This window comes from Anolis carolinensis, chromosome 5, assembly GCF_035594765.1.
Source record: "Anolis carolinensis isolate JA03-04 chromosome 5, rAnoCar3.1.pri, whole genome shotgun sequence".
Classification (NCBI taxonomy): Eukaryota; Metazoa; Chordata; class Lepidosauria; order Squamata; family Dactyloidae; genus Anolis; species Anolis carolinensis.
This window is the reverse complement of record NC_085845.1, coordinates 164,676,104-164,959,972: the sequence shown is the minus strand read 5'-3', so window position 1 is coordinate 164,959,972 and position 283,869 is coordinate 164,676,104. Positions and strand designations below refer to the sequence as shown.

The 283,869-nt window shown below is 39.1% G+C and overlaps 2 protein-coding genes across 11 annotated transcripts; both read right to left on the bottom strand.

The window, feature by feature from the left end:
• Window positions 1-74,735: 74,735 nt before the first annotated feature.
• nedd1 (NEDD1 gamma-tubulin ring complex targeting factor) lies at window positions 74,736-105,083 on the bottom strand. 3 transcript variants are annotated; one of them, XM_008110835.3, is made up of 15 exons: window positions 104,849-105,083; window positions 102,531-102,677; window positions 102,027-102,121; window positions 100,106-100,222; window positions 97,979-98,119; window positions 92,614-92,843; window positions 89,709-89,910; window positions 89,005-89,191; window positions 85,695-85,826; window positions 85,364-85,411; window positions 84,927-85,150; window positions 83,710-83,860; window positions 83,147-83,303; window positions 76,576-76,642; window positions 74,736-75,466 (listed from the first exon to the last, which is right to left on the bottom strand). In XM_008110835.3, the coding sequence occupies exons 2-15, from the start codon at window positions 102,667-102,669 to the stop codon at window positions 75,362-75,364; spliced, it is 1,995 nt and encodes a 664-aa protein (XP_008109042.1). In that variant the 5' UTR covers window positions 102,670-102,677; window positions 104,849-105,083; the 3' UTR covers window positions 74,736-75,361. The 3 variants fall into 3 exon arrangements, with proteins under 3 accessions (XP_008109042.1, XP_062838907.1, XP_062838906.1); XM_062982837.1 differs by lacking the exon at window positions 104,849-105,083 and adding an exon at window positions 104,713-104,840; XM_062982836.1 differs by lacking the exon at window positions 104,849-105,083 and adding an exon at window positions 104,233-104,253.
• An 8,404-nt stretch (window positions 105,084-113,487) lies between these two features.
• Window positions 113,488-269,778, bottom strand: cfap54 (cilia and flagella associated protein 54). 8 transcript variants are annotated; one of them, XM_008110880.3, is made up of 71 exons: window positions 269,471-269,777; window positions 264,457-264,562; window positions 263,357-263,500; window positions 261,594-261,765; window positions 260,550-260,608; window positions 256,702-256,845; window positions 253,167-253,280; window positions 252,966-253,067; window positions 252,265-252,463; window positions 243,805-243,894; window positions 236,580-236,692; window positions 236,324-236,495; window positions 233,612-233,697; window positions 228,226-228,360; window positions 227,015-227,165; window positions 224,050-224,120; window positions 222,208-222,336; window positions 220,635-220,785; window positions 220,120-220,194; window positions 219,901-220,022; window positions 218,312-218,482; window positions 217,041-217,133; window positions 216,490-216,675; window positions 214,332-214,474; window positions 212,989-213,136; window positions 209,741-209,896; window positions 209,006-209,128; window positions 207,615-207,749; window positions 206,397-206,496; window positions 204,408-204,491; window positions 203,351-203,477; window positions 200,782-200,869; window positions 200,367-200,461; window positions 196,355-196,585; window positions 191,834-191,976; window positions 188,695-188,892; window positions 187,659-187,813; window positions 185,570-185,797; window positions 182,806-183,029; window positions 182,584-182,716; window positions 179,294-179,372; window positions 178,403-178,552; window positions 176,532-176,732; window positions 173,739-173,826; window positions 172,563-172,769; window positions 168,986-169,052; window positions 164,378-164,560; window positions 162,998-163,084; window positions 162,390-162,512; window positions 161,867-161,920; window positions 160,996-161,212; window positions 158,895-158,998; window positions 158,132-158,301; window positions 155,542-155,638; window positions 154,377-154,527; window positions 140,908-141,065; window positions 140,183-140,368; window positions 138,692-138,818; window positions 136,892-137,044; window positions 136,579-136,687; window positions 135,906-136,017; window positions 134,308-134,400; window positions 131,115-131,256; window positions 128,649-128,828; window positions 127,351-127,559; window positions 125,773-125,958; window positions 125,153-125,259; window positions 122,030-122,192; window positions 120,075-120,152; window positions 115,156-115,293; window positions 113,488-114,489 (listed from the first exon to the last, which is right to left on the bottom strand). In XM_008110880.3, exons 1-70 carry the CDS (start codon window positions 269,668-269,670, stop codon window positions 115,174-115,176), a joined length of 9,597 nt encoding a protein of 3,198 aa, XP_008109087.3. In that variant the 5' UTR covers window positions 269,671-269,777; the 3' UTR covers window positions 113,488-114,489; window positions 115,156-115,173. The 8 variants fall into 8 exon arrangements, with proteins under 8 accessions (XP_008109087.3, XP_062838898.1, XP_062838899.1 ...); XM_062982828.1 differs by having other exon boundaries at window positions 113,488-115,293; XM_062982829.1 differs by having other exon boundaries at window positions 113,488-115,293; window positions 128,649-128,825.
• Window positions 269,779-283,869: the final 14,091 nt, after the last annotated feature.

The following is a 283,869-nucleotide window of genomic DNA, read 5'->3' as shown; positions in this document are numbered from 1 at the left end:
AACTCTGTGTGTCCCATGGGCACCATTGTGGCTGAAGGGGTTGCTATGACACGAAGGAAGTGGGGCCTAAAGGCGGCAGGGCCTACCCTTCTGACTGGCAGCCAGGGGGAGAACGGCTCTTCCTCATCCTCCCCCCCCCCCTTTCTAATTGGATGTCTATGTGTTCCTGTGTGAGCAAGGAGGGAGGGAAGGCCCTCCAAGAAGAACAGCCCTGGCAACTGGCTCTCTCTCTACCTGCTCTTCTCCATGTGTCGGGCTCCCCCATCAGCTGTAAACACAGTCACCCCCTCAGGGCCCTTGCACAGAGTGAAGGGAAAAGAAGGGAGTGTACCATTCTGGCTGAAAAAGGGAGGGGAAGAGAAAAATAGGTATAGCACAATCCATTTTTGGAGGGGGGGGTTGAATGAAGGACATACCTCGAGTGTGTTGGTATATTGTAGCCAAATTTGGTGTGATTTGGCCCAGTGGTTTTGTTGTTAACTCAGTCCCAATTATGTGCATTACATTTATATAGAGTGAGATAGATCGCTCTTTACTTTTGTTTGCTTTCCTTTTCTTTCCCTCTTTCTTTCTTTCTTTCTTTTTTTCTTTCTCTGTTGTATTCAGAATGGCACACTATTTATTTATTTATTTATTTATTTACTATATTTCTACCCTATTCCTCTCACCCTGAAGGGGACTCAGAGCAGCTTACAGTTTGGCCACTTCAGTGCCACATTGCAAATACACAGGGTATAAATATGATGCAATACAAATCAAAGCACTTTTAACATAAAAAAAACAAGACAAAAATCACACAAAGCATAATAACATCCAGAAATAAGATATAAATAAATATTAAGCATTAAAAACATTTAAAGCCATTTACAATGATTGTGGAGACTCATCAATTAAAAGGAAATTTCGATAAGCTCAGTCATCAGCGATAAACATGAGCCAGCGAGAAAATTTAGAAGTCTCCACAAAATAAATAAATAAATAAATAAAATTTGAAATCAAAACACAAAGAAAAATTCACACTAAAGCCCAGGAGGAACAAAGTTGAAAGTTGAGTGTTGGCAGAGAAGTTAGTGGCCCCAAGCCATGCCTCGTTTCAGTACTAAACTGATGGTCAAAGGGGGCTGGTTGATAAAATTCCCCAGTATTGTCATCCTATAAGGTATCAGTGACTTGAAATAACTTCAGACAAAGGCTACCTAGTAGCAAGATCACAGCATAGTAGTGGGATATGGTGGCGATAGTAGAGCGGCTCTGCTGCCCTAACTTCTCCAGGTCGATGCTGGGCAGTGGGAGGGAAGGCCGAGTGGAGCACAGCTCAGGGAAACCACCAATCGGGTCTCAGTACTCGTTGTTCTTGCCAGTGGTTGGGTCTACGTAAGACCATAGGCACCCCAATGGAATCATGTTTTCAGTAGAGCGCTAGTCATCCAGGCAGCTGATGGAAAAGGCCATTCCAGAACAGTTAAAGATGGTAGGAGAGTCTGTCATCAGCTGTTGGAGAGTGCCTAGTTAGTAAAGTGGCTCCCTCCCACTCAGCGGCCAATAAATTGGCAGTTAAAGATGGTGGGAGGGTCTCTCAGCAGCTATTGGAGAGTTTACCTGCAACTAATAATGATTTGTGCCAATTGATTTCAGTGTGAGACAGAGCAAATGTGTAAACAAATCAAAAGAACAGAAACAACTCTTCTTAAAATGAATGAAGCTCACAGTCTTTTCACACAAATACTGGTGTCTATCCTAAATTATCTTTATAACACAGAGAGGTTATAAAGGAGAGGAGGTTAAAGCACTGTTATCATCAAACGATTGAATATCAAAAATCATGGAATCATAGAGTTGGAATAGACGACAGAAACCATTTGGTCCAACCCCCTATCATACAGGAAAGTGCAACCAAAGCACCCCAGACAGATGGCCATCCCGCCTCTGTTTTAAAACTTCCAGTGAAAGAGTCTCCACTAAACTCTGGAGCAGTGTGTTCTGCCTTATTGATTCCAGACCAGATTTTCACTGGGCTAAACTTTCTGGTGTAGATGAGCCCTTAATTGCTTCCAAGCCACACAGAGCCTGCTTTGATTTCTTTACTGGCCTCTTATCAGATCTTTCCAAAGTCCAATCAGTTATCAAATGCTAGGTGTATCTGAGAAGTTAGTAAAAGGTAGCTTGTAGTTCTTTATAGATTATTTTCTTTATTTATCTCTATATTTCCAGTAATGTTTTTAAACCGGAAGTGTTGGGAAGAATATCTCTTTTTTATATGAGGAACTTTAGTAGCCATGCATGATCTCTGTTACTTCTGAGTCAATCCATCTTACCTTCTTCAAAATGGCTTTAGTGTTGCTGTTGTAATTTGTTTAAAAATGTCGGAAGATATACTGTCCCTGCCACTTCTTTCTGTGTAACTTTTCTTTTGCTCTTTTAGTAGTTTTCTTACAACTGGTCGAAATTAGGTAAGGCTTCCTTTACTTTTTACTTATCTATTTGTCTTTGAAAAAGTAATAAAGCCTTATTTCCTTCTTAACCTGGTTTATGAAAGCACAGCTGTCACAATAACCTAGTATTAGTAGTAGATTTTAATAACAGAAGGAAAAAAGATGTTTGCTGGAAGTGTGCAATAGGCCATGTAATTTAATTTTTACTTTTTCGTAGACTTAATTTGTGGGGAGGGTCTTTTCTTTTTAAGGCACAGCAAAGTACACTTAATAACTCTTATTGGAAATACATATATGCAATTATGCTGAAACAATTAACATACGGAAGGATAAAGGAGGATGTTCGCTAATTCATATTTAATAAAATGTCATGATAAATATTTTAAATGCTATCACACTTTGATTTACAGATCTTTGGTTTTTTTTTCTATTTTGTAGCATTATGAAATATTGGTATAATAGAAGATACAGTTCTTTTGCAATATTTTTCATGATAATGTAGCAATCCTGACAATGTTATAATAGTACATCTTTTTTTATTAGAAAGCTTTAAAAACTGCTGAAACAATGATAAATCTGAGGTGGAGGTTCAGAGAAAAGTTGACATAGAGACTTGATTTTGTTACATTTTCATCTAAGGAGCTTACTGTACCTCCAAGAGTCTGTCCTCCAATTTTAGCCCCACAAGACTTTCCAAAAGTATCTGCATGGGATATGTTCCAAGAACTTCAATCATCCACACACCCCATGGACACCTGAAACCATGGACAATCGTGAATCCTCTACTTGGATAAGAAGCCTACCATAGAATTGCACTGGAAGATGTGGGGGAATGCTGCCTAGAAAATTCTGGGAACTACAGCCCCCTAAAGAAAGACTTCAAACCCTACTGTATTGTTCCAATATCTGTTGTGCAGAACCTGCATTGGCACCCTAAAAGTGACAAAAGAGCTTTACAATAGGAGAGGGAGATAGCATTATATCATAACTAATAGCACAAAGCACAGATGAAGGGGGAGGAGAAAGTCAAATTTATCAGAAAAGGGTTTTTCTGCAGCACCAGTAACCAAGCTATTAAAGTTTAACCTTAACAAGCTTCTTACTTTTGAATTATTTCCTATGATGTGGGAAGAAATAGTTATCCAGGTAGAAAGATGGCTTCTTGGACAAAGAAAACAGCAAAAGGTATTGTGTGCAGTTACCTTCTATCAACATAGCAGCTTCCTTTTACAGCATATTACTGCACTCCCCAAGTCACCCTGCTCTAATAACCTTGACTACAAGAAGATAGGATGTGAGTGCAGCCAGGTTTTTCCCTTTCCAACAGCAAGACTTACATTCTTTTTTTATTTTCCTCTTCTTTCATCTAGCTGAGATGTAGAGACGAATAAAAGAGAAACACACTTCTAGGCCAAAGGAAGTCATGGTACCACTATGCTGCTTTGGTAAGCACCTGGAATACTGTGTCAAACTGTGGACACTACAATTTAAGAAGGAAATTGGCAACCTGAAACTTGTCCAGAGAAGGGCGACCAAACTGATCAAAGGCCTAGAAGCCAAGCCTTTTTCAGAGCAGCTTAAGGAGCGAGATAGGTTTAACTTAGAGAAGGTTGAGAGGGAACATGGCAGCTGTATTTAAATATTTGAAAGCATGTCACATTGAGGAAGAGGCGTGCTTGTTTTGTGCTGCTTTTGGTTAGAACACAGAGCAGTGGTTTCAAATTGTCAAGAGTCTTGACACAAATTGCAAGAAAAGAGATTCCACCTAAACATTAAAAAGAACTTCCTAATGGTAAGAGCAGTGAAGCAGTGGAATAAGCCACTGCTGAGTGTTGTGGAATCTCCTTATCTGGAAGTTTTTAAGCAGAGGCTGGATGGCCATCTGTTAGGGGTGCGTTGATTGTATTTTTCTGCATAGCAAAGAATTAGACTGGATGGACCTTGTGGTCTCTTTCCAAATGATGATTCTATGACTTCTTCTTCTTCTTCTTCTTCATTCACACAGTCGTTTCTGACTCTTCATGACCTCATGGACCAGTCCACACCAGAACTCCCTGTCGGTCATCACTGCCCCAGTTCCTTCAAGGTCAAGCCAGTCACTTCAAGGATACCATCCATCCATCTCGCCCTTGGTCGGCCTCTCTTCCTTTTTCCTTCCATTTTCCCCAGCATTGTGATCTTTTCCAAGCTTTCTTGTCTTCTCATGGTGTGGCCAAAGACTTCATCTTTGCCTCTAATATCCTTCCCTCCAGTGAGCAGCCGGGCATTATTTCCTGGAGGATGGACTGGCTGGATCTTCTTACAGTCCAAGGTACTCTCAGGATTTTCCTCCAACACCAAAGTTCAAAAGCATCTATCTTCCTTCGCTCAGCCTTCCTTATGGTCCAGCTCTCGCCATCATAAGTTACTATGGGGAATACCATTGCTTTAACAGTGTGATATCTCTGCTTTTCACTATTTGTTCGAGGTTGGCCATTGCTCTCCTCCCAAGAAATAGACGTCTTCTGATTTCCTGGCTTCAGTCTGCATTTGCAGTGATCTTCATGCCTAAAAATATAAAGTCTGTCACTGCCTCCACGTTTTCTCCCTCTATTTGCCAGTTATCAATCGGTCTGGTTGCCATAATCTTGATTTTCTTGATGTTTAACTGCAGCCCTGCTTTTGCACTTTCTTCTTTTACCTTGGTGATAAGGCTCCTCAGCTCCTCCTCACTTTCAGCCATCAGAGTGGTATCATCTGCATACCTAAGGTTGTTAATGTTTCTTCCAGAAATTTTAACTCCAGCCTTGGATTCGTCAAGTCCCACACTTTGCATGATGTGTTCTGCGTACAAGTTGAATAGGGAAGGTGAAAGTATACAGCCCTGCCCTACTCCTGTCCCAATCTTGAACCATTCTGTTGTTCCGTGGTCTGTTCTTACTGTGGCTACTTGGTCTTTATACAGATTTCTCAGGAGACAGACAAGGTGACTTGGTATCCCCATGCCATCAAGAACATGCCACAGTTTATTATGATCCACATCATAGATAAAATAAAGGACTAGTCTTATCAGCTGGCTGGTGACAGTTATTACCTAGTGGTTCTCAACTATATTGTAGGCTACATGTGAAGGCAGAGAGGGAGAGCACAAGTCACATAGGGGGAGTATAAAGTTGTAAGGGGAATAGGATTCTGAACAAGGTAGAATCTGCAAGCCCTTATACATTCTAGCATTTTACTTTTTTCTAAATTACAACAACCAGGATTCCCCAGATAGCAGTCACTGATATGTGGCCTTTCCAAATTCAGTTCTATCAAACCTGAGTAGATTGAATCTCCACTGGCAGAGAAATTTCTCTGATTTCTCTCTGATTTTGTAGGAATCACTAGCCTTGTGCATTTGTATGGAATCACTGCCTGTTTCTATTTGTACCATTCATATGGCCCTGTTTTGGTCTCCGTCCACCGCTTACGAAAATGGGTACCTATACAAATGGGCTTTTTCATCCAAGGTCCAAAAAAAACCCAAATATTTTTTGGGCCTTGGACAGCAAAGCACCAGCACCTGCCAGCCAGGGCCTCCAGCTGAGCGAGCCCGGTGCTCGGCTGTAGGCCCTGCCTGCCGAGCCTATGAGAGTCGAGCGCTTGACTGTAGGCCTGGCAGGCAGGACCTACGAGCATCGAGCGCTGGATGGCTCATAGGGCCAACAATTGGGCACCCAGCGCTTGGCTGAAGGGCCTGCCAGCCAGGGCCTACAGCCAAGCCTTGAATATGAGCTGAAAAAAATGGCTACTGTTCCCCTTTTTCTTTCATTTTGTTGCTTCTTTCATTCCGTGTCATCCAAATGGACAGAACAGTACAAAACCATGAAAGAAACAGATGAAATAGGATTCAGGCCCTACTCTAGAAATCACTTCACTTTTGCAAAATAGCATCAAGCTGTGCAGGGACACTGTGTGAGCAAGAAATTCCAAATGCTTATATGTGGGTATATAGGGTCAAAAACTCCTTTGCTGAATTGAAAGATCAGTGAGTGAACTTCCATGGTCTAACCCTGTCTGTTGTTATTGCTAAATACCACCCTCACAGTCTTCCCCAGCTAACTTTCATTTGGCATTCATTGGGACAAATTCTTCATGTGCATAGATCAGAGCTTAGTAAAGTTAGTTTGCTATTATCGTTTAACCACAACTTCTGGAGACCTCTGGATCAACTCTTTCTGTATATATGAGCAATCCATGATCATATATTTGCAATGAACATCAAGAAGGCATTAACTGAAACAGCACTGCTATAGTAGGAAATGATAGTAGTTCATGTGATTCCACAATCCTATCTCCATTTATTCTTTTAGTGCTGAATTATAGATCTTCAGAAGTTAGTGCAACTTTGGAGAAGCAAATGAGTTCAGGAAGTTTGAGAAGCATGTTTATAATTGATTGCACACATTTGTCCCTACAAACAGTGACAAGGATTTGGAGAAGCCGTGGTAAAGTGGCAGGTTTGAGAACAGAGCTACACTTCAGAGGTTTAGGGAAAATATAAGCAAATCCTTCTTTCTCTTTTTAAAGGAAGATTAGAGGGGTGTAAAAACATGCCTTAGCCTGATTAATAGTTGGAGCACGTTCCGTTGTCATTTATAAGCATCTTGTGTTCAGTGGTTGCACTTTTCTTTTTGTTAAGTGTCACTGTTGTCTTGTTCTTTCAAGAAAAATGAGTTTTGGGGGGAATGCAGTCTTCATGCAAGGGAATGAATGTCATGGATTTCAGCACATCTTTCATTCATGCCGTCAACACATTTGCTTTCTGTGCCATTTAATTGCTCTGTCTTTATTTTGCTCTCTGCCTATTTCTTTTTATATAGATTTTTTTCCGTAATTAACACAGCCCACAGCCCATGAAGATGTCACTCCTTGCACCACATCCTGCTTAAGCGGTTGGTGTGGAATTTGGTCCTGGCCCCCAATCAAGATGCATTCAAGTGACAAGAGAACATTGCTGTGTATGTCTCTTCTTGTCTTCTATCACTAATGGGCAACCTGCATGTGTTTCTTAAGGCTAAAGATAGATTTAGGCAGCTCCTGGATTTTTAAAACAGGAAAACCAATCATTGGTTTTGTTTCTTCACTTCAGCACCAGTAAATGTAACCCAAATTCTACACATGGCACTGTAAGAAACCTGCAAGTTTTTCCGGGTCTCTAGTGTCTGGTATCTTTTAATGTATGTGTGTATGTGTGTGGGGGGGGGGGGAGAGACTAAGGTATTAATAATCAGAGTGTGGTGTGTTAAGAATGTGATCAATGCAACCTGTATAAATCTAGCACCAGACCCCTTCTCTGCTCCATTATCCTGACTGATGAAGAGGTCTGAGAATTCCAAAGCTTTCCCATTATTCTGTGGTTAGTGCTGTGAAAAGCAATTTGTCTGCTGTGCATTTTGGATTTCTTCCTATGGATGAATTTAATTTCCAATAGCTTGCTATTTAAACTAATAGGTGATGTTACCATTTATTTATTTATTTTCTTATTTCCTTTGCTTGTGTAGATTGCATGCTGTCAGCACAGGACATATAATCCCACCTTTTCCTTTACTCAGGACACAAGGTATCTTAAGTCCAATTGAAACATGAAAGACTGTTGTTGCTATTGTTGTCTGTGTTAAACTCTGAATACTTTTAACATAAAGCTGTAACAATCACAACAACTTTGTGACTAGGGACTTCATCACAAGGTGCTGGAGAAAACAAGGGAAAGTGGGGGTAAAGGTGAAGTTTCATGGAGTTCTGTCTTTAAAGAAGACAAAAAATTTACTCACTCCCATCACACAAAAATCGTCTCCTGCATCTTTAACTCAATTATCCATTTAATTCTCATCACATGGGCAGGTGATGACTCCTCCCATTTCAAGGATACCAGCACACTTTTTAAAACAGGCATTCTTTAAGGCAGTCCTGCCTTCAAACCTCTTTAGCTGAAACAGAAGTACCTTTCTTAAAGCAGAACTTTCCCTGGGGTTGTTTGCACTGAGATTTCCTGCCATTGTTCCTCCAGGATTTTGATTATTTATCTTTTTTTTTTAACATAACCCCAGATCATAGGAAGTGGTTTTAAAAGAAACCTCATCTTTCCCAGAGACTTTGCATTGGCGATCATAGGAAGTGGTTTTAAATTAATCCTTTCCCCCAAGCCTCTGCATTGGCGATCTGGGAAAATGAGCATTTTGGCTCCTTCGACATACAACATAATCATTTTATTTAGAAGCAGGCAACAAAAGCAGGCAACACTGATTAACATCACACTGGGAAATTGGCCATTTGGCCTGTCTCTATATGGAGAATTTAAAAATAAGTCATTTGCCAATCGACTCAAGAATAGTTGGAAAAAACAACACTTTAGAAATGGCAAAATACCTCATCCCACAGTTGAAGCTTGTGTCGTTTGAAGGCCACTGTGGGTTGTCATTTCTAAAATTTGTAAAAATGCTGATTTTACTGTGTGTGATGAAGTCATCCTACCTATTTTTTTTTAATCCTCTGGAGAGACTACTTAATTAAAGTGATGTCTAAACTGACTGTTGCACTCCTAGATTGTAGAGACACATCAAAACCACACTGGAGCCCCAGACTGTAAGCAAAGCAAATTGTTTATTGAAGAATATATGTAAGTAATAGCAAATCAAAATTCAAAGCCAATGAAGCAAGGTTTTAGTTCACCAGGTGCAAGATACTTGAGAGTTTTGAAGCAAGGGTCCATGAAAATAAAACAAAAATAAACTTCAACAAAGTATCAAAATTGATCCAAGGAACAGGAACAAAACTGGAACAAATAACAAGATCTTTGACTGGAATAAGGGATCCAAACTGCAAAACTTTCAGGAACAATGACTGAATAACCCCAAGAGCAGGAACAAGGACTGGAATAAAACTTAAGATACATGAACTTGGTATGAAAATCCACAGGAACATGAAACAGGATTCAATGAGTCTATGAACAGGAACCACACTTGATGAGCAAAGTTGCCACCTCTGAAAATCTCTCTCAGAAGCAGTTCCTCTCAAATCTGAAATTAAGGCCGCTTTGTGTGGGAAATTTACTCAAAACCTTTTCTCATTAACAGCCTTCTGCTTTGTCTCAAAACCTCCCTTTCTTGTCTCTGTTGACATATAGCTTTCTTTCTGTCAACTTCATTAGTCTTGTCACAACTGAGATACCCATCTGCCAAGGGATAGTTCGACCTTGACTCTCCCAAGGAATGCAGTTCAGGCTGCCTGCTTGAAACCATTGTTTGCTTGTTCCCAGAATTCCCAGGGACAAATCCTGGCTGGCCGGGAACATCAGTTTCATTCAACTCTGGCTGCATGCGAATCCTAGGCCCCAACCCAGATTCATCTGATAGGTCAGGTGCAGGTACAATCATAGGCTGAACAGGCCCAACCTCAGGCTCACCTGACAGCTCAGGTGCAGGCTGGGATACAACACTGACACAGAATATTTATGTTGGGATAGAAAATATTTGTTGTTGTGATCAAAACTGAGAAGAAGTTAGCATTGTGGTCCATAGTAAAACAAGAAATTCTTCAAGAAAAATCATCTAGGTGCCTTGGGATATCTCAAGAATGGCTTGGGATATCTCTTTCCTCAGGAGTCTCGTCTCTTTGGGTGATCTACAGAAAGTGCCTTCACGTCACTTCAAAAATGCAATTCTTTTGTTAGACTGTCCCTAGACAGTGGAAACATTTAATCCCTTATGCCGGGATATTCATGTGCCAGCAATTAATTGACTTTGTGGTTTCATAAGGATTGAGAAGAATTTTACAGAGAGTTTTCTAAAGAACACTAAATAATGTTTGTGTGCATACCTAAGAAACAGTTTTGTCAATCTGGTTGCTGGTGCAGATGAACAAATTTGAAGATAGGAAATCATAATTAATTATCAAATATGAAATTGTGAATATTTACAGGAAATCTCTAGACAATTCTCCATTCACATGGAGAAGACAATAGAAGGCAAAGACAGTATATGCCCCGTTCCTTGTGTTTTGACCTCATCAGATGGGGTGACTTTAGCGTCCTAGGATGCTTTCACCCCATCTAATGGATGGAATGCCATGCCAGATATCACATGACGTAGTGTGATTTATGGTGGGGGCCTTGTCACTGGATGATTTCGCCCAACATGGGAGGCTTCCCGTGTTGTGCTGGTTCCAATGGAGGCAACATGGTGATGGAAAGCATTGCCATGAAGGAGATTTGAATGAGGTGACAGATTTGCCTCACAGCCCCTCTCTTTTCTCCTGGATGCCTTTATGATCAGGCCCTTTATCTATGAAGAAAGAAAACATGGAGTTCTAGATGTGAGGATGTCATTCAAACTTTGGCTGAATCAGCTGTTGGGAACGGAGGATGAAATTGACGACTCTGATCCAATTACAGAGAAGAAGGTGCATACAGTAGTATTAATTCCCCTTGCCCTGAATAATTCCCCTTCTCATAATACTTTATAAAAGATGCTTTCTAAAACAGTCATCCTTTCAGAATTATAATCCTGAAAGAGGAAGCGAGAACAGGTTATATACTTGTAGCAATTACTATCAGCCATTAACTCATCACTTTAAATAATGTGATGCACTCTAACATCTAATATTAAGCTACTTAAAGATAAATTCAGCGTGGCCTTGCTTAATATTAATTAAGAGTTGGCACCAGGTTGAAACAGGCACTTGTTAATTCACTTAACCATTGACTTTGAGCTATAGAATTTCACTTACTTGGGAGCAAATTTTTATTTAAAAAGCAAACATTGTATTTGGAGGAATCAAAGAGAGCAGTTTCCTCTTGAAGATTTTCACTAGTGAGGAATATGGTTTCCATTCAAAGTGCTGTAATCCACTGAACCATGGATAACTCCATGATAGTGGAGCAGTCAATATGCCAAGTTGGATAATTCTTTAAGGTTTGAATTAAAACCTGTAGCCGTAGCACCAGGTGAGGATCTCAATTATTATGAGTTCAGTGGTGGTAATAGTGGCTGGAGTCCCATAGAGGACCATGTTATCACACCAGGGCTTTAAAGTGGGCAGCCCCGCATTTGTGCCTCCTGCAGAATTCGGGAAATTCTGTTTGAGAAGGTGGAAACCTCTATAGACCTTGTCCGAAACTACATTTCCCATAGTTCTGCAGCCAGCAGAAATGTGGGGCTACCCACTTTAAAGTCCTAGTGTGATAATGTAGCATTTACATTACTGTTTTCCTTAAAGATCAACATGAGACTTGCTAAGTCTATGCAATCTTCCTTACCTCAGATTGGAGCTGAGACCTTATACCTGGCACAGCATAAGTATTTAAAAGAAAAGATTGCAGGCCAGTGGGGTCAAGGAAAGCCTACCTATTCAGCTTTCTCGTGTTATCTGGGAATATAATTTAAGATTTCTAACATGTAGGCTGCATACTCTATTATGCTGCTTTCTTTGTACATCTAAATACCAATATAATATCTATGTTTTCCTTTGAGTGTCTGAACGTGCTTATTAGCATTCTTTATCCTTTTGACTTTTCCTTTCTGTGTGGCTCGTGCACCTTTCAGAATTAAAGTATCTGAAAAAATTGATACAGGGCTTATGTAAGATAATTAGATTCCACTGGGAATAATTGCAAGAAATTATTATAATTAAAAACAAAAAGCGTATAGTGTACTTTGAAGAGGACCATGTGCTTCTTTTCCCATTGAAGGCAAGGTGATGTGAGAATGCTGCCATCTAAGCCTCCAGCCATGAATAAATTGTACAATATGTATACCTTTCTGTTTGTACTGAAGCATTAAAACATTGGTATCTGGTATAACAGTTGTAGAAACACATGCAACAGGGATATCCTTTGGAGTTTTGTGCTCCTTTGGACATCTCAGCCAGGTCTTCCCTGAAAAGTTGTTTGGCAAGCTGTTTCCCAGAAGTTAACAACCCCCCCTGCCCCCCCACAAAAAAAACCCACAAAAGGCTATTTCTATTTTCCCCCTCCAAATACCCTATTTTGCCCCCCCCCTTTCTTTTTTTTTCTTCCCTCCATTGGCTAATTTTGATCCAGGCAAGAGTTTTTTAAAAAACAAAAAAGTGAACTAGAAGTGAGTTTGGGACATTTTCTGTTCTTAAAAATGATTCTCCTGTACCGTAAATATGGAAAAAAAATAAATTTGTTTGGGAATAAAACCACTTTTTTGGCTGGGTGGTATGGTAGGAAGGAGGTGCAGCTCGCTAAAGCTTTCTGGTGGACTAACACTACCCTCCAGACTTTCATAGCTTAAATGTTTTCAATCATTCAATCGTGATACTGGCTACCTCATCAGATGGGGTGATTTTAGTGTCCTAGAATGCTTCCATCCCATCCGGAGGACCGATGGGCTCACTGCCCATCAGACAACACAAAGGAACTTCTGGTGAAGCCCCACCTCCAAACATCGTCAGACAGCAACACAGGTGGTTTCCCGTGGTGTTCAGGCTCCAGTGGAACCAGCACGGGGCCTCCCTGCAATGTGATGGGGAAAGCATTGCCAAGAGGGAGCTAAGCACAGGAGGACAGATTCACCCCACTGCTCTCTCTTTCTTCCCCAGAAGCTAAGCAAAGCGGGATGCTTTGCCAGAGCTTTATAATGAGGTTGTCGGTCAGATGCTTTGTGGGAGACCTTGACCTTGTGTTGACTTTAAGGATCCATCTGCATAGTACTGTTGACATTAATTTTACAATCACTCTACTTCTGTATCACTGAACTTCTATATAAAACTGGCTTTTTGTTGTGACCTTCTGCTGTGTACAGGAGTAAGATATGCTTTAAAATTGGTTATGAGTTGAGTACAATTGCTACCTTTGTGGTTGCTTCATTTTCCTCATAATATATTGTTTTGGTTTCCCAGGAGCTCTCCCCATTTACATCATTCTCAATTTACATGGAATGGGACCCCAATGTAAACTGAGACTTGCCTGTATATTAAAAATGCATTTTAAACCAAAATTAGTCTATGTAATTCACTTAAGCATGATATCAATATTTAGATTTGATACATACAATTCTCCTAAAGATGGAGTAGGAAACCTTTGATGTTTTTGTCAACTTCTGCCACACCTTGCTGCACTGGGTTATACTGATGAAAGTTGCAGGCAAAGGCATTTGAAAAGTTAAAGATTTTCCAACTTGCTATTAAACAACCACGTCATAGTTCATATGGGGGTGTAATGTTATGAAACATAAAACATGTTTTCCTATTTTAAGAAAAGGAGTGAAGAAAATCAATGTGTATTTCTGATGGAGCAGTAGATGTTCTTAAAAGTCAGAATATGTGCCTAAAAATAACCTACTAAAACATTAATAACACAAATTCCATGCTGCCTGTATTCAGCACTACAGCAGCTTAAGTGAATATGGCAATCAGAACTTCATTGTTTCAATCAAATTAAATATGCCACTAAGAGGAGTCTTATTTATAAGTATTTCTGAAAAAATCTTCTGCACCTACTGTTCATATTGCAGAATATGAGTCCCTAAGCAAAGGTGAATACAAATATGGCCACTATTTCGCAGATGTAAAATGGAACATATATGGCTGGACAGCATCCAAATGTGGTCAAGATGGCAAAAGTTAATGTTGAGAAAGAACACACGATCTAGAATAGGATACAGTAGTTTGCCTTTATATGAGCCTATTGAGAATGGCAAGATCATATCCACTTCACCACCAGCATTTTGCTGAGTTAATTGAGTACAAACTACTTTTGGACTGAGCTCAGTTTACAGTAATTGAAATACACTGCGACCAAAGGGGAAAAGTGGACAGGAACAAGAGAATCTGAGAATTTTTTTTAAAGTAGCTGAAAAATGCAGGGTGACAGAGATAGTTGGTATTATCCCTTCCAAACTGGGAGAGTTGAAGGGTATGGAATACAAAAGTCTGGAGTGAATCCGTTCCTTGGAACTGTATGCCAGGCATCAGGCAGGCATGTGTCATGCTCCTCCAGCAAATGTTCTCTAGGTGTGTGCAGCTCTAAATACAGAAGGTTCCTCTATGCAGACACCGATGCTCTATGTTCAGCTGCTAGCCATAGCATTTGTAAGTTGGAAGAAAGGAACTATGGAGCACAGCCTCATTTTTATTTGATGTGTTTGTAGCCATGGGCTTTTTGCTATTTTTGAATACCCACATAGAACTTGACACAGATTTGCAAGTATGGTGGGTAGCCTTTCAACACCCATTCATTGCATATTGTGGCAATTTTTTCGCAGCAAGAGATATATATCCACAACATTTTCACCGGTACTTGACAGTTTCTACAATTAATTTCTAGATAAAGTGACCACTCGTGACCCTTTTCATTGGTGGCAACTGCCAGGTATCATAGCCGTGTAATCAAATAGAGAAGAGGGGATACTCACCCTTCTAGGTAACTATTGAGCAGGATAGATATCGATTACTGATAAAGGGCAAGTATTTCTGCCTTTCTGCAGGACTTGATCACCCCATGCTGCAAGAACTGTAAACCAATTAGAGATTACATGTTATATCAAGCTGACTGAAATAGTATCCTCACTCCATTGTTAACTTCCATTGATTTATGCTTGTTGTTAATTACCATTCATGGTGACCCTATGAATGAAAAACCTCCACGTTTCGTGGTGATTAGTTGACCTACTCAGATTTTACAAACTCAGGGCTGTGGCTTCCTTGAGGGAGTCTTTCCATCTGTAATGTAGTTTTCTTCTATCTTTATAAGCATTGTCTTTTCTTTTGACTTGACTTGTACCTTAGCAAGCATTACTGTATTCTAAATAATAATAATAATAATAATAATAATAATAATGAAATCCAGCATATCTATCTTGTTTGCTGTGTCATAATAATAATAATAATAATAATAATAATAATAATAATAATAATAATAATAATAATAGGGTGCCATGCCAAAATATCTCAGCCAGCATTTGGAAACAATAGGCATTGACAAAGTTATGATCTACCATCTGCAAAAGGCCACCCTACTGGGATCTGCGCGCATCATCCAAAAATACATCACACAATCCTAGACACTTGGGAAGTGTTCGACTTGTGATTTTGTGATACGAAATCCAGCATATCTATCTTGTTTGCTGTGTTATACAATGCTGTTGTGATGATGATGATGATGATGATGATGATGATGATGATGATGATGATAACAATACATCACACAGTCCTAGACACTTGGGAAGAGTTCGACTTGTGATTTTGTGATATGAAATCCAGCATATCTATCTTGTTTGCTGTGTTATAATAAAATAATAATAATAATAATAATAATCCCATCCTTGTCGCCACCCTCCCGCAGGTGCCACCTTGACGTGGTGGGGGGGCTTAACTGCTCCAATGATGACTGAGGGCTGTGCTGGCGGTAGTGTAACTACCGGTAGGTCCAACCAAGCCAGAGAGGCCTCAGCTGAGGAGCAAAACTAAGAGCACCTAACCCATTAGCATTATGGAGAAACAAACCCAAACGAAGTCTATACTGGCTCGGTCGTCGCCCAGGATAAAAAGGACCGCGGTGGATGCTGCTGATTCTGGACATCCATTGACAAGTGGGCTATGGAATCATCAAACCCCAAATTAACAGTCACAGAAGCGGCAGAAATACACAATGCCAGAAAACCGCACAATTATGAAATGCTACTACAAATCTGAACCTCAAAGGCGTGGCTACCAAAAAAGGATGCATCAACTGTGGAAACAAGAGTACCCTGACTCACAGATAACAGAACCCCGACTGGCTGACCAACGAAGATTCATAATCAGAAACAAAGTGTTCAGTGAAGTTGAACTTGAAGAAATCCAGAAAATTTGCAAAGTAAATTACCATCAGACCACAGCACAGACAGCAGCAGAGACTCCAGCAACACTTGGAATGGTGGAACAGATTGAACCAGAAGAAAGTGTGGAGCTTTTGCAAGAATTTCATGAACCAGCACTTGAAACATCTGCTGAACCACCAGGAACCTTGACAGCAAGACAACAAGAGCTCAAGGATAAGATCATGGCTCATGCTGCAGCAAATGCAATAAGAAAGCGGCTCCCAACTCTAAAAACAGTGCCCAAGAGACACCTGGCGCCTCTCATGAAAGATGTGAATGCAGCACTCTCCACTGTCCAAATAACATCAATTGAACAAACAAACCAGTTTGCCTACAGTGCAGCAGTGATAGTAACAGAAGAGCTTGGGCTCCTACAACCAAGGCAGCCCCAAAGAAAATCGACTGGAAAACCAAAGTGGAAGGTCAGGCTAGAGTTGAAAATCAAAAAGCTTAGATCAGATGCAAGTAACCTGAAAAATATGAAAGAGAAGAAACTGAAGAATGACAAAATCAAGCAATACCTGATCCGAAAGTACTGGCTGAACACCAGAAAAATTGAAGAAGCTTTGGAAATTGTGAAAGAACAAATTACAGCAACAGCCAGAAAAATTGAAAGGTACGAAGCCAGAATCATCCAGTACAGACAAAATCAACTGTTTCAATCAGACCAAAGACAGTTCTATCAGAGCCTGAACCAAAAAACAGACACAGTAACCATAAAGCCAGAGAAAACTGCAACAACGAAGTTCTGGAAAGAGCTTTGGGAAAACAATAAGAACTACAACAAAAACGCTGGGTGGATAAAGGAGTTTGAAGGAAAATTCTCACAGAACAAAATGGAACTGATGGAAATAACAACTGAAATGATCAGCAAACGAATGCAAAAAGTCAAGAACTGGACATCGCCTGGTAGTGATCAACTCCATGGATTTTGGCTCAAACATCTGATTAGTTTACATGGAAAAATGGCCCAACAATTCAATGAGATGCTGCAGAAAGGAAGTATCAGTGAATGGTTAACAACTGGAAGAACATACCTGATACAAAAGGATCCAGCAAAAGGAGCAGCACCAGGAAATTACAGGCCAATAACATGTCTGCCCACTATGTTTAAACTACTGACTGGCATCATAGCTGACAGAATTCAAGACTATCTTGAAGAAAAAAACATCTTGCCAGATGAACAGAAAGGCAACAAACGGAAAAGCAGGGGAACAAAAGACCAGTTATTGATTGACAAAATGATTCTGGAGAACTGTAAGAGCCGAAAAGCTAATCTTCACATGACGTGGATTGACTACAAAAAGGCCTTTGACTCACTCCCACACAGCTGGATCATCAAGTGCCTGGACGCCATCGGGATTAGTAAAAACGTTGGCACCTTCATTGAAAACATGATGGAGCACTGGAAAACTGAACTGTTTGTTGGAAATGAAAGTTATGGACTTGTCAACATCAGGAGAGGAATTTTCCAGGGAGACTCATCCCCTCTGCTTTTCATTATTGCCATGATCCCTCTGTCAACAATCTTACAAAAAACAAATCTCGGCTACCAAACATCTAAGAATTCTCACAAAATTTCACATTTGATGTACATGGATGACCTGAAGCTATATGGGAAAACGGAAACTGAAATCCAATCTCTGACCAACACTGTCCGAATTTTTAGCACTGATATCAACATGGAGTTTGGTTTGGACAAATGTTCGACAGTGGCATTGAAGAAGGGAAAAATAATTGAAAGTGAGGGCATCAATATGCCCAATGGCCAAACAATAAGGTGTCACCAGCCAGAGGCCTATAAATATCTGGGCATATTACAGCTGGACAACATCAAGCATGAACATATGAAAACTGTGGTCAGTAAAGAATACACACAAAGGGTCAGAAAAATTCTCAAAAGCAAGCTCAATGGAGGCAACACCATCAAGGCCATAAACACCTGGGCCATACCTGTCATAAGATATACTGCTGGCATTATAAACTGGACACAGATGGAACTGGACAATTTGGACAGAAAAACAAGAAAACTCATGACCATTCATCATTCACTGCACCCTCGCAGTGATGTTGACCGGCTGTATCTGCCTAGAAGATCAGGGGGCAGAGGACTCTTGCAAGTAAAACAAGCAGTCAAAGAAGAAGAACATGCCCTGGCAGAATATGTAAAACAAAGTGAAGAACCTGCTTTGATTGAAGTCAAAAATCAGAAACTCCTCAAAGCACAGCAGACAAAAAACCAGTACAAGAAAACCGCACTACAAACTAGAGCTGACAGCTGGCACAACAAAACACTGCATGGAAAATTCCTTGACAAGATTGAAGGAAAAGCTGATAAAGAGAAGACCTGGCTCTGGCTCACGAATGGGACCCTGAAGAAGGAGACAGAAGGCCTGATCCTTGCAGCCCAGGAGCAAGCCATCAGAACAAATGCAATCAAGGCCAAGATCGAAAAATCAGCTGATGACCCAAAGTGCAGACTGTGCAAGGAAACTGATGAAACCATTGATCATATCCTCAGCTGCTGTAAGAAAATTGCACAGACAGACTACAAACAGAGGCACAACTATGTGGCCCAAATGATTCATTGGAACCTATGCCTCAAGTATCACCTCCCTGCAGTTAAGAACTGGTGGGATCACAAACCTGCAAAGGTTGTGGAAAATGAACACGCAAAGATACTGTGGGACTTCCGAATCCAGACTGACAAAGTTCTGGAACACAACACACCAGACATCACAGTTGTGGAAAAGAACAAGGTTTGGATCATTGATGTTGCCATCCCAGGTGACAGTCGCATTGAAGAAAAACAACAGGAAAAACTCAGCCGCTATCAGGACCTCAAGATTGAACTTCAAAGACTCTGGCAGAAACCAGTGCAGGTGGTCCCAGTGGTGATGGGCACACTGGGTGCTGTGCCAAAAGATCTCAGCCGGCATTTGGAAACAATAGACATTGACAAAATTACGATCTGCCAACTGCAAAAGGCCACCTTACTGGGATTTGCACGCATCATCCGAAAATACATCACACAGTCCTAGACACTTGGGAAGTGTTCGACTTGTGATTTTGTGATATGGAATCCAGCATATCTATCTTGTTTGCTGTGTCATACAACGTCGTTGTGTCAATAATAATAATAATAATAATAATAATACTTTATTTTTATACCCTGCCTCCATCTCCCCGAAGTCTTCTCATGGGATGCTCAAAGTCTGCCAGTTTCAGTTTAATAGTTTTGGCATCAATTTAGAATTCTGGCTTGATTTGTTCTTGGACCCATTTATTGCCTTTTTTTGTAGTTCATAGCATATGAAGAACTCTCCTCCAGCACATTTCAAATTAGTTTATTCTCTTCCGAACAGCTTTTTAAATTGTTCAGCTTTCACAGCCACGCATAAGAAGGAATTAGTAATATGATGGCATGAATAAATATGACTTTCCATGGATTGTTGTTGTTATTCGTTGCCATCAAATTTATTTTGATCCATGGCAATCCTATAAATGGGAGACTTCCAAGTCACTTTACCATAAATGGCTCTGCTCAGATCTTGCAGACTTAGGGCTATTGCCTCCTATCCATCTGAAATACACTTTTCTTCTTTTCCTAATGTATTCCACTTTACTAAGCAATATTATATTTTCTACTGATATGTTCAATAGTGATAGTGATCATCTTTTCACGATATGCTCTAAGTATGATAGTCTCAGAGTTCGGGAGTGATTTGCTCTAAGACCCATTTATTTATCTTTTCAACAGGACACAGTATCCATGGATTACTAGGAAGTAAAAACTCTTTCTGATCACCCTGGAATGGAAATAGGTGGCTCTTCTCTCAAAATTGCCTCATCATCCAGAGCTGTTAACATTCCAGGACTGAGGAAACCACACCTTTTCCCAAGCCATAAAATTCAGCTGTTCTGATCTGTGGAGTTTGTGGATATTAAATCAGCTCTTGCTTTCTTAAAATGCTTAAATAAAATTATAAGTGAAGAATTATTCTGATTAAAATCACCGAATTGAAGCCTCATCAATTCATCTTTTTGCAACTAAGAACTGAGAAAGTGCTGGCTAGCATACCAAAAAGTATATAATAAAGAATTTAAGAGCATGTTTTGTGGATGGATTGGATTTGTTTACTCATATGACTGAACTGAATTATCTCTTTGAAGCAGATAAGACTGGCTCTACCTAGATGATGGTTAGAGAACAATTTGACTGTTGAAACTATGTGACTGCTGGACTAAAAAAGATGGACTTTCTCCAGACTTTTTACAAGAACTATTGTGGAAAGCTGTTGAGAGACCAGGAATTTCCAAATATGCTAAAGAGAATCCAAAAAGATATGACAGAAGAACTGGAACAGGAGATTGTTGGATTCATGACAGATCTGGGATGAAATAGGGAGTGGAGGGAGAAAAAAATGTGAGGCTAATCTAGAAATGATGGCTAGATGAAGTGGTATGGATAAGCAAATTTGAGACAGTTCAACATTAGCACATAAAAACTTAAAGAAGGTCCAAGTGGTTTTGGATGTAAAATGGGAAATTACAGGGAGTGAGGACAGAAGGTTGCTGAGAAATAATGTAACAGAGAGTGCTATCCCATACTATGAAGATCTTTGAACATATCATCTACCACAGAATTTGCAAAATTGTTCATCTTACTACCAACCAATGCGGTTTCATCTCCGCAGTTGCAGTACCATCAATGAATGTTGGAAATGAAAGCCACTTCATATTGCATTCCTCGATTTGGAGAATTGGGATTTGATCATGTCCCTAATGAAGTTATTTCTTATGCATTATGACAACATGCTGTTCCCAAAGAACTGGTCAATTGGGTCCGGATTCTGTACAGCGATCCAAAAAGCACTGTGCAGGCTGCTGCTGGCATATCGTCAGAGTTCCCCACCACCATCGGTGTGCATCAGGACTCAGCCCTCCCCTCCTTTTCATTGTTGTAGCGGATGCAGTTACTAGAGATCTACAGAAATTGGCACCTTGGACTTTTCTGTATTCTGACGATTTAATGCTTCTGATGACAAGGAAAAACTTAAATGTCCAGTGCAAGCATGGTGTGATTTAGAAGTACCTGGTAAGAGACCAAAGGGACAACCGAAGCAATGCTGGCTGGACATGTTGCACAATGATCTGAAGACTGCTAGCATACACCCTGATCAGGTGCATGACCAGGTGAAATGGCACCAACAAACTATTAAAGCGGACCACACCATCAAGCAGGAAAAATGCTGAAGAAAAAGAAAAAGGGTGGAAAGAAAAGAAATGCTGATTTTTTTTATTCAGAGAGGACTGAAATGATCTGAGTGTTATATAAGAATGGAAGTCATCTTTTTCTTAATTGTTTATCTTTTATGCTTTGTCTTGTCATTTCCTTTTTTCTTTTTCTGCTTCTTCTCATTTATTTTTTCTTTTAGTATATTTGTAGAATTTTAATGTATTTTAAAACTTTCAATAAAATGTTATTTTTTAAAGAAAATTCCAAGCTTTACCATAGACACACACACACACACACACACACATACATACATATACATATATTCTTATTTAGCTTATCTTGCTTTCCATGAAGTTTATTTGTAACTGTGGAAGAGATTAATCCTGAGGTTGTATATGACTGGCTACATACCTTATGTAACTGAATGGGCAAAGTCAAATAAGATTTATAAACTTGCCCAAGAAGAGTCAATACTTTCCAGAATAATCAATAGTTTTCATTTTCCACAGAATCTCAGACTTCTTTTATAATGTTCCATCTGAGAAGCAGCCAACACAAATATGTCAGGTGGGATGGATTCAAGTTGCAGCCATGGGTCCGCTTACCTGGAAGTTAGATCTCTTGAATAAAGCTGTGTGTATAGGATTTTTTTGAATGTTACATGCTTGACTACATTGCCAATATTTGATAAAAAGAAAATGAAATGTTATTAATTTTTTAAAGATAATGTAAATGCCCAAATTAATTATGTTTTAGAAAATACCTGGCATTCACAGATGTTTATGCCTTTCTAAATTTTATTGCTTTAATGGAGTTAACAGTGTAAATGGGCTCTCAGAGTCCTTGCAGTTCCAATTGCAAAGAGATTTATTCTTCAAAGCCAGAAAGATAAAAGCATTCACCATCTATCATTCAATGATCTGAATATTTCAGTGCTATATCTATATATCAAAAAGTTTTCCTTTAGCTCTCACTTCTATTTGAGTACATTTGGGAACATACGGGTTTAAATTCTAGTAGTTTTATCTGGTGCAGACCACTGAATCATTTGCTGTGTGGCACACCAACATTTACATAATCTCCATTTATTCAGTGGCTCTAACCTGGTTGCCTGTACCATGGTTGAAATGGGCAAAACTAGGCCATGGACTACTTAGGTCAGTCTTAATGCTTAATACAATTCAATTCAATACATTTATTATGCTAGCCAAAGGTCTTGACCAAAGTTTTAGCTTGCTTCATACATGATTTGATCCTTATTTAATGTTGCTGTGAAATGATTTTGCTTTTTTTATTCTTTGTTTCTCCTAATTATTTATTTTAAACTATTCCTAATTTTATTGGGGGTTTTTGTCTACCTGTTTTAATTTTGTGCATATTTGCAACAAAAATATTTTTAAATGAGTTAATGTTATGATGGAGGCCCTAGAGCAGTTTCTCAACCTGTGGGTTGGGACTCCTGGGGGGATCGCAAGTGGGGTGTCAGAGGGGCCCCCAAAGACCATCAGAGAACACATATTTCTAATGGTCTTCGTTTTGTCCAAATCCAGCTTTGTTCGAGTCCACAGTTCTCTCTGGATGTAGGTTTTTACTGTTTTTATTGTTCTTCTCATTTTGCATTGTAATGTATATTATCATTTATTGTATTGTTCAATGTGTTATGATTTGTTGCTCCTTTTATATTCTGTCAAATTGTATTGTTCTGGGCATGGCCCCATGTAAGCCGCCCCGAGTCCCCGTTGGGGAGATGGTGGCGGGGTATAAATAAAGTTTATTATTGTTATTATTATTTATTAGGTGAATTACAACTCCAAAACCAAACCCTTCCAGTATTTTCAGTTGGGCCTGGGAGTTCTGTGTGCCAAGTTTGGTTCAACTCCATCATTGGTGGAGTTCAGAATGCTCTTGGATTGTAGGTTAACTATAAATCTCAGCAACTACAACTCTCAAATGACAAAATCAATCCTCCCACCCCCACCCCACCCCCAACCCCACCAGTATTCAAATTTGGGCATATCGGGTATTTGTGGCAAGTTTGGTCCAGTGAATGAAAATGCATCCTGCATATCAGATATTTACATTACAATTCATAACAATAGCAAAATTATAGTTATGAAGAAGCAACGAAAATAATGTTATGGTTGGGGGTCACCACAACATGATGAAATGTATTAAGGTGTTGCAGCATTAGGAAGGTGAGAACCACTGCCCTAGAGAAATATTATTTTCACAATTCATTATTTTACATATAAAAGCAGAAGCAGCTAAGCATTTGACCAAAAGCTAAAATGAATCAAATGATTAACTTCAATTTGTATACCTCATTTCTTTCTTATCTTAGAAGGCTGTTCGTTATATAAATCACATAGATATGGAATTTTTACTTCAAAGCAATGAGCTTGAAAATCAACAAAATATCTATTCTGTCCTTCTTTTTAAAAAAAAAAACACATCTTAGCCATTTTTGACCTTTTCAGTCAGAAGGTGTAATCAATCCGGGCACATTTTTTGCTTTAATGTGTCTTGGCAACTCAAGTTGAAATGCCAGATAGTGTTGGATTCCTCACATCTGAGATTCTGAGGGACATTTATTGTAAAAGTTAAACAGAGTGATGGCTTACTTTGCTTGATATGCCAGGTTCTTGATGGTACTGGTTTAGCTTCTCCCATGATAAGCAGTTAATAGAAATGCACTGACCTGCAGTGCAGACTTAATTTATCTTGAACAGCAAGTTGATTTAATGGGATTGGAACAAAATGGAACAATAGATTTTGCTTTTTCAGTTGCCTCTCCTGGTGCTCTTTTAGACGTTTTGACAGTAAAGAAAATCAGTCTTAACATTTACAAAGGCTTGTGTGACTTTGAATAATTAGGTTACATTTGCAAAGGCAATGGATCAATATACACTAAATCAGACCCAAGAAGAAATTAGAAGATACCTGGTTGGTTATTTCCTTTCAGGGTTAAGCTTGTTCAGTACATAATGCTGGTACCTCATAGCTGTAGCTGACAGATTAGAGTACCCTATGTGGAAAATCTCAACCACAAAATGATCATAGAATCAGAATCATAGAGTTGGAAGAGACCTCACAAGCTATTCAGTCCAACCCCCTGCCTAGAAGTAGGAAAATCACAGTCAAAGCACCCCCGACAGATGGCCATCCAGCCTTTGTTTAAAAGCCTCCAAAGAAGGAGCCTCCATCACACTCCAGGGCAGAGTGTTCCACTGCCGAACAGCTCTCACAGTGTTGTCGTAGGCTTTCATGGCCGGGATCACAGGGTTGTTGTATGTCTTTCGGGCTGTGTGGCCATGTTCCAGAAGTATTCTCTCCTGACAGGCAAGAGACAAAAACCTTTCCAATGCTAATTAGGGTGATTAACTGAAACATTAATGCTGGCTTCCCAGTGACAAAGGACTCTTGCCACACCCTGGACTCTCCACAGATATATATTTTTTTCCTTTCCTTGCCTAGTTTATCCATACCTCTGAGGATGCCTACCATAGATGTGGGCAAAACGTCAGGAGAGAATACTTCTGGAACATGGCCACACAGCCTGAAAGACATACAACAACCCAGCTCTCACAGTGACAAAGTTCTTCCTAATGTTCAGATGGAATCTCCTTTCCTGTAGTTTGAAGCCATTGTTCCACGTCCTAGTCTCCAGGGAGGCAGAAAACAAGCTTGCTCCCTTCTCCCTGTCACTTCCACTCACATATTTATACATGGCTATCATGTCTCCTGTCAACTTTCTCTTCTGCAAGCTAAACATGCCCAGTTCTTTAAGCTGCTCCTCATAGGGCTTGTTCTCCAGACCCTTGATCATTTTAATCACCCTGCTCTGGACACATTCCAGCTTATCAACATCTCTCTTCAATTGTAGTGCCCAGAATTGGACACAGTATTCCAGGTGTGGTCTGACTAAGGCGGAATAGAGGAGTAGCATGACTTCCCTGGATCTAGACACTTGACTCCTATTTATGCAGGCCAAAATCCCATTGGCTTTTTTGCCACCACATCAAATTGTTGGCTCATGTGTAACTTGTACACAAGGACTCCAAGATTCTTTTCACACGTACTGCTATCGAGCCAGGCATCCCCCATTCTGTATCTTTGCATTTAATTCTTTCTGCCTAAGTGCAGTATCTTACATTTGTCCCTATTGAACTTCCTTTTGTTAGTTTCAGCCCATCTCTCTAATCTGTTAAGATCTTATTGAATTCTACTCCTGTCTTCTGGAGTATTGGCTATTCTTCCCAATTTGGTGTTGTCTGCAAACTTGATGATCATGTCTTCTAAACCTTCATCTAAGTCATTAATAAAGACGTGAAACAGAACCGAACCCAGGATGGAACCCTGCGGCACTCCACTCGTCACTTCTTTCCAGGATGAAGCAAGAGGAAGCATTGGTGAGCACCCTTTGGGTTTGTTCACTTAACCAATTATAGATCCACCTCACCGTAGTTTTGCCTAGTCCACATTTGACTAGTTTGTTTGCCAGAAGGTCATGGGGGACCTTGTCAAAGGCCTTACTGAAATCCAGATACGTTACATTCATGGTGTTCCCTGCATCTACACAGCTTGTAACTCTGATGAAATGTGTTAGCCGTTTTCAGAAATTCCATCCATGCAGTTAGAATCACATAGTCATGAAGCAGAAGTGAACCTTGATTCTGGAGGATTCTAGATCATATGGAAAGGCTGCTCAGGCAGAAAGGGCCCCTACAAAAAGTATCCCCGTGGCAGCATTAGTCAGCAGCAGAGATAGCTAATGAGGATTCCTTAAGGGCTGAGGGAGCAAAAGTACACTTTCACATAATTCCCATGCTATGGATCAAAGTTGGTAACCCTTTTAGATTTCATTGAGATCAAACTCTCATCAACTCCAAATGACCAATAGGTAGGCTGACGGTTATGGTACAACATTGGAAGAATTAAAGATTTCCCCACTCTTGGGGTACAAGGATGATTTTTGGAATAGGATTGTTATGTTCTCCTATTTTATTAAAGCAATATTAAAACTAGTGCAATTAAAATATGCTCGAGATTCTTCATAAAGCACTTGACTTCAAGTGCCGCTACTTCTTTTTCAACCTTTATTTAGGAAATAAAAACTTTGGAATCTCCACACCATGAAAATGAGAAATGTCAAAGCAGACAGGCGCATACCTTTCAAATATGAATGAGTTGAATACCTCGCTTACTGTTAAAGGCTGACACACTGTTTGCCATTTGAATGAAATTACTTTCAGCTCTGCTCATCAGTTGTTCAAACCCATTATTATGCATCCTGGATGATTCTTAATTAGCCAAGGAAGAGACTATACCTAATTATATATTTTCTCTTTTGCTGTTTAATTAACAGAGGGTGACACTGTATTGGATCGTCTTGCCTCTGCATTGTTGTTGCCAATGATACCCATTATGTGATACATTAGAAGACAGAAAAATTACAATTAAAAAGGCCAGAGTGGGGGTGGTTAAAGAGAACAGTTAGGATACAAAATATTTCTTTTTTAAAAATCTGCTTCATAACATGATGCTCTGATAATTACAGCCCTTTAAATGTGATCTTCCTGGCACAATATATCAAGGTTAGATGCATACTGTAATTGTTTTATAGATTATGGGCTACATCCCATTGTTAGTTCCTCCTAGAGTAGATCCATCAAATCAATGGGAACTTTATTAGTCAACACTTATATAAGTTCCATTAATTTAGCCCTATGTTTGCTTAAAGGTTTACAGCATTCTCAATCAGGATCTGTTACAGATTACTGTAAACATATCTGAAGATGAAAGAGGTGATTAAAGATCACTTGGATGTTGCACAAAGAGATACTTTTGTTTAAGACATCAAAACTGTATTCACATGAAGATACTAAGTAAAGAGTTGGATGTGGTTCAAGTCTCCAAGCTTCCCCAACTCTTTGCTTGCTCCAATGCCAATAGCTCTACTCACCCCATAATATGGCAATGAAAGTTATAGGACACCACTTAGTGACAGAGAGAGCTTGAGCAAAGTTCACTTTTTTAGCTACACCTCGTAGAATATCTCAGACAGCACAGGGAATTATGGGAGCTGCAATCTGACAAAGTAACTTACGACATCATCACATGGAAGCCTCCAGAGCCCATCACATGTCGCAGGGCTACTTTTAATGGAGCTCCATCCTGGCTCTATCCTGGCAGCATCGTAGGACTGAGTCCTAAGAACACGGGGGACTACCTCTGTTCTCATTACCTAAGACAGGTCCAGTGCAGAGGGAAGCTGGGCAGTGAAGGCTTCCCACATGTGATGGGGAAAGGAGCAATGCAAGCGATGTGGGGCACTTAACACCATTTCCCTCCACTGCCCAACAGATTTGCCCCACTGTCCCCCAGCTTAAGGACCTATGTGTGATGAGGTCCAGAGAGCAACCACTGTAGCATACAAAAGGTTTCATCTTCACTCCCTGGCATCTCATGGAAATGGGTGGAAAAGATCCTGTCTTAGGCTCCAAATCTGAAGAGACACATTAATAGAAAGTCCACTAAGATTAGGAGAGTGAGTATGTGTATGGGGAAAATAAAAGGCAAACATTATTCCAAATGGGGTTTACCATATACCTGAAGCACAGAATAATGAAGGGGCATAGAGTTACCAAACAAAACTAGACAAGCCTATGGAGATCAGCAAACCATAGATGGACAAAAAAATGCAACACCACATCCAAATGCTGAGACTCACAGCAGCAACTTAAAAGCAGTCAGTAACTGTCAGTGCCATTATTGGCGTGGGTGTCTCTTAATTTCACCCATTATGGCAAAAATAATGTTCTTGTGAAACTGAATTTCTGCTTTCTCATATTTGACTAGCATAGTTATATAGAAGTAAGTCATGGCTCACATTTGAAAATGGAAAAAAGAAGAAATGGCTATGTTTGGAGAGAAAGATAACAATGGGTCCCATTCTGTGCTGCTGTTTGTGCTGCTGATCAAATTCGAATCTAATAATAAAGGGAAACCACAGGGAAGAAAAACCAACTCTGCTTTTTGAGAAGTTATTCCTGAATTGCTGAATGCTAGAAGATGTAAGCTCAAAAATTCTTAGCTTCCTTATAACAACTGCCACTGTAATACAGACAATAAATAAATGCTATTATACATGTTTTGATTTCTCTTTTAAATCCTCCCCCTTACCCAAGGAAAATTTCCAATTTTTAATAATTGGAGTAAGTCTCCTGTCTTTTTACAAGTTGCATTTATGGCTGAGGAAAAATAATCAAGGCTTTATCTCCATCAGACATCTCTTCTGCCGCTTCATAATTTCCCTGCAGTGTTCTACAGGGGTGAAAAGGGAAAATTGCTAATAGAGTAAATACCACATCTCTGGCATTCGTCTGTGACCAGGATAGCTTGTTCTTTTTCCTTCCCACTGCATGGATGTAAAAGAACCTATAGCAAGCTTTCTCTTTTTCTCTCTTTCTCTTTCTCTTTCTTAACTTCAAGGTGATTTACAAGATAAAAAGAATTACTAAATTGTCTGGACGTGTGTGTGTGTGTGTGTGTGTCGGTACCTGGCGATGCCCGGGTTAGGTAATTTGAAACCCTATTTATTAGTTGGTTTTGGAATTTATGAATGATCCCATTAGAAAATACATAAGGATTTGGGTAAACTACCATTCCCATCATGCCAGGTCTATTCCCTCCCCCCCAAAACCCCACCAGTATTTAAAGCTGGTCATGATGGGTATGTGTGTCAGGTTTTGTCCAGATCCATCATTGGTGGGGTCAACATTGTTCTCTGGATGTGAGAGAATAATCCATAGATTGTTACAACACTTAAATCATCCTGGGTTCATCCTGTCCAAATCTGTGATGCCCCATGGGCCTCTGAGTCCTGTCCCCAGCACCATCATGGATCATGATGGTGAAGACATGGGATTTCTGCCGTCTCAGCAAGAGACTGTGCCATTCCAGATGCCTGTTGTTGACAATTCTTGCCAAGAACTCATTAAAACGGACCTTGAACAAGTTCTTCCCAGCGCCTCTCCCCCTTTCGTGAGAAGGGAGTTCTTTGAGGCGAGTCGCTTCCAGAGAGCGCAAACAAGGAGAAGCGCGAGATTAGCAGCCAGACAGGGTGCTAATTAGCTAGTTTCCCCTGGGAGCTTTCAGGGAGGAACGCATCTGGATGAAGATGTGTTTCAGTTCTTTTTCCCTTGGGAAAAGAAGCTCTGGACACCTGTTTGCAGAAAGATTCGAAGTTCCTTAAAAGCTTTCCGCACGAACTAGCCCGTGCGGAGTCAATGAGTCAGTTGAAGGATTAACATCAGTTCCAGCTAAGTGTGGACTGAGTTTTGAGTCCGCTATCTCCAGTCTCTCCGTGCCTTGCCTTGCCGTGTTCTTGACCGGTCTCACCGTGTTTCTAGCCTTGCATCTTGTGCCAAGTACCCAGTCTTGTCTCCAGTTCCTGCCTTGGACTTACTTTGAACTCTAGTAAAACTTTTGGACGTTTTCCCCACTCTAACTGCTTGGAAGTTGAGTGTTTCGGTTTTGGAATTACAACTTTGAACTCTAATATTATATACTGAACAATATATTTCTGGACTACATTTGACCTTCCCTGAAAGGTCTATTGCTGAACTGCATTTCCTACTTGTTTTTATCTTACTATAATATTCCTTTAATAAAGATATTAGATTATTATTGGCCTCCGTGTGTTGGTTCTTAGTGCTTCGCTACCAGGGCGTGACAAAACCCCACCAGTACTTAAAGTTGGTCATGTTGGGTATGTATTCCAAGTGTTGTCCAGATCCATCATTGGTTGGGTTCAAAGTGCTCTCTGGATGTGGGGGAACTATAACTCCCAACCTCCAAGGTCAATTCCCTCCAAGCCCCACCAATATTCAAATTTGGGCATGTTGAGTATGTTTGCCAAGTTTGGGCCAGATCCACCGTCAATTGGGTTCAGACTGCACTTCAACTGTGGTTGAACTCTCTATCATCCTTTGTCATTGCCCCCCTCCCCCCAAAAAACTCCACCAATATTTAAAGTTGGTCACGATCAGTATGTGTGCCAAGTTTGGTCAAGATCCATCAACCAAACTTAGGCCCAGTCTAAACTGAGCCCGGAGCTCAGGGCCTGCCACTCAGTCTTAGAGCTTGGCTCTACTTTTCCAGTTGTCAAGGAGAGGGGAGGTTTTCTTGGATGAGAGTACAGCCTTGAAAAGTATGTAACTTTAAGTCCTCACGTGTTGGACTTTCAGTGGGGATGTGAGGCAAACTTTAACTCCAAAAATTCATGCTCAATCCCCCCTACCCCCACCCCTTCATTATTTTCTGTTGGTCATGCAGGGTCTGTCAATTTTGGTCCGGATCCATTGTTGGCAGGAGTGACAGTGCTCTCTGGAAGTGGGAGCCATCTTGGAAAATACCGTCCATACAGACATAGATGCATAAATACATACAAAAATGACTTTTATTATATTATTGGTATTATTATTGTTGTTGTTGTTATTTAACTATACACACACATTACAAAAAAATAAAATCATGGAATGAAAAAATAACCATCAAAAAACAAAATTTAATTCATAAAGCAGTGCTGTTCTCTGTATAAATACAAACGGAGAAGAAATAAAATCAGAAATCATAACTGCATAACACATGGTACAAGCAACTGCTCTTACGGTTCACAAATATTGCATTACTTTTCCTCTTATGTATTTTTCACTATATAGAAAAAGACATAAGAATCAGCTAAAATATATTTCCAGAATTTTAGACAATGTTTTTGGCAGACAATATAAAGAATTTTTGTTATTTACAAATGAATTGAAGGGGAACCAAATATCATCCAAGTTGTCCATAGGTTCCTCTCCTTTCAAATATCTCAATTTACTTATCATTTTTTCTAATAGGGCTGTTGTCCAAATTCTATTTAACCTATTTCACTGACTGAACCCATTTAATTTGTTTTTTGTTGCTGGGCAATTTTAGCTCTAGCTGAAGCAAGGAAAAGTCCAATAATTTCCTTATGTTTCAGTGGTTTGTTCGGGTCAGTTAATATTGTCAACCAGCGTAATCTCCTTGGGAATGTATATTGTGTACTATCGGCAGAATTGAAACTATTTAAAACATTGATTTAAAAGCCAAAAAAACTAGTATAGCACAGTAAGAGAACAACCATACAGGCATTTAAAAAGAGAGCTAAAATTTACTGACTAATTGCATACTTTTATGAGCATACTGCATCTCTTGTTTATGACATATGTTAATCCTATTTTCTATGTGATTCTAGTATGTTGTTGGTTTTGTTGTTGTTGTTGTTGTTGTTGTTGTTGTTCTTGTGTGTTTTCAAATGGATTCTGACTGATGGTGAACCTATCATAGGGCAAGATTTACTCAATAAAGGTTTCCCACTGCCTTCCTTTAAAGCTGAGAGAGTGGGTCTGGCAAAAGACCCAGTGGATTTCCATATTTCTGTATTTCTTGGGGTGTACATTTCTATATCTGAAAAGAAGTTTACTTTACTGGTCTCAAATTTAGCATAAAGTCATGCTGGGTCTAGGACATGCTGGGAAATCAAGAGGATAAGCATGTGTTATGTCTATTGTATGCCCCCACACACCTATTTCCTGCTTTGCCAAAGTAATGCAACCACTGGAACACAATTAGGGCTGTGTACAGATCTGTTTTTAAAAATGGACTCTGGTTCTTTTGGCTCTTCTGGCCAGCTGTAACTGCACAGGTGCCACCACCATTTTTTTCTAGCCGCAACAGACCACGTGACTGCTGACTATGGCTTCTTTCAGTTTCATTTGGCTGCACATGGAGAACAGAGAGGCAGCCGCATGGCCGCATGGGGGTTTCCTTGTGAACCCTATCTGTTGAGCCAATCAGAACAAAAGAAAGCCATGAAGTGTCTTTTAGTCAATCTGGACCTCCACTTTTCTGTTGTGAGCAGACTTCTGAGAAAGACAAATCGTGCTCCGGTCCGCTAGTGATCTAAATGCTGCTCACAGCTCTGCATCTCTTACCTTGCCTTTTGACTCAAATAGCAATAAAGAAGTGTTTACTTTCCACGCACTTAAGAAACTGTCACTGATGGTGCCCTTCTCGATGCAAGCTTCAAATGTGGGGTAGAGGTATCTTACCATTTCTAAAGCCACCATAAAATGAGGAATATATATATATATAGCTAGCTAGCTAATGCTCCTTCAGGCGGTGTGGCTCCGACCGAAATAAGTTTTTAAAAAGGGTGCCTTAACTCAGCTTCATTGAAATGGTGTTGAGGAGAAACGATGCCACAAAGGGTGGTTTCTTAAGTCTCATGCCTTAAATCCAGTCTTACTCAAGGATATAATGGGAAAAGATCACTGAAAGGGTGATCTTATGTCTGATGCCTTACCACCTTGTCACACAACCTCTGAAGTCACTAAACTTCGTCAGGGGACATGGGGAACCCGGTGCCCCAGCCCTGCATCACTGATCTCCTCTTACAGCTGATCCCATGGGGGGAAGTGTGGAGCACGACGGCTTCCCCCATGGATTCCAGTGGCAATGCGGGAAGCCTCCCATGTTGCTGTGGTGGCGGCATCGTCAACTCCACCCTCCTTCATCCATGGTGCCACGCCAGTGTTGTTTGATGGGAGCCCGCAGGCTCCATGGGTGACCTGGCCTAAACCGGTGCATGCCGCTGATTTTAGCCCCATGTGAAGATGTAATTGAACCCAAGTCTAGTTGAAATATAAGAAGGGGGGAAATGAAGGAAAGGGAAGCATGGGAAGTTCCCCCATTACCACCAATGGTCTGGATCTTCACAGGTCTTTCAGCTGCCGGATTGAAAAACGGAATATTGCCTGCCAGAATTCAGAAGGCTCCCAAAAAACATATTGGGGGCCCACCAAAATCTGGACACTGAAAATGGTACAGGGTTTAGCCAAATTGCACACCCTAAACCCTAATGCTATCAGGAGTGATACTACAACCATCGTATCACTAGCATCTATCTGATTTTGCTAGCATCTGAAGTCTCCTCAGTTCACTTTTGACTAGGGATAGGACTGCAGCCTTAAATGCATTGTGTTACTCACACTAAGAACTGTCACACAGGTACTGCATAACATAACTATATTGCATGGCCATCAAATAGTATGTAATTCTATAGGTAGAACCATAGGTGAAAGTAAACAATTCTGGGTTAGTCAGAGGAAAATATTTAGTAAAGAGACATTTAAAATGCTGCACTAAAGGGGAAGAAGGACAGAGTCCAAACAAAAGAACATGTATAAAATGGACCTGGTGGAATAGCCATATTTGTCTATTATAACCTTCAACATCCCAGTTTGGCATGGATGATGCCAATTAATCCTTTCTTGTCTCGCTTTTTCAGCTGCTGTAAAAATGTCTCAGTTTCTCTCTCATCCATCCATTTTCTTCCTTTGACTCTGGCTTACTTCATTCACTGCAAAATGAGTTCAAAGTACAGATGTAGTTTGCAGTATTATTAACTCAATGGTGGGGAGTGAAAAAGGCACAAGCTCAACCTTCCCTGTAGACTGAGGGAAAAGTGTTCTGCTGCAGTCAATCCTACTTGAATGTTTTTCTCAATAATATGTTTTGCTGGACACATATCCCAGCTTGGACACATATCTCAGTTTTCATCTGTGAAATGTTGGAGAGTATGTAAAGGCTGACATATTTTATTAATCATAAGCGTTCATAGAATGGAGCCCACTTCATTAGACAAAGCAATGTGAAATAGAGGCTATGAAATCTTGATTTGTGAATAACTCCAGTTGATGAGCTGTTGAACAGAAAGAGAAAAGTGCCAATCACCTGTATGTAAAGACTGACAACATGTATTATAAGGTGATATATAAATTGTGTTTCATTTGTGCTCATTAAACTTTAAAGGCAAGCTTCTAAAAACTATAAAGTTTCTTGATCCAAACTCTTCACAAAGAAAGAAAGTTATAATGAAAGAATTTGGAGGGATTGATTTTTCTCTGCAAACGAAAGTAATAGATCTAGGAGACACAGTAGAAATAGAATAACCATTACAAGGGTTGATAGAACATGAATTATTCCTCTAACTACGTTTTATTTGTTGCTGTAATGGTCTAGGTTCTTGATGCTAATTCTGCAAGACAGCGGTAGGATATGACCTGCCTTCCCACTGCTTGATATAAATCTCCACTGATACAAATTGAGTTCAGCCGCAGTGAACTCAAATGCTAATGCTGGAAACAGAAGGCAACCTGCTGTTAGTTACCAGAAAGTTTTTAACACTGGCATACTCCCACATAGTCCCTTTCACAGTGTAAATCAAATTGGCACCACACCATTAAGGCTGTAGTTAGATTTACATAAAACAACAGTGCACATAAATAAGGCATCCATCAGCACGGACACAATAGTGCCTCCGCCCCACTGCCACCATCACCACAAGGTTAGTTGTTAATTTTGGAAAATAAGCTGTTCATGTCTGTGACAAGTCACACTTTCTAATCTAAATGCTGCTACCCTTAGTCCTGCATTGGCGGGACTTTGCTGTGAGTACTCAGTAGGTATCAGAAATGAGAGCATTGTGCATTGCACTGAGACTAAAGTGTCTGCTCCAATGGTCCCAATTTACCGGTCTCTGTTTTCTGATACCGGGCCCTAGTTTTAATTTGACGCACAAGAGAATTGCTTATATATATGATGATACTGAAGCAGAACATTTAAGGAGGTTGCTTTGTACCAGGTCACTCCTATTTGATTTAGCTCAGGGTTGCTACCTACATCAGAGATATGAAAATATGTTTATTTCTAAGCGTTACTAAAATCCACTTCGTGACATGATAGCCATGTTTAAATACCTGAAAGGATGTCATATTGAAGATGGACCAAATTTGTTTTCTGTTGCTCTAGAGACTAGGGCACACAGCAATAGATTCAAATTACAGAAAAAGATATTCCACCTAACCATTAGGAAAACTTTTCAGATGTGAAGAACTGTTTGACAGTGGATTGCACTCCTTTGAAATATGGTGGGGTCTCTATCTTTAAAAGTTTTCAGAGATTGAATGGCCATCTGTTGGCAGTGCTTTGATTGTGTGATCCTGCATGGCAGGGGCTTAGATTGAATGGCCCTTGCAGTCTCTTCCAAGTCTATGATTCTTTAATCATTTTCTCTGGCCCAGTGCCCTCCAGATGCTTTCTACTATTGGTCAGAGATTCTAAATTCTAAAATTCTAATTCTAAAATGGCAGTACCACAGAAGTCTAGGAAAGTTTAATCTACAGTACTTTACACTTTTAATAGGAATTACTTGCATGCATTTTGTTAAAGTATTACTTTTTATATAAAGAAAATGCATACATAAAGATCTAAAATCTCATTTCAGACTGAATTGTAAGAACATTAAGAATGCCATCTAGGGAACAGCAACATGTCTACATCCAATTAAATGCAGATGTTATTTATAATCAGCCTGAAATCTATAAAACCCTCAGCATTTTGGAGCTCCAGAAATTGTGAGGAGGGATCAATTGCTTTAATATTTTAATTTAATTTCTACCCATATTGAACTGAGCCACTAATAAATGATATCACAACCAAGTACCTACTGTATATGCTAAAATCCCTTTGACGAAAACCTGGAGGACAGGATATGAGGACAACGATCACAACTCAAACTGGATCCACTGACCTGTATTCACAGAATTCACCATCTGCCCTGGGATTCCATAAGTCACACTAATGTGTCTGCTTCCTAGCACGTTAAATGAGCAATCCAAGACACATAGTCTGATTTTAAGTAGGATACAGCATCCTGTACAACCCCCATATCCACAGGATGAGTATCCATGAATTCAATTTTCCATGTCCAATAAAGGTCTCTCTAAGCATTTTCTAGGTCCAGTGGGACTCTTTGGTATTCTCAGGTCAGACATTCTTCATTTTGATAGAGTTTGCTATTTTCCATAGTTTTACATATCTACATGAAGTCTAAGGACTTCATCACATTGATGAGAGGCAGTGGGGGGGATTTACCATGCAGTGTGGTGAATCCATGGGGCAGTGGGAGGCAACTATTGCCCTGTGCCTCGCATCACCCACTGCATCCCATACCTCATCCCTGGGGAGAAGTGCTGCCGCCCAGCTTCGCTCCATTGTTTTCTATGGAAAACGGGAAGCCTCCTAGCACACTGCCAGGATATTTTCTCCATGGTTCCCTGCGAGAAGTCACCTTATGTCGTGTCATGGTGTCTGGCAGGCTCCAAGGAGGAAGCATCCTGGCAGCATGCTAGGCTGCTAATTTTCCTCCATGTGATGAGGTCGACAGAATGTATCCCCTATAGACATGGGAGTCATATTTCACCTGAAACAGAGCAAGAGAGGCAATCCCATCTTTCAGCTGCAGTGGTTCTTCTTCATCATCATCTTCCCACAACTGCTTTGTGGCTCTACCTGATTTATTTACTTCTCTCCTGGTGTGTTTTTCACTCTACGTTCACCTGATGGCACCAGTACATACACCTCACTTCAAAATGGCCCTTCTACATACTCTTCACTTTCTGTCACTTTTACATCGATATTAACAACTTCTCTGAGGACATTCTGCGTCAGTTTCAGACTTAGCGTGGAAAAGGCATGCCTCATTTTTCCTTTCAATAATCCTTTGTGCTGTCATGACAACATGCCTCCCTCAGCTCAGTGCATCTCAAGTATGCCATCTTGATTCCCTTTTCGCCCCTATTTTTCTGACTTGTACCATTTCCCTTCCTGCCCCCTTTCTCAACTGTAAGTACTGTAATGATACTCATGGATGTCCCCATTGCTAATAACCTTAGCATTCCAAAACCATCTGTTTACCTGATTTGGCTGAACTGTTACTTTGTACCAAAATATATGGAAAACAATAATGGTCCAATATGAAAGTTGTACACACTATGTATACAAGAGCACCATATACATTTCACGTTATCTAAAACATTACTATGTCCTCTGAAATCATATAGGATTAACAACAAAATAATATCTTTCTAAGTATATATAAAAAAAACAAGTAAATATACAAGTCTCCGAAGTCCTGGAAGGATTTCCTATAGATTTCAACCAAGTTAATCATGGATTGGAATTAAACAGTCTCAGTCTCTCTATAGACCTGGAAGGATTTCCTATGGACTTCAACTGGATCAAACACGAATTTGAATTAAACAGTCTCAATCAAAAACCAAATATGGTGAAAATCTTATAAGGTATTCCAACTACTGTGCTGATAGTGTCCAAGACCTTGAGTATCTCCGAGAGGTTCAGTATAATGAAAGTGAATTCAAAAACAATGGAAAGGGATCCATCATTAATCCCGGATACTGAATGGCCGGTTGTGGGCTGGAACAGGTTTAGTCATAGATAACAGAGGTTATATGGTCATTTACAACTGGTTTTCCCGGGTTTCTTTCCAGTTTCAGTTACCCTTCTTCAAATAAGCAACGATATATTTCTAAATTATTTTTGTTATGTCGATATATATTGGAGGCTCTGCTTCAGGTACTATGTCCGCAGTAAGTGTCTATGCACTGTTGTGTTTACATACTTTGTTTTGTTAATTAACATATTGTTTTGTTTACATTCAGTTCATTGATAAACCAGCTTTTACTTTGCTATAGCGACTGTGACACAGGTAGAGAATGAACCACCATTACTACAGTGATATGTTTCTGTGAAGTGAACAGAAAGAACTATTGGCTTTTCTAAATACATTTTTACATTTCCCTTTACATTTCTAGCCCTTTCAGTTATCAAAAACTTGCAAAACCATACTACTTAGGAGGAGAAATGAGTAGGCAGAGCTTGAAAAGTAAATGAAACTTTCATTCCAAAGACAATATCCTTCCAAAGTGATTTAACTATTGTAATTATACTTGTAGTTAGTAAGAAATTCCTCTGTATTTGCCAGTTGCTTAAAAGTAGAATAAAATGTAATGTTGTGGTACAAAGTGTACTTTTCAACCATCTACCTCATGGTCTCCTCTTTATTCCCAAACGAGTATAAGATACGTCATAAACCTGCACTTGTATAACTTTTATTTCCATCCTCCACTGTGGTAGTCTTACCCCTGTACTTACAGAAGTGATTGAGAATTCTTTGTCAACTTACAATAGTAGGACTAAAGCCAATGTAGTTCCAACTAGCAGGAAAATTTACTGGCCAGAGATAAATAGGATGGAATAGAGTAGTTTGCTAGGTAGCAGACTCTCTTTCATAAAATATTGTCTTTCATGTTTCAACATATTGGATGACCATCACTCAGGGTGCTTCAGTTATAGATTCCTACACTGGCAGCGGTTGGACAAGATAGTCCCAATGTCCGATGCTTAGGAGAATATATGGAATCACTGCTGCATGCAAGACCTAGACTCCACTTTTATGAGCCTTGAACTCCTCTATCAATCTCCTAGTCCTGCAAAACCCCAATTGATTAAATTTTCAGCATGATTTTCAAGTATTTTGTGCACCAAATCAGACACCCCTTCCCAAAATCTTACATTACCCCAAAATTTCTTTCTGAAGTACCTTTCAAAAATGGCAACATTTTCAAAGGAACTGCAGGAGAAAATTGAGATATTTGGGCATGCAGTTCATGGGATGGAAACTAAGCCCTACAAAATCTCCCACCAGTTTCTAAAAACTTGGTTTTAAACAAATTCTTCAGCACCTAGTTCTGAAACCTCCCCAAAAGAAAAAGAAATGGGACTTCATTAACTGTTGGCATTTTAAAAATAAGAAAGGTTTGGCAAAGTTAATTCTGTAGTTCATTAGGAAAGTTTGCCTGTCTTGACGTAAACACTTAGCAGCCAGTTAAACCAATTCAAGGCAGACAAAGAAGCTATATCTTCATCCTTGCAGATTTCCCTTTTTATTCTCACCAGTTTTGGCTCAAACTCCAGTTACAAGAGGTAAATCCAATGTTTGTCTTATTTAGACTAGACCCTTTGAAATCAATTATTGTTATGCTAAATGTAACTAACAAGCTCCATTGATTTCCATTAGTCTTCTTTAAGAAGAACTGATGCCAGAATTAGTACTGAAAACCGCAATAAAAGCAATTGCTCTGCTTTTTCTGCTAACAATGAGCAAATGCTTTTTTTCTTACTAATTCATCATAAAAAAGTTTCGAAATGCACATTACACAAAGGTTTCCCTCATACATTATCTAAATTGCTAGCTACAGAATAGACTTTGTTTTGACAGAGAGGGTGTATTACTGTCTAGCTTTCTTTGTAGAAACAAAACTTGCTGCCCCAAAGTTGGTGCATTAAATATTCATCTTTTGTTACATTGCTTGTTTTCCATTTCGGTACTAAATGTGGCCAATAACTATCCGTGCTTGTTTCCTTGTAGCTGCCGCGGCGATGTTCAGGTAACTGGTTTCCAAGACAACGTATTGGCAAGGGATTAGAGTAAATGCTTGTATGTGTATACCTCTGCATAATGCAAACACTGTTAAGTGATACATTTTTCATTATGCTAAACATAATGCGCCATGTGACGCTATCTGCCTCTTGCCTGTTGAACATGCCCTTATTAAGAATCCAGTTTCAAGCCTTACCAGTAGGTATAATGATGGCTTTATTAAAACAATAAAAAATACTGGATTGTGCCCCATCCAAAGTTAGCCACACATCTCCTCATTTCATTAAAGTTCCCTTTCAGAACAAATGAATAATTCCCAAAGGGCACATTTTCTTACTTCAAAAATTAAGAGGAAAGGATAGAAATCAGGGATCACTCAACCTTTTGTGAGGGCTTTCGAATCTCTATGTCTGCCCACATAAATTGTTCTAGTGTCATATTCAAGTCACCTTCCACATGCCTTAGAAACGTGTTCATTTCCACAGCCTAAAAAATGTCACCTGATAGACTTTTGATGTCCCTTCAAAAGACTTTGTGAGAGGGGAAATGTAAAACTGCCAACTTCAAATCCTGACTAAAAAGCAAGGATTAATTCAAGCCCTTTGGATATGCTTTGATACAAACCCTAGGGAAGTTACACCTGGAAACTGAAACTGCTAGAATCCCCACTCAGTATTGCCACTGGCTGCATATTCAGGGAGTTGTAGTCCAAAATTTAACTTTTGAGATCTGCTTAGACCTCTGCAGCACATCATTGTGATCATAGATTTAATGAGAAGAGAACGATACAAAAAGGATTTGCCTTCACTGCATTACTCATCATGAGTACCCAAATAAATCAGTTTTCAAATGCTAGACACAGTATGCATGGTATGATCAGTCTATACATGTTCAATCTCTGACATATCTTGGTGATTCTTGTCTTCTTTTTTTCGTAAATAGTGTGAACCAACACTTTAAAAGCACATATGATGGTCTGCAATGGTTGACACTGGAGCCAGAAATGAAAATGTGTTGACTTCTATTTACATGCAGAAATATAAATTTGACACTTCTTGAGACTGCCAATGAAATGAAGAAGTTAATGCCTTAGAAACGTATACATTTCCAAGCTTTACAGCACCTTCAGGAGGGCAAAACTGCAAATGAAGTCATGGATGCATTTCAGAAATGTTTACCAGTGACCATGCACACTTTTGAGAAGTGTATACAAACATGCATGAGGCAGGAGAAAGATGCATATAAGTATGTATAAATAGGTGTGCATGCTGAAAAGGGGGGGGATATGAATTTTTGTGCCAAAAAAACCCACAGCATTACAATGCAGCAAGAGGAAATTTCCTAAACCTTGTAGAACAAGCATGTAAGTGAGACACTGAGAAATGCATCAAGAATGAGATTTATATTTTTTTACCCACATTGCTTCACACAAGCCATCACTCTATTAATTAAGAAATGATAGGTGTGTAGTGTGTATGATCCACCTCTCAAATTTTACCACACAACGATATGCTTTTCACTGGCTCCAATCTTCCGCCAGTTTCACATATTTCACATCCTCTTCGGCACCCTTCCTTTGTCCTTTGCTTCTCTTCATTATCTCAGGCATCTCTCTTCCTAGCTCGCCCTCTGGCTATGCTAAATCATTACTTTGGGTACTTCTCCTGCACACAGCACTTGTCAGAACCCAGCAGAGGCAAACCAAATCTGAGAACAGAGTTACATAAGCACCTTGAATAGGAGAGTATCACCACAAGGTGAGATAGAATATCCTTGCACACATACACATTCACACACATTATCATCACCATTATTTCGTTTTCTGAACATAACTCTATATTGCATCTGAGGAAGCACATTTAGTTCATGAAAGCTTATGCTACGAGCTTCATACTCTCAGTCTCTAAAGTGCTACAAGATCCCTTAGCATACTGGTATAACACAACTATGTCTTTGAATACAACTCCATATGAAAAAATGGGTACTTAGTTGGGTTGTGCAAAATTGGGAAGATTTCCCAGGACATAGGGAAATGTAGCAAGCCCACAAGGATGTTTTGAGAGAGAGAGTGTGCAAAATCCCACAAGAAAGTGATGGACAAATTACAAGAAGTGATAGCATTCCTCTATTGAAAATTTGTTTATATTCTTACTCATGCCTAATCCTCCAGACACATTTGAGCTTCTTGCATAGTATTCCCAGAAAGACTTCCAGTCTGTAGGTTTCTGGAATGTTTAGGACAACATAGCTTGCACAACAGAAATGCATCTTGTGCTTTCCAATCATTTTCTCAGTCATGTTTTTTATTACCCTCAAACAATTTTTTTAAAATTAAAAAGCAGAACCCAATCTACTGAAAGCTAATTTGATAATATACTCTGGGATCACAACTTGCAGAGCAGAATAGCCCTACATTTGAAAATGTCATTAACCGAATAGGAGCACTGTATGATTTTCTCAGCATATGTGTGCAAATTGAAGTCAATAGTCCATCTAGTTTACCTAGCCCATACTAATCACCAACAGATCTTCAGGGTCACTGAGGTTTTTGTTTTTCTAAATAATTCCTCGTTTCTCATGTTAAAGCAGATTTATCTTGTTCATGTAGCCTAGAGAGATATCACCCCTATATAAGATTGGAAGAAGAAGGTGCCCCAAGATTTTCAAGAGTACAAAAAAAATCTTTAGGAGAAACTCTAATAGGTATATCACAGAAAACAATTCACTGAGAACTCAGCAGATTCAATGTCCATTCCAGTCTGACTGACTGTTGAGAGAAAAAGAATACCAAGAAGAAAGGAAAGTGAATTGAATATCCTGCAGAAGAATGCTGAGCAGAACATACCACACTGTAGAATTTTGTTGCAGTTCTCACTTGTCTTCTGAATCCCTGCAGAGATACTGTAAACTGAAATTCAGTCACCTTTTCAAACACACAGTTTGGCATCCTGTGGATCTATACCCCATCCCCTGCTATGTTCTTAGGTCTTGAGTCTGTAAACAGAGATCACATTACTTGCAGAAAGAAAAATGTTTTAGAACTCAAAGAGATCATCTAATTTTACTTTTAAAAATGTCTAAATAACATATTGCATAAAATCCAAGAAGCCTTTAACCTAAGACCAGTGCCTGGCATCCTTAGGTCAAATCTGAACAAGCCTAAAACGTTTTTTAGCTCGTTCCTCCAATATGCGGAATAGGTGAGAAATACATCCTGCTGCTACACATTTCTTGATTTTCTGGGTGCAATCTACTTCCACTACCAGGACAATATAAAAATTATAGAGACCAGATTTTTACTGCGATAGATCATTAGTTCCTCTAACTCAATATTGTCGATACTGATTTTCAGTAGCTTTCCACAGATTTCCAGTCCTTCAGGAATATATATTGTGGAGATGCTGAAATTTCTGTATGCAGAGTATATGTAGTACAACTTGAGTTATAATCCCTGCACCAAAGATACAGATTTCTACTATTCTCGTGCAGCAAAAAGCCAGAGACAATGGGAAAAACTAACCTTGAAGAATGCCAGGTTATGGTTGGATGTGACAGTCACAAGCAATCCCAGCACTCTCAGATACCTTTCAATACACTCAAACCTCTGATATTTTCCAAATTAATGCCAGTCTGGCTTTCAAAGTTGGGTCTATGGCAGAAGTACAAGTCTGCCCGCTTGTCTCTGTCACAGTAATCATGTCACCGTTCAGTTTTCTCTTCACCAGTGTCATGCCCCTGCTCTCAAGACTCAGACAGCAAAGGGGAAGAGCAGGTGTAAGTGCCAGCTGCTGATTCTGGAAGGTACCACTCCCAGAAATTATCAACTTGGAGTTGGAAACACCAGTGGCTAAGCCTGAAAATAGCAACTCCCAGCAGCGTCATGAGGAAAGCACGGAGACACCAAGCTTATTGGCATGCAGGCAAGAAAAGGGGGGTCTGAGAAGGTCCTATTTTTTTATAACCAACACCTGGCACTCAACGAAGAGCTGGGAGATAAGTAGGGCTGTAGCCATGGGGGGAGGAGCTAGGGGTTTACCCCCCTGAAAAAAAATTTTCAGGTTTAAAAAAACTGGTTTACTCATGAATTTTCACTGGTTAACCAAATCCTCATAAGTCTTCACTGAGAGACTCATTATCTGTCTTGAGTGTCAACTGACGTTTATCGATAGATCCTGATTTCTAAATTATTTTGTGTTATGGATCTATTCTTCATGATTCACTAAAAAAAAGTTTCAAACCCCCCCTCCCCCCATTTTTTTCCGGCTATGGCCCTTGAGATAAGTGCTGCAAGGTAAGAGCTACAAGATAAAACTATAAATCTAGCAGCTGTGACATTGACCCTTTGTTCCTGACAATTGACTGCATGAATGTGACACTCTGCTCTATATGTCTGACTTGTGTACTTTGTTTTACCTGACTTTGGCTTTGTGATAATTCATTTTTTTAGATTATTCAGATAAACTTCTTACTAATCCTGGTATGGTGCTCAGACTGCCTGACTTCATTAAAGCTCTCTCCTCATTTGCTCTGGTAGTAACTTTTGAAGGAAAGGAAAACCAGATTGCTGCTTCTATTGGCTGGGTACTTTAGGAACAGCCTTGCTCTGCTTTACAGAATAGGACAACCAGTACAAACAGAGCCATATCCTTCAACATTTCCTGATAGGTTTTACTTTCCATAACTCACACAATCCTTGTGGCCTTTCTCTTAATCTGCTCCAATTTGTCTATATCCTTAACATGCAGCACCCAGAATGGAATGCAGTGCCCCAAATGAGGCTTGACCAGTATAGAATATAGTGGGACTCTTATTTCCCTCAACTTGAAACCTATGTTTCTCTTAAAGCAGGTAAAATAGCAATTGTCTTCTTTGCTGCAGAAGCATACTGCTAACTCATGTTCAATTTATGATCAACAATAATGCGAAGGCCCTTTTCAGGTATAATATTGCTGACCCATGACACATCAGTTCAATTGAGCTCCTACTAAAAGAGCCTGCCAAAGTAAGAAGCAATATTCTTTCCAATACAACAGCATTCACCAGAGCCTTTGCCCATTATTACTGGCATACACACTTTTCTCCGCTTGCCACAATGAGCAACAGCCAAATTGAAGTTGACTCCTAAACACAATAGGAAGGTAGAAGGGTCGGCCTGCCTGATTTGATATGTCTGGCCCAATAGGCATTTTATGGATTCACTTACCACTCTGAGATCTAAACAGGGACATTTCAGGCAACCTAAATCTTAAACCTTGTATTGTTGGCAAGGACAGATAATGGCAATGGTTTTTAACACACACACAAAATTACCTCCATAATCACCAACTGTGCTATTGGGGGAGGGGAGAATGGGGAGCTGCCATAGTACTGGCTGGTACAGAAGACAATGTGTAGGATAAAAGATGAGGATGATTTACTTAATAAGTGATATTGTCATTTGGGTGCATGTTTTGATCCTCACCAAAGCTTCAGTTTAGGGCAAGTCTCTAAGGATTAGGAAGCTTAGCTGGTTGAGAGAATATGTGTTTATAGGTAACAAAGTAAGCCTAAAACTTTTTGCTGCTTAAGGACAAAGATAAGATGGCAGCCCAGTTTTATGAACAGATCTGCATAGATTATCAGTTGAATCTCCCATTTTTCACTAAACCTGGCCACAGCGGTATTTTATGTTTAAAATTTATATATTGTAATTTATATTGTATGTTAATCATTTTAATTGTCTTATGCATTGTTTTGATACTGATTTTGTTGGGCATCGATTTGCTGCCATTACTGTAAGCTGCCCTGAGTCCCTTCGGGTGAGAATGACGGGATATAAATGTGAGAAATAAATAAATATTGCCTAGAGTAGAGCTTTCCAAACTGTGCAATGTGACTGTCGTATTCCAAGGCTGGGATTCTCTGTACTTAACACACACTCCAGTCCAAGGTAAAATAGCAAAGTAGTTTATTAAAGAATATAGATAAAAAGCAGTTCAGCAAAATAGAGGAAAAAAACAAAATTCCAAAGATCAGGAATAATCCTTGGAATTCAAAGTACATGATGCATCAAAAACCAGGAATACAAAATCAAGATAAATCCAAAACATGCAACACAGGAACAGTCTTTAGAAATTTGAAACATGAACACAAGGAAACCTGGAACTAGAAATCCCTTACAAGACTTGACTTGGCAGAAGGTCTATACTCCAACATCAACATTGCCTATACTGGGAAAATACCCCGCTAGTTTCTCTAATATAGACAGAAAATTATGCTGTTTCCCCTGATAAGGACTTTTTGACCTTTGTACTCTCTCTTGAGAAGCTCTATATTGATGGAACATAAATCTCCTATCTAACTGCTGTTCATTAGTCCGTCCACCTGGACTTTCATTTTCATCCTCTGAGCTCAGTTCTGTCTCTGACCTTGTATCTCTAGGGAACTGCCTTTCTGGAATGTGGTCTCCCTTGGACAGAGAGCTCTCATTCTCAGGGATTAAAATCTCTTCATCTCCTGCTGGTCTGCAAGCCCAGAATCCCTAATGTCATCATCAGGTTGCCTAAAATACCCAGAATCCCCAGTGAGATCAGGTACAGGCACAATCAAAGGCTGGACTACAACATTAGTGTGTCATCTGCAAAGTGTAAGTGTGTCACATGAATTCCTATTCATAGAGGAGCGGCAACAGAACAAGGAGCCCAGTCAGCACCAGCAGGCCTGCCTTCCCCTTGTTCTTTTCACCCTTTTCTTCTCCTCGGCACCTCCTCCCACCTCCCCCAACTGTGATGCCCTAGACCAGGAGTTCTCAAACTGTGCTCCATGGAGCCCTTGTTTGAATTGAATGTCTATTTTATATACCTATATATCTGGGGTTGCATTAAAAAATTACTATTGGAAAAGGTTTAAAAGATCATGGTCTATGTGAAATAAGCAGCAAAGCAAATGTATTTTGCTTTTGATATATTTGATGATGTTTTATATCCTGCTTTTTTAATTGTTTTATTAGATTGTGAAATGTTATTATGTTTTCAACTGTGTTTTAGTTGGTAAACTCTGTTGTTTGCTCTGGGCTTGGTCTTACATGTAAGCCATCCCAAGTCCCTTCAGGGAAATGATGGTGGGGTATAGAAATAAAGTTGTTGTTGTTGTTGCTGTTGTTGTTGTTGTTGTTGTTGTTGTTGTTGTTGTTATAAATATAAATAAAATTATTTCATGAGATATGCTGTGCCCTCATACATTTTGTTTTTCCAATTTTAGTATGTGTCTGTATTTCTTATAAGGGGTTGATTTAGCCCGCTGTTTGCTAATAAAACTGAATTACCATGTCACAAAATGATGCAGGTCTAAAAGGTGGGACACAAACATGAAAAGTTTGGAAAGCTCTGACCTAGATGGAGAGCAGACCATGAGGTATGCATGGTGAACCAATTTTCTTCAGTGTTTGTGCACTAAGATTATTGATCAAATTATAATAAAAATATCTTGGCATTTTAACCTTATCGGACTTTTCCAAGACTGGATGACTTGTTCCTTCCCAGCCCCTTCCCCATGAAGTTTTGTTTTGCATAAACACCCATCTTCACAGTGCTCTTTGATTCAATACAGAGATAATTTGATGAAAGGCTTAAACAGATAACCTTTAGAATTTTTCCTCTGTGGCATCAAGCATCTATTTTTATAGAAATAAAACATAGGAAAGGAAAAACAGAAGAAGTCTGCCATGTGCTTTTACTGTGCAGTGATGTTCAGTTATACTCTTTTTTAAATTAGATCTTAGTTTTACATCCTAATTAGACAAGCATTGTCTTACTTCCAAAGTCCTGTCACTCTTCACTCAAACTCCCTATTCCAATAAAACTATTTCTGAATCTCAGATGTATTATTTCTATGCTCAGAGTCAATTTGTCAAGATTTTTTCTCCCCATGCAAAAAATAGAATCCTGCATTTCTCTCTCTAGCATAATTGCTTACAACAAAGCTTAAAGATGTTTTATATTTAGCATAAACATGATTTGTTCCATCACCCTCCCTTCTTTGTAACTCCACAACATACTTTAAAGAATTCCACAGAATCTCTGCTTTTGGCCTTTTTTTAAACTAAATGATGCAAAACAGAAAAGAGTGGGGAGACAGATGGAAAGATATACATATAATTGAGGGTAAAAGTGTAAATTGTTGTTTTTCACAATTCACCCACAATATGAAATAAAATATAAGTGGAATTACAAGTGGGGCATCCTTTTTGTTCATCTGAAATATTTTTGTGGCACAATTCAGTAAAATTGCCAGCAGGGTCATCCTCAGTCATTAATGAAAATGTGGCACTGACCTTCGACAGCAGATACTGGGAAGTGGTGAGTAGACAAAGTCGTGTGCACTACATGGTTTTCCTTGATGCCCATTAGCTGGGCTACTGCTATCAGGTGCAGCTGAGGATATACTGGACTCCCCATTGTTAGGGTTGAAGTCCGATCAGCTTTGCACATGCAACAGAAAGAGATGCTTAGCTTTGGACTTTAACATGTCTTGGGCCAGTCCTGTTTCCCATCCCTGTCTTTAATAACAAACACTGTAAATAAATAAATACAAAGCTGACAATAGTGAAATAGATAAAGCAGAATCTTGAACCAATTAACAGCTGGAAAGTGAAGAATGGAGAACTGAATATACAGCTAATGTATACTTCACTGAAGTTCTCCAGATGTTTCTGCAATTTACTTCCTCTCAGGTCCAACTAGCATGGCCAATTGCCAGGAACGACAAAAGTTTGTGATCCAACAGCAGTTAGGGATGCTACAAGTTCTCTACCTTGCCCTATTGAGACCATAGCTATCAGCGAATTTGTCCAAAAATGTTGAGGAATCCTAGGTGAGCAACATCCAGAAGGCTATATAATGGCCATCTAGATCAGCAATTCTCAATCTTTGATCTGCTTGGTGTTTTGGACTTCAGCTCAGATATTTGATCAGAGATTTGGGGAACTAATGCCCAAAGTAACTGGAGAAATGAAGATTGAGAATCTCTCTTCTTGATGATTTGGAAGCCTGGTGAAATTACAGAACCTTTAACTGAGGTCCACATGACATGCAGCAATCTTCTTTGAAGATTCCTAAACCTATCTTCTTAGTCATTCTTTGGAATGGGGAGCATATGAAAACATGACGGATGGGGCAATTCATTTCTTTCATTTAAGATATTGTACAATATATATACTTGGCTTTCTTTCATTTACAGTGCAATATATATGCTTGGCTAATTTGAAATTGTTGATATTATAACATATGGAAGCTGAGACTTAGGGCAGATAAGTTCAATACATAATGGTGAGGGCACTTGGGAGCATTACTTAATACAATCAGAATTCTACATTTGTGAATTTTGTGGTTTTATTTCTATGAATCTTTAGGTCCTCCAGTGTGATTTCCATTGGAAATTGATCAAACCCATACTGGAGAACTTATACTTTCCTAGAGAGGTATCATCTCTAGGAAATCTCTAGGTCCTCCAGTGTGATTCTGTGGTCAACATCTGGTGAAAGTTGCGAACCCAGAGATTCCTAGAGAGATGTCCTCTCAGTTTTTTTTACTTTTACTTTTACTTTTTTTATTTTTTTTACTTTTACTGCATCAAACCCTAGTGAATATGCAATGTATGCTATAATTGGATGTAGCAGTGTTTTGCCTTTTAAACTCTACAAGCTATGTTGAAGGTTTTTAAACAAGGCTGGGTGGCTATCTGTTGGGGGTACTTGGATTGTGTATTCCTGCATGACAGAGGGTTGGACTGAATGGCCCTTAAGGTCTCTTCCAACTCTATGATTATCTGGTTGTAGTTTCACGATTCTGGAAAGGCATACTTAGCTTGCAGAATGAAAACTATATTCTCTATACCCCCAACTAATTAAGGACAACAAATAACAAGCACAACATTCAAGTTTCAGTGCTAAAAGTCAGATTATTCAAAAGAAGTTTCTGTCAGGGATAACACTGGAATTAGAATTATAAGGCACAATATAAGAATAGAAATGCTTCATTATTCCCCTGATTCCAATAGTAGTAGAAAAGCAATTTGAAACAAATCTCCTGCAGTTCTCATAGCCTTAGCAACACAGTGCTGCTCATATTAAATATAATTGATTGCATACAAAATTGAAGAGACAACTGAATTTTTAATATTTTCAGCAGCGTTAGTGTCATTGGAAGCATAAGCTGGCAATGCGCTTGTAACGTATATAATTTAAGATGGCAATGCTCTTTTAATATTTTATTTACTACTTTTACAATGCAATGGTCTCTTGGACGGTAACCCACAGGCAATTTGGGCTGATCGAAAATCCTCCTGCATGTTCATGGACAAAGCTCTGATTTAAGATTCCCCATCCCACTCACTCTGTGCCTGCAGAAAGCTCATCAGGGGCTCCAGTATCAATAGCTGGGGGTGGAAGAATTGGAAAGTTACTTTTTAGAAGCAGATTCTTCCTATTACTCATTATAGTGTTTGAAGATTAAATGGCAAGGGTGCCAAAAATGAATAGACTGTTTCGCAGGTTGCATTCCCCACATTCTCCAGTATCCCTGGGGAGCACTATGATTAGGTCCTTCTCTATATTGGTTCACTTTCTTGCAGTAATGGTACTTTCTTTCCTACACTGAAAACTATTAGTCCTTTCTGTTGTCATAGTCATGAAACCTCCTGGTATATAATACAACTCAATAAAAAACATTCTTGGTGTCTTGATTTTTAGGCCTGTTCCTGGGGTTATTTGGGGTGCTGATTCAGAAAATTGCATTGGATATACCACATCAGCTTTAGTGTCTTAGATATGGTTATCATGATTTTCTATGGTCGAGCAGATGGCAACTGATGGATGGCATATGTTCTGTATCTCAAAAACTAGAGCTGATGAGGAAAACTGGTGCCGTTTTGGGGATCAGCAGGTCAAATATGCCCAGAAACAAGAATAACATCTGAGGCACGAAAATGTGCGTTGGCCAGTGTAATAGTTTCAATTGATGTTGGAAGGATTTAATTTAGGAAATGAGAAGGTAAAATGTTATTTTCAAAATATCACAACTATAGCACCTTGAACTAATAACAAATTGAACCATAGAAAATTGGTTTTAAAAGTAACTTTTCAAACTCTGAGTTTTCTAGAATTTATAATAATTGATTGATTGGCACCACTGAGTCAAAATATTCCTCTCCTGAACATTGTTGTTCCAAACCGTATTTTCATGGCCCCTTCAGATTTATTTAGCATACTGTTTACCTTCTTTTCTGCTTCTAAATAAATGTGTTAATTTTTAAAAAATCAATCCCTGATGCATACCCTGGATCTGCTACAGTTTGTAATTAACTTACTTTATTTCCAAATTTGTAAATTAAATACTCATACCGGTCTCTGTGAATTTAGATCAACAAATTTTCAGCACTGCCAAGAACTGTTTACAGTATTTCATTAGATCTAAATCCATGTAGTCATGTTAATATCCAAGCCCATTTGAGTTACCTCTTCCCTATGAAGATTGCACTGGGTAGATTAACAAAATAATTTAATGAACACCTGATATCTTTATTAGGCAAAATACCTTCCGATCCTTAATGTTTTCACATTATACTGCTTCATCAGTTATGCCAATTTCTATTTTGCATCAGTAAGCCAATGGACCATGGCAAGCCTGATAAAATGAGAAGTAATTGGAGACATTCACAGAAGTTACAGGCTGAGTGTTTAGCAAAATAATTTGGATTTTAATACTTGCATGTGAATTTCACATCAAAATCATAGCCAAAAGGTAAGGCATTATCTAAGGTAAACAGAAGCACAGTGACAACATAAAATAGCTAGTGGAATAATTACCTATATCAGTGAAATCACAGATCTACACCATATTTGGACCCATTTGAATTATAATTACAATTTTAGAGTGACAGTCCCCAACCAGCTGCCCTGAAGATGTGCTGGGCTATAATTTCCATCATGTCAGGTGAGATGGCAAGAATTCCCAATACTCCTTAAGTTGGAAGATTCTCTTCTATAGCTATCCCTTTGACATAAACTAAATAAAGTCTACTGCAAAGCATTCTTCCAAAAAGTTTAGAAAGCAGGCCTACCATGGCTCACTCAGAACAACACGTGCATCTACATACTGTAGCATAGGTGCAGTTTGAAACTACTTTAACTGCCATGGCTCAATGATATGGGATTCTGGTTTCTGTAGTTTGGTGAGGCACCAGCCCACTTTGGTAGAGAAGACCTAAGACAGACCTTATTAAAACTAGAACTCCTGTGTTTCAGCCATGGCAGATAGTCTTTTCCAACTACATTAAATCTACAAGTATAGATGCTACCTAAGTCCCATTGAGTCATGTTGTTGTTTATTTGTTCAGTTGCTTCTGACTTTTCGTGACCTCATGGACCAGTCCACGCCAGAGTTCCCTGTCGGCCATTGCCACCCCAGCTCCTTCAAGGTCAAGCCAGTCACTTCAAGGATACCATCTATCCATCATGCCCTTGGTTGGCCCCGTTTCCTTTTTCCTTCCATTTTCCCCAGCATCATTCTCTTCTCCAAGCTTTCCTGTCTTCTCATTATGTGGCCAAAGTACTTCATCTTTGCCTCTAATATCCTTCCCTCCAGTGAGCAGTCGGGCATTATTTCTTGAAGTATAGACTGGTTTGATCTTCTTGCGGTCCAAGGCACTATCAGGATTTTCCTCCAATGCCACAGTTCAAATGCAACTATCTTCCTTTGCTCAACCTTCTCGCATCCACGGGTTACTATGGGGAATACCATTGCTTTAACTATGCGGACCTTCATTGCCAGTGTGATGTCTCTACTCTTCACTATTTTATCGAGACTGGTCATTGCTCTCCTCCCAAGAAAGAAATGTCTTATGATTTCCTTGAGTTTTACTCATAGGTAAATGTGTAGACGAGTGCAATCAGTGTTTCAGAAAATTACTTCAGATATTGCTAGTGACTATGATGCTTGAGCTTGGAAGCAACACATCACATGTAGCAAAGTTATGTTAGAGTGTGGAGTTGAAAAGTAACAAAGATATAACTACAGTAGAGTCTCACTTATTCAAGCTAAACGGGCCGGCAGAAGCTTGGATAAGCGAATAACTTGGATAATAAGGAGGGATTAAGGAAAAGCCTATTAAACATCAAATTAGGTTATGATTTTACAAATTAAGCACCAAAACTTCATGTTATACAACAAATTTGACAGAAAAAGTAGTTCAATACGCAGTAATGTTATGTTGTAATTACTGTATTTACGTATTTAGCACCAAAATATCATGATGTATTGAAAACATTGACTACAAAAATGGCTTGGATTATCCAGAGGCTTGGATAAGCGAGGCTTGGATTAGTGAGACTCTACTGTATATCTGAGCTATTTGAAAGTTACCTCATTATTTTTTATTTCCCCACTTTTCCAGTGAAGGCTAACATCCTGTTGGGAAATGAAATCATTGTACAATTGCATGAAGTTGAATTGCACCACTGTGAAACATGCTCAAGAAGGGAGGAGAAACATAGCACTGCCACTGGATACACTACAAAAGAAGAACCAGCAGCGTAACCAATGTGGAACAGTCCCAACTTAGCAAAGGGAACTCCAGCTGTGTGATGGGATGTCCTGTGCAGTGCCCTGACTCACAAAATGAGCCCCATTGCATTCCCATTGTACAATAAGACATCAAGCTTTGTACCTTGATGTGCATCATCACAATTCATTACCAGGGTTGCTCATAGTGTCAGAGATGTGTTGCATTATTATACAGTTACACATCATAGCTTCTGATACCGAATCTCAGCCATAATTTTCTTCATAGTGATTTTGATGGAGTTTAAGGGATTTAAATGATCGTTACAAACATAGTACTAATGCCTCACTTGTAAAATTATGTGTAATTGCTACCACTAAAATTTTAGGCTTTTTTTAAAAATAAAGCAACATTTTAAATGATAACAGAAAGCCATATACTGTTTGATTCAGGCTTTTTTCAGAAATCTGGAAAATGGCTTTGAATCGAAAAAGCAAAAAAGGAAAGCACTTGTAAGCCAACTTCAGAATCTTTAAAAAAAATTGCTAAATTTTTAGCAAAACCTGCTAAATTAAGACAAGCTTCATAGGCTTCTGGTTCAATGACCTTTCTGAAATTCCCTGATATGATAGACCTATCTTAGTCCTTTTCCACCAATTTTAACTGGTGACCAGGACTTAGTTGTACACAAAGCACATAACATACTCTGTCCTTTAATTAATTTATCAGAATCCTGTAAAACACAGACATTTTCTTGTAGTTGCATTATGAACCTGAGCTTTACAACAAGTACAAAGTAAATCTTGAGCTTACTATGTCATCTGTTCTAATTAATATTTATTGTAGTACATTTCTATGTTGAATAAATATGGTGGCACAACAAGGTTTGTTTTTTCTTATTCAAATTGGGAGAGGACCAGCCAGTGCCATGATTCAAAAGCATGAGTCATACAAAGAAATACTCTCATGGCAAACCTCTTTCTCATCTCCATACATATCTCCTGCTTATTGAACTAATTTTTCTGTCAAATTTGTTGTATAACATGGTGTTTTGGTGCTTAATTTGTAAAATCATAACCTAATTTGATGTTTAATTGGCTTTTCCTTAATCCCTCCTTATTATCCAAGATATTTGCTTATCCAAGCTTCTACCGGCCCGTTTAGCTTGGATAAGTAAGACTCTACTGTGTGTGTGTGTATAATTTATTAATTTGATTATATGGGAGGTATTGTGTGCACTGTTTACTGGGTTATGATGTTTTTTTTGGACTTTTATGTTATGTTTATCTTTGCTGTTTTGGCCTTGTATGCTGCTTTGAGTCCCACCCATGGGAGACAAGCAGGGCAATAAATAAATAAATAAATAAATTTTATCCTCAGCATTCCAACCTCTAGCTGTTAATACACTCCACATACTATTTCACCCCCACACACACACTTGGTGTCACATGGTGCAGTTCACACCCCACACATTTTCATAGGGATTACACATTTGTCCCCAACTGACTTTAAATACAGCAAAGGTCAAAATGTAAAAGTAATTTCTCCTCCATTAAATCCTGCCCTTCCCACTAGACCCAAATAAAAGTAAAATTCTGCATCTTATTCAGCTAGTCTGTGCTTCCTTGTTAATATATTTTAGCATCTTGACCACAATATGTTGTTTCCTGGTCAAATGTGTCCTGGTTTTCATCCCTTAAATACTGGAGAAAAATATACTGATTTTTGAAGAGACATTGTGTTACTCTGAAACTAACAAATTTACAAGGCTGTTCAGATTTGGATTCAATTCACTTCTAAAGATCTCTTTCCTTTGGTTCGGGTATCTCCTGGAGATGTCCAACTTAGCCGAATTTGGTTCTTGACTCTAGGTTTTCTTTAGATCTGAGTCACAACTAATATGGTTCAGGAATAAAATAACATATTCAACCTACAGAGAGAATTGCTTAAAATATGAAATTCTTAGGTTTTGTTACAGGCATTGTCAGAATAACAACGTATAGATCTGATCTAGAATGGGTAACAGATGCATAGCCACGCTTCACAGCCAGCTGGCATAAACATTAGTGGTAACTGCAGCATTACATTGTAAAGATTATGTTTCTCTCTTTGTTTCGGCAGAATGAAAACAAGTTATTTTTAGAGCTAAATTTTCTAGGGCAAAACCTGAGCCCTATAACTCTAGGTGAGGCTTCTAAAATGCAACTGAATTTACTGGAAAAAGATTAAAGAGGAGCATTAAAAAGATACCTTCGTAAACTTTATCCCCCTCAGAAGTCTAATGAATGTAAGTTCCATTAGTACAAACTTGTGGCTTAATTTAACAATTTTAAAATAAGCATACTGGGCAATGTATCTTGCCGCTTCCTAAAAGTGTTTGCCAAATTGTGAGAAAGTTCTATTTTGCACATTTTCTTCCTACGTAGAAATGAAAACTCCCATCACCCTTATGGTGGCTGAAGATAATGGGGACTGCTGTCCTGATTTGCCCCTATCCTCCTACAGAAAGATAGATCCAGTTCACTTAGGATAGATCCTTCTACATTGCCATGCAATCCAGATTATCAAAGCAGATCATCCACATGATCTGCTTTGAACTGGATTATATGAGTCTACACTGCCATATAATCCAGTTCAAAGCAAATAATCTAGATTTTATATGGCAGTGTAGAAGGTGCCTTAAACTCATTGGAAATAGACCTGCATACTAATACGATAAATAAATGAAGTGTAAAGTATATCAAATATCATTCTCGGTCTTGCTTAATATTTATATTTTAAGCAGACAGCTATAATTGTTGGTTGTGCATCATGACATGCCATAAAACCACTAACCTGAAAAAACAAAGATGAGTGATAGCTCAGAGATTTCATCCCTATCAAAGAATTGCTCTTCTTCGCAGAGCTGCACATCACTGAAGAATTTTGTCCATCAGTTTCCAAAATGACCCACACTTAGCTTTGTTATTCAGTGTGCATCAAAGATCTCCACCAGTGCCGATGGCTAGCACATTTCTTACTCACACATCTAAATCCAAGATTTTTCTAGTTTGAAATAAGAAATAAATTAGCAATAAGAAATCAACTTGCAATAAGAAATATAGTTTGAGGAACCTATGCTGTTGAACTGGAACTGCAGGGTTTGTCCAGCTCTATTTGTTAAGAAAGATGATTTAACCAATATAAAACCATAACTGCACAACTCCCCAGAGTTAAGTCGTGTAACTGGTGTTTGCTTCATCATTTCAAGAACTGTAAAGTGAACAAAGATGGAAAAGGAGAGGTTGATTATAAAATATTCTTACAAACATGGAACCTATTGAATGTACTCTTATTAAGGAGCACTGGAAGACTTCTGAAATACTCACTTTTAGAAACCATTGACATTTCCTCTCCTGACCTACAGCAATGCAGTGGGATACTTGACCCACAGCCACCAGTTACTAACTTGAGTGAGAATGCCTTTTAACAAGGATATACTTGAAATCTGTCTCCCAAAATGCAACTATAGCATAAAATAAGGAACGGAAAGCCCAGACAGCTATTTCTCTCATTCCCATGGCCAGAGGCATAAAAATGAAAAGTAAAGGAGAGGAGATATTTTTTTCCAAAATATGCATATTGAAGATCACTAGAGTGGTTGATTTAACTCTCAAAACTCCTTAACTACCTTGAATAGTGAATATATAAGCCAAAGGTTTGAACATTACAGAATTTGATAAGAGTAGATTAATTTTAACCAGATGACTGTAATCAACCCAGAGAATTTAAAATATGTGTGGGACCTCATTTGCATTCTCTAATAGTGTGTGTCAGCATCCATCCTCTAAATCCTGCAGTTCTCGGTGACTTTCTTTTTTAGTATTGCAATTTAAGGTTTCTATATTAGTCTATTTCATATTTTCACAAGACACATGGAACAAAAGCATACATGTTTAATGCCTCTCCTTATCACTTCCTATGATTGACCCCTAACTTTAAAATTTAACCCTGAAATACTTCCTGAGAAATAAATTTCCACAAAACAGCCCAGGAGATGTTACAAAGTTACATTTGTTGCTTGCTGTTGCCATGTGTTTTCAAGTTACTTTTTGACTTATGGAAATCTTAAAATAAATCTACTACTGAGTTTTCTTGGCAAAGGTTTGAGAGAGTATGACGAGTATGACTAGCCCAAAATCATCCAATGGAGTTCCATGATCAAGCAGATACTCAAATTTTGGTCTCAAAATTATAGTCCAACAGACCACTATAATATACTTGCTCTAAAATGTGCTATTTTTACTTAAAGCCATGTTTTCCCCATCTTAATGCACAGATGCTGTTGTTTTTTACCCGTACACACTATTTCAGTTTATGGATATGTAGCCCTCATTAACCAAATACAGCAAATGTGAAGACTAGGTTCTAAAGATATAGATATAGATACAGATATATATCACAATCCAATAAGTACCTATTCAGATGAAAGAGGACACAATATATTCAGAAACACTCTGAAATACATTGATGTAGAAAGAATTTAGCTGTATGAAAGCAGAGTTGTATCTGGAGAGCCCTTACATAAGTACAATTGACATATTTTCATTCACAGAACTAAAAAGTATGAGCCAAGTCACTGGCCTGGAATATAAATGTGAAGAACATAACATAAAAAAAACAATCTGTACAAACTGGATCTTACAGACTTGAAAAGGTTGTTGGTTTCACTGTGGTTTTCCCATTAGACTTGATGTAATCTTTGACACAATCCGAAGTATAAAGAGCTTAGACCTCTTGTCCTCCTGTCTTTTTACCCCACCACTGGGCTTTTAAATTGTCTTTGATGGATGAGGAGGCTTTTCCCTTTTTCAAATAAATCAGACCTTACTGTGCTGATCCCCAAAGTCCAGGCAGGATTACTACACTATCCTTGAAGACAACAAAGGAATCTCAGCTGATTTAGAACATGGATGCTCATCTCTTACCTAGTACTGAGAAGTGTATTTCTTGCACCTCTTGTGCTAATTTAGCTCTTGTGCTTCCAAGTCCATTCCACTATCCAGGGGACCCTTGGGATCCATGGGGTTTGGTTCCAGGACTCTCCATGGATACCAAAATCTGTGGTTGCTCATGTCCTATGATATACAGTGGAGTAAGAAAATGGGATCTCTTCTACAAAATGGTGAATTATTCAAACAGGACCCATAGTTTGAGGATCTGTGAAATAGCGAGAGTCTTCAGCAGGTCATAGGGTAATGCTTAGTATTGGGTTGCTTTTGGGATTTTTTCCATTTTTGGGGGGGGGGGGGATTAGTTGACTCTGTGGATTCAGAACCCATGGAAATGGAGGTCCAACTGTAGTAATTTTAAACTATGAAAGTTTTTATGATGTAAGGAAGCATACCTTAAGGAAGATTATCCTCTATATGGCTGAAAAAAACTAGGTGGCTGAGCCCTTATTGTTATGGCCAGCCAAACAAACCAAACAAGCTGGATTGGCCAAAGGGAAACAACAAAACCGAATCCGTGCACAAGCCTACTTAATAAGTCACCAAAAGACACTCTTGAGCACATGGCTCCATTTTAACATAGCTCTGGACTGGTTGTAGTCACTTCCTGTTGCAGAGAGGGAGACATTCCCAATTAAGAACATGTTTATACCAAAAAAAAAAAAAGCCCTGAAATGTCCAATCATATCTCTGAAGAACTCCAGGGCTGCGACCACCAATATTGAAGCCCCTAAGATCACTTTCAGCATGAGATATATGAAAGCTCAAAATGGTGGGTATGCAGGACAATGCAATGTTCTTGGGAGATCTTCTTAGGAGACAGTTATTGCACACTTTGCTCTCAGGGATAAGTAGAAGCACCTCCTTTAGCATATCTTGGAGTCCAGGAAAACAGAGCTGTGTGTACTATGGCCCGCCCTCAACTCCACAATCTCTGTGTGCTTCTCTCTTATTTGCATGGATGGTGGGAGATGTTATCCTGTCTGTAGAAAGTCAACAAATATATGCATTATAGAGATTATATTTTGTAATGAAATGGAATGGAAATGTAATAAAATTATTTTTAAAAAGAAAAGAAAAAAATATTTTAAAACAAGAAAGATTCAACAGCCCATCTGGTTGATTTCTGAAAATGGGAATGTGATCAGGGAAATACCAGCTTGTTCTTCATCTCAGGCAGCCCACATACTGTGTGCATGAATACACAGGGGAAATATTTATGCTTCCCCACAACCAAAAAGTACATATCAACGCCCCTTAGTATCTGAACAGCAATAAAGAAGTTCAATTTAACTTAAAACACAGGCTAGCTCTGCCCTCTGCTGGAAAAATAATACTACCTGTAACAGATATCAGAAAAATAAAGCTATTATTTTCAACTGTTTTATTCAAAATTCATTGGAACGTTCCATTCATCAAGGTATTATGACCTTTATTTCTGCTACTACTGCCAGAATCTAATTGCTCAAAGGTGAGATAAACAACAAAGCATAGAACCATTTCAATGCAATAAATGATATAAGAACTTTAGTTTTTATATAGTAAGATATACATAAACTAATAAATACTTTATAAATTCAAAGTAAATGGCCTCCCAGGCCTGATACAAATCAAGTTACTTCACAAAGCAAAAGATATTCCCCTGTCCTCAGAGAGAGATGGAAAGAGATAATAACTTCAAAAATAGATGGGAAGTAAGTTGGTAAATGATGTTTACTTCTGTCCTGCATACACTGTCCTCCTCCATACCTGAAAGCAAAAGGGTAGTTTACAGAAAAAGACCATGTAGCACACGTCCAATAAAGAGCAGCAGAGAAGTGGTCACTGCTACCTGAGATATTTGCCTCCTTCTGCATAACGCTAAGTCCAGCCCAATGGTCTTTTGAAGTAAATGCTGTTATTGTTGTGCGCTTTCAAGTAGTTTCCAAATTATGGTGACTCTAAGACGAAGCTATCACAGGCTTCTCTTGGTAGGATTTGCTTCAAAGAGCATTGGCATTGCCTTCCTTTGAGGATGAGATTGATCATTCTTGAGTGGTTGGCTAGACACAAGAAAGAAAATTGAAAGGAGAGAGGGGAGCTAACCATATTAGCAGTTTAAATTTTTCAAGCCTCCTGCTTGCTTGGCTTGGCACAAAGGGATAAACCTAAACGCAGTGGATTGCTCCTTCAGTCTGCCTGAGAATATGATTTGCCCGAAGTCACCTAGTGGATTTCCATGAGCGAGCAGAAATTTGAACCCTGGCTTGCAGAGTTCTAGTCCAACACTCAAACCACAACACTACACTGGCTCTGGAAATCTAAGAGTTTCTTACCTAGGAAGATCACTGAACTGAACACAAAGGAGTTTACGTCATAGATGAGACTATGCTGGAAAAGTGAGCTACAGCTTGTATGCTTGAGTCCAAGGCATTTCTTAACCATGGTCCCCAAGCACATTTTAACCACAGCTAAACCCCAAAACTATGGCAAGTTCATTGAGGGACTAAGGGAGTATTGTTAATTTTTCCAGTCTTTAAAATAGCCAGCCAGGAATTACTGCCAGCCTATGTCTTATATTCTCCTGTGAGACAGATGTAGTGACAGCACAATGGCCTTGCTCATTCTTTTCTAATAGCTCCCACTGGCAGAAAGAGACATTGATTCTGTCTGCTGGAGAAGTCTCAAGAGCAGAACACTGCCAGTTACAGAAGAACTGTCTAAAATGGGAATAAGACAGTCATGTGAGGTTTCCCTCTTGTGGATGTTGGGGTTTCTACAAATGTGCATGGCAGCCTTTCCCAACTTGGTGCTATTTGAATATGCTGGATTACAACATATACCACATATGCTAAAACATCTGGAGGGCACAAGGTTTGGGAAAACTGGTCTGTGGTCTAATATGAAAGTCAATTCAGGTAACTACTTTTTGCAGAGAAGAATACGAACTAACTATACAAAAAATCTGGAACTGCATGTACTCTCATTGATCACACTATAGCATTAAAATTCCTACTCTGAAATTATACTGAATTATAAATATACTGAAACTGCTTATAAAACATACAGAGTCAAATAAATAATGAGGTGTTGTTGGTGCTCATTTCAACACCAACATTTCATCCTCTGAATATGGAAAGAGGGGTGACCCACAGATTGAAACAGCACCATTTATGCAGCTCCCAGAGAAGAAGAAAAACAACCCACACTGCTGTCTTGGAAAAGTGTGCCTCCAGGGATTATATGGCTCTAAAACAAGATTGTTATACAGCAGGCCCTTTAACATTGCCTTGACAAAAACTGGAACATGTGCAGTAAAGCAACATTACAGTGTAGGAAACATGGAAAAAATAACAAAAAAGGCGAACAAAGTGAGGCTGTAGCAGTTTACCTTTACCTGAACCTAACCTCTGGGAAGGACAACTCCTCTCTTCCCTGCTGAATTGCATTTTGAACTCAGTTTGCAGCAACTGACATAAGCTGAAGAGGAAGCAAGAAAGTGGAGGAAAGATAGATTGGTAGATCTGCTTATTGGTTAGTTAATGGACAATATCAACAATAACAGACAAAAGACAAATACACAGACAAATAGACACTAATCACTATCCTAAAGCTCCTGTAATAGTTTAAAACATAATAAAACTTGTTTAAATAATAAGTTTGATAAAATGGGGTTAAATGACAAGGTGAAAGCAAGGGGAGTGGAATAAGGAGTGTAAAAGAATCAGTCAGAGAATTTAGATAAGTTCCTCACCATGACAAGGTATCCCATTTTGTGAGATAAAAAGATCTCTCATGTGGGTGGTTTTTATAATTAATTTGGCTATGCAGCGGACTAAGTATAGGTTCTCCCCAGAAAAGAAAATTGGATGGTTTGGCAATTGGATCCCAGTCGGTTGTTCTAACAAAAAGTATTGGGATCTCACCTTGGTATATAGACAACAATCAAACATAATATGCACAATATCCTCTATGGCTGGTGCCCCACTGATGCATGTTCTTTCATGGTAATTTTTTAAAAAATAGTCTTGTTCTTACCATAGAATTAAGTTGTTCGAATCCAGCTCTGGTAAAAGCTATTCTCTGTCCCTGAGTGAGGTTTATCCTATGGTACTTTTCTGTGCAATATGTTGTTTTTTGCAAACCAGTTTAGAGATTTGGAGCTGGACAACAGATCTATATCTGTTTGTGTACTGATATCCATAACTCTTTGAATGTTTTCTGGGCTGAATGTCCTAGGGAAAGTAGATGGGTGAAAAGCCTAGCTGGTATGTTAATTGGTAAAGCTGGAATTCCCAGAGATTAGGTCTCTGTAGGCCTAACTGTTCTTTTGGCAGAGTTTAGGGAGTTTCCCTGTGTCCATTTGAAAAATCCTTAGTAATTAAATACTTTTATCGTAACCTGGCACTGGATAGAATGGGTCCCAAGTTCTGCTCTCACTGCTTGGACCAGGGTGTTTTTATATGTTCCAAGTGTTCTCCTTAAGAAGCAGCTCTGTGCCTGCTCCAAAAGGGATACTTTCATTTGACCCCACATTCTGCCCCATAGGATCAAATAGGCATGATTTTGGCCTTGTACACTTTTAGAATAGGGGATATACTGGAGGACTAGTTGTAGTTTAGCAATATATAAAGTAGACTGGAATTGGCAATAGCTCTGTTTGCTTCTTTCTGAGGTGGTTTGTCCATACCCCTGTATTTGAGAAGGATACCCCATCCAGGTACTAATTACATATTTTTGTGCCTTTTCCTGAATACCACCACCTTGGACTTGTCCTTATTAATGACCAGGGAATTGAGAGAACAGCAAATAGTGGGTTCTGTGAGAGCCGTCTCAGGCCAAACTGCGAGCAAGTGATCAGCACCATGTCATCAGCTTAGAGAAGGATATTGAAATTTTTATTGCCTGTCTTTGACATTTGGGTCATTGGTGAGAAGAGGAAACCTGGGATGTCATTAACATATAAATTGAACAAAGTGGGGGCCAAGACACATCCTTGTCTCTGTTTTGCATGTTGACTTTCTTGGACATAGAACTGTTGGCACCAAGGTGCACTTTAAGGAGTCTTGGCTCCATATTCAGTTCTGCCAATTTGAGCCAGAGGATATCTCTGTTGTGTCAAATTGGGATTGATAAATGTTGTGAAGAGTTGATTTCCTTTGGAGATATGCTTTGTTATAAAATGATGTAAAGTAACGCAATTATCTATAGTGGATCTTCCTGATCTAAACCACGCCTGTTCTTCCACTAACAAGTTTTTATCACTAATCCAGTCCTCAATTTGGCCTAATAGATGTTTTGCATACGTTTTGGCCATGATGTCAATAAGGCTAATTGGTCTATAGTTTTTAGGGTCCTCTTTGTCACCTCTTAAATGTATGGGAACAATGATGGAGTTTCTATCCAAATGTAAGATGACCTGCGTTGAACAGGCAGGCCAAAACAGGTCTGTTCCGTATAGGTCTTAAAGATTTCTGGGGGAAGTAAATCTTTACCTGGCACTTTGTTTGGTTTCATGGCCTGTATAACGTATTTAGTTTCAGCCACTGTGACCAAAGGCCACAAGGGGAGCTCCACTAAACATAAATAGTCATGTGATGAATCAGCTGTGGGCCCTTGATTGAGGTCTCAGAATAGACGTGTGAAGTAATCCTTCCAAATTCGGGATGAGATGGGGGCATCTGAAAGATATCTTCATTATTTCAATTTACCATTTATTGTATTCCAGAAAATGACTGTATTCGATCTCTTGGCAGATAATTCCAGATCCACCCATATCCTGGCTGCATAATTAGCCTTCTTTACTGACAAGAGCTTCTTATAATTGCATCTCAGAGTTAGCATTCTTGTATGGTTAGCTTCCGAATGATAGTATTAAGTCTGACACATAGCAGAACTTAGGCATTTCCTGGCCCTAATGCAGTTGTAATGGAACGAGGTACATTTTGTAGTCTGGGGATTGTTGGGGGGGGGGGGACTCAGTAATTAGGAACTTGCTTACTAGAGAGCAAAGGTTAGTAAATCCTAGGTGGGGTTCATCCCTATCTATAGTGCCTGTAGTTATTAATCTGTATTTTGGCAAAATCTGCTCAAAGGACAGGGAATTAAAGAGTGAACTGGTGTCAACCTTGCTCCATTTGTCATAGCCAGCTGCCAGATTAGCCAGCAGTTTCTCTACCCCAGGACTGCGAGGTCTGAGGTTTGAATAGCCTTGAAAATTAATGGCAATGGGTTGGTGGTCACTATCCTCACTCACATAGACTTTAATGTCTAAAAATAGTTCAGTATCATTAAATGAGACACAGATGTAGTCTAAAACACTGCTGATAATTCCAGAATGGAACATGAAAGGGTAAACAGAGCTATCAGCTCTGCCGCCCAATATCTAGAGATTACAGTTTTACATTAGAGAAAGAAACCAAGAGTCAGCTTGGTTCTTTTTCGGGTTTCAGGAATGCCATGAGGTCTCATTTTGGAGGAAAAAGAGAAACTGGGAAATTTAAAAGCAGCCAAAAAATGGGACAATAGACTAATTGACTTCTCCCATCTCTTATCTCTGATCACTTGTCATTTTATTTAGAGTAAGGTCCTGGGAGAAAGCATATACTCCTACAGTAGTGGTAGAAATGATTGAGAGATTGAATCATAGGAATCTTTGGATAACTTAACAAACCACTGCTCCACAGTTATTTCTCTGCAATTCACTCCTTGCTGAGTCCAAGCTAAGAGATCTCACCCATGCACTTTTCCAGCATCCTTCTGGTGTGTGTGTGTGTATGTATAATCTCTCTCTCTCTCCCTCTCTCTCTCTCTCTCTCTCTTTCAAGTATAGGAGAAAACATTTACCATATGCAGTTGAAAGCCACACCCAAATACCACATCTCACGTAGTCGCCATTCAAATCTAGGCACTTACCATAGCGATGAAGGAGCTTTGCAACTCCTCCCCCTCTAAATTCTGCCGCTTTTCCACAACCAGCCACTGCACAGCGTCGCCAAAATGCCCCCATTATTGGAAATAAGTGGTTGTAAATGTTTTCTCCTATACTTTGTTCATTTTAAATTCCAAAACGTAATGTACTTTCTGGATAACCCTCGTATATGTATATGTGTGTGTGTGTATAAACTCTCCTTAATTTCCTTTAGATAGCCCCTATACAATACATATTGTAGATTGTTTTTAATTACAGATATATTACTAGTTAGAGTTGTATGTCATCATCAATGGCTCTATTATTATTGATAGACTGACCAGCCAGAAGAACAGTTTTGTTGACCTTTCTATTTGGCTATTTTACCATTGCTTTATATCCTTTTGTATTGATTTAATTCTGCACTATATGTCACTTTGGTAAAGCACTGTTGATTAAATTATTTTAAACAAATAAAAGAAACATAATTAAAATGACTAGATTTCAAGAAGAGCATCAAGAGAAAGCTGCAGTATACTCAAGTCATAGACCTTCTTCCCAGTTCGCAGGGTCTGGCCAGCTTGTGGAAAGTTTGTGGCTTCCACAGACAAGCAACAGAAATAAGTGAGTTTTCAACCACATCCACCAAAGCGCTTTCCAACCTAGTATAAAATAATCTCTTAAGGGGCAAAGTAGCAATACTGGTCACATCATCTGGCATCCTTGCAACAGCAAATATTATGGTCAAATTCCCTTACTTGCTCAACCTGCACCTGCCTTTTAAACAATTCTATATTAAGAAGCCATACGCTTCATTTTCAAAGCAGAGGTTAGAGATATCCCAGCTACTTACATCATTGTTTCTATGGCAACTAAATGTACTTCAGAAAGAAGAGACTATTTAGTTTGGGGCCAGTTAAAATAAGCTGAAAACCCAAAAGCACTGCAGAGATGCAGGGAAGACTTTGTTGTTAGTTCAGGGAGACAAAACGCTCCAGAACAGCAGAAAAAAAAAATCCCGACGGATGCCAAATACCTTTAAAAAATGTTTTATATAGCTTTTTTCATCATTTGTTTCTGCAGAGTGTTAATTTTTTTTAAAGATGGCTTTACCTTTTTTGAAAGACATGTTACTATGGAAACAAAGGATTTACTTGGTAGAGCTATCCCTTGGGTTCACCCATGATTTAAGATATGAAGTTAAATAAAGTGGCAGGGCTAGCAACAGGGAGCCCAAATATAGATTTGGTAAATTAAAGAAGATTCTACATGAGGAATATCTTCTGAAAAGGGCCAGCATCTCTATGGAAAGGTATGCAGGTAAGGGCCATGTACAATCCCACTGAGAAGGGGAATAAACATATTAATGAGTGCATGCTAGGCCTGTGTATTAATTATACAGAGATGCCAGGTGCTTGCACCTAGCATTAAAGTGTCATCTAAAAAGACATAACCAGATGGGGTGATACAGTCAAACATATTTTAAAAATAGATTCTACGGCTGCATAGAAACCTTGCATTTTTGCTTCCAATTAAGCTCAAGCATTAACAAATAACTTCAAAGAATAAAACAAGAAGTGCAAAAAGGTATTTGACACAAAGTGAAGTAGTCAGTCTTGTGGTTTCTTGGAAATGAGTCAGTTTGGTTATTGGCTTTTGTTGCAACTTTTAAAGGCCAAAAGTATCACAGTTCATTTTGACATGCTACATTTCGTGTAGTAATAGCTGGTATCCCTGTCACAGAGGATATTCATTCTTCAGATTTCCCGCTGATCAATAAGAGCTGTCAGGGAATTAATATGCCCTCTTTCCTCCTAAATTTTCTCCTTCTGGAGTTGACAAGGTAAAAACGTTATGACGGCTTCACTGCATCAAGAGGAATTGACGGAAGACAGGTCAATTTCTCTCTAAAAAGAGGAAAGTTTTATATCACCACTTTGAGTTCTAATAACACATCAGGAAAATTCCAGCTTAGTGCCAACTGTTACAGCATCTAAAGCCATTATATTTGATGTTATCAGCTATAAAATTCTGTAGGTTGTTGATGTTTTAATTTTTAAACATATTGCTTTCTAGAATAAATTGGGCAATATATATACACACACACACACACACGTAAATAACTGGAAATCTTGTATTGGATATTCTAAGATATATGTATAATGATCTACTTATGTTTAATGATGCGAGGCACATAAGAATTTTTGCATCAAAGAAAAAAAAAGGTAATATAAAAAACTAGCTTGGGTACCCAGCGTTACCAAGGTTATTTTAAAAAGTCAATTTTTAATTGTCCAAAATGCATAAGGTTGTGGGTGAACTACAACTCACACCATTTTTTATTTACAGTATTTATATTCCACCCTTCTCACCCCAAAGGGGACTCAGGGTGGATTACAGTGAACATATACATGGTAAACATTCAATGCCATTATTAGACATACAACATACAGACAGACAATAGAGGCAATTTAACATTTTCCAGCTTCCAGTTTCCTGTGGGTATGCTCAATTACTGCCACGGGGGAGCAGTCGCTTCACCATCCACTGTGACACCAAGTCCTTTTTTGATTGTAGTATTTCCTCATTGCTCTTCACATGCCGCCAGCAGTTTGATGGCGTTGTAAATTAAGTTAAATTAGACTTCCTGCATTAAGCGGTACCTAGATTTCTCTACTCACAGACGCAACTATTTTCAAACTGCTTAGGTGGACAGCACGCTTGGCCATTAACAGTCGGGAGCTTAATCCCTAACCTCTCAGTCAGTAGTGATTTACTGCTGCTGGCTACTAACCAGCTGCATCACAGCCCGGCCCAGGTTAATCCCCTGTAACTCCATCTGTGGTTAAAGTTTGTCATGTTGGGCAAGTTTGCTTTCTAGATGCATCATCAGTGGGGTTCAGTGTGTTCTCTGGATATAGGGTAAACTACAACTCCCATCATTGTGGGTCAGTTCCCCCTCAATTCCCTCCCGTAAGTTCAGTTGGCCATGGGGGTTCCGAGTGCCAAGTTAGGTCCTGGTCCATTGTTGGTGGGGATTAGAGTGTTCGTTGATTGCAGGTGAACTATAAATCCCAGTACCTGCAACTCACAAATGTGAAGGTCAATTCCCCTCAAATCCCTCCAGTATGATTTGTTCGTTATGGGGGTTCTATGTGCCAAATGTGGTTCTGGTCCATTGTCGGTGGGGGTCACAGTGCAGGGTGAACTACAACTTTCATCATGTTGAGACAATCCCCCAAACCCCTCCAGTATGTTTAGTTGTTCAGTTGCTGATCAATTCCACTCTGTTTGTAGTTCTCTTTGAATAGTTTGTAAACTTCATTTTAAAAAGATGAAATACCCTAGATACTCAAGTTGACCTCATGTAGAAATCAAGGGCAGATTCTGGAGCCAAATTTATGGATTTCTATATGACCTGTGAATAAGATGAGGGCCATTTCAAGGAGGGGAAGCCACCAGTGCCACCTCAAAGGGCCAAAGGCCTCTGGCGGCCCCCACAGCCACCATTTCCCCACCCAGGCATTCCTACAGGCCTTTCACATTCTACTCAGCAAAGGAGATGGTTCCATTTTTTGGGGTCGGGCTGTAGCGCAGGCTGTTGAGCAGCTGCAATAAATCACTCTGACCATCAGGTCATGAGTTCGAGGCCAGCTCTTGGCGGGGTGAGCACCCGTCAATTAAAAATTAAAAATAGCCCCTGCTCGTTGCTGACCTAGCAACCCGAAAGATAGTTGCATCTATCAAGTAGGAAATAAGGTACCACTTATTTTTAAAAAAGTGGGGAGGCAAGTTTAACTAATTTACGACCTGGAATGAGGAAGTGCCGTCAGAGTGAATGATGAAGCAGTTGCTCCCCCCTGTGGCCAGAATCGAACATCCCCTGAGGAGAAGGTTAAATTGCCTCTATGTCTGTCTGTCTCGGTCCCTGTTTGATGTGTTTATGGACACTGAATGTTTGCCCTATGTGTGTATAATGTGATCCGCCCTGAGTCCCCTTCGGGGTGAGAAGGGCGGAATATAAATACTGTAAATAAATAAATAAATAAATAAATAAATTTTTGATCAAAGTAACAACAGTTGTCAAAAAAAAAAAAAAAGAGAGAGAGAGAGAGAGACCATTCCCTTCTAATGAATGTCAAAAGACAAGAGTTCTGTCCATCCTGGGAAAACCTAAAAGAAGCACCAACCTCATCTCCATTCTCAGCAATTCTTTAAGGGGAAACTCAAAGAATCACTGCTTTTTCCCCTCCCGAAAAGGTCTGAAGACAACACCACAGAAGAGAGATTACCGGGGGTTGATGCTTCATTTAAGTATTGCCGGAGTGGACTACACTCTTGCCTTTTGCCACTCTATGCAGAGAAGAGGATGGTTCCTTTCTTCATAGGAGTTAAGGTACAATAATTACTTTATCTCATGGACCTAGGTTTTTTGGGATTTATTTTTTATTAAAATGTCTAGACTTTTACAGAAGTATACAGACTAGTTTTTTTGTCAGATGATCAAAAAGGAGGGAGGAAAGAGATACCAATTTTTTAAAATTAAGCATGTTAGCATAGGCTTAAAATCTAAGTGTGGTTTAAATGCACCATGCAAATATTTTAAGACAGAATTTTTTTAAAAAAAGATTGCAAAAATATCAACTATTCTGCTCAGACTATTAGGTATCAAATAAAGTACTCAATGTCTTCCTTCCTGTAAAGATATTTCTGTTTTATGTCTAGACATAAGCACATTTTGAACGCCCCATTGACTTTCAGCTTTGCAGCAGGCAAAAGTGTAACAGTACATCTTGTAAGTTCTCTCACATTTAGTGATAGCCTGAAAATGAGTAATGCATTAAAGAGGGTGGGATGAGGGGGGAAAGGAATAAGACAGGAACTATTTTGACATGTGATATCCAAGTATTTTATATCTACTGCCAAAATATGAATTTTCTATATAAGAAACTAAAGGTATTCATGCAGTTAAATGTTTTACCTTTCACAGGAATTCCCACAAGTATTATTTCATATCATCATCATCAATTTCAGTGTTAGAACAGTCATCAGCTACAAGTCCCTGATGAAAAGCCTGTACAATTGCTGCAGAAATTTCATTTACTCTACTGAATATCATACAACCAATTTGTTATGTGAACAAGGAAACACTTCAAAGGTTACCTTGAAATATGAAAAACAACCAACTTTTCTGTTTCCAATCACTATAACACTATAGATTCAAGAGATTGTCATGTCAACGTTACAATAAAGTCTAATGGGCTTTCCTGTTTTGTTAACATATAGTCATGGCATAAAGACCACTTCAATATTGCGAAGTTACAATAGTAACCCCATTCCAACACAGAGGCAAGTTAAGATACTATTGTGTCTAAAACAGATCACTCCAACTGTGTCTCTTCCATTAACAAAACTAAATGAAAGGTCTTACCTTTAAAATCAACCTCATTGCATCAAGAGGTAGGCTAACCACCTTTGGCTAATTGGAAGCCCAGTCATATATCAAAGTTGTATCTATCAGTACTGTCCCATTATCTGGGCAGAGGTCACAAGGGGGCACTACACAGAGAAAGATAGTCCATTTTATGGGGGGAGGGGGGTTTGAAGGACTAAAACTATTTCCCTATTTCCCTGTTATTCCCTTCACCCATGTCACCTTCGTGGAAACAACCCTCGTTTAGGAAATGGGAAGTGGGGAGAGAGAATAACCAGCAAAAACGGGGGAAATGGTTTTCCTCCTTCAACCGCCTCCCCCATTAAATGGACTATCCTTTTTCTGTCTAGCACCCCCTTGTAACCTCTGCCCACATAATTGAACAGTACCATTAGTTGAAAGGGATCTCAAATATTATCTAGTAAACTAGTTTTGCTCTATCACACATGGTTCCCTGATCAGTTTAATGTTATCTGATAACTTGTTTAGTATCCTCTCTCACTTCTTTTAAGTCATTAAGAAAGATGTTGAACATTATGGCACCTCTCATCACTCATCTCCAAGCTGGCAAAATATATCCCTCCAGATACTATGGGATTGAAACTTTTACCAGCATTAGTAATGTCTTCAAACATTTTAATAAGGCTATTTCTCTTTTCCCCCCAAACTAAACATACACATCACCTTCAACCTTCTTTACAGGATCAAGCCTTCAGGCCCACATTATTTTTATCACCCTTATCTAGGCACAACTGGTGAACTAGGTGATTGAACCACTATACTTCTGCAGACATAAGCTACATCTACATTAGACTTGCCAACTCTCAAATCATTCCAATGAGACATGTTCAGTTTCATTCCCTGAAACCCATTATCGAGCACAATTCAGTATTGGCTTTAGCCTATAAAGCACTAAACGGTTCTGGCCCAGCTTACTTGTCCGAACGTATCTCCCTCTATGATCCTCCTTGGAGGTTAAGATCATTGGGGAAGGCCCTGCTCTCAATACCATCTCCCTTGCATGTGCGATTGGTGGGGACGAGAGACAAGGCCTTCTCAGTGGTGACCCCTCGTATGTAGAACTCCCTTCCAAATGAAATAACGGCAGCCCCCTCTCTCCTGTCCTTTAGGGGAAAAAAACTTAAAACATGGATATGGGACCAAGCATTCATGCAGCAGATGCAGCGATAATAATGAGAATGATTTATGTGACTGACAATGGACAGATCTGGATTATGACTTGAATTTGTAGAATTTTAAATGATGCTTTTATAACTGAAATTTTTAACTATCTTTTTAAACTGTAATTGTTTTATATTTGTGTTTGGCGTCTAATGATTGCCAGTTGTGAAGCCGCCCTGAGCCCCCTCCCGGAGGTGTGTGAGAAGGATGGGATATAAGTGTATGAAATAAATAATAAATTAAAACATTTCATGTAATGCTTATGAGTATTCATACTCACATGCAAAAGTTTATATTGGTCTATTGCCCGAATAATCTTGCCAGATAAGTGCACGCACATGGTCCGAAACATGTTTGATTGACACCAATTCAAAGTTTCCTTAAAAACTGTATAAGGAGAAAAGGATTTGCTAAGTCTTTAGCTACAGATTATGTAGATCCCCAAAAGTGGAAGGGGTAGGATCTTAAGCCCCCACCCCCATCCCATAATAGGGAATGAGGGAAATGATTACATGACATTTCTGACCTAGACTACATGATTTTAATTGATGTTTTAATAATTAATGATTATAATTGATTAAGTTTACGCATGGCACATCTTCATTCATATTTTGCAGTGTAAAAAGTTACAAACATATATAACTAAATAAATAATAAATAATAATTTAAAAAATAAATATGTGTGTTAAGAATCCTAAAAGCACTATGCAGAATAATGGCCACTTTCACTCACAGATTATTTACATGGCAATACCCAGCTGAGGGTACACTGCTACAAAACATGTTAGATGAAGAGGAAACTTGAACTTTTACCATATATACTCAAGTATAAGTCGACCCAAATATAAGCCGAGGCACCTAATTTTACCACAAAAAACTGGGATAACTTATTGACTTGAGTATAAGCTGAGGGTGGGAAATGTAGCAGCTATGGGTAAATTTCAAAATAAAAATATAAAAATAGATACCAATAAAATTTCATTAATCGAAGCATTAGTAGGTTAAATGTTTTTGAATATTTACTGTATTTCAAAGAAAAACAATAAACTAGCTCTATAAGTGGAAAAGTAGGGGCAACAAAAAACAATATGGTATCAGCAATAACCTAATAAATAATAACAATAAACTTCATTTGGATCCCACCCTATCTCCCCATGGGGACTCAGGCCGGTTTCCAACATAGTAACAGGCAAACATTCAATGCTTATATAAACAATGCAGAGCTAGGTATAGATCTATAATTATAGATACTAATTTCACATATGCATTTCCCCCTGAAACCTTTGCAAATCCCCTCACTCTCTATATATGTTTGTGTGTGCATTTCCCCTACAATATTTGCAAGCCCTATAGATAGGTAAGAATATATTCATATCTATACAGACATATCTCTTTACATAGATAATTGTATCTATATAGGATATGCAGAGACTTGCAAACATGAGGGTAAATTCATATATAAAAATAATGTATATGTATGGCTACAGATACACAGGTACATGGATCTATATGTACAAAGGATTTGCAAAGACCTGCAAACATATGAGGGGAAAATTCATATATAAAATTAATGTATATAGATAGATACAAATATAAAGGTACATCTTATTCTTCTTCATTCACAAAGTCATTTCCAACTCTTTGTGACCTCATGGACCAGTCCACACCAGAGCTCCCTGTCGGCCGTCGCCGCTCCCAATTCCTTCAAGTTCATGCCAGTCACTTCAAGGATACCATCCATCCATCTTGCCCTTGGTCAGCCTCTCTTCCTTTTCCTTCCATTTTCCCCAGCATCATGATCTTTTCCAAGCTTTCCTGTCTTCTCATGATGTGGCCAAAATACTTCAACTTTGCCTCTAGTATCCTTCCCTCCAGTGAGCAGCCGGGCATTATTTCCTGGAAGATGGATTGGTTGGATCTTCTTGCGGTCCAAGGCACTCTCAGGATTTTCCTCCAGCACCACAGTTCAAAAGCATCTATCTTCCTTCGCTCAGCCTTCCTTATGGTCCGTCTCTCGCATCCATAGGTTATTATGGGGAATACCATTGCTTCACAAGGTACATAGATGGCAAAAGCTTGCAAGTGGTTAATGCCTATATATCTGTAGGAGAGTTTAACAAATATTTCAGGGGAAAATACTTTCATAAGATTAATGAATATATATTTTTCCTTCTTCTTGACTTGCAAGGGCGTCTTTCTTTTTTCAAAACGTTCCCTTGATTAAGAGTGAGGGAGGCTTTGCAAAAGAAAACACACTGATAAGGGAGAAGAGAGAAATAGATCATATATTGCAAGCAATAGCTTGCAGGCTCCGTTGCCGGCCTTGACTTTGACCTGATTATAAGCCGGGGGGGGGGGGCTTTTTCAGCTCATAAAAAGGGCTGAAAAACCCAGCTTATCTTCGAGTATATATGGTAATTGTATTGGTTTATTTTTAGATTTATATGGATTGGCATCAAATCACTGCCTGCTATAAGGCCACTCTGAGTTCCCTTTTTGGGTGAGAAGGGCGGGATTACAAATATGTGAAATAAATAAATGGCAGGGCAATAGTGTTTTTCTACCATTAATAATCAGGGTATAAGAGACAAATAAAGGCACATTATGAACCTGTTTTATGCTCCAATCACTTATAAACTGATAGAAAGAAGTTGATGCATCTTTTTAGCCATGGATGCAGAGAAGTAACCACAGTTAAGTAAAACAGACAAATGCAAACAGTTGCCAGACTTCTGAACCCGAGGAAAAGATTGAAAACTAGATTGAAATCCAGAAACATGGCAATAGGAGTCAAGTATGATTATGCAAAAGTCCAGAAATTATTTATTCAAAGGAGCAAATTAATCAGAATGCTATTAAATTATGTAAATACTCAAAATAATACAAAACTCAGTTGCATCCAAAGGTTGCACCCTACACTTACAAAGCAACATTTAAAGAAAGGTATATTGCAAAATAAAGCATATACACTAAACAAAAACAAAACCTTGACTCTTGAGAGCCAGACATCTGAATGTTTTTTTTCCAGGCAAAGGAAAAGAAAATTTTATAGACAGACTATGATGCAAAAAATCAACCAAATGCCTAAATTATATAAATGTATTAAGACAAAGAAAGTTAATAAACTTTTGTACAAAATACATTTTCCATTTAGTTTCCCTTTTTATAAAGGCACTTAGTATGCAGCTAAAACTGGTTAACAATATTTCTGCTAGCCTGTTTACAAACAATGTCTTCAAGTTTATCATAAAAACAGTTTGATAGAAACATTATTAGTGCATTTTTCTGGATTAATATGTTATGTATTGCTTTTTCTATAATTACAAAAAGTTCTGGAAAAATACTGAGGATATATCAGTCAGATGAAGTCATGATGCCTGAGTACAACAGTTCAACTCATTTTCTTTGCATGAACAGGGATTGTCAGTAGTGGGCTTGGAGTCTTTTATTTTCTTCCCGCAGTCTCTCGTTTTCAGCAACTAAACTGTCATTTAAAGAGTATCTTTCAAGTAAGGCGTGCATTTCATTCTAGAGGGGGAGAATGAAATAAAAATATTACTAGTAAAAATATTTCCCAAAGTGGTTTGTCAATAAATGCTAACTATAAAGCCTACATGTATGTTCTGGTTTTTATTATGTTGCAACTCTGTACGAAAATGATTACTGGCTTACAGATTTTTACACAGAGGAGTTATTTACTAAACTATTTCTTGGTGGAATCAAGCTTGATAAACTTATTCTGTTACTCAGTTTAGAAATCATGGGTGACAATTAATACACAGCACAAAGTTGAGTTGTGGAATTGTTTATAAAAGGGAGACTACGATAAAGGAAAACTGGCAAGAGTAAAATTGGAATTGGATTGAGTGAATTTAACATATTTTGGCTGAACAAGGTTTTTGTGAAATCTGAGAGACTATCCAGACAGTATAATGAAGTATCTGATTGCCTCAAATTTTATCAAATGAAATTTGGCAACCTCAAAAAACCCCTTGAATAAATTTCTGTTAACGGTGTGTAATTAAAGGCTATGTACCTCCATCCTACAAGTAAACAACCTTCTATCCAGTCTCATCCTTCTTTACTCTATATATGTACTGATCTAAACCTGAAGTACTTCAACAGAACATTTCGTAGAACTGATGGCAATGGGTATAGATTAACGTTAAAGAAGTCTGGAAAAAAGTGGCAAGGAGCTACATAGACTTAGAGAAATTTCCCTCCTCAGTGTAAAGAAAACCTGTGGAGGGACACTGGTATTTAGTTCCCACATGGTTTTATACATTTTTCTTGTCAATTTCCAGCTTCAAACAGTCAGAAAATAACATATTTTTTTCTACATAAGAACAAAATAAAAAGCTTTAGAAAATCAAGGGCTACCATAATTCCCCCTTAACAGTTGATTTTTCCTTTTGCGTGTTTGATGTAATTTATTTCTTTGTGTGTGTCTTTGTATGATGATATCTGTTTCATTGAATAAAAACATTAAAAAACAGTTAATCTTTCCAATAACAACTGCTCCCCTTTATCTCCATATCTCATAAGCTTGAAACAGTTCAATCCTTCCTTACAGACTTCCTTTTCTTATATTTCTATCTGAGCTAAAAGACCTATACCTACTTCTTTTTCATACATACCAACTGCAGATGAAACTGTTTAATCATCTCCACTTGCAAATTTATAATGTCACGATGCCAGGCTTCCCTAGGAGAACAAAAGCTATGAATCTTCCATTTGTATGCACAATTTCAAAATGGGATAATTTCAGGGTAGATCACATTTCATCATATCTCACCCCTTATTAATTCAATGATCATGTTTTGGGTTTTTGTTTTTTTGGGAATCAATTTTGGAACCTTGAAGATGAGCACAAGTCCTTTCCTTCATTTGTTGCAATCCATCCCCAGAATCAGGTTTCTAACAAATCAACCAATGCATCACATTTTTATAGACACCGATAAATGGGATGCAGACAAATGGGGCATCTACTCTCTTACTAAAAATGGTATAAAAAACTTCACTCCTAGCAGCACTTAGCATTCCCCTTTACCTTGAAACATCTGACTGCTCTTTCTCTTCTACAATGAAGTATTAATAGGGAATCACAAATGAGAAATCTGCTGGTTCCACTTTCCAGAAAATAATACCTTCTCTGTGCCATTTTGCAATCAAGAAGCAATGTCTCCCGGCACAAGCATAAGATAGAAACAGAATACTTTGATGTAGATATGAGCTGAAGAAAGCTAAAAAGTTAAGGGATCACAGAGGAACTCTACGGAAAATACAAGCATTGTTCAGCAATCAATCCTGAAATGAGAGAATAATATCGGATTCCAAAAAATGCATTATACCAACATGGTATTTGCCATAAATTTGTTAAATTGTTCCCAATAGGTTTTTAAAAATTGTAATTGTTCAAGATGCACAGTAACACAAATTCCAGACAACATTCTTCATCAATAATAAACAGCTTCATATAATGTATACCAGTAGATTTTAATCTGTGGCACATCAAATAACTAAATTTGAAGAGAGACCAAACCATTATTTCTTTAATCTATTACTGTGCCTGGTAAATGTGTTTTCAAATAGGAGAACAAAGTTTTCAAGAGCTTATTCCAGTTGCTTCTGATCTAACTCATCTACCTCTTCAATTACTCCTAATTCTAATAGAAATTTCAGTGTCACATACAGTAATGTATTTTTCTAATAAAAAAGGCTAGAAAAGCATCCCAAAGACAAAAGATGCACATAAAGGCAAAACAGACTGCTTTCTTAAGCAATAACATGGCCCCTCAAGCCAGCCAACCTTCTTGGAGAAGATGGGAAAAATATGTTTGCATTTACATTTAATGGACACATACATTTGAAATCAGCTTGTGATGTAGCATTGCAACATCAAGGCTGTTAACATCAGCCCCTTCTATATTATACTATGGATTTTTTTCAGTACTTTAGACCAGGGGTCCCCAAACTACGGCCCGCGGGCCACATGGGGCGCCCTGAGGCCATCTATCCAGCCCCCGGCCTGTCCTCCTAAGCAGCCGACTGGTCCTGGGCGGAAGGGAGGAACAGCCAAGAGGAGGAAGGCTGCTGCTGCTACTGCTTCTTCTTAAGCAGTGCTGCTTCTGCTGGCTCGGCAGCGGGTGAGCGGGGGAGGGACTTTAGGACCTGCTCGCTCTCCTTTTCCTCACCTTCCTTCCTCTTCTTCCGAAGCAGCCTCTGCCGTCGCTTTGGAAGAGAAGGCAGGAGAGGAATAGGAGGAGAATGGCGAGCGGGTGCCTAAAGTCCCTCCCCTGCCCGCCACTTTGGAAGATGAGGAAGAAAGGAGAGGAAAAGGAGAACGGCGAGCGGGCTCCTAAAGTCCCTCCCCCATCCACTGCTTCAGTCATCAAGACATTGTTTTTGAAGGCTTTCATGGCTGGGATCACTGGGCTGCTGTGAGTTTTCCGGGCTGTCTGGCCATGCTCCAGAAGCATTCTGTCCTGACATTTCACCCACATCTATGGCAGGCATCCTCAGAGGCTCTGAGGATGCCTGCCATAGATGTGGGCGAAATGTCAGGACAGAATGCTTCTGAAGCATGGTCAGACAGCCCGGAAAACTCACAACAACCTTTCTTAACAATCACTAAAAGCCTTCCAATTCAAGAAGAAAGCACAGAATTTCAACCCATATCAGACAGGAATCAACTAGGGGCATTGAGCATGTCAAAATTGCTATAAAGTAATTTAAAATTGGTTGTATAACATAATTATACAATTCTCCTCCCACACTGCAATAGATTAATAGAAATTAAAAGTTGAAAATTAATATAGAAAACTGCAAGGGAAAATAGCAGGATAAAACAAAATAATATGAAATAGCCACTAAGGGCCCTTCCACACAGCCATGTGACCCACAATATCAAGGAAGATAATCCACAACATCTGCTGCTTTGAACTGGGTTATCTGGGTCCACACTGGCATATAACCCAGTTAAAAGCAGATAATGTGGGATTTTATACAGCTGTGTGGAAGGGGCCTAAGTCACCTTTCTTCACATATTACAGGCCCTTCCACACAGCCATATATCCCAAACTATCAAGGCAAAAAATCCCACAATTTCTGCTTTGAACTGGGTTATCTGAGTCCTCACTCAGATAATGTGGGATTTTCTGCCTTGATATTCTGGGATATAGGGCTGTGTGGAAGGGGCCTCTGAAAAAAGAGAAATATTGAGTTGAGCTTTATCATCCATTTAAAATACTATTATTAGTATTTGTTGTTGTTGTTGTAATAGTAGTCATACGGTAGTATTCCTAAAGGAAACACATTGCTATATTTCTTTGAGGCTGTGAGGTCTGTCGGAAACTAGGCAAGGGAGGTTTATATATCTGTGGAAGGTCCAGGATGGGAGAAAAAAACTCTTCTCTGTTAGAGACCAGTGTGAATGTTTCAATTGACCACTTTGATTAATATTGAAAAGCCTTGCAGCTTCAAGGCCTGGCTGATTCCTGCCTGGGGGATCAAATATGGAACCGGACATTGACCATCTTATTAGCCAAAAGCAGGCTCATAAGATATGTGCAATCTATATATATAAAAGAGTGATGGCATCACGGCGATGCACAAAACAACAAATCTACAGGCCCCCCAAACTCGAAAATTGGCAACGCAATCCATCATCCCCGCCTCCAGTACGAAACAACAAAATATCACACAAACAACAATCACAGGGCCAAAAACCACAACAGACCATGTGCGCCTGCGCCAACACACAATCCTAGAAACGCTTCCCCCGCGCGCGCACACACACATTCCCCTCGCCCACACGCTCAACTTCTCCCTCCTCCGGCACCTCCTCCTCACCAATCCTTCCCTCCACCACCTTCCCCCCAACGGAACACTCCATCCTCCTCCTTCTCTCCAGGCCTCCGAGGTAAAAAAAACCGAAAAACGGAGAGCCTCCATTCAGCGGCTTCTTCGTCAGCCACCTTTTCCTCTTCCAGACACTATGGCTTCCTTTCTCTCCCCCTCTCTCCTTCCTCCGCCTACCTCCCGATTCGAGGCGAGATTCCTGAGGGAAGAAGGGAAGAACCACCACCAGCAGCACCTTCCGCCTCAAAATCATTTTCTTCTCCCTTTTCTCCGCACACCCCCTCCCTCTCTCCCTTCCTTCTGCCTTACTGTCTTCCTTTTAGTACTCCTTTCCAAAACTTTCAAATGTTCTCAACTGCTGTGAATCTCAAAGGCTCCTTTAAGAGCCAGCCTCTATTCTGGGGAAACTACAGTTCCCATCATGCTTTGCCATGCCTCTTCCCCAATGGCAGGGAGAGTTTACAACGTTTCCTTAGCTACTGGATGGAAAACTTCCATTCTTCCTCCTTTGGTTATACAACAGACAACCTTGGGTTATACAAAACCAGCACCTCGTGGCTCAAGTGACTTCACTCCAATCGATATTAAATAACAATCATAAAACAATACATTAATCAGTCAATAAATAGGCAATATACTTTCCTCCTGTTTTTCTCCCAACAGTTTCCAAAAAGCGAACCTCTGAGGATGTGCAAAGTTTCTTTTCTCTGCCATTCTGTTCTCTCTATTGTGTATAAGGGGTGGCTTTTAAATACCCCATAATATTATAATGCTATCATAATAATAAGGCTTTTTAATACTCCATACTATAATAATAATAATAATAATAATAATAATAATAATAATAATAATAATAACACTTAACCATAATTGGATCTTCAAACCAAATCTCATCAGATTAATTACCATTGAATGACCTTACAACTTCAAACCCTGCCTGCTTCCTACTTAGGGGAATCCTTTCTTGGGAGGAATAATAATAATAATAATAATAATAATAATAATAATCCTTTGGAATATAATAATAATATTACATCATAATAATAAACCTTTTAAATATAATAATATTACATAGTAATAATGAAAATAAACCTTTCAAATATAATAATAATATTAAATCATAATAATAAACCTTTGGAATATAATAATAATAATAATAATAATATAATATAATATAATATAATATAATATAATATAATATAATATAATATAATATAATAAAATATAATACAGCAGGTTGTATATATACACACACACACACACTGGTATATATGGATAACCCATACTCACCATACACCATATATAGGTGTGGGATACATACATATATGGAATATATATAGGCAACTTCAGATTATTTCTATATGAGAAACAATCTATATACATATACACACATTTGTATATGGATACAACGTACAACAGATGCTCAACGTACAACATATGACTACTTCCTACCAAGGGCAACCCTTTGTTACCCAGCTTAAATACAATTGAATATCCTTTCACCTTCTAACCCTCGCTCCTTCCTACCTAAGCTAAACCTTTCTTGACCACTTTTAATACCATTCAATACCTTTACACCATCAAACCGTACTTCCTTCAGACTTTAACTACTAATGGACTTACTGGAAGTTCCCTAGACATGATGTGAGCTCAAGATCACACACAATCTTATCCATTCTCTACATATATACAACCATAACACATATACCACGACTTCCTCATTACTTTATTTTCAACACCACCACACTCCTCCACATCAAGAGGTAAAGAACAACACTCTGAAAACAGATGAATTCCACACAAGAAACAAACACAGCCACCTAACACATCCCAACAAACGATTCCCCCACTCAGGAATCACCCAGGCTTTGAGGCTGAAAGGCCATTACATGCCAATCATTCCAGCTAATTGAACCATTCATACTTCCGTCCAAACGACAAAAAAAAAAAAAAAAAAGGAATAACCACAAATACTGCATATTCACAACCTTTTGGAAATGACATATACCAACTACCACCAATTGCTCAATACTTTATTTCCCATATCACCAGGCTTCGCCACAGCAACGCGTGGCCGGGCATAGCTAGTGTGCATATAAATTTGTTCATGATTTGTTTTTGTTTTTTTTTAAAAAAAACTATAGTCCGGCCCTCCAACGGTCTGAGGGACAGAGAACTGGCCCCCAGTTTAAAAAGTTTGGGGACCCCTGCTTTAGACCTCCATACAACCAAAACTGTAGTCATCTGCAGAGGGCCAATGCAGCTTCCAAGCCATTCTTAAAACAAACCCTTTAAACAAAGGCAACAATCTAGCACATACAGATTATCTACACTGATACTCCTGATAATAACACTTTGATGCACTCTACTATTTACTTTTGCTTCCACAATAACATTTAACAGATTAACCTTGTTTCCTCCACCAAGATAAAACTGGGTGAGTGTTAGGAACTGCAATACCTACATTCCAAGAGTTGAGAGCCCCTAATTATTTCAGTGGGAAGAGGGAGATGAGATCCCACACAACAGTAGGCTAGAGAAAGGCGTGGCAGATGTTGGGCCGCAATTTACATCAGATATAACCACCATAGCCATTGGTGAGAAATGAAATTGATCAACAACTGAGGGGTCATGTTATCCACACTTGTGCTACAGGGATGGTGACTGTGGCCTCACATCTCCCTTGGTGGACACAGAATGCTGTGCTAAAATACGCTGCTTCTTCAACTGCTGCCACCACTATGTAAAAAGGGCACACGGATACCTTCTGGATATGCATTTGATTATCTCCTTTTTCAGGAGTGCTGTTACTGAAGGAGATTGTGGGGATATGCAGTTAGGCAAAACATTCAACTCTCCAAACAAAGCAACTGGGGGTATTTGGCACAAATGAGTTGCATGAGGCAGGAGGAGAATCATGAGCATAACAAACTTGCTGTTTTTCACCCCATGCAAAAGCCTTTGCACCAAAAATCTGCCCTACTTTTCTGAACTGTGAATTTAAGATGGCATTCTAGGATTTCAGTAGTATGGCATGGGATAATCTATCGGAGAGGTGGAGGTGAGATGATGTCTCCACATTGCAGTTTATAAGAAACAAAACAAAGCTTAATAGTTTAAGTTGCCTATGGAAATGAAATGTATCATGACTTCCTCTTGCACATCCAATCTCTGCCATAGTAGGTATAATATGCTAACAAAAAGAAACAAGCCTCCCCCGCCCACATACACACAATTCCATGTATTACTTGAAGGTCTGAATAAATTCAGCACTGTAAACTTTTAAGATATAAAACTCACATAAAGCAAAAAGTTGAAAAAATTATAGTCCATTCAAATTTTATTCACCTGAAGTCATCCAGAGTTTCTTGTATCATATTCTGAATGAAATGAATTTGAACTGAAGATAAAGGTGCATTCAACCTGCTGTTTCCAATAGTATCTACTATTTTTTCAGATAATGAACTGGCAACTCCAGCGGTAGCAACAGAAGTTATCTTTGGACCTATGCAAAACAATAAAGAAGAGCATTTTATTCAACTAGGCCAAGAAGAGGAGCACACAAGACAGTCACGTTATTTAAGGTCAACACGCATACTTTCAAAAGAAGAAAAAACAGTTCAGTTCCACACTTCAAATCATACATGCTGGAGTTAAGAATACTAACCTCCAACTAACAGAAGAACAATTCTGGAAAATTACATAAAATCATTGTGTATGATCTGTCATACATGGAGTCAGAACATTTAACATGTACCTCTTCAGGAATTCATCAACAGCATCTAATACATCTGATTATTTTCAATGTAAAAGAGGGGGAATAGTCTTAAATTATTTATTTTCCTTTCAATTAACTTAGGATACTAGGTCATTAGTGACAGGTCTTGTAATAAAATAGGACTTCTGCTTACTAGTTGAGGTAGTACTACCATTCACTGGTGATTCATAGGCAAGTTGAGCCTGGAGATTCTTAAGAAGCCTTTCTCGAGAATCAGGACTCTTGACTACGTTGATCAATGGCGGAGAATTTAGATTTGGAGAATCAGAGCAAGACGAGCTGAACTTTCGGAGAGGAAGACACAAATAGATATTAAAACACCAAACTGTAAAAAGAAAAGTTAAGACGGAGCAATAGATATCAGGCTCCATTGTTAACATGGGCTCTGCAAGACACACAAGAGACCTCCTTGAGGATTAGTGACACAGGCCAGTCTATTTGAACAACAAGTGAAAGTTGCTCGTTTCAGGAGGGACAAAACCCTGCATGAATCTATCCCTACCAGCAGCCATCTAGGCACATAAAATCTATAGCACTGCTATAGACAGATATCACAATCATTAGTGTGGCAGTTCAGGCAACCGAATGCCTTCCAGAAATGTAGGGAATCGTGTGTGTGTGCGTGCATGCCTTTCAACCACCAACCCTGTGGATTTCGAAGCATTTTTTTAGGCAAGATGTACACTGAGGCAGTTTGCCATTTCCTTCCTCTGAAATATAGCCTATATCACATAGCATTTCTTGCTGGTCTCCCATTCACAATGACAATGGCTGGCTCTACTGAGAATCCAAGATCAGATGACATCTGTCACTTTTGGGGTATTTAGGCTTATTAGGCCTACAATTTCTATGGCCCCTTAGTACAAGCAATACTGACTGAGGAGTATAGGTGTTATGGTTGAAAATAAGAGGGTAGTCAAACTGCTTTGAATGGAGACCCCAATTTCTTTTTGTATGTCAGGTATAGCATCAAAATGTGCATGAATTTATGTACTGTATGAGATAATATGTAATCAAGTAAAGGGAAATTCATTCATAACTAACTCCTGAAAGTGATTTTGATCAGGTGCACATTTTGGTAATTGCTTCTAATACATTCTGTCTACACAGGCATTTACTTAACCAGTAAGTAAAAACGTGCAAGTAATTCTAATGATGTTTAACTCCAAAAGTGAAATAGAAGATGGAAATTTGTACTAAACTGGGGCAGAAGATTGATGCAAATCTATAGTTCACTCTTGGAGCACAACTATACGTATCATGTATGTCAACTTCCATTCAGCAAAATGCAGATGCAACAGAAAAATACATGCAGCTATCCCGGTTATAAGCAGCTGAAGTTCACTGTACCAGCATTTGGTGTTCTCTAGACTCTGGTCTTCCATTATTTGCTTTCTTAGCATCCACATCTGGGTTCTCATCATCTTCTTTGATAGGAGAACCAACAAATACATTTAGTGGACTAGAATGTAGTATATGTGAGTTAGATCCTGTTTGACCTTTTCTTGCAGGTAAAGCAGCATTGAACTGGGAGAGAAAATCCAAACTTGAAAGATATGGTTGAAAATCCAAACCTAGAATGCAAAGCAAAATCACATACCTGCAGTATTTACATTTTGAACATTATCTGAAAAGAAGTTTAACATAAATATTATGTTAATTGCCCTCCCAATAGACACACACGGTTCTCTTCAAAACATTGATTTACTACTACTTTACAAGCCTGCTCCACTATTCAGTTGCTACTATTACTATGACAATAAATTTTTTTTACAAAAAGTGCTTACCATCAACCTTTCCTGGAACATCTTCACTTGTTTTACAAGCTACAGCATCTAAAAAACATCAGAGCAATAAATAATGACTGTAAAAGGAAAAGAACTATAAATGGAAAACCCCCACAATTGCAGTTTAAGCTTTTAATGCAGAAAGTTCGTGCTTAGGATTACAGTTCAGCTATCATAAAAGTAAACCAACTAATCCAGTTACAATAATTTTGAAGAGCAGATTTAGTAGACACTCCATACTTTGGGCATGATAGTAAGTGTTTTTACTGCAGGATAGTACTGCATGGAGACTTGGCAGTAAATCTGCTTTTTAGTTTTAGTGTCAACTTACCATCCCGAAGTGGAGAGAACAAGTCACCCAAACTATTTCTCCCCAAATCATCAAAATTAGTTAAGCTGGAAGTATTCCCATGATCAATTTCTTTGGAAGGAATCACATCCAAGCTGCTGCTGCGTGGGAATCCTACAAGGGGAACACATCCATTTTCCAGAATAAAAGAGTGGTTTTAATGGCAAATAATTCTTTCTTCATGAAATCATCAATTCAATACTGCACTTTTCATTTCCATAATAAAACAGTTTGTTCACTGAAGAAAAACATACTACAATAAGGTATCTGTTTTATGATTAGAGGAAGGCCATCAACATATGCACAAAGAAAGAGCATTTAACCATCCACACAAGGAAAATATTTTCTTAAAAATGAGAAAGCAAACCTTGATTTTGCCACTTTATATGACGAACACCATTTTACTGTGCCATTGTACATAATGGGACTTGAGCATCCATATGTTGGTATACACAAATGGATACCAATTATTATTATTATTATCATCATCATCATCATTATTATTTTTATTTATATCCTGCCTTTTTCCCCATGGGGACTCAAGGCAATTAACATCTATCCACACTAAACAGTTTAAAAAGAGCAATACAAAAGTTAACAATTAAATAATAACAGTGTGGTAAAAACAGGATTAAAATACAGCCAATACATTAAAATGCCCTTTAAAATTCATATCCCCCCCCATAACACCCGCCCTCCCCAGAGCCTCCCGTTACCCTTCCCCAAAGGCCTATTGGCAGAGGAAGGTCCCAATGTAGCAGGAAGCATATTCTGCTGAATCCTGTGGGATTTATGTCTATGGAAACATGGTTTAGATCGGAATTCACACAAAACTTATAACCATTGCCAAGTACAATCTCTCAACAAGTTAAGCAAAAAACAAAAACAAAAAAGAAACAACAGAACCTGTTGTCTTAGCATATCAATTTTGTGGACAAAGTGAATTAATTAAGACAATTCCAGCTCATGTGAACTATTTTCCCTTAAGTATTAACTAGCAATGAAGAATTGTTTGATACTGAATAGGTTTGACAGAAAACTCTCCAACAGTCTTTTCACAAGGAAGTGAATGAGCATGTGCTAAAAGCTCTCTCTGTTCCACAAGGTAGATTATGTTGTCTGCTTGGGTTAACTTTCAATGTATCACATAAGACTTAATTTAATGTCACACATACAAAAAACAAAACTCAACATACAGAGAAAAGCATTTTAAAATTCTGTTATTTCAAAGGAAACACAACCATAGAACAGCAGTCCTTATTTGCAAAAACATTACAGCTGAACCTAGTATTTTACTTGAGAAGGGCAGACAGTTGTTTTAATGATATAGGCCCTTTGTTTTTAGTTTGATTTCAGTCACTTTTTCACTTGAACAAGAAAAAAACCCAAACCACTTACTGCCCATGACAAACGATGGTTTCAGATTTTCAGCTCTTAATTTGTAATAAGCATTGCAAATCTCATCTGCAGTACTGGTGCAAAATGGCTACATAAACACAGCTGCAGCAGCCACAAATATTACTATCTGAACTTTACCCACCAGATCCATCATTCCACCTTCTTCTTAGCTGAGAAGGCTATCTTAATGGTTCTGACGATGGGAAATTGTTGGAATAAGAAAGATAATCAGTAACATCTGCTTCTAGGTTTTAAGGGATAGTCTAGCCTTCTGTTACTGCTGGGACCTTTTTACAACAAAAAGTCAGGGCAAGGGAAACCTCAGGACATTTTAAACTCAGCAGAACTAGACATACTGCTACGCTTGTCTCGAATGGCATTTCACAACAGGGGATAAAGCTGTAATGTCTCTGATAAAAGTTACATATAATAAAACAAATGGATAAAATAATAACACTTTATTTATATTCCACCATATCTCCCTGAGGGGACTCAGGGCGGATCACAGTATACATACACGGCAAACATTCAATGCCGTTTGGACAGACCGAACAGAACAGATAGAAAGGAGGTATGTTGTGTTTGAAGTCCAGCTTCGGTGCCTTAGAAGTTGTGTTTGGAGGTTGCGCTCGGATTCAGCCACAGAGGGGTGCTGTTGCTCCATTCTCTATGATGAAGAGCCATCAGGACTACCTCCTTCCTTTTGGTCACCAGCATTTTATAGTGTCATAAAATATATTCCCCTGCTAAATTAGTGGTACCTAATTTTTCTACTTACAGCTCAGCTGTTTTTGAACTGCTTAGGTAAACAATGATCAGGGCTTGACAGTTGGGTGCTCACCCCAACCGGACTTCAAACTGGCCACCTTTCGGTTGGCAGATCTTATTAATGTTATTGATTTACCAGCTGAGCTAAAGCGAGCTGTCTAAAGTGTAAATAGGTTTTGTGATATTTTGGTAGTATTCTAACAACATTAAACATTTAACATCTGTCAAATGTCTATGAAAACGTGTATGAGATATAATGTTGTGTAGTGGCTTGAGCACAGGACTATGACGCTGGAGACTAAGGTTTGAATCCACACTCAGCCATGGAAACCCACTGGATGACTTTGGGCAACTTATTAAACAACTCTTCTGTTGAAGCAGCTCCACTGGTTGCCTGTTACCTTCCAGGCACAATTCAAAGTGCTGGCTTTGGCCTACAAAACCTTAAACAGCTCTGGTCCAACTTACCTCTCAGAACGTATCTCCCTCTATGGGCCGTCCCGCAGATTAAGATCTTCGAGTGAGGCCCTGCTCTCGGTCCCGCCGCCATCACAGGTGTGGTTGGCGGGGAAGAGAGACAGGGCTTTTTCAGTGGTGGCTCCGTGGCTGTGGAACTCCTTTCCCAGGGAGATTAGTGAAGCCCCCTAACTCATGTATTTTAGGAAGCAGCTGAAGATCTGGATGTGGGACCAAGCTTTTGGCCTATCCTAGGATATGAGTTGATATGACCTGATGGATTCTATAGATTAATATGAAGTCAAACATGGACTAGCTGTAACTTCGGCCAAAGTCTACTGCCCCTGTTGTAATGATCATATTTTTTTATTGTTTTTAATTTGATTTGGATACCGGCTTTTAATTGTGTTTTATGTTTGGTTTTATTACATTTGTATTATATGTGGCATCTAACATTGTGTAATACTGTTCTGGGTCCCTTTGGGGGAGAAGAGTGGTATATAAATTACATACAACATCAAATACATATATATCACACATTTATACCGTAGTTGAGATATGAGAACTTTTGACATTTTGGATATTTTTAATGGATTAAGCAATTTAGAACGTCATTGTATTCTCAATTTTTATATTTTCACTTTTACCAGAAATTTCAATGAGTTTGTACCTGATTTATCTTGAAGAGCATCAGCTCCTTTAATTTCAGCAGCTGGCTTGGACTGTGGCAGGAAAGTAGTAGATATGTTGGACGTCAAGTTTTTTATCATGCCAGCACTCTGAATCCCCGCAGTAGTGCCTGTTGCTTTGACATCAGATCTCTTGCAAGCCTGCTTATGTGAGGCTTTAAGACTTGACTAAAAACAAAAATAAATTTCATCAGAAGTATTCTATTCAAAATGAAAGCAATAAACACTCATGTTATTTAACCTCTTTACATCTTTAATAGATTTTATCCTGTTTAAAATATTTATACAAATCTGAAATTTTAATTTTAAATTGTGTATTATTTCACATGCCCTAAAATCCCATGATAAAGGACAGGATGGCAATATTTTAATTAAACAAATACAGAAAGTTTAAACTCTTTTTTCCTTTGGATGATACTAAAAAGATTCAGATATCAAAAATGCAGCAGAGAAATATCTGGATGAAATATTTGAGTACTGAAATCAGGAATGGGCACTAAGGAAGGAGGCCTGGTAGATGCAATGACCCCTTTTTCCATAACTATAGTTGTAAGCAATTATTATAATATAATATTGCAAGGCCTTGCAGACAACATTTCTTGACTGCTGATACCTATTTACCATAAATAGACATATTTCCACATTTTAACGTACACATGATTAGTTGAAGCACAAGATCTCTTACCCTTGAAAAGCTATTATAGTGCTGTAGTGCTATGCATTTCACAGAAGTTTTGTGAGCACTGACTGATTTCACGGGTGCTGTCAGTTTTCTTAAGTCATAATGATATATCTTTCCGCGTGAAGATCCAATCGCCAGGGAAGTTCCTTCAGGCATGAATTCTACAGCAGTTAGAGGAGCTTCTGCTACTAAAGTCTTCAACTGTCTTTATGAGGGGGGGAAATAGAACACACATACATATAAAGAGATAAAGAAGACAACTTAACATGGCATGCAGTTTCCAAAATAAAATATATGTGTATCTGGCTTGAGATTTGTCATTGCCAAGTCAAGACTAGCATTGAAATTGTCCAAAATAAATGTTTCCTGAGCTGGGTATGTTTAGCCTGCAGAAGAGAAGGCTGAGAGGAGACATGATAGCCATATACAAATATGTGAGGGGAAGTCATAGGGAGGAGGGAGCAAGCTTGTTTGCTCCTGCCCTGGAGACTAGGATGCGGAACAATGGCTTCAAACTACAGGAAAGGAGATTCCACCTGAACATCAGAAAGAACTTCCTGACTGTGAGAGCTGTTCGGCAGTGGAGCTCTCTGCCCTGGACTGTGGTGGAGGCTCCTTCTTTGGAGGCTTTTAAGCAGAGGCTGAATGCCATCTGTCGGGGGTGCTTTGAATGAGATTTTCTTGCTTCTAGGCAGGGGGTTGGACTGGATGGTCTCTTCCAACTCTACGATTCTATGATTCTAGTTGCAAGGATGATTGTTTTTAGCCAGTTTTCCACCTCACCTTGTCTGGTGTTCTGGAGACTGTAGGAGAGCAGGAGGCAGGTGGTGTTGCTTTGGCTACACTAAGAGGTTACTGAACACAGATAGCCTCTCCTGGTCAGGGCTTGAATGTCTGGGTGACACTCCAACATGCATGACATATGCAGCAGGTGATGGCCTCTCCATTCTTGTCCCTGAACCTGGGCAGCCTTTCCCTTGAGCGGCTAGAGCTGGAACTGTGGGTGAATGCTTTTAAAAATGTCATATATACTCCATTTCCCTCCTAGCTGAGCCAGAATGCAGTTGTTTTCACTCCATGGCACAAAGTAGGAAGGGGATTGGAGGAAAAGTGGCTCCCTCCACTTTTATCTTTCTTACAAAGTGTCTGTGGACCTTGGTAATTAGCAGGTGGATTTCATGTGGGAGGTGTTTTAGGCTTTCAATACCAGAGCAAGATACTTTCATTTCTCTATCATCATCATCATCATCATCATTTTATTTATTTATATATATTATGCCATGTATTAGGCTTTCAAAGCCAGGGCAACATAAATGAAGGTATAATGTTTTAGTATTACAATCAGACCTCAGTGAAAATTAGTTTGACACCGCCGGTCTATTTAAATTAATGAATACACATAAGCCTACATTCTTCAAGCACAGATGTGCATCTGGTTACTACCGGAAGTCACAGAGTTTTTTTTTCTGATTGAAGCATGCAGGTCAGCAAATGGAATTCCCAGAATCAATGTCTTGCTTTTTACGTATGGATTCTGCTGAGTGTCTCACTTTTCCTCTCTTTTGTTTCAGAATCAGAGACTAATTCAATTAATTCTGCTTGCTTTACACTTAGTCTTAATATGATAACCAAATGCAGACTTCAGCTTTCATTAGCATTCCTTCCCTCTCTCTCATATATACACACACAAACCTTTATGCATAAATATTCCAGCAGTTTTCATATTACTATCAAAGAAGTAAACAAGTCAAGCAAGCAAAAGCTACGTTTCTTTAGATTTTAAGAATACTCTAAAACAAGTGTCACAAAAAGCAAACTTTGTTTTACTGTGCAACTTCAATAAAGATCCAAAACAAATCATTCATGGGAATACAAGAAAAATTGTTATACCCGAGCCACCTTTGGGTTCTGAAACAGATTCAGAAATGAACTTTGACCAGGATGAAGCTTATTCTGACCTTTTGCCCAGTTCTCCAAGCTACTTCCAATTACAGACCCCAGCTGTGGATAGCTCTAATGCTTCCTTAATTGGGAGAGATACTGAAAACATTACTCCTGTGGTAGAACCAGATGTCCCGAGTTCCCCAGGGAATGTATCCTTTAACAGAAGGAAGTTTTTGCATCGCCAGAGATCAGAGAAACAGGAGCTTCGAAGGAGTAAACGTTTGGCATCTAGAGGGGATACTGGATAGATTTCCTTGGGAACCTTTGAGGAGTTGGTTTCCCTTCACTGTGATTAGATCTAAGTTCCATAAAAGTGTCTTACACTGTGAACAATTCGTGGTGTCAACATAGCGACTTCTGAGAACACTTCACAGTTTCCAGTTCCGATTTCACCAAGCCAAGTCTCCTGTTCTTGGCGGCCAAGCCAAGACTCCTGTTTTAATCCGGAGTAAATTCACGTCCCTGCCTTGTTCCTGAATGCAGATTGCTTTTAGCTTCGTCTTCTGCCTGCCTTGATATCAAAGACTTCCTAGTGACTTTGGACCTTGTTAGTCACTCCTATTTTCTTGTTGTTTCCCCACTCAAGAACTTCCCAACAGTTTTGAGCATGTTTCGGTTTCTGGACTTTGGACAATAATATTGGACATATCTCTTCAACTCTTTGGACTAATTCATACCTTATCATAAAAGGACTATTGCTCACTCATCCTTTCCACTTATTCTTTCCTGAATTTATTATTGTTTTAATAAAGATGTTATATTATTGGTCTCTGTTTGGTTTCCAGTGCTCACGCTGCCTTGGGGTGCAACAAAAATGTTCTAATCTATTTTTATAATTAAAGACATAAGACTCTGAACTTATTTTAGTGTTATTTGGTTGTTTGCTGATAATCAACATTTCATAAAATGTATTATTTAATAGTGTAAGATCTATAAAAAAATACCTTGAGAAATGTATGCTTACCTTTTACTTGAGGTGTCATAGAGATTTATTCTTTTATCCAGACCTACTGTTACAAGTAGAAGTTCACTGATGGGGGAAAAACAGATTTCTTGTGCTGGGGCTTTATGAGTATTTTCAAAATTATGATAAGGAGTTTGACTGTTGACATCCCACAAAGTTACGTTTCCACTGTCAGAAACACTGCCCAACAATGCTTTCTTAAATGGAGAATATTTCAAGTGTCGAACAGGCTGTAAGGAAAATAATATACATGTATAGTATGTTTATAACTGCACACAGAACAACCCATCAGAGTGCCATCAGAGTGGATGATGAAGCAGCTGCTCCCTCCTGTGACCAGAATCGAACATCCCCTCAGGAGAAAATTAAATTGCCTCTGCGTCTGTCTCTGTCTCGGTTCCATGTGTTTATGGGCATTGAATGTTTGCCCTGTATGTGTATAATGTGATCCGCCCTGAGTCCCCTGCGGGGTGAGAAGGGCGTAATATAAAAATTGTAAATAAATAAATGAATAAATAACCTATAAGTTCTACATGTATGACTGATCCCAGACTAAATTAATCGTAATTACCCAGAATTAATGGAATTCAAGTCATGACTAACATAAGCACCGTGAATTCCACTGGGACTTAATGGGTATCACAGACAGAATCCTGGCCTCGAGATTCTAAACCAAAGTAAATGTTTGGGGTTTTGTTTATAATGTCAATATTTCAATGAGTGAGTGAACTCTACCATCTATTAGGGAGGCAAGAAAATGTAGCTTGAAATGTACGTATCCTTAACATTAAGGTTTTGCTATTGGTTTGTTAAGGAAAAAGTTGAAAATTGGTTATTGGCCACAACTCATGATACATTCCCATGACCAATTGATGCACTCAACATTTTAATGTATAACAATTACACAGTAACAAACTGGATAAGTGTACCACAGACATCGAAATAGATGTTATGAAACATCTACCTCTGATTTGTTGTCACTGTAATTTATAAAAATCTTAATAACTTGATAATGGTCCTTGGATATATTTGGAATCTATCTCCAGATCAACAAGACTTACAAATTATACATGTTTTGATTTCCTTTCACTACTCCTTTTTGGCATCTGGTGACTAACTGACAAAGTCTTGAAAACTACTGATGAGAAATAATATGCTATCCAGAAATCACAGTATCATGACGAAATATTTTATTGTAGTAGAATGTATTCCAATCACTATTTAAAGTTGATGCTGATTTAAAAAGTTAGATTTCAATTTTAGTGCAATTTTATTCTCAATTAACTGAGATTACCCAAATTTGCTTGTTTCCTTCTTCCATCTCGATTTCCCTTTGTCTCACATCTATCACACAACTGTGAACCTGCAAGCGGACACTATTCTCTCATACTGCATAAAGAACATCTAAAATAATTTATGCACTTTCTAAGTGGTATTAACTGCACTTCTAAGTGGTATTAACTGCAATAAAGATGTTATATTATTGGTCTCTGTTTGGTTTCCAGTGCTCACGCTGCCTTGGGGTGCAACAAAAATGTTCTAATCTATTTTTATAATTAATATAACATGAAAATGTAGCCTTTATCTGTGCAACTAAGTTAAAATGTTTCAAAACTATAACTGCTGTGTCTTTAGATACAAAGAGACAGCCCTGCCCAGCTAATATTTAAGAGGGTAATGACTGTTGTATAAAAAATCATATCCCGTACAAACATTTCCATGTTCATAAAGCACTTGGAAAAATGATACATGAGATGATAATTCATAAAAATTGTTTACAAGTTTTCTCATGACAAATTTTCAGCAGCAAACATTTTCAAAGCAAAAAGAGGGCTCTGAGAGAGCTATAAATGTTCACTGACTTTGCTCCACCTTCTTACATACGTTCACAAAAGCTATTCCTGTAGTGCTTTAAAAAAAGCCAATTCTTTTTGATTACATGATCCTAGCTAATCAGGGATCATATATTCAGCAACTTTGTTATTGCTCATACAGTGCCCAACCAGAGAAGATTGAATCTGACACATTATTCAAGAATACAGGGAAAAAAGTAACACCTGAAAACCCTTTAAGTCAGCATCAGCTCCGACACCATATTTTTATTACAAAAACAGCCATTTCAGATGTTTAGTCAGCAAGTCTGCCATCTACGTCTTACCAGAGTGACATGCAATTAAAATTTAACAATGTTTTCAAGCCAAGCAGTTTGCAGTAACAATGGAAACTTTTAAATCCTGACAGAGTGACAAGTATAATGTCTGCAAGTCCCTACGGTTAAGAGTTTTCAAGACAAAAGATATGGTTCAACAAGGTACTTTAACATTGTAGCTGACAGAAATATATTTTCTTTATTTCATGAGGCTCTAATTGTCCTTGATTTCAAATTCCTGAAAATACATTTCCAATGCAATCCCAGGGCTCTTTATATGTTAAGTATATAAAATACTCTGAATATACTTTCCAAAACATTGTATATAGCATTTGAAAAATATAACAGCAATCCTTCCCTTTTCTCCTTCTACTCCACCCGTTTCTTTTCCAGATCTTGGTAACTAGAAGGGAAAACTACAGCATATACTTTTAGATTTACTGAAATCCTCTCCAAACCGACTAGAGTTGCCAGAAAATAGGTAACAATCTACCTTTTATAGCTGTGCAGAAAGGGCAATTTCAGTAGATGTTAATTGTCACACAGCCAGGTAGCAAGCCAAGTCTATAGACATTCGTTCTTCTATACAATCCAAGTATAAGATCCTTCTTCAGCTGAAGCCACCCACTTTATTTTTCCTTCATTTTTCTCCTACTTCCCCTCCTACTTCTAATGCCCTTTGCTCCACTGGCCTTTTCCATTTAGTCACTGCACATTATAGTGAAGTAAATAATTCACAAAAATCATAAATAACAATAATCAAAGGAAAATCTGGCTTATTGCATTAAATGCCATATATAAGAATGTGTAAGAACAACTTAAACCCGCATTTGTTTATATCCCCATAAACTATCTGATTATATCTCTCTCAAGTTGGTAGGTAACCTAAATATTTTACATTAATATTCCTCAAAATTAAAAAATAATCCAATCTTCCTGCAAGCAGTAATAAAAATGAAAAGTTACAAATCAGAATAAACAAATAGGACAAGAAGTACAGTGTTCCCTCACTTATCACGGGGGTCACGTCCCAGGACCGCCTGCAATAAGTGAAATTCCGCAAAGTAGGGGCATTATATTTATTTCAATATTTACACATTACATTAGTAGTTTGGTGGCCTTTCTCCCCTTTGCAAGCCTTCTTCCTGCGCTGGCACCTGCCAGTTTCCCTTTTGTGCATGCGTCTCCCTCTAGTCAGCATCCAGAGTGACCCGGCGGGACACCGACAAGAGGGAGGGCGCATACGCAAAAGGGAAATTGGCACCCTTTGCACATGCGCACCTCTCAGAAAAAAACCGCGAAGCAGTGATGGAGCGAAAAGTGAACCGCAATGTAGGGAAGGAACACTGTATATATTGAAAACACCAGCCACTGTAGCCCATCTGGAGGTCATCCAGCACCTTATCACTGGTGTTCAGATCCACCTTCCCTATTTTCATTGCTTTGGTCTTTAAATGATAGCATGTTGTCCATCAATAACTGTCAGAGACAGTTTCCCAAATAAGCCACACATAAAACACGGTGATGACAATTTTATTAGCCCTACTGTGTTGGCTTTTTTAAAAAGAGCAAACTGACTATTAAGAAGAGGTTTGCATCAATATAACTGATGGATGACAACAACAAAAAATGCCAGGACCTTTATTTCTAATGAACAAAATGCTGCTACAGTCTTTTCCAGTATTGTGCATTTGAGTTTTTTCAATATAATTTTATTGATAAAATATAGGAAACAGGGGTACAATAATAGATATAGAGACATTTTTAACATCTTATATTATCGTCTTCTTCCATCATCGTTTAATTCTTAAAGGTTTCTATGATGTTAAAAAAGGGGAAAAAAGCATTTGTTATCTAGTCTAAAACAAAAGAATAGAAAAGCGAGTATAGAATATATAGAAATATAGAAAGTAGGAATGTTAAGAAATAGAAAACAGAAAGTCCTATCTGACACTTCCTGTCCTAACACTGCTGCCTTCTTCATAATCAAAAATTCTATCTTTTTTGTCTTGGGTTTTTTTACTTCTGGTAGATTAACTTTTCAGGATCCCTTGAAGATCATTGGAGATCCTTCTATTCTTGTCTCTAACTCCCCTTTTTTTTCTTTTCTTGTTATCTCATTATTATGTAAAACCCAATGTTTTTATTTTCTTCTTTTTAAAAAGTCAATAAAGGGCTGCTTCCAGTATTGTGCATTTGTAACAACAAAAAGGAAAAACAAAATATGTTCACATATAAAAGAAAAGGAACAGACTTTTCATCTCCACACTTTAAAGATTTGCCTGCATTTTTACCAAAGCAGCTTTGACTAACTTAGGCCAGTAATACATCAACGAAAGATCATGGATACATGATTTATATACCATTTGGACCAAACCAGCTGTGGAATTCAACTGTATGACCTTCCTCTGCAATTCGGATGGGCTTTGTATGATAATAGTTTACAGCACACACATTTCATTCCTCCCTCTTCTTTTCACTTTTTCTTTTCCCATTCACTACATACAGATGATATATTAAAAATGGGTGGAAACCAGACAACAGAAAGTGTACTTTGTTGATATACACGTTAAGTCAAAAACTGATTAATTAATAAAATGGTAACAAAAAGCCTTTCAATGTTAGCAATGGTTATAAGCTTTTCTGACACTATGAAATTTATATATTATTTGAACAAAGATCAAGAACAAAAGTATGGTTTTCAACTTAATGTCAAAATTGACATGGATTTGAAACTTTACTCTGTCTTTAAATCCTAATAATTTTCTAGTAGATCATTAATTTTTCCACTTCATATTAGAAGTTCAAGCAGGGGATCCAACCATCCTGCCAATTTCTATATAAGACCAATCTCAGGTAAGGTCCACTATGTCACATGGGCAGAGATTCCACATTAAGAGGTAGGGTTGTAAATTATGGTGCTCTTCAAGTGATGCTGAACTTCAACATCTAGTGAAGAGGGTGCCGCAAACTCAGCATACTGTGCAGCCAAAAAGGTCAACGTTTCAGACAAGCGCAAAATGGGCTTATCAAAATACCTTTAAAATAAATAACTGAATGGAGCAGGAGAAAATGTACAATGCATCTCTATGTTAAGATTGCAATGATTACTTCTGGATTGTTTAATATAGGAATATTTTTCTGGATGTTACAAAATGTATAATGAAATTCCAATGACACCATTAGAAACACGCTCCAGTGCTATGTAGTCCTTACCTGAGTGGTGCCATGGCCAAATGGAGTGCTGGACAAATTTGTAGCAAGACTGTGCAGAATAATTTCACCGCTCAAAGATCCCGAAGCAACATAGCAATCATTCCAATTAAAAGACACACACGTTACTTCATCTTTGTGATCCTAAAAAAAGAGAAAACCAATCTCAGTTTGTTATAGTGACTTCTCATAGCCTCAGTTATGAATGTGGTGGGTTGGAGTACAATACATATAGAGCACCCTACACTAAGGGAAGTTATTCTATCTGTACATATTTTTAAATGATTTATATAACCATACTTGTAGGCTGACATTACCAAAAATACTGAGCCTGTTGAAACTTCTTTTAAATAAACCTGTATAGGATTGTGCTATTTGCCTTACACATTCTATCTGATTAAATAGTAATTAAAGTTTTGGATTAATAAGGAGCATCTTAGTTTTTTGACACTTAGTCCCAGCTTTCCTTAGTAATTTCCTATGGTTTTATAAAAGTAGAGCAGTAAACTATAATATCTTTGCATCTACACTAATGATTTAAATATTGCTTCATTGGTTTCTCTCTCTAAAAATATGTTTTAATACATTCTTCTTCATATTTTTGGCAGACCCAATCACCAAAGGCAACAAACTCCACCTTCTCTTCTAGAAGTATCAAACTGTTTTCCACAACTGGTGAAAAATTAATGTCACACACTGTGTGTTTGGCATCGCTTCACATATCTTCACATATCTTGCCTGACCATTACACTCAACTTCTGCTAAATACTCTTCCATCACTGAAAACCATAGCTGTTTGGATCCTCCTATAATATACAAATGATGACCTTCTGTAATGAACAGAAGTTGGAAAGCTTCAATAAAGGGGTTCTGCTGTTCCCTTTTTACTTTGCCTAATTTTTGTTCACTTCAAAATGCTTATCTCCCTTATTAAAAGCAGTATCCATTTTGAGTTGCTCTTGACTTGCTTGATTGGAATCATCCAAGGGGGGCTTTTAGGGCTGTAAAGTATATACAAAATTATCTGATATATCTATTTCCTTACATGTATTCTGATGTGGTGACATTTCAAATAGATATACAGTATATATAAATATTTGCATGATTATTCTAAATATGCAGACCAGAAGTTACATTCCATCAGTACTCACACATAATCCACAAAACAAGATTATAAATCCCTTAGAAGTGGAGATCTACTGCTTATGTAGCACTGTTAAAGTACTTTGTATACTAGATGATGCTGCTGCAATTAGTTGCAATAGTAATAGACTCGCCAAGAAGTGCAATATATTTTTACATGAACGGACATCATTTGAGTGCATATTTTAAAGGTCTTCAACATTTTCCATACATAAAAATGCTATTTTAATACAGTACAGGTACAATAACTATTTTCCAAACATGCCCGTGGTAATAGAAATATTTACTCAAGAATTTCAATCTTCCACTTAATCCTAAATTTGCATACTGTAAATATCAAAGCATTATGAGCTGAGACAAAAAATATTATTTAAGGGGAGCTTTATTATCATATGATAATTATAATTATAAAGCTAAAAATCTTGAAGTTAGCACTGAATTTAATTTACATAATTATGGTGGTATAGGTGTTCAGGGATTATGGACAGATTAAAAAGATTAACTAAAAACAATAAAAAAACTTTACTTAAATTATTGTGGGGGCACCGTTGTACTTCGCCATTCTTTGTTGCTATCATTTCCACATTAGGTTCACAGGCCTCATATTTTATCTATACCACAATGGATGTTTTAACAGAAAACACAATATAATTGAAGTAAATAAAAGAGAAATAAGGAAATATAATCCTTGTTCAAAAATCTTAATTCATTCATAGGGTGAAAAAGTAATTCAATTCACACAAGGGGACAGAAGACCCAAATGTATTAACATGTATGAAATAATTCATATAAACTAATTCACTGACCAGAACGGCACAGAGACAAGCACCACTTAATTGGATTAGATGCAGACTCATATACTTAGAGTAATAAATACTTCCTATTAATAGTTTGAATAGATCCACTCTAAACAGGATTCAGTATCCAACCACTGTGTTGAAAATCACATACAAAGACAAAAGATGAAACCTAAATATTTTGCCTTACCTTAAGAGATCGGTGAAGTTTTCTACATTTTAAATCCCAGATATTAACAGTGCTATCAGTACCTCCACTTGCAATATACATAGAATTAGAACTCAGACTTATACATGTCTGTTTTGCCTGATGAGAAAAAAAATTAAATGTCAACCTAATTCCATTTTGCGTACCATAAAGGGAGAAGTGTTGCACCAGACCAGTGTTTCTCAAACTGTGCTACTCCAGGTGTTTTTGACTTCAGCTTCCAGAAACCCCCGCTAGCTTACCAGTTTTTAGGAATCATGGGAGCTGAAGTCCAAAACATCTGAAGGAGTACAGTTTGCACTCTGCACTAGACCATTGCTTTTTAAACTTTGATTTCTGACCCCAAATGGGGTCCCCTTAGTACAATGTTGGGGTCACAAAAATTGGCAACAGTAAAAGATTTCTGAATGACACTCATTTACGCAAATCTATTAGCAACAACATGCAGTGATTACAATGGACTCTGCAGAAAATGCTTCAGATGTACTCTAGAAAAAGGAAAATCATTCTGTTTAGTAAGCATTGCAAATGCTGGTTTATTATCAGTGAATTCACCTGAGACAAACAAAAATTTCTCAGACAGAAAAAGGTCACAAGTGGAAAAAGTTTTAAAAGCCCTGCACTAGAACACTGAAAGACCAGGGTTCATATCCCCCGCTCAGCCATGGAAACCCACTTGATAATCTTGGACAAGTCACACTCTTTCAGCCTTAGAGAAAGAGGGTAAACCCTGCTATCTCCCCCCCCCCCCAAAAAAAAAACAAATCTTACCAAGAAAACCCTGTGATATCCCTGTGAAAACTATATCCCTGTGAAAACTACACTTTAGTTCACAGTAAGTCAGAAATAACTTGTAGGCCTATCACCATAACAACCAAAGAAATCACATATGAATATGGAACATGAACGTTGTTCTCTGTGTCTTTCACAAGAAAATAAAAATATCCTGAATAATCTTGCTCATCTAGACTGGTTTGAGAAACACGTTATCTCCTTGGAGAGCCAGCCTTAGGAAGTAGAACTTGCTTATTGCTTCAGCATGAGATGTCATCCTAAAATGAAGAACACTCCCCCACTGGCACTCAGAGGGCTCATGGAGTAGTACTGGAGACATCTGTGGGTTTGATTTTTTTACTTTTGAGATGTGCACTTCTTTTAGATTACCATCATTTATTTTAAGGATTCTTTTATGGAATTTTCATTCACTTTCTCCTCAGATGTTGAGGTCCCTTGCTAAACAACCTTATTTTTAGACAAGTAGCAGTGATTTAATAATCCACAATTTTTACTGTCATTCAATCTGACTCATCACTGGAGAAGATCCTACATCAATAACTTCTGCAGCTCCAGGGAGCTCAGCAACTGTCAAAACCTGGGAGGGCCCCTGCTGTTTCTGCTTAGTGCTTACTGATGAGAAGACAATTCAGATGAAGAAGTAACTGGGCTCAGAAAGAAATGAATGTATATTCATCTTTTCTTCCAAAAAAACCCCCAAAGCAGTTAATTGTCTGAACTGCCTCCCTCTCCTTCTTCCCACCAGTAAGTATCAGCAGATGTGAGGGGAGGGGAGCAAAGTTTTGAATGAGACACAAAGGCTGGAGAATTTTTGGTGTACCCTATGAAAAAGTGGCACCTAAGTGACAATTTTGAGGCATGTGTATCACTAACAGGATGTCACTCATTAAGTATCAGGAAATAATGCTGCTTAACTTTTGTCAACATTTCTGACTAGAAAACATAATTAACTAAGATTACTTTTTAAGTTTAATAAGCAGTACTTTTTTTAACAGAAAAGAGACAAAAACTAAAAAAAAAACCTGTAATCCTATAGTCATTACTAGGGAATAAGCCACATTTCATCTTAATTTCTGAATAAACAAAAATATTAATTCATCTTACTTACCCCTTCAGCTAGTTCAAAGAGAGGAATTGGTTTACCCTTATAGTTTGAAATAACTATTTTATCACCAGTACCTGAGGCAGTAACCAAAAAATTATCTGAAACAAAGAGTCATGGATATAGCACAAAGCTTTGTAAAGTAGCTAGGAACATAAATATATTAATCCCAGTACATTTAACAACATTAGGCAATATTGCGATTACTTCTTATCAGTTTTAAAAGGTTTACTGATTAGCAATGTTCTGTATTTGTACAGTTGCACATCAGTGTTTCTAATCACCTTTTTATACACTAAGCAAAACATAGGTGCAATTTATGAATAGAATAGTTCAAGATCTAACCAGACACAAATATGACAATAATTTAATTAGACTGTACAGTCTGACAACCACACAATCCAGTGTAAATCTACCAGGGATTAAAAAAATCCCCAAAAAAACTATTATTGGAAAAGAGTGAGGAAATACAGACCCAGATATTGAACTCTATGCAAAAACAAAGGATACTGTTGCAGCCCCAACATACAGAGTTTATTGGATGGGAGGAAGAATGAGGACTGAACTGGTCTACCAAATTTATGGATGACGCATCCCATATTTTAACATCATCATCTCCCGAAGAAGCAAAACGGATGCTTTCCTGCATGGTTGAAGCTGTAAGCAAAAGGGGAAAATACATTCTTAGTTACAAAGAATTTAAACAGGGTCCTTTATAGTTTTTTTTTAATTCAACTTATTTATTGTAATCACCTAAAGTATACTACTATGAAAGCAAGTACAATAAATCAAGGGAAATATCTTCTGACAAACAGCCATTGTGCATCATGATGTACACAGCTGCAAACCTGTCAGTCTACCTCAGTAGTTCTTAACTTGTGGGTCCCCAGGTGTTTTGTCCTACAACTCCCAGAAATCCCATCCAGTTTACCAGCTGTTAGGATTTCTGGGAATTGAAGGCCAAAACATCTGGGGACCCACAGATTGAGAACAACTGGTCTACCTAATGAATAATGATTGCATCAACTTTGAAGGCACCTATTAATACCTGCACTGTAATTCCATGATGTAACACACAAAACAAGCAGCATCTATCAAAAGTGTTTCCAATAACAGACTTGAGGGTGCATCTATACTGTAGAATTAATGAAATTGGCCCCAATTTAATTGCCATGGTTCAATGCCATGGAATTATGAGAGAAATAGTTTTATAAGCACTTTAGCTCTCTGCTTTTTTTTTTCGTGTCAGGAGCAACCGGAGTTGCTTCTGGAGTGAGAGAATTGGCCGTCTGCAAGGACGTTGCCCAGGGGACGCCCGGATGTTTTGATGTTTTTACCATCCTTGTGGGAGGCTTCTCTCATGTCCCCGCATGGAGCTGGAGCTGACAGAGGGAGCTCATCCACACTCTCCCCAGGTGGGATTCGAACCTGGCAGCTTTCAGGTCAGCAACCCAACCTTCAAGTCACTTAGTCCACTACGCCATCTGGGGGCTCAGCTCTCTCTGCTAAAGTGATGGTGCCTCATCAAACTACAAATCCCAAGATCCCATAGCACTGAACCATGGCAGTTAAACTGGTATTAAACCGCATTAATTCAACAGTGTGGGTGCAAGTCCTATACACTTCTGGTCCAACCTATCTTTGAGACCACATCTCATTCTACAAACCAGCATGAGCATTATGATCTACTGGGGAGGCCCTTCTCTCGGTCCCATCACCATCTCACGTGGGGACGAGAGAGCGGGCCTTCTCAGTGGTGGCGCCGTCATCTTTGGAATACCCTCCCTAAAGAAATTAGGTTAGCCCCCACTCTTCAAACCTTTCGGGTGAGTTTAAAAAATGGCTCTTCGGACAAGCCTTTGGTTCTGTGTAATCTATGGTCAGCTTAATGAGCCACTGATTGTACTTCTCCACACTTTGATTGTTACAGCAGATAGCCAGCTTATTAGCAGGTTCTACTGTGCTTTAGGAATTTTTATAATTTTATATTCTTACAATTTATATGTGCTGTTGTTCCTACTTATGTCACTGTATTTATACTTGTGTATTGTTGTTTATATGCAGCACCTGGAGTGGTTCTGTGAGCCGCCCTCAGTCCCTTCGGGGAGATGGTGGTGGGGTACAAATAAAGATTTATTACTATTATAAAAACATCATCAACATCATCATAATCCACCCTTTAGGACACTGAGGTCCTATGGAGGACACTTACTCCAACTGGTGACTGTCACCCAGAGGGCCTTTTCATCAGCCTCCCCAAGAAGTCTGTGGAACCACCCGCAGGTAGAGATCCCATGGCTAAATGAGCTGTCAGAATAGAAAACACAATTTATGGCCAAACTCTTCCAGCAGGCCTACCCAGCCAACTTTCAATTGTGAGCTTTGATTTGTATTCTACTGGTACTCTATGTCAATTCTGTATCTGTGTTTGGTGCAAGTTTTTTTTTTAATGTGTTTTTATCTATGTGATTTATTGTATATATTTTGTTCACGGCTTTTTGACTTTCAACGCACCAGGAAAGGCAGATAATAAATAAAACTTATTATTATTATATGTACATTATGGAATAGCCAGGCATGGGCTTAAGCAGCTGAGGGGAGAAAGGAAGGGGCCTGAGGCTGTTGGGAATGGTGGGAGTTGAAGTCCAAAAGCACCTGGAGGGCCCAAGTTTGCGGCACAAGGGATGCCCACCTGGTCCCACGGGCCTGTACGTCCGCCTATCTACCTCCTCAGCCACCGAATCCCTGGATGAGAGGGCTCCAGTAAGGAGGGACCTTCCTCCGCCTCCCAGAACCAGGACAAGAGCTGAGCTAACCCTCCTGTTCACCTTCGCACTTCGCCCAGAAGAGGCTTCTAGCCGGCCCGACTCATTTCCTCCACCTGAGGAGCCTCAGGCCTACTCCGCACAACCTCCGCCGCTTCCGAGAGACTTCCCCCGCTTCTGAAGAACTTAGCAGCCCGCCCCAACAGGCATTGCGAGAACGCTCCCGTCTCCTTCGCCTACGGCGGCCGAGAAAGGGCAAGAGAGTGCGCCGCGTTCTGGTTTTTCTGATCAGGAAATAGGAGGGGCTTAGACCCACAAGGAGCAGCTGGAAAGTTGCTAATGTTGCCCTTTTAACCCGCTTTTTTTTTAAAGAGGGCGGAGGCATATGATGGGACGAACGCATCTCACACGCTTTCCAATTGGTTCTCTTGTTTCGTAGTCCCTGTTCTAGTAGCAAAAGGAATCGCCCACCTGAAGATAACTTCGGCCCTCCAGGAGTTTTGGACTTCAGCTCCCACAATTCCTAACAGCCTACAGGTTGCTTTCAAGATCAGATGGGATCTGGTGACTACTTTCCCCCCCCCCCCCAAAAAAAAAGACTTTTAAGACATGCCTGTGGCCCCTACACTGACATATAATCCATCTTATTTTATTTGAACTGGATTATATGTGTCGAAAGGTAAAGGTAAAGGTTTCCCCTGACGTTAAGTCCAGTCATGTCTGACTCTGGGGGTTGGTGCTCAGCGCCATTTCTAAGCCGAAGAGCCGGCATTGTCCGTAGACACCTCCAAGGTCATGTGGCCGGCATGACTGTATGGAGTGCCGTTACCTTCCCGCTGGAGTGGTACCTATTGATCTCACATTTGCATGTTTTTGAACTGCTAGGTTGGCAGGAGCTGGAGCTAACAGCGGGCGCTCATTCTGCTCCCAGGATTTGAACCTGGGACCTTTCGGTTTGCAAATTCAGCAGCTCAGTGCTTTAACACACTTTGCCACTGGGGCTCCTACACTGCCATACAATCCAGTTAATAGCAGATAATCTAGATTTTCTATGACAGTGTAGAAGGGGCCTAAATTACTTTATAACTATGGACCTATGGATGATAGTTTTGTTCTTACGTGGTATAATTTTTGAATTATTTTTATTATAGCTTTGGTACCCAGCGATGCCCTGGTTGGGTACTTTGTAACTATTAGAAAAGTCATTGGTTTTGGATTTTATGAATGGCCCTATAAAGAAAATGCACAAGCATGTGGGTGGACTACAATCTCCATCATCTGGGTGCATGCCCACCCCCACAAGTCCTTAAAGTTGGTTATGAGGGGTTTGTGTCCCATGTTCTGTCCAGATCCACTGTGAGTAGAGTTCAAAGTGATCACTGGATGAGGGTGAGTTGCAAATCCCATCGCTCAGGGTCCATCCCCCTCCAAAACCCAGCATTACTTAAAAATGGTGATGAAAGATATGCATGCCAAGTTTGGTCCAGATCCATCATCAGTGGGGGTCACAGGGCTTTCTGGTTGTGGGGGGGACTGCAACTCCCATTGAGCTGGGTCCACCGCTCCCCAAACTCCTCCAGCATTCTGTTGGTCATGGGGAATCTTGTGCCAAGTTTAGTCCAAATCCATTGTTGGCAGGAATCACAGGGTTTCCTGGAAGTGGGAGCCAATTTGGAAAATACATTCACCTATAGATACATACATTCACTATTATTACATACTAGCTTGGTGACCCGGCAGTGCCCAGGTCATTTGAGAAAGTCATTGTTTGCCTATGTTTCAAGTGTAGTCTCGATCCAATGTCAGCTAGGTTCAGTGGGTGTGGGTGAACTACAACTCCTATATGCAAGTCCTATTGTACAAAGTCCATCCCCCTCTAGGATGTAAAGTGGGTCATATGGGATATATATGCCAAATTTGGCCCTGATCCACCATTGGTTAGATTAACAGTGGTCTGTGGGAGATGAAGCATTTGAAAGTACTGCAAATCCCATCATCCGTGGTCCATCATCGGCAAAATGGCACCAGGAAGTGCATCTGGGGGTTATGTGGGCCAAGTTTGGTCCTGTTCCATCATTCATGGGCGTTGCAGTGGTCTGTGGTAGGTGAATTGGGTGAAGGAACTGCAAATCCCATAATCCTTGGCCCATCCTCCCCCAAACAGTTGCAGCATGTAAAGTGTGTAATTTGGGATAAGTGTGCCAAGTTTGGTCCAGTTCTGTAATTCCTGGCAATTGCAGTGATCTCAGGAAGTGAGTGAAGGTACTGCAAATCCCATCATCCATGGTCCATCAGCACCCAATCTGCACCAGGATGTAAAGGGGGTCATGGAGGTTCTGTCTGCCAAGCTTGGTCCAGATCCGTCACAGGTGGGCATCGCAGTGGTCTGTGGGAGCTCAAGTGGTTGAAAGTACTGCAAATCCCATCATCTGTGGTCCATCATCCCCCAAATGATGGACCACAGATGCTCCCCCTCTATACTGCCTTGGTCAGACCACACCTGGAATACTGTGTCCAATTTTGGGCACCACAGTTGAAGGGAGATGTTGACAAGCTGGAAAGCGTCCAGAGGAGGGCGACTAAAATGATTAAGGGTCTGGAGAACAAGCCCTATGAGGAGCGGCTTAAAGAGCTGGGCATGTTTAGCCTGCAGAAGAGAAGGCTGAAAGGAGACATGATAGCCATGTACAAATACGTGAAGGGAAGTCATAGGGAGGAGGGAGCAAGCTTGTTTTCTGCTGCCCTGCAGACTAGGACACGGAACAATGGCTTCAAACTACAGGAAAGGAGATTCCACCTGAACATCAGGAAGAACTTCCTCACTGTGAGAGCTGTTCGACAGTGGAACTCTCTCCCCGGGGCCGTGGTGGAGGCTCCTTCTTTGGAGGCTTTTAAGCAGAGGCTGGATGGCCATCTGTCGGGGGTGCTTTGAATGCGATTTCCTGCTTCTTAGCAGGGGGTTGGACTGGATGGCCCATGTGGTCTCTTCCAACTCTACTATTCTATGATTCTATGAAATGGTACCAGGACATAGAATGGGTCATAGTCGTTATGTGTGCCAAGTTTGGGCCAGGTCTGTCATTCATGGAAGTCCCAGTGGCCTTCAGAAATGGCGGCCAATCAGAAAGCTGCCACACAGATACAAACATACATACATACCCACATACATACAAACACTGACCTTTATTATATACTAGCTTGGGGAACCGGCAATGCCCGGGTTATTTGATCAAGGCATTATTTGTCTTTGATTGTTAGGTAGTTTGGAGTGGGTGAATTACAATTCCCAGAATTGTGGGTCAATCCTCCCCAAACCCTGCCAGTATTCAAAGTTGGCCATTTTGGGTCAGTGTACCAAGTGTGGTCCAGACCTATCATTGGCTGGTCATCGCCTGGCTGCAGTACTCTCTGGATGGGGGTGAACAACCACAACTCCCAGATTCCAGGGATAATTGTCTCAAAACATCTGTCAGTATCCACAGCAGGCTATGTTGAGTCTGTGTGCCAAGTGTGGTCCAGATCCATCGTTGGCTGGGTTCAGTGCTCTTTGGATGCAGGTGAACTACAACTCCCAAAATCAAGGCCCATTCCCACAAACCCCTGCAGTATGTTCAGTTTGTCATGAGGCTTCTCTGTGCAAAGTTTGGTCCATTGTCGGTGTTTCTCTGGATGCAGGTGAACTATAACTCCCATTCCCCCAAACTTGTCCAATATGCTCTTTTGGTTATGAGGGCTCTGTGTGCCAAGTTTGGTCCTGGTCCATCATTGGTGGGGTTCAAAGTGCTCATTCATTGCAGGTAAACTATAAATCCCAGTACCAACTACTCCCAAATGTCCAGGCCAATTCTCCTCAGAGCCCACCAGTATTCAAATCTGGGCATATCGGGTATGCAGTGCAAGTTTGGTCCAGACCCATCATTGTTTGGGTTCATAGCGTTCTGGGTGTAGGTGAACTACAACTCTTCTACATTCCCCAGTAGGAGTTACAGTGCTCTGACTTGATGCAGGGTGAACTACAACTTCCGCCATGTGGAGTCAGTCCCCCAAACTCCTCCAGTAAGTGTTCAGTTCTACTGTGTTTGTTATGGAGACAGATTTGAAAGGGAAGGGCAGTAGAAGGGGTCATGCAAATTCCACAGCAATGGAGAACCCTGGGATGCCTGCCTGTGGTGGAGGACAATGCAAAATCTAGGATGAAATGGTCCCCAAACAAAAGGATGCCTTGGATGGTGGGCCGCAGTGTTTGGGAAGAACATTGGCAGGGTTTGAGCTATATGTTCATGGAGCTCGCTGTAACCGCAACATCAGTGGAAAAGGGTGACTTGGTGGCTCCTCAGCACTGGGAACTGTAGCTTGTTTGTGGAGGTCAGAGGCGGTCTGTGTGAACAGACACCCGTGCCACATACATACATATGGGTTTTCACTTTTAATATGGATATAGAATATAGAATAGAATATAAATATAGATAGATGGATATAGATATAGACAGATATAGATATACATTTACTGGGCATGTGTAGACCCACTGGTTAGATATGTGTTGTTCTAGCTATTTTTTAAAAAAAGATACTAAATCTTGTGTATAGGTAACCATGTACTTTTCAAATATAACCTTCTAAATCCTGATTAAAACTCCTGTCAATGGGCAAGAGGCTGATGATATCACCCATTTGTCACTTTTAGGTCACAGGGACATAAACTCACCATAGTGCTGTTGTTCTGGATGAAAACTCCCATTATATGTAATGGCATATTACAGTGGTGTCTCCTGCATAAAATTGCAAAACGAAGACTTGGTTTCTTGGATTTTAAAAAGAATATATTTTCAAGCAGTGTTGAATCTGTGGAGTGTCAGAATGTGTAAATTACTCAGCATTTCTTTAAGTGCTAACAGAATCAATGTCTCAGGATTAACCACAGGTTCACTCTAACTGGAATGTGGCAGCTGTTGCCTAAGGGCCCTTCCGCACAGCCACATAACCCAGAATATCAAGTCAGATAATCCACAATATCTGCTTTGAACTGGATTATCTGAATCAACATTACTATATAATCCAGTTCAATGTGGATTTTATACAGCTGTGCGGAAGAGGCCTTAGTTTGTAGTAACCCTGTGTTGAGTTGATAAGAATTGGAGGTTGGTGTATTGAAGTTGGTGGATGAAGATAGAAGAGTTTGTACATACTGTGTTAGTATTTTTACTATTTCTACTATTACTGCAGCTTAAGTGAGAAAGGCCTCCCAGTTGGAAACAGCTTTGTGTCTTCATGTTGTTTTTGTTCCAGAGGCGACCACTTCACTGCAAGAAGGTACTTGACTCCCTAATGCTTTTGACACAAAATAAAATAAACTCCCTAGCAAGAGTGAGGAGTCCCTTCTACTATACAACTGGGAATTTCAAATTGATTTGGACCCATGATGTGGATATGGGAGGGTGTTGGTAAATAGACTAATGCATTTAGCCTTCTGGAACTTTTCAGTATGAGCTTTTTTAGTGGGATGTTAAATGGGTTACGCTTTGTATTGAGGGGGGGGGGGGAGAGGATTATGAACAGATGGCTGGTTCTTCAATATTACTCCCTTGTGTGTAGGAATACACACAAACTTCATTCTCACTCAACTCTAAACCCCATCTTTTGTGGAAATAGCAGCCAATGATCCTTTGCTGAAAGCTCTAGTACACTTGGAAACCTTGTCCAAAAGGTTTCAGCTTTTCTGATTAGATAGGAAATCTCAGTAATGTTGTCAGCATTGGGAGAAGACATGTAAGAGGTCTCCAGGGCATTCTTCCAACAGGACATCTGTGCCTTTCCTTGCCAGGAAGATGAGTCTGCCAAGAATTGATTACCATTTGGGTTTTCTGTATTAATCTAAACAAGAACTAGTATTAAACCAACAGTTTAATCTTTGAGCTGGTCTTTTTTTTTACCCTTCATTAATATTATATATCTCAATCTCTTTTTTAAAATCTTAGATCCTATGGTATGCATTTTAACAAATTAAGCAGTATTTAATATTTATTTCACATAACGTCAGGGGAAACCTTTACCTTACCTATTTCACATAAAATACCAAAGGAACACATTGAAAATAAATCATTTCACTCTGAAGCTTTATTATGCAAGGTATTATGCTATATAGCAGTCTAAGAACTTTGACTATGATCTTAAACTAGTTATCTCAAGAATATTTTGACAGTATTTCTTTCTGAAACTTGCAATACATTCTTAATCTTGGATTTTTGACGGGAACATGTTGCTATGGTTACCAGAATATCAAGACCTCTTCATTACAATTTTTAGCTGGGTTAAAAGGTGCGACAAAATTCCTATTGCATTAAAATGCCTTAAGATAACAAGCTATTTAGAAATGTGACATGTATCTTATTTAATATTTAGTGTAAAAGGACTATTGATAGTTTTGATAGGTACCATGCTGATATCTGTACAAAGATAGCATTTCTAAAATAGATTTTCATTTAGTTACTAATATATGCTTTTAATCTGAAGTTTTAAAATTGCATTATTCCTTTTAATTAAGATGCCTAATGTTCCAAAAATAGAACTTGAAGGTATTCATAAGCAAAGAGAGCCAATGTACTTTTGCTTATGACGCACAAACATCTCTTGAAAAAGCCTTTGGAAAGAGAAGGGGAAGAAAGGTTCTTTATTCTGATGTGCTTTTATCTTGGAAGTATCGAATATAAAATGCTTCTATTTCTTCTTCTTACCAGAGATTTTCTTGGAGGGTATCCAAAGAAAGGCTGACAAAATTTTATTCAGCTTTTAACTGAAGAGAGATGGGAATACTGAATCTCTTCCTTCTTACTTAAAAATCCATGTTCATACATTGGTTCAATAGTTTAGAATTTAAATAGTCAGCTTTAGAGCCCATCTAGACAGGGCCCAAAACACGCGAGCTCACATGCTTTTACCAGAGGCATCCAAATAATGCCTCAGGTAAAAGCAAATTAATTTGGGACAAAGCAAGAAAACCAAATTAATTAGGTACTGGATTAGAACCGAGTCTTCTTGAAAGACCCAGGTCTAATCCAGTATAGACCCTGTGTGGACTGCCCTCTCGGGTTTTCCAAACTGAATCAACTCGGAAAACCCAAAGGGCTGTAACCCCCTTCCCCAAACTCCTTAAAAATGCCTTTTAAAAATAAAGTGACTTGCGCGACCACCATTACCCTGATGCCAGAGTCCTCCTGACACACAGAAATAATGTGCTATACTGTGGTTCTCAATCTGGGGTCACCAGATGTTTTTGGCCTACAACTCCCAGAAATCCCAGCCACTTTACCAGCGGTTAGGATTTCTGAGAGTTGAAGGCCAAAAAATCTGTGCTAGGAGACGGGGGAGGCGGGGTGAGGAACGATCTTCCTCCTCACCCCCTCACCCTTCTCCTGGTTTGTCATTTCTATGTGCCAGGGGGACCCTGGCACCAGGGTAACGGCAGCCGGGTACATTATTTTCTTTTTACGGGGCTTCGTTTTACTATGAATTTCTATTTCTTTTCTTTTTTGATGAGGGTGAAAAGCAGATAAACAGAGTTAACATCAACACTCCATTTAAACATTCATAAGTATTTGATTCTCAGGACATTTAAATAGGAAAATGAGCAGGCTCTTTAATCTTACAGGGTATTTACTATATGAAATAATAGATATATAAACATATGCCTTCCCCTCAGGAAGAAACACAGGCATGTCAATGTCTGGGTACATTTCTTTCAGCACATTACATTACACTACATGGCATATAGAATAGTGTCCGTATAGTGCCTTAACAGACATTTCATTAAGGCTTTACCTTGTACAGTATTCTGTCCCTTGTATCATATCCATAACTATCCATCAAGGAATAGAATCTAATCTGTTGAGGCACCACACATCTCTAAGCAGGCATTTAAGAGATTCCTATCCTTGTACATTACTTTATTTATAAACCTGTTTTACATTGTCCATTTTTGTGAAAAAGAAAAAAAAAACACAGCAAACTGTAACCAAATAAAACAAAACAAAAACTCTAGCAAAGTTGTCAGTGAACAACCACAATACCCCTGACAGTCTGCAATAGATTTCCATTATGAAATCCTTCCCAAAAGGAGACAGATGTTCCCTTATTCTTTTGAAAGAACTTGGTGATTGGGATCATATTTAAAAAGCAGAAGGTCCTAAAAATGTTCATTCCAAAAAAATCACAATAAAACACTTTATAGTAGCTATTTTCCACAATAAAACATTTACATATTTCTAAAAAACATCTTAAGCCAGTGGTTCTCAACCTGTGGGTCCCCAGGTGTTTTGGCATACAACTCCCAGAAATCTCAGCCAATTCACCATCTATTAGGATTTCTGGGAGTTGAAGGCCAAAACATATGGGGATCCACAGGTTGAGAACCACTGTCTTAAGCCCTAACCATCAATGGCTTAAGATGGCAAAATGTTATCCAAGCATTCAAAAAATGTGGGGCTCATCTTAAATGGGGTTCCTTCCATCCATATAGCTTCCAACCATAGGTGAATGGCCTGGAAAAGATGGAATTAACAACTAAAGCTCAAAATGAAGTGGTTAGAGCCTCCAATTTCATGGATGTTACTGTCTCAGTTCTCTTGTTACAAAGATCCAAGGAAACAATAATTTAACATAACATAGAAATACCAGAAGGAATCAAGTTAATAGATACACCTAAGATATTCTTCTTCTTTTTTGTATATTTTTATTCAGTTTTCATTTGTGTTACATAAAAGGGGGGGGGGATACAATCTGAGAGTAGGAAGGGCCTAACAGGAAAAGGTAAGTGGAATCTAAATTTCTAAATTCTAAGGGAATATTAGGGGAAGGGAAGGTTTCAGGGTATAGGGTATTTTAGTCTTCCGTTCTTTGTTCTTCACGTTATCCTTATTTTGTTACGTTCATTCTTTTCCATATAATCTGGACTCATCCATAGTCCAATTCGCGGGAACTCTTAATTGTTTTCTAGATCTTGGCTTTTTCCCTGTATTCTTCACAACCCTTCTAATCTGTTGTTTTTAATATTTTCCCTTTACTTTCTTTTAGAAGGAAGGTCATGCTGTTCATGTCTTAGATTTCATCAATTTTTCTAGCCATTGTTCTTTTGATGGTATTTCTTGCAATTTCCAATATTTTGCATAGGTCATCATTGCAGCTGTCATAATATAAGTTAATAAGATGTCATCATTCTTATTCAAATCTTTTATACTTTCCGTTAGTCCTAAGAGATAATACTCTGGTTTCATCGGAAATGTCCTATTCAGTATTTTTTGCGTTTCCTCATGTATTTATCTCCAATATTTTGATGTTTCCAGACAGGTCCACCAAGTGTGATAGAATATTCCTTCTTGTTTTTTGCATTTCCAACATAAATTTTGGGCATTTTTGTACATTATTCCAATTTTTTTGGCATAATATACCAACAATGAAACATTTTCATCCAGTTCTCCTGGAGGTCTGTAGAATATGTGTATTTTAATTTCTTGTTCCAGATTTTCTCCCTTTCAGTCAGTCCAATTGTATATCCAAAATTTCTTGCCCATTTTATCGTGCAATTTTTGATTTCTTCTGTTTCCGTGGACCATTCTAAAATCTTGTTGTATATTTTTGTGATATCTTTTTTATCATTTTCTAGGACTTTATCCCAGAAATTTTCCGTTTCGTTAAGATACACCTAAGATATTCTGAATAATAAGAAATCTGGTATGATATTTAGTAGAATAAAAGCATGCTTTGTATCAATATCAGTAATACATGGTAATGTTATTCAGTTGCTATTGTAAAACAATACTCCATAAGCCATTAATCACTGTATCAGCCTCAGAGCTGGACTGTCTAATTGCTATAAATGATGAAATCTTACAAGATCTACAACACAATAATCTGAATTTCTGTTCTTTAATTTAAAAAATCCAGAAATAGAAGTCAACCATATATATATATATGATTAAAAGGTTATTTCACACTGCTAAAAGCAGTGAAAGAATATTATTATTAGGTCAGAACCATGAGTTAAGTCTAAGCAGTTAAGAGAAAATAGGAAGACAATATTTATTTATTAGGCATTTTAAGGTTAAATAATCTCATTTGCTCCAAGTATAGATGGATATAAATCCTCTGCAATCTTCAGTAAAATAAACTTTTAATTATGCTTAAAACAAAAACAAGAACATAACACAACTCATAGGTTTTATGTCTTTCAAATCAAAAGTTAATATAGGAAATTCAAATTTGCATCAAGAACAATATAATTCACAAAGACCAACATGTTCATTATTTTAAGTACTACTGCACAGAATAAATGCAGAAATAAGGAACAAATTATTCCAAAGATGGTCAAACTCCTATACCTAAAATGCATTTCAGTTTTAGTCGAGCAATGACACTATCCAGTTGAAAACATTTCCTGCGATGGTCACACACCCACTAGATGGATCAAATAGTTTCCTTAAGCTCTTTATTGCTTGTAAAGTTATGTCAAAGGGGATCTGTAAAGAGAAAAAATATAAAGTAGGCAAAACAAAATTGAATTAGATTTTTAAAATTAACACTGTTCCTATTTATCAAGTACAGTTAAAAGAGAAGATTTCTGGCTAAATGTGTACATGGGTTTGAGTTGACTTCTGTCTTGAGAAAGCACTGTTATAAAGGAAGAGGAGACTATTTTTTAAAAAAAACACCATCAGATCCTCTGAAGATGCCAGCCAAATGCAGGTGAAACATCAGGGGAGAATGCTACCATAACTTGGCCATACAGCCTGAAAACCACAGAACACCCCCAAAAATCCACTGTTTGTCAGGAAATACTGTGTATACTTTTGTGTAAGCCTAAAGATTTTAATTAAAAATTAGTCAAAAAAACTAGGTTAATTTATCCATGGCTCAATATAAGGACCTTAACTCTTATATATATATAAAATACAATTCTCTGAGTAGAGCAACAAAAGGCAAGAGCCTAGTCTGTCCCTGGAACCTTCTATTCTCTCCACTGAAAGACCGTTTCTGGCCTTTGAATGCCTGGGCAGCAAAACGATGATGGTAACTAAAGGCAGCTAGTTGGCCCTTTTGAGGTAGCACCTGTGTTTTCTCCTGTCAGCAAAATGACCCTTGATTCATCCATGAGCTGATATCAAAACCCTTAATTTTTGTCCCTAAACCCTCCTTAACTTGTACACCAGGTCAACTTATACACGGGTGTATACAGTATTGCAAAATGTGGATATTTTGAAAACAATAACAAGAGTTAATTGACACAGCCAAATTTGAGAAGCACTCCCGTACGCTCACAGCTTAGGTAGAGCTGAAAAGGTCTCCTTTGTATAACAGTACCTTCATCTTTTCCTCTTTTTAACTAGAAATTTTGGATCAAAAGACTATGACTACGAAAAGTGGCAAACATAAAACTAGTGGGTTCTGCAGAACATTATCAGAAATATTGTAAGATCTTAAGAGCCAAGTTCTAGTCAAGAGAAGGCTCCTCCTTGTCCCCGCTAATGTAAGTAGAAAACTGGTTTTTATTGTTTTCTGCTTTCACAAAATCTGCTCCAGAGGTTTGGAAAATGTGACATATCCAAACAACAATACCTCTCGTCATGCCCAAATGTTTCTCTACAGAAAAACTTCTAAACAAAGGATATGCAGAGATTTGGAGAAACGCGAAATCCCACAGTGATTTACTCTTACATTATATAAATTACTAGCTGTGCCCGGCCACGCGTTGCTGTGGCGAAGTCTGGTGGTCTGGGAAATAAAGTATTGAGGAATTGGTGGTAGTTAAGGTCAAGGGTAAAGGTTTCCCCTGACATTAAGTCCAGTCGTGTCTTACTCTGGAGGTTGGTGCTCATCTCCATTTCTAAGCCGAAGAGCCGGCGTTGTCCGTAGACTCCTCCAAGGTCATGTGGGATGACTACATGGAGCGGTGTTACCTTCCCGCCAGAGCAGTACCTATTGATGCACTCACATTTGCATGTTTTCGAACTTCTGGGTTGGCAGAAGCTGGAGCTAACAGTGGGGGCTCTCTCCGCTCCCCCAATTCAAACCTGTGGCCTTTCAGTCCAGAAGTTTAGCAGCTCAGCGCTTTAACACGCTGCACCATCAGGGGATATTATTTCCTAAAGGTTGTGAATATACAAAATTTTTGATTGTTTTTGTCTGTTGGAGGCAAGTATGAATGCTGGAATGAGGAAAAATGATTAGCATGTAATGGCCTTGTAGCTTTAAAGCCTGGCTGTTTCCTCCCTGAGTGAATTTTTTGTTGGGAGGTGTTAGCTGGCCCTGATTGTTTCCCGTGTGGAATTCCCTTGTTTTCAGAGAGGTGTTGTTTGCGATATTTTATGTGCTTCTACTGTCTGTGGTCCTGAGAAAACAGAGGAATTGCCAGACTTTGATGATGGGAATACTTTGTTGGGAGGTGTTAGCTGGCCCTGATTGTTTCTTGTCTGGAATTCCCTTGTTTTCAGAGTGGTGTTGTTTGTGATATTTTATGTGCTTCTAGTGTCTGTGGGCGTCAGAAAAGAGTATTTGCCAGACTTTGATGATGGGAATACTTTGTTGGGAGGTGTTAGCTGGCCCTGATTGTTTCTTGTCTGGAATTCCCTTGTTTTCAGAGTGGTGTTGTTTGTGATATTTTATGTGCTTCTAGTGTCTGTGGGCGTCAGAAAAGAGGATTTGCCAGACTTTGATGATGGGAATACTTTGTTGGGAGGTGTTAGCTGGCCCTGATTGTTTCCTGTCTGGAATTCCCTTGTTTTCAGAGTGGTGTTGTTTGTGATATTTTATGTGCTTCTAGTGTCTGTGGGCGTCAGATAACAGAGGATTTGGCAGACTTTGGTGATGGGTATACTTTGTTGGGAGGTGTTAGCTGGCCCTGATTGTTTCCTGTGTCGAATTTCCCTGTTTTCAGAGTGTTGTTCTTTATTGAGTGTTCTGATTTTAGAGATTATATTGTTGTGCATTATTGTACCACAGTAATTATTTCATCTTACAATAGAATCTCAGTTATCCAACATTTGGTAATGCAATGTTCTGGATTATCCAACGTAGTGTGCGTTTTAGTAGTCAATTTTTTTGTAGTCAGTGTTTTAAATTGTGATACTTTTTCTGTCAAATTTGTTGTATAACATGATGTTTTGGTGGCTAATTTGTATAACGATTACCTAATTTGATGTTTAATTTGGTTTTCCTGAATCTGTTCTTATTATCCAACAGATTCAGTTATGCAATGTTATGCAGGGATGTTTATGTTGGATAAGTGAGATTCTATTGTATATTTATAATTTTGTAAGGAAGGCGTTTGCATCATCCCCCGGGCACTGGAAAAGGGTAAATAAATAAGAGAAGAGGAGAAGAAGGCGCTCTGTACCTGCTCAGGGGCCAGGCGGGAGGCGTGGTGGGGTACGGTCTGCCCTTCTCCTTTGCCCCGCCATCCTGGCCCTCCCTCTCCTACCGAAGGCGGCGCCGGTGTGGTGGTGGGTTGGCAGGCCTGGTAGGCCAGGGAAGAGCGGGCTCTGGTGGAGGCGCAGGCCCGGGGCGTAGCGGCTTCCTCCCCGCCTCGCGCTTCCCGGTGCCGGCCTCCATGTTCTTCCCGCGGAGGAGGAGGAGGACAGGAGGAGGCCTGAGCAGCGGCGAGGAGGAGGAGGGGGAGAACGGGGCCGGGAAGGCGGGCAATGGGGCGCTTGTCCCCCGCTGCAGGGCCGAGAGGAAGGAAAAGGGGTGGGAAAGGAACCTCCACACACAGAGAGAGAGGCAGGACTCGCTTTCCCAGAAGTGCCTCACGCGGAGGTAACATTGTTGGCGCGAAACACCGGGAAGGTACTGAGGGAGGGGGAAAGAGGCCCTTTTTGTTTCCCAGGCGAGATGTGAGGCCAGGGACGGGCCAGCATAGGCCCTCCGGGTGTTTTGGTGTGGAACTCCCGATTCGAGGATGGGTAGCTCAGCCTCGTGAGGCGGAGATGTGCCTTCTCCTGGCGAGTCCCTGGCTTCGGTGGTGGAGGCGGCGATAGAGGGTGAGGGAGGGGGGACGGTTCTGTCTGTGTGTGTGTGCGCGCGCGGGGGAAGAGTTGGGAGGATTGTGTTTGTGCACATGCGCACATTGCCTGTTGTGTTTTTTTGGTGTTGTGATTGTGTTTTTTGTTTGTTTGTGTTGTATCTTACTGGAGGCGGGGATGATGGATTGTGTGGGTAATTTTAGAGTTTGAGGGATGTTGGGTTTTGTTGTTCTGTGCATCGCCACGATGCCAAAAGCCTTTTATATATATAGATGGACATGGTGTGTTAAATTATTCATCTCTGCAAGGGAGATCACATATTTTAATACATTTTCTCCCCATGGCCAGATGTATCTGGACACTATGCATTTTTGATATGATCTCACACGAGGAGAAAGTTTCCAGAAGCAGTAACAGAGGGCCAGCCAGACATCAGTACATCGTGTTGGGGTGGGGGGAAAAGCAACTAAAGATAGGGAAGGCTGCAGCCTTTCAGACTCTACAGCTGTTCTTCCCCCATCTGTCCCATGCCACATTGGGAAGGTGGAAGCAAGCAATGAACTGAAAGGTCATATCCTTGGCTGCCTTCCAGATTCTCAGTTGCTGTCCCTCCTTATAAGTCCTATACAACATGGCCAGACCAGGAGGAGGCATCCATAGATCTGGAAGTATTCTAGAACACTTGTTTGCCCATTGAAAATTGAGGAGCAAAAGAAGGAGCTTCAGAATGACTCTCCTCCTTTGGTATTTCAAACATTCAAAAAAACCCTTTCTCCTTTTTTTTTTATACCTTCGGTATCTCAATATATTTTTATTTGGATATTCTTTCCATAATATAGATACATTGAAATTAATCACCTGTTCTTCAAGGCTATTGGTTGGCCCAAGTACAAACTTAGTTTTAGGATCTACTTCTGTCATTCTTTGCAGAAGAAGCCTAGCAAACTGCCATATTTGAATATTATGAGAAACATACCATTGAACAAAATCAATTGTTTATTTAGTCACCTGAAGTGAAAGCAGGAGCAATCAGAAAACAACTTAGCATGTTGGCTCATTCACAGAACCGTGGTTAATGGTGATGTCTGAATAAGACCATAATGAATTCTCTTTCATACAATCATATCCAAAGAAAAATTTTGGTAACGAAGCACAATTTATAACTGCCAATATATTTCCTGTATTGTAGCTCATCAATCATATGTATTCTTAAAAATCAGTAGCAGAATGAAGCCACTATGAAAATTTTACTGACAAATTATTTTAAAATCCAAAAAGCCCACCTCTGTGAGTAGTGGTGACTGATCCGAGTCACCAGTCAACAAGGCTTCTATTTCAGAAATGCATTCTTTAACCATTTCCTAAAGGCACCAAGGAAAAATAAGGAAATATTACTGTTATACGGTATGGTTTCAACATTATCTCATATTTGTTTTTGTTCTATATTTGTACCAGATGAACAGCCTTTAAACCTCAATACCTAGCATTCAGGTAATCCAGACTTAGCAACTCAGTCACAAATCTTTGCTCCCACACAACTGTCTGGAACAGTCACAATACCCCTAAAATATTGCAGCTACAGTAGGTTCCATGTCAAAGATCTTGACTGCATAAAATTCCATTGTGAATCAAAACAGTAGAAGTAATTTTAAAAGTTAGTGCTGTCTGCCATTTAAGCAAACAGTATTATACCATTGGGTGAAATATCCAAAAGTTAAAAAATAATTTTAAAAGTTAACACTGTCTGCCATTTTAAGCTACTGTATTATATGATTGTTTGAAATATTAGTCATCCAAGCCACTCAGAATACAGCTTTTCAATAATGAAAGGAGGCAACTGTTGTCTGAGCTGTCACGATATCCATCAGGTAAAATGCCAGCACAAGCATCATTAATCATTTATTAGACATTGAAGAAAAACTGTCACATGATAAATGTCTCCTACTTTGAGAATAAATGCCTACTTTTCCTTGGTATTCATCAAGCAACAATTGTACTGACACCACTCCTCTGAATTTATTGGAAACTGCACTCATCACAAGGAAATATGTAGGCCATCTCTTAATTTTTGAAAAGAAAATCTTATCCAATACTGCTTTGAAAAACCCTAAGAAATATGGTTGGCATAAAAACCCTCAATTGTTTTCACATAACAAATCCTGCCATCTCTATCATCGCCATCTTTTAGAAGAAACTACTACTCTTCTGCCATTGAGAAAAGCAATGCCTATTTTTTTAAAAATAAAAAATAAATAAGAAAGTACCTTATTTATTTACTTCATTTACTTTATTTATACCCCACCTTTCTCCCATGGGAACTCAAGGCAGCTAACAATCCCACACTATGGTCACAATTTAAAACAAAGCAAATACAAAAATTAAAGAAACAAATAATACAGTGTGTTTTTAGGTTAAAATACAGTTAAAATATAATAAATACACTTACAATACTACTTAAATCTCATAATCCTCCCACCCCGAGTCCCACCACACCTTCCCAGCAGTGTGCCCCTTAGCCTTCTCTTAATGTCTGCTGACACAGAAAGGTCTTTATCTGCTTGCAAAAAGTAAGCAGGGATGGAGTCATCCCAGTCTTTCTTGGGAAGGAGTTCCACAGTCTGAGAGCAGCCACCGAAAAGGCCATCTCCTGTGTTCACACCAAGCACACTTCAGCGTGTGATGGGACAGAGAGAAAGCCCTCCCCAGTTGTTCACACAGGGTCATAGAAAGATATATGATTGGTTGGTGAATGTAATAGTTGGTTGGTTAAATTTAATGCTTTCAAAAGAGGGCAAGATACTATTTTGAACATAGCCTTGTGCCCCACAATAACAGGTCTGGAGTTTGGAAGTATTCCTATATGCAACTTTACTTCCAAAAATTCAAATGCAAATAGCCACCAGTTACCAATTTCATTGGATATCCTAGATAGCCAATGAAATTGGTAATAGATGAGCTCTTACGTAGTGAAAAGGGATATTGATACACAAAATAAAAGGACAAAACAGGAAAATCCCAAATCTCCAAAAGTTAAAGGGGGGGGGAGGGCTTTCATATTCAACAGCCCAATGTGAAACAAAGGCCTTTCACACTGCACAATTATAGCATTATGATTCTAATTTAACTGCCATGGGGCAATTCCACTGAATTCTTCATTCATAACCATACAGTATTAAAAATTAACAATAATAAATGCCACAACTATGAAGCATTATATGAGTGATTTCTGAACATATACCTTTGTTTTTTCATCTAATGACACCTTTGCTGTATTAATTTTAGATCCTGCTGAAGGAATATGTTTCGGTATCTCAGTTACTGACGGAGGAATCATCTCTGATTGAATTAAGAATTCAATTTGTTGCTTCAGATCAGACAACTTTTCACGTACTGCAATAACCCTAAAAGAAAATAATGATATCAATCCTATAAACACTACTGCAGATATTGTAGCAATATGAAGCAAATGAACCTTTCAGTAATAAAATTAATTTCATACTCTAAGATTTCTCTTTTTATTGACTTCTGCACTAAAATGGTTTTCTGGATTCTTAAAGCTATGTTTTTGCATGATTGTGGTGAGTAGAGATAGGGATGGGACCCAGAACAACAAGCAAAAAGATGGAGGGAAGGCGCCAGAGAGAAAGTAGTCTAAGAGAAATCAAAAAGAGAAAGGGTGACAGTCAGGAAAGGGTTAATCACATACGATAATGGGATTAGAAGCAGTGAATCCAAATTTAATGGAACAGGTAACAAAAGGAAAGAAGCATAAGGGACAGGAAAACATGGGAACCGGAAGGATGGCCCCAGCAGCAATGACTGAGCTATCCACCTACCCGCTTGCTTGCTGCCACCTTCCACTCGCCTGCTTGCTTGCCCCCCAGCTTGCCCACTCACTCCCCTTGCTCGCCCAACCCTCCCACACTCCCCCCCCAAGCGTCCAACCAGTTCGAGCACTCAGTCTCTAAAACATTCGCCATCAATGGCCTAGACTAGTACAATGGCTTGATTCCATGACAGAACCTTTAAAAGTCCATCAATATGTGATGCAGCCAAATGGGCAGGTCTCTCTCTGGCTAAAGCTGTAAGAATCATCTATGCCAGGGGAAACAATGTTGTTGACAGATGTGTTGGCCACCATGGGCTATAGCATATCTGCACCCAAAATAATAATTATAATAAAAAATACAGTAATAGAAAACCAAATTGACCCTTAAATAAATATTCATAGCCCAATCTCCTGGGGATTCCAACCTAAATATTTTGGTGTCACCTTAGATCGAACACTAACATTTAGGAAATACTGTATGAATACCAAGCACAAAGTAGCTGCACGCAATAACATCGTGTGGAAGCATACTGGCAGCACATGAGGTGCAGACCTAAAATTAAAAGAACTTCAGCCCTGGCCTCGTCCTACTCAACTGCTAAGTATGCCTGCTCTATTTGGCACAAGTCTGTCCATGCAAAGCAGGTGAACATAGCATTGAACGAAGCATGCAGAATAATCACAAGATGTCTTAAACCTATACCTGTTGATAAACCCTACAAGCTAGCTGGCATTGTCCCCTGATGTGTGATGGGAAGTTGCTGCTAACTGTGAGGGGAATAAGGTTGAACACTGAAAACCATCCTCTGCATGGCTATCAGCCTTCTCCCAGTAGACTCAAATGAAGGAAAAGCTTCATAAGAACCACCACTCCTCTTAATGTTTTCCCCTCTCTCATTTCCACCAGCCATGCTTGAGATGGAGGGTCACACCAAGAGCAGGATCTCCTCCGCTGATCGTAGTGCCTGAGCAGAATTGTAAATGGAGATGCGGTTTGCCAAACAGTCTGGGCCCAAACCATTTAGGGCTTTAAAAGTAATAACTAGCATTTTTATTTAGCCCGGAAGCAGACCAGCAGCCATTGGAGCTGCTGCAACATGGAGGTGGCTCTCTCCCTGTATGGGGCCCCAGTTAGTAACCTGGTTGCCAATCTCTGGACCAGTTGAAGCTTCAAAATGATCTTCAAAGGCAGCCCCACGTAGAAAGCACTGCAATAATCCAAACGGGATGTAACTAGGGTGTGGACTACCATGGCCAGATCTAGCGTCTCAAGTACAGGCGCAGGGGAGTGTAACCCCATCCAGCACAGGCAGTGTGCCTTCTGACTAACCAGGAGCACCTCTGTCTTGTTTGGATGTAATCTCAATTTGTTGGCCCTCATCCACTCCATTACTGATGACAGGCACCAGTTTAGGATAAGGATGGCATCCTTGGCTTTCGGTGGAAAGGAGTAAAAGAGTTGGATGTCATCTGCATATATTTGACACTGAACTCAAAAACTCCGGTTTCATGTAGATGTTAAACAGCATGGGGGACAAGATGGATCCCTGAGGGACACACAGGCCACCGGCCAGGGGGTTGAATAGCAGTCCCCCAGCACCACCTTCTGTGTCCAGCCCTCTAGGAAGGACTGGAGGCTCTGTAAAACACTGTCTCCTAGCCCCATCCCAGAGAGAAGGCCAGAAGGATACCAAATAACTGTTTATCTTTCCAAGTCTTCCCACTGCAGCCCCTCACTCCTAGAAAAGAGGAACTTTGATATGATCTGATTTGATTGGGGGGGGGGGGAGCAAAGGAAGGAGAACTCTGATTTAATCAGCATGTGCAAAATCTATGCAGAAACATTATTTGTTTGCTCACATTTGAAAACTTCCTTTAATGTTAACATATAGTTATTCTGTTTGTGGCACTCATCACTTCACCATTACATTTAAAGACACTATCTAGGGCAGTGATTCAACCCCATGGTCGCAATCCCAAATGGGGTCGTGAAGGGTTTTCTGTGGAGTCGCCAGTCAGTGGTAAGTTATGAAAATTTTAAAAAGGGAAACAAAAAATCACATCACTTAAACATCACCATGCTTGTGTTTTGAATGTTACTCCACTTTGTTTCTTTATATCTCTGTGAGAGTAGATTTTCAATGCTTCTTCAATTGAAAACCAAAAAAAAACAAAAACCAGATTTAATGTTTAATAATAATAATAATAATAATATATTGCTATTAAATGTTGAGAATGGCATGCTGTTGACATTTTAAAAAATTCAACCACAAATTTTTAAGCTTGTTAATGAGTTACAATTTCAATCATCGTATGAAATATGTTGTAAGTTAACATTGTTTTGAATTACATTATACTGAAAAATCTGTTTTAATGTGTTTTCATTTGCCCTATCAAAAAGCCTATTTTTAATATATCAGGGTCATAAGTCACTATAAAATGGGTTGTGATTGGAATCTAGATTGCTGATCTAGAGCAAGAAAATAACTAGTATGATTTCATACACAACATGCAAAAATTGCAATAACTTACCTATCCAGTGGTATCCACAAATAACCACAATATACATTGATTGAATTGAAAAATTTGATGTTGGTTACTTTGACTTGCTTTTTATTATACGCAAAAATGAACAAAACCTATGCATACAAAAAAAGGAAATATATAAGATATAATACCCTTATAACTAGTTGAGCACGTTCATTTATGAAAGCCACACATTGCACCATGATGTTCATGGATCATACTGTGCATGGATGTGAATGCATATCCATGTACAATATATATTTAGTTACACATCATCACAATTCTTTAATGAGCTGGCATAGGACAATGAGACATAATTCCATGAACTCCAGTAGAACAGGAACAAGCTGCTATACACTCATTTAAACTACCATTCCACAGTTTGGAGCAGTTTCTGTGCCTATGGAGATAATATGAGAAAGGCTTCTCTTACAAATCTCGAAGTCTGCACATGCTTGAGAAAACAGTATTTCAGATAACTTCAGCCCAAGCCATACAGGTTTTTATGCCACATAAAGACACGTGGAATTACTGATCATCCACAATCACAATTTATCATCTATCTACAGTACTCCTTCAAGAAAAATGCTTGATATTAGAATGAAAAACTGATTTTGTAACTATACCATTGTTTCTCCATCTTTTGATGATTTCTCCAAAGATGGAAGGTACCACTGCACACAAAGTTCCTTAATGGGAGCACTGGTTGCCTTGTTGTCTATACGTAGGTCCATCTCAGAAGTAGAAATGGTATCGGAACTCATTCGCCCCAATGCAATTCTTTGAGATGATTCAAATGAATCTTGGGCTGGCTAAAGAAATAGAACCAGACATATTAATATTGTTAAATAGCTTGTCCTGACACTTAACTTATTTATAAAAGTCTAGAAATGTGTCTAGTCCATCTGCATATTTTACTTTATTTTATGCTGACTGAAATATACCTAGACTAACTCATACCTCAAACACACTTGTTTTCTTGCTCCATCATTATGTGGTGAATCTTATTGACCTATCCTGTTTTCTTGATTGTTTTACCCTCTGGGATCTTAGGTACAGTGCCCTAGTCTTTCCCACCTGTCCTTGCTACCTCAGCAATATTATCAATTGTGCCTTAGAAGGGGCTCTTGTTTTGTTGTTTTCTTGTTGAATTGTACTTCATACTGCTTGGGTCTGTGCTTAATATCCCACAGAAGCACACTAGGTGGGATTCCTGTCTCCCTTTTAAAGAAAGTAACAGGAATCTTACTGGACCTTTTTTCCCAGCTTCATAAATTTCAGGCATCTTAGTAATATTGTCTTGGTTTTATTCTACTTTACTGATTGTTTGGTTTTCCTCAGGCCTAAAGAATCTTGGTAGTAGTGCCTCAGATATCATTTTCCTGGTTGGTAGTTCATTTAAAAATATTTCCTGATGAGTAATAACCATTTTTCCAAGATCCTGGTTTGGAATTTCAAACTGAAATTGGACACAGTGACTGGAAAAACAACCAAAAGTATGCTGTTAAATTTTAAAAGAGGTTTGATTATTTCCATGTGAAAATACCCCATTTGGAATTGGATAATTAAAATGGAATGGTATTCAAATATGTTAAATTTTGACAAGTGAACTCTCATCTCCTGATTACTAGTCTCTATTACTTCCCTATTGTAAACCTTCTCCTTCCCACTCTGATGGAATTTTGACTTGAAACTTGGCATTGCAAGTTTCAATAATTCAATAAACAATAGAAATAACTCAGTTTTAAAGGCATTTAGCATGATGTATTAATGGGTGATGACTGCTGTAGAAACAATAACACTTTTAAAAAAAGGTTGTGAATCCAATCCAAAACCAAAATGGAACACTTTCCTTAAACCTGAAACACAAGATCTTTCTCCACATTTCTGCTATATGACCTAGGGGGTACATCTCTGTTGTTTTACATTCAATCAAACCTACCGGTTATCAGTGACAACTTATAAAACATGATTAACATAATTTTATGGTTTTACTTTGTTTTTATTTCATCTTGAAGTTTGTTTTTTGGCCCTGTGTCTGAATGGAGCACAACTGCTTCTGTATACAGAAACACTTTTACATGATGACATTTTTTATCCTTGGGCACAGTCTGGAATTCTCATTGAATTCAAGAAATACTTCACAATGAACATAAGGCTGTTTATTTTAAAATGTGGTACATGAGAATAAAGTATCAAGTTACCTCCTCAAGAACAGTCACACTGTAGCAAGGCTTTTCAAAACCATATACTTGTGTTGGAGGGTCTTGAAGGCAACAGTCCAAATATACAGGCAAATAAGCTTTCAAAAAAGCATGCAGTTCTGCTAAGCGCAGGAAAATTGTTGTGTCAAACACTGAAGTAAACAACACATCTTCTTTGGCAAATAAGCCTTCACTTTGTTTTGGAACAGCTATGGAAGGAAAACCTATTACATCACTATTTCAACTAAAGCTTCAAAAAATACAAAAGTTATATACAAGCATTATAAATTAAACATATTTTAATTGTTTAAATGTATCAGAAAATTCCAGACATCAGTTAGATTTACCTAATTAAACTGTCTGCTATAATTCACTTATTAAACAAAATAATAGTTTGCACATTTGACATGGGGTTTCCTGGAATCTTTAAGAGAATGCAAGACTCATGCCATCCTAAGTTCTTTAAGAATAATGTTTGGGGTGGGACTAGTGCCGTACTTTTTTTTAGTAACACAGGAAACTGCTTTATATCAAGTCAATTCACAAACTTCAGTATTTCCTAGTTAGCAGTAGCTCTCCAATATTTCAATTAGAGGGCTTTCACAATCCTCCCATGAGAAATCTGGAACTTTCTGCATGCAAACCATGGTTTTTACTACATCTGAAAGTACTGATAATATTAACAGTAAAGTATCATGTAAAACTGGAATGCAAACCTTGCGTTAATAATCATAGAGCCACCATCTCAAATCTTCCCTGTAATAACTATTCAGGATATATGGGATTTGTTTGTTTATTATTTATTTATGGCTCTTTTACCTCACCTTTCTCAACCCGGGGGGGGGGGGGGGACTCAAGGCTGGTTCAAATGGTTGCTATTTTTCCCTGACTACTTGCTGCTCACAATGATTTCAGCAAAAGTTGATGAGATTATTATCCAAGAGCTTCATCTCCTCACTTCACCATGGGCATCACCATTAAAGATGTAACGCTTACATCCTCTCAGTGCCAAAACTATTCTAATGCAGAACAGATCTAAAATTTCTTTTTAGTTCACAAAGATGTAGAAATCCACTTTTTAAAAAAATCCTTCCATTTCCTCATTGAGCAAAATGGAACAATTGAGAATGCAAAATTTACATACTGATTTACATACTCACCATTAGAATTAGAGAGAGATTAAGCTACTGAAGGTTAGTACTATTGGGGCTGTTTGAGTCTTCTAGAAATATAGTACTATGTACAACCAGTATTGCTACTAGAGACACCCCCTCCCCACAAAGATAAATATTTCTTACCAGCCAAGGGGCTCATGTTTAGGAGTCTCTTTAAATAAGTATTGTAGCGAATTACATGGACCCAGGGTATTTTCATTTTTTCCTGGCTTTCATCAGAAGATACACTCTCAGCTCCGTCATTTTCTGCTTTTTCTTGTGTAGAAGGCAGAATTGGAACTTTATACTTAACTTCATATCCTTCTGAAAATAACAAAGATTATTCAACTTGAGTCCAGGTAATATGCAAAAAATATACAGTCATCAACTAACTTTATAAGTTGATTATCCTCATTTGACATAAAACAAATTACAAATAATTATACCACATTGCAGCCTACTCAACATACTTCCAGATATAGTGGGTTTGTTCTGTTTTCTTAATGAATTGACTGATTGATTGTGCATGCACCTGCAAGTCACATTTTGACTTTGTTGTAGCCTGGTCAGATTCTGAGTGTTCAGAAGATGAGGAAGGGAGTGCTGGGATAGATTTGGAGGGTCCAGAGGAGAACAGAAATGGCCTGGAGAGAGTTGTTTCGGAATCTCCTGGCAGTTCCCATGAGACTGGAAAAAGTGGTATCAGTTCTCATGAGAATCTGCCAGAAGTGCAGGCTGGGTGAAATGTGGGAGACAAATATTTGTCCAGTTCAAGGTGTTTGGAACTTCAGAGGCAGAGCGTGCAACAAAGAAAGATTCACTTTTCCGAGAGGCTTAGAGATAAGGAAAGGAAAAGCAGGTTTGTGAGGAATGATGTCATGGGCAGGACTGAAGCCCTTTAAAGTGGTTTCTGCTGGTACAATCCTTTGTGAGAGCAACATTGTATTTAGATGAACAGCTCTCAGTTCTCCGTTCTACGTTTTTGGAATTCATGTAATTCAAGTTTCTAAGTTTGTTCCTGTTTCTAGTTGATGTGTGGCATAGATTGCCTACCTTGGATTCATGCTATCTAGTTTATGGATATATCTGTGGATTGACTCTTGGGACTGTATCTGAAAGGATTTTGGACTCTTGGCTATCTTGTAATACCTTTTGGGACTTTGGTTCTCTTTTCTAGATTTGCTTATTTTTATATACTCTTCTCTCAATAAACTTTTACTTACTGGATTATCTTGACAAAGTGTGGTTTGTGGTGAAAAGGTGTTTCAGGGCTCTAGTGCAACAGACTTATGGTGACCCCATGAATTTCACATGTGTTTTTAGCTGACATGCAAATTTCATTTTTCTATGTTAAAGTCTAGTCAATGTTCTAGTGTTATTTCTCTTTGCCAAATGCAGGGTATTGAACCAAATTTTTTATTTCATATATTAGAGACAGAGATAGGTGATTCAATATATATTTTTAAGATTGTTATTTTTTATTATATTTGTTCATAATCTATTTAGGAATCCCCTAAATCCTTGGCACTACAGTCTCAATTCCTATGCATTTTAGTTATTGCTTCACTTACAGCGCTCCATGTCAATTATTTTGTAGTGTTGGGCCCAGATACCATTTCATATTTCTTCTGTGTTTTTATACCATTCCTCCCATTCAGGTGGCATGGAATGATACAACCCCCTCCAGAACAGAAAGAGAAGCGAAACAAGAAACAAAAAAAAGGTGGAACGGTAGCCATTTGGTTGGCTGATTTTCGGTGCGCTCGCTGTAGGCCCTGGCTGGCAGGGCCTACAGCTGAACGGTAGGTGCTTGACACTCGTAGGCTGGCAGGCAGGGCCTACAGACAAGTGCTTGACACTCGTAGGTCCGGCTCGCAGAGGCTACAGTAGAGCCCGAGCAGTTGACGCTCGCAGACTCAGCAGGCAGGGCTTACAGCCAAGGACTTGACACTCGTAGACCCTGCAGGCAGGGTCTATAGCCAAGCACTTGACGCTCATAGGCCTAGTAGGCAGAGCCTACAGCCAAGCACTTGACACTCGTAGGCCCAGCTCGCAGGCCCTGGCTCTTTACCGCCCAAGATCCAAATATCTTCAATCTTTTGAACCTTAAGCAGAAAAGCTCATTCATATAGGCACCCACTTTTAGAAACTGCAGTTAGAAACAGAAACGAGGCCATACGAATGGGACAAATAGAAACAGATAGCGATTTCATACAAATGCATGAGACAATTATTTTCTATTACTGAAATGGCCTTTGCATAATGAATCAAGAACTGCACAAATTTGAAAATAGCAAACTAATATCTTCCTTGTGTCATTTGGTAAGTATTCATTTAAAGATATAAACAGTGAGGTAGCTGGAATTTCTCACTTAATAAAACATTCAGAGGAAGTTTCACACAATATCTGAAAGAGGATTTTTTTTTATTGTATTTTTGCATCACAAGGTAAGGGCCATTGTGTTCTTATATGCAAGTATAAAAAACCATAGATACAATTATTTTATTGTCTTTCTTTTACATTCTTCAGTCATCTAAAATGGATACCTTTACAAAAACTAATTTGCTGATTTTACAACATTCACATCATGCAGTAGTAATATAAAATACCAGATAAAAAGTCTTTGTAGGAAGAACTGAGGTCCAGAAGAGCAAATTCTGGCATGCTTTGAAGTACTCTATACCTCACATGGTACAATTTCACAGCTTTCTTTCCAGTTAACTGCTGGGAAGCCAGAATAGCTTCACTGACCTAAAATTAAAATAGATTTAATCAAATTTAGTGTATTGTAATGTAAACTAGTAAAAAATCTTGAGATCAGCCAGCCAGCAGCAATAACAAACCCCTGAAGATATGACTGTAGAGAAGTTCCATATTCTCCTGACATATTGCTGTCACTGACACTTAATTTTTACATAGTAATCTGAAATCAGACATAGTTACATTGTGCATGAATTTATGGTACTTAGTAGTCTTCTTCTGAATCAAAGTAGGAGCATGTACAGTAGAGTCTTGGTATAAAACACCTTCGAGCCAACCACCAATGGCCTGAATAATAACCAATTCCGAGGGTGAGCAGGACTAGTGCAATTCAGTTTCAAGAATAGGGCTATTAGATAAAGTGCAGGAGCCAGATGATGATATTGGAAGTGGAGGGCAATATAAGGTAGAGCCCTATATCTCTGGGTGGGAAGTGGTAGTAAAGTGCAATGGCTATACTTGGGCCATGGCCAGGCCAAAATTATCTGGGGAACTGCCTAATCAAAAGCACAGTGGAACATCCAGGTTTTTAGATCTTTACGAAAAGTGGTCAGGGTGGGCTCTAGTCTAATCTCCCTGGGGAAAGAGTTCCAATGCTGGGGGGCCACCACCAAGAAGGCCCTCTCCCTCATCCCCACCAACTGTGCTTGTGATGGAGATGGAAGCAAGAGAAGAGTCTCCCCAGCCAATCTTAGAGATTGTGCAGGTTTGTAGGGGAAGATGTGGTCGCGAATATAGGCAGGTCTTGAACCATTTAGGGCTTTATAGGTGATAACCTTCACCTTGAACTGAGACCGGAAACTTATCAGCATCCAGTGGAGCTGTTTAAACAGTGGGGTTGATCACTCCCTGTAATTTGCTCCAATTAGTAACCTGGCCACCAACCATTGCACTAACTTTTTTTTTCGTATCAGGAGCGACTTGAGAAAATGCAAGTCATTTCTGGTGTAAGAGAATTGGCTGTCTGCAAGGATGTTGCCCAGGGGACGGCCAGATTTTTTGGATGTTTTTACCATCCTTGTGGGAGGCTTCTCTCATGTCCCCGCATGGAGCTGGAGCTGATAGAGGGACCTCATCCGTGCTCTCCCCAGGTGGGATTCGAACTTGGCAGCCTTCAGGTCAGCAACCCAACCTTCAAGTCACAAGGCTTTAATCCACTACACCACCGGAGGCTCCTTTTATTGCACTAACTGCAGTTTCTGGACTGTCTTCAAAGGCAGCCCCACGTAGAGTGCGTTACAGTAGTCCAATCTGAAGGTATCTAAGGCGTGGACCACCATAGTCATGTCAGACTTTTCAAGGTATGGTCGCAGTTAGCGCACAAGCTTTAATTGTGCAAAGGCCCTCCCAGCCACCGTCAACACCTGAGCATCAAGCGTCAGCGCTAAGTCCAGAAGGACACCCAGACTTCAGCCCTGTGTCCTCAGGGAGAGTGTAACCCCATCGAGCACAGGTTGCCACCCTATACCCTGATCAGCTGAACAACTGAACTAGAGGACCTCTGTCTTGTCAGGATTAAGTTTCAGCTTGTTAGCCCTCATCCAGCCCATCACAGCGGCCAGGCACTGGTCTAGCATCCAAGGAGGTTCCTTGGAGTTTGTTGGAAAAGAGTAGAAGAGTTGAGTATTATCTGCATAGAGATGGCACCAAACTCCAAAACTCCAGATGATCTTGCCCAGCGGTTTCATGTAGATTCATGCCATGCACAATTAAAGCACTCCCAACAAATGGTCATCTAGTCTCTGATTAAAAACCTTCTAAGAAGAAGATTCTACCATGCTCCAAGACAGTGCATTCCACTGTTGAACAGATAGGGGTTGAAGGGATGAGTCTAGGTGATAATTTTCATAGGTAATGGTGTGGCTCAAGGAATATAGAAGCTGTAGCATGAGATGAATGTCGAGGTGGTAAGAGCAAATGTAGCCTACACATACACATCATGATCCGAACTGCAATCAAGATCCAAAGCTGTCAACTAAATATCCAAAATCCAAGCCAAAATGCCAAACAAGGAGAGAAATAAGGTCGAACATTGTGAAAGCCATCCACTGCATGACTATCAGCCTCCTCCCACCAGGCTCAAATCAAGGAAGGGCTTCATGGGAACCACCACTCCTCTTGATGTTCCTCCAGCAGCAGCAAAGGTGTCCCTCTGGGCAGCTAAACCTGGCAATTCTAACTGGATGGCCCCCCATGAGGGTCTTCCTCCAGGGGCAAACCAAGAATGGGCAACTTGGAAGTCCCTGAACAGACTCAGGAGTGGAGTGGGCAGATCTAAAGACAACTTGGCAAGGTGGCACTACCTGGAGGAATCCTCCACCTTGTGTGACTGTGCAGCAGAACAAACAACTCCGTATATGTATGCTTGCCCACAATGTCCTGCCTCATGTACGGAGGAGGAGTTGTTTAAAGCTACGGACAATGCGGTTGCTGTTGCCCGCTTTTGGTCTAAAACTATTTAGTTGCTTGTGATTTCCTTTTTTTTTTCATCATTTTAAAATGTATTTGTTATGCAATGCTTTTGACACGAAATAAATAAAGAGAATCCAAACCATAGTAAAAACCACAAGACTGAACAAGTTCCAGATCCCATTCCTATTGCTATTGCTACAAAAAGCTACTGAGGGTTTAGTCAGGAAGTACACTAGATAGGCATGCGGGGATGGGCGGGAATATTGCCAAACTGCATCTACGTAGTATAGCTCTAGAACAGTGGTTCTCAACCTGGAGTCCCCAAGTGATTTTGGCCTTCAACTCCCAGAAATCCTAACAGCTGGTAAACTGGCTGGGATTTCTAGGAGTTGTAGGCCAAAAACATTTGGGGACCCCAGGTTGAGAACCACTGCTCTAGAAGGTTCTGAGACACATGCTGCACAGGCAACCATACCTCCATTTGTATGAATCACAGAGGTAATTAAGAAGGAAGTTAAATGTAAGTTCCTTCTGTACTTAACAAAAGTGTGAAATGCTTGGTTTTTTTTTCCCAACAGGAAGCTCAAGCCACGTTTACAAACATAAATAAGCTTTACAAATATTACGAACCTGAGCAGCAGCTCTTATTGCAATCCAGGCTTGCACTCTGTACATTTCTGTTGCTGGAATTCCATCAGAACTAACACGGTGTCTGCTAGGAGGCTAAATTTAATGTACATTCTGACTTAGGTTACAGAGATATACAATTAGAGGAAATATCCATACACATTTTAAATATCACATCTCAAAAGAAATTCCTCTGAAACCATGCAGAAACATTTATACTTAGTGTTCACATTACAATCTTCTACATGGCTGCCACTGAATAGGATGAGAATTACTCCCAGGATTGCAACTATTTCAGTTACTTATTCTGAAATATTCTTATCTTCATCAGAACAGGAAATATGTTTTAGAGTTTATGACTTTGGTGTTGCAACTTGCATTTACAAACTGGAAAGCAAATATACCAGGGATGATCCAAAGATGTTGTTGGCCTGTAACTCTCACAATTGCAGATCATGATTAAGGTTGATGCAAGCCTCGGCCCAATGGCATTTGGAAGACTATACATTTCCCATTCCTGGAGCAGAATTATGGACACTCCCATTCTAAACGTTTATACAGCAGAATAGAAGAATGGCTATATTTTATGATTCTAAGTATACTCAAGTTTGAGGCAAAAGCAAGTATAATCGCCTAAAATCAAAGATAAATTTAAGAATTACAATATCATTCCACTAATTTTATTTCTCTAAATATTCAATCACTGGTCTAAATTAAATTTAATACAGTAATAAAAAGAACATGTTAATTAGCAGTAATTGTGGTTTTTCAAGTGCCTATCTACAAACCCCTATAAATGCATAGATCCACATATAGAACTTTCCAGAGATATCTTGGGTGGGAATCTTGCAGTCACATGTCAAGAGTACACGCTTGGGTGCACTAAAGCGACACAATTCCAAAGTTCATAACTAGAATTGCCTGGGGTCGAACATCAATAGAGGTGCAGAGGGTGGGTTGTATGAGTTCACAAGGAACTGTGGCGCAGCTGTTGAGCAGCTGCTGTGGCCGGGCTGTGGCGCAGCTGTTGAGCAGCTGCCTTAAATCACTCTGACCATGAGGTCATGAGTTCGAGGCCAGCCCGTGGCGGGGTGAGCACCCGTCAATTAAAAATAAAAAATAGCCCCTGCTCGTTGCTGACCTAGCAACCCGAAAGATAGTTGCATCTATCAAGTAGGAGATAAGGTACCACTTATAAAGTGGGGAGGCAAGATTAACTAATTTACGACCTGGAATGAGGAAGTGCCGTCAGTGTGGATGATGAAGCAGCTGCTCCCCCCTGTGGCCAGAATCGAACATCCCCTCAGGAGAAGGTTAACTTGCCTCTGCGTGTGTCTCTCAGTCTCTGTTTGATGTGTTTATGGGCATTGAATGTTTGCCCTATGTGTGTATAATGTGATCCGCCCTGAGTCCCCTTCGGGGTGAGAAGGGCGGAATATAAATACTGTAAATAAATAAATAAATAAATAAAACTGCAATTACTCTTTTAAAGAGTTACAAAGGCTATGAGAGAATTTTCCTGACATATGGATATGATGGTTAAATAGATATGATTTTTAAGTCACATCAAATATTCAAGTTGATTCATGTAAGAGTTCTACCTTTGGTTTAAACGTTGCTCCTTTCCGTGTGGTTGAAGTAGGTGATTCCTCCTTGTTTGTGATTAGAAAAAAATACTGCAATGCTATCTCCATGTATGCTCTTCTTATCAAGCTGCAATAAGACAGCAATACAAACAGCTCTCTAAATTTATGACAACATTTAAAACATCCCCATAGTACTGTAATTGGAAGCAAAGTCTTTTGATCATATGAAAAATTATGGATTGTGCTGATGAATGACATAATTATTTATTTACATTGTGATGTGTCCTAAAGGCTAGTCAATAAAATTTATTACTATTTACAAGTATGTATATATTGTTTACATCCAAAATATTGAAGTGGTGTACATCAACACACTGTAAATTATACACATTACACAGAATGATATATAACTTTTTTCTACAAAGGAGAAGAAATAAATTGTAATAAGTACATTTCTATTACAACTCAAAAATATGGTTTGCCTGATTGTTACTATTTTATGGTTTTTAACCATTTATATCTTCCATTTTCTCTCCAAGTTAAGCTCAAAGCACCATACAATAAGATTTACATTCAATAAATAACAAACCCATAACATTCAGTGATAAGTAGAAAACACCCAATGTACACACACACACACACACACACACACACACACACACACACAAGAATTCAAACAGTTGATTACCCGTAATTTTGGTAACTCTTCAAACTTGCTTTTATGGAATTCAACAAGTCTTCAATAGCAAATGCTGCTTTATTCCCACCTATTGAATCAATCTGTCGTTCTATCTTCCCTAAAGAAGAAATACATGAATTAATATGTCACTTTTTTCCTGTCAGAATTTTTCCCTAGTTTTCAGGAAAGAGAAACCCAAACCTCCAGGAAATTTTCAACAGCACACTTGCACTATGAGTTCAAATTCAATATTTTTTCCCCTCAGGAACACTGTAAACATTTTAGGTATAGGAATACTGTGTGAAAATTTGTCACACATTACCTTTCCGAAAAAGAAGTTCTGCTTCCAGCTCTGGATCTTTTCTTACTGATATTTTAGAAAGATTCAGTGCAGTTTCCATGTGCCTGAGAGCTTTTAACCATCGCAATTCACATGGTTTTGGTGTGCAACACAGTTCTAGAACTAATGTATGACCTAGAAATCAATTTACAAGAAAAAACATGGAACTCTTTCATAATTCAAAATGTAAGGTATTAGTACAAATAATTTCTATCCAATATAAAGCACCTGAAATATCGGGTCAGGGGATAGGGAGAAGACCTTTCATAGCAAGCTTAAAATCTGATGGAAAAAACCCAGAGCTGATTCCCTATACCATTAATACAGAAGATTCTGACCCTCCCTAGAACAGGCAAAGTAATTTATATATCATTCATTCGTTTCATTCCCTTCAACAGAACATCTCCAAACACCACCTTCTTCGCACCACAGGGAAACGATATTGACTAAACAGTTTATCCTCTTCAAAAAATAACAGTACTGTTTTCTACTGAAGAGAATATGTATAGTAGGGAAGACAGAATTTCTAGTTGACAGAAACCCCCAGCTAGAGGGAAGTTCCTCCCATGTGCTCGTAAAGATCATATACTCATAGAGTTGGAAAGCAGGAAAAGCACAATCGAAGTGCCTCTGATAAACAATACAAACACTTTTGTTCCTTAATACCAAGCACTCCAATCAAACTATTAATACTATTGGCTATACCAAGCATGGGTAAACTTCGGCCCTCAAGGTGTTTTGGACTTCAACTCCCAGAAATCCCAGCCAGCTTACTGACTTGTCAGGAATTGTGGGAGTTGAAGTCCAAAACACCTGGAGGGCCAAAATTTTCCCATGCCTGGGCTATACTCTTACTACTCCATAAGGTATTATCCTTTTAAGAAGAATAAAGAAGTTCATCATTTGGTAATGACAAAAACCCCAAATAAAACTCCTTTAACCTGGCTGATGGCCCCTATGGCTAAAGTTAGCATGACAATTGAGGTTATAATTTTACAGTTAAGGGTTAAAGAGCTGCTCTGTGAGTTGTAAGGTTTCGGTTCAGTCTTGGTGCTTTTCCTTTTCCAAATTACTCTGTAGGGACCATGGAACTAATTCTTTTATATGATGAAAAATCCAGTCTTTCTTTGGTTACCCCATCTAAAAAGTGATAATATTAATAGCTCTTTTGTGAATGGTCTAGCAGTTTTACCTCCCATTTGAGTCTGCCTATAGCATGTGTGTATATGTCTACATTGGGAAGGCTGACACCATGAAATAATTCTACCACTGTGCATCAATGTGTACCTTTCTGAGCATTGTTAATGTGGGAAGATGAAAGTGGAACTGGGTTTAATAACAATAATACCATAAATGCTGTGGCATATCTACCTGTTTTGCTATATTATGATTTCTTTCTAGAAAGATTGGACTTTTTTCTCCTTTCCACTAGCAAAATATATGATCATAAAAAGAACACTGAGAACAAGTTCAGTACTAAATAAGAAACTCAAGTTCTCAGTTGAAACACCATTCCTTATACAGCCCAACATTCTATTACACTATATTGTGCTAAGTCAGTCAAAAAACAACATTGTACTGTCAATACTCATAATGTAATGTTATTTTAATAACTGGTGAATTCACTATTCTGCTCCAACTGTTGGTTTGTAATTACATTTCCAGTATACTTTCATTACAGATATCAACAAACACATGATGAAGTCAACTGAATCTTTTCACCACTTAAGGATATCAAATAAGCTAGTTAAATAACAAAATGTCTCAGAGATATTTTCTTACCTATTCTCATTTTTACTTTTGCCAATAATGTGATATGTGGCAGATATATGTTATTCAAAGACTCTTTTATGGTGTTCAGCGTTGGGTCTTCTGTGTGTTGCTCAATTGATTGTCCCAAAAGATATAACTGTTGAAAAAGTGTGGTTTGGGAATAGTTTGTTTAAACAATAAATGTTATGCAACACAATTATCTGTATTTCCAATTCAATTTTTCCAAGCTTATGGAACTGTGGCCAAAATTATACTATCAATACACAATAAGTATTAGCAGAAGACGAGGGGGACTAAGCAGTAGTCAGATCTCAATGCCACAGGCTAATGGGAAACAAATGACATTTGGGTAGTGTAGGAGATAAAATGGAGAAATAAAAGGGAATGAATGGAAAGAAAGAAAGAAAGAAAGAAAGAAAGAAAGAAAGAAAGAAAGAAAGAAAGAAAGAAAGAAAGAAAGAAAGAAAGAAAGAAAGAAAGAAAGAAAGAAAGAAAGAAAGAAAGAAAGAAAGAAAGAAAGAAAGAAGGAAAGGAAGGAAGGAAGGAAGGAAGGAAGGAAGGAAGGAAGGAAGGAAGGAAGGAAGGAAGGAGGAAAGAAACAATGAGTGCAAAGCAAACTTGTTAACCATATGGGTATGTTATTTCCCAGTTTGTATTTAGAAGCTATTTTAAATTTTTTCCATAACCTTCCAACTGAAATATCCGAGGCCTAAATCCAATTATCAGTTCCACCTACAGTAGACCCATGTAATCAATGGAATTTATCTAAGTATTGTGTTAATATATGAAATTCCTGATGAATCAATGAATACACTATACAGGTATACAGTAGAGTCTCACTTAGGCCGGCAGAACATTGGATAAGCAAAAATATTGGATAATAAGGAGGGATTAAAGAAAAGCCTATTAAACATCAAATTGCATTATGATTTTCCAAATTAAGCACCAAAACATCATGTTTTACAACAAGTCTGCAACTTTTTGGGGAGCGTGACTATACTTATGCTGTTGGTGGGCATGTTGTCCCGCTGTGCGTTGCTGCCTAGAGAAACAGCTGTGGATTCGAGTGGGAGGCAGACTGCGTTGGATAATACAGAACGTTGGATGTGCGAAGGTTGGATAAGCGAGACTCTACTGTATCTCAGTTAATGAAGAAATGTGTCAATGCACTATAAGCAATATATGACAGCAAGGAAAAGCAATACAGCTAAATGAGAAATTAGCTTTTTCAAGTGGCTACAGAACGCTGACTAAACTAGTTTCTGGGGCCACAGCTACTTGTTAAATTGTTATCAAGCATGATGTAAAAAAGAGAGGTGGGGACATTGATCAAGGAGCTTTGTTTTAAATATCATATAAAACGGCATTGGTTAAATTATTTCTTCCCAGCCTGCCCTTCCTTGCAAGATAGCACTGAAATTTTTTTTGAAAGCCCATATATACTCTTCTGAGCTTCTTACAGTAAGGACAGAATATGTGACATTACATAATCACACTTACTTGTTTAATGACTATCGTGTGTGCCAGAATTAATAAGTTCAGTTGCTCAGTCTTAGATGTATGGTGTTCTGAATCACCTTCTCCTTGTGTTCTCATTATGTCAGCCAGCAAAAGCATACTTTGGACTACTGTCAAAGAAGCTGCTGGAGAAATCAGCGCCTTGTTTTTAAGCAACCTGTTTATATTCTGTGTGGACAAAAAAGAATATATTTGCAGCTGCAGTCTAGATCAGTGTCTTTTAAAATGATCTTCTAAATCTATTCTATCTTCTGGCCTCCCCATACTTCCTGGTGCTATCCATGTTTGACAGGTCATAATGAAGCAGTCTAAATATTCAGTGGACTATGGATCCATGAATTAGCAAAGTAAACCAGCACAGGCATAGAAAAGACACACACCAGGAGATCGCTGATGTCCTTTTAAAACTATGAGAACGAAAAATGTATCAGAACAAAACAGTGTCTCTTCTCCAATTTGGACAGTGAAGTTGAAGGAGAGGAGAGAGACAATTAATGCACAAATCCAGTATTTATGGGCACTCAGCCGATGCATATGAGCAACACTCAGATCAATATTACATCTTTCTTAAGGCATCCTGGGTCCCACAAGCAGCTCACTCGCATTTATATGAGACATCGTGGTATAACAAAGCTATGAACGCGTACAATAAAGCTTGTCACAGCCATTTTATTGCAGAAAAATTAATTAAATACATGTGTTCAAACCTGTAAACTGAGTTTGATGTCAGCCACTGATTGTTTTTCCTGTAGCCCAAGCATGACAGCTTGCATAGTAATGTCAGCAAGTGTCTCAACATCATTGAATGCCTGAGCTTCCATTTGTACCTCGCTGATCAGACATGAACACTCCATCATTTCATTTTCTTAAAGAAAAAAACACCCTGTCAATACATACATTTGCACACTGTAGCACACACATGTATGTTATTTTCAATGTATACATTGAATGTATACAATGTATACATTATGTACTACCATTTTTCATCGATTCTAAGATGCCATTGATTGTAAGACACACCAATTTCAGTACCACTAACAAAAAAAATACTTTATTTATATTTATATATATACACACAAGCAATTTTAATACACATCATTTTTAGAAATGCTTATATGGGGGAAGTGCATCTTGGAATCGAGTAAATTCAGTGTTATTATTTTGACTGATAAGTCACTAAAATCGATCAAGATGAACCTTATAGTACCTTCACAGAAATGTGTATGTATCTCTCTCAAAAGTTGTTGTTGATAATCATCATCATCATCATTTTTATTTTTAACCCGCCCTCTCTCCCCAGAGGGACTCAGGGTGGCTTTCAAAGACAAAAAATGGCAAACATTCAATGCCATATACAGTAACAGAAAAGACGTTGAAGCAAGCAATTAAAAATAAACAAATCTAACACCATTAACTAAAATAAATCAATCAGCATCAAATTAACACATTAATGGTTAAAAATATAAAATCTGGGAATATAAAAATATAGAAATATAGCTCTTCAATAGGATAGAGTAATTGTTGTCAACATCGCCTGACTGTTCCACCCCTAGACTGCAGAGACTCCGCAAAATCATGCTGGAGCCCCAGACCATAAGCAAAGCAAGTTGTTTATTGAAGAATATATATAAGCAATAGCAAATCAAAGTTCAAAGTCAATTAAACAAGATTTTAGTCCATCAGGTACAAGATACTTGAGAGTCCTGAAAGAAAGGTCCATGAACGTCACACACAAGAATAAACTCCAACAAGGTATCAAAATTAGTCCAAGGAACAGGAACAAAACTGGAACAAACAACAAGATATTTGACTGGAACAAGGAATCCAAACTGCAAAACTTTCAGGAACAATGACTGGATAATCCAAAATTCCCCATAAACAAAAACAAGGACTGGAACAAAACTCAAGATACAAGGCTACATGAACTTGGCATGAATATCAACAGGAACAAGGAACAGGATTCTACGAGTCCATGAACAGGAATCACGCTCAATGAGCAAAGTTACCACCTCTGAAAATCCTTTTCAGGAACAGTTTCTCTTAAAGCTGAAATCAAGGTCGCTTTCCGTAGGAAGTTTGTTCAAAACCTCTTCTCATTAACAGCCTTTTGCTTCATCTCCAAACCTCCCTTTCTCATCTATGTTGACATATCACTTTCTTTCTGTCAACCTCCTTAGTCTTATCACAACTGAAATGCCCATCTGACAAGGGAAGGTTTGTCCTTGACTCTCCTTGTCATCTCCCCTCACTTTGCTTGGCAAAGTGAGTGTTTCGGTTATTGGATTACAACTTTGGACCTTAATATTTCATATTGGACATTGTTTCTTGGGACTAATTTTGACCTTTACTGAATATGATTCCTGTACCATTCTCCAGTAATTTCTTGCTTTGTTGCAGGTCCACCACATGTGGTAAAATGTTCCTTCTTGTGTATGACATTTCCAACATTTATTCTCTAGATTTTTTAATTTTTTTCTTCAAGCAGAAGAGTGAGGGGGCTGTTCTAATTTCTTTAGGGAGTGAATTCCAGAGGGAAGGGTCAACCACAGAGAAGGCCCTATCTCTCGTTCCCACAAACCTTACCTGGGACGGGAGTGGGACTGAGAGGAGGGCCCCCTCTGCTGAACAGGTTTGTAGGTGGGGATGCAGTTTGTCAAATAGCCTGGGCCCGCACTGTTTAGGGCTTTATAGGTAATGACTAGCACTTTGTATTTATCCTGGAAGCAGACTGGCAACCAGGGGAGCTGCTGTAACATGGGAGATCTCCACTCCCTGTACGATGCCCAGTTAGTAATCTGGCCACTGATTTCTTTTTTTTTTTAAAAGTAATCTTTATTAAATTTTCCATTTACATATTAAAATATAGATATAAGATAATAAGCATGATTAATAGTGAGATAGAAAAGAAAAAAGAAGAAAGAAGAAAAGAAAAAAAAAGAAAAAAGAAAGAAAAAAGAGAATAGAGAATATATATAAAATAAATTGGACTTCTGGGCATCTTCCTGGAGATTCCCTTCCTTTTCATTCTTCAATCTTTTCCTTGTTTCATTTCGTTTCTCTGGAGTCCTTCCTTCCCGTCTTTCTTCCATTCATGATGGGGGGTTTCCTTTTTCATCCTCCGTTTTTTTAATATTTCCCTTCTTAGTTTTCATTTTAACCTGACTTCCTTTGCTTCTTATATTATCTTTGTTTTTGTTTATTTATTTATCTCTTTATTTATTTATTTCTTTTCTTTTATATATGTCTATTGTCTTTCCATTTTTATTCTATGGTCTTGCTGTTTTATTTATTTTTATATTTATTTTGATTGTTTTATCTTTCCTTCTAGGTATTTTGTTACATTGTCCCAATTTGTTTCTTTTATCGGATTTCCCTTACTTTTTGATAGAAGGAAAGTAAGCCTATCCATATTTTTTATATCTTGTACTTTTTTCAACCAATCTTCTTTAGGGATTTCAGGATTCTTCCAAATCTTCGCATAGCATATCCTTGCTGCCGTCGTTAGCAGAAATAATAATTTATCTTTATTTTTTTCTAGTTTTTGTTCCGTTATTCCTAGTAACCATATTTCCGGTTTCATTGGCAGTTTTATCTCTAATATCTTTTCTATGTCTCCCCTAATTTTCTTCCAATATATCTTGGCTTTTTCACATCCCCACCACATATGGTAGTATGTACCCTCAATCTTCTCACACTTCCAACAATTTTTTTAAAGTTTTTATAACATTTTCCTAATTTTTGTGGTGTCATGTGCCATCTATAGGCCATCTTAATCCAATTCTCCTTTAGATCTGTTGCATAGCTATATTTCAGTTTCTCCCTCCAGATTCCTTCCCATTCTTCTTTCCTAATCTTCCTGCCTATATTTTCATTCCATCTGGTCATATGTGATTTTTCCTCCTCTTTTTCTGTTTCCCATTCTACTAATTTTTTATAAATTTTTGTTATTATTTTTCTGTCTGTTTGTGTTATTTTTTCCCAAAATGTATTTTGCTCCTCAAATCCTACTTGTTTGTCTGTCTTAAAATGTTCTTTTACCTGCCATATCTGATACCAGGAAATCTTTTTATTTAATTCTCTCAATTCCTGTTGGGGTCTCATTTCCCATTCTCCATTCTGTTTTACTAATAATTCTTTATAATTTGGCCAGTTGTGCCACCCCAGTAGTCTTCTCTGCGATGCTTCTAGGGGAGAGACCCATAAAGGCGTTTTGTCATATAATTTCTTTTTGTATTTTTCCCAAATTTTAAGAATTGCTGAGCGTATAAAGTGATTATTAAATTCTTTCTCAATTTTGGATTTCCCATACCATAGGTATGCGTGCCATCCCAATCTTAAATTTATTCCTTCCAAATTTAGCAATTTATTATTTTCTAATTTTGTCCAATCTCGTACCCACATTAGAGCCGATGCTTCGAAATAAAGTTTTAAGTCTGGTGTCGCTAATCCACCCCTGTTCTTTTCCTGAATCATATATTTCAGCTTTATTCTCGGTTTCTTTTTTTGCCATATAAATTTCATTATGTCCCTGTTCCACTCTTTAAGGGTCTTTTGATTTCTAATTATCGGCAGATTCTGAAATAGGAATATCATTTTTGGTAAAATACTCATTTTTACACATGCTATTCTACCTAACAGTGACAGTTTTAACTTCCCCCAAATCTCCATTTCCTTCTTCATCTCTTTCCACTTTGTTAGGTAGTTATTTTCAAGTAGCTGAGAGTTTTTCTGGGTTATAATTATTCCTAGATATTTTATTTTGGGGGCGATTTGGATATTCCATTTTTTCATTAAAGTTTCTTGTTCCTTCTTTGTTATATTTTTGGTAATTGCTTTCGTTTTTTCCAAATTTATTTTAAATCCTGCTACTGCACCGAATTCTCTTATTATCTCTAGCCATTTTCCTAATTTTGTGTCAGGGTCTTCTATTACACATATAATATCATCCGCGAAGGCTCTGATTTTGTATTCATAATTCTGTATTTTTGCTCCTTTCAGTTCTTCTTCCTCCCTTATTCTGTTTAATAGTATCTCCAGTGTCAAAATAAATATTAATGGTGATAAGGGGCAGCCTTGCCTAGTTCCTTTCTCTATATTTATATCTTTCGTTTCTCGGTCGTTAATTAGAATTTTTGCCTTTTGTGAGGTGTATATTGCATCAATTGTATTTTGGAAATAATAACCTATATCCATTTCCCTTATTAATAATTTGAAAAAAGACCAATTTACATTGTCGAAAGCTTTCTCAGCGTCGAGGGCCAGTAAAAGAACTTTTTTTTGATTTTTTATTTCATAATATTCAATCAAGTCAATAATGGTTCTTACATTTTCTCTTTGGTGTCTATTGGGCAAGAACCCCGTTTGTTCTTCTTTTATCCAGTTTTTTAAAAAGTTTTTAAATCTTTCCGCTATTATATTGCTAAAAATTTTGTAATCCAAATTTAATAGTGAAAATGGCCTATAATTTTTAATTTTTTCTGGGTCCGAATTTTCTTTATGTATTGTACATATGTTTGCTTGTTTCCATGTTTCCGGCATTTTTGCAATTTCTCTAATCCTATTCATAATTTTTTTCAAGTATGGTATTAGCTCTTGGCCGAAGGTTTTATAATATACTGCTGTTAGCCCATCTGGGCCTGGGGCCTTATTAGGTTTCAAATTTTGTATGGCCTTCTTTATCTCCTGCTCTGTAATTTCACTATTTAGTTCCTCTCTTTGTTTTTCTGAGATTTTTGTCACTTTTCTCTCTTCTATGTATTTCATTATTTTCTCCTCATCTATTTGTTCTTTTTGGTAGAGTGTTTCGTAAAACTTTTGGAATTGGGTTTTTATGTCTTCCTCCTTTGTATATATTTTATCCCCTTCTTTTATTTTTGTTACATATTTACTTTCCTTTCTTTCCTTAATTCTATTAGACATCCATCTTCCCGGTTTATTTGCGTTTTGAAAGAAATCTTGCTTTATAAATTTCAGTTTATTAGCCCTTTCCTCCATTATCAAATATTCCCTTTGTTTTTGTAAGATTTCTATGTTCCTCTGGGCATCCTTGTTTCTTGGGTTTGATTTTAACCTAATTTCTTCCTTTTTTATTTCTTCAATTATCTTGTTCATCTTTTTAAATCTTTCCTTCTTTTTAATTGCTTTTTGTTGAATAAATCTCCCTCTTACTACTACTTTGCTTGCTTCCCACAATGTAAATAGGTCTATCTCTGTTGTGTCATTTATCTCGAAATATTCTTGTATTACTTTCCTTATTCTTTCAATATCTTCCTCTTTCTTCAATAGATTTTCATCTAACCTCCACTTCCATTCTTTTTTATTGTAGAATATCTCTAATTCTAATGGGCAATGGTCTGAATCTAACCTTGGCAATATCACTGTTTTTCTTATTTTTGGCATTAAGGACTTTGACACCCACACCATATCGATTCTCGACCAGCTCTGGTGTCTGGTCGAGAAAAAAGTAAAATCCCTTACTCCTTCATTTTTTATTCTCCAGCTATCCTAATGTTTAATTCCTTCATCATGTTCATCATTGTTTTTGGTAAATTTCCTATATTATTTTTACTTTTCCCTTTCTTCACTACTTTACTCCTATCTATTTCCCCCTCTACTACACCGTTGAAGTCTCCTATTAATACTAAATGTTCATATTCGTGATCATTAATACTGCCTTTTAGTTTTTCTGTGAATGCTGACTTTGCTCCATTAGGTGCATATATGTTACATATTAATATATCTATTCCCTGAATCGTTATTTTTACTCCTATGAATCTACCCTCCTCATCCTTAAAAGCTAATTTAGCTGGTATTCTCCTTTCTACATACAACACTACCCCCTTTTTTTTCTAATGCCAAGGCATAAAAGCATTGTCCCAGTTTTTTTTCCTCCAGATATTTAACGTGTTTTTGGTTTATGTGGGTTTCTTGGAGAGCAATAATCTGGTATCTTTTTTTCTTTAGCTCATTAAATACTTTATTCCTTTTTGTTGCCGAATTTAGTCCGTTAATATTGTTTGAATAAATTTTAAGTTCACTCATATTTATCTTCGCCCTTATCACCCACTGCTTCTGTCTCTTCCTCTTCCTCCTCTTCTTCTCTCGTTCTGTCCTCTTGTTCCTCTTCCACCTGTCTTTCTTCCACTTTTCCTAGATTCGTAGATTCCATGTTTGCCCTTAGGTTCAGTCTGCATTCTTTTATGTCCAAATCATCTTTTTCGGGTGACTCTATACGTTGTCTCTTTGGTTTTTTCTTCTCTTTTTGTATCCTTTCATATTCTTCATCCTTCTCCTTTCTTATTGTGTTGTAAAATTCTCGGGCTCTTTCTTCTGTTGTGATCCAATACCTTTGACCTTTATACGTTGTCATTAATCCTTCTTCTCTTTCCCACCTGTATCTCGCCTTCTGTTGTTTCAATTCCTCTGTCAGGAAGGTATATTTTTTCCTTCTATTTATTATTGTATTTGGTACTTCCTTCAATATCGCTATTTTTGTCTCCTTGTAGAATATCTGTTTTTTTGTTATTTATTCTCAATATTTCATCTCTTGCAATTTTCTTTGTAAGGTGTACTATCACGTCTCTCGGGGTTTTATTTCTTCTTGAGAAATTTGTGTTAATCCTGTACGTTCTGTCCATTTGTACTTGTATCTCCTGTTCGGAGCAGTCCAGAAGTTTCATTAGTATCTCTATTACTTTCTCTCTTATGTTTTCTCCTGGCTCTTCCGGTATATTTCTCATTCTTAATTGATGTTCCATTCTCTTGCCTCCATGGCTTCTTGTTTTGCGTTTATTTTTTCATTTTTTTTCTCTAGTTCTTTTAGTTTATATTGGGTCTTTTCTTGAGTTATCTTTAGTTCTTTCTTTTCATTTTTCAGATCCTTTATTTCCTGTTGTAATGTTGTAATCTCGCTCTTCATTATCCCCAATTCTTCTTTAATCTCCTTTTTAAAATCCGACATTTGTTCCTGTTGAATTTTCTGGTATACGTCTTGCTTCTCCTGAATTTTCTGAATCTCTCTCATCATGTCTTTCATCATATCCTTCAGATTCATTTCCTCATTCAGGGATGGTCTTCTAATTGCACCTCTTGAGTCTTTTATTTCTCTGTCTGATTTAAATTTAAATGTTGCCATCTTGTTCTCTGAGTATTTTTTTTTCTTCAAATATTTTTTTCGTGCTAGTAATAATTAATTTGAATATCAATAAGGTTAGTTAGGCAAAGTTTCCACTCGTGTATGCTTTCTTATACAGTTGCTTATTTTGTCTATCCGCCCCTATAAGTCTTCCCTCTTTTTGGTAGTTTCACTTTAGTCGTACAGTTCCCCAAGTTTCCTGTTATACTCTCCTCATCTTCCTCCGCTTACTTGTGTCTTTATATCTCTTTGTATCTCTTTATTATTGGTCTTTCTTTCTTTCCTCTATTTCCCCCTGGGGGACCTTTGTCTTTGCTATCTTGCCGTTTCTTTTGGGAAATTCCCAACTCCTATTTCTATTATTTATTTAAACTTTAGTCTTTCCTTAGTCTCTCCTTCTTCCTTACCCAGAATTTTTTTTTCCACTTTACCTTTCGGAGATTCACCTTCCCCGCTTCTCCCCTTCTCTCTTTTTTTTTCCTCCTCACAATCCTACTGGCGTTTCCTGCCTCTTCTTTGTGGGTTTCTTCTGTTCTTTCCTTTTGCTTTCTGTCTCCCCTCGTCTGGGCTTCTTCTGCCCTTCTTTACGTCACGTCCTTTCCCTCTCCTTTCTCTCACGTGGTTTCCCTTCTGCGTTGTTTCCGGTTTCTTCCAACGGGGCTTTCCGCTGCACCTCGCTTTGTTTACAAGAAGGAGGGCTCTTATCTTATCTTCCCCCAAGGTCAGTACTCCGCCATCTTCCTAGCTTTGATTTGTTGTTTATTTTTAGCCTTTTAAGTCCTTAGCCTTAGCCTTAGCCTTGGCCTTTAAGTCTTTTTCTTTCCTTTCCCTTCCGATCCTTAATATTGATTAGTTTCTGCCATAGCACTAAGCAGGAAAGCAGGTAAGCACATACGCTGTGTGCTTTACTTCTCCACAGCTTTTCCCCCCTCCAGGAAGGCAAGTCTTCTTCCTACTCTCTTCTTATTCTCCAGAGAGCTAACCTCCGTTACGATGCCCCTTGGTTAGATCTTAAGTTTCATTTGTCGTTTCATCATTTTTCCATTAAAACAATGCGCCCGGTCGGCGATTCCTGCTGGGGATTTCTCCCCCGCGCGCTTTCCACCGCGACCCGCCTTAACCAATGGGTCTTTTGCCGGGTCCCTTTTGGAGCCCACTCTTGAGGAATGGGCCCCTTCTGGGTCCGTCGGCTGACCCCCGGTTTCCGCTGTCCACCTCACCTTAATCCATGAGGTGGAGGGAGCTATTGCTCTACCCAGTCGCCCGGTTTCAGCTGGCACCCTCCGGAGAGATCTAAAGTGCCTATCTCGCCGCCATGCCTGCGCACCGGAAGTCCATCTGGCCACTGATTTCTGAACCAGTTGAAGCTTCCAAACTATCTTAAAAGGCAGTCCCACATAGAGAGCATGCAGTAATCCAAGAGGGATGTAACTAAAGCGTGGACAACCATGGCCAGATCTGGCATCTCAAGGTATGGGTGCAGCTGGCACGCAAGTTTTAATTGTGAAAAGGCGCTCCTGGCCACCGCCAACACCTGGGGCTACAGGGTCAATGATCATTCCAGGAGCACCCCCAGACTGCGAATCTGTGTCTTCAGGGGGAGTGTGACCCCATTCAACACAGGCTGTAATCCCATGCCCTAATCCATCTTCCAACTGTCTTGTCAGGATTTAATTTCGACTTGTTGGCCCTCATCCAGTCCATTACTGATGACAGGCACTGATTCAGGACTAGGATGGCATTCTTGGCTTTAGATGGAAAGGAGTAATAGAGTTGCGTGTCATTGTTGGAGGGTTGTGAATAGATAAATAGGTACCACTTTGGTAGGAAAGGCAAAGAGATGCTCCAAGCAATCTTGCCAGCCACAAAACCAGGCAGTAACAACATAGGCTCCTTGGCTTGAAAATGGAGAAAAAAGCACCTCCCCAGAATCAGAGATGAGTACTGCCTCCAGAAGCTGGAAATTTATTTATTTATTATTTATTACAATATTAATATCCCGCCCTTCTCACCCAACAGGGGACTCAGGGCGGCTTACAATAAAACATACATATAAAAACTGTACAATACAGTATAAATCAGTTAAAAAATTAACTTACATAAGACATTCATAAAACGCATTATAAAATACAGATAGGCGTGTTCAAGTTTAAAAGACTGGGTCTGTCAATTGAGTTCCAGCGTACATAATAGTAATTAATGCTGCTAATTGTTATTCGAAAGCTTGGCCCCACAACCAAGTTTTAACCTTCCTACGGAAGGATAGGAGGGAGGGAGCCTGCCTGACTTCACTGGGGAGGGTGTTCCATAGGCGGGGAGCCACTACTGAAAGGGCCCTGTCTCTCATCCCCGCCAGCCGCACCTGTGAGGCTAACGGGACCGCGAGTAGGGCCTCATCTGATGATCTTAAGCTTCGAGGTGAGTCGTAGTGGGAGAGACATTCAAATAGATAAGCTGGGCCGGAACCGTTTAGAGATTTATAGGCTAAAGCCAGCACCTTGAATTGTGCTTGGTAACTAATCGGCAGCCAGTGGAGCTGGCGTAACAGAGGAGTGGTACGCTCCCTGTACGCCGCTCCAGTTATTAACCTGGCAGCCTCCCATTGGACTAACTGAAGCTTCGGAACAGTCTTCAAAGGCAGCCCCACATAGAGTGCGTTGCAGTAGTCTAAACGGGATGTAACGAGAGCGTGAACCACCGTGGCCAAGTCCTGCTTCCCAAGGTACGGTTCACAGCTGGCGCAAAAGTTTTAACTGTGCGAAGGCTCCCCTAGCCACCGCTAGGACCTGGGGCTCCAGGCTCAACGATGAGTCTAGGATGACCCCCAGACTGCGAACCTGTGCCTTCAGGGGGAGTGTGACCCCATCCAGCACAGGCTGTAACCCTATACCCTGTTCGGCCTTCCGACTGACCAGGAGGACCTCTGTCTTGTCTGGATTCAATTTCAATTTGTTGGCCCTCATCCAGTCCGACACAGCGGCCAAGCACCAGTTCAGGACCTGAACAGCCTCCTTAGTGACAGGTGGGAAGGAGTGACAGAGCTGGGCATCATCTGCGTACAGATGCCACCAGACCCCAAAACTCCTGATGATCTCTCCCAGCGGCTTCATGTAGATGTTAAACAACATGGGAGACAACACAGAGCCCTGCGGGACCCCACAAGTCAATGGTTGTGGGGCCGAGCAGGCGTCCCCCAATGACACCATCTGGGACCGACCCTCCAGGAATGAGTGGAGCCACTGCAGAACAGTACCTCCAAGTCCCATTCCCGCGAGGCGTCCCAGAAGGATACCATGATCGACGGTATCAAAGGCCGCTGAGAGGTCCAGCAGAACCAGCAGGGACACACTGCCCCTGTCCAGCTCCCGGCAAAGATCATCGACTATGGTGACCAAGGCTGTCTCGGTACCATGCCCCGGCCTAAAGCCAGACTGTGCCGGATCCAGAAAATCAGTGTCAACCAAGAATCCCTGGAGCTGCGAAGTAACCACATGTTCCAAGACCTTGCCCAAATAGGGGAGATTGGAGATAGGCCAAAAGTTTCCAAATTGAGTGGGATCCAGTGTGGCTTTTTCAACAGCGGCTTGATCACAACGATTTTTAGGCTCGCTGGAAACTTACCCTCCCAGAGCGAGGCATTCACCACCACCTTCACCCACTTGGCCAAACCCCCTCTGGCTTCTCTCACCAGCCAGGATGGGCAGGGGTCCAGGATGCATGTGGTCGGTCTTGCCTCTCGAAGGATCTTGTCCACATCCTCAAGCTCAACCAATTGAAATGAATCCAACAAAACTGGACAAGCAGGTGCACTTGATACATCCTCAGAGACTGCCGTTAATATGGTGTCAAAGTTGGAACGGATCAGAGCGACTTTGTCCGCAAAGAACCGAGCAAATGCTTCACAGCGAGCTGCCGAGTTATCAGGGCTCCCACCTTGATTGGTGGGAGTTAATAACCCTCTGATGACACGGAACAGCGCCGCCGGACGGTTCTGTGTGGACGCAATGTTGGCCGCAAGGTGGACTCTCCTTGCGGCTTTGATTGCCGCGGCATATGCCCTAAGATAGGAGCCTAGCCGTGTTCGGTCTGACTCGTTATACTCTGATCGCCACACGCACTCTAGTTCCCTCTTCTTTCGCTTCATCACTGCCAGCTCCTCAGTAAACCAAGGAGCTGGTTTAGCTTGGTTACTCGAGAGGGGACGCTCCGGAGCGATCGTGTCTATTACCCAAGTCATCTCTCCATTCCAGAGAGAGACTAGAGAATCAACAGGATCACCTGCCAAGGAGGCGGGAAATCCCCCAAGAGCCGTCAGGAATCCTTCTGGATCCATAAGTCTCCTGGGGCGGACCATTTTAATAGGTCCACCACCCCTGCAGAGGTTGGGGGGCGCGGTAAGTTTAAACCTGATCAGGTGATGGTCGATCCATGGCAAAGGAGCGATGGTGAGCTCCTCCACACCGCCACCTTCCTCCCATCCCTGACAGAAGACCAGGTATAGTGTGTGCCCCGCACTGTGGGTGGGAGCAAATACCAATTGGGACAGCCCCATGGTTGCCATGGCGGCCATGAAGTCCTGAGCCGCACCTGAAAGGTTAGTCTCGGCATGGACATTGAAGTCCCCCAGCACTATGAGCCGCTGGGACTCCAACACAAGGCCCGAGACGACCTGAGCTAGCTCAGGCAGGGAGACTGTAGTGCAGCGGGGTGGTTGGTACACTAACAGAAACCCTAATCTGTCCCCGTCTTCCACCCTCAGGTGGACACATACAAACATGGTTGACTGCAGGGCGGGGCACCACTTATAGACCACTGCGACCCCACCTCCCCTCCCTCCAGATCTCGGCTGGTGCTGTACGAAGTAACCCAGTGGGCAGAGCTGGGTGAGATTAACTCCTCCCATCTCATCCAGCCAGGTCTCCGTAATACATGCCAGGTCTACATGCTCATCCAAGATGAGGTCTTGGATGAAAGATGTTTTCCCATTCACTGACCTGGCATTAAACAGCACCACCTTTAACCTGGAGGGACCGCCATCCTGATGAAATGAAAGAAGAAGTCTCTGTCTTTGTTTGTGTTTGTGTATCTCATTGTATATTATTGTAAAGGCATTGTATGTTTGTCTATGTATATAAATGCTGTAATCCAGTCTGAGTCCCCTAGGGGAGAAAGGCAGTGAAGTGATTATTATTATTATTCCTCTTTTTTGAGGGCTGAAAGTTGTATTTTATTTATAAGGGATGTCTTCAAATTAAGGGTGTGAAACTTTTTCTTTTAATATAGACTGAATGAAATGCCTCCCAATTATGGTATATTTAGTTGTGCACCCTTCATAAAGAATAACATGCGCTTGTCATGCACTTTTAAAATGTGGACAATGTATTGGTTTTGCTGAAAAATATTTGGTTACCTAACTGAACCACCACTCCTCTTGATGTTCCCCCAGCAACAGCAAGGGTGTCCCTCTGGGCAGCTAAACCTGGCAATCCCAACTGGATGGCCCCTCATGAGGATCTGCCTCCAGGGGCAAACCAAGAATGGGCAACTTGGAAGTCCCTAAATAGACTGAGAAGTAGAGTGGGCAGATCAAAAGACAACCTGGCAAGATGGCACTACCTGGAGGAATCTTCCACCTTGTGTAACTGTGGAGCAGAACAAACAACTCCTCATATAGATGCTTGCCCAAAATGCCCTGCCTCATGCACGGAGGAGGAGTTGTTTAAAGCTACGGACAATGCGATTGCTGTTGCCCACTTTTGGTCTAAAACTATTTAGCTGTTATTGATTCCTTTATTTTATCGCTTTTAAACTTATTTATTATGCAGTGCATTTGACACAAGATAAATAACCTAACTGAAAACAGTATTTGCAATTGGAACACAAACACAAATAAACACAAACTTTCCAAGACAGCTTCCCAATGGTCAAGCCTCTATGTTCTGAATTTTGACTGTTCCATATTGATATTTGGAAAACCTGGCAATATTAGTGTATTGGCCACACATTTAGATCATTACTAGTAGTTTTAGAATTAAACATTACCTTTCATTGATTCAATTCCTCGCACCTGTGCTGTAATTGCGGTCACTAAGGCCAAACGACATCTCAGCCATATATGTACATTCATATGTTCTCGTGCTATTACATTATGACACAGATTGGAATCCTCAGTATAAACCCATTCACCATGTATCTGAAAATCCAAGGAAAAGTCACTTCAAAAATCATCTGAATTAATGGGTCCACTACTCAGTTCTTCTATGCCAGATAAATGTATTACTAAAATACACCAAACTTTATTTAAAGATATTTAAATTATAAAATACTTTTTGTCACTAGTTTAATTCATTACATAGATTAGTGTACACCATATATGCACATTATACAGATATACATATGTACACAGTATTTGCAAGCAGTCACAATATAAGAAAATACATGCTTTAATATATCTCGACAATCTATTTTTATAGGTTTATTTCCTAAAGTTTTTGGATGAAAGGAAATAAACAAGGCCTCTGTGTGCTTAATCCTGGAGGGATTTATGCCCTGGAAAGAGCAGGTGGGGTTACTGTCAAAATTTGAAAGATTCAGCTAGAAGATTTTCTATTGGAGCCTGCACAGGCGCAGTTATTCTCCATAAGTGTGCATTCACAGAGTACACAAAGAAAAAAATGAAACATTGAACCCGATCAGAGACCTGCCGAGCAGTGATCAAATGATCTGTTATTATTTCTCATTTTCCTTGCTCTAAAATGTAATCCTTACTTGCTTCCTCTTTTTATCTGGAAGCAAATGTACATCTTTATTTTCCATTTCTAATTTTAAACTCAGGATTTTATTTTTTTTTAAAGCAATTCCCATTGAATTATGCCATCCTTGTATATCAAAATTTCTAATGTAAAAGGAATTTAGGTAGAAAGAGATAGGAAATCTTGACTAGCTGGCAAAGAAGGAAATAAAAATGAAAAACTAGATACTTCTACAAATCTTGAGAATAAAAGGAAAATAACTTCAATGTATTTCTGTTGTTTTCAGCATTGAATAACATTACATCAGCTTTTCTCAAACTTGGGCCTGCCAGATGGAGGGATGGACAAGACATTTTCTCATCTCTGGGCATCAAATACACATGAAGGAGGACATCAAGGTTGATAAAAGAGGTTTAACACCATAAATTGGTCAACCAAAAATCTAAAGTACTTACCTCATGTTTTTGCTCTGTGTTTTGAGGTAAGTTAGACTTCTTCTTGAAAAGATTTGCATTCTGAAGAATTTTTAATGCAGAAAAGGCTATAGCAGCACTTTGATAAACAAATATAAAATTAAACATTAAAAGGTGTGTGCTTTAAATTTTTACGAAACCATTTTAGTACATTTCTTGAAATAATTCTAATATCCACATTGCTAGATATAAGCAGGACATATCCAATCACATGTTCCCTTTTCCCTATTTTAATTATTTCTTTTGATAAAATGCTCTAATTCGTTTCAATATAAAAAGGAAATGGGAATGGAGTGAAGGAATTAACTGGTTTATTTTAGAATAAATTTTCATTGATTTCTATCCACCTATTCAGATGCATTGATAGAATGCAGTCTTTATTTTTAGGATGCCCCCAAGAGCTGTTTACCCTGGGCTAAGGGTCACAAAAACAAATCACAAAGATCCAGCAGTTTTATAATGAGGATGACATTTTGTGATACTGAAAATACATGTACATATGATGTGTGCTGAGACGGAGTCATGAGGATGAAAAACAAGGTATGTGCAACACTCCTATATCCCTGTTCAGGCCTCTCAATGTGGGTCATTTGTCCCATGAAGTACAAATCATTTGCATCACATCAAACAAGGAGTTAGGACAGTGTGGAAGGCATGTCTAAACTTCTATAGCTCCAAGAATTACCTACAACACTGAAAATAGTGGTAGAGAAGGGAATGGCTAAGACTAAGACTATAATGTACCTGTAATAAATTGAATTTAATTATTTTAGGCATATTTTACCTTGCCTCTTGAAATTTCCAGTTAAAATTTCCTGATGAAATATGGGATGAGGGCAGGCCCGTAGCCAGGATTTTGTTTTGGGAGGGGCTGGAATTTTGGTTCGGGGGGGGGGGGGGCTGAGTCTGAGCGGGAGAGGGTCTACTCTAGCAAATCTTTTGTATTGTTATGCCAATACCCCCATGCATATGGGATATATTGAGCATGGTGATCAGATCATGATATGAATAAAAGTAATATTTTAAATAATAAATGTAAGGCCTTCTCACAGACCACCCTGAGAATCTCGGGGGGGGGGGGGGGGAGGGGCTGAGGCCCCTCAAGCCCCCCCCCCCCCGCCCCGCCCCCGCTACATGCCTGGATGAGGCTTAATCTAAATTTAATTCTGAATAGATAGTGGAACAGGATAAAACACCATAAAGCTCCATCAAGCTAAAGTGTGCTCCACGGAGGCCTTTGGGCTCCGCAAAGCAAACTGAGGGGTTCTGCACTTCACTCCCCTCCCCCTCCTCCTGTTTCAAGAACATGCGGAGGCAGGGAGAAAGGCATCGGTCAGCTGGTCACTTCCCCACTGCCTGTCACTTCCCTACCGCACATGCATGGTGACAGCAGGAAGCTCTTTCCCACAAGGAGGAAATGGGGGGAGAAGTGGCTAAAAGATATGCATGCACGCCAAGCATGGGGTTAGCCTCTAACGCTGCCCAAGTGCACAGTTCTCACTTCCTTTCCCTGCTCACATCCCCTCAGTTTCTCACTCACGCCCGCTTCCCTTGCTTAGCACATGCACGGACTTGCATGCTCTGCAGTGCTCCAGCAGACATCACCACGGCAGGCCACAACGGAAGCATGTGCAGGCACCGGGTGACCACCTTGCCCGGGCCCTTCCTGCACCCCACCTTCTCCAGACACAGGAGAAGACCAATGGGTTCCAGGGATACAGGCCGGAGGTTCGTGAATGAAGACGGGCAGGAGGCGGGTTGTTTGGTCAGTAGCCCCTTTCCTTCCCCGTTCTCATCCTGTCCCATCTTTCAGTTGTCATCTAGGCCTTTGCCTGGCAGGCGCTGCCACTCCTTGTGTGAAAGGAAGCAGCCCCAGAGCCCCACCCCATTAACCTAACCTCCTTCCTTTCTTTTCCTTCTCTTTCTTCCCTTTTCTTCCCTTCCCTTCGGTGGCAGAGTAACCAAACATGCCCACATGATCCTGTCAAAAGTGACTCCTGCCCACGCTCCTCCAGCCACCATGAATCTTTTAAAATATTGTTTCCTTTATATATAATATATAGCATAATACATTATACAGATATTTCTCAATCATATATATAAATATTTAACAATATATCATTATATATATTATATAATATACACATTGTTTTATTATAATAATATACAAACATTCCTTAGGGCCACAAGAAACTTGCTTCAAAAAAGAGTTCCGTAGCTTTAAAAGTTTGAAAACCCTTACTCTACGGGAAGCTCTCATATTTTTAATAGGCCAAGTTTTTTAAAATCATCCCAAATCAACTAATTCTCATCTTATTGTTTTATTGAAGGTTTTATTAATCAATTTTTATTCATTGTCTTCCAAGAACACAAAATAGGGTAGGAAATGAAAAAAAAAAAAATAACAGCATGAGTACAAATTACCATTTTCAGCTGCTCCTTGAATTGTTGTTCATTATGAAAACTGGGTGTGAAATAATCCAAAACAGCAATAACTGTACAACTGCATGGTGAATAATACAAAACAGCAACAACTATGCTACTTTTTATTTACCTCAATAACTTTTTTTACCTGAATGCAGTTTGAAGCCTTTGTTGGGCAATAGCTGCAAGCTGAAGCTTGGCTTCAGTGATAATTTCTAATTCTGAAGCTGAACACTCATAAATCAATGTGCCATATTTATTTTGTATAGTATCAAGAACTGTATTAATCCTTTCTTCAGCTTCTTCCAATAAAATTCCCTAAAACAATAAAAATTATATCATGGATCTATAATGACAAAAAATCCAATACTGGATTTAAAAATGGCATGTTAGATATGGCTGATATTCTGTTGATACAATTGTATATCTTCACATAAATGTGATCACGAGATGGTTATATTAATACTGTACAATCAATAACTTAAAATCATGGTGTCCTTTACTCAGAGCCGGCCCTAGGTATTTTTCAAGTGTAGGCGAACAGAATTTTGGCGCCCCTCCCCCCCCCAAACCAATCACTGAAAAATAAAAGCATTGGAGAAGCGAAAATGTTGGATAATAAAGAGGGATTAAGAAAAAGCCTATTAAACATCAAATTACATTAAAATTTTACAGATTAAGCACCAAAACATCATGTTTTACAAGAAATCAACAGAAAAAGTCTTGACTGCGCCCCCGTATGTTTTGCGTCCGAAGCAACCGCTTAATTCGCCTCATTGTTGGACCGGCCCTGCCTTTACTGTATAGGACGAATGTGCTATTTACAGTGTATGGAAATACCACACTATTAATGATTTATGTTCTTACTTTCATATTAATTATGTACATTCATATTTAAACAATGCTATTACCTTCAGCATGCCCATATTTAAAATATCTTTGTTTCGTTCAAGCTCCACAACCATAACAATTGGTTCCCGCTTCCAAGTTGTAAATGCGGTCGGTATTAGAAAACCTTTGTTTAAAAAAAAATCCATTGTCAAATATGAGACAATTAAAAAGTTAAAAACCACTTAGCACTGATTTTTAAATATGAGTTATTCCATTATCCTGCAAATATTCAGAATGCATGGGCTCTGTCAGTTACTTTCAGTTATATGGAATCCATGTACTGTATTATTTATGAACACAATATAGTATAGTTGCCAGCAATCTCTAAATCTGCATCTTGCATTTTTGCAGTTTTAAAATGCTTCTTGTATCAGCTGACTCTTCATCTGCTTCCCTGGAAAGCACTGGAAAGCATACTATAGACTCTTGAGGTGATGGACATGTGAAAGATGAAGTCAAGGCTTGATATATTTGATCCCTGCTTTGCTTTACACAGGCCCAAAAAAAGGAAGTTGCGAAAGCTAGCCTTCAGCCAGCTGATTGGGTTATCACATTTTTTATTTCTATATGAGGAAGGGAAAGTTTCATGGATCTCATATATAGATAAGGAGACATGAAGTATCCTTCTCTGTATGAGATCATGTTGACTGAATGCCAAGGTTGTGAAAATCTGGCAAATGTAAAAGGTTTCTAAATGCCACCTAGTGGCGGTTTTAGATATTTTCATAAATCTGTAGCAACACCCTGCAGCAAATGCTTCAGCTGTACTTCATAAAAAGGGGAAATCAGCCTGCCTTTATAGCAAGCCTTGCAAAAGCCGATTTTGCTCGATGGTTTTCATTTCAGTTTCAGAAATACTTCCCTTCTCATTTTGATTCTAAATAACTAAGTTGGCTTCATAAATCATAACCATTGAAATCAAAAATATCAGTCATATACCATCAAAAAGTTCAAGAAGAATTTGCCTGCAACCTGTAAAGGGAGGGAAGGGTTAATACCACCAATTTGTTTTGCGGGGGTGGGGGGGGAGAGATGTGGATTGCGTGAACAGAGGGGAAATGACAGCCATGTATAAATATTTGAAAGGATGCCACACTGAAGAAGCAGCAAGCTTATTTTCTGCTGTTCTAGAAACTAGGATATAAAGCAATGGATTCTAATAGTAGGAAAATAACTCCATTTAAACTTCCCGACAATAAGAGCTGTTTGACATAAATATGTTGCCTTACAGGCTGGTGGAATTTTAGTCTCTGGAGGACTTTAAGCAGAGGCTGGATGGCCATCTGTCATGAGTGCTTTGACTATGTGTTCCTGCATAGCAGAATGTTGAACTGGATGGGCTCTTTGTGGTCTCTTCCAACTCCAATTCTATGATTTCAGTGGACTTCAGTTTTGCATTTCCAGTGTCACACAAAGTCCAGGAACATGTCCTTCATGCACATGCGGATTGTACTATAATTCAAATGATATTCTACTAATCTAGTAATCTAAAATTCTAAAAACAACCAGATTCAGTCATGGTTAAGCTTTTTCAAATTCCATTTCAATGGGAATGATTTGAGAATGAAATTTAGAAGTTCTTATTTGTAGCAGGGCATATCTTTAAAAAAAAACACACGCATTCGAACAAGGTGTAAAAGCCTTGCTAGAAAACAACAGGAGCATTATGGCATCATAAACTTTCTATTATTATCATCATTATCATTATCATTATTATTATTATTATTATTATTATTATTATTATTATTACCCTGCTTTATCTCCCCAAAGGGGACTCAAAACGGCCTGACATAAAAGCATTAGTATACAAATTAAAATATACAAATATACAAACATTAAAACTGATTTAAACACAAACAGCACTAAAAAAAATCAGTTAAAATCCATCAATGACATATTCAAAGTTAAAAACCACAGCATCCCCTGACTAGATCTTAAACACCTTCATCTTTAAAAGCCTGCCTGAATACAAAGGTTTTAGCCTGCCATCAGAAGAACAGCAGGGAGGGGGCCACTCCAGCTTCCTTGGGCAGAGAGTTCCAGAGGTGCAGAGCAGCCACAATACTAATTTAAAACATATTGAGCTACTTTTAATCATTTTTGTTTTGATGTTACCAGTACCTTTCAGGAATGCATCCGTGTTTTTTCCTGATCTTCTTAAGGTTTCAGTGTCTATACAATATGTTGTTTTCATCACTTTTTCAGGAAGACAATTTAATGTTGCAGATAAACAAGTAATAAAATGTGTTTTTGCGAGCATCAGTACATTCATTATTCGTGGATCATATGCTGATGCCCAATTTAAATTTAGAGGCTTGTTGAACACATCTTCTATTGCCTTCAAAATTAAAAGAAAATTTAGGAAGTTAATGGATATACCAAATTAAAATCAAATCAAAAATCTTTATTGCGAGCATAGGCCAGCATAAGGAGAGTAGGATACAGTCTCATAGAAGCACTGTACATTAAAATCTAAAAGGCTAAAAAACAAAGGTATGTTGAAGCCTAAAGCACAAAAAACTATTTAGAGAAGGGAAGGGACTAAAAAGAGACGGAGAGGGAGGGAGATTGATAGGAACATTCAGGACACAAGTCTAGGGGGACTGGGAAGAACTGATTTACATTTCAGTTAGCTGAAAGTTAGATTGTTAACTTTTGGATCCAGTCATCACCCGGCAGATTTTAAATGCTGCTAAACAAAACTTGGCAGCATTGTAGATTATATAATTGGGTTGGCATCTGAGAGCAAAGGGTACTGTAAAATTGTTCTGAACGGCCTGGGTAATTATACAGTAAAGGCAGGATGAGTCTGGATCGAATGTCCCTGTAGTTCAGTTGCTTCCGACTCAAAACTTTGAATGGTTATACAGTCAAGAAAAATGTAACGGATTTAATCTTAAGGGTTAGTCAAATGGGAGCTGAATGTGTATAAATTAAGTTGGATTCAGCTTAATATATACATTAATTGCTTGGAAGACCACATATCTATTACCTGTAGATTTACATTTGTCAGGAGAGGTTGTGATGAATCAAACTTTGGAAAGACCTAAAATTAGTAAAGTACAATCATGAGCAGTATATAATAGGAAAGTGTTTGTTTTCAAAGGAATTTGGAATAAATTAACAAAATGACAGAACTTTTTTCTAATCCGGATTAAAATGTATAATATGACCAAACTAATTTAAAAGGTCTAATTGTATTTTCATTAATAATCTGGTTGTCAAGCATATCTCTATTTTCATTTTGTATTAATTAAACTTGATATGGTAATTCTTTGGCTAAATCTCAAAGGCAGAAATAATGGGAACCCTATCACCTCATGTTGACATTTAAACAAACAAACAAACAAAAATCAAAAGAAGAACAGATCTATTAAACCTTTCTTAGAAATGTATCTGGCAAGTCTTGCCAATAAAAGACACCCTGAAATAACCCAAACACTTGAGTGAATCATACAAGGGATCAGTAATATCCCCTAGCATATTACTATTTAAAATGAAGCAATCAGTTTTACCGAGGGTTTTGGAGCTGGTTTATAAGTAGATGGTAGTTTCCATGGGATTTTCTCCCCACGGTTAAGAATGCACAGTTCATGGAAAGCATCAGAGTAAAGTCCTAAATCTGTAAGTACTTTAATCTAAAAGAAAATAGTTTAAAATTCATTATTAGCTTTCTTGTAATGTTCACAAAAAGCTCTATTCAGAAAGGTAAATGCACAACTAGCAACTTAGAACAACCAATGGCATAATTAGTTTTGGGAATGATCTAATTTAGATATTTATTTATTAAATTTATAGCTCTGCCTAACTAAAATGCAGTTTAAATAAGAATAAATATAACAGAAACAGATTAGAAACACTTCAGCAAAATTAAACACCCCCCTTCAGCAATAATGCAACTTAAATGCCCAAATGCTTCCCCCATTAAAAAGAGACTATTGTAGAAGAGCCAACTTATTTCTTCTGACCAGAGTTTCTAAGGCCTCTGCCACGTCCCACCGAAATATCTCGGAATGCCAAGAGCAAGGAAAAGACTTTTCTGAAAATGTAGGCATCATAAATGCATCATGTTAAATGATCATTGAACAATATATGTTGCTCAGCTATTATAAATGTTCATTACCTTGAGAATCCTGCCTTCAAGACATTTATTTGCATCCCGACAAATTTCACAAACGAAGTATTGATATAATGTAAATAGTGGCAATATCTACAAAGAAGTAAGAAATTTTTATGAATATTTATTTACAGGTATAATTTAGTAAGTGTAAGAATAGTGTTTAAAATCTGAACAGAAAAATACAACATTAAACATAGGGAAAATAAACCCTTAAGAAATCATAAATAAAGTGTCAGATCTGGATATCTATTTTGTCAGATCTTTTCCATTTCAAAGAAAGAAAGAATAAAAGTCTATTTCCTCTGACAAACTCTACATTCTATCTATTAGAAATGTAATAGACTTCTATAAAAATGTTTAAGGCTGCAATCCTGAATGCCCTTATTCAATCAACTGGAATTTAGTGCCTCGGTTTAAGAGAATCTTAACCTAATCATGTGAAACCATCATGTTCATGAAGCTACTCAGCTTTACACAAGAATAAATTTGAAAAATCTTTATCAACAGTATAAAGAAAAATATCAAGCTGACAACCATCTGGTTTCATACTTTGTCTGGCAGTTTTCAGCTATTTAAATAGCTTCATATAGGAAGACAAACAGGAAAGGAAATGCAGCAGAGCAGAAGAAGCAAAAGCGCAAGAGACAGGTATGCTGACTATTGAAGACACTGAAAAAAATATGGCATACAAAATTCAACACTGTAAAGATGCAATTCAATGAACTGAATGGTGCATATTCTCAATGACACAGCTGGATTTCCAGTGAAGTGCCAGTTGCTGTGGTTGACAACTAGACAACTCACTCTCAATGGCATTAGTCAGTAAAAGAAACTGTACCCTTACAAAATTCCAACAAACTTTAATTCTTATTAACGTTTATCTTATAACTGAAAACTGGTATTTGAGAATACTAAATGAACAGAAACGGTCAACAGCAGGAAAGGCTTTCATCTGTTTGTACTGAAAATTTCAACAATAGCAAATATGTAACTTAGCTTATCCACCTGAGCCATCTGGATTCCATGACAATAGTAATAACATCCTTTGCACCTGATCTCTGCTAGAGGCACATTAAAATGCTGACAATAAGGATTTAACAAAGGAAATCTTAGATCAGAATTAAGGGACAGAAATAACTGTCATGCAAACATCTATAGAGGTTGGGACCACTTTTATGCAAATATTGTTAATTACCTCCACTACATTCTATGGGGCTTACTTCTAAGTAAACACCAACAGGGTGGGAAGTTTATCCAAACTTGATGCATAACTACATGCTTTGCGTGTCCAGGAGTCTCCACTAAAGGCAAAAGAGCTGATTCATCAAATTTATTGCCCAAGAGTAAAAATGTACATGACTTACATATTTCATTAGTACTTACTATTAGATTTTGTTTGGTGTAGTGCAATTCATATAGAATGAAATTCAAACTTGCAACAACATTTGCAACATCAGCTCTGTAATAATCCGCAAACATATCAATGCCAGGAATTAAAATATCTGTTTCATATTGTGCGAAGTCACAATCAGCTTTAGGATGTGGGAGTGAAACACTGAACAGAGACTGAAATTATTTAAAAAAACAGCATTTAAATTCAATCCATAAGTTTACAAATTTTAAAAAAAAAACCCAATAAATTCTACTGTTTCATACAGCAGCAGATAAAATATTAACATTAGTATTTCAGGAAAATAGAATTGTGACAATACAGAAGAATATCTAGCTATATTATTTGTTTCTCGTTTTGGTTGTGATTTATTTTTCCTAATTATGTGGAGGGTAGCCTGCAATATTTTGCCGTAATATCAAAACATGTTAACATTTACGTAATTCCAAGGAATATGCATAACACTTTGCACACCAAACTGTTCCAATCTTGCCTTGAATGCTCTAGTTCAGCGGTTCTCAAAGTGCGCTCCGTGGAGCCAAGTTCCTGAATGAAACAGGTTATCTAAATCCATTTCAATCTGGCTTCAGACCTAGTTATGAGATGGAGGCAACTCTGGTTACCTTGACAGACAGCCTATACCAGGAACTGAACAGAAGAAATGTGTCTGTTAATTTTGCTTGATCACTCAACAGCTTTTGAGATCATCATTCACAGTATCTTTCCTAGATGAAACGTTGGGGTGTTAAAAGATAATTTGGAGAACTCCTGTTCAACAACCTAGCTGTTGGATATGGAGCTCCTCAGGACTTGGTTTTGACTCCCACACTACATAAAACTGTTGAGTGATTTTATCTGGTGTTTTGGGGTCTGATGTCAACAGTATGCTAATGACATCCAGCTCAATTTGTCCTTTGCACCTAATTCAAAAGATGCTGTTTTGGATCACTCTGCTGCTTTTGAAACCATCAGCTGTTTTGGATCTATCTGCTTTCCTTTTTCTGACAAGTAAAGATCTTTTAAGCAGGCATTTGGTAATTCATTGGTAGTACAAAGGAGTTTTCTTCGCTATAAGCTACTATGGCTCTCATTTCAGGAAGGATATAAATCAAATGAATGAATGAATGATGAATCTTTCACTGAAGTACCATCTCCTGGCAGTCCCTGAAAGCCAAAAGAGCAAGTACGATGTTTGTGCTCATGTGGGACTTGTCTAAGTTCTTTATATGTCTAAATCCGGAGGAAGATTTGTAGTCAAAGTAAGTACTGGTCGTAAAGGTTGTCTGCAGCCACCTGAAACATATTTTAACAGTCTACGCAGTCCTGTCTATCAAGTTAGGTCCTTTGTAACCTCAGAAAAGGGAACCTACACCTGAATCCCTACCTGAAATGGGGGGGGGGGGGGGGGAGATAAAAGACAGAGTGGAACTTTCTCAATACAGGCCACTGTCTTCCCTACCTGAGGTACATATCCTTTTTATCCTGCCCGAAGTGGCCATGAGTAAATCTTGTTCATTCACAATTACCATATATACTCGAGTACAAGCCGACCCTAATATAAGCTGAGGCACCTAATTTTACCACAAAAAACTGGGGAACTTATTAACTGGAATATAAGCCGAGGGTGGAAAATGCAGCAGCTATTGGTAAATTTCAAAATGAAAATAGATCCCAATGAAATTATATCGAGGCATCAGTATGTTAAAGGTTTTTGAATATTTACCGTATTTCAAAGAAAAACAATAAACTAGCTCTGTAAGTGGAAAAGTAGGGTCAACAAAAACAATATGATATTAACAATAACTTAATAATAATAATAATAATAATAATAATAATAATAATAATAATAATTAAAAAACTTCATTTGTACCCTGCCTTATCTCCCCATGGGGACTCAGGCCAGCTTCCAACATAGTAACAGGCAAACATTCAATGCCCACATAAACAATGCAGAGCTAGATATAGATCTATAATTATATATACTATTTTCACATATGCATTTCCTCTGAAATGTTTGCAAGCCCTATATATTTATATTCATGTCTATCTATCTAGACAACTCTCTCTATATAGATAATTATATCTGTATAGGATTTACAAAGACTTGCAAATATGTGAGGTGAAAATTCATATATAAAATAATATATACACATAGATACAGATATACAGGTAGATGGAAATCTCTAACTATCTATATGTACAGTAGAGTCTCACTTATCCAACATAAACGGGCCGGCAGAAAGTTGGATAAACGAATATGTTGGATAATAAGGAGAGATTAAGGAGAAGGCTATTAAACATCAAATTAGGTTATAATTTTACAAATTAAGCACCAAAACATCATGTTATACAACAAATTTGACAGAAAAAGCAGTTCAATATGAAGTAATGCTATGTAGTAATTACTGTATTTACGAATTTAGCACCAAAATATCATGATATATTGAAAACACCGACTACAAAAATGCGTTGGATAATCCAGAACGTTGGATAAGTGAATGTTGGATAAGTGAGACTCTACTGTATATAGGATTTGCAAAGATTTGCAAACATATGAGGGGAAATTCATACATAAAATTAATATAGATAGATAGAAATATAACTGTACATAAGGATTGCAAGGGCTTGCAACGGGAAATGCCTATATATCTGTAGCAGAGATTAACAAATATTTCAGGGGAAAATGCTTTTATAAGGTTAATGGGTATATATATATTCTTCTTCCTGACTTGCAAGGGCTTCTTTCCCTTTTCAAAACATTCCCTTAGTTAAGAGCAGGGGTCCCCAAACTAAGGCCCGGGGGCCGGATGCGGCCATCCAAGGTCATTTACCTGGCCCCCGCTCTCAGTTTTAGACTTAGGTTCCCCCAAAGTCTGAAATGACTTGAAGGCACACAACAACAACAGTCCTACTTAACTTGACTATCTCTTTGGCCAGAAGCAGGCTCACACCTCCCATTGAAATCCTGATCGGTTTACAGTATGTTGGTTAAAAGTGTTTTTATTTTTAAATATTATATTGTTCTTTCATTTTCTAATATTGTGCTATGGTAATAATATAATATATTGTGTATACATATAATATTGATAATAATATTATAATGTAATACAATATAATATTTATTTATTTATTTATTACCCTGCCCTTCTCACCCAATAGGAAACTCAGGACAGCTAATAATAAAAATATAATATAATAATATTGTATAATAATATTAATTATATATTATAAATTAAATGTAATATTACTAATAATATTACGGTATAGTGGTATAGTACAATATAGTAATATATGCTGCTAATATTGTGCTATGCTAATAATATAATATATTGTATGTACATACAACTTGTAAGCCGCTCTAAGTCCCCTTCGGGGTGAGAGAGGGTGGAGTATAAATGTAGCAAATAAATAAATAAATAAATAAATGTTGGAGTTTTTTTCTGCACTACAAATAAGACATGTGCAGTGTGCATAGGAATTTGTTCATATTTTTTTTCAAATGGTAATTCAGCCCCTCAACAATCTTGAGGTACCATGAACCGGCCCTCCACTTAAAATGTTTGGGGACCCCTGGTTAAGAGCGAGGGAGGCTTTGGGAAAGTAAACACTGATAAGGGAGGGTAAGATGAGAGATAAATACGTATATCATCTCTTGCAAGCCATGGTGTCCAGGCTCCGCTCCCAGTTTGACCTTAACCCAATTATAAGCCGGGGAGGCTTTTTCGGCTCATAAAAAGGGCTGAAAAACTTGGCTTATCTTCGAGTATATACGGTATCTTGACATGACAGCAGTTACCCAAAGAACAATATGTTTTCAGAAAAAGACTTCAATGCACAACTCCCCCTCTGGGGCTAGAAACTTTGCATGTGAAAGCAAGTAAAGTACTGATCAGATAATCCACAGTGATCACCATTTTGTGTCTATGGATACTGGTTCTAGACTCCTCTCAACTCTGATAGATGACAACAGCATGCTGCTCACAAAGATAACCTTGTGGCCTTCATATATAAAAATCAGTACTAGGTTGCTTAGTAATATCTTTTTTCAACTGTAATACATTTCAAGTTTTCCAGAAAATTTGTCTGCAGATATCAAAACACTGAAATAATATTTTGTTCTTTTTGTGTACCTTCTAGGTATTTCTGAACCTATCACAGTATTTTCTTGGAAAGATTTGTTCAAAGAGATTTGCCATTGACTTCCTTTGAGACTGAGGAAGTAAAAATTGCCCAGGCCAGCCAGGGTTCCATTGCAAGCTGGGGATTTGAATCCTGGTCTTCCAAAGTCCAAGTCAAACTATTACATCAATTAGTATTCCATTCACTATATTGTTGCATGATTCTCCATTTGCATATTAAAAGCAAAATAAAGCTATACACTTACAGAGGGTAAAATATTTAAAATAGCTTATATCACTTTATTATGTATTTCGCTTCAAGCACTTCCCAAAAGCAGTGAGAAGGAGAAAAACTCTGTGGAAGGTATATTCCACATACTCTGTGGGCAAGAAGAGAACACATTTTTCCCCATACACTTCAAGTGAAACTTCACAGATTTTGCATTCTCAAGACTTACCAGACATAATCTAAATTAAAATTACCTTGAATAGAATAGAAGATAAAATGCAGGTTCTGGTTCTTAGTTTGATATCGTACAGTAACATGTGCCTAGGTGCAAAAGGGGGGATAAAACATTTTACATTTCAACATTTCTACAATAATCAAAATTTAATACTTCTTTTAATTAGAAAATTCTTCTCTTCTACAGATTTCATCACATAATGATGCATGTATATTCAATAGAAATTCAATAGAAATAAGTTAAATCATTCTCATTACTTTTTGGACACACCATGTATGCTAGAATTATAGAATCGTAGAGTTGGAAGAGACCTCACAGGCCATCCAGTCCAACCCCCTGCCAAGAAGCAGGAAAATCTCATTCAAAACACCCCCGACAGATGGCCATCCAGCCTCTGCTCAAAAGCCTCCAAAGAAGGAGCATCCACCACATTCTGGGGCAGAGAGTTCCACTGCCAAACAGCTCTCACAGTGAGGAAGTTCTTCCTAATGTTCAGGTGGAATCTCCTTTCTTGTCGTTTGAATCCATTGTTCTGCGTCCTAGTCTCCAGGGCATCAGAAAACAGCCTTGCTCTCTTCTCCCTATGACTTCCCCTCACATGTGTATACATGGCTATCATGTCTACTCTCAGCCTTCTCTTCTGCAGGCTAAACATGCCCAACTCTTTAAGCTGCTCCTCATAGGGCTTGTTCTCCAGACCCTTAATCATTTTAGTTGCCCTTCTCTGGAAGCTTTCCAGCTTGTCAACATCTCCCTTCAATTTCGGTGCCCAGAATTGGACACAGTATTCCAGGTGTGGTCTGACCAAGGTGGAATAGAGGGGTAGCATGACTTCCCTAGAGCTAGACACTATACTATTTATGCAGACCAAAATCTCATTGGCTTTTTTTGCCACCGCATCACATTGTAGGCTCCTATTTACCTTGTTGTCCACGAGGACTCCAATATCTTTTTCACATGTACTACTGTGAAGTCAGCGTCTCCCATTCTGTATCTTTGCATTTCATTTTTTTCTGCCTAAGTGGAGTATCTTGCATTTGTTCCTGTTGAACTTCATTTTGTTAGTTTTGGCCCTTCTCTCTAATCTGTTACAATTGTTTTGAATTCTGCTTCTGTCTTGTGGAGTATTGGCTATCCTTCCCAATTTGGTGTCATCTGCAAACTTGATGATCATGCCTTCTAACCCTTCATCTAAGTCATTAATAAAGATGTTGAACAGAACCGGGCCCAGGACAGAACCCTGCGGCACTCCATTCATGACTTCGTTCGCTTAACCAATTACAGACCCACCTAACCGTAGTTTTGCCTACCCAACATTTCTAAGTAGGACATTCTCACAGTCTGACATGTCTGCCTCAGACATGGACTGGAACATCAGTGGAGAGCACTGCAAACTGGGAACAGATGTGGTGTGCCCCAATATGACTCTTTTTCCTTCAAAACAGAAGGTCTATTCTCAGTTTAAAAGGTTACAGAAGGTAGAGCTATCCCAAGCCTCTTCATTTCAGGGCAAATACCCAGAGTGGCTCCTTATGATGTCACAGTGTCCTAGTGTTGTTACACAAAGCAGTCTATTATGTATCCATGTGGAGTATGCAGTTCAAATAAAAACACAAATGTAACAATGCTGAATGAATATATACTGAGACAGATGCATGCTGAAACAGACAGATACACCCTCAAAGTTGAAATTGTCTGCTTCTCTATCTGATTGTATTAATTTAATTATTGCTATTGAGGACCAATCCTGTTTTTCCACACTGAACCCAACAACCAATACATCAATTTGTCTAGCATAGTGCCAGAACCAGGAAAGGAACTTAAGTGTAGAAGGACATGGTCATGATAGCAGCCCTATATTTGGAATTCTGGCACCAAACTGAATTAAGGTTCATTCAGATTAGATTTTTGCTCAGAAAAGTAAAACATATTTGGAGGATAGCTAGAAGATTCCAGCAACTATAGCAATAAAGAGGAAAGTGCTGTACATTTTCATTTTACACAAATCCAATACTGACTTAGTCCTCCAGGGCACTTTAGTAATGATACTTTCATTCTTCTGTATCAAAAGTATAAAGAACCTCCAAAGAACTGAAGCAAAGTCAGATGTTTATAATAAGATTTCTCCACAGCAACGTCCCTAGCACCGAAAGGTTCTTTGATGCAACAAGGAACAGATTTTCAAACACACTTTTATGTGCCCCCTTTCCCCTGGAAGAAGGGAATATTCTGTCTTCCTTGTCAAATTTTAGACTAGCTCCTGCTGATTCCTTAACAACTGGGTGGTCTTTTTGCTTAGTTTTTGACACAATCAAGTTGAAATGCAAGACTCACAGAAGCCTGTATCATCAGCTTGAAAACAGCTGAGGAACCAATGGAGTAATGGGGCCATCTGGTGGTTCATAATGGATATAGTAATAGTAGAAATATGCCTGCTTTGGAGATAAGTCATAGAATTGGAAAAGACTGCAAGGAACATCTTGTTCAACATCCAGCCATGTTGGATAAAGCAATCCTGAGAGATGAACATCCAACCTCTGTTCACCATACCACTGTCAAATAATTATTTAAGAAAATTTTACCACTTCATGACATGAGACAATAAAATTGTTCAAGACCGCCAAACCCTAGCTCCCCACATCTTTCAGACTGATTTATTTTTGCTAGCTTTCTCAAGATTTGCATTTTAGGAATTCTAAGCTTCTCAACAAACCAAGGGTTTCCTCTTCCTTGGCTCAGCTTCGTCTTTCCTTATTCATTGTCCCATACTCTTGGATTTGTCTTTCTGAGCACTTTTACATCTCAATTGAATTTTTTTATTATTTTCCATGGTTTTGGGGATGTTAGTTTGACATTGTTTTTTAGTCTTATATGTTTTGATTACATTTATTGTTCAGTTTGCTTTATATTATATTGTAACTTGGTGATTTTGTCTGTTTGCAATTTATCTAGATGATTTGTTTACAACTGTATTGTATAGTTTTGTGATTTGTTATTCCTTCTTCTTCTGTGTATGCTTGGGCCCACTATTTTAGTTGTTTTACTATAAGGCACCATCTACATTTGACGGTGGTATATAAATCATAACAAACATCATGATTATCATAATACTTGAGATATTACGCTACTACTACTCCTTTCCTGTTTGGTGTATTTCAATGAAACAGGTTATACCCCTCTAATACCACATTCCAGTCATAAAACTCATTGTATCTGGAGTGCATCTACACTGCAGAATTAATGCAGTTTCATTAACTGTCACAGCTCAATGTTATGGAATTATAGGAGTTGCAGTTTCACAAGTTATTTAGCCGTTTCTGCCAAGAATACTGGTGCCTCACAAAACTACTAATTCCATAGCATTGAACCTTGACAGTTAAAATGTTGTCAAACTGCATTAATTCTACAGTGTATGTACCCCCAGGTTTCAGTGATACCCATTATTCATATGTCCTATGTTGTATTAAGAATTTAAGAATTTTATCCTTCAGAAATGATATTCTGATCAAAATATTACAAAAAGGTAAAGGCATAAGAACATATATTACTAAAGTAAAATAAGAAGATATAAATTGAAAATGTTTTAAAATACTCACCGAGCTATTTTAGCTGCTAATATTGCTCCTTGTAAACATCCCCAAATTCCAGCTCGAGAAACAAATTTTTCACAACAATTCTGGGATGTATTTGCTAAGTTCCCAGTTTCATTTGCTGACAAGCCAGCTACCTCTTGCCAATTACAAAGGGAATCATTTATTTTGATGGCTGTATCAAGGCCTTGACACCAACATTTGAAAGCTGCTCTGTAATACATTTTTAAAAATCTATTATATTGTTGACATAGATCAAAATAGAAAATAAACATAGTATTTTGTTTCACATCACTCTCACATAGACATCTAATGGCTTCCAGACAATTCAATGAGAAGTGTAGAAATGGGAAAATTAGATACATAAGATGCAGATAAACAGAACACAGACAGTCTGGAATGGTTAAACACTGAAAATAGACTTTCAGTGTCAAGTTGTAGCAATGTGTCTGCAGTAAATAATACAAAAAAAGAGGTAACTGGAAAAGAATGGGATGCTACTCTAACTGATTCTGCTTCAGCTGTTTATGCTTGCTTACAACATGCAAAATAAATAGAAACTGCCTTCTGAAGAGCAAAACAGGGGGAAACAAGGAAATCAGAGAAACCTACTTCACCAGCTGCCCCACATTTTTAAAGCACAGATCCGACAACCAAAATGAAAATTATAAGAAAAGTTGAGCTTATGAAATAAAGAAAAGTATCATCCTCTGATGCATTTTTAAAGGAACTTTCAAGATGTCTACAGAAGAATACAAGTGTAATTTTTTAAACAATCAAGGCTTGTTTGACCTTTTTGTTTTGTTTTAAATGTACCTATTGTTGGTTCTTGATAAAAAGGCTTGCCAAAACACATTGAACTACTCTTCCTTTTTGTGCTGAGAGAATGTTTCATATTGTGTCCATGTTATATCTGTCTCTGATACCATTTTTTTAAAAGAAGAAACCTTAAGAACACATCTGATTTATCATCTAAGGTATACCTGCAATGGTTATCTTCCCATATTATGGGAAACATTCTCTTTCTGCCTGTGAAACACACTAAAAGATAGTATAACTATATGAAAACTGTTCATATTTATACGCTCCATCTCCCAATCCTTTAAGCTATTCCTTTACCTAATCATGTCAAAACTGAAAATTTCAGATACGATCACCTTGCATTTATTGCACTCAACATACCTTTTGTTTCCTGTGGAAAAATGAAGATTTCCAAGTTCGTGGAAAGCTTGTACTTTGAGGCCTTGCTTGTTATTTGTGTGAAGAACTTCTGTTTTTCACCAGGTTGAGGGAGAAAAGTTCAAAACATTAATATACAATAAATACTGAATATGTTTAAGTAAGTAATTAATTATTAGTTTAGTATTTTGTGATGCTATCTGTATAGTATAAAACAATTGGGACTTACAACAAAATGCTGCAGGACTCTAGAGCAATCCATCACATTATATGAAAACAGAGAGAACGAAAGAGACAGATAGACAACCAGTTGTCCAGGATCCCTCCCCCCCCCAAATAACCTGGACACCTGCTCACCCTGACCCTATTTCATTCCATGGCAACCAAAATGTACATTGAGTGTTCTTCTCCTTAAGCTTTCCCCCACCCCCAAAACTTTTCTGAACTTCTGCAAATCTTAGAATTCCAAAGAAAAGTTGTTTCTTGTTTCTTAGTAGTCCTATTTTTGGATACAGTCCTGTTAGCAACTGTTTCAGTAATTAGGAAGCATTATTTTTATATTTATGTATACCCTGTTTTCTCAGGGGCAAGACACAAAGTGGCCAATGACTTTAAAGCAATACAATACATAAAACAGAATCAACTTATTGAATGATTAACAAATGTAATTATTAAAATGGAATAATAAAATAAATAAGTGGATGAAAACAATTCAGCACCTTGTAGGTTGTCTCTGTTTTAACTTGATATGCATATGGTTCAATTTTGCATCCAATTTCTTTTCAAGAAATAAAAATTAACCTAAAAGTAAGAATTTACAACGCCAATTTATTTAGAATGGCTAAGCAGTTGCCTTCACAAGCAAATGACAAATTTGTAATTCAAAGAAAATGACCTGTAAGAAACAAAAAACTATTTTTTTAAAAAAAGTTAAATAATATGGTGTTTAAGACTGAGTTTAGTTTTCATCTATAGAAAGAAACTCTATCTACAGTTAAAGATAAAAACTCATTGAATGGATTATGTCTTATCAATAGATGTTCCAAGAGCATTTCCAACAAGAAAACCATATTGGCTAGAGAATTTGCGGTGCTGTGTTCCAAAGCAGTTACGTCTCCATGTTAAGAGAGACACATGCTTGTGTGCATGTTCACTAAAATGAAACAGAAAGAGAGAAAGTAATTTTACTTCTCTTTCTCCTGAACTGTATCTACCCAAAACTTACAAGAACTCTGCATTAGTAGGCACTACCACATATAATAGAAATAGCTCCACCAACAAAATGATCTTGGACCCTGTAACATCTGGTACATGGGTTGTTTCCTTCTCCTCTGGTTTTTCTTCTTCTTTTGTTTCATGTCTTTTAGTTTCTACTAGCTTGGGGACCCAGCAATGCCCAGGTCATTTGAGAATGGTATTATTTGTCTTTTAATGTTATGTATTCTGTTTGGAGTGGGTGAACTACAATTCCCAGAATCGTGGCTGAATCCTCCCCAAACCCTGCCAGTATTATAAATTGGCCATTTTGGGCGTGTGTACCAGGTGTGCTGTAGTACTCTCTGGATGGGGAGTGAACAACTGCAACTTCCAGATTCCCAGGGCAATTGCCCCGAAATTTCTATCAGTAACCACAGCAGGCAATATTCAGTCTGTGTGCCAAGTTTGATCTAGATTCATCATTGGATGGGTTCAGTGGTCTTTGGATGGAGGTGAACTACAACTCCCAAAATCAAGGCCCCTTCCCACAAATACCTGCAGTATGTTCAGTAGGTCATGAGGCTTCTCTGTGAGAAGTGTGGTCCTAGTGCATTGTCGGTGGGGGTCAGTGTTTATCTGGCTGCAGGTGAACTATAACTCCCTTTTTCCCAAACTTGTCCAATATGTTGTATTAGTTATGGGGGTCTGTGTGCCAAGTGTGATGCTCATTCATTGCAGGTGAACTATAAATCCCAACACCTACTACTCCTCAACTTTCAGTCCAGTTCCCCTCCAAACCCACCAGTAGTCAAATCTGGGCATATCGGGTCTGCATGGCAAGTTTGGTCGAGAGCCATCATTGTTTGAGTTCATAGCGTTCTGGGTGTAGGTGAACTACAACTCCTCTATATTCCCCAGTAGGAGTGACAGTGCTCTGACTTGATGCAGGGTGAACTACAACTTCCACCATGTGGAGTCAATCCCTAAACTCCTCCAGTAAGTTTAGTTGCAGCTCACTTCTGCTCTGTTTGTTATGCAGAGAGATTGGAAAGGAAAGGGTAGTGGGCAGGGCCATGCAAATTCCACAGCAATGGAGAACCCTGGGATGCCTGCCTGTGGTGGAAGAAAAAGCAAAATCTAGGATGAAATGGCCCCCAAACTAAAGCATTCCTTGGGTGGTTTGGGAAGGACATTGGCAGGGGCTGGGCTGCATGTTCATGGAGCTCACTGTAACCGCAATGTCAGTGCAAAGGGGTGACTTGCTGGATTCTTAACCCTGGGAAGTATAGCCTGTTTGTGGAGGCCGGAGGCTGTCTGTGTGAGCAGACATCCGTGCCACATACATACATACGGGTTTAGATTTAGATTAGATTTAGATTAGATTTAGATTAGATTTAGATTAGATTTAGATTAGATTAGATATAGATATAGATTTAGATAAGATTTAGATTTAGAGTAGATTTAGATTAGGTGTCTGAAATCAAGGAATGTCTTGTTTGCTCTTTAATTTATTTTAGGGCTCTCTAATAGCCTTTTTTCCTCTGAAAAGCAGGGCAAAACACTGTAAATAAATAAGAAAAAGCTGGAGAATAATCTTACCAAGTGTATACTCATACGAAGCAACAACTACTGATAGTTTTGATCGTGGAATGCAGTTGCTTTGAACCACACCAAGACAACTAAAAGTTTCTTCTGAAAGATTGGGTGGTTCTGGTTGGTATGTCAATTCAGCCCCCAATATAAATCCCACTTTTCCACGTGAAGACATTTCTTTTGTTCTGCTTGACCTTTCAGAATGTTCTACATTATAAAAAAAAATTATATATTTAATATACTCTGTCAAAGAGATTTGACATAGTGAGGCAGAAATTAACAGTAAATACAAGATAAATTTTTAGATAGGCAGTACTTTTCTTACTCATATGTTAGTAATTCTGCTAGCTGAGCCCTCCACTGCCACCTGACTTGAAAGACCTGCCAACAAAGCAATATGCCAATAAAACTATTCTGCTGACTATGATCTGATAGAAGAACCAGAAAAAGAATGGGCAACATAAGGGAGGATCAGTTACACCAAATACATTCATCTGTTCAATGATACAATTCAACCAGCACAAAATTAGACTGGGTGAAAATAGACCAATGTAATTTTCAAGAACTCTAGGCTTCAATTCAGCATGACATCTACTGGCCTGCAGTCGGCTCAGTAAATTCTTGGCCATCTTGGTTAGCTAGAATTTTACTCTCAATTCCAACCCTCACAATACATGTGAAATAATTGCGTAGCCATCTTGAGGAATGATCAAGAATTATGAATGTGGAATTAGCATTAAAATGCTCAAGTTGCACACACTTAAGATAGGTGCTAATTAATTCAGCATAGCTTCAAATTATTGAATCCATTGGACTGGATTGCAGCTATAACTACTTGGGATTCATCAGGACACTATGATTATACAGTAAAGATATGGCAATATGGAGACTGGTAAAGTGCAGGAGCTGCAGACCAAGCGTCAATAATCTTCGAGGGAAGATTGACACTTCTTGCAGATCGAAAAAAACTGCCACAACCACCAGGTATTGGATGAAAACCTGAAGCATGGTAAAGAGGTCAAAACAGAGGGCACAGACATTGAAGTAATGAGGACCAGAAAACAAGATGAAACCAGAAGGCTTCTACTTACACTCTTAAAATGCTTTTTGCAGTCCCTTCTACACTACCATGTAAAATCCAAATTATCTGCTTTGAACTCGATTATATGGCATTGTAGACTCATATAATCCAGTTCAAAGCAGATAATGTGGATTATCTGCTCCGATAAACTGGATAATATGGTAGTGTAGAAGGGACCTGTGTTTTATCATAGATTTCCATGTGGAGCTTCTTTGAGATGCTGTCATTCCTCTATACCAATACTGGATAGCCTGCATTCAGTAGGCAGACAGGCTCAACCAAACTATTCTTCATGTAGCAAATCAATTTTATTAACATATTCAAAGTTTTATTGCTAACTGAATTAGCATAAAAACTGAGGGACCAAGGCTAATATACAAGTATACCTCAGTTAATGAAGTGGCTGTATTCCTGGGAATTACTTCTTTAACTGAAAGTTTAATACCAGAGGCAGAAATAAATTGGAAATAATAGAAATAGGTTCCTGTACTACATGTTTCAGCAAACTTTTTATTCAAAATTAATAATATGTGCAATTAGCCCTCTACCATCTACATCTTAAAAATACCATCCCCCAATCACCAAAAATTTAAAAGCAAGTTTTCATTTTGTCATTTTATATAAAGGATATCATTTTACAACATTAATGTATATAATGGGGCTTGAGGATCCACAGATTTCAGTATCCATGGTGAGGAGTTGAAGAAAGGTGCTGGAATCAAACTATAGCAGACAGCAAGGGCCTACTGTATACATATACTATTGTTATCTATGAGAAACTACAACAAATACTTGCCTCGTGTGTGAGCAAGAAACAGTGAAAGCAGTTTCCTACTATATTTAAGGCATCTGCTGTGATATTTTGATTTTTCTAAACTTTCATTGAAACATTTCAATGAATCAGAAACATCCAAAGGAACAGAAACCAATGCTCTTGCTGTCATATCTGAAATGAGCCAATAAAATTACTTAATATGCCTGACATTATAGGAAACAATGTGTAAACAAACATTTACAATAGAAAAAGTATATATAAAGCTGATTACATCTAACTGATGTTCAAGTGATCATCAGTGCATTCATAAATATAATCTGCGCTTACACTGAGCACACTCTGAGAACCTTCCATAGCTGTTAGATTTTGGAGATAGCCTGACCCTATCCCTCTTAAAACACCTGCACGAGATGTCATACCCTCAGTTCTAAAAATCATCTAACTCAGTAGAATACATATGAACTTTATACGTGTCAGCATATAAAAGTCGGCCAAGTTGACCCAATATGATTATTAAATCAAATGCTTCTTTGAAATATGGTTCTTTCTTGATTTCACTCTCCAGGAAAAGGAAAGAGTAATTAGATCAAACTGCATTCATTCTATGGAGTAGCTACAGCCTCAGATTCACAATTTGGGTATACTCATGGAGGCCTAGGAATGGCTAAGAATGCTTTTACATCTTTAAAGCATTTGTCAGCTATGCTCATTCCTGGAGATGAGTGATCTTGAAATTCTGACATATGTTCTGATTACATCCCATTTGGATCACTGTAATACACTCTACATGTTGTCCTTTAAGAGTGTTTCCAAGATTCAAAAATAAGTAATACAATCTTAGTAGTCCAAAAGGGTATGAAGAGGAAGTCTTTTGCTGATAAAAAGAACTTAAGTCAATAAATGAATTCTTACCCGAACTATCAAAATTGTCTTCTTCAGCTGATTTGGCAACAGAACATAGCTGATTTGCAATAAAGTTTCTGCAGCGCACCTAAGACAGAATGTTTCTGAAATAGTTATGTTTCTTTGAGACACCAGACTTGGCCACGGTAGTGCATGCCCTAGTTACATCTCGACTAGACTACTGCAACAAATTCTACGTGGGGCTGCCTTTAAAGAGCTCTTGAAAGCTTAACTGGTGCAAAGATCAGCTACCAGGTTACTAACCAGAGCGCCGAACAGGGAGCAAACAACTCCCATGCTACGGCAGCTCCTCTGGCTCCCAGTTTGCTATGAAACAAAATTTAAAGTCCTGGTCATTATCTTTAAAGCCCTAAACGGTTCAGGTCCAGACTATCTGGCCAACCGCCTCTCTTCATATGAACCTGCCCAGACACTGCAATCATCAGGGGAGGCCCTCCTTGCGCTCCCACCTCCATCTCAAACCTGGTTGATGAGGATGAGAGAGAGGGTCTTCTCTTTAGTTGCCCCCCCCCCCCCCAACCTCTGGAACTCCCTTCTGAAGGAAATCAAAATGGCCCCCTTGTTACCCTCCTTCAAAAAGCAGTTAAAAACCTTTTTTGTGCTCCCAAGCATATGGAGAAGCAGATGGTTAAGATAAGGTTCTAAAATTTTAAGGCTTTTAAATAATGTGGAACGGGATTGGGATATGGTTTTTAGCACTATAGGCACCATTTAGTGTGGTATTGTGTTGTATTGTTTATTATAATTTTTTATTATCAAATGTGGTTGGGTTTTAAATCCTTTTTATTAAGTTATGTTTGTAGAGTGTGTACTTGTTGGCATTGAATATTTGCCTTTTATGTTGTCAGATGGGGTGGAATATTAATAAAGCTTTATTATTATATTACACTATTTTTGAATTGAGGTGACTAAAAACCCAGATTTTTAAATCCTTAAAATGTGACTTCTAAAAATGTTAAGAATTTTCAGTTCTGACTACAAACAGAAAGTCAGTATTCATTTTCTAAGCATGGGGACATTTCTGTGTTAATTTTCATGCATTGCTGTTTTTAGTCATATGGCTTACTCAGATACACCAAATGTGTGTCTACAGACAAGAATTTCGTTATGGTGCACACTCAGGGCTGGCCCTAGGTAATTTTCAAGTGTAAGCAAACAGAATTTTGGCACACACCCCAAACCAATCACTGAAAATTAAAAGCGTTGGATAAGCGAAAATGTTGGATAATAAGGAGGGATTAAGGAAAAGCCTATTAAACACCCCCAGAGGCCGATCCCCACGTGGGGCCTCTCCCCCTCCCTCCTCCGGTGTCTGCCAAACGCCTTCCCAATCCTGGTGCAGTCCAAGGGAGAAGAAGGTCCACTCGGTTGGGGTGATCCCTCCCTCCCCTCCGTCCTGTGTGCCTCCTCCATGCTGCCTGTTCTTTGCCACAGGAGCCACGCATGGCAGAGGGAGGAAGGAGGCCGGGTGCATCCGAGGCAAAGAGAAGGCAACGTGGAGGAGGCGCGCAGTTGGGACAATCCCTCCCTCGCCTCCTCCATGCCACCTGTTCTTTGTCACAGAAGCCACGCACGGCAGGGGGAGGAAGGGGGCCAGGCAGCCGGGTCCATCCGAGGTAAAGAACAGGCGGCGTGGAGACACGTGGTTAGGGCGATCCCTCCCGCCCCGCTGTCCTGTAAGCCTCCTCCACGCCACCTGTTCTTTGCCCCAGATGGACCTGGCCGCCCGGCCTCCTTCCTCCCTCCACCACACACAGCTCCTGTGACAAAGAACAGGTGGTGTGGAGGAGGCACGCAGGACAGAGGGGAGGGAGGGATCACCCCAATCGCGCACCTCCTCCACATCACATGCTCTTTGCCTCGGATGGACCCGGCCGCCCAGCCTCCTTCCTCCCTCCGCTGCGTGCAGCTCCTATGACAAAGAACAGGTGGCATGGAGGAGGCGCGTGGGATGGAGGGGAGTGAGGGAAGGAGGGCGTAGGACTCTCCAGGACTGTGGGCGGTGCAAGGCAAAGGTAGGGGGTTATCTCTACCAGGCCCGCAAGGGAGTGGCGGGACGGAACGATGGGCGGGGCGGGGGGAGAGTTGTTGGCATGTTACCTGCTCGTGCCCGGATTGAATACCTTCCAGGCGCCTCAACAGCACCCCTAGGGATTTGGCACCTTCCACAATTGCGTATTACGTGTATAGCTTCAGCCGCCCCTGTGCACACCCCTTTTTTCTAAGTTCAGAACTATGTTTTATTAATTACAAGATGCTAGAGCTTGTTTTCTTCATCTAATTTTTTATTTATTCCAGAAAATTGCCTTTTTAAAATAAGCAACAACCCTGCTATCTTTCAATGTTGATAACTTTTCATTTGTGGGTATCTTGCTTGTGACAAAGGCTGTGACATCAGATCTAAGTCAGCCCTCCGCATTTGCGAGTTTAACATCTGCAGATTTTATTATTTGTGAATTTGATTCATATGTTTTCTCTGGGAATTTCTTCAGGGCAATTCTATCACCAACTTCTACTGGGAGTTGATCTGTAAGAGTTGCCTTAGAAGACCTAAAGGTTCCTAGAGAAGTGCTCTCTCAGGTAAAAAATAGTGAGTTTAATTTGCAGTTTTTCTACTTCTGCAGAAGATTCCATACTCCTAACCTCTACAAGATGGGAGGACCTAATGTCCTTACCCTCTCCCCAGTTTACATTCATATGTTTCTCCCATAAAGAATCTTCAAAAATTTTAAATTAAAAAAGAATGAGTATGTAAGTGCTAATTCTATAAACTGTATAGAGCTAACAGAGGTTTTTTCAATAGAGGTTTATAGAAAATGACAAGTAATCTTGTAGATAATTTTTGCGAAAAATATTAAAATTGCAAGATAATTCAAAATGTCTAGTGTCATTACAATTATACAGAGAAATATAATTTTTTTAAAAAGGCTAATAAACAGGTCCAAGAGTAAATCAAACTGAATTATCTCTAGAAGCCAAGATGACTAAACTAAGACTGTTGTATTTTGGTCATTTCATGAGAAGACATGATTCACTAGAAAAGACAATAATGCTTGGTAAGAGGAAGGCAGTAAGAAAATGGGAAGACCAGATACCACGTGGAGAGACTCAATCACAGAAACTACAGTTCTGAGTCTACGAGACCTGAGCAGGGCAGTTGATAACTTGGAGGTCTCACATTCATAAAATTGGCACAAGTCAAAAACACCTTCATAGAAATTAATAAATTTGAAATGTAATCTTCCACCTACTTTTTCATATTTAAAATACTTTTTTACCTTCTCTCCAGTATCAGTTACAAGATGTCTGAAACAAGGCTGTGGACCTTCAGAATCACTGAAATGTATTTTTTTCTGCAACTGTCTCTGAGCAAATACCATTAAAGGAGTAACTTGCTCTGTATATCTCTCACTGAAAAGAAAAGACAAATAAAAATATTAAATTGAAAGACTAAACATATTCCAAATAAATAATCTGGAAATATTTGACACGTTGCTTACTGTGTAATTGTGTTAAACTGCATGGCGATGAATACTAGAGATTCCCATTTCTTCAAGTGAAATAGAATCTCAATAGTTCGAAGGACCATATTACGTACTCTATGTAAAGTAACAACATTCACATCATCAAACGGGATTTGGAAAGAAAGATCAGAACCACCATCGTAATCACAAATGCTTCCTACACAGCTTGGAACACAGAAATCTCCTTCAGGATCAATTATCTGTGAATTAAAAACAGAGTATTAAAAATGGCATCCACCTTTCACAGTAGTTTTCTATGTTCAGATGTTTAGATCCTGTTATGTTCTAGAACTGGTTATAGTTCCAGGCCTCCTGTTGTGACTGCGCCTTCGGGGATTATGGTTGATGGTGATGGGATTAGAAGAGGAAGGAAAAACCCTCGTGATGAGGGTTCATTGGAGGAGTTGTGCAGGAAACGGCTTAGAGAACTCAATGGGGAATCTTCTGAGGAAGATTCAGATGGGGAGTTTGGGGAAGAAATGGATGCTGGGGAACAGGTGGTGGCTGGGGAAGTGGGCACTGAATGGGCACAGCCACCAGAGATGTCTGGGGATTTGGGGCCTATGGATATTACTGAACCGGGTGTCTGCAGGAGTAGATCCCACTTGGGATGCTTGGAGAAGGGAGGATGGTTCTTTAAGTGTTCATGGGGCTAAGTATGGGCAGGATGATTGGGACTCCGATGAACTATTAGGCACTCCTGATCCACGAGCCCTAGCTGTGTGGAGTTTGGACTCTGAGTAAGATCTGGGACACCTGGTGTTTGGGTGTGAGTGTTTGGTCACCCAAGAGGAAGGGGAATAAAATGGGAATGTTTGGCCATTTCACTTTGCGTGTGGCAAGGTGTTGCTGAGGCGCCATTGGGATTTCTGTGCATTCATGAAGACTGGACTGGGACTGTGCTTCTGATGTAAGTTATCTGGGATTGCTTTGCAACGGAGGGCTGGAACTGTGTGGGTTTCCCTGGACTGCACTCTGATTACTATTTCTAGCTGCTGTTACCATCGTTGCTTGGCTCTTTGTGCCTTTTCGTGGACTTGGTTTTGATGACTGCACCCTCTTCGGACCCTGGATTGGAATTTGACCTTGCTTCTGTCTTCGCCCTTTGATTGACGACTACTCTCGCTTTTGACTACTGGCTTGCCCTCCGGATTTCGCTGCTGCCTCCTGACCTGACCTTGGATCCTCCTGACGACGTCTCTTCACCCTCCTCTTGGAGCTCTTGGCTTTATCTGCACCGTGGAAGCAGTTTACTGCATTTCTAGTTTGTTTGTTTTCAGACCAGTTTGGTGTTTTCTTTTGGGAACTGTCCCTTTAAATCCACAGAGCCGGCTGGCTGTTACAGTAACGGTTTGGAACCAAAAGTGCCTTTTGCACTAAGTTTGTTTAGCTTTGTTTTTCCTGCTTGGAGTTCCGGATTTCAGCTGCTCATTGCAGCTTTTGGAAGGTTTCAAGTTCTTGTTTATTTAGCCTATTTTTTAGTAGTCAACGCAATTTGTTTTCTAAGCTGAACTGAAGCGTCTTTTTAGTTTTATTTGAATGCCTGCGTGGATAAACAGCTTGGCTTGTTAAGACATACTTTTGAGTTATATTTTTGTTCGGACTGCTCTTGAAACATTGATAGTGAAGTGTTTCAAGTTATCTTCTGTGTTTATGTTTACTTTTTGGCTTATCTCCTGAATAAACTCTGTTTTGTTCGTTAATTGGCGTCTGACTCTTGACACCTCCCCAAGACTTATTTGATACTGAACACTGACAGACATTATCGCTGTAAGATTAGCTTTTTTGCTGCAAAATAATGCAACAATGCTATATAGCAGAGAAACATTCCAGACCTTTTGCTAAGGGGATCAGCATTTCCTGATCGGCAACTATAGAACTGAGCCTCTAAACAGCTACTGTATTTCTTCAGTTCTAAGAGGCACTTGTTTCCTACATAAACATCTCTTTATGGGGTGCATCTTAGAATCACAGGTGTATTGTATGTATGTTTATTTGTGGGGTGGTACTGAAATTAGGGTGCATCTTACAATCAATGATATCTAACAATTGAAAAAATGAGGTAATTCTACCAAGCCATAGTCAACAATTCAATCCCCCGCAGCTGAACAAATGGGGAGCCCTGAGTTGAAGTGCACCCATCAGCACAGCTGATGGAAGATGAAAGTTAGAAGCAGCTAGAAAAATCAGAGTGTACAAATATGACCTCCCTCCTCCAATGAGAACTTAGCAAGCAGGTTAGTGACAAAAGACAATTCATTCCCCTAGCCCAAGTTTGCACAACCTGCAGCCTTCCAGGTGTTTGGAATTTCCAGGAGCCCTAACCAACTTGCTCAATGGAATTCTGAAAGCTGAAGTTCAAAACACCTGAAGAGCCACAGGTTATGCAGGCCAGTTCTACCCTGTTCTCAGTCCTCATAGCTTATTCCAGCCTCAAACTGAAAATGTTGCGCAAAACAAATTATCAAATCAAGTTGCAGATACAAATGAACTCTTACTCTACCACTGGAAGGCTGTTATGTTTGGTCATGATGTTAACTAGGGTTCCCAATTTACTACATGTTTCATACAAAATCTACTGATGTACAGTATATCAAGAACATTTCTTTCTGTCGCACTAGTAAACCATTTCTCTTGATGTGCATAATTACCCTTTGAGAATACAATTTTGTTAACCTTCTCTTGATTGTAAATTATACCTTAAAATATTACAATATGCATAAATTCGTGTTTAAATTACCTTCACAGAATTACTGACTTGGAGATCAACAATCATGTCAATGAGGGCATCTGATGCCATATAATATGATAGCCAGATGGTTTTATGGAAAAGCTCCTTAGTAAAAGGAAATGCTGCATGGAAAGATGGTGAATGTTTAATGATGGATAGTACTTCCTGAGTGTAGTTCCAAAGATCCTGGCATGCATTCTGGAGCAATGTCCAATGGCCCCCACGATGAGCAAGAACCTGCATTATAATGTACAAAATAAAGATCTGAAAATAGGGAGATAGATGGTTCTCATACCTTTAATATTAAAATACAAAGAATTGTGTTTAGCTCTTAAACTGTTTGCTCGTAATTATGTATTCATGCAATAGTCCCACAAAACTCCACTTTCGCTACCCATTACCCCATACCCCACCACACTACAGCTCCCCCACCCCAAGCTCTCCAAAATCCTCCTGTTTGGTACAATTTTTGGAGGATTTTCTATCAAAAACAAAGAAGCAAAACTGACATCAAACACACTTTCAGAACCCCCTGCTCCCAGTACTTTCATGTTCAGCTATGTATCCTCTAATGTAGTAAGCAGAAGTGGCATTGGGTTGTTGTATGTCTTTTGGGCTATGTGGCCATGTCAGGACTGGCCCGAGGAAATTTCCAGGGGTACGCAAAAATTTTTGCGTGCCTCCCCCGCTGCGCCGTGGGAGGCGTGGCCAGACCTGGTCCCGCCTCCCATGCCGCACACCCTGATCTCGCTCCCCACAGCGCGGGTGGTGCGGGAGGCAGGGCCAGGGCGCGTGGGGCGGGAGGCGGGGACAGCTCTGGCCCCGCCTCCCGCCCTGCATGCCCTGTCCCAGCCAGGCTACGGCGGGAGTCCTTCCAGGCCGTGGCCTGGAAGGACTCCCGCCGCAGCGGGTGCACGCCACGGGAGGCAGGGCCGGCCATGTTAAAGGCAGCAACGTGTTAAAGCGCTGAGCTGCTGAACTTCTGGACCGAAAGGCTGCAGGTTTGAATTGGGGGAGCGCAGAGAGCCCCCACTGTTACCCCAGCTTCTGCCAACCCAGAAGTTTAAAAACATGCAAATGTGAGTGCATCAATAGGTACCACTCCGGCGGGAAGGTAACGGCGTTCCATGCAGTTATCCCACATGACCTTGGAGGAGTCTACGGACAACGCCGGCTCTTCAGCTTACAAATAGACATAAGCACCAACCCCCAAAGTAGGACACGACTGAACTTCATGTCAGGGCAAAACTTTTACCCTTTACCTTAACTACCACCAATTCCTCAATACTTTATTTCCCATACCATCATATTTCGCCACAGCAACGCGTGGCCGGGCACAGCTAGTGTATATATATCAGACATGGGAAATAATTTTGATCAATATAAACAGTATTTCAGTGGAAGACGCCAGGGGCCATCCAGTCTAAAGCACCACCAACAGATGGCCATCTAGGCTTTGTAATTATTATTAATAATAATAATAATAATAATAATAATAATAATAGGAGCGACCCCAGGGGACATCCAGTCCAATCCCCTTTTGCCATGCAGAAAAAGCACGGTAAAGGACCCCCCCCCAACAGATGGCCATCTAGCCTTCATAATAATAATAACAATGATAATGATAATAACAACAACAGAAACCCATCCAGGGGCCATCCAGTTCAACTCCCTTCTGCCATGCAGGAAAAGCACATTCAAAGGACCCCCTGAGCGGGGGGAGGGAAATAGGGTTTTGGAAACAAGCAAGGCGAGGAGGAAAGGATCTGAATGGCAAAGGATGAAAGGAAAAAGAGGCTTTTGGGGACAAGGAAGGCAGATGGAGGGGAAGGAGCAGGAAAAAGGAGAGAAAGCTTGGAGGGGGGAAGGGGAGGGGGGAGGAAGGAAGAGCGTAGCTCCAAGGGCTCTGCAGAGCACACTGAGAATCGCTGGCCTAGAGGCCTAGAAAATACCTAGATCATTTTCTATGGGCGCAGGTAAATGAAATTGTGAATATGGATTTTGTGATTTCAGGGTCTTAGTATATGAAACCAATACTGATTTTCTCTATGAAAAATTGATAGAAAAATATAAACATAATAATTAACGAAGGTAATACCACAGCTCTTCTAAAATGAAGAAAAATTTTAGCGAAGTGGTCCATCATAGCAGAGTAGCAGAGAAATCTTTCACGTTCCTTGTAGCTAACAGCTCTTTGACCTGATCGAGGACGAGGAGAATCTCTTACAGAATGATCAGAAGAAGGATCTGTGTCTAAAACCAAAATAGGGTATCAGCGTCTTGAATGGAGTTATGCAAGACTTTATAAATTATAGTAATTTTATCCAAATGTATTACCAAGAAACATAATTATTACCAAATCTGTTTCTAGCAAAACAATAATTGCTTATAGTGAGAAATAACCTTTACATTCTATATTTATGCTGGTACTAAGTTATAGATACTATTGTATCTGAGAAATACATCACAGGTAAATATCACATATGATTCAGTTTGAACTGATTAATGAACATATTGATGAGTAAACTCAAGAATGAATACTGGGAGTTTAATCGGTATCAACTGACTCAATAAACCACAGGTTAGGGTGGGGGAAATACTCCATTAGAAGCTGTGTCTGGTAGTACTGAGAATTAGATGTCAGTACTTCTGACAAATTGATTCAATCAGTCAAATAAAATTAATGCTTGCCAGGAGAACAAGCAAAATATTTCAGGAAGAACAGGCCAGATACTATGTGGAAACACTCACTTCCCGCTTCCTTCTATATAACCTTTAGAGCTATTCCAGTGCTTAAATTGAAACCTTATCATCAAGGAAAGTCTATCAATTTCATCTTTTCCCATATCTTTTTACTCTTCAGGTCAAGTTTTTTTTTATTTATATGTATGTACCCTGCCATGCTCTTTTGCTCATTGATAACTACTGCAGTTTTAGTATCTTGCCTCCTACAGACAGCATAACCACTTGCCCAACTCCCACAGGTACTCTACCATTCATAAAACCTTTTTTCCACCAAAGAGCTAGCTGCACAGATGGTTGTTTGAGGAAGCCATCACTGGATTAAAAAGAACCCTTCTCACCCAGATTTACTCCTCGCCTATGAGCCATTTGACCAATATATAGTAACGCACCTTTATCTGGGACTGAAGGTGAATGCTGGGTCAGATCACTAGGATCCATCAAGGCATCAGTTTCAGGAGTAAGATGATTACTTAGATCAATTAGGCTTGAGCTGGAAACAGTGGTGGAGGAAGCACTCTGCAATATACAGGAAGATGCAGACAAGGAAGGAACAGAGTCCAACGCAGGGGAAGAAGAGCCAAGTGTGTCTGAGCAAAGAACAGCAAGGAAGTCTTGACTTTTAGAAACTGTTAGGTGCAGAATATTTGGGGCAAGTATTTTCATGATCTCAGAATTATTTAAGTGCATCTAGCATATCAGAAACACAGATGAAAAGTCAAGTTGAAGGAACCCTGAAAGGTTCTAGTATTCCTCAAAACTTTCTCTATAGTTGGATGGTTGAAGACAATACACTGGCCACAAACTGAACAATGGATTTTGTATTCCCTAGTGCAGTCACCTGGCAAGTCCAACAATGCAAGAGGTACAAAGAGGTTAATTTCTGTATGGTGTAACAGATCAAAAGATATGGAAGAAATAGTATGTCTTACAATGTGTAATAGAACCTCTGGAACCAGGTTTCTCTTTTGCTATAATAGCAGCCCTGTGGAATGCTACAGGATAAAAGGGAACTGCTATGTGAATATTGGTACAAATATGAAAATGATCAATCAAGATTATATCACAACACTTGCAAATTCCTTTCAAAGCAAGGTCTTGAAATGGTTGAATTGTTTCAAAATATATCTTCAAGATTTGCTGAATAGTAATTGCATACATTTATATAAATACGGCAGAAACAATAAATAAACTATTAAAATATTGATATAACTGTATTCTTTGGAATAAATTACAAACTTCTTTGGCCTGGAATTCATCAGCTACTTTGTCAAACTACTGCTGAATATGGCTGGTCCATGTTAAACCTATGTTATGCCCTCAATTTCCCAACAGCAAATAATATGATGTCACAATCACCTAACTTCAAACAGGAAAACTCTTAAAAGCGTAGCAAACCAAGGCCCTTCATTATGTTAGTTTTAGCCATATGGTCATTTCGGAAACTGGTTTTCTTCGTAATAATAGAAAAATAAAATGCAGATGAGATTCAAATAATCTGACAAATATTAGTAAATGAATACACAAGAACTGAGAAAAAGTGAGAGATTATATGCATGGATAACAAAATAAACATTTGAGAAAAAGTGAAACATTCTTCACAAATCATGTGTATTAAGCAGGAGATTACATCATAGCAAATTACTGAATATCACGGTGCAGAAAATATGTCGAATAGACAGAGGAAACTGCAAAATAAAATTCAGGCTAGAGGGGGAAAAGATGCATGCCCCAAAGCTTGTAAATAATATATAGATTTCCCCCTACAAATACATTAATTTAATATATGAATTTTCCCCTCATATGTTTGCAAGCCTCTGCAAGTTCTATAAAGATATAATTCTCTATATAGAGAGCAATGTCTAGATAGATAGATATTAATATAGATATAGGCCTTTTAAATATGCAAGCACACACACACACACAGATGTCTAAATAGATGTAAACATAGATAAATGGAACTTGCAAATATTGCAAGAGGAAAATGCACAGAGGATTTGCAAACTTTTCAGGGGGGAAATGCAAATGTGAAATTAGTATATATAATTATAGAGCTATATCTAGCTCTGCATTGATTATATAGGCATTGAATGTTTGCCTGTTACTATGTTGGAAGCCAGCCTGAGTCCCCATGGGGAGATAGATAGAGCAGGATACAAAGGAAGTTGTTGTTGTTATTGTTGATGATAATGATAATGATGATGATTATTATAAAGTTATTGTTGATACCATATTGTTTTTGTTGACCCTACTTATGCACTTACAGAGTTAGCTTACTGTTTTTCTTTGAAATACGGTAAATATTCAAAAAACATTTACCCCACTTATGCCTCAGTTAATGTAATTTTATTGGTATCTATTTTTTTTAAAAAAATTACCAGTAGCTGCTGCATTTCCCACCCTCGGCTTATACTCGAGTCAATAAGTTTTCCCAGTTTTTTGTGGTAAAATTAGCTGCCTCGGCTTATATTCGGGTCGGCTTATACTCGAGTATATACGGTAAGTCTAAATACTCCAAACTAAACAAATAATTCATCAAAGAAACAAACTTCTTAAATGAATCATGGGAGAGCTTTCTATAGGTATGTTAATAAAATGGACCTTTTAGTTTGATGTACTAGGATTATTTGCATTTTGATTAAGACTCATTTAATATATGTATAGTTTGTGTGTATTAAAAAAGAATATTTTGTATACTGCAAGACATCAAAATTTCTTTTCTAGATCATTTCTAAATGGAAAGTCATATGCAGGATAGACACAAGTTAAAAACAAGACTCTCAGGCAAAATCATAACAAATATTGAGGTGGAAGGATTTTATAGAAATTGAATAAAAAATTCCTTAACAATTAGGCAAGACAGGATCAAGAACACAGAACCCATCAGAGTCCTGGAAGCAAGATGCATAGACTGGGGTTAAAACAGAAAACTGACTAATAAATTAAAATGCTAAGCAGATCTTGATCAAGAAATCCAGAAAAAGATGCAGATGAGGTACACAAGGCAGATTGGCCAACAAGACATCAAAACAGAAGGGATGCAGGCTTCAATTCATGCATTTAAGAAGGAAGGGATATAAAGTAAAAATAAAGCACTGGATAAGATGACTAAAATAGTCAGTTTGTTTTGAGGAATTCATGCTGAACTACATTCCATCTTCCCAAACCCTGATGTCGTCTCAAATATCTTAGTAAACGATGATGGTTTGTTGCATGAGATAGTAATAAAAAAAATCTGTGAATATTGTAAAATACCAGGCATGGGTGCATAACAATGCAGAATACATTATACTATGCAACCAGTCCAAATATCATTCAGTCAATCGTTGATTTAAAATCATTCTACAAGTCAACATAAAAAACAGAACAGGAAAAATCAATTTAGCAATAAGACCAAATTTAGCATCAATAAAACCCCAGAGGGAGCAAAATCCACAACCTCTGGTAGGCTGCAACACGATCTATGTTTAATTTATTTTTATAAGCAAATTGATAAAGCAAGATCACAACTACACCGTAAATTACATTTACCAGTTTTTCTTCTTATTTTTCCTGATGCTGATCTTTTAAAAAATGGAGGAACAAAAGATTTCATTTCTTCTTCTGTTGTTGCTGTCACAACAATAGTTCCTGACTTGTCTAATGATAATATTTCAGGGTCAAGATCATCATAACTGAAAAATAAAACACCAAATTAGAAAAGCATCAAAAAGTGTAAGATATTCATCTTGCCATTTTAGTATTATCATCATCATCATCATCATCAATAATAATAATAATAATACTTTTATTTGTTACCCAGCAACAAACAGAAAAATCACAAAACTATTAAAATGCACATATCAAAATACAACACCAATAAAATGCAGGTTTAAATCCACTAGGTAAGCCTGCTAGCAAATAGAGGGAGAAAACATGGAGGCAGTGACAGACATTGTATTTCTAGGCGCAAAGATTACTGCAGAAGCAGACTGCAGCCAGGAAATCAGAAGACATTTACTTCTTGGGAGGAGAGCCATGACCAACCTCGATAAAATAGTGAAGAGTAGAGATATCACACTGGTAACAAAGGTCCGCATAGTTAAAGCAATGGTATTCCCCGTAATAACCTATGGATATGAGAGCTGGACCATAAGGAAGGCTGAGTGAAGGAAGATGCACACATGTTGGAAGAAAATTCTGAAAGTGCCTTGGATCTCAAGAAGATCCAACTAGTCCATACTCCGGGAAATAATGCCTCATTGCTCACTGGAGGGAAGGATATTAGAGGCAAATCTGAAGTACTATGACCACATAATGAGAAGACAGGAAAGCTTGGAAAAGAGAATGATGCTGGGGGAAATGGAAGGAAAAAAGACAAGGGCAAGATGGATGAATGGTATCCTTGAAGTGACTGGCTTGACACTGAAAGAGCTGGGGGTGGCAACGGCCGACAGGGAGCTCTTGGCGTGGGCTGGTCCATGAGATCACGAAGAGTCAAAAGTGACTAAACAAAAAAAAACAACAACAAATACCTGCTGGAAGAGATAGGACTTTAGTTGTATCTTGAATTTTGACAGCTAATTTCACTGGCAGATCTCTTCTGGTAGATCATTCAACTGTTTCGAGACAGCCAATGAAAAGGTCCTTCGTGACAGAATGACCAGTCTGGTTCTGGCTGGCTGGCTGGAGTAGAAGCCACGCCAGGGACCTAAGTGTCCGGGGCAGATTATACAAGAGAAGGCAATCTTCTAGATAACCTAAACCCAAGCCATGTAGGGCTTTAAAGATCAAAACCAATACTTTGTTGTTTTGTGTATGTGTGTATGTATCTGTAGGCAATCACTCGTGGCTGAGTATAATTGTAGAAGACGCCTATGCATGAATTTGTTTCATTCATCATCTGGACCCTACTCAATTTGTCAACTTTTGGCCAGTTTCCAATCTCCCCTTTTGGGGCAAAGTTCTGGAACGTGTGGTAGCCTCGCAACTCCAGATGTTCTTGGAAGACACAGATTGTCTATATCCAACACAGCGTGGCTTTAGGCCAGGACATGGAACTGAAACCGCCTTTGTATATGATCTACACCAGGAACTAGACGGGAGAGTGTCCCTGCTGGTTCTGCTGGACTTCTCAGAGGCCTTCGATACTATAGACTATGGTATCCTTCTGGGATGCCTGGCAGGAATGGATCTTGGAAGTATTGCTCTGCAGTGGCTCAGGTCCTTCCTGGAGGACCGTTCCCAGATGTTGTTGCAGGACACCTGCTTAGCCCCACAGCCATTGTCTCGTGGGGTCCCACAGGGGTCATTACTGTCTCCCATGTTGTATAATATCTACATGAAGCCATTGAGAGAGATCATCTGGAGTTCTGGAGTTTGATGCCATCTGTATGCAGATGACGTTCAACTCTATCACTCCTTTCCACCTGCTACTAAGGAGGCTGTTCAGGCCCTGAACCAGTGCTTGGCAGCTGTGATAGTCTGGACAAAGGCGAATAAATTGAAATTGAATCTAGACAAGACAAAAGTACTCCTGGTCAGTCGCAAGGCCTAACAGAGTATAGGGCTATAGCATGTGTTGGACTGGGTTACACATGTTCTACATGAGATTGCCTTTGAAGACTGTTCGGAAGCTTTCAAATGGTCCAATGGGCAGCAGCCAGATTGCTCACCAGAGCAGCATACAGGGACCATACAACCTCCCTGTTACGTCAGCTCCACTGGCTACCAGTCTGCTACCAAGCACAATTCAAAGTGCTGGCTGTAGCCTATAAACGGTTCTGGCCCAGCTTACCTGTCTGAACAGATCTCCCCCTATGAACCATCTCGGAGTTTAAGATCATCTGGGGAGGCCCTGCTCTTGGTTCCAGCTCCTTCGCAGGCATTATTAGGGGGAGCGAGAGACAGGGCCTTCTCAGTGGTGGCCCCTCAGCTGTGGAACTCCCTCCCCAGGCATATTAGATCAGCCCCCTCCCTCCTGACCTTCCGTAAGAGAGTGAAAACGTGGTTTTATGACCAAGCCTTTGGAAAACTTGTGCAATAGATAGATATGAAATTACGTACAATGTCTATTGAAAAAGTCCGGATTATAATTGTGGATAGCATGTGTCATATCCCAGCCACCTTTGGTTTCTGAACCTGATTCAGAAATGAACTTTGACCAGGATGAAGCTTATTCTGACCTTTTGCCTAGTCCGCAGAGCTCCTTTCAGTGACAGCTGCCGGCTGTTGATAGTTCAGATGCTTCCTTAATTGGGAAAGATACTGGAGATGTTACTCCCGTGGCTGAACCAGATGTCCAGAGTTCTCCAGAGAACGTGCCCTTCAACGGAAGGGAGTTTCTACATCGCCAGAGATCAGAAAAACAAGGGCTTCAAAGGAGTAACCGCTTGGCATCGCGAGGGGATTGTGGATAAGAAAATTTCCTTGGGAACCCTTGGGGAGTTTGGTTTCCCTTCGTTGGGATCTGACCTTCGTTCCATAAAAGTGTCTTGCACTGAAAACACTTTGCGGTGTCAATGTAGCAAATACCTAAGAACAGTTCACCGACTCTAGCTCCCGGTGTTTACACAGCCAAGTTTCCTGTTCCTGGCAGCTAAGCCAAGCCATGACTCCCGAGTAGAACCGGAGTAAATCCTCTTTCTTGCCTTATTCCTGAATCAAGTTTGATCTTTGCTTCGTCTCGTTTCTGCCTTGATATCGACAACCTCCTAGTGACCTTGTTATTCAGCCTTGTTTCCTTGTTGTTCCCCACTCAAACTTTCCAACAGTTTGAGCGTGTTTCGGTTTTTGGACTTTGGACAATTATACTGGACATTTCTCGTCATCTTTTTGGACTTATTCATACCTTTTTTCAAAGGACTATTTCCCACTCATCCTTTCCACTTATGCATTCCTGAAATTATATTTACTTTAATAAAGATATTATATGATTATTGGTCTCTGTCTAGTTTCCAGTGCTCACGCTGCCTTGGGGTGCAACAGCATGGTTAATAGTGAAGGTATTGTTTTAAATGATTTAATGTATTTTATAATTATATTTTAAAATGTTTATTTTAATTGTACATTGTTTTAAGGCATCAGATAGTTGCCTATGTGTAAAGCCACCTTGAGTCCTCTCCAGGGTTAAAAAAGATGGGGCATGTTAGAATAAATAAATAAATGTTTGGAGATTGATGCACAGCAACCCACAAACAATCTTTGCAAAAAGAGGTTCTAATCCAATGGTATGGATATCATTACAACTGGTGACCTCCCATCTTTTGCAGCTTTCGCCCATCTTCACAGCCGTTATACCATGTACCATGTTATCATTCGCCTGCTCTATTGTTGAAGTCTTTGGATCGTTCTTCATCTGGTTCCTCTCTATAACCGTGGGTAACCCCGCTGGGTATACATTACTCACAACAGCATTGGTCATAGCTTCATTGGAATGCACAAGCCTGCTCACGACAAAGTGACAATCTGGTGATATTACAAATCATGCTTAAGAGACTGTTGGGAGACTTAACAATAGAATATTAAATTGAGGACAATTGAGATTTAATACAGAATACCTTATCCAGAAGATTTTGAGGTAATATAGGTTACAAATATCATTTATAAGTAGAAATAGGATCATTATTCCAGCTGGGAAAATGAAGGAGGGGTCAAAACTAGAGATTTGCAGCATGATAAATGATCTCACTTCAAAATGACCTCGTCCAGTTCAAATTATATATCAGTATCAATGAGTAAATTAAAAAACTTGTCCTGAGCAAGATTTTTTTTGTTGTTTTTTTAAATCTACAGAATTGAATTACAGGTATCAATTAATTTCTTTTGTTCCTCTCAGAGCTTCTCTAGTTCACAATCATATTTTTTAAAGGAGACAAGACAAAGTAGTATATTATTAAAAAGCACACCAGGAAGCAACAATAGTAGAAGATAAGCAACTTCTTTGAGGTTTGTATCCTTTTAAGCTATAACTGAAAAACAGAAGGATGGGGAATAAAACAGAAAATTTTTGAAACTGCTGGAACATGGTGAAATGTGTACCATTAAGAACTAATAACAATATCATATTTTTACCTGTTCATATTCTGTAAGGTATGAACTTCAATATTATAGAATTCCTCCAGCCGTTTTTTAAATGAATTGAAGTGACTAATTCCCAGGTAAATATTCATCTGAGATCGCCATGGCATTTCTTCAGCATATAACCAACGTACCCTTCTTCGTCTTAAGAAGACATTACAACGTAAATTCAGCTTTTGAATCAGCATTTGTAAAGCTAACTTTTTTGCTTCCTCCCTTTCTTTCCTAAATAAAATCAGAGTAAGACTATTTAGACATTTTTTTAAAAAAACACATTGTTTTAATTAGATGAATGGAATGTGATTAGGAAGGAAATAATTCTGAAACTGCAATGATTACAACAATTGTCCCCTCACTGAGGGTGGGGGTGAAGGGGTTACATAAATAAGCTTTCCTACTATATTTGTGTTCTTTTAAAAAGCATTAAAAGCTTATGATAAAGCATGTATAAAAAATTAAAAACAGAAGAATAAAATCAATATAGAGAACATGTGACTGGTGACAACTGAGCAACTTTTATTTTGAGACCTAGCTACAGTAGTCTCTCTAAAGCGTTATATTAGAACATGTGGTGAGTCTTGCAGCATATGTTCAAAGAAGAAACTGTCAGAACTGAGGAAAACTGCTCAAACGAGTATCAGAAAATCATGTCAGATTATATACAGAATTATGCATGGCTGGTTGTTCATTTTTCAGATCTATACCCACATTGTGGAGCCCCTGATGGCACAGTAGGTAAAACCGTTGAGCTGCTGAACTTTATGACCGAAAGGTCGGCAGTTTGAATCCGGGGACCGGAGTCAGCTCCCGCTGTTAGCCCCAGCTTCTGCCTAACCTAGCAGTTAGAAAACATGCAAATGTGAATAGATCAATAGGTACCGCTCCAGCAGGAAGGTAACAGCACTCCATGCAGTCATGCCGACCACATGACCTTGGAGACATCTTCGTACAACACCAACTCTTCGGCTTAGAAATGGAGATGAGCACCAACCGCCAGAGTAGGACACGACTAGACTTAATGTCAGGGGAAAACCTTTACCTTTAGAATCATAGAATCAAAGAATCGTAGAGTTGAAGAGACCTCACGGGCCATCCAGTCCAACCCCCTGCCAAGTAGCAGGAAATCACATTCAAAGCACCTCCGACAGCCATCCAGCCTCTGCTTAAAAGCCTCCAAAGAAGGAGCCTCCACCACTGTCTGGGGGAGAGAGTTCCACTGCCGAACAGCTCTCACAATGAGGAAGTTCTTCCTAATGTTCAGGTGGAATCTCCTTTCCTGTAGCAATTGTTCCGCATCCTAGTCTGCAGGGCAGCAAACAAGCCTGCTCCCTCCTCCCTATACTTCCTCTCACATATTTGTACATGGATATCATGTCTCCTCTCAGCCTTCTCTTCTGCAGGCTAAACATGCCTAGCTCTCTAAGCCGCTCCTCATAGGGCTTGTTCTCCAGACCCTTAATCATTTTAGTCGCCCTCCTCTGGACGCTTTCCAGCTTGTCAACATCTCCTTTCAACTGCGGTGCCCAGAATTGGACACAGTATTCCAGGTGTAGTCTGACCAAGGCAGAATAGAAGGGTAGCATGACTTCCCTGGATCTAGACGCTATACCCCTGTTTATGCAGGTCAAAATCCCATTGGCTTTTTTTTGCCGCCGCATCATATTGTTGGCTCATGTTTAACTTGTTGTTCACGAGGACTCCAAGATTTTTTTCACACGTACTGCTATCGAGCCAGGCGCCTCCCATTTACCTAGCCCATATTCAGTAACATAACTGTTAAGAAGTTTCTGACAATTTCTTATAATATGATATTTTCCAATTTATTTTGTGCAATGCAATTTTGATATGTTACAGAAATCTCATCTGTTTTCTGTGTGATTTGCCTTTGTTGGTTTTTAATAGCATGTCAAGTGTTTTAGGATGTATAATTTATTAAATTTTCATTTTAGAACCTTTTTAATTATGTTGTAAGATACCTTGCAGAAAGGTGGGCTATAATCAAATAAATAATTTTTTTAGGAAGGCAATGAATACATCCCAACAAGGAAAGAGTGACAAGAAGAAAAGCAGCATGCAACTTTAAAAATTCAATAAAAGACACACATACAGTAAACATGCAGATCTCTCTGTGAATATTTCTGAGCCATAGCCATTATGAAAAGGCTAGTATTGCTTTAAAGATATGTGAACAAAGTAGGGAGGAACAGCTTCATAGTTACTCCAAGTCCCTCTGTTCCCCATCATTATTTCAATAGAATACTACTGAAAGAAAATATAACTCCCCACGCGTATTTTGAATAAAAGGTGATTTATATCAGATCAGAACAGTGTCATTTTGAAGATTTTTTACAAATTTGGAACTGTGAGTTCTAGGATTCATCTACATGAGCCAACTATTGCAGGGGTGGGGATGAATGGCTTCTATGGCATTCACACGATGCGTGGAGCAAATTAACTCTACATATCGGGTAAGGCGCCTTAATATGGTCTTGTCCCACTAAAGGCAGGGAATGCCCCAGAGCTTTCCTGCATTTTGGGGGCAGTGTAAACAGTTGAGCCAGTTATCATTTGAAACTGGCTGCTATAGTTTACACAATCATTTTGGTTCCACCAGCTCCACAACCTGGGGACAGCTAATGGCACATACCATCACTATCAAAGCAGTTGCCATGAAGCACAAAATTGCTCCTAGTCATTTCCTGCTGCTATTGTTAATGCTTGCCAAAGCACTGAATCTAGTTCAGCACCACTGAACACTGTGGACTCTTTCCTGCCACCGCACAGATCCTAGCCATGCAGATATTCTCCCATCACTGTAATGACACAAAGGCTAACAATGCTGACTCCACACACCCCTCTTTCCAGGACTGATTTGGAGTACTCCACTATGCATCGGCTCCAGGGTAAGTGGCCTGGGGAAAATGCTTTTATAGATTAATGCATATATACTTTTTCTTCCTGGGTTGTGAGGTCTTCTCTCCCTCTCCTTTCCCTTTTCAAAAAAATTCATTTGGTTAAGAGTGAGGGAGGCTTTGGAAAAGAAAACACACTGTTAAGGGAGGAGAAGATGAGAGAGAAATATATCATATATTGCAAACAATGGCCTCCAGGCTCCGCTGCCCGGCTTGATCTTGACTCCATTATAAGCCAAAGGGGGCTTTTTCAGCTCAAATAAAGGGCTTGTCAGTATATATGACAAATATGTACTGAGGCTCTCAGGAAAAATTATAATAGAAACAGAAAGCATTATGAAGAAAAAATTAATAGAAATCCAGTGATTATATTATTTTTATACAATACACATGACTGTTAACGGAAGCAAGGCTATTAATAGCAAAAAAAATGGAAAGGGGTAGAAATTAAGACAGAACAATGGTACAAGGAAATATGTAAATTAGCAATAAATGACAAATTAACATATTATTTAAAAGTTTAAAAAGACCTAAGGAAAAATAACGATTTTGAAAGCAAATGAAAAAAAATATTGAAGAAAAGAAGATGGGAAGCAACCCTCACTAGAAGAAATGAAGTTCTAGTGGGACCACGAAGAAAAGAAGGACTCCAGAGATGAGAAGCACAATGGCAGAAATTAGAAGAAATAAACATATGAATAATAGTTTGCATTTTTCAATGAAAAGGAATGGAAATGTATTAAAATTAATTTTTAACAAAGTGGACTTCAGGGTAGTCTTTGAGATATTTAAATTCCCCATAAGTAGATACATGGCATACTACAGAGGTGCAGATGGTCGATAAGGACTGGATTCAGTTGAATCCCCAGTCAAAAGTAGAATAGAATCCAATCTGTTGTAAATTGTTTGGAGTTTTTCAATTTTCTACTTAATCTGAAACAGTTCTCCAATCAGTACTCAGAGCTAAAACACAGTTATTTAACATCTTTTTTTTCTAATCTTATTAATAAAACGAGTCACAAAATCAGAACTAAAACATCTACAATTGAAATCCATTTAAATTTTAATTACAAATCATAAAAAGGTTGAATTACCTTTGTGCATCAGATGACTTGAACATACATGGGTGGTTTTTCTGTTTTTTCTTAGGAGTGTTTGGCTTTTTCCCAAAGGTTGGTGACCCTGTCATCTGCATAAAAATAATATAGGGCATGTCATAATTAAAATTTGTTAAATCTCTAACTGCACTGCATTAATATGGACCTATTAAATAAAATTTTACTATAAAAAAGTTTTGCATATTTACTTTTTAAAAAAATCCTCTACACAAAACAGCATCAGTGTGTTTCTCATAATGTGTCCAGCAGGAATTCTACAGTGGATGGTGAATACGACACATTTTCTGTGTAGTAAGATATCACTGAAATTGTACTTTTAATCTATAATCATTGCATTTTATGCATCTTGATATATTCCAAAACCTATGCAATGAAATAATATAGATCCTACCTTATTAAAGTCTGGTGCTGATTGGTTTTTTTCATGACGTTTTCCTTTTCTCCTTCCTCGCTTAGCACCAAGAAAAGCTTTATTGCGTCTATTAAACAAGAACAGTGAAAATTACTATCTGTAAGAAAATTAATAACCATAACATCAATTAGAAATTACAGGGGAAATATGCCTTAACCACTATGAAACAAATATATTTGACCAGTGATGTGGGCTTTCTGGGAAAAGTACAAATGTTTCAAGAAATTTTATCTTAGTTAAGGTGCTGTGTTTAAATATTATACTCCAACACATTCAAAACTTACATGCACATTATTTTACTAGAATCTTTAGTAAAATAAGTAGAGTAAGGATGCAAGAAATATCGCATGTCAAAGGCTGATAGAAGTCAAACAGTTGAACAATTTGTTTTACAAGCAAAAGTGACTTTGCCACAGATACAGAGAACAAGGAAGAAAGGACATAGAAGACAAACAAGCAAAGACCACAACTGGATCAAATTCCCAACCTTTCTAGAAACTTTCTAAAAACTTTTGGCTGTTGGATCAGTAAGGAGTTAAAATCTGGACCTTTTGTGATTTTATTAAATTCTTTATTTACTGTTTTCCTGTGTGCATCAACTCTTTTCCTAGTATGATCAGGGCAGCTCCTTAAAACAGCTTGCAGGGACAGAACAATACCAGTATGTCACCATTAAAATGTGGCAGAGGTGTCCACTTACACAGACAAGCTCCCACTTCCGCAAACAGCTATAGTTCCCACTGAGAAGAAGACACCAATGGCCCTCCCTCCACTGACATGCAGGTTATAGCGAGAGCCCAAACCCTGCCAGTGCCCTCCACAAGCACCATTCTGCCCACCACCCAAGTGAAGGCTTTCATACAGGGACAATTTCATCCTAGATGTTCTTTTTTTCCTCCAGAATGGACATTCCAGGGTTCCTTAATTTGCATGACTCCACCCATTGCCTCTACCTTAACCCTTTTCTACCCTTTCCTATAACAGGGAGAAAACAGAGAAATTGATCAGCAACTGAACAAGAGGAACTACAGGAAAGGAGATTCAACCTGAACATTAGAGAGAACTTTCTAACTGTGAGAGCTGTTCGGCACTGGAACTCTCTGCCCCCGAGTGTGGTGGAGGCTCCTTCTTTGGAGGCTTTTAAGCAGAGGCTGGATGGCCATCTGTCGGGAGAGCTTTGAATGTGATTTTCCTGCTTCTTGGCAGAGGGTGGGACTGGATGGCCCATGAGGTCTCTTCCAACTCTATGACTCTATGATTTGATGAAGAGGTTTGGGGAGAATTCACCATGATTTACAGGAATTGTACTTGACCTACATCCAGAAAGCACCTACATCCACCCAATGATGGATCTGGACCAAAGTTGCCACGGATAATGGGACTTGCAGTACCTTCATTGATTCTGTGATCCTTACTGAAAATAAACTGGTACCAGACATGGCATAGAGAAGTCCCATGACCAACTGAACATACTGCAGGGGCTAATGGGAATAGACCTTAATTTTGGGATTTATAGTTCACCTACATCTAGAGAAACTGTGACCCCCACCAACAATGGACCAGCACCAAACTTGGCACAGAGAAATGCCATGACCAACTGAACATATTGCAGGGGCTTAGGTAAATGGACGTTGATTTTGAGAGTTGTAATTTACCTGCATCCAGAAAGCACTGAACCCAGCTGACATCAGATCTGGAGCAAATTTGGCACACAGACCCAACATGGCCAACTGTGCATGCAGGCCTGGTTTGGGGGTGACTAACCTCGGATCTGGATGTTGTAGTTCATCCAGAGAGCCCTGAAACCAGCAGACAGCTGATCTGGACCAAACTTGACACACAGACCCAACATGGCCAACTGCAAATACTGGAAGAGTTTGGGGGTGATTGCCCCGGGAACCTGGGAGTTGTAGTTCACCTTTATCCAGACAGTACTAAACCCAGCCAAATGTCGGATCTGGACCAAATTAAGTAATATTAGCTAACATCCCAAAACAAACAATGCCTTCTTCTAATAACCCAGGCACCGCCAGGTCCCCAAGCTAGTACTTAATAAAAATGACTATCCTTGAAAAAAAGTCCTTAAACTACTTAGTTTCATTTCAAGTTGAGAAAAACCTGATTCAGCGCAAATAGTTCTATTTCACTAAAAGATGGATGTGACTCTTTGGACACTGAATTGTATCACATTTTATCTCAGCTACTTGTATCTGTGGCTAATGTGAGAAGCAAGAGATTTTGCAAAATACAAACTATTTCAGCAGTGCATCCATTCATTAGTTTATTCCATCAGGTTTTGTCAATGCTTATGTCCTTACACATTCGTATTTTATATTTACCCCATCTAACATGATTGATTGCAATACAGCAGTGTAGACAACTGTGCACTAGGGATAGATATATAGATACAGATATATTGAAAAATTTCCACCCCACATTTCTAGTTTTGGTACTAGTGGAGAAACTACTAATTTCCAAACTCTAGCCTGCAAAGTCTACAGGATATGTTCAGTAACATGTCCAAGCTGAAATAAGTGAAGTCACATACTTTTTAAGATAGTCTTGTATTTCATCAGCCCACTCAATTATTCGTAAGTATTTTTCTTCATGCAGTGCTTTGCACAAAAGCTTAACAAAATATTCGAGGAAGCGAGGGTTTTTCTTGAATTTCATTACTGTGTAAATAATATAACATAATTAACAGCAAACTACAATTTCTTATATCTTTTATAGTATTTATAAATAATAATAACCCCAGTAACATCTCCATGACCTGATTCCATAAAGAAAACTTAATTATATTACATAAGGAAAAACTGACTTCAAAAAAAAGATTAAAAAATGTTAAGTGATGACCTGTACCAACCACAAAAACACACTGACATTTAACAGGACAGTATAGAGAGCAAAGTCAGGCTATTTATATATATATTTTAAAAAGACAAAGAAAAATAATTGTTTCAAAACAATTTCAAACAATACAATTATAATATGTTTGTGCTGACAACTATACAGATATAGAAACGGGTTTTGTTTTTTCAGAATTAAATTTGACAGGTGTTTCAGACTGTCAGTGATAGGTAAAGGTAAAGGTTTTCCTCTGACGTTAAGTCCAGTCATGTCTGACTCTGGGGGTTGGTGCTCATCTCCATTTCTAAGCCAAAGAGCCGGCGTTGTCCATAGACACCTCCAAGGTCATGTGGCTGGCATGACTGCATGGAGCATCAGTGATAGTCAACTCTATAGAAACTGAGCCAGGCGAATGCAAGACTTTTAACTAGTAGCTCCCATCCACAATTCTATTTGAACAGACATTTGTTTTTGGATAGGGATAGGTAAAATATGACTCTCCAGATGCTGTTGGACAGCATCTCCCAGCATTCCTGACAATGGGCTGTATGATCATTCTGACGAGAACTGCAATAACACTTTACCCTTCCCTGTTTTAGGATAAGAAAATAAACAAACTAGAATATTTTCTTTTTAGATTTTTCAGAAAGCTACATGAAATTGATGCAATATTCATTACACGTTTAATATCTCACTGCAAATATTAAACATAAAATAAAATCAACTGACTAAAAGTAAGTTTTCAAAATTATTACCTTCCTTTAAAGCAAACTTTGTTTGCCAATTTGCAACTACAGGATACAAGAACAAAGCATCTTCTTCTCCTGTCATCTCCTGCCCTAAATGAAAGAGACGAAGGAAAATCCAGCATGATAAAAAGTATTATAGAAGAATTCAAGATAAAGGACACATTGCAATGAAAATTAAACATTTTTAAGTTCAAGCCATTTCAGTAATAGAGAATTATAATTATATATATGAATTTCCACTACAAGTACTGCCCAGAACAACTAGCATTAAAATATAAATCCAATTCAAATTAAGATTAAATTATAAAAGCAAACCAACCTGCCATTTTTTGTTTGCCTTTGATTCACACTGATGGCCACATTAATAAAATGCATTATGAAAACAGGTGTCGGAAGAAGTGAGAATACAGTTCAGACAGTTACAACACCAGCCTTATCCATGTGGTGTTCAACCAGTAATGTTTGTAAAGGATAGACAGCTGGGGTTATATGGTCTCTCAACAGAAAACCAGCAGAGAATACCTCTAAAGGATGCTGCAGAACAGTCATTTTTTATGTTTCCTAAGGCAAAAGGAGGGGGGGGGGAATAAAAACTTTCTTCCCTACAAAATACCCCCAAGCAGCTCGTAGGGAAAATAGGGGCATTTTCATAACACATGGGGGGCAGGGCAGGGCAGGGCAGGTCATTTTAGGCCTGGAGCAGTTTTTTTTTAAAGTACAAGAACTGAAACATCTTCACACACCATCTCCTAATACAAAACCAAAAAATGGCTAAAATGCCCCCATACACCTTAGTGGGCATTCAAGAACAAAAAAAATGGTTTTTTTCTTTATTGCTGGAAGTGCAGCCCTTCAAGGTCTTGGTAAAGGAGACTAAGGCCATCCCCTATCCTTGGAGTGATCACGCAACCCTCTTGTACAGTAATCGTCAACCCTTGCATGGATAAAAATGTGCTACTTTGCAGTAGAAGAAAAAAGTATGTATCATTTAACCACTCCGCAAATCCCTTTGTAGAACCTGGGCATTCCTTCCCTCAGCTCTCCATGGCTCATTGTAACACATGGATAAATCTGGGATGAAAGTAATCAAAGTTATTTTTTTAGGTAACCAGCACTCCCCAAACATCAGCAAAGAGTAGAACAGTATCAAAAGCACTGGAAGTATTTTACAATACTACCAGAATTACAATATCCTAGCCTTCTCTCAGATTCCATTCTTTAAGAATGATCTGCAACACAGCACATCATCTGAGAACTGATGCTATAGCACATGGGCATTTTATGCAGGAAAGAAATGATTGCAGGAGGAGTGGAGCTTTTCTGTTGTGCTATCAGTAAAAGCACTTCAGTGGATTCCAACTAAGAGTGCATCTAAACTGAATAAATTAATGCAATTTGACATCACTTTAATTTCCACAGTTGAATGCAATGGAATCACAGGGGTTGCAGTTTTGCAAGGTCTTCAGACTTCTCTGGCAGAGCGCTGGTGCAGAATCAAACTACAAAGTGTTTCAAAAGCATGAACCAGATTTAAAATCGCTATAACTATATATCCCCGAACAGCCCATGAATGAAAATGTTACCACTTGAAAGGGTGGACACAGGGTTTCAAATAATTATCATGAGGTGCTTCTTCCAATGCAAAAACCTTTTAGAGATGGAGTGGCTCTCGGGAGAGGGGGGGGCAGGGTGTGCAGGTAGGCAGGCAAGCAAGCAAACGGGGGTGAGTGGGTGAGTGAGGGATGAGCAAGCGGTGGACAAGCAGTGAGTGGAACAGGCAAATGGGCAAACAAGCAGGGCGCAAACAGATGAGCAAGCAGGAGCGGGATGGCGAGTGGGGGAGCAGATGATGGCATGCGTGCCAGGAGAGGGTGCTGCGTTTCCCTTCTTATACGTGTGCCATAGGTTTGCCACCACTGCCTTAGACTATGATCAATGTATAATGCCTTTTCATCACATCATGAGATTAGAAAAGATTTAAAAATCAAATACTACCTGGTTTAATCAGTCTGAGCAAGTTGGATTCCAGAGCTTCTAAGTTCTCGTTTACTTTCTCAGCAGCAGCTATTTGTGCTTTAAGCCTTTTGGTAGGAAGCTGCAAGAATAACCCAATTAATTATTCTTATTCTAATTTACCTAGTATTTGTTTAAGTTGATTCAACTACAGATACCACATTAACTGTGGTTAATCAAATTTCATATATGTAGAGGCTATTTTTAATGTATTTCCATTTATTTTACTTGTATACTGTTCTGAGATTTTTTGATATAGGGTAAGGTAACATTACCTTAATTAACAAATGCTCTAATAGTTATTGTTTAAAAATAAATAACATTTCCTATCCTTAAAAATTCAAGGATAGCCAGTATGGTGTAATGTTTGGTGAGTTCAGCTATGACTTCAGGAGACCAGGACTGAAATCTTCACTCACCTACAAAAACCCAATGAGTGATGTTGGGCAAATCACACTTTCTCTGTTTCAGAAGAAGGCAATGGCAATGAGCAATCATGCCATGAAAACCTTGTGACAGGGTCATCCTATGGACACCTGAAGTCAAACACCATTTGTAGGAACACTACAATAATAACTTTAAGATATCAACTAATGATCAGTTTAGATACTACTAACAGTCTCATCCTGAATCTCTCTTTGTGTTCAAAAATAGGCCTTTTCAGGTCAGTAACTACAATGTGCTTCCACTGATTCAGTTTTGTTCAGATTTACACTATGAACCTACCATGCTCATCAGACATTACCAACCATCCATAGTGGCCTAAGAATAGTTTTAATAAATGTTTTGATTTAGCTTCTTACCTCATGTGGTTAAATCATGTGAGTTAAAACATGACAGATGGACTGTTAGAATGTGGTCACCTTAATGGTTTCCAGCTTTTCCAAACATTTTTAATCTCCTCTTACAAAGTACTGATTAGATACTAGTACACAGTATCAATGGCCTAAATATACTAGACATGAATTCTTTCAATCTTGGATGCTAAGCAGAATCAGTACTGGTTAATACTTTGATGCTGTAGGCTATATTTCAGAAGAAGGATCTATATCCCATGTCTGCATATCTCTTGCCTAAAAAAACCTATAAAACTCATGGAATTGTCATAGGTCCAAAGGTATCTTGAAGGCACACACACACAAACACAGAGCAATAAACATTTAGACAAGAAAAACATAATGAAAAGCCAAGAACAGTTACCATGTTATCTATTATTTCCTCTACTCCTTCTCCAGCTTCAGTCAGTTGAGATTGTGTCTTTGAAGAATCCAACAACTTTTTTCCATAGTTAATAACTACAATTGCTAATTCATATTCCTTCCATGAGCGCAATATCTATAAAATATACATCATAAATCTTGATACAATAGTGATAAATTTTCCAGAAAAGGCACAGAATCTTCTGCAAAAGCCTGTGCCATCTTTCATAAGGCCTATGTCCAAAACAACTTCCGTGAATGTTTTAAGCACTCTTAAGAATAATATTTTTATTTGTCTGTTTGCCATCTTTCTCCTTTTCAACTGATTAGAGTGTGTCTCTCTAGTCTGGATGAATTTTCAATTTCTTTGTCCTCATCCAGTACTACCTGGAATATTCCTCTCTCTTTGAGAGGAAGAAAAATTGGGTATAATCGCAAACAGAAGAAAAGTAACTGGCAAAGCCTCCTCGTATGAATACAGAAAGTCATAGTTCTCTGGCTCCAAGTCCATGAAACACCTTGCAGTTTCAGTTCTGCAAGCTTGAGAATATTGTTATTGAAGCATCACATTCTGTTTTAAAACAAATCATCGCTAGTGTTTAAAAGAAAATGAAGGGGAAAGTTGAGATGGAGAAAGATAGATATTTATATTCTTAAAGGATGGGGAAAGATGCAAGGAAGAATAAAAAAAATTAGAGGAGGTTCAATATCTCAACTATTATTATCAAAAGCTCTTAGGCTGCTGAAAAGCATCTGGAAATTTTATCTTGGATTTCTTTTTTTATTGACTGTATTATATTTTAAATTAATACCCAAAATGACTTACAAGTTTTGTTGGCTACTCACACTTGATCCACCCAATTAAACTGGAAAAGGAACTGTTTTAATCTATACTAATTTATTTTAATCTGATAAAAAAAACAGATTTATGACCGTTTTGACACAACTTTCACTTGAAATTTAACAGGAATAAACAGGTCATTAAATAAAAATATATTACTACTCTGCATTTCTATGTTAAAATTATTTGAATTCTATCAATTTTTTCTGAATATTTTATATAACCTAAATACTGGAATTGCAAACATTTCAAACGATGAGTTGCTGTGAGTTTTTTGGGCTGTATGGCCATATTCTAGTAGCATTTTCTCCTGACATTTCACCCGTATCTATGGCAGGTATCCTCAGAGGTATGTTCAGAGCAAACCTCTGAAGATGCCTGCCATAGATGCGGGTGCAACATCAGGAGAGAATGCTACTGGAACATGGCCATACAGCCCAGAAAAAAAAACTCACAGCAAACCCAGTGATTCCAGCCATGAAAGCCTTTGACAACACATTTCAAACTATGTAATTAATTTCTTAACAGAAAATTCTAAAAACAATAAATACCTTCACTGTGAAAAAGCACAAGCAAGCTATCATGTGTTGAATGCTGTCAAAACATGATGCTGATCTTTTCTGCAGTGTAGTAACTGGAATTTCATGAAGAACAGTGAGACACTTAATAATGATCTAAAAATACAGGAATAGACATTTAGCTTTAGAATACTGCATTATCTGTAAGCAATAATATATTTTTAATTTGTAGTTTTAGCAATAAACATCTGGTACTAACTAAAACTATTGTAATTAATTATTTCCTATTAGGAGTCTGAAACAATTGTGCCAGCAAGATAATGTGCAATGTCCTTAGAATCTCCAGTATCATTAACATTGTAACTCTAGAACTATATTCCTGCTTGTAAACCGCTCTGAACTCAATAGGATCTACTTCTGAATAGGTTTGTATAATATTTCTCTGTGTAATGCTCCCACCAGGCACTCTGAAATGAAGCTAAATACATGACAAGGACAAGAAAATTATGAATTATATTATAGCCCTATTATACTAAATTACAACTGCTTTACCTATGTTCATCCCTTGTTTAATTTTAAGACAAAATTATTATTCTGTGTGCATTTTGTTCATCTGTTTCAATTTTCAATCATTTTAATCTCTAATAATTATCAATATTTTGGGATAAATAACACCAGTTTTCCAGATATTTTATTACCTTTCAATTGCATACACTTGCTTACAAACAAAAGAATTATACACACTGATATTTTAAGAAGCATTCTTACCTGAATGACTGGCTCTGAAGGAATCTTGTGATACACCAGGGGAGCTATGAGGCCATAACAGTAAACAACGGATTGCAGGACATAATTTACATCATTTAACCAGTTACTGAGATCAATTGCCACAAGCATTCGTCCACACTCAGCTATTCTAGCAACCTGAATAGCAAGAGATAGTTTAAATTATACTTCTGTATCAAAACACAAGAAGAATGTAATTCTGGAATTTGAAACTGCATATGTATTATACCCCAGCCAGCCATGGCTTCAAAGCCTGATCAGGAGCTGAACTCTGACACAGAGTTATTATGACTTTTCACCCAGTTCCGAGAACCCTTTGCAACTCCAGGTGCCTGGAGAAATCAGTCAGGAAAAGCAGTTAATTGGAAGGGAGTCTCCCTTGTCTAGGCCAGATGTTCTCAGCTCGCCTGAGAATGCGGGTTTTAATCGGAGAGAATTTCTGAATCATGAGAAAAGTGTTAAACAAGGCCTTCGTAGAAGTCAACGTCTGGCGTCCCAAGGGGATAATGGTTAGAGTTCCCATGGGAACTTTTTGGGAGTATTGCTCTCCCTACTTGGGATTCAGTTTAGGATCCATAAAAGCGTTTTGCACTGTAGATTCCTTGCGGTGTCAACGTTGTTTTCTTGGAGAGAGGTTTCTCTGTTTCTAACTGCAGTTTCCAAGCCAATTATTTCCAGTTCTAGTTGGGCCGAGCTAAGCCACGACTCTCGAGTAGACCTTGATACTCCGGTTGTTATTTCCTTGTTCCTGTTTCAAGTTTGCCTCCGCTTTGACAACTTTGCTGCCTTGATCACTACGAAGTATCGCCAGTGGATTGAACTCTGTTTCCTGCCAGCCTTGTTTCCTTGTTGCAATTCATGGAATTTGATTGCTTGGGAGAGCTAATGAGTTCTCATTGTGGATTATAATATCGGACCTTTCCTTTTACCCATTTGGAATCATTATTGACTTTTCAGAAAGAACTATTTCTTCCTCAAACTCTCTAACTATTTCCATCTGGATTTATATTCGCTTTAATAAAGATATTATATGTTATATTGACTCCTGTCTGGTTTTCGAGTGCTCATGCTGCCTTGGGGTGTAACGATATGACAGAGAAATGTAGAGTTACGGAGAAATTTAATTTCATTACAACTGAAAGGGGGCACTTTAAAAAAAACTGATATTCTAACATTAGCAGTGATTCCCCTACCCATGACAGCAGCACACAAAATTACTTTTCAATTAAGTAACATAGCCACAAGATTTTTTAAAAAATGTTTTTCCTCCAATAATCTATGAAACGATTCCATGTTCTAGTACAATTGTATTTATTTATTTATTTTACATATTTGGATTTAGTTTGTTAACTTTTCAGTCAGACTTTGGTGCCATACTTTATTATACTAGGTCATCAAAGACAACCCCTTTAAGTAAAAAAGGGCACATTTTATACGACTGTAATTTTTAAGGAACGTAATTTTTCCAACTTTGCAATCTAGCAAATGATAATGCTTTGCTGAATTGTCACTTGGAAAACTGCAATACAGTGTCTCCTGTCAGTGACTGAAAACACAGTGGCAGAGCTTACTCCTAAATCCTGCTTCCCTTATTTAAATGATCATTTAAAACTAGAAAGAACAATATTTTTACTACTGTTTAAAATCTCACGGACTACATTTCATGTATCCTGAGATATGAGCAATGGATCATAGTACAATACTCTATTTTTCAGATTCTTATAGATTTACTAATTTGTACCTCCACCTATCACTTCTTTCCATACCATTCTGCTTATCACAATTATCCTGAACTATCAAGATAATTTTTCTATATTTTGCATTTCAACCTAAGTTGGGACACAAGACAGCTTACAACATATTGAAACATCTCATTAAACTTCCATCAATTAAAATATTAAATTATACATCAGTTTAAAATATTTATTAAAACAAGAGCCACCTTAAAAAATGGGGCCATAGAGTCCATGACATGCGAGTGCAGAGAAGAACAAACCACAGACCATGTATTACAATGCAACGAGAGCCCTGCCACATGCACAATGGAGGACCTTCTTATAGCAACACCAGAGGCACGCCAAATGGCCAGCTACTGGTCAAAGGACATTTAGTATAATGCCAAGTTTTTAACTTTGTTTGTATTTTTAAATACATTCATTACAACTGTACCCTGGGTTCACTTGTGATACAATAAATAAATAAATAAAAACATTTGAAGACATGACAGTGATAACAACATCAAAACGTTTAAAGTTCTGGGTATAGGTCCTTGACCAGAAATGGCATAGTGAAAGTCAATAATTATCAAATATGTTAAGACCCAGTGAGGATCACAATTACATCAACTGAAACTGCATCAACTAATGACTAACAGATCCAACAGTTTTTATCTAAAACATGTTGTGTAAATTATTCAAAGTAAACTTCAGGTGATCATAAATCACAATATGCTATTTCTCAGAACCACTCTTCTGGACAACTGTGAACAGACAAGATACTAGCAGGAAAAATGCTCCTATGAGTTCTGGCCCATTTTTGATCAGGCTAACTATACCATAATATAATCCCAAACATAGGGACTTCCCATTACTTTAAAAGAAGTATACCAAAGGTAAATGTATATACTTCACTGCTTCAAGGCTGAAACGTTATTCCTCATGCAAAAGCCTTGAAATAGTCTTCAGCAAGAGCCAAAAAAGCTACCTTTGAAAAAAGAACTCCAGCTGAAAATTTAGTTCAACCATACATTTAAATGTATATACATGCAGTCCCCAAGTTCCAGATATCTAATTTACATCAGACTCCTAGTTACAAATGTGGGTAAGACAACAGGAACTGAGAGGAATTCCCTAGCAAAGGAAATTCACTCCTGAAAGAGTTATCATGGGGAAAATGTGTCTCAACTAAAATTTTATCATCAAACCTAATTTCCACGACAACCCAAAAATTTCAAAATTCAAATAACACATGGAGAGAAAGTGAGGTGAAATTTTCTGAATGGGCACAGGCAGCCAAAAAAAAAAGTTACAGGACTGTTGACCCTTCCCGATGCTGTCTGAACCTGTTTCGACTGACATACAAATTGAACTCAAATACAAACTTGTAGAACCTATCTTTCCGTAACCCAGGGACTGCCTGTATAATTAAATAAGAAATAGAATGTTTGTAATTAAAATGTGAAGAACAAAAAGGATAACAGTTATTCAAAAGATAAGTTATATTAAACGTACCTGTCTACTGTATTTTAACTCATTAAGACAAAGAGAATCACAGAAGAGTGTTCCATCTTTCACACTTATGTCATTGATAACAAAAATGCTCCTGATGAACAGGTATAACAGATTTGGAGATGCTTGAGAAAGTGCTTCAGTAATTAATCTACAAAATATGCAAAAAGGAAATTGTGTAAAATATTTTGTATTTATTTTCTTAATATAACATAGAAAACTAGAGTAGTAACACAGCAATCAGCTGTAATTAGTAGGAAGCTGGATATAAATATCTTCATTTATATTGTTCTTACATATGAGAAATTAGATTTCACTTATCTGGAAATGCAAAATGCGAAATAATTTGACATTCGAAATTGTCCACATGAATGGCTGAGGTAACAGACAATGTATACAGTTACAAAAAAATATTAAAATATTTAACATTTAAATTATCTTCAGACCACATCTATAAGACAGTATAGAAAACACGAATGCTGTTTATAATTGAGTTCCATCTCCAAGATATTCCATTATATACATAATTTGCAAAAAGAGATATGCCAAAATAGGAAGACTCAGAAATGCAAAACACTTTTGATTCTAAGTATTTCAGAAAAATTTCAGCAAGCAAAATGTTTCTCTCAATGAAAAGTCATGGAAATGGACACTATGATACAACAAATACAATTTCAGGATATGTTGTCGAAGGCTTTAATGGCCGGAATCACAGGGTTGTGATTCCTCACAACCTTTGAGGATGCCTGCCATAGATGTGGGTGAAATGTCAGAAGAGAACACTTCTGGAACATGGCCATACAGCCCGAAAAACACACAACAACCTTGATTTCAGGATGCTGTGTTGCTAAACATATTTTTTTTATTATTATTATGGTACAGCTAGAGTAAAAGATCAGGGCCATTATTTATGGAAAGGGTGATTGCATATCAGTTGCAGATAATATTATTTATTGTCATATCTTGGCCCTATGATAAATCAGGAGGTTGAAGACAAAGTGATTTTTCTTGCACAGATTTAATCTGTTTATGATTTAGAGGGTTACGTTCTTTACTGCTAAAATGGTGAATTTAAGGGAAGAAAGAAAAGGGAAAGCTACCTGAATGAACTAACCATGTTTCAGTTTCTAAAGTATTGGGGTCTTAATGAGTTGATAAATATATGTATGCATATATGTATAATGCTGTATGTTCAGTCTAATACATTTTCTTATTTATTTTTACATGCATATATCTGCAAAGTTAATTAACAAAAATTACTATTTTGTATAAACACACTACATTTTCCTCATCAACAAGTGAATATAAAAATCAATTAATATTAATCCACTACATTTTCTTATTACCTGTTCTGAGGGATAGTCAAAGTGCTGCTTACAGACATCTCTGTGACATTAGCAACAGCAGTACAAGGTACTGAAACAAAATGGTTCCACAATGACTGAAAGACCTTCTTACATAACATATAGCTTTCTATTAGAAAAGCGGACTGAAAGAAAAACAGAGTTTTAAATGTCTCAACAAAATACTAAAGAATTACATTTATTAGTAAAAATAATGATTTAATTTTCTGTCTATATGTAAAACAAAGAAAATATAAATCATCGTAATCATCATTTTATTCACTTATATCCTACCTACCTCCCGATAATGGAATTCAAGACAGCTAAAAACATATAAATAAAGCATTTTCCCACAACAGAACGTAGACCTCCTTTGTAGCATGAAACAACAGGAGTACAACTTTGCATAGCTACCTGATCCTAAAGTGGACACATGTCCCAGCTAACCTAATCCACTGTCTTCAAGGAGTCCCTATTTATTTATTTATTTACAGTATTTATATTCCGCCCTTCTCACCCCGAAGGGGACTCAGGGTGGATTACAATGAACACATATATGGCAAACATTCAATGCCAACAGACAAACAACATACATTAGACAGACTCAGAGGCATTTTTAACATTTTTCCAGCTTCACGATTCCGGCCACAGGGGGAGCTGTTGCTTCACCGTCCAGTAGTGGCTGTACTTCCGCATTCCTTTCCTCGTGTTTTGCTGGCAGTTATATGGTGTTGTAAATTAGCCTCCCGCATAAAGCGTCCCTAAATTTCCCTAATTGACAGATGCAACTGTCTTTCGGGGCTGCATAGGTCAACAGCAAGCCGGGGCTATTAATGGTCGGAGGCTTAACCCGACCCAGGCTTCGAACTCGTGACCTCTCGGTCAGTAGTGATTTATAGCAGCTGGTTACTAGCCAGCTGCGCCACAGCCCGGCCCCCTAGAGAATACAAGTACAGTATCAGGGGAAAGCAGGGAAGCTAACCATCCTAGAATCTCTACCAGGAATAATGTCTCAATGAAGAAATTAACAGTATTTCCAGGCTGATGAAAACCATACAAATTAAACAGTGAATCTAGACAAAGACATAGTACCCATTGGACAGATTATCAAACATCTACCTAGGAATCCTACACTCATGAGAAGCAAGTGTGCTCCAGAATGATTGGGCCAAAAATTGTTCCTATAAAATAAATGAGGGCAACATGTACAAAACAGGCCACATGCAGCCTCAGCTGCTTTTCTAAACACACTGCCTTAGCATCACAGAAAAAAATTACATTAAAAAAAGATTTGCTACTGAAGATCAGAGGCACAGCTTGCTGTCCAAAGTAAGCTGGAGACCTAAATGCACTTAACTAACATGAGGTGCATCTACACTGCAGAATCACTGCAGTTTTAACACTCCCTCAACTGTTATGGTTCAATGCTACAGAATTATGAGAGCTGTAATTTTATAAGGTCTTTAGCCTTCCCCTTTTTAAGCAATGCAGGTGCATCATCAAACAACTACAAATTCCAGGATTCCTTCATATTGAGCCATGACATTTAAAGTGGCGTCAAACAGAATTAATCCTACAGTGTAGATGCAGCCATAGTCATTCACTCCATGAATCAACATCTAAATGCTGAATGTGCTAGCATAGTATACCAGTCTCATGAACACACTGCTTATGCAACACTTCAGTAACTTCTTGGGTTCTTTCCTAATCACTTTGAATATGAAACATTTAATTTGCTAATTCTATGGCCGTTTCTACCATTTAGAGTACTCCTCTATAATAGGCTAACATAGAAGTGTGGTCCTCCTAATGGATTTAAAATTAAATAACTTCAATATTTAATAAATTGCAACAATGCAAATAATTTTTAATGTATTAAAGATAATGTTTTCAAAAAATAATTAAGTAGGTTGAGGGAATTTTATTTCTTAACATAATTTTATAGCAACTATACAATACCTTTATGTGCTCATAACAAAACATGCATTTTATTAAATTCTATATATTTTTATTTGTTTCACATCAATTTTTCTCAATTTTATCTTTTAACTAATTCTATTAGGTTTGCCCAATTTCTCTGAAAACACACTCAATTTTAACATAAATCCTTTGAGAAGTCTGGCAATCAGAACAATTTTTGCTTGTTAATCATATATGTTACCTGAATCAAATATGCTCGGACAGTAGCGGCTGAAAGAGGAGGGTACGCAAGGATTGGCTTGCTTGTTTCTCCAATGCTGTCACCAATAAGTTTTCCATCCGAGTCATATGCTGCAACTGCAAATATGTACTTTTGATTGGGCTCTAAATCTTTAACTTCAAAGATGCATGCTTCCTCAGCTGGTAACTGATAATAAAGAATACATTTGTTAGGACTAAATAATAAATAAAAACCAAATAAACATATACAAACATAAATAATGGTTTTTTCAATGTTTCAAATGTACAGTGTTTTGCACTATGATTATGGAGAGCAGGAACGGAAAAGGATTCCTCAAGCATAATCTGTTTTATTTGCCATTTCTCTCAGTTACCTCTAATCAACCTCACAAGAAAGTTTAGATTGAAAATCCAGAGACAGACTTGCAGAAAAGGAGGAGGAGGATAATTTTTAAAGTCTGTCTCAGTTCTGAGATAACTGAGGTGATGGATTCCTCCTCTGTGTCATCCTGGGAATGATATATAAAAATATGCCTATTAGAATAACTTTACCATTTCTCCTGTGTTCTTAAGATTGTAATTATTTAACCGGACTTTTGGGTTGCTCCCTTCTGCTGCGCATCCAAAAATACTGTACCACGAAACCTTTAAATAAAAAAGACAATTCTAATATATACGCAGAACACAAATGTAATCAACCTACCAAGGGTTGAAGAACATATTACTTTCAGGGAATAACAGATGGATACATCCCACAATCACCTTTATGCCCCCACCCAATTTGGTGAGTAAATAATCTTTTCACCTCCAAATAATCAATTTCAGAAAGATGCTTGCCTTATTTTAGACATTTCCTCCCGTTCACTTTTTTGAAAGGACTGTACAGGGCGTTTTTCAGGTCAGGAAATAATCCGAAATTTGTGACTTTATAATTTGATGGCTTCCTGTTTTGAAAAATGCCCCTAATAAAAACCTGACAAAATGGTCAGCCAACATTATTAAAAGGACTGGTGAGTTAAAAGCAATTTTTGGCCTCTCAACAACTGGTAAGGAAAGAAGAGGTTACAAAAATGGTTTGGGGTCTATACACAATTTCTCCACCCTTGTTCTAACTTTTCAAAAGATGCAGCGCTAATAACACTTAACAAGAAGTAAATTCTGTTAGTGGAACTTATTAGCAAATATTTTTATAATTAATCTAAATCAGGCCTACAAAACCTGTGGTCCTCCAGGTGTTTTGAACTTCAGTTCTCAGAATTCCTGACAACTGGATAAGCTGGCTAGGGCTTCTGGGAGTTGAAGTCCCAAACACCTGGAAGGCCACAGGTTGTGTAGGCCTGATCTAAATTAAGGATATAGGCATACTTCCAGATGTTATCCTGCAACTTCGGCTTGCCAAGCAAATTGTAAGAGTTGATGGGTGTTGCAATCCAACAATATCCATCCTTGACCTAAATTACCAAATTACTGTTGAATGTATTTCTCGAAAAGACTTGGATTCTAACAAACACAAAGAAGTGGAGGACAGGGAGTGGAGAAATTCTGAGCCAATGCCTGGAGTCACCATAAAGAGGTCAATGGCTTCTAGAAGACAGTACATGCCTTTTTTATAATTTAAAATTGCTAACAAAGTTTGGTATTTTAAATTCATTTTACCTCCAGTTTGTACAGCAATGAAAATTCAACAGTATATAAAACACATCTCATAATAGAAGTCAGAATGTGTATTTCTATAATTAATAATATAATAAAATGGAAATAGGGCATGTATCCTGTTAGCGCATAGTTTCAAAAATACATTAGCATGTGTCAAAATACATTACCTTCACATGTGACTCAAATGGTGCTGGCTTAAATGCCATGGAAGAGTGTGACCTATAAAGCAATATAGGAGGCGGTGGAACTTTCCTTTTTACGGTACTTGCAGGTTGTGAGAGAGCAGCACATAATGTATTTTGTTCAGCTTCTGTTTTCTGAATCAGAATATTTGCTTCCTGTGATTGAAAGTAAAAGTGCAAAAGTGCAAAGGCAAATGTTGTTTCACTGTTATACACATCGAATTCAAAGAAGTTACAAATATATATTCACAAAGTGACAAAGGTAAAAGAAATTAACAGTCCAGCTGAGAGTTAGCATGTGGAAGACAGTTTCTGACATTATCTGCTACTGATATTTATTCAGGGACTTAGTGCAATTTAATGAAATCAGTGTTTTGTGACTGTGTTTAATTTAGAGGCTTTTTAAAAACATAAGCTTATTTTTATGAATGAAAAGTGCATGATGTAACAAGCCCCAAAATCAAAACAAGTTCAAATGGTTACAACTACACCTGGATATAAATATATGGAGTAATTATACAAACTTTCATCTACAGTCCTCCATGGCACCAAAATTGTGCTCAAGAATGGATTTGGGGTTAATGGAATTTGGAACTGTATGTGGCAGGACAAATTACTGATTCTGGTGAAAGACATGCGAATCAAACAGAAATGCATCATTAGATCCTACATGGTATATTAACTATATACGTTATGAGCATAAATAAGCTCAAACTCTTTAAAGTAAACATGGATTATTTCTGAAAAACTGTAACAAAGTTTCTAATATCTCCTGAGAAAGGATGGTTAGATTACGTACATCTAGTGGATGGTACGATCTTATACATTTTAAGCATAGAATCCCCTAGAAAATAACTACATTCAGCTCACATCTGAGATATCTCCGGAGTAGCACTTTGCTCTTCAGATAGTGCAGACCTATTCATATTTAGCTGTACTTGCTTTTCTGTACCAACTCTTCTTCATTCATTGTGTAGACATGTATCTGACAAACTGCCAGGCAGAGGAAGAGACCAGGCAGAGAAGAGGCAGGGTTGTTTTTTTGCTGCTCTAGTGACTAGGAATGGAGCAATGGATTCAAATTGAAGGAAAAGATTCCACCGAAATATTAGGAAGAACTTCCTGATGGTAAAAGCTGTTTGACAGATGAATATGCTGCCTCTGAGGCAGAGGCTGTATGGCCATCTGTCAAGGCTGCTTTGATTATATTTTCCTTCATGGCAGGAGATAGGGTAGGATAAAAAAATAAAGTTATTATGTTTTTATTATTGTTGTTGGACTGAGTGGCCCTTGTGATCACTCCCAACTCTAGAATTCTATGATTTTATGACTATATGATAAGAATAAAATAAGTACTACTAGGCAAGGAGTCCAAATGGAGAAAAAGGAAGGCAGTGGAATTAGAATTAGATTCTAACCATAGTACGCGCGCACACACATACAAAGATTTAAGAGGCCAGGTCAGAGTTTTCATTTTAATGACTGCTTTTTCAGTAAACAGTTGTATCAATGACGAACAAAAAATTCAGTACATCATATTAGGACCCCTGCTTATTTACAGTATGTCTATGTACCTCAAGAAGCTGATTTGGAGAAGAAGGCATTAATTTTTCTGGATGCATCAATGTGGCTTTTTGCATCAGGTACAGAGCTTTGGACAATCTGTTCTTTTTTACTTTGTTCATTATATCTGGTTCTGTAAAGCAATTTTTAAAGCAAAATAATACATTTTCTTCACAGAAAATACAATATATCCATAAGCTACTTAAACAATGAATATATGTGGGTATTACCTGTTATATATTTCAGCTGGCTTGTATCCTTTGCAGGGCGGTTGGCTTTAATATTTTTCACATCGATTTGTACAACTAAAAAAAGTGAGTATAATTTTATCACAATCTTACACTATTTACTAAAAACAATATAATACATTTACATAGGTTATGTATTAATGTTACCATTGTGACATTAGGATTACTCTGCTGTATTATAATTTTGTTGACTGTTGAGATCTAATATAATTAGAGCATATGCATTTCCCAAAATGTGTAATTTTGTTTAAAAATTAATCTATTTTATGCATGCTAGAAGGCGTTAGTCTTTATCTGACAGATGTAGTTACTGTAGAGGCCACTCCAAAAATATAGCAGTAGCTGTGTCTTATAAGCACCTGTCTCCTGGAGATACCATATTAATCAAATCCACAAATAACCAAATTTGCAAAAGTTAAACCTGAAAATGTGATGGGCTAACTTGTTATACTTCATATAATAAAAATGTAAAATATTACAGGTTTATTTGGCTCTACCTTGTGTCAAGTTAAGTAGCTTAACAGCTACTCGGTGCTGAGCCTGAATAAGATCAATGTGTAGATCCATAATAAAATTGTTTCCTATTGGTAGTTTCTCACCAATCTCAGAAGATGAGGAACTACTCAAATTCTGATCCTTTACAAGAATCTGTCAAAAAAGGATGAAGAATATTCAGTATAAAAACAATTTATGAAAGATCTATTAATCTGAGTATTCAGGATTTTTAAAAATTATTTTACTAATTTATTTCTTCCAGTAAGGCCACAATAAAAATAGCTATCACATCACAAGGACACTACAAGAAAGACATATGAACAAAATGTTGGAAATGCCAAGAGCAAGAGGGAAAATTTACCACATGTGGTGGTCATGTACTAAATCAAAGAAATACTGGAACAAAATACACAAAGAATGCAGAAAAATAATGAAAAAGAAACTCCAAATGAGACCAGAACTATATCTATTACAAAAACAAAATTAGGCATAAATGAGGAAAAGATCTTAAACTATCTAGTCATAGGAGCCAGAATCGCCTTTGCCAGGGTATGGAGATCAAACCATACCAACCATAGACCAATGGCTATCGAAGATATGGGAAATAAAGAATATGGACAGACTGACGTTTTTTATTAAGAAGCACCAAGGAAAACCAATGAAAGAAACCGACTGGTCAAATTTCGAGGAATATACAAGATTAAGAAGGGCACAAGCGGAGAATGTGACTTAAGTAACAGGAAACCCAGTAAATGTAAGCAACCACAAAAACGACATCCAAAGAAGAGAAGACCCTCCTTCCCAGAGACAGTTAAATACCTTCCACATCAAATTACAGGAATCATCAAGAGACGATACCCCACCACAAATCAAATCACTCCACAAATCCTCTTATCTCTACACCCCCTCCTTCCCTTCTGCATGCAATTCCCCCCTTTACCCACCCCCTACCCTCCCCCTACACACACAAAGTGATTTACCCCGATTTTAATTCTGTATTAAATGATATCAATAAAAATTATATATAAAAAGAACACAAAGAAGAAACAAAACAATGAACACTGAAACAAATAGTAATATGTATAAAAGTGCACAATATATTCTGAAAGAATTGTATTTTTAAAATCTCTTCAATTCACACATTCTGTTCTAGTAAACTTTGTCATTACTAAAATATTTCATGAGTGGAGAAGAGAATATGAGGGGGAGACACAGCCACGTTGGAGATGGGCCTGCCTTCCTGCCATCCTATCTTTCTCCCGGCCAGGGCCAACCCAGAGGCAGCTAAAGGTGGAGAAGGAGGAAGGGCTCTCCTCAGCGCCACTGAAACATCATCTTTAACCCCTTGATGATCTTGTTTTTTTACATACCTTAAGAATGATCTTTTTTCTAATACTACATATAACTCCAACACAGACTACCTGCTTAAGTAATTTAGAGGTAAAAAGAAGAAAGAAATGGAGATAATAGCTGGAAAGAATAAAAGAAATAGTTTAGGACAAAATATAAGAAGGATTCTTAGCACGGCAAATTAGCCATTTTCTTACCTGTTGAGTATCATTCTGAAGCCCTTACCTTTTTACAACAGTTGTCAAGCACTGACATTCCATCAGGCAAAACAGTTGTGAGGTGAGCTTGATTCATTCCACGAATTGCACTGTCTAGATGCTCATAAGCTAATTGTAACTGCTCTGCGGCTGATTTCTGAAAAGAATCCAAATATTACATCAATAAAGATAAAATAGAAGAACAAATTATTTTGATCCTTGTAAGACTTAAGTATGTAACAACAGGAATGCAAATAGTTGCATTGGCTTCCTATATGATTTTTCCAGTTCTTATTTGTAACATTTCAGCAACTTTAAGAAAAACAGTTTGAAATAGCCAGCAAGAAGTGACATGACAAACTGAATTTGTCACATACCAAGAAAATGTGGGTGCAATACACATGTGGAGTTTTTTTTTCCAAAAGCTACCAAAGCCATCTCAACAAATCTTAAAGGAATAAGAAAACATTCTGAGGATATGCATTTTTGGCTATAAAACGGAATTTTCCAGCCCTTGTACCAGAGTAGTTTGATACAATGGGTTGCTCTGAGTTTTCTTGGCTGTATGGCCATGTTCCAGAAGCATTCTCTCCTGACGTTTCATCCACATTTATAGCAGGTATCCTCAAAGGTTGTTGAGGTCTGTTGATTTGATACACCATGATAATTTTGATTTGTACATAACATTCTACTCTTAGACAACAATGGGCTGCCATCTATAAAACATTTTTGATTTTTTTTATTTGATACTGTGAGTGTGTCCTTGTTTATCTATAGGAAAGGGGACAGCACAAGCCTGGTCATCCATTCTGTCCGTTGTTTAATATCAACAGGAAACAAGACTCAGACAGCTGTTTGAAACACTCCTGGTAGCTTCTTTATTCAGACACGCCGATAAAACAAATCTAACGGAACTCCTTCTTCATGGTCTCTGTTGAAGTCGCACTTATGGCAGATTAGCAAATTACTCACGCAGAACGATGAGCATTATGCCACTGAAAACAACAGCTCTGCCAAGTGCTGCATCCTTTCTGGAGTGAGCATCCATCTTGTAATGGGTGACAAAGGTAAGTGTGGTAGACCAAATCACTGCCCCAAAGACATCTTCCAGAGAGTGAAGGACAAGCAAACATCACAGGAGGCCGCCACATATCCCTCCCAAAGGCACAGCAAGCACGTATTGTGCTCATCTGCATCAGGCAGCTTTCTGCCACAAATGCACACATTCTCAGTGAAGTATTAGATATTACTGGCCTGAATGAAGTGTCGGTAAACAGACCGGGTCAATACAAGGAGGGTTGGAAAGACAACACAGTGAAAAGTCCAAGTCAGGTACTGGGTGTCCAAACCATAATGAGTAGGCAAAAGAGTAGGTGTACTCTTTTGCCTACTTAAAGTCATCTTATCTTTAAAGTCAGGTAATGAAGAGACAAATTCCTAAGCTGCTAACGACAGCGGTGGATTACAGAAACTGAGGCTACAGCCCCTCACACTGGCTATATGCCTCCTGGGGAGTGGGCAGGGCTGCAGCCATAAGGTTTTAAGTATTTCTAGATTTTGAGCTCACTGCACAGGCACAGGGCAGACCATAAGCACAACTTTCACAGCGACAACGAAGAAGAAAAATGAACTTTTTCAAAAGGAGACTTGTGATGTTAAACTCTTCCTGAAGATAAAAAGAAATTCATCTTGGGCTTGAGCAAAGCAGACTTTGCCGGTACAGTATTCCTAATTTTTTGTCCAGCATATGTATCTCGCAATAAGAAATAAGATGACAACTCATATTTTCATGCTGGCTTTTTATGTGTGCTCCCATATTATATATCATGATAAACTGAACATTTTCATCCATTGGAAAAAGAAACTATACCTGTATTAATGAAGGCATCTCAGCAATATTGTATTCCGAAGCCAATATAGAATCATTTATTTCTTTAAGTACTAAAGGAAAAAGGAAAAACAAAGAGAAAACACTGTTAACTGAACACTAACAGATATGTAGACTGTCAGCTTTTTATCCAATTTTCACAACTGTTAACACTTACCAAGCTATAAAAAGCAGTCTAATATACACTATTTAAAATTTAGGAGTTGTGTATGTCTAAAACTGCCTTTTAGTTCTGTTGGCACTTTGACAAACCACTTTTTCCACAGGCTAATAATTTATAATTTAAATAATATATATTTTAAATAAATAATTTAGAAACCCAGAAACCACTCTCTAAATAACTGTTGCTGCATATCTTTGATATGTAACTAAAAACCAGAAAAATACCAGTATTACATTTTGAACACTCAAAGATTAATATTAAAAGAACAAATTTAATTCTCATTACTTATGACAATTTTATATCTCCCATCAATCAAGTCAAAATACAATCTTGTAATGTACAAAAAGTTTAAAATAATATCAATACAATAGCTTGTAACCAACATAAAACCAATAAAATCAGTTCACAATAAACATAAAAGCAGCATATAGGCAGCAAAAAATAAATAAAACCGTAATAAAAATACAGAAGAAAAGATAATGAGTACCAAGACCTAAAACACTCTAAATCCATGCGAATAATATGTCTTAAGTGGATTCAAAAATATCATAACCATCTCTAGAGAAAATGTAGTCCCCTCCCTAGCAGCCATCTGCATTATGTAGGAAATTTTGACAAGTCTGTAAAGAGTATCTTCAGGACTAGACAGGCATTTACAGAAGGAGAAAATAGTAGAAGTAATAAAGCCTAAGTTGTTTAGGCTTTATAGGTTAATGCCAACATTTTAAACTCTAATAAAAAGGAGGTTATCAGAGGATAAGAAATGCTGCAAAATTATCTCTGCCAAAATAGGATGACAGTTGTGCTATCAGGAGAAAATGAAAAAAGTGCTCCAATTCATTAAAGTCATCTGTGACCAGAGAGACATTGATCTAAAAGCATCCCCAAATTACAAATCTCTAATTTTATTAGAAGTCTCTGTGCGTTATACATGCCTAATTAGTTTAATATCCCCAAGTACTATCTCAGTTAAGATCCTTTTGTAATTAAGCTTTCCTCAAGTAACAAGATCTTCTTATTCCAATATTAGTTATCCTTTGGTGTTAACATTTCACTTATGTATCCACCTAGCCTGTTCTTCTGTCATTTGGTCCTAACTGCTCGTTAGTCCTGATTTCTTGCTTGTTCTTTTTCCTCCCAATTTATCCTTTGGTTCTGTTACCTTGATTCCCAATACTGCCTATCATTAGACTAGACTATCATTCAATTTTACATCACTTTTCATATGGGACAATGATAGGGGTTATCCCACAACTCCTAGTTTTTGGGTGCTGCCTTACTTCACGGCACTGGTCTCGGTTTGGCTCTGTAACTATGTAGTAACAAACTTGTTACACGGGCTCTTTTAATGAATTATCTTCTTATCTTTTGCAACATACAGAAGGAATTACCATATCACATTTCCTGATTAGGTATTGATGTTTCTTATAAAGATATAGTTCTGGCCTATCTTGAAGTTTCTATATTTCTTCTCTCACCATGGCAAAAAACCTTCCTGTTCTTAGTAAAGCAATACAGGAATTATTTCAAGTCTTTCTTTAGGACTTCCCACATACATCTACTCCTGGAAAATATGGAGTGGCTGGTTGCTCTGCTGTATGATCTAGCGTTCACCAGAGAATTTTTGGGCAAAAGTATTACTGCTTACAGCCTTCATGTGCAGTCTAAAAACATGCACCAACTTGTTTGTCATGGACAGTTTGGAAAGTGTGGATGAGGGAATGCTGGTGGAAGGCTCCGCAGTACAGCTAAAGCCCAACAGTGCACAGCAACTCCCTCAGGCAAGTGCTGAAGCAACATCCATTAAAGGAACTAATACTCAGCCTGCTGACCAAACTAAAGAAAATTCTTCTGAGCAGGCTAAGGAAGAGATAACTGTTGCAGCTTCCGTTAAATTGCGAAAATAAAGGCCTAAGCTGCACAAGTCATTGATGTTAGCTGAGAAGAAAGAGTTAACGCCTATGATCTTAGGATTTAAGGGACTGAAGACTGTTAACTAGTTGTTGGCTGCAACATCTGTTCTAGAAGCTATGACCTGGACTCTTGGTCTCTTATGTTTCCTAAAACCTGGAGTTATCTTGGACATAGGCTTTGATACAACCTTGTACTGGTCAGCTTGTGACCCTGGAATGGACATTTGGGGTCTCACTGTTGTATATTCCTGTTATTATTTGCATTGCTGTGGGACTATCAGTTCAACCTTAGACTGTAAATGCATACTTTGAAGATATTTGAGGGATCAGAGTTTTGACAGTAAGTGGTTCATGCTGGCTATACCATTGTATTTTACAAAGTAAAAGGTACTTTTACTTGTATGCATGGTAAAAATGTGTGATCATATCAGGTTTGTTCAAAGAATATTCTTGTTGCCATACACAGATTAGCAGCTTCCATGTGTCTTTTATTCGGAAGCTATGAGGGAGAAAGAAGATTACTGTATTAGTGCATTGCCATGAATGCTGGCAACAAGTCTGATGCTGATACAATAAAGAGCAATTGTTTAAAGTTCTGTCTTTTCCATCTGATTTGCCTCTTCTTACTGTCTATCAGTCCAACTGTCCCTCAACTATGCATATTATATATGTTTATATATCTGACATTGTATGAGTTTGCAATTTGCTTTATACATTCTCTTCACTGAATATATATTAACAGTTCTTTCACTTGATCTTGAATTGTTTTTAAAGACATTCTTCTCCTAGACTGTTTTATAAAAAAAAATACATACAAAATACATGTTATCAGATATATTCATAACCACAACCAACATAATGGACAAAATACCTGTTGTGCCTCCAGATTTGATTGCAAAATCGGCAATACTTTCCATCACTGAAGTTAGTCGTAGTGAAACCTCAGCCATTGTAACAACATTAACATCTCCAAGATCAATGGTGTGGATTACTTCATTAATTACATAAAGAATATGAATCCACTGAAGAGAAAAAAAATGAAAATAAGTTTCTTCAATCGAGACACAATGCTTTCAACATTCACAATACATCAGAATCAAACCTGCCTGTCCACTACTACTTTAGTCAAAGTGAAAAAGAAATCAAAATAGAAATCCAATCCAATGGAAACCCCATGAGACATATTTTATCTTAGAATCAAATAACCGTTGATGTTTCTTCACTGCTTGTATTCTGGCTATACAGGCATATCAGTTAGTAGTTGCACTTCTGGAAGACTGGAGAATATCATAGTTATTAATTAGAGGTATGGTGGGCTAACATCACATTCCATTGTTATAGTTATATATACATGTGCCCTCAGTTGCCTAGAGGCCTAGTATAGGCTTCTTTCTCTCCGCCTAAATCCTTATAACTCTTTAACAAGGTATTAGAGACAGGCTGTACAAGGTATAAACAAGACACAGCATAACTCAAATGTCTGTGTAGCTAGCATTAGGCCAGGACACTTTCCCCCCTTAAAATGGAAATCTTTTATTGTCTCTATCTGAGGAACATAAGAAAGGGTAAAGCTCAATTTTCCCATCACCATACCTTTGAAAAAATGGTTATATAACACCCATCTATTGAAGCATGTCTTTGCCAGCCTGTTTGTTCCAGAGATCTAGCCAGCCCTGGAGTATATGACAAAATGTCCCATGTGTCCCTGGAAACCAGTTACATATCAGTTATGCTTGCTTTCAGCTGAAGGATACGAGATAATTTTCTTTGCCTTTATTTCTGTTACTGCATCCCTTTTTTCTACTTATTTATAACCAATAAAGTTGTGTTTTGCATCGTTAGGTTTCCTTTTATCCCAGTGTCACCCTTTCCAAAACAATACATTCTTTTTGGGGTACTATCACATTCTTATATGTAGCTTACCATACATCACTTTGCTTCAGCAGTTACCTAACTGAAGTTTAAAACCTTTCTGTGCCAAGGACATTTATTGTGAATCACAGTCAATGGCCCAGGATGACCTTGTAAACAGAAAGGCATATAAAAATAATTCTACCCAACATGGTATAAGTAAAGGATTACCTTGGGAGTTTGGTATTTCTGATGACATTTTAAAAAGTTGCTTCCACTTATTTGGATTTTCTGAATTCCCAGTTTACACTTCTGCCACAAAAACATTGTAGCATCTATAATCATTTCTTTATCTGGCAGGTGAACCTGAATAAAGAGATGTTTTAATACTTTAATAAACAGGTACTATTTAAGTGGGTTTTCAAAAATATTCAAGAACGATTCATATTTTGATGTCTTCTTTAAAGTCCTGTTCCATGCATTACTACAATAGCGACTACATCTGCAAACTTACATCTTATTCTGATAATTTAAAATGGGAAGGAAAATGGTTACTAGCATGCTGACATGTCTTCTCTCTGTGGGGACCAAAATCACTGACATGGAAAGTAATAATGTACAGTACAACCCCCATATCCACAAGGAATACATTCCAAGATACAAACACATGCACACACATAGATTCCCGAAACCAAGGATATCAAATCCTATATTCTGACTATACACTGGCCAGAAGAATATGGCAAAATTGCACCGGAAAACCTAAAGAGACCCACAAACACTTCTAGGAAGAACATTTTTAGAGTGTGGGTAAGTGAAACCATAGATGTCAAATCTGTAGATAAGGAGATCATACTGTATCTCCCCTCCAAACCATCTTCCCATTTGTTTTATAGCACAAGTGGGTAAAACGTGGGTAAAAATATGTCTCTTCAGCCTTCATTTTATTTTACTCTCATTTCTTACTAGCACCTAGGTATTATTAATTTGTTTTTAACAAAAAGATGAAAATATTTATCATTGAAAAGAAGAGAGGTGCAGAAAAAGTAAATCCACTCCAGCAAACTCAAATGGATTTAAGGACGATCTGATTTAAGGACGATTCCCAGGAATACCCCTCTCTTCCAGAAAAATCATTTTTTAGAACTAACCCAAGCTTTAGGTTACAGGACAGCCAGTCTATATTAAAAAAGCCACAGAAAAAGTACCCCCAATTAAATTCCAGTTTTACACTATTTTGCTATTTGAGTAGACTAATTTACAAAAAGTTCTTATAAAAATACACAATAATCCATGATTTTAAAATGTTTACAATGAAAACAAGATCATTTCTATTTGTGCTACATTTTGTATCATTATTTTATCATGAAATTATTTGTGATACATTCTTAACATAATCTTTTTTTATTTAAAACTCTGAACAGTATTCCACTTACAATCTTTAAAGCCCTGCGTGGCCTGGGCCTAGATTATCTAAATGACCATATTTTTTAAGCAAGCCAGCTTGAATCCTGAAATTTTCAAGGGAAAGCTTTCTCCCAGTACCGCCCCCATCATAGGTATACTTGCTGAAGACATGGGAGAGAGCATTCTCAGTAACTGCTCCCAGTCTGTGCAATTCCCTGCCAGGGGCAATCTCGCGGGTGGCTCTCTGCTATGTCTCTCTACACACAACATAAAGTTATACATATTCACAGCTCACAACATTACAAATGATTTTGAGCTCTCTTTCTTTTTAATATTATAGATATGCCTCCTAAGCTGCTACTCTTCTACTAGTTCTTATTTCAGTGCTATTTTAATTCTATTAAGAAGCTAAGTATATCAAATACAATTTAATAAACCTAATACAGGCAGTCCCCAAGTTACAAACAAGACAAATGTTCTGGAGACTGGCGATCCTGTTGATGTCCTGGCTGATCACTATAATAGTGAGCTAGCAAGGGCACTGGACACGATCGCTCCCGTATGTCCCCTCTCGCTGCGTAGAGTCACGTCAACTCCTTGGTTCACTGAGGAGCTGGCCGTGATGAAGCGTACGAGGAGGGGACTAGAGTGCATCTGGAGGAAATCTCAGGATGTGTCTGACCAAGCACGGGCTAAAGCCGCTATTAAGGCTTACTCCGTGGCTCTGCGAGCAGCCAGGAAAGCTTTCACGACTGCCCGCATAGCGTCTGCAGCCAATAGGCCATCGGAGTTGTTCCGAGTTGTTGGGGAGCTCCTGCGGCCTCCTGAGGCCAGGGAGCTTCCCGATGACTTGGCGACTCGGTGTAGCGATTTCGCACACCATTTCGCAGGCAAAGTTGCTCAGATACATCGTGAGTTGGACTCCAGCTTGACTGTGGTTTCAGCGGAGGTAACCGAGGCACCTGTCGGTTCGATCTTATGGGATTCTTTCCGGCTTGTTCTTCCTGATGACGTGGAGGGGATTCTTGGGTCTGTGAGGGCGACCACTTGTGCTCTGGATCCTTGTCCCTCTTGGCTGGTTAAACTGGCCAAAGATGGGTTGTTGGAGTGGTTTGTGGCTATAATAAATGCCTCCTTGGGTCAAGGGTCATTTCCATCCTGTTTTAAGCAAGCGGTGGTAAAACCGTTACTAAAAAAGACCTCGCTAGACCCATCGGTTTGTGACAATTACAGACCAATCTCCAACCTCCCATTTTTGGGCAAGGTTCTGGAGCGGGTGGTTGCCATGCAGCTCCAGGAGTTCCTCAATGACACTGATTTTCTGGACCGCTCGCAGTCGGGCTTCAGGCCTGGGCACAGCACCGAGACGGCTTTGGTCGCCTTGGTGGATGACCTCCGCAGGGAGCTGGACAGGGGGAGTGTGACCCTGCTGGTTCTCCTGGATATCTCAGCGGCTTTCGATACCATCGACCATGGTATCCTTCTGGGGAGGCTCTCCGGGATGGGGCTCGGGGGCACGGTTCTGCTGTGGCTCCAGTCCTTCCTGGAGGGTCGTTCCCAGATGGTGAAGCTGGGGGACACCTGCTCGGACCCCTGGCCATTGACCTGTGGGGTTCCGCAGGGGTCTATTTTATCTCCCATGCTATTTAACATCTACATGAAACCGCTGGGAGAGGTCATCCGGAGTTTTGGAGGGCGTTGCCATCTCTACGCAGATGACACGCAAATCCACTACTCCTTTCCATCTGACTCCAGCCCCTCGGGTGCTGAACCAGTGCCTGGCCGCTGTGGCGGACTGGATGAGGAGGAACAAGCTGAGGATCAATCCTGACAAGACAGAGGCCCTCCTGGTCAATCGTGCGTCGGATCGGGGTACTGGGTGGCAACTTGTGCTGGACGGGGTTGCACTCCCCCCTCAAACCACAGGTCCGCAGTTTGGGGGTCCTCCTGGATTCAGCGTTGACGCTTGAAGCACAGGTGTCGGCGGTGGCCGGAAGGGCCTTTGCACAACTCAAGCTTGTGCGCCAACTGCGACCATACCTCGTGAAGTCTGATTTGACCACGGTGGTCCATGCCTTAGTTACCTCTAGACTGGACTACTGTAATGCGCTCTGCGTGGGGCTTCCCTTGAAGACGGCCCGGAAATTACAATTGGTCCAACGCTCGGCTGCCAGATTAATAACGGGGGCAAGTTACAGGGAGAGATCCATTCCCCTGTTTAAGGAGCTCCACTGGCTGCCGTTCATTTTCCGGTCCCAATTCAAGGTGCAGACTATCATCTATAAAGCCCTAAACGGTTTGGGACCCACTACCTCCGTGACCGTATTTCCTTCCATAAACCTGCCCGATCTTTACGATCATCCGGGGAGGCCCTTTTATCACCACTGTCTTTATCCCAGGCCCGCCTTGTGAGTACAAGGGAGAGGGCCTTTTCTGCTGTGGCCCCCCGATTGTGGAACTCACTACCTACTGAAATTAGGCAAGCTCCCACGCTGTTAGCTTTTAGGAAAGACTTGAAAACATGGCTCTTCCGCTGTGCCTTTGGTGAGTAATTTCTGTTATTTCTGTGTTACTCCCACCCCGAACATCTATCCTCTAGATTACCCCACTTCCATATGTCCCTGCCCGCAGTGGAGTACCCCTATGTCCCTCTCACTCCAGGTTTTATCTTTGTGTTCACGTGGCCTGCCCTTTTTTTACTGTTTCTTGATTTCTTGATGTAATGCCTATTATCATTTATTGTATTTTTAATGGTGCTATGTTATGTTGTTTTATATTTTGTTATATTGTATTGCTCTGGGCATGGCCCCATGTTAGCCGCCCCGAGTCCCCGTTGGGGAGATGGTGGCGGGATATAAATAAAGTTTTATTATTATTATTATTATTAAATTCTATAGGCTTGTTCTTAAGTTAAATTGTTATGTAAGTCGGAACAGGTACATTTTAAAGTTAACTCCAGTCATTCATATATATATATATATATATATATATATATATATATATATGTGTGTGTGTGTGTGTGTGTGTGTGTGTGCCCGGCCACGCGTTGCTGTGGCGTTGTCTGGTGGTGTTGGTGAGAACTTGTTGAACTAGTGGTGGTATTGAATGTCTGTTGTATGGTTGTCTTTATGTTTAGTATGCATTTGGTTGTTTGTGTACTGTGAAAGTGGTGAGGGTAGAGGGGGTCTATGTCCCTGTGTCGTATTGTATAGTATTTATACGTTGTCCATGTGTTGTGAATGCTTGGATTGTGTCCTGCTGCATAGTAGAAAGGGTTGGGCTGGATGGCCCTTAGGGGTCTCTCCAAACTCTTGTGCCTGTCCCCTGGGCTGAGTCGGTTGCTAGGAGACCAAGTGGGCGGAACTTAGCCTTCTAAATGGCAGCAATTGGATAAAAACAATTATTCATCTCCCTCTAATTAGGACTTTATTTTTCTTGTCTTTTTGTTGTATCAAGCTAGAGCTGTGGATGATGGGTTGTGTTGTCAAATTTCGAAGTTGGGGGGCCTGTAGTTTTGTTGTTTTGTCCGCTGCCCTGATGCCATCACTCTTTTATATATATAGATACACACACACACATATATATCTTTGGACAGCATGGGGAAAAGTGAATACCTCTGTGGCATTTGTTTTGCTGTCTGTGCCACTATTCAGAAGATTTCACCTCACTTTCTGCCCCTGTGATAATTGGGTTTTGAAAAATTTGGCTTGTTGTGGAAACAAGGATTGGTGATAGAGCTTCAGTGGAGACACCATTTGCCCATGATAACTCTTTCAGGAGTGAATTTCCCTTACAAGGAGCAGATTTCTCTCACTTCTTGTGTCTCACCTCTGTTCTTAACTATTAGTTGTTTGCAAGTCAGATATTTGTAACTTGGGCACTGCCTGTATTTCTTATGTATTCATTTAGTGAGGAATTTCCTGTTTTTTTCATTTGCACTTATTTAACAAACTTGATGGAGTTGTATGTTTTCCGGGTTGTATGGCCATGTTCCAGAAGTATTCTCTCCTGATGTTTCGCCCACATCTATGGCAGCCTCACAACCTCTGAGGATGCCTGCCATAGATGTGGGTGAAATGTCAGGAGAGAATACTTCTGGACCATGGCCATACAGCTCGGAAAACATAAAACAACACTGTGATCCCGGCCATGACAGTCTTCGGCAACAAACTTGAAGGATTTCATCAATTTAGCCAAAATGTTACTATACCTTCTCAGACATACAAACGCAGGCATAAAGCGTTCTTGCCAACGAAAAAAGGTCATCAGTAGTTTTTCCTACATGTGGTTTTCCTTCTAAAGTTGTCATTTGTAAGTGAAGAAAAAGAAAATGAAAATCACTAGAAAATATATTTTAAATCCATATTATCTGTTGATATAATGATGATTTATTCATTGTTATTTAATGTGTTAAATGCATATACAATAGAGCCTTTGCTTATCCAACCTTCGCCGATCCAACGAATGAATTTTGTAAATCCAATTTTTTTCATCACAAACACATTCTTCAACCAGTGGAAGAGATAACAGAATACACAGACATCACCTGATGACCAAAAGATATCAAGTAAACTACATAGCTGGAAGATGGAGAAGCTCCATAGTCTCTGGAAAAAAAAGTCCAGGAGCAAATTGTGGCAGAGGCTGTGAACTGCTAATATTAAAAATTAGAGGAAAGCTAAACAGATTTGCACTATTAGGCCTAATAGACCAGGAGCAAGAAAAAATCTGGACTGAAGCCAGAGACAATGTCAGGGAAGAATGCACAAAGACACTATTTGAACCAAAATTAAAGGGAATCCTCAGGGAGATTAAAACTCTTTGAGCAATTAACGGCAGAAGATAAATAAAAGTTTAAAAAATGACAGATATAGAATTAGAACCCTGAATGCAATTGTCCAATGATATATGTGCAGGAAAAAACAACTATTCTAATATTTAATGCAGAGAAATAGAAGATGGCAATATAAGAAACCAGAGACCTCTGCTACAATATCTTAGGAGATTTTAGCCAAGAATAGAGGTGCTAAATGATCAATAGGTACTATATTACACAATCAACTGGAAATAAAAAGATAATATGCTGAATAACTATATAAAATAAATGAAAGAATTACTGAATAGATTAATTCAAGATCAGTCTTGAAGATCAATCTACAGTTTTAGAAACTGAAGTGGAAGCTGCACTCTATTATTATTATTATTATTATTATTATTATTATTATTATTATTATATTGTCATGTTTATTTTTACCCCACTTTTTCTCTCTACAAGGAGACTCAAAGCGCTTACATTAAAAGCATTTCCATACAAATTAAAATCTTCAAATATATAAACCTTAAAGCAGAATTCAATGTAAATGAATGTAAAGAAGTATGAATTTTAGTTTACAGATGCCATGTTTAATTGTGTGGTTATGTTTTTAAAAGGGTAAATATTATTGTTATTGCATGAAGGGAATAGCCACCTCAGCACTCAGAGGCTGGTTGCCATGGAGAAGGGGGCGGAGCCAACTGAGTTAGCTGAAGAGAGAGCAGAATTTGGAGGGAAACTCAGTGTGGGCTCTGTTGAAGCTCAGGGAAGGCTGATCCTAAGTTAGGGGATCAGGGATAAAATAAGTTTGGTGACTTATTTTAAGGTAGTCTGTAATTGGAGGAATTTCAGTTAAGGAATTTCAGGTGGCTCAAAGGTTGGATTTTGAGTCAAGTTTAAAATAAGTTTGGTGACTTATTTTAAGGTAGTCTGTCTCCTGACTAGGAACAGATATTCTGTGACTGAAAATCACCGGGTGACTGCAGTTTTAGGCAGTGGAAGAAGAACTGATGTTTTAAGAAGTTTGAAACACCTCAATATAGCTTTGCAACTGTTCAGTAATGTGCCTCAAACAAGACGAAAAGCTATTGTAACCATTAAGCTTGTGCCTCAATAAATGTGTTATTATTCCTTCAAACATCTCAGTCTCTGTCATATATACACACATCAAGAATAAACAAGAAGAAAGAAGAAAAATAAAATTTTAAAAGTCTCCTCTCTAAGTAGCTAGTGGCTACGTATTCCTATAGTGGTGGCAAGAATTGATGATCCCCTTGACATCTGGTGCCCGCATTATAAACATTTTTACCTCTGGTGGCAGCATAAACAAACATCTTTACAATTTGGTGGCAGAGGTGGGATTAAAAGTTTCCCCCCGTCTGAAAGAACCTCAGCCGTAATTAAACATCTTTACAATTGGTGGCAGTGGTGGGATTTTTAAAAAAGGATTCCCCCTTGTCTGAGTTCATTACAAATTGGTGGCAGCGGTGGGATTTCAAAAGGATTCCCCCATCTGAAGGAGCCTCAGTCGGTCATAGTTCTTTACAAATTGGTGGCAGCGGTGGAATTTAAAAGAGTTTTCCACCCTGCCTGAGTTCTTTACAATGATATTTTAAAATTCAGTTAAAATCCATAAAAACATAACCAAAACTAAAAACCACAGCACCCCTGACTTGATCTTTAAAACCTTCTTCTTTAAAAAAACCTGCCTGAATAAAAAGATTTTCGTCTTTCTCTATACAAGTCCCCATCCCTGTCCCCCTGGCTTTGCTCTTTGATGAAAGTTAATGAAACAGCTCAACCAAAAACATGTAGCATTTGGAAAATATATCTTTAAAATCCAGAGTAAACATAATTGCAGCAGTACAATGTCAACAAACCCATCAAGGCAGCACTACATTGAAGAAAAACAGGACAACACTTCAGAAAGGCACATTATTACAAATATTTGACATTTAATTGTGTTTTGTAAAATTCTAAGCAATAGATTAATGCAGCTCTATCTAGAAAAAATGTGTTTACATTTTTCTTACTCTTTCTAAATATTTATATGTAACTGTTTATAAAATAAATTATTACAAACCATAATTGTAGTTAATTGTGACACACCTTGAAATGCAATTAATTTTTTCCCTGAACTACGAACAACAAATGCTTCTTGGATATTGCTTCCACGAAGAGACAAACCATGCCTTGGTTTCCGTGTAGACAGTAGAGGCTGCATTACTATAAGTAGTTTCAGTTCTGATTCTGCTTTTTTCCATTCTGTCCTGTTTTGATTCTAATAGAAAGACAAAGGAATAAAACATTTTGCATGTCTTTTAATTTTTTTAAAAAACTCTTCAATACTGAGAAACTAGATTACCTGAAGGAATGAAACAAATAACATAACTGCATGATCAAATGTATCCCACTCCTCATAGCTGAAGACCATCTTAAGAAATCTCAAAGCAGCAGCTGCAGAAACACCATTATTTCCTGCAACAGGAATACAAAAGACTATCATAAATACCACAGGAACATTCAGAATATTTTAACTGCTAGAAACTATGAGTATATATAAAACCAATAATAATATGAATCCATTTGCAATAGTATAATTCCAGCTGTTTTCAGTTAAGATTTTTATGATATCACTAGCTGTGCCTGGCCACGTGTTGCTGTGGCAAAGTATGGTGGTATGGGAAATAAAGTATTGAGGAACTGGTGGTAGTTAAGGTAAAGGGTAAAGGTTTTTCCCTGACATTAAGTCCAATCGTGTCTGACTCTGGGGGTTGGTGCTAATCTCAATTTCTAAGCTGAAGAGCTAGCGTTGTCTGTAGACTCCTGCAAGGTCATGTGGCATGACTGCATGGAGCGCCGTTACCTTCCCGCCGGAGCAGTACCTATTCATCTACTCTCATTTGCATGTTTTTGAACTTTAGGGTTGGCAGAAGCTGGGGCTAAAGTGGGGGCTCTCTCTGTTTCCCCAATTCAAACCTGCGGCTTTCAGTCCAGAAGTTCAGCAGCTCAGCACTTTAACACACTGCACCATCAGGGGATATTATTTCCTAAAGCTTGTGAATATACAATATTTCTGATTGGTTTATTTTGTCTGTTGTAGGCAAGTATGAATGCTGCAATCAGGCAAAATGATTAGCATGTAATGGTCTTGCAGCTTTAAAGCCTGTCTGCTTCTTCCCTGAGGGAATTTTTTGTTGGGAGGTGTTAGTTGGCCTGGATTGTTTCCTGTCTGTAATTCCCTTGTTTTCAGAGTGGCATTCTTTGCAATATTTTAAGTGCTTCTACTGTCTGTGGCCCTCAGAAAACAGAGGACTTGCCAGACTTTGGTGATGGGAATACTTTGTTGGGAGGTGTTAGCTGGCCCTCATTGTTTCCTGTGTGGAATTCCCCTGTTTTCAGAGTGTTCTTTATTTAGTGTTCTGATTTTAGAGATTGTATTGTTCTGTTTTATTATACCACAGTAATTTTTATATGTTCTGATTTTAGTGTTTTGGGAGCTGTGCCGTCGCGCCTGGGGCTGTACTCTTAGTGAAAGAGGCATGGACGTGACATCTTTCCCCAGGGGATTGCTTCTTGCCCTCCTTTAGGGAAAGTGGAACTCCCAAGGACCAAAACACCGTAGATAACTCAAAAACTGGGTTTATTGTTCACAAAGGGGGTAAAAGAAAATATACATTACAGTCTTTGATTGTTTAAGTCCATGAAGCTTGTCCAGATCCCTCTTTCTCTGGCTGTGAATGCCGGAGCAAACTCAGCCTCAGTCCAATGACCTATATCTGAAGACAAGAGTCTTCCTCTGTTGCCAAAGGACTGATGTGAAGGCACTTGAGACTCAACGTTGTTCAGGTTGGCCCTGAACATGAAGTGTGAGTCCCAAGGGTAAGAACCTCAGAATTGGTGCTGAGAGGTAACTTTTGAAGGGCTTTTAGTGCCAAGTCTCTCTCTCACGTCCATCCGATAGAGAGCTTGCTGGTGGAATGAAAAGAGGAAACACTGTCCTACTCGGGGGAAGAGGTGGAGCCAAACAGTTTTGCTGAGTGAGCAATATAACAGGTACAAACAACATTGATTGACAGATATAAATAACCAATCCAACTACATTTACAGGGTAAGGGCAAAATCAGGCATGATACAACAATTCAAATTTTGCAACTTATAGTTCAACATATAGATGGCGCCACTCGCGCCGTCACAGGAGTCAGATTGTATTCATTTTCACGGTTCACAGCAACACAATAATAATATTAATAATAATAATAATAGTAATAATAATAATGACTTTGGTAATATACACTGCTTCTCTCCCTTCTGAGCTTCCTTTCTGGAAGAATCCTTTCTTGGGATGTGTTAGCTGGCCCTGATTGTTTCCTCTGTGGAATTCCCAATTTCCCTGCTTTCAGAGTGTTGCTCTTTATTTACTGTCCTGGTTTTAGAGATTATATTGTTCTGTATTATTCTACCACAGTAATTATTTCATATTACAGTAGAATCTGGATTATCCAACGCAGTCTGCTTTTAGTAGTCAATGTTTTTTGGTCAGTGTTTTAAATTCATTGTGATATTTTGGTGATAAATTTGTAAATACAGTAATTACTACATAGCATTACTGCGCATGGAACTATTTTTTCTGTCAAATTTGTTGTATAACATGATGCTTTGGGTGCTTAATTTGTAAAATCATTACCTAATTTGATGTTTAATGGGCTTTTCCTGAATCCCTTCTTATTATCCAACATATTCACTTATCCAACGTTCTGCCAGCCTGTTTATGTTGGATAAGTGAAACTGTACTGTATATTTATAATCTTATATTATCTGCTTACAGCTGGATTATATGAGGCCCCTTCTACACAGCTGTATAGAATGCACACTGAAGTGGATTATATGGCAGTGTGGACTCCAGTTCAAAGCAGATAATATCCAGTTCAAAGCAGAGAATATAAGATTATAAATGGGTTATATAGCTGTGTGGAAGGGCCTTGAGTCTACACTGCCACATAATCCAGTTAAAATCAGATAATCTGTATTTTATAGGCAGTGTGGAAAAGGCCTAAGTGAGGCCTAACAATGCCTGTCCCCTGGGGTGAGTGGGTTGCTAGGAGACCAAGTGGGCGGAGCTTAGCCTTCTAACTGGCAGCAATAGGATAAAAACAATTATTCCTCTCCCTCTAATTAGGGCTTTTTCTTTTCTTTTTGTTGTATGAATGTAGAGGCATGGATGATGGGTTGTGCTGCAAAGTGTAGTGTTTCTGGGATGTGTAGTTTTGTTGTTTTGTCCTAGGCTGAAATTTCATTACCCTTTTATATATATAGATATATATATATAGATATATTATTGAAACCTCTGTTCAAAAATATGTACTGTATCATTTTTTTCCTATCTCTCTGGAAAGGAATAAGCAGTTTAAAGGCTAAATTAGATATTACATGGCATAACAGGGTTATGTTTTAAAAGACAGAGGACAATTGCTAATGCTAACTAGAGTTCCAATGAATCAAAGGAATTATTCCATTGTTGAAACGATTCAGCCACTGATTCAATGAGTTTTCCTTAACGATTTATTTTTATTTTATTTCATATCATTCATTTTCTGTTTTTCTTCTGGCACTAGACACAGGGCAGCTTCGGATTGGATTGCACAGTGTATACACACATACAAGAATCCCAAATATACTCGTATTTAAACTGTTTTGGAACTCCTATGGCTAACATTTTCTTCTATTTTACTCCTTAATAATCTTAATAACCTTAATAATCTCAGTTTAATCAATGCCAACATACTCTTCACTGTAACAAGGCATGCTTCATACTTCAAAATAATTATATCAATATCATACTGCTTTATTGTCCCAGCTCAATCCTATGGAATCCTGAGACTTTAGAGTTTGATGGGATACCAGCACTCTAGCAGAGAAGGCTAAAGACCTTGTAAAGACCTGTAGACCTTTTCTTCAGAGGACATGTTTTCTATTGGAATGTCACAATTTTAATCATTTATCTGTCACAATTTTAATAATTTATTTTATATTACTGGTATGTTTTATGCCCAAGGCACTACACAAGTGCCACTTGTAAGCCGCCTTGAGTCCCCCTTGGGGTAGAGAAAGGCGGGAAATAAATATGGTAATTAAATAAATAAATAAAATTACAACTCCCATGATTCTATAGTATTGATCCATGGCAGTCTAACTGATTTCAAACAGCATTAATTCCACAATGTAAATACCACCCTAAATATCTCACTACAACTTCCAAGACTCCATAGCACCAAAACATGGCAGCTAAAGTTATGTCAAACTGCGTTAATTCTACAGTGCAGACGCACCCAAGGATGTGCTGACCAGAGGGCCACAAATTTCCCAGCTGTACTCTTTTACATTCTTCGACAAAAGTGATTTCCTTGCTTCCCTCCCTCCCTCCCTCTTTTTTTTTTTTTTTTTTTGCTTGTGCATAAAAGGATTCTATAATTTGACTGAGTAGGCCCAGAAAACTGAATTATGGAAGACCTCTAATCTTGAATCCTGAGATCTATAAACAGTATTACTATACATGGAAAGCACATTAGGATGAACCAATCAATACTAAATACTTTAAAGTCTTATCAGTGTCGATATGCAAATACAAGCATGCTTTGGATCAATTGTTTTTGTTCAAATGCCAAATGATGAAGATTTTATCGATTGCTTTATTACCCAAAGCTAGTAACCAAGTGAAGAAATATTTAAGTAATTATTTTCTTAATAATACAATAATGTCTTTCTTTTTCCCCTCCTAGATAAACATACATAAACATACACATTCCTTTTTATTGCTTCACTGAACACTGATAAAATGTAACATTTTACTTGTCCCACAAAAAAGTTGCTAGGACAGGTTTAAATTAAAACATTTGTCTTTAAGGAAGCAACAATACGGCCACCTCATAATGTGTCAAATTAAGAAATTCGCTCATTTGCCCCCCCCCCCCCATCCCCTTTTAAAGAATTGGTTGCTGAAGATTATCTATCTGAATAATTATTTTCAACACACAGCAAACATGTCCCATATTACATATCATGAATTGTTCAGCATCTAGACTTGCTTATGTAAACCACAGAGCCACCCCAATCAGTTAAACAAAAAAAATCTTACTAGAAAAAAATGGCTGCCAACCCCTGTCGCAGCTATCAAACTGGGGTTCCAAACATTCAATAATAATTAATAATAATAATAATTTTATTCTTATATCCTGCCCCATCTCCCCGGAGGGACTCGGGGCGGCTTACATGGGGCCATGCCCAGACACGACAGCACAAATCAGATAAAACATTAAACTGAGCAGTAAAACTTCAACATGATTAAAAACAGTCATAAAAGTCAATATAGACAATAATATTAAAATCCCGATTTGGGTCAAAAGATCCAGGCCAAGGTGCAAAGCAATATCAAGTTATCAGGGAGGGATAATTATACAGCAGGTGTAATACTTAAAGTGCTGAATGAATCCTAAAAACAATCCAGAGGGTCTACTGCTTAATAGGTAAATAACATGATCCCACAAGGATCAGTCAACGAAGGCCTTCTGGAATAACCAAGTTTTCAGGCTCTTCCTGAAAGAAAGTAGGGTAGGGGCCTGCCTAATCTCCCTGGGGAGCGAGTTCCACAGCCGGGGGGCCACGGCGGAGAAGGCCCTCTCCCTCGTCCCCACCAACCGCAACTGCGAAGTTGGTGGAAGCGAGAGGAGGGCTTCCCCCAACGAGCGAAGAGGCCGTGCGGGTTCATAGGGGAAAATGCGGTCTCGAAGGTAGGTGGGTCCCAAACCGTTTAGGGCTTTGTAGGTGATAACCTGCACCTTGAACTGGGCTCAGAAAATAAATGGCAGCCAGTGGAGCTCTTTAAACAGCGGCGTTGATCTGCCCCAGTTAGAAACCTGGCTGCCGATCGTTGTACTAGTTGTAGTTTCCGAGCCGTCTTCAAAGGCAGCCCCACGTAGAGCGCATTGCAGTAATCCAGTCTAGAGGTAACTAAGGCATGGACCACCATGGTCAGATCTGACTTCTCGAGGTATGGTCGCAGCTGGCGCACAGGTTTTAGTTGTGCAAAGGCCCTCCCAGCCACGGCCGACACCTGGGCCTCAAGTGTCAGCGCAGAGTCCAGGAGGACCCCCAAGCTGCGGACCTGCGCCTTCAGGGGGAGTGCGACCCCGTCAAGCACAGGTTGCCACCCAATACCCCGATCAGACGTACGACTGACCCGGAGGACCTCTGTCTTGTCAGGATTGAGCTTCAGCTTGTTCGCCCTCATCCAGGCCAATACAGCGGCCAGACACTGGTCCAGTATCCGAGGGGCTTCCTTGGAATTAGGTGGAAAGGAGTAGTAGAGTTGGGTGTCATCCGCGTAGAGATGGCACCGCACTCCAAAACTCCGGATGACCTCATCCAGCGGTTTCATGTAGATATTAAAAAGCATGGGGGACAAAATGGAACCTTGCGGGACCCCACAGGTCAATGGCCAGGGGTCTGAGCAGGTGTCCCCCAGCTTCACCATCCGGGAACGACCCTCCAGGAAGGACTGGAGCCACTGCAAAACAGCACCCCCAAGGCCCATCCCAGAGAGACGTCCCAGAAGGATACCATGGTCGATGGTATCGAAAGCCGCTGAGATGTCCAAGAGAACCAGCAGGGTCACACTCCCCCTGTCCAGCTCTCTGCGGAGGTCATCCACCAAGGCGACCAAAGCCGTCTCGGTACTGTAGCCAGGTCTGAAACCAGACTGCGATTGGTCCAGAAAATCCGTATCTTCCAAGAATCCCTGGAGCTGGGAAGCAACCACCCGCTCCAAGACCTTGCCCAAGAATGGAAGGTTAGACCCCTTCTGCGGAAGCTGCACCCTTCGTCCAAGGAGAAAACCCCAAAACAAACTGTCTTTTAGTAAAGAAAGATTTATATGAAAATATATACAAACATAACAGTCCTTGGATTTTATCAGCAGCTTTCAACTGGTGAAACAAAATGTTATCTTCAAGCTTTCTTCAGCTCCAACCTTTTAAACTCTCTGGTTTTCAAACTCTCTGTCTTCAAAACTCTCTTTGGCTCCACTCCAACAGCAACACCATCATCATCACCATCACAATCACATTCACTAGCATCCTCACTAATTCAAGATTTACTCCGTCTCTATTAATAGCACTCAGTCTTTAGCAGGTGTCTTGATTGCTGCTGGTCATACATGGGTAGGACACGATTCTTACAAACACTTATCCATTTTCACATAAGAAATGACCTAAATAATATAAAACTCTGACAACCCCCCTTCCCCCGACACACACACACACACTGTGTTTAGGCCCCAAATAATACTTTTGGAAAACTAGAAATGACTTTCCAATCAGTCATTTCCACTACTATCAAAAGGAGCAAGTATAACCTGTGGAGACAGAGTGATAACTATAGGCATCGGTAGATTTATCTTTATCAAAATTTGCTTTGTGACCCTTTGTTCCATGAAGAAAAGTTAACTTAGAAATTCTTACTCAGTAACTGCACCATATTAATGTATTATATTTCATAATTATCTAAATGTTCTAAAAAATAAAGCATAAATTTACCTGCCAGTATCTGTTGCATAAGTGTTGAAGATGCATTTATTATGCCATAAACATCCATTGGTGTGTTACTCAGTGTATTGATGCCACCACCTTTGACACAGAAATACATTATCAGATATATAGTATATGAATTGTCTACATTTAAAATGTTGCATGATCTTGCGATACTTTCTTAAGACAGCATTTAAACATAATATTTCAATACATTCTGATATGAATATAGATCTGGTTGTCCATCTAGTTGCTCAAGACTGACTGTTAATACTTCCCTCTACTGAAACTAATCATTTTCTTTCTTTCATATTACTATTCTTTATCAGACCAAGAGTTCACTCTTTCATTTGTCTTCCTAATGTATAATGTAGTACATTGTTTTTGTTTTTCAGCAGATCAAATGCATTAACAAGCTTTTTTTAAAAAAGCCTGGACTCCATTTTTCAATTGGTTACACTTTCCAATCGTTCTATGGTCCCTTATCCATCAGATAAGCAGTGGCTTCCTGTAATAGCAACTAATAAGGCTGCCTTGAAAAAAAAAGTCAAATGCAACCATTCTGGATTCAGATGGTATACTGGTCTTTGTCTTAACAGAGCAAACTCTTTATAATTACTTCCAAAGAAAACCCACTGACATCTGCAACAACAGTGAAAATCAAAGAAATCTGAGCCAATGTGGTGCCAATAACACTAATGCCTTTTCCCATTGTATTTTGAGATGAACTGTTTTATTGAGGAGTTTCAGATGTTTTTCAGCCCATTTGAATAACTTGAATTAGTGAATGAAGACCCCCCCCACCCCACCCCATTTCAAAATACAGTAGAGTCTCACTTATCCAACATAAACGAGCTGACAGAAGTTTGGATAAGCAAAAATGTTGGATAATAAGGAGGGATAAAGGAAAAGCCTATCAAACATCGAATTACGTTATGATTTTTCAAATTAAGCACCAAAACATCATGTTTCGCAACAGAAAAAAACATTCAATACACTGTAATGTTATGTAGTAATTACTGTATTTACAAATTTAGCACCAAAACATCACAATGTATTGAAAACATTGACTACAAAAACATTGGATACTAACAAGTTGACTAAAAATAAGGCTAGAATTACATTACATGAACTTACAGTAACAACATTGTCCCTAAAAAAAAATCTATTAAAAGTTCAGTTCTTGCTGCCTAGAGAAACAACTGTGGATCTGGGCAGGAGACAGACTGCATTGGATAATCCCGAACGCTGGATAAGCGAATGTTGGATAAGTGAGACGAATGGGTTGCTTACCTGTAACCATGTTTCTTCGAGTGGTCACCTGTGAAATCCACACATATGGGTCTTCTGCGCCTGCGCAGACAATTTTGGAATTCTCTAGAAGCTCTTAAAGGATACAATTTGGCGGAGGCCCTGCCCAATCTCCCCTTGAGGTATATATATCCAGTAGGAGGGGCCTACGCCCCAGTTCCACCGCCGCGAAAGGGCCGTCTGAACTGAGGCATGGCGTACTGCGGGGAGGAAGGGCGGGGATGTGTGGATTTCACAGGTGACCACTCAAAGAAACATGGTTACAGGTAAGCAACCCATTCTTCCTTCTTTGTGGTCCCTGTGAAATGCACACATATGGGTGACTGACAAGCTACCAACCTGGAATGGTGGGCGTCATGCCACACACGAGGAGAGAATTGCCCTCCCGAAGGCAGCATCCTTCCTGGCGAGAACATCCAACTTGTAGTGTGACACAAAGGTCAGTGGTGTCGCCCAGGTAGCTGCTCGGCAGATATCTTCCAATGGAATACCCTTCTGGAAGGCACAGGACGTGGCTACAGCTCTTGTGGAGTGCGCTTTCACCATAGCAGGCGGATCTCGGCCCGCCAGCTGGTAGGTCAGGCGTATGGTCGCAGTGATCCAGCTTGACAATCGTTGTGGAGTGATCGGAGAGCCTATAGAGTCTTGACGATATCTAACAAAAAGTCGGGGAGATTTCCTGTGTGGGCGAGTCCGATCGACGTAAAAAGCAAGGGCTCTCCTTGCGTCTAACGCATGGAGAGAACGTTCTAACGGGGTTGTTGGGGATTGAAAAAAGGCGGGCAGCACTATCTCTTGAGATAAGTGGAAGTGAGAGACCACCTTCGGTAGAAAGGTGATGTCCGTGCGAAGAACAGCCTTATTCTTATGGAAACGAAGATAAGGCTCATCTGCTCTTAAGGCACAGAGCTCGCTGGCTCGTCTTGCTGTCGTGATAGCGACCAAAAAGTCCGTCTTCCACGAAAGGTGCTGTAGGTCTATTGTCGTCATTGGCTCAAAAGGTGGTTTGGACAATTGCGACAGGACCAATTCTAGGCTCCATGCTGGAGCTGGCGGATGGACCGGTGGGTAAAGGTTTCTGTGTCCTTTGAGAAAAAGCCGAATCAAAGGGTCAGCAAAACAGGATGGTTGTCCAGCCTTCCGGCGGAACCAGGACATAGCAGCTAAGTAGCACTTGATGGATGAAAGCGAAAGGCCCCTCTGGGATAAGGACAATAGGAAGTTTAGTATTGTCGTGGTGGACGCCGACGAAGGGTCGACACCAGCCTGTTTTGCGAAGGTACAAAAACTTTTCCATTTAAAAGTATAAGATTTTTTGGTCGAGGTTTTATGTGCCGCATCGATGACAAGTTTCACCGGGTCTGGGAGATTTATCGTGGCAGGATCCTCCAGGCCGTGAGACGAAGCGCCCTCGCGTCCGGGTGCTGAACCTGTCCCTTCTGTGATGTAAGGATATCCGGCCTGTGGCGCAGGCGTAGGAATGTCCTTTGGGAGGCTTGGAGGAGGGGGCCGAACCACGGTTGACGTGGCCACCAGGGAGTTATCATTATGCATTCCGCGTTGTCCTCCAACACCTTTGACAGAGTCCGTGTTATCAGGGGAATGGGAGGGAATGCATAGAGCAACCCGGGGGTCCAGTTGTAAAGGAAGGCATCCCCTAGGCACCCTGTCAACTTGTTCGGAGGAAGCCGGGCGCAGAAGAGAGGGCACTGAGCATTCTCGGGGGTAGCAAACAGATCTACCACCGGGAAGCCCCACATCCTGAAAACACTTTCCAGTTCCTTGCTGTGAACTTTCCACTCGTGGCAAGAGTTGGGAGCTCTGCTTAGTGCATCGGCCAGTGAGTTTTCCTTCCCGGGGAGGTACAGGGCCGCAAGGTTGATCCCTCGGGGTATGCACCAATTCCAGATTTGAAATGTCAGTCCTATCAAGCTGCGGGATCGAGTTCCGCCTTGCTTGTTGATGTAAAACTTGGTTGTTGTATTGTCGGTGAGGAGACGAATGGTGCGACCGGAGAGTCTGGACTCGAAGGCTCTTAGTGCTTTCTGAACAGCCAACATCTCGAGGTAGTTGATGTGGCGACGCTGTTCTTCCATCGACCAAACACCTCTAACAGTCAGGCCGTCTACATGGGCACCCCAGCCCTGGAGGGAGGAGTCAGTCATCAGGGTCTTGGAGGGCCGTGGGTTGCGAAACAGCATGCCCCTCTGGACATTGTGTTGACATGTCCACCAAAGGAGGGAGTCGCGCACACTTTTTGGTATAATTAATTTTGTCCTGGGGTTGTCGTGAAGAGCATCGAAAGAGGACAGGAACCATATTTGTAGTGGGCGCATTCTTAGCCTGGCGAACGGGGTGACAGAGGTCGTAGAAGCCATGTGGCCTAAAGCTGACTGAACAAGGGACGCGCGGACCCAGGTGGATTCGATGATCATATGGAACAAAATAGCCATAGTCGCGAAGCGGTCATCTGGTAGGTAGGCTCTTTCATGTAAGGAATCGATGATGGCACCAATAAAGCGGATACGCTGGCAGGGTTGGAGGGAGGATTTTTCCTGGTTTACAACCAAACCAAGGTCCTGGAGGAGAAACAACGTTTGGTCAATATGAGACAACAATTGGGATTCGGAATCCGCAACTAGGAGCCAGTCGTCAATGTAAGGATACACGACTACTCCCTGCTGACGGAGGTAAGCCGCAACTACCGCCATGCATTTCGAGAAAACTCTTGGTACCTGGAGAACCTGGAGAAAAAACATTTAGAAAGGTCCAAATCTAGTATGGGTTCAATAGCCCCTTTTGATAAGAGGGAGCGTATTTCTTCCAACAATGGTTCTGAACGAGGAGTGGTTCGGATATGCCCCGTAGAGGGTAGGTCTTCGAACTCAATTGCATAGCCTCTGTCAATGATGTCAAGGACCCATTTGTCAGAAGTGATGCACTCCCAAGCATCCCAAAAGGGGGCAAGACGGTCACGGTACGAGACCGGAGCAGACAAGCCGTCCAGTGCAGGGGGTTCGACAAGCAAGGGGCGCGCACAGACTCGGATAGGGGAAAAAACCGAAAACTCCAAACAACAAGCAGAACGAAAAAGGGGATTTGCAGATGAAGCAGATCCCGGAATCTTGATACTTGTTCGGCTAAACACGCCATCTTGAGGCATACGATTGTCTGGCCCTACCCAGTTGCCGACGCCTGGATGAAGAGGGGGCCCTCCTAGATGTGGTTGATTGCACTGGGATGCGAGGTCTCTGGCCTGTAGGGGCCGGGCTAGGACGTCTACGCGGCAGAGGAGCATAACCAGGCCAGCGTCGTGCCTGATTAGAGGGCTGTGGAGGGAGGCCAAACCTATGAGCCGTTTGGCACATTTGGTGAGTATGCTCCAGATTTTTGTCTGTGTCAGGATTGAAGAGTCCAGACTCATCAAGTGGCAGATCTTCGATCGCTGCTCTGGCTGTAGAGGAGAGGCCGGATGAGCGCAACCAAGCATGGCGTCTTAGGGCAGTAGACATTGCAAACAGCTTCCCAGCAGAGTCAGCTGTATGTTTTGCTAGCTCTTTCTGCGAGTCCGCTAGCTGACAAGCCTCCTGTTTGAAAGCTCTGACAAGGCGAAGTTCCTCTGGTGGCAGCCGTTCAAGGTACGGGGCGATCTTATTCCAGAGGTAAATCTGGTAAGCTCCCATGTATGCCCCGTAATGGGCTAAACGTGCAAAAAGGCCAGCTGAAGAATACATTTTCCGGCCCATTGCGTCCAATTTCTTGCCTTCCCTGTCTGATGGAGTAGACTGGGAGCGCAGGGATGAGCGAGGCTGTGATACGTTCACTACTACAGAGTTTGGCTTAGGGTGCTTGCCTAACCATTCCGCGGAAGAGAGGTCTAACCGATATAAATTGTCAGCTCTCTTTGAAATCGCTGGTATCAGCGAGGGAGCTATAGCAGGAGCTTTGAGGAGTTGGATCAAAAACGGCAGGGTAGGAAGAGGCGTGGTAGTTGGGGTTTGTTGTTGTTCCCGAGAGAAGACAGAGTCCTCTACCATTGCAGGACCCTGCAGGGTAGGGAGATTCAAGGCTTTGGCGAGGCGTGAGACCAAGGAAGAGAAGGTGCGCATCTCCTCAGGTGAGTCCCCTTCCATAACAGGCATATCAGCAGAGGCATGTGGGTCCTGGGGTTCCGCAGAGGAGCTTGTGTCAGAACCAGTACTGAGATCCGCAGCATGAAGAGGATCAGCTGCCTGGGGGGTTTGAGCTGCTGGTATGGTAGCCGCAGGTTGAGATGGGGTCAGTGGGCCCTGGGCTGGAGCTACAGTCCCTGTTGGCACAGGCAGGGGTTGGCTCGGAGCTACATTAATATCAGGCGGAGGGCATGATACTGTGGAGGAGGGGTGGGCGAAAGGTCCTCTCTCACCTCCCCCATGGCGGCGATGAGAATATGCTCTTGAGGAGCGATGGTGACTCCCGTGGCAGTGGGGTGCACAGGCACGAAAAAAAATCATGGGTATAAATTGGGTCGCCTTGAAATTAATAATAAGGAGAAGGAGACCTGGAGCCATAAGTTGATCTCTGGTGCGAGGTGCTTCGGGACTGAGGTCCCTGCACTGGGCTAGAGCCCGAACTCCATGAACTCGAAGAGGGAGAGGGACGCCTTGCTCTTCGGGATCGATGGTGATGGGACTGCCTCGAACTAGATCTCCCTCGAGATGGAGAGGCCACAGGGCCTGTCACAGAGGCGCTTGCGTTCGGTACTGAAAGGGAGGCGTGCGCCATCTGCTGGTGTGTCACGCCTGGCACTAAGAACCAACACACGGAGGCCAATAACAATCTAAAATCTTTATTAAGGAAATATTATAGTAGGATAAAAACAAGTAGAAAATGTAGTCCAGCAATAGACCTTTCAGGGAAGGTCAAATATAGTCCAGAAATATATTGTCCAGTATATAATATTAGAGTTCAAAGTTGTAATCCCAGAACCGAAACACACTCCACTTCAAAGCAGTTAGAGTGGGGAAAGCGTCCAGAAGTTTTACTGAAGTTTAACGTAAGTCCAAGGCAGGGAGTTGGAGACAAGACTGGATACTTGGCACAAGATGCAAGGCTGGGAAACACGATGAGATAGGTCATGAAACACGGCAAGGCAAGGCACGAGGAAACTGGAGGTTGCAGACTCAAACGCAGTCCACACTTGGCTGGAACCGAAGTTAATCCTTAAGCTGATCTGTTGACTCCGCAACGGATTCACCAGTGCGGGGAACTTTTAAAGAACTTTAATCTTCCTGCAGAGCAGGTGTCCAGAGCTTCCTTTCCCAAGGGAAAAAGAAGCGAAACACATCTTCATCCAGAAAGCTCCCTGAAAGCTCCCAGGGGAAACTAGCTAATTAACGCCCTGTCTGGCTGCTAGTCTCGCGCTTCTCCTCGTTTGTTCTCTTTGGAAGCGGCTCGCCTGGTAGAACTCCCTTCTCGCAAAGGGGGGAGAAGCGCTGGGGAGAACTTGTTCAAGGTCTGTTTTAATGAGTTCTTGGCAAGAATTGTCCACAACAGGCATCTGGAACGGCTCCGTCTCTTGCTGAGACGGCAAAAAACCCATGTTTTCATCATCATGATCCATGATGGCGCTGGGGTCAGAACTCCGAGGCCCATGGGGCATCACATGGTGAGACGCGGCCAAAACCAATGCCACAGGCTGCTGTGACGCATCCATTTCGGTTCCAAGGGGAGGCGTTGGAGGCGTGGCTGCGTAACCAATGTCTGTACCTGCATCCACTCCCTACGATGCCAGGGGAGGAGCTAGGACCATGAGGTCAAGGTCCGGAGGAATTGTGCTCAAGTCTGCAAGGCCTGATTGTGGCTGAGGAAAAATTGAGACCAAGACCTGGTCTATTGAAGGGCCTGCCTCAAGCGACGAAGACATTGCTGGTGCCTCAGCGGCTTTAGGCTTGCCTCCTTCCAACTTTTTGGTGCCCTTGCTAACCGCCGAGGAAGCCTTTTGTTTTTTTGTTTTAGCTTTCTTCGAAGGAGGAGCGGCTGCTGGGCGCATGGATTCAGATGCTAAGTGTGCCGATTGCGGCGCAGGCGACACAGCCCCGGTAGTTGGAGGGCCGGGGGCTTCGGATGCTGCCCTTTTAAGGGCTACGGGCGGTGGTGGGAGGAGCGCTTGCTCGTAAAGAAGTGCCTTCAGGCGCGTTTCACGGTTCTTCCTCACTTGAGGAGTGAACGATTGGCAAATCGCACAGGATCGTGCAGCATGGCCCTCTCCCAAACAGAGTAGACACATCGAGTGCCCGTCAGTGTCCGGGAGTTTTCCCCCGCACTGGGAGCACTTTTTAAATAAGGCCGCCATATTAAGTAGAGCGGGGAAGGGGCAGGGCGGGAACTGACCTGAGGCAAGCGCAGTCAATGGTCCGAGTCCATCAGGAACAACAACAATGACCAAGATGAAGCGAAGAATAGTCAGAAGTCCAGTCCAAAGTCAAAATCTGATAATTCAATAAGAGATCGAGCAACAGAGAAATTCCAAACTGCCTGAAGCGGCGGAAAAAAGGAACTGGGGCGTAGGCCCCTCCTACTGGATATATATACCTCAAGGGAGATTGGGCGGGGCCTCCGCCAAATTGTATCCTTTAAGAGCTTCTAGAGAATTCCGAAATTGTCTGCGCAGGCGCAGAAGACCCATATGTGTTCATTTCACAGGGACCACGAAGAAGGAATCTACTATATACACTTTGACAGTCCTACTTGGAACATGACATTCCCAGACTACTGTTGCAAAATTCAGTAGCATCAACTGTACTGCCTTTAATTCCAAAAATATTACATTGTGCTTTCTTGTCAGAAGGATCTGAAAACCTTAGGCTCTTTGGCCATTGCAATGAATCCCTCAGTCTATGAAGTTGGCATCTGTTGTCCCTTGTACTTGGTTATCACCAAAGAGGCTGCTTTATCAAAATTTACACCCTTTAGTTACCCTATCTCAGCTCTGCTCTCAAAGAGCCATAATGAGAAAATATATTTTACTATCAGTTCAGTGGTTTTCTCATGGTAGTGGCAATATTCAAACATTTATGCTCACTGTGTCTAATTTTTTGTAAATAAAAGATTTAAATTTGATTGTCGTCATGCAACCATTGTCACTCTACTCAAAAATGTTATTTTTTATCAAATTACCATCAAGAATATCCATGCCTGCAAAACATAGCTCTGAAATGACATCACGGATTTCGATTTCATCAGGAACAGGAGGCCCAGGGATCAGGATCCTTCTATTTTTATCAAACAAAGCTTCCAGGATGGCCAAAAAAAATGCTGAATTACAATCAAATAATTCCATTAGCAACCGTTCTGTAATTGTACGAGGCCATAGCAACTGAATAAAAAAAGAAACAGAAAGAATAATTTATAATTCAGTTTCTTGCAAAGTAATTACATTCTTACAAAATAGAAACGTGCTAGAGTTACAGTTATTTAAATTTAAATTCACTTCCTAAGAAAGCTTTGACTGAGTAACCCATTCTCTTGCACCAGGGATTTCATGTTTGTCAGTGAAGGAATAACATAAGTAATGAAACAGCTGAAAGTGCTATTATTTTTAGTATGCAATTATCAGGAAAGAGCCAAAGCATGAACATGCAATCTAGCCAAGCCCCTTAATTCTGCTCCAATTTTTTTCAGAGCAAAATCACCTACTTGGAAGAAAGCATCCCCAATCTAACCATACCTTCTATCTGCCTGTGATGATATCCTATACCATTTATTTGGGAGCAAGACCCACTGAATTCCATGGAAGGTTATTCTAAGTAGACATCTATAAAGTTCTGCAGGAAATCACACTCATGATCTCAGCACAGGTCAGATTTACTAAAACTTACAGATTGCATATCTTTTAGATTAGCTTTCACTCTTGGTCGAAAAACACCTTTTGGTCGTCTTCTTGATTCAAATAGTGATCTTTTGAATATCATTGCTGCCATCTGATTAAAAAGAAGAAAGGCATACTTAGTGTAATTATATTACATATGCTATGATATATGTATATGTTTAAATATTATAATTTTATAAAGTATGTATACCTTCACTGTTGCCTCTTTGAACTTTTTCTTTGTTTCTACACTCAATGGGGATGAGCTAATATTTTCCATTTGCTTTAGTTCATCAATTTTCATCAAACAACGCCGTGCAAATATCTACAGCATAAAATATGTATGTAAAAAGTGAACAGCTGTTCATCAGACTGTCTTTTTAATAGAGACAGAAATTAAGAGAATGGAGAAATGATAATACTGTCTACCCATATAAGCCAAAGATCCAAGTAACACAAGCATTTAGAATTTCCAAGCCAAAATTTGAGCCAAATTCCACCTAAGAAAGGGAACACAACTAAAAAGTTCTTATAAATTAGTTACAGTCAGTAGTGATAGTATTTGGGATTCAGATGATGCTTCTATCATTAAGCATCAAAAATTCAGACCAGAGCAGCAGATAGTGCACAGCTGTAAACACATTAAAGAGAAAGTTGAATGAATAACAGGAAGCTGTCAGACATCATCCTTTGGAGTCAGACAATATAGACAGAAAGAAGACAGATTGTCAGGAATCAGTGATCTCTCTGGGGAGCCAGGTATTGAGACAGTGGGGTTTATACACCCTAGTAACAGGCTGCACATGCTGAAGACCCATTGGCATAATTAATCAAGAAAGAGGGAGACATTTCACTGTTCCAATCAGTTGTTAGATTATTAGGAGATGTTGACCTAATGAGGCTTCTAGAGTCAGCTGCCTATAAATCGGGCAGCTTTGTTGCTATGGTTCTCCTTGAAGGAGAAGTAGTATTCTTCTGAGTTTAAGTTCCTGTTTTCCTGACCTTGGACTGGCTACATTTTATGACTTTCTTTGACTTCATTGACTTTGTTTGTCTGAACTACTTATTTGCTGAATGATTCCTGGACTGGTTGACAACTATTTTATTGCTTCTCCCTTCATCCTGCTGGATATATCCTGTGAGTGATCTGGATCAAACATTTCTAACAAACTCAATGTTGTGAATGCGCCTTCGGAGACTGTGGATGATAGTGGTGGGATCAGGAGAGGAAGGAAAAGCCCTCGCAAGGAGGGCTCGTTGGAGGATTTGTTTAGGAAGAGGGTCAGGGAGACTGATGGGGAGTCTTCTGAGGAGGATTCAGATGGAGATCTGGAAGAGGAAATGGATGCTGGGGAACAGGTATTAACGGAGGAACCGGGCACAGACTGGGCACAGGCACCGGAGATGCTTGGGGAAGAATCGGGGCCCATGGATGCTGCTGATGCTGGGAAAACTTGGGTGTCTTCAGAAGCAAATCCCACTTAGTCTGCTTGGAGGAGTGAGAGGGGGTCCACAGGTGTGGATAGTTGGGCATGGGCAGGATGATTGGGACTCTGATGAGGAATTCGGAGCACCTGACCCAAGGGCATTGGCTGTGTGGAGTTCTGATTCAGATTAAGAAGTTGAGACACCTGCTCTTTGGGCATGGATAGTTTGGAAGCCCAGGGAGACCTGGATATATTGGGGTTGTTTGGCCATTATACCTTGTGTGTGGCAAGGTGTTGCTGGGAGCCATTGGGTTTCCTGTGTGTGTTACTGAAGACTGGACTGGGACTTTGCAACGGATGTAAGTTTAATCTGGGTTATTCTGCAATGGAGGGCTGGAATTGTGTGGGTTTTCCTGGACTGCACTGTTATTATTATTTTGTATTAGCTGTTGTTCGCCCTCGTTGCTTTGGCTCTCTGTGCCATTTCATGTTGTGTCCTTCTTGGATGACTTCAATCTCTCGGACCTTGGACCTTGGACTGGAACTTGACTCAGCTTTGCTCTTCGCTCTCAAATCGTGGTTTGTCATCATTCTCTACTCGGTGGCTGCCTGACTGCTTATCCCGACTCCGGACCGGCTTGACAACGCTTTCCTGCTCCGCTCCTTTAACTCCTGGTTTGGCGTGTGTTCCTGCAGCGGTTGCTGCGGGCTTGCCAGCGACTCGCTGTTCCGCTGGCTTGTTTGCTCTTAATTGAGAGTCCTTTAGCCCAGTTTGGGCATTTGTTTGGTTTTGAACTCCTTTTGAACGTTTAAGTTTTGGGAAGGGTTTGTGGGCTTCAATACTGCTTGCTTTAGTTCATGCCTCCGTTTTTCAGCCCATTGTGAACTTTAGGGTCAAGTTCTAGAACTTTAAATTTAACCCGGATTATATCTCTGGCTAATCCAGATTATTTGCCAGTCTTTGTTTTTGGGGTTTTTTCTCGCTCAATCTGCTTAATAACACTGAAGGTTAAGTGTTTTAAGCCTTTTTGTGTTTGTTGAGCTATTTTTGGACATTTGCTTTAATAAACTCTGTCTTGCTCTCTTATTGGCGTCTGACTTTTGACACGAATCCTGAGATATTTCCTGACTACAGCATAAGACATAGGCAGTATTTAACAGAAAGTCAGAGCAAAACAGCTAGAAGAAAGGTAGAGAAATTGTGTAGTCACACAATGCATTTGACAAAGATCCTTATTTTAACAAAGTCCTTTTAGGTCCCCTAAGTCACACCTTATTTTCTTTTCCTCCTTCTAATGGGAAGTTTTTAACAGCATCAGGACTGAGTGGATTATAAAGGAGGGCTCAGGAAACACAGTGCTTTTGGTGTTGGGTTGCACTGGTATGTCTGCAATCAACGATGCAAGCTTCACATAAGAAAAATAGGATTCCTCTCTAGACAATCCTAAAGTAACTCTGTGTGTCCGCCTGGAACAGGTAAAGTAAGTATCAGCTATATTCAGAATCTATCACTAAGTATGTTTAAACAGCAAAAAGGGGGAGAGCCAATAATCATAACCAACAGCTAGCTCCAGCATGTTGGGAAGTATAGATCATAAGTCTAGCCACCATAATGGAAATCACAGGAAAAGTGGAAACTGATGAAAGAAAAAGTCAGCCCTAGATTACTTTTATATGTCTCAAGAAGGCTTGAAATTTCCCTAGAACAATTTTTTTTACTTATGTAATGTTTAGCTGACTAGTCATTTCATTTCACAAATGAATATTGTGAGCTCTGAATAAAACATTCATTTAAACATGTTAAACTACTCTTTTTTCGTGGTGCAGAAGCCTACCCTTATTCTTTCCGTGTTATTTCTGCTTCATGTACCACATTTTCTGTGATAGAATTTATGCCCAGGAATACATCTAGTTTGTTAGTAATGTCATATCAATACATGCTTGCAACACTGAACATCAGCAGGTGAGAATGGATAGGTAAAGAGTATTTGTGTGGCACTCCTAATTGTGTGGAAAAGGATCTACTTGTCAGTAATTTATTGCAACAAAATCTAAAGGTGTTTTCCATTCAAAACACAGGGGAAAACCAAAGGCATCACATCCAATATGCAAATTTGTCTGAAAAGAGCTCAACAGGAAAATTCCAAGTCTGAGTTCCACAAAGCCCACATTTAGGTTTAGTATCCCAACTAAATTGAAGAAAGCTTTCCTAGGTTTACCATAAATCTCTAAACAACAGTTTACTTTCTTTGATACATGTGGCCATGTAAATATTTTAACAAAACATTAAAATGAGATTCATTATAAATTACTACCTACCTCTCCATGCATGCCACAATGACTGTCATAATAACATTGGCAAACAGCAGCATACAGAGTTGCTCTCCATGTCAAATAGTGCACAGCTAGAAGTGGAACTGATGATTCCATACATACACAAGCCCACAATAAATATTCAAGTACCTATTGAAAGAAAATCGGGTTATAAAACATGTCATACGTGTTTAATAATGGATTATTTTATACTATCAGTATGAGATTATATTTTAACCGTCAACAAATTTGGGTCGGTCTTTACTGTTCTCTTTCTGTGGTTCCAAAATTTGAGCTTGAGAAGGGGAGAATTCTATGAAATTCAAAAACCATTTTCTGCCCACATACAAACCTCAGATTGGAGCCCTGAATTTTTTTTAAAGTGTATCCTATTAGTCACAACTAGAATAGTCTCAGTTAATCAAATGCTGAATGGTGATTCAATATTAGGTAAATTACCATGAGTCAATGGGTGGGTGTTGCCATCTCTACGCAGATGACACACAAATCCACTACTCGTTTCCATCTAACTCCAAGGAAGCCCCTCGGATGCTGAACCAGTGCTTGGCTACTGTGGCGGACTGGATGAGGAGGAACAAGCTGAGGATCAATCCTGACAAGACAGAGGCCCTCCTGGTCAGTCGCTCGTCGGATCGGGGTATTGGGTGGCAACCTGTGCTGGACGGGGTTGCACTCCCCCCTCAAACCACAGGTCCGCAGTTTAGGGGTCCTCCTGGATTCAGCGTTGACGCTTGAGGCTCAGGTGTCGGCGGTGGCCGGGAGGGCTTTTGCACAACTCAAACTTGTGCGCCAACTGCGACCATACCTCGTGAAGTCTGACTTGACCACGGTGGTCCATGCCTTAGTTACCTCTAGACTGGACTACTGTAATGCGCTCTACGTGGGGCTTCCCTTGAAGACGGCTCAGAAATTACAACTGGTCCAACGCTCGGCTGCCAGATTAATAACGGGGGCGAGTTACAGGGAGAGATCTACTCCCTTGTTTAAGGAGCTCCATTGGCTGCCGTTCATTTTCCGGTCCCAATTCAAGGTGCAGACCATCATTTATAAAGCCCTAAACGGTTTGGGACCCACCTACCTTCGTGACCGTATCTCCTACCATAAACCTGCCCGATCTCTCCGATCATCAGGGGAGGCCCTCCTGTCGCCACTGCCTATATCTCAGGCCCACCTTGTGGGAACAAGGGAGAGGACCTTTTCTGCTGTGGCCCCCCATTTGTGGAACTCATTGCCCATTGAAATCAGGCAAGCCCCCACTCTTTTAGCCTTTAGGAAAGATTTAAAAACATGGCTCTTCCGGTGTGCTTTCGGAGAGTAACTATTATACACTTCTTTTGTTACTCCCCCCAACATCTATCCTCTAGACTGTTTCTCTATCTTATGTCCCTGTTCCCCGTGGTTTTTATTCTTATCTCTTTCTCATCCCAAGTTTTAACTGAGTGTTCATGTGGCCCACCCTGTTATATTGCTTTTTTGACTTTGTGTTGTACTGTACATTATTATTTATTGTATTGTGTAATTGTATTATGATATGTTGTTTTTATATTTTGCTATATTGTATTGTCCTGGGCATGGCCCCATGTAAGCCACCCCGAGTCCCCATTGGGGAGATGGTGGCGGGGTATAAATAAAGTTGTTGTTGTTATTATTATTATTATTATTATTATTATTATTATTATTATTATTATTATACATTAATTGGAACTAACAATAAGATCCTGGCCAAGGATTGTTTTGGCTCCCTTTTAAATATACACTTGACTACTTAGCAGGCAGAGAGATAAACCACACCTGTCTGACTTCTATCTCAGGTTCAGTGATAGGGAAAGGCCGTGGGTCTGCATTCGTTTTAACCAATTGCTTTAAGCTCAGATACCCAGGAAGCACAGAAACAAATCCACATGCCATGATTTGAAGCCATGGAGGAATGTCTAAGGTGGGTGTTGCGCTACACTTCTGCACTTATACCTAGCAAGCATGGTACAAAACAAAATGGGATCGCTAGAAAAAAAGTACAGCATATTCCTCGTCCATTACACCATGGTGTCAGAGTTGTAAAGTCCTGAGTGATCACACCTGCCAAAGCAGAGTCAAGTAATAACCAGTTCTCCATCAGAAGTGAGACTGTCAAGCAGATGGTACATAATAACAATATATTCATCATAACTTTATGATTATACATGATGTGAAATAATTGCCACAAATGGAGATGCAATCAACAGAAAGCTAAACAGAAATAAGATTTAATGAAGTATTTTAACCTATCAGTATATCTAGCCTGGATATTGCAAACTGCTTGTGGAAAGTAAGAAGTTATACATTCAAAGTTTTTTTCCAATTGTTTTTCAGGTTTTCAGCAAGCTATAAATTATTACTTGTATGGAAAGGATTAACCCAATACCTTTGAGGGAAAGATTGCCAAGGGAAGGGTAGGTACTTAAAAGATTCGTTGTTGTTTTTCTCAATTCAGCTTCCAATTCCATACTTCAGGGTGTACAGCACTGTATAACCCAGTTAATAAAACCAGATAAAATTTCACTATTAACAGCAGCCACATGATGGCACTACTGTTCAACCTTATATGATCGAAAGCTTATCTATACTATAACCCAGTGGTTCCCAAACTTATTTGGCCTACTGCCCCCTTTCCAGAAAAAATATTACTCAGCGCCCCTTGGAAATTAATTTTTTAAAAATTTTAATAGAAGTTAAACAGATATATATATATATATATATATATATATATAAATGTTTCTACCCTTTTTGTAAAATATAGTAAGGAAAGGTGTAAATTAGAAACATTGAAGTTTGAAATTAGGAAACTATTTTTTGAACTCAGAATACAGTTATTCATTGCCCCCAAATGCACCTGTGGCCATCACCACCCCCCTGGATCGCTGCAGCGCCCACGAGGGGCGGTAGCACCCACTTTGGGAATCACTGCTATAACCAAACAACAAACTGTTTTCATATTGCAAGTAAACATTAAACAGATACCACATTGTAGCAAAAAAGGAACCTGTTACTTAGAAATTAAATGAGGAAATAAATCTTTTCAGGTATACAAAGTACATTCTATCAGTTCTCATCCAAAATACTTTACAGGCCCCAGATCCTGATCTTGGAAGTAAGTAAAGTAAGTAATTTTTATTGTGATGGCCAAGAATAAGGTAAATGGGCCTGTCCTATCAAAGTTCTTCAATTTAAATTTAATCGCCATTCTCTTGGAAGCAAGTGGGAAGAAATTTGGTCACACAAGCTTTGAACAGATGAAGGGCTCAATCTACCTCTCCTGGAGGAATGAATCCCGTAGTTTCAATAACACCTCTGTCCCACTGCCCCATAACAGAACTGCTCAGTATCTGGGGTGGGCCAAGCTGGGGCAAGTTCTTTGTATAACATGTGTTTCTTCTGATCCAGTTATGTTGCCTATCATAGCTCTCTACACACATAGGACTTTCTTGAGATAAATAAAGGGTTATCAACATTAAGTCTGCACCAAGCCCCATAAACCTTCTGAGTAGCCTTACCCAAAGGAAACCAATTGGGAGGCCTTAGACTTGTTACCATAGGCAGGAGCATTAAGGTGTACTACGGATATCCATCCTTTCTTCCCTAAATCTTATCACTTGGTGGATCTAATAGTTTCATTTACTCTGTTAGCTTTTACAATAAAAAACATTTATATGCTTTATTATGGTTTCAGCAAATAACATTGAAAAGTAACACAAAAACCACATTGTCCAACACAATAATACAAATTTCAAAATAAAATGCATTCTTACAGCTAACCTCAAGCGATGTATAAACATTTCCAGTTTATCCTACCTTACCTTGGCTGATTGACCAATGGTCATCAAATGTCTACATATGGTATACATATGGATTGTTCCTGTAATGACAGATTAATATTTTACAAATACATAGAGCAGTCTGTGTGTGCATTCACATGTGCAAGATAATCCGTATGTGCATACAGATTATACCTGCACAATCTGTATGTGCATATGGATTATGCAGGTATTCAGAGAGGGGTTGAGGAGAGATTCAGGGCAAGGTCACAGTCCCCCCTGGCACAGCAAAAAAAAAACCCACTAATGTAATTATGAGGGATCATAGGCAGTGATGAATTTTAATGCATAATAGTGTAAAGTGCTGACAAGAGGAGCTAAAAAGATGGCAGCAACTTCACTGACAGGAGAAAAATAGCTTCAAGCCAACTATTTCTTGGAGTCAAAGTATAAGAGGTAAATGTAGAAATACACAGGACCATGGCTCTCAAACACCCTTTTGTGTTTTAAAAATGCTTTTATTGTATTTTATTGATTCTTATCCTTCTATATTAAAGTTTCTCCACTGAACTGTGATATAATAACCTATTTACTTTGTAACAAATGTTCAAAATAAAGCTTCAAATGTAGTGAGAAATACATTTCAGATTATATAACTCAGGGTTTGAGATCCCAGACAGAGCTATCCCACCCATGCTTGCTGAGATCTATACATATCATTTATACATTGAGAGGTCCATTAGGAAAGATGGGACATAACTGGGGCCTTCAGCAAATACAATATTGGGCACTGGAAATGCTCTGGAGTCATACTTCCCAACAAGATGGCTCCATGCAATAGACACCTGAAGAAAACTTCAGGAACTGTTTTTTTTATCATCTCAACTTTCTCTGATAGAGTAGGAGCTGATGAGAGGTGTGGACTTTAAGGAGAGAAGGGACTTATAATTCAAAATGGGACGTTCATCTAAAATGTTGACAGCTTAAAATTTTAATAAATCAAAACACTGACAGGTGTCTTCAAATTGTTTTCCACAAAACATGCAATAATATTTAAGATTGGTTAAAAGAACCTGAATGACATACCATTATAAACAAGCCAACATAAATGCTCATGTGGCAACGTCATCTGCATAATGATTTGCAATATGGTCAAGATTCTAAAACATGTCTTCACAGATTCCTGATTCAGGAGATCGATGTCATCATCACATACCATTTTGTAAAGGCAAGTAAGCCACACTTGCAAAACATGGAACTAAAATGAATAAAACAAACTAATGAAACCGAATATTTAAAATCACAGTGTAGAATTCAACCATGTTGTTTATTTCCCCAACTTTTTTACTTCTCCACTCCATGCCAGCAATAGTACTTAGCCCCTTCCCTTCTTAAATCTTCAAGTGATTTCTCTACCCTGATTTTAATCGCCTCTGATTCCTCAGAACTTTCTTTCTCACCAGATTTTCTATTTCACTCTTCCTTCCATTAAGTCTTCACCTTTTAATTACTTAAGTAGTATACTGTGTAACCATGATTTCATTTTCCACGTGATGTGGGCAACATGGCACCTGAAAACCCCAGGGTCGGTGAAACACTGGTTTATACATGATAAAGAATCTGATATTTCTCCTGAGCCTTCAGGACTTATTTCTTGTAGTGAGGTCTTCATACTTGCACCTATAGCAGTGTTGCCTAAGTAACCCAACCCTTTGCAATCTTGAAACTCCTCTGAACTCTTGATGCCCATTTCCTTAACCTTTCCTTATCTGTTCAGGTCTTCCGGTCTCTGGGTTTCTCATTCTCCTCTATCCTCCCATCCTTTTCTTCGCTCTGAATTCCTTTCATCTCTTCAAGCCATCTTATCACTTCACTGGTCTAGTCTCCAAACTACTCTGTCCCTCCTTATTCTTTTCCTTTTGTTCTCACTTCCATGTCCCTAATGTGCTCCCTAAATTTGTTGGTTTCCTCCAACTCTCTCAGAGTCTATTCACTGGAAAAGTCATTCCTACATACTGCTGTGTCCCAAGGTCCATGGCTAGCTGTTGCAGCCCCAAAATGGGGCACACATTATGACAAGCACTCTATCATTTCTATAACCCAGCCACTCAGCTTACTTAAAAATTAATTTTAAGGCAAATATTTTTGCAGTTATTATGCACTGAGCCCAATTTTGAAGTATGCCAAAAAAAATGCTGCACTAGATCTGCATTAAATCTGCAATTATAGATCTGTAGAGATAGCCCTTACTGCAAAAGTAGAGGGGTGGTCCTCCAAATATTTTTGAATTACAATTCCCTGCCAATGGCCAATGATAAGAGAAGACAGAGTGCCATAACAGCTTAAAGATCATGGATACCCTAACTCTGTTTAGCACAAGGAAGCATTGCAGAATAATGTGAAGTATTTTCATTTCATCCTTAAGGAAGTACAAACAGCCTGATTTATGCCAAACTAAGGAAACATTAGATGCAGCCCTGGTGGTGAAGTGTGTTAAAGCACAGAGCTGCTGAACTTGCAGACCGAAAGGTCCCAGGTTCAAATCCCGAGAGCGGAGTGAGCGCCCACTGTTGATCGAGCTTCTGCCAACCTAGGAGTTCAAAAACATGCCAATGTGAGTAGATCAATAGGTACCGCTCCAGTGGGAAGGTAACGGCAGTCCATGCAGTCATGCCGGCCACATGACCTTGGAGGTGTCTACGGATAACGCCAGCTCTTCGGCTTAGAAATGGAGATGAGCACCAACCCCAGAGTCAGACATGACTGGACTTAACGTCAGGGGAAACCTTTACTTTTTTTAAAGGAAACATTATATAATATTTATTTGTAGACTCAACCTATGTACTTACGGTGCGTGTAGCAATTGGATCTTTAAATCCATTCGGGAAAAAATTGGTCTTCAATTCGTGCACACTTTCAAGTTTGTTTATATTTACACTAGTAATTTGCTGAAGATATCGGCCATAGCAATGTGAAAGTGCTAGTTTATATTCCTGGAAACAAAAACAAAAAACCAGGTAACCCATACATTCTGGGTTGTTGTTAAATTATATATAATACATTTACAGTACAATCCTATGTATCTGCTGAGAAGCAACCCCTACAAAATGTAACAGGATTAAAGCAAGTATTATGTGGGGGTAACTCTGATCTAGGCGGCAAATACAACGCAATATAGATTTCAGTACTGTATTATTTTTCTGCATTATGAAGCAAAAATTGTCATTTTAAAATATTTTAGTGACAAATATGCATAAAACCCTCTAGTTACAAGTGGTTGCAATTATCCAAATGTTCAGCTTTGACTGGTTTGTACCCAGGCGTGAACTGTATTAATAATCTAAAATATAATAAATCCACTGGGGGCAGATCTACACTGGCTCGTTATCCCAGGGCCAATCCAGAGTAGTGAATGTTCGATTGGCCTCAGAACAGTTTTGTGAAAACAACAACAGCAAGCTCAACAACAGGGACAAAATTCAAAGGAGAGGATAACACAATGAGGGAAGCAAAGACAACAGCCTTAAGCGGAAGAAGAAGAAAAGGTCAAGTTGTTATGGTCATGGCTCTTTAATTCCTAAGTAAAACAAAGTGAAAAATTCTAAAACATTTTAGCATAGGGAACCCATAGAAGGCCAAAGAAAAAGACTTTACTGACCACATACAGCTTTACCTTTACCTTTTTAGACTTAAATCAAGTTAAAAGCACAACAATATAAAGTTGGTTAAAATATTATTTAGACTGTTTTCACTGCAAAATACTGAAAGGGAGATACAATTTTCATTTATACTCTTTAATCGAATAATAATATGGTCACTGACATAAAGGCATAAGCTATTATAGACACAACTTAGTTCACCAGACACAGTGAAGTATTAACAACTAGTAGAATATACACAGAATTCGGGAGTGGGTTATTAAGCCCTATTCATTAAGAATATCTCTTACTTTCATTTCCACAAGTTGATCACCGACTTTCACAAGCTTTTCATTGTAATACCAGTCAGGAAATCGAGGCTTGTAGTTGTTCCAAATGTTAAACAATGCCGTTACCCTATTTAAAAAAAAATCACCATAGGCAATTAGAGGTTTGAAAATAGGACAAAAGCCACTAAGTTTTACATTGTCTTTCATAATATAGTACGACCCTGATATCCACAGCAATATACATTCCTGGATTTTGTGTGGATATGTAAAACCACAGATAACAACAAACCCTATTATTTTTAATGGGATAAATAATGGAGGTACCAATAAGTAGGTGTAGCTTGTACGGGAGGACCCAAGTGAACAAGTGAAAACATGATTAGTGGAAAAGTGAAATCACGTATATTGTTCTGAAGATATGAGGAAACCTCCAGGAATAAATTATTTCCTTTCCATTGGTTCCCAGGCAGAAGAATTGAGAACATGAAAAAAACGCTACGAACAGAACAAAAACAGAAAACATAGGTCCACCCTCCCTTTTCCTCTTCCTGAATGCATCTGGCAGGGCTTTAAAAAGTTTGATTCCTTCACCATTGTACTTTCCCACACTCATTAGTAAGCTTATTATACTCTCCTCCCACATCTGTTACTAGTCTTAAATCTGTGGTTTTAATATCACTCTTATCTGGCCTCTGAAGAAGTGGATTGATGCACAAGCATATGCTGATATAGATCAATTAGATTCTTCTCTCTTCCTCCCCCCCCCTTTCTTTTTTAGTTGTCAGATTTTCCAAATCTGTAGTTCTATGCTGAGTAGAACATGATGTTCTTTAATCATTTTACTAGAACAGTGGTTCCCAACCTGTGGTCCATGGACCATCACTGGTCTCCAAGAACCAAAATATAGTCCGCGGCCTCACCATTACTACACCGTTGCAACAAGAGAGACTGGTCTCGCAAAACCAGGCAACGGGGATGTTGGGAGGGGAGAGACTGACTACCCACAGAAGGCGCAACAAAAAGCCTCCTGACTGCTGCTTCTCCTCCCCTGAATGGAGCCGTTCCATGTGATGCCTGGAAGCGGGGGCACCTTGGTGTCTTTGTTTTTAGGCAAGTTCCTGGGGTTATTTGGAGTGCTGATTCAGAAAATTGCATTGAATAGACCACATCAGCTCTAGATTATTAAATATGGTTTTCTGTGGGTGAGCATATGGCGACTACTGGATGGCTTATGTTCTGTAACAGAAACTAGAGCTGATGTGGTCTATCCAATGCAATTTTCTGAATCAGCACCCCAAATAACCAAACAGAATCTAAGGTTGACCAAAAACTGATTCGTAAATCTTTTGGTACTAATGTTGAACAGTGGACCCTGGTCAAAGTGGTCCCTGGTGGGGAAAAAAAGGCTGGGAACCACTGTACTAGAAAGACTGTAGCACAGCATGGAAGGTCTTCCTCAATGAACTTTAAATTATATTCAAAGCAGTGCACCCATAACTAGTGAGATAACTGGCAATTGTGTCCATCAAAAGTTGTGACAGAAGACTTGTTATTGTCCAAAATACCAAATTAGTTTATTCTCACATGCCATTGATGCAAGAAAACTTTTTTTCAAAGACAAATGTTATAGCAACTAGAATAGCCATAAAAATAATATGCATATAGGAATGGTCTCCTTTTAGGTGAGGTTCAACACCATTGGGGTAGTTTAATAACATCATGTCTCCTCTGTGATGAAGAAAATCACAGAATATGTGTGTATGTTTTTCCTAATTATGAAAGAAAGGAGTATGGTCAACCTTTCAGGTCTTTGACATGTCACATTCTCCCTTGTTACACTGTTCTAACTAGTAGTTTGCTCACCTCAGCAATAATTTACACAAATGAGAGTAATGTCTGCAATAATTCCTAGAATGTTTGTCCATTAATGATCATTGCTGTTGCTACTGTTGTGTGCCTTTACATTTTTTCTGACTTAAGCAGTCCTAAGGCCAACCTATCACAGAGTCTTCTTGATAAGATTTGTTCAGAAGGGATTTGCCCTTGCCTTGCTGTGAGGCTGAGAGAATGTAACTTGCCCCAGGTCACCCCGTGAATTTCCACAGCTGAGTAGGGAATTGAACCCTTGTCTCCAAAGTCTTATTCAATATCTAAATCACTGCTGCACCAAAATCAAACAAAACCAAGAGAGGGATTATAGTCCAATATGCTGATCAGAGTTTATTATGATTCCCATGCATTTCAGCCAAAATGATATTCTCAGATGTAGGCTTCAGTAAGTTGAAAATCTGAATTCATTTGAGTTACAGAAGCGTAATTTTCCTTGGTTTTTACAAGGTCTTCTAGCTGGAAGTTTCTGTCTTTCACTAATGAAAGCACAGATCCCCTTTACCCGTATCATTCTTTAAAATGTCATTTTCTTATTCATAATGGAACTTATGGGGGTACAACTCTTGTCACCTATAATAAATGAATAGCATTTAGAGGATGGTTCCCAGACTTCTAAGGACACCTCATGGGGTATATACAATCAGGCCAATGGACACGGAGCAGTTTTCAGATTGCCTTACTGAACCTTTGTCCTGCTTAATGATTGCTATAATATCTTCATGACCCCTCTGTCTCAGGGATGTTTTGGGATCCACAGTTTGAGCCATTCTGCAATGATATGTTGTTCTGCTCACTGCTATACTTTCTTTCTAGCAAAGGGACTGAGTACACCAATGCCATTTCCAAACTGTTGCTTGAAATTATTGGTGGGGAAAATAGAACAATGTGGTGCTTCAGTTATGGTTCTTAGGATACTCACTTATATCAGCAAGATGATGAACTTTCAGCCACCACTTGATCACTCTGCTTCTTTATAAATGTGTAGACAGGTTTATTTACAAGTACAAGAAAAAGATGTAAGTGAAATAATGAGAGGGTCAATCTCGTTTTGGGTGTTGTTTGTTGTTGTTATATTGCAATGCTGATATTAGTTAATGATTCATTTACTTCCACTTTTATTTTATCCCAGGAATATTTAGCATCATAAAATAATAGAGTTGGAAGAGACCACATGTGCCATCTAGTTCAACCTCGTGCCATGCAGGAAAAGCACAAAGTATCTCTGACAGATGGCCATCCATCGTCTGTTTAAAAGTTTCCAAGGAAGGAGCTTCCACCACACTCCGGGCCCTTTCAGACAGACCCTATATCCCAGGATCTGATCCCAGGTTTTCAGTTTATCCTAGATTATCTGGAAGTAAGGACTCATATAATCCAGTTTAAACGAGAAAACCTGAGAGCAGATCCTGGAAGATAGGGCCTGTGTGCAGAGCCGGCCCTAGGTATTTTTCTAGTGTAGGCGAACAGAATTTTGGCGCCCCCCCCCCCCCAAAAAAAAACAATCACTGAAAAATAAAAGCATTGAATAAGCAAAAATGTTGGATAATAAGGATGGATTAAGGAAAAGCCTATTAAACATCAAATTACATTAAGATTTTACAAATTAAGCACCAAAACATCATGTTTTACAACAAATCAACAGAAAAAGCAGTCTCGACTGCGCCCCTGTATGTTTGGCGCCTGAAGCGACCGCTTAATTCACCTCATTGTTGGACCGGCTCTGCCTGTGTGGGAGGCCTAAACAGTTCTGGCCCAGCTTACCTGTCTGAATGCATCTCTCCCTATGAATCACCTTGGAAATTAAGATTGTCCGGGGAGGACCTGCTCACAGTCCCGCCTCCTTCACAGGGACTGGTAGGAACGAGAGACAGGGCCTTCTCAGTGGTGGCTCCTCGGCTATGAAACTCCCTCCCCAGTTACATTAGCTCAGCCCCCTCTCTCCTAGCCTTTAGAAGAAAGATAAAAACTTGGCTGTGGGAGCAGGCTTTTAGTGAATAGGGGAGTGCAATGACAGATCTGGAAAATATGGAATTGACTATGGAAAGGCCTGGACTATGACTATGGATGGCATGATTATAATGTAATGTAACGTTTTTAAATGTTTAATATTTCTGTTTTTAATCTAATTTAATTTTAATGTCTGTATTATATGTTTTAAGGCATTGAATAATTGCCTCAATGTAAGCTGCCTTGAGTCCTCTTTGAGGTAGAGAAAGGTGAGGTAGAACTGGAGCAAATAAATAAATAAATAAAGGCTGTCCGAGGCAGAGAGTTCCACTGTTGAACAGCTCGTATGGTCAGGAAGTTCTTCCTAATGTTCAGGTGGAATCTCCTTTCCTGTAATTTGAACCCATTGCTCCTAGTCCTAGTTTCAAAGGTAGCAGAAAACAAGTCTGCTCCCTCTTCCTTATGACACCCTTCCACATATTTATACATGGCTATCATGTCTCCTCTCAACTTTCTCTTCTGCAAGCTAAGTATGCCCAGTTCTTTAAGACGCTCCTCATTGGGCCTGGTCTCCAGACAACTTCCAGCTTATCAATATCTCTTTTGAATATGGTGCTCAGAATAGCACTCCAAACAAGAAGTGGATAGCATCAGCTTTCACAGACTTGAATCTACTTCTTCAGAAGCAGGGAGGATACAGAGACAGGCAAATTTCCAGGCCATAAATCTCTAATGGTTGTGTAAGATGATACTGTATAGGGCGGTCTTTCAAGGAACTGGGTAAATGTTACAAATACACACGCTTTGGTAAACAAATGTATCCAGTTCTTACATTCATAGACATTAGTTTACAATTTGAATATAAATTTCTTGTTTATTATTATTCATAATAATTATTATTATTATTATTATTATTATTATTATTATTATTATTATTATTATTATTATTGACACAGTAACACTAAGGCTGGCATGGGCAAACTTGGGCCCTGCCTCCTGGTGTTTTGGACTCCAACTCCCACAATTCCTAACAGCCTACCGGCTGTTAGGAATTGTGGGAGTTGAAGTCCAAAACACCAGGAAGCAGGGCCCAAGTTTGCCCTGGCCTGCTTTACAAGGTTTTTAGCCCTGTAAATAGAAGGGATTGGTCACCACCTCAACAATTACTACTATCATTATAGCTGTTGTTGTTGTTTACCCTCGCCGGTGCAGGTCCCGCTCCCTTGCGCTCTTGCCCCCCGCCTCCCGCGTCCGTCGCAATAAACCCAGGCAGTCGTGCAGGTCCCGCTCGAAGTTTTCCACCACCGGGTTCCCGGGCTCCACGGGGCCATAGAAAAGGGCGGGCTGCTCGGGAGGCGGAGGAGGGGAGAGGGCCCGGGGCTTGGGCACCTGGGCCATGACTGGCACCGCAGACCCTCTCCGGCCCACTGCCTCCCTTCCGCCTCAGCAGGGCCGCCACGCGGACGGTTGCTAGGAAACGGACCAACAGGGGGCGGAGTTTGAGGCGGAGGGGCCAAGCTTGATGCGCCGAAAGCCAGAGCCGTGTGCGGGCGGGTTCTTTGGCGGACCCGTTGCTATGGTTCGCCCGTCTGTTGACAGACAGCTCGAAGAACCAACCAGCAAAGAAAGGCTCCCTTTTTCGTTGTGCATTGTAGAAACAGAGTTGGGTCTTAAAGGGAATCGAATGTTGTCGAAGAATCGCATGGCCGAAATCACCGGGTTGCTGTGAGTTTTCCGGGCTGTATGGCCATGTTCCAGAACCATTCTCTCCTGACGTTTCGCCTGCATCTATGGCAGGCATCCTCAGAGGTTGTGAGGTATGTTGGAAACTAGTCAGGTGAGGTTTATACATCTGTGGAATGTCCAAGGTGGAAGAAAGAACTCTTGTCTGGTTGAGGCAGGTGTGAATGTTGAAATTAATCACCTTGATTAGCATTGAATGGCCTTGCAGCTTCAAAGCCTGGCTGCTTCCTGCCTGGGGGATCCTTTGTTGGGAGGTGTTAAAAGGTAAAGGTTTCCCCTGACGTTAAGTCCAGTCATGTCTGACTCTGGGGGGTTGTCTAAGCTGAAGAGCCGGCGTTGTCTGTAGACACCTCCAAGGTCATGTGGCCGGCATGACTGCATGGAACGCCGTTACCTTCCCGCCGGAGCGGTACCTATTGATCTACTCACATTGGCATGTTTTCGAACTGCTAGGTTGGCAGAAGTTGGAGCAACAGCGGGCGCGCACTCCGCTCTCGGGATTTGAACCTGGGACCTTTCCGTCTGCAAGTTCAGCAGCTCAGTGCTTTAACATACTTCGCCACCGGGGCTCCAAATTTAGCTGGCCCAAATTGATTCATGTCTGGAACACCCCTGTTTTCAGAGTGTTGTTATTTATTTACTACTCTGATTTTAGAGGTTTTTTTTAATACTGGGAGCCAGATGTTGTTCATTTTCGTGGTTTCCTCCTTTCTATTGAAATTGTCCACATGCTTGTGGATTTCAGTGGCTTCCCTTCCAACAAAGAATTCCCCCAGGCAGTAAGCAGCCAGACCTTGAAACTTAAAGGCCAACTGCAACATTCACACTTGCCTCAAACAGACAAGAATTCTTTCTCCCACCATGAACATTAATTACACAGATATATAAACCCCACTTGCTTAGTTTCCAACAAACCTCACAACCTCTGAGGATGCCTGCCAGAGATGTGGGCGAAACGTCAGGAGATAATGCTTCTGGAAAATGGCCATACAGCCCAGAAAACTCACAGCAACCCAATCCAGGGGGGTGTATTTTACACTGTAGAATTAATGCAGGTCAACAACCACTTTAACAGCCACAGCTAATTCCTATGGAATCTGGGGAGTTGTACTTTTTAAAAGTCTCTAGCCTTCTGTGTCAAAGAGTGCTGGTGCTTCTTTAAACTACAACTCCCATGCTTCCAAAGCATAGAGCAATGGCAGTTCAAGTGATATCAAACCGCCTTAATTCAACGATGTAGATCAGGTATGGGCAAACATGGGCCCTCCAGGTGTTTTGGACTTCAACTCCCATTATTCCTAACAGCCAGTTGAAGTCCAAAACACCTGGAGGGCCCAAGTTTGCCCATGCCTGATGTAGATGAATCCCAAGTCATTCATATATATCTATATTTATATCTATACACACACACACACATATATATATATAGTGTGAATTTCCTCCTGGATTGAATAGGGATCACAGAATTCCATCACACTGAGTGATGACAGTTAAAGTGGTGTCAAACTGTATTACTTCTACAGTGTAGATGCACCCCAGGTTGAGCGTACCCTATCAAAATGTTTGGACCAGAAGGGTTTTAAAATTTTAATTTTTTAAAAAATTTACTACATACTGAGATATCTTGGAGATGAGCTCCCAATCTAAATACTACTAAATCCTTATACTGTATGTTTCTTATGCACCTTGAAGTAATTTCATACACAATATGAAACAAAGTTTGTGTACCATGAATCAAGCACATGAATCAATATCTAAGGCACTTATTTGTACAATTTCAAATTTTTGAGTATTTCAGATTTTGGAATTCCAAATAAGGAATGCTCAACCTTTCCTATCCTATTTGATAAATAAATAGGGCATCCCAGAAATGTCTACATCCTTAAGGTAAAGGTAAAGTTTTCTCCTGACATTAAGTCTAGTCATGTCCGACTCTGGGGGTTGGTGCTCATCTCCATTTCTAAGTCGAAGAGCCAGCCTTGTCTGTAGACACTTCCAAAGTCATGTGGCCGGCATGACTGCTTGGAGTGCTGTTACCTTCATGCCAGAGCGATACCTATTGATCTGCTCACATTTGCATGTTTTTGAACTGCTAGGTTGGCAGAAGCTGAGGCTAACAGCAAAAGCTCACCCCATTCCTCACATTCGAACCACGGACTTTTCGGTCAACAAGTTCAGCAGCTCAGCGGGGACTCATCCTTAATAGCTTATGATTCTGAAATTTTTTGTTTGTTTACATTTTCCCCAAAAAATGTACACTATACACCCAGAACAAAATTTAATAGTAGAGAAGTGTTAGAAAATTAACAAAATAAACTTCAAATGTTATAAGGTTAGGCTTATGAATGAAAGGCCTCCATGAGCCCCAGTAATCAATACTGTAGTCAACAGTCTTGCAAACTCAGGGCCATTGCTTCCTATATTGACTCAGTTCATCTGTGACATGGGCATCCTCTTTTCCTGTTGCCATGACTTCTACATTTCCCATCATTAGGTCATCCTATTAATCATCCTATTAATCATTAATCTTACAATATACAGTCACAGCACTTTGGTGCCACTTTGACTACCACGTCATGTTGATTTCCGACTTGATTTCCTTTCAGATTCATTTATTTTATTGGATGCCCAAGGTATTAATAGGATTCTCTGACAGCACTACATTTTAAATGAGCTGGTTTTTCTTGCTATGTTGTTTTTTTAAATACTGTTTGGCTTTTGCAACCTTACATAGAAATCAGAAATACTGTAGTACAAACAATCCTGACTTTAAGTATTCAATAATAATTTTACACTTTACAACGAATTGCTTCATAGCTGCCCTTCCAAGTCATCTTCTATAGAATTCCTGACTGCAAGTCTCTATTTTGATTTGAAAGCTAAATATAGATATTTCGCTACAACGATGTCTTCACTGTCTCCTTTAAAATTGTGTAAACTGTGGTCATTGCTTTTTGTCTTCTGACTATTTTGCTCTAACTCTGGTTCTTCCTTATCTCTCATTAGTAGTAATTTCTTCTCCTCACTAACATTTGCTATTAATATGGTATCATCTGTATATATCGCTTCTGGTGTGAGAGAATTGGCTGTCTGCAAGGATGTTGCTCAAGGAACACCTGGGTGTTTGATGTTTTACCATCCTGTGAGAGGCTTCTCTCATGTCCCCCCATTGGGAGCTAAAGCCGACAGACAGGAGCTCACCCTGCTCCCCGGATTCCAACCAACAACCTTTCGGTCAGCAGTTCAACTGGCACAAGGGTTTAGCCCATTGCACCACCGGGGGCTTCTCTCACACCAGAAGCGACTTGCAGATTCTCAGGTAGCTCCTGAAACGGAAAAAATCTACATATAGTAAGTTAGTTGGTTTCCCCCCTTAGATTTTCTTGTGCCCTTTGTCTGAGGCTGAACCTACACTGCCATAGAATCCAGCTTTTGAATCCAGATTATCTGCTTTGAACTGGATTACATGATTTTATATGTAATCCAGTTCAAAGCAGATTCAGAAACTGGATTATATGGCATTGTAGATGGGGCCTGAGTCCCTAATCTGTCCTCGATATGATACGTTCTGCATATCAATTAAACAGGTAGGATGATATTATGCAACTTTGTATAACCCCTTTACCAGTTGGAAATTATTCTGGTTTTTTAAATGCTTTTCTGATAGTCTTGTTTGGAATATAGATTATGCATCAGAAGAGTCAAATGTTGTGGCACATCTCTTCCTTTTAGAACAATCCATAATTTTTCCAATTCAAGGCTTTGCTGTGTTTCGTAAAGTATAACGTGATTGTCTTCTAAAATATTTTAGCACACTTAATTAATCACCATATGCTCGCAATGTGATCTCTGGTGCCTTTTCATTTTCCAAATTCAGTTTGAAGGTACGCCACTCTACATATGATAAAAGGCTTTGTTGTAAAATTCTGAGCATCTTTTTTTTTTTGTATAGAAGATTAATGTGATGATCCGGTGGTATTACTACAATCCCTAGTGTCCACTTTATGTGGGACTGAAATGTGTATCAAACATTTCTAGGCTATAGGTTATTTTTTCTCTTTCTTAAGATTGAAAAGAGCTCTCCTGGGATGCCATCTCAACCTGGTGATTTATTACTTCCCGGTGTTATGACAGCACTTTCAATTTTAGTTACTAATGCTGGAGGTTGTCCATTAAAAGGTTTGACTTTGAAGCTATCGATTTTTCTGTTGGATAGTTTCCCAGTGTTTTGATTCCCTCATCGTTTTAATTTGTCCTACTCACATAAGGTCTTCCTAAGTAAGGTGAAGGCAAAGGTTTTCCTCTGACATTAAGTCTAATCATATCCAACTCGGTGTGGTGGTGCTCATCTCCATTTCTAAGCTGAAGAGCCAGCGTTGTCCATAGACACCTCCAAGGTCATGTGGCCGACAATACTGCATGGAGCGCCGTTACCTTCCCGCCAGAGCTGTACCTATTGATCTACTCACATTTGCATGTTTTCGAACTGCTAGGTTGCAGAAGCTGGGGCTAACAACGGGAGCTCACCCCATTCCCCGGATTTAAACCACCAAACTTTCAGTCAGCAAGTTCAGCAGCTCAGCAGTTTAATCCACTGCACCACCAGGGGCTGCTACTTTTGTTTAAATCTACCATATTTTTTTATTTAGGAGATGTTTTGTTCTACAGTTATTTTGGTCTTCTTTTGTTTCTTTGCACTGTTCATTTAAAATGTCAGTTAAGGACTTTCAAGTCCAAATTTCTGCCTTCTACCTATCTTTCTTAATCATATGCATCAGCTTGAGTAATCCTGGAAAAAAGACAACCAGGAATGTTTAAAACAAGTACAATAATAACATAATTAACCTTATTATAGAATAACCTTATTAAGAAATAACATAAGGCAAATAAGCCCTTATTGCTCAGCAACCATTGTTGATTCAAGTACTAACACCATTCAAAAAAGATTGTTAGGTACAGCAAAAAGTTATGTGCATTCTTCTGAAAAATAAAGGGTACAACTTATGATCAATCTATTATTCATGCAAGAATCATAGAACAAATGTGATGCACAGAAACCTGATGGCTGTGAACAATTATTTGGGACAAGAACCACAGCAAATGCATAGCTTCCAAATGCATCCTGGCATAGTTTTCAGCATCATTTATCTTTCACAACAACTGATGAAAAGTGACTGAGCAAATCTGTGTAACGGTCATTGTAATGCACTTTGCTGTAACATTCATGCAGTTACTTCACTTGATGTATACACCAAATGGCATACTTTCAGCTCAAAGCAAAGATTGCATATTCAAGGGAGAAATTTGGCCTGGGGATTTTCTGTCTTGGCAACCAAAGCTGGCAGTGTGTAATCTTTTGCAGTGGTTTCTGTAGTGGATATAACAATCATGTATTAAACTGAATTTTTTCATTCCAGGGTAGGGACACTGGGCTACAATACCCTTTTCCTTTGACCATGGGCAATGCTGGCTGAAGCTTAGGGGAAATGAAATCCAGCAGCTTTAATTTCCCATCCCTTTTAAAAATTACGATAATACATATATTTGTGTGTGTCTGTTTAGTTACAATCTTTTTGATAAAATGTTTAACCTTTCTCATGTCTGGTATACTATTTACATGTATGCATTTACATACCTTAATATATATTGTGAGGCACACTTCTTATGCATTTGGTTTGAGGCAGCCACAGGGTCAAGCAGTCACGTCTATAAAACTTTTTTATAGTTAGCTACAGAAAAATAAAATGTAATGTTAGCACAGTCAATATTTGATTTGCTCCCTTAACTATTCACCTTTTTACATTATCTATATAGCATTAAAGAAAGGAAGGAAATATAGTAGTATTTTCTCCTGTTTTGATTATATTATTGCCACTTAGGTCTATTTAGATTGTCTTTATTTCAAGGTTAAACTAACTGATGACAAACATGTTGGAGCTACTGTCTGAGCAATAGTCTGACCTTGGACTAGCAATTCTTTCATCCTTTTTTAAACCACTGTATTCCATTTGCCAAACCTTGGGAACATTCCATATTTGGACTACAATTCCCAGAATTCTCCAATTTGGATGCCCACTTGCTGAGATATTCCAAAAGTGAAACTATAATAAAAATCTCAAAATTTGATACACATTACAAAACTGGATGCCTCAACTAGCATGACTAATGACTATGGAGGGCACATAGTTGATGAAAGTGTCATCCATTGAAAAGGCAATTTAGTCTGAAAAGAAGGGAGTCCTTCAGATAAAAGTAGAGATCACTTCACCAGTCCTGATTTCAGTGACCAGAGAGTCCAATAACATTTACAGTTTCCCAATCACAAATAGGTCCCTAATGTGGCATTAAAAGATTCTTAGATTTGGGTTTTTAAGAAACTCCTAGCACTTCTTTAAAAATCAATAATAAATGTTCCCACTTAGCTAATTTTAAAGTGCTCCTGTCCAGCCTCGTAACATCCACAAAAATGTGGTCAATCTAAATATATTGTATTTACTAAAATAATAATCAATTATTTATGAGTTGTTTGATCATGGCTTGTAGATAAAAACAGATCCTGCTGAAGATGATACTAACTAATCTAAAACTTGTATTGTTATTTTCTATAGATTCTGATTAATTCCCTCCAAGTTATTTTTTCTTAGTGGTCTTTGTTTCTTTTCTAATAGGCATTTCAGTGCAATTGGGGAGGTTCACAAGAGGGTAACTGTGAAGCACACGTGGCTAATACCATATGTTTTTGAAGTTCCTTAGTGGACAGGCACACATAGGAAGGACAAATTGCTGTCAAACATGTTTCATTGCTCTCTGAGACAGAAGGCAGGCCTGCACAATGTATGAACTACAAAGCTGAGTAATGCTACTGGCCAGGTACTGTGCACAGAAAGTATTTTCAGCTAAGACACATCTCATTTCTGTGAACCCACATAAGCAGCAAAACAAGAACTTGTCACTCTGATGGGTTGCCATCAATGGATCGTGAGCTAGATGACTCACAAACCAGCTCAAAGTATTTTTGCTTCCTAAAATTGATAGGATATTATCCCTGATCATATCAGTGCAGGTACAAAAGCTAGCTATACTGGTCCCATAAACTATTAAACATTCTCCACTGCTCTTGAGCATCATGCTAATATAGATTGAGCAAAAGCATGTGCAGTTCTTCTTCGAAATAAGGGCAATGGCCAACCACACCAAGCATTTGCTACTTTAAGTTCTTGTCTCTATTTGCCTAATGGTAGAGCATGCTTTGTGTATGTTGTTTTTTAATTAAATTATTTTTTATGTTTAAAATTGACAGGATTCATCAATGTTCAAGATAACAATGCTCTAGAGTCATTCTAAACAAGAAAAGATATAAATAAAAGAAACTAAAGGGAATTAATCTAAAATATGGTTCCCGTCCCCTTGATCTGGTCATGTAAGTGTGATTTATTGTTATAATTGTATTGTTTTACTTTGTTTAATAATGTGTATTATGTTGTTATGTAATGTTTGTGTTTGCTTTTATGACTGTAAACCACCCTGAGTCCCATCCGGGAGATAGGGGGGTATATAAATAAAGTTTTTTTTTTATTATTATTATTATTATTATTATTATTATTATTTTTGTATAATATTAGTGTGCCAGCATGACATAATTATTTGAGTATTGGATTATGTCTGTGGAGAACAGGGTTCAAATTTCTCCTCAGCCATGAAACCCAATGCATGGCCTTGAGCAAGTCATGCTTTCTCAGCCTCAGAAGAAGGCAATAGAAAACCTCTTCTGCACAAATCTTGCAAAGAAACCCTATGACAGGGTCACCTTAGGATTGTCATACAATGGAAAAGACTTGAAGGAACCCAACAACCACAACAATTAAGTAGAAAGCTCTACTACAAATTCATCAAAAATGGTGTCTTTGGTTATTGTGTAAATCTTGGTCACCAGATTAATTCTTTTCTACTTTATTGCTACAGATAGGTTTTTGCATGTCACTCACTCAGTACAACCTTTCACAACTTCCTCTGCATGGATGGAGGTCCACAGAAACCAGATAACCTAACGGTTTTGTCATGGTTACACCTTTTATTTACAATTGGAAATTAAAGCTGCATGCTCATTATAAAGTGGTCCATTGAATGATCCATCCTAAGAAGTAAGAGATATTTAAATCAGTGCTATTCAAAGTAGTGTCCAGTGCGAGTCTGCAAGCCATTGGCTGCCAGTCCAAGAAGAGTTTCAAGGAAATGAACAGTTAATGGTCACAAATACAGTACTGGTCCTTGGCACATAAGGGAAAAATGCCAGATTTACCCACATAAGATAGTAATAGACTTACTACCTCAAATAGTGTTAAAATATTTATCAAACTTTAATTTTACTATAGATAATTCATTACATCTTTGGACTGTCTTTTCTTTCATTTGGGAGTGTATTACATTGTTTTGTAATGAGGACACATGGCATGATAATCTGACGTCTTTTTTATGAAACCATGGATGTAACATAGCAGGCATATTAAAACTGTGCTGTTCTATAAAAGGAACAAGTAGGAAGGCAAGTGGCAGTTTCCAACAAAGGTGGATGAAAGTGCAGGCAGCTTCCCACAGGAATGCTCAAAAGCAACGTCTTTGGCAGCAGGCATGAAATTGCCTCAGGAGAACGGCATATAAGGCTGGCTGCGGAGAAAGAGTGGGTAAGGAAGAGTAAGCTGAGTCACTTTCTGCTCCTTAGTCAGCTCCCTCTAAAACGATAGGCAAATTTCTGAAATCCATGCTTTACCTCCTGCAGAAATCTCTGTGGAATATACTGTTACCCATGATATTTTCACTGACAGTAGACCCACTCTGGAGGCTACTCTGTTGGCATGTTCTTGGATTCTCTAGAGTGCCATGACAGTACACAGATGATATATTTGTTCCCTAACCTATGGCCTCCAAGACTGGGAAGATATGTCCTTCTCCATTGCTTTCAGCAGGAGGCATTTTTAAAATATCCATCAGAAAAGCAAGCCACCCCTACTTCCAAACTGGGCTAGAACATTTCAACCTGAATTCACCAGGAAATGCATGCACACACATAGACACACCTGCCCTTTCACTATCTATTCTATACTATCACTATCAGGATTTGGAAACATGCAGCTCTAGACTGGCGTTATTCCTTGGGATTCCAAGTGTGGGCCCAGAAGCCACCCCCCCCCCCCCCAAAGTCTCCATGCCCTTTACTGTGGTTTTGGGGCAGTTTTTCACCCTCATAGAATCATAGAATAGAATCATGGAACTGGATGATACCTCTTGGGCCATCCAGTCCAGTCCCCTGCCAAGAACAGAAAAATCACATTGAAAGCACCCCTGACAGATGGCCATCCAGTCTCTGTTTAAAAGCCTCCAAAGGAGCTCCCACCACACACTGGGGCAGAGAGTTCCACTGCTGGACAGCTCTCACAAGTTCTTCCTAATGTTCAGGTGGAATCTCCTTTCCTGTAGTTTAAAGCCGTTGTTCCACATCCTAGTCTCCAGGGCAGGGGAAAACAAGCTTGCTCCCTCCTCCACCTGGCTTCCCTTCACATATTTATACATGCCCAGCTCTTTAAGCCGCTCCTCGTAGGGCTTGTTCTCCAGACCCTTGATCATTTTAGTCGTTCTCCTCCGGACACATTCCAGCTTGTCAACATCCCCCTTAAGTTGTGGTGCCCAGAATTGGACACAATATTCCAAGTGCAGTCTGACCAAGGCAGAATAGAGGGGTAGCATGCCATCCCTGGATCTAGACACTAGGTTCCTATTCATACAGGCCAAAATCCCATTGGCTTTTAAATTGTCCACAAGAACTCCAAGAGCTTTTTTACACATTCTGCGATCGAGCCAGGCATCATCCATTCTGTATCTGTGCGTTTCATTTCCCCCCAAAACATCCAATTGTTGTGGACAGTTTTGGGAAGGTTGTTGTTGTCCAACATGGTGTATTTGTTTCTAGCCCCACCCAAATACTTCTATATTACCTTTCTTGACACCCCACCTCAGAAAATAACTTCTCCAGATCTTTTTTAAAAGTGGTTATTTTAGCACAGTTGGTAGAAATATCAACAAATACATATTTAATGGGAGCTCTTCTCACCTCAGACAATTACCCATTTATAAAATGTCTTTTAATTATTTTTGTGATTTTTAAAACATTTGTACAAATGCTTTAAAGCGTTTGATCCTGTAAGGCTATATTTCTGAGGAAGGAATGAGTATGGCCACCTCTGAATATTCAATGCCTAAGAAAATTGGGTCTTCATAAGTGACAAGTGACGTGAAAGTACATACACATAAAGCCCTTAAGTGGAGAAAATGGTTAGCAACTGCAAAACACTGAGTTGTGTCAGGATTCAATGAACATGGTACTGGAAGATTGTTCCTTTCTATCTTTTTCTGTGTTGTTATTAACTTTCCTGCCTGCCTCCCTCTTCTCCTGCATCATCTGTTGCCTACACTTCTCCTCATTTGGTTGTTGTTGTTGCTGTTGTTGTGTGCTTTGGACAGGCATCCTCTATCAGACCTACACAAAGGCAAAGGCAAACCCCATCTGAAATTTCTTTTCCCAGGAAACTCCCATGAAAGGTTTACCCTAGGATCATCATAAATCAGAAACAACTTGAAGACACACAACAACAAAAATAAATAAATGTTAGCCTTTAAGACAGTTGTTTTCCTGCAAAACACTAACATGTCTTCTCATCTCAGAATAGCTGTCAAGTCATAGAGTACTACTGCGTTTTTAAATAGTTACTAGCTACCTTGTATCTTGTACTGTGAAAAATACAGGATATAACATTATTGAATAAACAGCTTCAGTAATTTCCCAATAAAAATAAAACAATTGGATGCAGAGACTGGTCTAGTTGTTAAAAACATAAAAAAGTACTAAAATGCTGAGACACAACAACCTAAGAGTAGTTGTCTGGCGGGAAAGATGCTCTGCACACGCTTCAACCACCTCCTGTTTTGAAGCAAGGAGGTAAATCCTCAACTGCTTAATCCTCTCATGTGACAATGAATAATGATGGTAGTTTCCTCCCTGCTGTGAGATACAATGACTATTTCTCCACAATATTCTCCCCATATTCAAATGTTCCAAAATGTTGCAGAGAAATTCTATTGAGAAAATAAGCAACGTTTCTTTTTGTGCACCAATAAGCAAGGTTTCTTTTTGTCCCAGTCAGTTGTTTCCTGCACAAGAAATGTATTTTTATGCAGGAACGAGGGCTGTTGCACATACAAAAATATCCTGTATTTTTCATGCAGTTCCTATTCAATACTGTACAAAATTCTTGCTAGGCTATTATCCTTGTTGATGAGATTTCCCTGATCTCGGGAAACCTTTTTTTTGGGTTTTTTAAACCAGGAAATGAATAATTACAAATGTTATTTTCATGCTAATTACAAAATAGAACATTATGGGTTAGATCCAGACTTTGTACTTAGATTAGACCCATTACAATCAGCAGGACAAATCGGTCGTGACTAATTGAAGATTCACTGATTTTACCAAGTAGGTATGGTTAATTCTGAATTAAACACTGAATGTTTCAGAACAAGGTAGTATTCCACAGCAGGGTTTCTTAAACCCTTCCACTCACTACTCTTTTTATTGCCCAAAACACCAGATATATAGGTATATAAAATAAGTTATGAAAATCAAACATTTGCTGATGACAAATCAGCATTGGCAAGACTTGCTAAACAGGTTGATTTCCCTTTTTGTGAAGTATAACTGAAGCATCTTTTGCAGTTCATTGTAAACACTGCACAAAAGATTTGTTTAAATTTATAAAAACAGTCACTAGCTAACATTCAGAAAATGTATACTATTGTGAATTTTTTTGGGATCCCAACATGGAGCTCAGGGGACCCTATTTGAAGTTGGGACCCATAGTTTAAGAAGTAGTGTTCCCCAATGCAGGCTCAAATAAAGTCCTAAATCTCTGCTTCCTGGGCTGGATAATGTAAGGACCAGCACTTTCCCCTGCATTGTGTTTAGGACTGACATTATTTCTGTACCATTTATTACAATAGTCCGGGGACCACAATTTTGGGGTAGCACTCTCCAAATCAATGGGATTTCACCTGAAAAGGTCTTGTATGTTTCCCATCCACCACCCACCACCATATTCAGGTCAAATGATGATGAAAACTCTACAGCTCAGCACTGAATTACAATAGAGTACAACCTCCGTATCTGTGGGGGATATGTTCCAAGATCTCCTGTGGATATCTGAAACCATGGACAATAGCAAACTCTATATTTTGACTACACTTGGGTCTAGAAGCATGCAACAGAATTATACTGAAGAACACAGAGAGGTCCACAAACACTTCTGGGAAAAATATTTTTTTTAAAGTGTGGGTAAGTGAAACCATAGTTATAGAATTTGGAGATAAGGGGGGCAAAGAGTATATAGAATTGCAGTGCATTTGAACTGTAGGTATAATAGGCAACATAACTTTAACATGATAAAAATTCCAATCTAAGTGACCTCTTGCTCTCCTATATGTCTTCGTAGCTAAAAGAGGGGTTTGGAACATATGTAAGTGCTTTTCTTGTTGCAGGCAGTTTTCTCGCTACCGCCAGGTTGCCACACAAATACTGCTGTCACTGCATCCCACTCACTTTCTGTTGCTAAGTGCTTTAGACTGCTGCCTGAAATGTATGAATTCTGAAGCTCTCTGTGTTCCCACACTGTGCTTGTGAGAAAATTAACCTATCCCTGGGGGAGAGAAGACTTATGTATAGCCAGCCAGGGAACAACCAGCTTACCAAATTGGCTTATCAGTGCCTGGAGCACAGGGCATAGGGACAGGACACAGCTTGTATACAATGTGGAGCTTGAGTCATTGTGATTAGAAGTAGGAGAAATAAAAAGTTCTGTTTTACAGTCTGCTTCTAGACAGCTTCTATGGTATAAAGAGATTGATATAGTGACTATTTTAATAAAACTGGCCCAGTTTTGAACACCTCTTTGCTTTGACTTTGACTGTCAGATTTGCCATCATATTTCCTAAATCCACCACTTTTTGTATTTATTTATTCAATTTTTGTCCCACTTTTCTCCCACGAATGGGAGTCAAGGTGATTTACACTCATAGAAGCACATAAAATAAATTGAAACATTAAAAAACAATGGTAAAATACACAACTAAAAGAAAATACAACACTGTTCACAGCAAGAGAGGCCAGCTGCTGAAGATATTGTCGTGTGCATTCAAGACATTTCTGACTTATGGGAACCCTAAGATAACCCTATTATGGGGTATTCTTGGCAAGAGTTGTTTGGAGGGTTTTGCCTTTGCTTCCTCCTCTTGAGGCTGAAAGGGTATGACTTGCCTAAGGCCACCCAGTGAGTTTTCATTACCAAGCGGGGATCCAAAACCTGGTCTCTAAAGTCGTAGTCCAACACTCAAACCACTACACATCACGCTATATTTTCGAAGGCATGCTGCCATTAAAACTGGACATTTGTCTGCCAATGGAAAGACAACAGAGGCACTAATAGCTGCAAAGCAGCTACAGGAAAGGTCCCCTCTTGTGTCCATGATAGATTTGCAACTGAAGACAATGGGACAAAAAGAATGGCCTCCTCCAGGGTACAGCAATGGAGACAAATTTAAGTATTTCTCTCCAAAACAAAAATTCCTTCAGTCCCCAAACTTTCAGCATCGTAGTACAGCATTTTGAAATACAGCTTAGACACCCCCCCCCCAAAAAAAGGATGCTCAACAGTTGATGGACTTACTGAACTAACGTAGATGTACAATGAAGTCTTTCTATGCATATAAACTTTATATACTGGAGGACTGACCATTGATGCATTCACAGCTGTA

Coding starts and splice junctions, on each gene's coding strand:
- cfap54 (XM_062982828.1), bottom strand. CDS start 269,670: ATGGCCCAGGTGCCCAAGCCCCGGGCCCTCTCCCCTCCTCCGCCTCCC. Junction 264,563..269,470: donor CGGGACCTGCACCGGCGAGG/GTAAACAACAAC, acceptor TTTTTTAAATAG/GGTAACGGCATTGTTTAACA. Junction 187,814..188,694: donor ACCTTCAGTCCCAGATAAAG/GTGCGTTACTAT, acceptor TTTTGGTTTTAG/ACACAGATCCTTCTTCTGAT.
- nedd1 (XM_008110835.3), bottom strand. CDS start 102,669: ATGCAGGAAAGCATCCGTTTTGCTTCTTCGGGAGATGATGATGTTAAA. Junction 85,412..85,694: donor GTTCTCTCCACTTCGGGATG/GTAAGTTGACAC, acceptor GATGTTTTTTAG/ATGCTGTAGCTTGTAAAACA. Junction 75,467..76,575: donor AACAGTTTCATCTGCAGTTG/GTATGTATGAAA, acceptor CTCCCCCTCTAG/AATGAAATGCACGCCTTACT.